Source organism: Cydia amplana, chromosome 18, assembly GCF_948474715.1.
Source record: "Cydia amplana chromosome 18, ilCydAmpl1.1, whole genome shotgun sequence".
Lineage (NCBI taxonomy): Eukaryota > Metazoa > Arthropoda > Insecta > Lepidoptera > Tortricidae > Cydia > Cydia amplana.
The window spans coordinates 14,504,872-14,769,964 of NC_086086.1; the positions used below are offsets into that span (position 1 = coordinate 14,504,872).

Here is a 265,093-nt window from a genome sequence, read left to right on the forward strand (position 1 = left end):
GCATGCGATTTGCTATACGTATAGTGCGACATAAAATAGTAGAAGTTAAATAAAATGGAATAAAGTAATTCCATAAGTACTAAATTGTTGCCATGGCATTTTACGTCAAAAATGTTACGGTTACGTGAGGGTTACGTAGGAAGTGGCGCGCTCAATAATTTTCAACAATTTCTTGTCGGACTATACATTGCGGCATTTCATCGAGCGAACAGAATTCATTGCTACTATGTAAGCCGGCAACTGTCTAAAGTCGCAATACATTTGTAGAAGCCTTAATTTATGGTTATACCATATCCATAGAGCCCTCTGCACGAGCGTTTAGTTCTTAATCATTTTCCCGCCAAATGGCGCAAGATGGCGGCGCGTTTAGTTGCTCAGTAGCCGGACAGGTCGGCGAACGTCTGGTCAACCTCCTCGGCGATCGCCTTGTACTTACTGCGCTCTTCTAGCACCTCGTCTGTAAGGGTTAGTGGTTAGTAAGATTAAATATTCATGATAATATGTGTAAAATCTAAAACATACACTAGGCGACACGTGTCGCCAGCGAAGTCGGGTGAAGTGGCGCAGCGTTGTCGGACTTTACTCGACATGCCCGCTGATCAGCGCGTGACCCATGTCGCCACAGTGTGTATGACATGTTCGTGAACCATTCTTATAGTACTGGTAAACCATGGGTAAACCTCATGTTTGATATTCAAGGTACCTATAAGTGTAAGTAGGTACATAATTGGATTTCTCTTCGAATATGTGATTTTTGACAGAATTTATGTTGCAGTCAAGACTTTAGATTGGGACAATTGATAATAAGCCGATTGGAATTTTATCAATAGGTATGTAATTCGTGTCATCAATGCGTGCATCTACTAGGTATATATTGGCGTTATTCATAAACGCGTTCCTGGCCTGAATTAGCTATGAATCGTTTGTCTTTATCTGTCATTTTGACTTATATATTTGTAAGAAAGGGATTAAACATATTTAACTTAATCAGGCCCGTAAAGTTTTATGAATAAGGGGGTATGAATTTAGCAAATAATAAGATAAATAAAATAATCTACTTACCATTTTAAGCCATATCTACAAGCTCTAATTGCAAAATATTAATAAATAAGTACCTAAAAGCATATAAAACCTAGGGCTGCTAAAAGAAACGAACTTTGGCAACGTTAAATGTGGATGTTTAATTTGACTCAAGTATAGAACTATAGACTCAAGATAGAAATGGCAAAAATTGTAAACGAATATGGCTGACTTCGGTAACATCTGGCACAATAGGTAGGTATGTACTTACCTAAATATGGATACCTAATAGCCGGTTTAAACTCTCGCGCTAGCCACGAGACGAGCCGCGAGCCGCGCCACGAGACGCGAGTGTAATACGCGAATTAGACTCTCGCGCGAGCCACGAGACGAGCCGCGAGCCGCGCCACGAGACGCGAGTCCACCGCTTACACTCGCGTTCGGCTTGTCATTCGGTTATAAACCTTATGCCGTGCCGTTAGTGTTTAAATTATATTAGCTCGACGAGCTTGCGAGCCACGAGACGAGCCGCGAGCCCACCGCTTACACTCGCGTCTCGTGGCTCGGCTCGCGGCTCGTCTCGTGGCTCGCGCGAGAGTCTAATCCGCCTATAAGCGGTGGGCTCGCGGCTCGTCTCGTGGCTCGCAAGCTCGTCGAGCTAATATAATTTAAACACTAACGGCACGGCATAAGGTTTAACCCTTAAATGCATGATTTTTCTGTTTGCCCGAAATTAATATATGTGTTACGTAATTGTTTGCTGATTATGGGAAAAATGGTAAAAAAATATAACATCGATTTTCACTGCGAAATCAGTGTTAGAAGTTGCATAGGCTAAATCATATTTATGTAAATATATAATTTTCAGTAAGAGATATATGATAAATACTACTATCATCAGAAAGGTACACTATTTGTGATACACCTATGATAGAGTTTTTAAATATAAAATAATTACTAAACCCAAAAAAACATACAATATCACATACTAAAAATCATCAAATTATGAATTTTTTCAAATTTTCTGACATATCGTCTTAAAACGAATGTAATTTTTATAAATTAAAATATTGCGTAAATTTATATAAAAAATCGGAAACCGGATTAGTTTTTCTTATGATATCACTCATTGTCATTTATTTTGGATAGCTGCATATTGAGCCACGGACTATCAAATATACGATGCATATATACATCATTATGCATTTAAGGGTTAAAACCGAATGACAAGCCGAACGCGAGTGTAAGCGGTGGACTCGCGTCTCGTGGCGCGGCTCGCGGCTCGTCTCGTGGCACGCGCGAGAGTCTAAATCGGCTATAATAGGTAATGAACAGATATTTCAATTAAAATTTAGTTTAAAGCAGCGGTCGGCAACAGGCGGCCCGCGAACCTCTCACTTGCGGCCCGCGAGCCCTCCTGGCTATTTTGTATGTAATATTGTCAAACAACAATATCTGATAAAGTCACACATATTAACAAAGTGCGGCCCGGGTCAACTTCCTTAAAACTACTATGTGGCCCTTGGCTGCTAAAAGGTTGCCGACCGCTGGTTTAAAGCATTGGTAGAGCCAATATCGTTATTAAAGTTATTATTTACTAAGTAATCTAATCTAATACCTTTAAACAAGCAATTCTTATTTATTTATATATTTATTTATTTATTTATTTATATATATATTTCGGGGATCTCGGAAACGGCTCTAAGGATTTCGATGAAATTTGCTATACGGGGGTTTTCGGGGGCGCAAAATCGATCTAGCTAGGTCTTATCTCTGGGAAAACGCGCATTTCCGAGTTTTTATATGTATTCCGAGCGAAGCTCGGTCACCCAGATATTAAAGGTTAATTGGTTTAATATTTTGTCATTTTTATCGAATTCCATCTTACTTTTCTGAGCTAGGTGAACTGGGCCATAACCGTGAAAATCGAAGTTCGCAAATTGCGGGCATTTTTCTCTGTCAATCTAATTACGCCTTCATTGGAGTAAAAGAGAAAGATCCCCGCAATTTGCGAATTTTGGTTTTCGCGGTAGCTCCTCTGAACAAAAAGTCATTCTACTTAACCCTCAAACCATAGCGGCAACATACTTGCCATCTTACTTAAAACAAAAACGCATCTCTTCAATAAGAATTACGGTTTGAAATCGAATGACTAGAAAGGAATGTCAATTGGTTTAAGGCTTAAAGTCCTACGTACCTGTACCTACCTGTCCTATGCGCGGAGGTGTAGATGCAGGGATCGGAACCGATTTTTTGCGAAAACTTCGAAATAATCATATATTTCGAATTATTTTACACTCGAAATATAGGACTTAGTTGTGTTTTTAAGTATGGACTTCGTATTATTATGGAGATTGCCCAATTAGAAATAAAATAATTAACAAAGAACGAAAAAATAAGGTTTTCGTTCCCATACAAAAAATACAGGAATCCGATCCCTGTGTAGATATGATCATGAACATCAATGCGATAGACAAGCTTAATTCACAAAACAAAACTACAAGTGTATATTTTCTGTGACTACTCAGCGCGTTTTGCAAATGGCCATACTGCAAGAGAGCTTTCTATATGGCCGTTTTTGTGACATCTAGAACATTGAGGTATTTACAATAATGATTGGTGTCCATGATGGGCACTTGAATTGTCTATTAATCCAAGACATATTTCTATTGGAAGGATCGTCAATTTCATGTCACGATCTAAAAACGTTTTGAATATGACCACGAATTCTTCTCCAGTCAGTAGATAAATAAAACAACAGAGCTAATTAATAAATTATTTATTAAATTAAACGAAAATAAATACCGCCATAAACCTATGGTTTGTAATACTTTAAAATCAGGAATATAAAATATAAATTAAGATACGTTTATACAGATAATTTGAATCGCGGGCAGGTGGTGTTGCCAGACTCGGCAGGGCTCGTTCATTCCTTGAGGATGAGTTCCACGAACGCGGTGTCCAGGTCGTCTCCGATGTCCTTGTACTTTTCCTTCTCGGCGACGAGCTCGTCTGTACATTTTAAGAGATATTAGTCATAAATTGGGCGAAAAACGAGTGACTTTTCCTTTCCAACACCCTTTATTCATCATTGAGCAATCAATGTAGACCGTACTTGAAGCTTAAAAGTTACTTTAGCGGCCTTATTGGCACTACAGGACACTGGTACAGTAACTTGCTTTACTTTTAGGTCTTCGGGATTGGAAGAATCGATTAAAAACGCCTGGAATTGTAATATTAGCAATTTTGTGCTTGAACATCAATTGCGCCTACTATTTCTGTAGGCGCTGTTTGAACAAAGTAGTATATTTTCTCCAAGTCAAGTATTGCATTAATTAGCAGCGTATGAAAAAAGAAAATGAGTGCTTACATGTCGTGATCCCGTTTATTCCGAAGCCATGCGCCGGTCTCGCTGTTACCTCAAGCGTTTCGCTCGAAAGTCAATCGGTCATGCGGTTTTAGAATTTAGTATAAGCTTTGATATTATATGGGTATGTAAGGTTCGTAGGCTTTAAATGCGTATGTATAGTGGTTTGTCAGCAGATCAATGGCAGCAGGTGCACAGCTCGCACGTGGCCGGGGGGATGGCGTGGAGAGGCCCGTGTACGGGCGGCGGGGCCTCCAGGCCGAGGTCGTTGAACGCGTGGTCCAGCTCCCCTCCGATCTCGTGGAACATCTCCTTGCCCGATATCAGGTCGTCTGCACAAACCGACGCGATCAGCCCGCGGTCGTCGGGGGCACACGCATGCAACACGGACACTAAAGATGATTGAAATACTATTCCATCAGCTATAGCTCGTTTTTTCGTTTAATTTGACGATAAAAAAAATAGAATTCGCATTATGATTGTTACGCCGCAGTTTTGGTTATATTTTGAAAGGTGTTTTTTTTTATGATGGCGGCGCGGCTTCGGCAGCGGGGGCCTCCGCTGGTGGCGCGGCGGGGGCGCCCTCGGCGGCCGGGGCGCCTTCAGCCGGGGCGCCCTCGGCCGGCGCGGCGGCTGGAGCCGGGGGAGGCGCATTAGCGGCAGCCAGCGCCGCCGCCTCCGCCGCGGCCTTGGCGGCCTCGAGATCCTCCTCGGTCGTCTGCGTGAGATGGGACACGGAGCCCTCCCGCTCGAAGATTCCCTCCTGCGACAGCGCCGCCGCCTGGAAAGCCGCCTCCTCCGCCTTGCGCTGGCGCTCCGCGGCCAGGCGGGCCTGGAGCTCGACGTCGGCGAGCTCGGCGGCTATCCTGGCCTCCTCCATGAGGCGGATGCGGTCCTCCTCGGCGGCGGCGGCGGCGGCCGCGGCGGCCTCCTCGGCGGCGCGCTTGGCGGCCTCCTGGCGCGCGATCTCGGCGAGCCGCTCCTCCTCCTTGCGCTTGGCCTCGGCGATGCGCTCGGCCTCGATGCGCGCGAGCTCGGCGAGGCGCGCTCGCTCGGCGCGGATGGCGATCATCTGCCGCTCGGAGGGGTCCACGCCCGGGATGATCTCCACGAACGAGTCGTCGAGGTCCAGGCCCATGTCGTTGACGCGCTCGCTCTCGTTGATCACCTCATCTGCGGCAGGCCAGGCCGTCAGTGCCGGTAGCGGCCGTGTCATGCCCATAACGAACGATGCATAGGATAGGGTCGGGCCATGCCCCGTGAGTACGTTCGATGCTTCTCCGTGATGATTTCGTTTTTGATCATTCCTCTTCCGAATCGTTGATGGATCACAAATGATATGAATAATTACAATGATTTTATTTATAGCTGATAGAATCGATGATATTAGTGAAAGGGGAGGTTAGAAGGAGCACACGGATTAGTATCAAAAAAACAACACCGAGTTAAAAATAATGATAATATATATTTATAAACACTTGTGTTAGAATACTCTTAAATTCATTAATTTATTTCTCACGAACTTATCTACCATTTCATTAATCGATAACATTATAAAGACGGATTCCCCTCGATTTATCGAACGTAATTTTATATTTCTCACATTTTCATAAGTATGTGTATGTATGTATGAACGGCGGGCGGTACTCGACGCGCCGAACCTAAATCGCGACACGGTGCGGTCAATTTCATCGATTAATTTAAATAAATAGCAACAAACTCAAATTATGACACAAGAAAAATCATACTCGAAACAAAATAGAATATCAAAATACTTCATAGCAAGTATATTCTTATAAATATCATATGCTTACCATCACTCATTAAATAAAACATCTAATCACTTCTCTAAAATTAAGTAAGAGCTTGAATTGCAAACGGACTCGCTAAAGTCGATACCTGAATACATCAGTTACTGTGGAAATCTTGTTTCATTGAGGTCGGTATCTATTTTGTTCTACGCTACTGGAATGACTTTAGAGTATAACAAATGCTGAATGTATTTAACATTTTGGTCCCCATTTTGGAATGTCAACATTTCCCCTTAGAGCTAGAGTGCCGTAAGATCTTACTAAGCTGCATACAACGGCCGCAATCGGCTAAATCAGTCACTCTCGATAAATAATGACTAAAACAAATGAGGATTTACGAGTACACTTCTCAACAAAAAAATATTAGTAAATTTGTGTATCAAATTAAAAAAAATTGCACATGGCAGTGGTGTCGTAGCGAACACTCGACGTTACAATAGAAGCGGCTGGCAATTACTCTATAGCTAGTAACATCTAAGCGCCGGCCGGCTCAGCGGGCATCGATTCTCAAGTCAAAAAAATAAAATAATATCTATGCCGAGTTGAAAAAAGAACTAGCGCGCGTTCTTTTTTCAAATGACAGTTGTAGGGTTGGGAAAGCGCGCTAGCGTGTCGGGAATCGATATCGATGAGCGGGCGGGCGCGCGGCGGTCACGCGTTCACATGTTCTGGATGTCGTGGAGCGTGGCCTCCATCTCCTCCTGCAGGAGTTTGCTCTTTTCGCGCTCGGCAACCAGGTCGTCTGCAAGGCGACGCGGCCACGGTCAGAACACACAACACATTCAAACATTATCTGCCGTGGTGATATATCGGGCTATCAGAGCGGCAAAATTCGTTTAGATACTTTAGATCTTACTCAGACTGTTTATCGCGATATGATCTGAACTATTAAATCATCGTTCCATTGAACGCTACTTAAATACAATGACTTTCCAGTTCATATTGAGTTTAAATGAATAAGAAAAAGAAACTAATAAACGATATTAAATGCATCAATCTCTTTATACTCGTATGTGTAAAGGAGAAGGGTGCACTTAAAGTTCGATAAAAGTATGAAAATGGTCACCAAACGACAGAAAATATGTGAATCAAAAACAAAGAAAAAACAACAGAAATCAAAATCCATGCTTCACTATATACCTAAATATACAACGATCGAGCAGTCTAACACAAAGACATGCTAAATTATGTAATTAAGTATCAGAGCTCACCTACAAACTTTTCGCTTGATATCTAAGATTTATGATTGAAGTTCTATGTTTTCAAGGTTGTTTTGCAAATGAGCTCTAATATTGATAATTAAAGTCGAACACACAATCGTTTCGGGCACATTTTTGCGAAGAACAAGTTCAAATAATACGTATATTTAACATTGTATGTTCGGATGTTTATAAAATACCTATCGATACTATTAAATTCACCACTTTTACGTTATTTTTTTCTTGCTCATGTGCCAGTAACAACTGTGTAAACGACGATGCTTAAAAAATAAAAAATATAAAAAAACTAAAACTGTTACTATGATTTAAATAAAATCAGTAATTAATAGCGCAATGAAGTAAGTAAATAAGCTTTACGTCTATAGCTGAGCTTAGCTTTGCGAGTCAAGAAGAAAGCCAGTTCTGATGACTGTGCATTAATGATCAAGCTCGGTCAAACATGTTATAACTTGACTTGAGATACTTTAAATTGACTTAACCGTACTGCAGTAGAGTGTAATAGATCTGGAGAACCTTGAAAACTAGCAATTGGTAGAACATATTATTATTTTTCCTAGATTTTCTTTTTTATATTTATACATTTTGACGAAGCATCCAAAATAACGATCAGATTTAGTATACCAAAATGTATTTATTATCGCTTATATAATTGTTAACGCGATTTGAGAAAGGCGACACAGGTATATGTCAGAATAAGACAGAATATAAGTCTGACTTTAACAAATAACTGGATGCCTTATATTCTTTTCTCGTGGCTTTAACTTCTTATTTGCAAAGTACTAGTTCCAGAATGCTTTGTCAAAATTTCAACCGACTAATAAATATCCTAATATATGTGAAACAGGAATATATATTACCTTCGAGCCTGTCGACCTCCTTTTGGAGTTTCTGCACGGAGCGCTCAGCGAACTCAGCGCGGGCTTCAGCCTGCAATTATTTAAAAAAAAGTAAACGCCTGACCTTGTGGCGAAAACAGTCCAATTTTAACAAGAATCCAAAAATCGAATGAAAAAACGATAGAGAGTGGTAATTGAATTTGACATTTACGAATTTTAATTACTATAAATTGGACTGCTTTCTTCTTAATCGATCAAAAACATGCAAACTTTCTTTAGTTAATGTTATATTGACACAACGGATTCGGTAGCAGTTTTAAAAATCTTTTGCAGAATAAATGAATTGCTTGAATAGTGAGATTAACTTTTTTCTTATTACAAACATGAACTCAGGTATGACATTTATGTATTCTTGATTTTCGATAAATAGGCATCAACAATTTATGGTAGCAAAATTTATCGATTAAACTTGTCCCCACACTAATCAATAAAATTATGTACTTAAAATAAGAAAAAATCAGACAATGAGTTAATTATAAATCTAAATAATTATAATAAAGAAACGTTATACAATTTGCTACCGAAAATCCGAGTAATGGACTTTTAAAACACTTAAATTTCATTAAAAATATGACTACAAAAACAAATAACACATTGTTAAAGAAAGCTGAAGCACCACAACTCATGCATTTACCTTCACCGCAAGCAGCTATGTTGCCGGTCACTAACTAGACAACAATATACCGTTACCCACTACTGAAATACTGTGTACTGTGACTACAAAATATGATCATGATGTGATGCTTATATCTAGGAATGAATACTTCAATTTTAATTTGGATAAGAAATATAAAAAAAAGAGTATTCAAGAAGATGCATTTCTGGCAGTTTTTCTATACAAAAATGGTCTCACTTTTCACAATTTTCTCCCACATAATTGTGTCGTGTATATAAGGATAACGCTTACATACACACTGATGAACCTCTGTCTAATTTAAAAAGTAAAACATTTTTTTATCATCTTTACTCAATGAAATGAACACACGCTATAGGTACCTCTTTTAACGTCTACACCAAAAGTACAATTTCAAATTCAGAAACTATCGAGATACCGAGTTCAAATCCAACTTTTTTACATAGAAGAACTGTCAGAGTACGTCTCCATACATCTTTAACAAGGTCATTTTCTCCGCGCTCCATCACTGAACCAGAGTAACAGCTATACACAACCGCGCTAAGACAAAAGGGGTTTGTGTAAATGGTTCTCTGTCCCATGTCCCGCGACTCACCTGCGACAGTTTAGCGGAGAGGCCGTGGATCTTATCCTCCACGTGCTCACGGGACGCCATCGCCTGACACACACGGGTATTTACTCACAGCTCGAGCACGCCCGTTGCGATTGTACGATTCAGTTGGACTTGACTTTTTCAGATGTCGCGACCATTTTACCAATCCCACAGTTAGGGCCACCAATGTGTAAATATTTTCTAACGTCTCCTGAGCATCGGCGTCTATATAGTCAACTCTATGGCTGCTGCTCGACGCAAGGTTGGTGCAGCTGCGCAGCGACGCCATTTCCCATAGCGCTGACTAAACACCGACGCTCAAAAAATGCTAGTGTGGGGTGACTTTTATGGTATGCATGGAAGTTAGGTGTCTAGAGTCTGTCTAAGCTAACTTCGCATCAACTTAAACACAACGAAGTGTGGTATGTCATTATACTTAAACGTCATAGTTTCATAGGTTTTTTTTTTATACTTAATAATGATGACATTGCCACACTTCGTCGTTGCAAATGCCATGCAGAGTTGGCTTGGTCTGACTCTATGCACGGCAGTAATGGGTCAATATCACAGCCATTTCGATCGCATAATTTCTTTAGACACATTTTTGACGTTATTTGATGATATTTCTGATTTCTTCGGGCTCTTCTACCAAACAACCAAAAATATCATCAAAATACCGAATTCCTTCGTCAAAAATGTGGTCTTCTGACACTGACTAAAAACTATTCACTAAATTAATAAGAGACTTGGAAAATAAATCATGACATCTGGAAAAGACAAGCACAACGACTAAAGGAACATAAAGCGTACAGTCACAATACAGGCGCAAGACATACATAGGGGACAGAAATTATTGCACAGAGGATAGACCTGTACATGTACATACATAGATGAAGCACCAACCGCTGCTCGGGCCTACACCATACCTAGCCTAAGGACGCTTTAAACTGTGCGAAGATCCTAAGAATGACACGCAAAATTAGCACCAACGAAGAAGAAAGGGAACGACATCACATGAACGGTTGTCCATACAACCATAAACCCCATTATCGTCTCTGTATATTAACATTATAGAAAATATATTTACGCAGTTTGATGTGTATTAACCGCATCGATGCCCCTTCGTTTCATTTCTTTTCTATGATTCAATAATTTTAAGAGATAGGAACTTTTAAAAATGGATGGTATTTGTTTTTCGCTCCTAACTCTAATAGTCAAAAAATCTAAAGCAAGTCAAGGGGCATAAGGAAGTTATAGCTAATAAACAAAGTTATGTAATTTTTTTTTAATATAGTTAATATCCAGGGAGGAAAATGAGGACTACGTTTGTATGGAGATTTGAGAAACGGTCGTCCACTATCCTCTTAAAGACAAAGATCGAGGGTCCCTCGACTTGTACCTTGGCATTCGCCTAGCAATTCGTCACACTTCACACAGTTTAAAGCAACTACAACCCCAACATGATGGCGATGGATGATCCTATCTACAACCGCAACCGCTATCTACTCTCAGACCGCGGTTTACCTCTCTCAGTTGTGCGTCCAGAAGTTTGACCTGCCCCTCGAACGTCTCTTCCCTTTGCGTTGCCTGCGATTGTTACTTATTAACGAAAAAACACAACACGAAAACGAAACTTCATGCACACACAGCGCTGCCTTATGTTACAGTGTTTTTGGCAACGCCGCGCGTAGAAAACAACGGATATACACTAGATTAGAACGCTAGAGAAAGAAAACAACAACAGCCAAATAAAAAAAGTGACAGGAGGGTAACGTAATACGAAAAGTTCAATGACGCACTACGTTCTATGCCTGATTGACATTTGCTAACGCACCATGTGGTCAATACGCATACTTATCAGAATTTTTACGCGTCGTTTTCGACGCCGACTCAAACTTTTTTGTATTTGATGTGAATCAGGCATAAAAAACACACTACAGTGAGGCAGTATGCAGTTAGGCAAGCGATCAGTCGACGATCTGGTCGCATTCACACCTCCTTTAGGCGGGTGGTGAGGGTTTTGATCTGATTTTTGTACTCCTCCTCGCGTTGGTTGGCCTGTATTAAATTATCAGCTTAGTTATTGAACTCTTCTATTTCAAATAACCTAACAAGTTTACACATGATGTCTGCATTTACAATCGTTCTACAAATATTGTCAGAACTTTGGGTTAATCCTAATCGTTTAAAGATAAGACCTCCAATTGATAAAATTTTGGTTGGTGCATCATAATCTTAAAATTTTACATTATTAAAGGACATTTCAGAAATTACTTTTGTCCAAAACATTGGACAAAAAACAATTAGGTGTTTTTCCACCGACGAGATGAAAAAACAAAATTTAATTGGGTGAAATCATGTAGAGCATCTAACAACAACATTAGAGCTCCAGCCAGTAAAGTAGGTTTCAAAACGCTGCGCTTTTATTGCATTACAAAAAAAGTTGACGCTAATAATGTAGAGTTAAAATTTATATGTCATATCATTTTACTCATTTAATTTTCAGTGCAATTAAATTTTCCTGTATATTTTATTTATATGAAGAAATCGCGTTCGGAAACCTACTTGAAGTACATCGGCAATATAAGCGCGCATTAAAGACAAGATTTCAGTCTGAGTTGATACTAACTACAGATCATTGTCCTGTGCTATATCCGACTATCGTATTATAAATCGATGTTGATCGGCTGTGACCTATTTTACATATTCGTTGCGCTGCGTAGCTATCGGTTGCAGATGCTACAGAACCTATCTTAAGAATTTTATAAATAAACTGTACAAAAGATATCTAATAGGTGCTTTCAATGTTATATAGTCATTTACCATTTTAATTACTCAATTTTCGCATTTTTAGTTTAAGTAATCTTTAGTATTTAGTAGAATCAACAACAAAAAGTTATTTAAAAATCCTCTGATAGTTTTGAAATTTGACCTACATTGATTACATGAGAGTGGTGGAGAGGTACAAAAACATTATAAGAATACGCATTGTCTTTGACGCACGCTTAGATGTCCTTGTATAGAATATGCAGATCAAGGTTTGGTAAAGATAATTAGACAAGATAAGATAAGATACCTTCTCCTCGGAGACCTCCAGGGACTTCAGGTTGTTACCGACGACGCGGAGCTCCTCCTCAAGCTCGACGATTTTGCTGGAAACGTAAGGAGCCACATCAGAAAATATCATGTCACGTGTCCTATTTGAAAGCTCTAATTCGAGAAAGATTTGAAAGATATTTTTGGCAGATTCTTCAGTCAATGGCTACTTTAGAATACAAATATAACGTAATGGGTGGCTTCGGCCGTGACAGCACTAGCCTCTTTCCCTATCGGAAAACTATTTACTACCTAGTTGAAATCAACATTACTAATATTACTATTTTTATGTTTCATTTGTAATGTCGATGTATGAGAGTAGATGAATAGGTCGGCAAAACCACTGAGTGAATGTGTACAAACTATTTAAAGGGTGATATAAAGATGGCCTCTACCGATTATATTTCGTGTACATTATATTCAATGATATCATATAGAGTTGACTCTTTCACAACAAAGGGCTAGTCAATCGATATCAATTTAAGGACGTACTGACCTAAATATTTGAATTTAATATCTAGAGCAAATACAAACTAGTGGAATCAAAAAGCGTGCTGGTTAATATTGAATATTTATAAAACGCTGGCATTTATTTTAATTTAAACATGTATAACTAATTTACAGTACTTGCTTTATTGGAACATTTAATTTTATCTTTCTCTTTCCTATGGCCGACTGATAAAAAATGTTACATAGCCTTAAGATGACTATTTGTACCAAAATTTTTTTGCACGTGAATATTAAAATAAAAATAAATACCAACTGTCAACAAGATCATGCATTTTCATAGGTGATTAAAAGCAAAGATTAATTCAAATCCTTCAATTTAAATAAAAATAGCGTCATTTTAGTTACATGAATCGATCGTATGTTTATCGTAAATCTTTGCTTTTTATTACCATTTTAAAGTGAAAATAACGATCACGCAATATTCTCGTTTGATTATCTAAGTATTTATTTAGCAAAAAAATAAAAACGGAATACGTTTAAATACAACGTCTATCATAGTGTTTACTACTACTATGTACATCAAAATTTTAATAAAGTAAGTTCTAGATAGAAAACTACTGCTTTATAAATTAAATGGTTTGTTGCCCATTTCGGTTGCTACCCATTGCGCGTCGTGAAATTAGGTTGTCTTCAATTTGTTGTTTCATGACACGACAATTTAATTTTATGCAGAAGGCATTTCTCGCTCCACACGCCATTATAATAATATCTGCATTTTGTTACCGGTTTCAACATGTAAAATTTTAAGTATAAGATAACATGTTTTCAGAAATTTACCACATTACACTGCAACTTGAGCTTTTATCCATATTTTATTGTATCGTCCAGTGCATAATTCACTATATTTTTAAGGCGTGTGAATCGTAACATGGAGGACACATTTAACTTCCAACCTTATCCGATTGACATAAGGTCGGTTAAAAGTGTCTTTTCCACTTACCTATCGCTCTGGTCGGCCCGCTCCTCGGCGCGTTCGAGGTCTTGCTCCATCATAACGAGCTTGCGCGCCACCTGCGGCCGGCCGCGTTAGTACACGCACACACAACACACACTACGCTACGTTACGTTTGAGCGCGCCGCTCTCGACCCGCTGTGTGCAGTGGCGGTGCTATGCGCCAAGTCATGTGCAAAGGACGTGGATCTAAGGACTGGGTTAATGCTAGATGGAAGGGTTTTAGGCTCGGCGATGTAACGTATAAAAGGTGCTAGGGCTAGGACGGAATCACCGACGCTAAAAAGAAAGCGAAGCGAAAAAAACACAAGCTTAGTCGAGGGCGGCGGCGTAAGAATAAACGAGGGTTGTCCCAAAACATTTAGCTCTAAATTTTACTTTTTGTAAACATTATAAAAAATATCTATGTGCTATCTAGTGCTTTAAAGTTATTACTATGTGATGTGTGCGCTTGTATATGTGCGGCACGCATACGGCCAGTAATTCTGGTGTAATGCCGTGCATATCTGAAAACAAAATTGCCCTATACCACACATATTTCCTGGCCTAGCCTACAGCCACTACGGTACACGCACTGAAGAAGTTTAGTCGACACATGGACATGATAGTTAACGCATAGAAATATCCATGAAATGGGGCAACCCTTGTTTTGGTTATCTATCGGCAGAGAGTCATTTAAGTCGCGTTACGAACATAAATGATCCTGGACCATACTTAAAAAAAGGCGGTGTTGCCACTTTGGGGAATGAAATGGATCAACACCTTATCACCATCGCACATGGCAATTGTTTGCAAAGATACAGCAGCGTATTCTAAGTATGTTGTACTAAATTGCTGCTAACGCGCGATCGTCTGGGGCAACATCTATGCTGTATTAATGCAAAAAGCCGTGTGCGATGTGACTTAACGATGCAAATTAAATGTAAAAATAAATGTCTCGTACGCCGGCTCGACCTAGAATGGGACATGCAATAAAAAACGGTGAACCTATGTTAAAATACCAATGTAGGTAGATCGGGTAACGGTGCGTTAGGAATTCTAATCAACAACCATGCAGAACGGCGCAAAAACGCCTCAGAATTCCCCTCTAGCTCTGTATTGCTTGGTATGCAAATATAATTGCTAATTTAAGGGTGTTTTGATTGAGTTTTGATTGCAACCAAACAATATGAAGTGCGGGGGGTCCGAGATTGGAAACCTACGATTCGCCGGACTCGGCGCGCTCCTCCGCACGCTCCAAGTCAGCCTCTACCATGGCCAGCTTACGGGCCACCTGGACATCAAAACCCAAAAGTCAGCCATCAATATAAAAAAAAAAAACTCAAGTCGCAATACGCAGTCGCTGAGACCGAAATTAGCCAGGACATAATCAATTAATCATACTTAAAAACCACTCCAAAAAAGGCATTATCAGTTATCACCTACTGCTGCTATTTATGAATTATCTTAACACCTATGTTTAATTTTATCACTGCTATTTGTAACAAAATTGTTTACAATAATTTATAGCTACATCAAAATTAAGTTGCTAACAATACTTTTTCCTCAAATGTAAATTCAACATAAAAAAAATATGTCTACACGTTACGCGTTGGCAACATTTTTGGTCTTGAATTACAGCTGCCGAGTAAAGTAATTACAGGTATCTTATCACGTTCGGTCTTGAGCGCCAGCGTATATGGAAGTAAAGCTTATGTAACGACATGCGACCGAGGCCTGTCGCGCCTTTTACGGAGAAAGCCAAGATCAGGCTACACGACACGACTCCTTGTACGGGACAGTGTCAGAGAAATTAGGACGGACCATCTGGCCACTCCATCTGTTTCCAATTATTGATATCTGTTTGTAAATCCAATATCTAATCACGTGAAAACGTGATATAAAAGACAGCGTCATGCTACAGAACACGTCAAATAGGGGATGCAACATCGTTGCTTGTTACGAGGTCGTTAAATGTTAGTGTCAAACAAAACTAAACTTGGATTAGTCTGAGTTACGGTTTGAGACATCAATGGGGGGGATTTTCGAAGGGGAAATCTCCACACGTAGTAAAGCGCAACCCAAACGACATCGAATAAAGACCTCATCGTATTTCTTGTCGGCTTCCTCAGCGAGGAACCTGGCTTCCTTCAGCTGGTTCTCCAGGGCGTCCATACGCTCCTCATCAGTCAGGGACTTGTTCTCGAGGACCTTGCGGGCGCTACATCCAAAACAACATCAGTAACCAGAAAAATGCTACCAAAATCGTCTTTTTCTTCTGAGATTTGTATGTAAATGGATGAACCTAACGATTTCCAAGGGTGACCCAAGAGTTAGACATGCAACGGAAGGAACACACAAAGCGACGCGTTGACTGGATACAGCTGTGGAAGGAAATACTTTGCGACGAGCATTAACTTACATAATCGTAACCGCAAACAGTAGCCATGACAGTTCTATTTCGAAACACATTGTAACCATAGTCTTTTGGTTTTTTAGAATTGCGGTAAATGTAAAAGTTAATGCCCGTTACAAATTCTTAACACATAATGATCAGAATCAGTATTCTACGGAACGGTAAGACACAGTACTGCAAAATACACATTTTTATTTTGCAACACTAAGGTTGACATTTACAAACTTAAAATTCCAGTTTTGCATTTACACCATATTAGTCTATTCATTGGTGAATGCAAAACATGGACATAAGATAAGTATCTAAATGTCAAATATGACGCTATAAGGCTATGCGAATTTTTATACATTTTTAACCCTTGACGCGCATGGAAATTTAAGATTACGTAAATTCCAAAAAAGTTTGCGCAGGCGTGTTGTTTAAAATAGGCGTGGCGTTCAAAGGGTTAAATTCGTATAGCCTTATTTATAACACAATACGAGAATGTAATGTACACTGAATACTTGAGTCACGACACTGGTGACATAGCATCATTTATTAGTAAATACGGCAGTTACATCATGATATTCCTTATCTGCGTTTGCGATCATTGACAGATGTCTGCGAATGATGGTCACAGGTGTCACAACAGTCATCAAAACCAAGTATAGTGATTAATAGTATTGAGTTTAACATTAAATTCTTTACAAGAGCTCATAAATACATTTGAATGTCATGTCAAATAAATGAACGGAAAATAACGGCACTCCGACCAGTCAGACTAGTGTTTTTTCTAAAGATCTACTATTAGAGAACTGTATTTTTGAGCTCAGTTATACCTTAGTCCAAGAATGACAAAAATATGGACAGGCAGTAACTCTGAATATATGCATAATTTTTCTAAAAGTACCAGACAATTGCATTTCATAAAAAGGTAGGCTGATTAGCCGCCTAAACTTTGAAAAATACTGTCCTAACGTTACTGATTGTCTCTGGTTCAATAATGACGATGATAAGCGTTCACCTCTTCGTATTTTTTGTCCGACTCCTCGGCGATGAGCTTCGCCTGCGCCAGCTGCGCTTCCAAGATGGCGACGCGGTCATCCTCCATGTTGGTTCGGTTCTCCAGCGCCTTGCGTATTCTGGTTAGTGCGGGGCCAAACACATGCGTGTTACAAACATCGATATCGATAAAGTGGCTTTTAACACTATTTTTCATTTGGTCTAGAAATATGGTGGTTATGGGCGAAATAAAAACGAAAGCACTCATGCACACAAAAACTCAAGGGCTAATCCATTTACAGTTGAATGGAAGCCATACAATAAGGTTTTATATGAAATCACTGTCTGGGGCGGTATTTATGTTTTGTAGGCATTAAAACCTTGTTGTATGGCTGCTCTTTAAAACGGTTTTGGAACAGGTGGCATTTCTTTGAGATAAGGTTTTCTGGCGCCAACATACTGTTTAGTCACTGTCACGATCTTGGAACTCACACTGTGTCAATGTTGATTTAAAGCTGTTTTCGGATTGACACAACCAGTGACTAAACAAAATGCTTTTGCCTCTCTGCTACATCATATTATTATTATCTAGTAATTTTATAATAAAGAATAAACGATTCTAATAATTGGCGAAGGATTCACTCTTAATCTTGATGTGATAATGATAGTAGGTAAAAATCCTCTTAAGTAATCAGGGGGCAAATAGGGTATGTTGTTTTCCTGCAATTAAGCCATTTTCTTGCAAAAGGCACCAAGTAGTCGGTTGTAATAAAGTTTTAATGGGGTTGGCAACTGTCAACAGTTTTTATAGATGACGGCAGCATAGGTTTTACCTGCCTCTAGTTTTGTTTTATGGGATTTAGCTTAAAGGGTAGCCCTTTAGCATTCAGGTTATAAAACAAAAAGCAAGATTTTAACAGCATTCATAAAACCTTTGCTGGCGCCATCTGTAAAATACTTCGGCCAGCCACAGAAAATATTTATGACAACCGCCAAAACGTATCCTTCTGCCAGGAAATGGAACCTACTTGTCAGAAAGAGACAGGTATGTTCAGTGTACGTCAGTTTTGTTGTTGGACTCACCGTTCGGACTCATCGGCGGCCTGGCTGGCCTCCGCGAGCTTGGCGGTGGCGGTGGCGAGACGCTCCTCGGACCTCTCGAGGTCCTCCTCCAGCAGTTGGATGCGTCGGTTGAGAGCGGCGACCTCGGACTCAGCCTGGAAAGGAGGTCAATGGCTTAGTAACATTAAAATGTGTAGCCCTTTACAATGAGCTGATGGGTCAAATATCTTTTTTAGTATGAGTTAAAGTTTATGCGACTTTTTTGTGGACATTATAAAATAAACGGACTTTAATGCCTAATTTTAATACTTTATCCTTAGCCACGTTAAAACCTTCTACTTCCTTTAAGTTGTATAGTAAAGTTTTAGAAAAAAGTATTTAAATCGTTAACTTTCATAATGTCCACAAAAAAGACGCCGATTTTCCCAAACGTTTTTCACCCTGATGCTTAAGGCTGCATTGAATTTGAAAATCCAATTTTTAAACTTATCATAACTTGTTTCTCATATAACACGGGTTTGGATATATGGCGCATTTATACTAGGAACCTATAGTACGATACATTCATGTATTGTATTACCACAGGGCTTTCTCTTAAAGCTCGCTATGGAAATGTAAGTTTAAGTACCTGTTAACCTACATACGGAAACTCCCAACTCCATAAATCAAAACTTTAGACATTCGATTACTAACCTACCTTAAAAGGCTTAACGACGTTAAAGGGACCTATGTTGAAACAGTAACCGAATACTATTGGCATTTATCGCGACAATAAATAATATTATTAACGAGTTGACATTTACATCAATCATTAAGTTACAAAATATCCATTGCGCTTATTATCCCAAATAAGGTAAAACTACCAGCAATCGTATAATTATAATCTTCCACACGTATATGATACCTACATATCCAGGCAAATCAGCATGTGTAGAATATTCATCTGAATATATCCTTCACAGAAAACGTAGGCATGTTGCATAATAATTATTAATTGCTCCAATTTCATACAAATTATCAACGCTAGTGAGGCGTGTAGTATCGATAACCATAAACAATCGCGCGTGATGTATTACGATAAAAATATTTAAATTTAACAGGAGAGAACAAAAAGATTCTAGAAATTGTTGCATACAAGATGAACCTGACGATTTTAGCGATTAGCGGTAAAGCAATTTCTTGCAAAAACGAAGATAGATTATTTCCCACTAGAAGACTTTTTCTCTTTGTAAGAAAGTTTACGATTAGCCACTTATTGCGTAGTCAAAACTAACTACACATTTTTCAGCCTTATTACAATACGGTAAGGTGCAAAAGTGTACCCATGTTTTTGTCGTGGAAGCTTGCGCGTGTCCGCAACTCCGCATTGCCAAAGTCGCATTGTTAAACGTCTACACAATACACGTGTTTCGAATTCACGGCACGACAGTGGCATACTGATCGCTATACTACCAACTGCCGAATTAGGACTGATTTATTCCAACCGGCGACTGTTTATACAAAATTCCTTTAAGGATTTTTCCACAAAAAGTTTTCGCTGTTCTTTTATCAGAACCGCGGACACATTATGGAAGAGGAATTTTTGGTCAATGTGTCAAATGGTCTTATTAAACTTAGTGCAAATAACAATTGGTCAATGTCAACATAAATAAATCCTATAATTTCACATTTTGTTTAACATTAAATCAGAACTAGCAGTAATGCTGTCAATGCTGATCAGCTAGGACTGTTGTTGACGTTAGTTATGTGACAAGTGTCGCGCCGATATATTCATGACATCACGCGTCCTTGCCCGCGAGGAAGCGCTAACGAGTCCCAGTTTCTCCTCCTTTTATCCTGTGTCGTCCTTTTATCCGTGCGTGGCCTCTATTTATAGACCACAGACAATCATCTGTTTTAACTTTCTTTCAACCAATTAACCGAGGCAGTACTTAGAACGATCTGATAAAACCTGATCGCAGTCCGATTGGAGTAAAAAAGTTACACGTAAGCTCACATAAGTGTTTATTACCTCGTGACGCTGGACTGTCTCGTCACCTTGAACTCGAACATGGCTTTAATTGATGTTTTTAATGCTATTTTATACACATTAGTCAAATAGCCTGAGGTGGGGTGGGGTCTATGAACTAAACGACGAAGCGGTTTGAATGAACCTGCTCCCTTCGGCAATTAGTTCCGGATGAGTCTTTTTGATAAATTTTAACATTGTTTAATTTGGTGGTATTGGGAAACGTAGGGCTAGCGGCTATTGATATAAGGACAATGGCAAGCCCAATGGATTGTAATACAATAGGCGGCGTACGGTCACGAAGGGTTTGTAACGTGCGCTACAATTGTGAAATTTAATATAGGTAGTAACCAAAGCTTTACGATAAAACTTTCAAGTTCAACTTGTCAGGCTAACCCTGACTTGAAATAATGGGTTTCTCAAGCTAGTATTTTATTATACACTAGAGACAGATCAAAGTCGGTTCAGGAGCTTGTAAGCCCAGACACACAAGAGTTATTTTGCATTTCTTACGAGGAATTTAATAAGTGTGGATGTTTTATTTCTGCATAAAAGCCGTATGTCCCGTTTAATAGTGGAAGTAATGAATCTTAATAGTGGAAGTACATAATGAATCTTAATACTGCTTTTCCTTCGTCGGTCATGACATCGACGGCAGTTTAAAGTGTACTAACAAAACTAAACGGTTCAATGTTAGTTTTTACGCCCACGGTAAACTCGGTGGTCATTACACATCTCTTAATTTGGGTTTGACTCATCCAACCTACCAAATTCATTTCACCTAAGAGACTAATGTACCTTTATTGCCCAACTGTAATTGTATTATCGTTATCGCAAGTCTGATTATACGTAAGCTGATAAGGCATGTACATTCTAAGGAAGTTGAAAATATGAAGAATAAGTATTTTGAAATTGGAATTTAAAGGAGATAATTAAGCCGTCCATAGGTGTTGGCCGGTAGGGCATCGCCGTACAGGGTTACGTCATACGGCGATAACGGCGAAGAGGTCGGACACGCCTTCCCGGCGCCAGCGGCCCTCCGAGGACGTCCGAACAACAGGAATGCATAAAGGGTGCCGGCTCGCGGACCCGTCGCCTCGCTCTACATGTGCCTCAAAAGACCGGTACCTACACGACCTCCAACGCAACCAAACCTGTTACGTGTAACATAAAAAGTTAAAAACCGCACGAACCATTCAACAGGCAATTATGTAAGGTTATCACGGACTAAGGATAGATCTCGACATACAATTGGGATTGTCGATAACATGTTTCTATTTTCAGGACATCACTAAATTTTAGGAACACGAAAAATATTCTCCGCCATCTCTTTTTCGCGAGATGAATCGGAAAGGGACGGAAGTATGCGTACGTCGCCTGCACACCTAGGTATGGCCGGACATTACTCACTATAGGTAGATAGTAACCGAACGTGATAACTTCCATATTTCCTTGTGATAATCGTGTCACAAATATTTACACATTGAAACTAGAATTACACAGAACACTTTATACAGTAACAATACACAATTCTTACTTCTTCTCTCCGCATTATTTCCACTTGTAATCGTTTGTGATATTCCTCGCACTCATCCTTGTATTTCTCCATTTCCTCTTTAGTCTGGCGCATTTTCTTCTTCAAAACATCCAGAATCGTTCCTTGCTGCATGTTTGTCGTCATTTTTATGCACTTTTCTGTTTAGATTACAAGCCTAAAAGCTAAAAACTAAGGACACCTCCGCTCGAGTCGCGAAAATGCCAACTGACTGGCTCGGTATCGCAGAGATGGGCGCAGCACGAATGAACACAGCCGGCGAGTAAGATGGCGGACACCAACCTCGGCGCACAACTTTATCGCAATACAAATGACGTGCACTTTCGTGCATTCGACGATAATTAATAATCGGAACCCACGGCGATAACAATTAACACGAATCAAATTAGTAAATGAGACAACCACGCATTATTTCGAATAAAATGACTTTGACAGAACGCAGACACGGCAAACGTCACGTCACTAAGCGATCGACCGTGCGACTAGCAGCACCACCTGTTACACATCACAGGAACTACATCCTGTAGGGTCAAAAGTGGGGTTTTTAAAGAATCCAAAACCATGGGATGGGTGAAACGGTCCAATGACCACACAACAAAGTGACCGGAAGTAGACGATAGTTACATAGTAAAAGGGCATCACTAGTAGTACATCAAATTTTTAACGTGGGAAAAAATTACCACGGTGGTAATTTAGAAATGAGTGTACGTAATTATGATGGATAGATAATTATTTTAATTACATATGAGCAAAAATAACTGTTATGATTCAAGCCACATAAATGCTCTTATCAACAAATATTTTCTTATGTTATGACTTTATGACCATAGTTAAATTGAGACCCGTCACGCCATCTAGGGCTCTTCATCGGAATCTTCAAAGATATGCGGTCGACCTCAGCGCCCTCAACGGCAGCCGGCAGTAACCGGTATTAAGTCGGGTGACCGGGTAAGTAGCGGCAAACGCGGAGATGCCCGAATTTTGTAAAGAGGTGACGTCATTTGGAAAGCATTTAGCTGTTTGAAAATTACGCTAAGTAATGCTCGGACAAAGGATTTTTTTAGTACATTTTTTGTACTGAGTCTTGAGTCTCTTTGACTGCTTCTAACAAGTTTTAAACAAATGACTGTTTACGCAACCTAGGTAGCATTGTATTGTACCTAATTAACAAAGTTTGAAGACATCTAAACGACCTACTCATGACCAGTTGCCGCTCTGCACTTTTGTACAGGAAGTGTTCAATTGTGTCATTTGACCTTAACCAAATTTTTTGTTGCACTTTATACCTTAACTTCTGAATTAGATCTATCATTAGTTCCAATAAAATACACATTTCTGAGTTTTTTTACCTGAATAAGATTTCTATCTGAATTGTTTCTTTTATTATAATGGAGTACCTACAGCATTATTTATTTATTTGTACTTTTAAGTACAAACGGCATTCTCTGCCAGTCAATCATAAACAGATACATAATATATATTATGTTAATGCGGGAAAAACACATTAAAGACATTAAACATAGAAAGTTTCAAATATAAACCTACTTCAATTAGGTAAGGTCAATGAGGGCTTAGGGCTATTATGTCCACAAGCGTATATTACTTTAATTTTCAATCGTAGGAAAAAAACATGCTTTTTTCATTGCTGAAACTAAAAGCAATTGCTGCTTTGTCATTGTACATAATTATCAATTTTGTTTGTTCTTCGAGAAAAACGCAAGTAGACGGAATAGCCCCTATGACGGAATTAGCAACATTGACCTTTTAATTAAATTATATTGCGAATCATCGCCATTTGTGTATAGCCGTAAAAACATACTAATGAGATATGATCATGTAGCCATATGTTTATCTGTATTAATGTAAGGCTAGCATTGCCTTACATGGACTTGGTTTGATGCTGAATGCAATGACAGCTGGTGGCTGACTCATAGAGTTATTTATATATACTATATTATTTATAAGAAATATAAGGTCAGGTCATGCTTATCTATCTTTGTCCCAGCGTTTCAACTTATACAAGTACAAATTACATCGAGTTTTGATCTCATATAGAAAAAAAAAACAAATTAAAAAGTGCAATAGTTAGCTAGATGGGCTTACAAGAGTTACAAGGCTATAAAAATCATGAATGATAGTTTTCAGCATTCCATTTTTTACTGGAAATTTGGCTTAACTTTGATTATAGAAATAGGTCTACAAAAATTATAGAAATAGGGCTAGGACTTTTCAAATTCGCATAATATGTGTATAGTTTAGCCTGACTTTCATCAAGTAGGTAGGTATATGATAGAAAAACTAAACACCCTAGTTAGTTGGTTTTCTTGGTCATATACTAAAAAAAAGATTATATTAATAAATCACTGTAACATACTAATTTTGAAAAGATTGTGCTTGCCACTTGCACCATCCCACTTAACCAGTTAAACCAACCGTTAACCCAAATTGTACTGGTAACCATGGTAACTCCAGGTTTTTACTGGTTACCCCGAATTAGTGAATGGTGAAGTGGTCCTTAGAAAAAGAAGGATTGAATTCTAGCATGAAATACTGGTAAAAAAAAACAGGTTTTTTTTTAAATTAAATAAAAATGAATTTTTACAACAAGTCAATCTAAGTAAATCAATTTTTAACATGCAGATTACGTCTGCGAGCGATATTCCAAAGTAATTCCAATCTAAGTAAGTTGAAAAGCTAAGTATGTAATGAAAATGTAACTGTTGTGTAAGTTAGCTTCCTCAACCAGCGGGTACAGAAGTGGCATTTACAACTGTTCACTGAGTATGTAATGTTGAATAATTTAGAAAGTTCCCGGCCCACACACAACAATGCTGCTTCATGTTACTAAACTGAAATGTGATCATTATTAAAAATAGATATAAAGAAAGTAGAATTTGCTAATTAATTAGTGAACCCCGTGGCATACGATTTGAATAATGAAGAATTTCAATACAAAGATGAACTTGTTTTTGACTGAAGTTACGACGTTTTATTTGTATTTATTGTATATTATCTAAGTAGCACAGTCAGCACAGAGAGATCTTATCAGCTTGGCTCTTGTCAGAATCTAAATACCGGCACTTGATAAAATAAATGAAAATATGTACAACGCATAGTTCAATAATTCGCAACTGTTAAACCAGAGGTTTAAATCAAGTTGAATTAATAAATGACAGCATAAAACTCCGATCGTCGATTATTTAATTTAATTTTATAAAGTGTAATCAAGCGTCAGGCCACTGGGGCACTGGCCACGTGGTCGCGACGACCGCAGCGACATCTGGCGAATATCAATGCAGTACTAAGCGTAAACATGTCAAACGAAATGTCAGGCTCAGCTGATCGGACGCGAGTGCGAGTGATGCTCGCCGCCCTGTTCAGCGTCAACATTCCGCCTCGACCCGTGTAAAAATAGTTCTGGCGCAGTTGGCCGCCCAACTCGCGAGCGGAGCCCACCGATAACTCAAATAATATAGGACATTACCCTTTTCAAAGCGGTGTTCTTGATATTCTGCAATTCATTCTTGATGATCGAAAACTTCATCATCGTGTCCGATGAAAATATTGAGCTGCCGAAGGCCAGGCCCGGGTAGTCGGCGCAGCGCCGCCGCCTCCGGCTCTCTCGCTCCGCCAACACCTCCGTGCACACGCTGGTGCACCGCAGCCGGGCCAGCTCCGCCGTCTCCGGATCATCGTCGGACGCATCCGGGAGCGCGGGCACCTCCGCACCGTCTCCCGCCGACCTCTCTTCTTTATTAGATAAATCATCGTCCGAACTGTCGCGCAATTCTACGCTCGCTATTATTTTATCAAATTCATCTTCATCGTCAATATTCGAAAATTCCTCTACTACGTTCCTATTCGAAAGTGTATCGTCACCGTTCGTCCTTGTCACTTGTTGAGATTCACTAACACTATTGACACAAGGCACAACATCATCTGTTTGAGTCTGTAAGGTCACTTGTTTGGACGGATCAGTGGGGGCGGACGCCCGATCACCCCGGAGCCGCGGGTGGTGCTGGTGGCCCCGGCGCCGCGCGGGGGTGCGCCCGTGGGCGTGGGGCGCGGACGCGGACATCTCTGCTCGGGCTCGAGGCGCGCTCCGGCCGCGATGGCTCAGGCGGCCGCCATGTTGACTGGCGACTGCATCGTCGAGCCGCGCGCGGCGCTGCCGTCGCCACTCTGCCGCCATCTTTTGTTTAACTTTCCGATCTGCTTTACCGACCGAGCGGAAACTTTTTGTTTACACTATGGCGCGCGAGTTCTAAAAACTTCTTTTGTTGATACTACAGAAATTATTATTAAAGATCGTTTCAAGTAGTTTTATCGAAATACATTTTGGCAGATTGATGTTAAAAGAGGAGGTGTAATGAGACTAAAGAATTCAATCACTCTATCAAAGCGATCGATTGAGTCGTTAGAAATCTCACTCATCCCCAAGGCACGTCGATGTGAGCGCGTCTATTTTTACCGAAACACCAGGCATCGGGGCCATATTAGGTGTCAGACGCTGAAAATAGCCCCGCGAGCGTATCTAGCCCCCCTGGAGCGCGTATTAAACTACGTTATGCACCGACCGGCATCTTATAACTAGGCTACTAAACTAGAAAGGGTAGCTGGCAATTGGCTGGCAAACAATTTTGCTTCTGTCATCCAGCGTCATTTCATTGTCATCGAACGAAATAGATTCGAACGTTTATCACTTTAAAATTAGAATCTACGTTCGTTTAAAAGCCACGTGATTCTGATTAATGATAAAAACATTAAATAAAACAACGTACTACCCGCATGATTTAACCCTAGGTACCTATAAAATAATGGTACAAGAAATTAATTAAGAGTTCCGACTTTAAATATTCCTAAATACAATTTTATTTTTTATTGTTTCCATTCTTCCACGTAATATTTTCTCAACTTAATATGATTATTATTTTACAATGTAAACTAAACTCGAAGTAGGTTACCAGGTAGTACCTATACTTATCGATAATAACCAGCTGAACTAACACACATGCAATGCAACGTAAAATATACTATTATGAATGAATCAAGTTATTAATATCTATTAACACCTATTCCTCTAGTAGCCGCCCAGAAACCTATAAAAAGGTGTCCTGTTCCATTCTAATTTGAATCTTATTTTTGACAAGTCAAAGTTGAATTTTCATTGGCAAGCTTTTACGTCTGGGTGGCTAGAGGTTATAGGTATTAAAATAAGTTTGTACTTTGTAACCGCGTTTTTGAAAACGACTAGGTACCAATTTCGGTTAAACGTAGGTAGTTAAATTCTGAATAATAACCCATAAAATTAACCCTTGAGAATTCATTCACCACCGAAAAAATCATTTACTTAGGTACGTAGGTACTAACTATTGTTTGTAAAAAGCGCACGTGTACTTACGGGATTTCGCGCAGACTGATTTGGCCACGTTGACATTATAACTTTTCCAATCCTCCGAATTCTTGGTATCTATGGTTAAACCCGAGCTGCGGCCTGCACTCTGCGCCGCGCCGGTCCGTCACCGTTAACGCAAGCTCCTGATGATGCTCCTCGGTACGGAGTGAAACATGTCGAGAGCATTTCTCAAAAAGTTTGTACATTTCGATCACATCTTAGATTTCTATAAAAATTGGTAAGTACATGAAGCTGAACAATTTCCACCATATTTCCCAAAATGGGACCCCAGACCTCCCAAACTTTCTGGGACATTTTGGGAAATATGGTGGAAATTGTTCAGCTTCATGTAGTACTTTACCAGCATACCAATTTTTATAGAAATCTAAGATGTGATCGAAATGTACAAACTTTTTAAGAAATGCCCTCGAGCGTTTTCGACTTAAAATACGTGAGTGACCCGTTTTTAATATATTCAATATGTCTGTGTCTCACGAAAGTTTTGTTCTTAAAATCTATGGTTAAAGTCTGTCAGGTCAGTTCATATTGTACACAATGTACTCACGTTCTGCAGAGCCTTCTCCTTCTCTTCGAGCTTGCCGTTGACCTGCATGAGGGACTCCTGGGTCTGGTCCAGGTCGTTCTCAATGGCCTGGATCTTCTTCTGGAGCTGGCGAGCCTCCTCCTCGGCCTGTGGGGAGAGTTTTATTAGTGGGTACATTTTAAACGACATCCGGTTCGAAGGACCATTTCTTTAGAATGCAAATAGCAATATTTTTAAGTCATTTTATAGTGCTCTACGGAAGATATTCGTCGATCTAAATGATATTAAGTAGATCCAGCGTCTCACTGTCAACATAGGTACATTTTGGATCTAAGAAGAAAAACTTGTCTCACTCGATCCATTTTGGATCTATCGACTGGATTTATAGAGAATGATTGGCTGCGTTCGCTCTAGCGCGTTATTTCTCTAGCTTCATCGCCTGCTTCTCCAACGCGCCTTACCTTCTCAGCGCGAAGGTTGACATCCTTGGCCTGCTGCTCGCACATGAGCGCGCGGTCCAGCGCGTTGTCCTACAGCCTCGTCGCCTGTATGTTCTCCAACGAGCCTTACCTTCTCAGCGCGGAGGTTGGCATCCTTGGCCTGCTGCTCGCACATGAGCGCGTGGTCCAACGCGTTGTCCTACAGCCTCGTCGCCTGTATGTTCTCCAACGAGCCTTACCTTCTCAGCGCGGAGGTTGGCATCCTTGGCCTGCTGCTCGCACATGAGCGCGTGGTCCAACGCGTTGTCCTACAGCCTCGTCGCCTGTATGTTCTCCAATGAGCCTTACCTTCTCAGCGCGGAGGTTGGCATCCTTGGCCTGCTGCTCGCACATGAGCGCGCGGTCCAGCGCGTTGTCCTTCTCCAGCTTCATCGCCTGCATCTTCTTCTTGATCGCGTCCATGGTGGCGGTTTGTTTTGTCTACTCCCTGGGTCAAAGTCTAATGGACAAGAAAAAAAACATTATATTCATAGTACGTTTTCAGCAAATACCTAATTATCTTTTATGCATGTCTTGTCTGACTGACTCATCAACGCAGACTCGTAGCTACAGAAACTATAAGAAAGTTTAAATTTGCTCATAAATCTTTTGAGAAGCGATTTTGAAAAATTCAACCCCTAAGGGATTAAAAAGGGAATGAAAGTTCGCATGTGGTAGAAGTTTTATTTTGAGCTAGGAACTTGAAACATAAGGCTTCGTCACACAGGCGCGTTTTCCGGGCGGCGCGTGAGCGGGGCGTGAGCGTTTTATATGTAAAGTAAAAGCTGCGCGCCTCGCTCACGCGCCGCCCGGAAAACGCGCCTGTGTGAAGAAGCCTTTAGCCAGAAGACATTTCATGAAAATATAAGAACAAGTTTCTTCAAAAAAAATCCTTAAAATAAAAATAGGTTGGTGAGGTAGGTAGTGCAGTTAAGAAGTAGTTTAAATCGACATCTCATCTCATTGCTATTTAATAAAAGGTCCCTAATCTTCATTAAAACGGTAATCCAACGGAATGATCGAAAGGAATGCGTTTTAAGCCTGTTCGTGACAATACCAACTTAAATCCTTTACATTTATAATGCACTCAGTGAAATGTAAACTTTAGTGCATCGACTATACTTACGACGTTATCTCTTAAATAAGAGGTGTTTATCGTTTTCTTTTGTTATAGAGGTAATCAAAATCCCTACTAATATTATAAATGGAATAGTAATTTAACTCTCTCTATCTGTCAATCTGTCGGTTACCTATTCACGCTTAGGAAACCCTTAAATGCATTATGATGTAGATCTACATCGTAGGTATATTTTGATATTCCGTGGCTCAATATGCATAATTATATTATTTTTCAATCACTATGATTTATTTTTTTCTTTATTTTCCCGAAAATCTATACAACATTACCCATCTATTTCAATTTATTAAGAAATTATACAAAAAATCATGCATTTAAGGGTTAAATGGCTGAAGCGATTTCTCGGGTCCTCGAAACGGCGGTGTGGTAATCTAAAAACTTAATTATACGCGATTATTATGTATAAAAATCGTGAAAGGTTAAATCAGTGTAACGCATTTCATTTACACTGATTTAAACTTTATACCGTTGCAACTACAATACTTACTTTCGAGCTCTCAGTTAAGAAATGTAAAATAATGTTAAGATGGCTGGTTATTTTTAGCTCGGGTGCGTTGATCTTGAAACTTGACCGAGCCGTTGCATTGCAAAAGCCATAACTCACGCTTGTTCGGTTCAGGGATGTTGCGGATGCCGATTTTTTGACATCCGCGGATGCGGATTTTTAAAGGCTCACATCCGCGGATGCGGATGACAAGACAGAACGCCAAATATTACATTTTAGTATTTTTTATTTCAAAAATCCGGCCAAGTGCGAGTTGGACTCGCGTTCCAAGGGTTCCGTACATTAAGTCCCACTCACGCCTGACTGCTCATTTCTAATAGGTTTTTTGACTAATGACTAAGTTATCTAGCAGCTTGTCTAGCACTTATGCCGATGCTAAAACGTTCCTGTACCGACCTATTCCACATCCGCATCCGCATTAAACTCCGCATCGATTTTATGCGAATGCAGATGCGGATGTTGAAAATAATGCTGAAGTTCCGCGGTTGCGGATGCGGATGCGGATATTCGCAACATCCCTGGTTCGGTTGAATAGGGTCAGCGGTCGTTGGTGGGGTTTGGAAAAAGAGAGGTGTTGGGCGCATTATGATTTGGAAAAATATGTGTGACATTACTATTTCGATGCCAATGGGTATTGGCGCGAGAAATAGAGATTCATCATTACACCTTATAAAACGAAGTCCCCAGCCGCGTCTGTCTGTTTGTGTGTATGTATGATCGCGATAAACTCGAAAACTCCTGAACGGATTTTCATGCGCTTTTCGCCTATCAATAAAGTGATTCTTGAGGAAGGTTTATAGGTGTCTAATTTGTTAAGGTTTTGTTTAACCCGTGCGAAGCCGGGGCGGGTAGCTAGTTTCAAATAAAAAGGAAACATATTTTTTACCACACCAGCTCATAAATACCCTCATAGTCTTCAAGAACTCATCAGTTTTTCTTTATGGTCAGAAAGTTGCATTTTAAGTTCCACAAGTTTACGTGAATGGTCTTGGAAATTATCAATAAAACCACATTTTAAGCATCCATTAATTAAAGTGCCACAAGTCAGTCAGACTATGTGAAGATCAATGCGAACTATGAGAACGAAGTGATTAAGTTTTTCCGACGATGATCGGCAGAGGTTAAACACCTAGGCTATGCTATTGTCAAGCTACCGAGCTAATCTCCTACAAAACCAGTGATGAGTTGACCTTTGACCTTTTGACCAACGTAAATTTAAAATACCTTAATTCTTAATTGGGCATAACGTACAAAATACACTTTATGAGTCCTTATTAGCATTATGAGAAGAATTAAAATTTTCTGCAAAATATTCAGTCAACGGAGATGATTCATAAGAAAGCGATTTGAACCGTGAGTCAACTTACATACAAAAAGAAAACAGGATGGTCACAGTTCGGTCGGAGGCAACTGATTTCTTCACACCATCTAATAACAAGTGTTTCATCAATGATTCATTATACCAAACCTATATATACACGGTATATTCTTAACTTCATTGACAAAGCAGAAATTGCTTTTAGTTTCAGGTTTCAGTAGTCAACACCAGATGGGCTTACTACTATTAAAAACCGGCCAAGTGCGAGTCGGACTCGTGCGCGAAGGGTTCCGTACCATTGCGCAAAAAACGGCAAAAAAATCTCTCTCGTTAAGATTATATGTATTATTTAAAAAAGGTTTTTGTAATTCAACCCTTAAGGGGGTGAAAATGGGGTAAGGGTTTAAATGACTTCTATATGAAGTAGGTAAGTGCATGAAGACTAGAAGCACATATAAGTAGAGAATTGAGCACATCAGTAAGAACTGAGAAGGAATGTCACAAGCCTTAATTCACAGGCCTAACGCCGGACCGGTTTTCGCAGTGGTTCTCAAAGGTTGTTTCAATGTCAAGTATAGGGAAGAAATTATTGGGCCCTCCAGGGGAAATACCTCCTATAATCCAGGTAGCTGAGGTAGCTTACATAGCTGAAATAACGGTTTTTTATATTTACAAAGTAAATCTAAAGTAATATATTTTGATAAAATTTCCAGTACCTATCCAACGGCCATTGGTAGATTAAGATCTCCTTTTCCTCTGTTCTTGCAAGACTGCCAGGTCGATCGTTTGTTTTATGTCTCTACTTTTAAATATTTACGAAAATAAACTGGTAATCTAACTGGCCCTGTAGACAGCATGCCAATCGTTAACGCTCCGTAGCGAACGAAAAGCAACTGTCACTGTGACACTAAATAAAAGAGTGACAGAGAGACACGAAGCGATTCGATGGCGAAGTGCAAACGATCGTCACCTTGGCTAGGCTGCCTGCAATAAAGATTGAGAACTTCTGTTATCGTATAGCCATCGCGTTTAAGAAATATTATAATCCGAGTGCAGTTTAAGCACGTCCGTATCGTGACGATTGCATCTTTTGCATTCCTTCCGTGCATTATGCTGTTTATCTGCATACGTTTCATGTTTATCGTTATAGACACAAGAATGTTGATAAAGATTCTATTATTAGGATTGCCACATAGTTTTCTTAGAATATGTGTTAATGTACTGGTAGGTACATATCATCTTGAAACTTAAGTCATTGTCAATTGAGGTGACAGCAGGGTGTCATCTATTGGGCATTAGCATGTCGAGCAATAGTACGTTTACCTTAGTTTGTTTCTCGTAGGTATCGTTTCGTAATGTTTAGTTTATTCATAAACGTAATGAGAACCGTCCGTTCCTTCTTAATCCAAAGAGTTATTTCATAAAATTGTTTTTTAAACTTACAAAAGGACGAAAGAAAGATTTCGCAAATAAAAGGGCATGAAAATAAAATAATAGAGTACCTAGGTATACCTATATGTCTAAAAACTAACCCTTCAATCATAATATAACGTATTTGAACTTATACAGGATGTAAGCAGATGATGATGATGAGTAGCTAACTAGTAAATAATGGTAGATTAAGATTATTATTATTAACGTCTAGTACAGGGGTCAGGTTTTTAAAATAATATGACCATGGCGGTCCGTTTCTACTTGAGTTTATTGAATACTAGCGACCCGCCCCGGCTTCGCACGGGTTAACAAATAATACAATACATAAACCTTCCTCTTGGATCACTCCTATTAAAAAAAACCGCATCAAAATCCGTTGCGTAGTTTTAAAGATCTAAGCATACCTACATAGGGACAGACAGCGGGAAGCGACTATTTGTTATGTAGTGAAGTAAACAAATAATGTAGGCGGTCCGCCATTTGGTGACCCTGCCCTGGTCTAGCATCAAACAATTTGTCATTAAACGTCTTCAATGACCGATAGTAATACATATCTAATTCATTCAATAAATAAAATTACTATTATGCATTGTGTGCAAATTCTCTTGAAGTGTTGTCATTATTTCGCGCGATTGCTGACGCAAGACGCTGCACCAATTGGCCACCGTCCAAAAAGTACCCAGTTAATGGCTACTTGTCAGCTAACAGTTATCTATTTGTGTTTATAGTTATGGTCGATTAGAAATTCCGCCCTAATTACTGAGATTGATTGGATATAGAGCTAGGATAGGATTGATATTGCTAGATCCAAGGTCTGTGGTGCGTCTGCGTCCAAATGCGTTGTTGGTAAATGGTAATTTAATTTCACTTTGGAAGATGGATTCGACACGGGCCATGAATTATTTTATTAAGTATACTTGCTAGTAGGGAGGGACTTAAAGTATATTTTTTGCTTCGCTATAAACTTTTTAACAACATTTGACAATGTATGTGGATTATTCAAATTTAAATAAATCTACATAAAAAATAAATTTACCTCAGTAATAAATCGCGTAATTATTAGTTTTTAACAGGCCGCACCTTGTATTTATCATTATCTTCACTTGCATTGCTTTGCGGCATTTTATAACATCGCCGTTTCTGTTAATCCGAATATTAAGGTCAGGTGTATTTAAATCAAATAATGTAATAAAATTTAATAATAAGGAAAGCGTCGCGATTGTAACCTCGATTCACTTTAGCTTCGGTCCTCAAGGGTAAGTATCAGTAAATATTTTCCGGTATTTCAAGTGTTTTACGTTACAATAATTAAGTTTTTTCGAGAGACGACATATTCGCGTTCAAAAATGAGTGTAATGTATAATGTAGGTAGGTAAAGCTCCTAGAGTTTGACAGCTTAATTCCAATAGTTGACAGCAGCCCGTTTGTCATCTCTCTTACAATTAAGATTGAAGTTGGCAACTATGGCAACTATTGGGACTAAAGTTAAGATTGTGCAAATGTTGCCGACGCACATGTGACATCCCTAAAGTTTCTTATTGCTTATTAATATTGTCTTCGATAGTTATCATGAAATAAAACTATAATCAAACGGATTATATTTATTGAAGGGTTGACCACGACCACGAATGCTGTTAAGGGTTTAAATTTAAAACGTTTACTCGGGATGTATTCTAAATTAATTATACCTATTACGCGATATAAGTCTTAATAGTTTTATTTATTTTGCTTGGCGTAGTTGGTACTGTTGGTAGGTATATAATAATACACCATTACGGTTATCCATAACGGGCGTTGATTTTATCGCGACTTATTACAACTTAATGAAACGTGCTGCCCAAATTGGGAAGGTGATCGTACCTGTTGAGTGCAGAGTATTATGTCAAGGCAGAATGTATTCATGTCAAAGTCTTTAAGGTTGGTTGTAAAAAAAACGTATAGCTATACGTAGGTATAAAAAAGTAGGATGCATATCGATCAATACCGGTCGTCATCGAAGATCATAAAACATTTTAAACTTTCATAATAGTAGGTAATTATTATTTAAAATATATGTAGAATAGATTTATTCGTTCATACAATAATGTAGGTATAAAACTTTAATTAAAATTATAATACTGAATTACGTGTTCTAAGTTTTGTTTAGGTACTCAGTCGAGCAAACGTAAGTAGGTACATATTTCTAAAAAAATAAACGTTTTAATATACCTACACCTAAATACATATTTTTCCTGTAGCTACATTTAATTTAAAATTTAAGTGTCCAGAATATTTCTTTCATAATTTTTCCCCTCAATATCCTGATTTACTGGCATCTAAAATTAACTCGGCTGAAAAAAAGTTTACCGCTCCGCGCATGCGTCTATCGCCCCCGCTCGCTCGCCATTGGCCGACGTTCTGGCCGGCTGCCAAAAGCGCGGCAAAACTTCGGCATAGACGGTTTCTATTGGCCGCCCGTAATGTAACCAAGCACCGCGGTATTCAAAAATAGAACGAGCGATTACAAAACTTCTGGCCGCTTTCCCGGACTAATTATTGAAATACCGGTTATAATAAGTTTACTAGTTTTCACTATTTACTTAAATACTTCACTTCTAATCTACTTATTTGCTATAAATAAATAATGATACATATATAGATACTAAATAAATGAATAAGATTAAATACACATTAAATATCAACCAATTAGCGCAATAACAAAATCTACACCGGCACTGATTTCGCATCATTTTTTGGCTTTTAATAAAAAAAAATTACCATCCAAAAATCAAAACCATTTTTTTAAATCCTATATCCTGAATCACTGCACTACCTACTTACCACCAACACGTTAATTAAAAAAAAAACACTTTTTTTTCACGGACACTATGGCACGGTTACTTACATGTCGAGTCGACGCGAGCTGTGGTGCGACTGGCGAGCTGGCGGCGCGCGGTCGCTGGTGTCGCCTTACGGCCGCGTAAGGAGATGGCGATCTTCCCCGCTCCGAGAATAAGTGTGAAGCCTTCCGAATTGCGATTAAGTTGGCAATTGGGATCTGCAGAAAGCTCTTGATCTCACTACAATGATAGAAATTGTAATCTCAATGTCTCTGAAATTTGAGTTTTAGAGGATCGAAAGCTAGCGCTCTCAAATATAATGGCGATAATTCTTTCGTACAATACAAACCCATTGAACAAAAAAATAAAAAAATGCATACCCACAGAAAAAAACCCACAAATGTATTTTTTTCTGTGTGTCATATTTTCCACAAGAATATTTCTATCATCCTAAAATCCTAAAAAAAGTTAGTCAGCATTTAACTATTAGTGTGTATTGACTGAAATATTTTTTTGAAAATTTGTAAATTCCTACTGTCATAAATAAAAAAAAATAGAAGGGTCCCTAAGATCATCAATCTTACAGCTAGGTACCTATCTTACTTTTGACCCATTAAAATTGACAACCTGTATAGTTTTTTTTTCTTTTTGTTAAGGCAAAATTTCAAAGATACTTAATAGGTTTCGATATTACCTACTACACCTACTTAGGTTCCAATCTAGTCATAAGTTATGCGCCTAATTTCAGATAAAAATGAGAGCGTTAATGATATTGCGAATTATTTTCCTATTTAATAATCATTTTCCGTTAACTCGTATGATTAAGGTATGGCCTTAGCTTGAAAAGGGCTTAAGTAAGGTTTTTCCATAAATAATTATGTGTTTAAAGTCTAGTGACTATACTCTAGTGATATTCCAGGAAAATAATGAATAACAACTTCAGCGTATTCTGAATTCCTCCTAACCCACTGCGTTGACCCAATTCAGAAGAATCCGAACCACCTTGGCTTTCGACACATTTGATAAGCGGCCACAGCGCTATTCACGGCTTGTATTGCCAATGAGAGAAAAACTGAATCATACAACAGCTGATCATAACAAAAGGTTTCGTGGTGTGTGACGTGTTTTACGGCGACTTATAATAGAGTTAAACCAAGAAAAGTCTGCAGAGATTTTGACAGCACACGCAGTGCTAGTGTTATTTACACGTCATAATTTCATAGAAGTTTGACGTTTAAAATAACACCTGCACCGCGTGTGCTGTCAAAATCTCTGCAGACTTTTCTTGGTCTTCTAACTCTTCCATTTAACCAATACCTACGCACTAATCACGACACGTTTTGTGGTTTTACCTCAACTAAGCATTTTCGCTACATTTCCCGATACCGAATATACCCTGGTTCCGCACAATTTTTGTTACATCGTGTATTATTTAATTTCTATGTTTACGTTTATATATACAGTCAGCAGCAGAAGTTACTAAGCGGCGATGTGTTCAAAATGACATTGACACGCTCTTATTCTCTGAACAATAAAGCGTCAAGATCATTTTGAACACCTCGTCCAGTCAGCAACTTCTGCTGCTCACTGTACATACCCAGGTACATTACTTACATAATAACATATCTTACCCCAACGGATTATTAATCCACTGAAATCACCTGCTTATTTGTACCAAAGGGTGATATTCCATCTGTCCAATATCTTGGCCCAATGTGCCTTGCGTCTCACTGTCTCATTATCTCATTAAGCAAAATTTGGGACGCAAATACACATTGGACTAATATAGTCGAGTGTGCTCAGGGCATAAAAAGGTCAACTACGGCGTTGCGTGAACAAGAGATTTCCTTTGGCAGGATGGCCCTTAGGACCCAAGGATGGATTTAAGAAGTGGAGCTACCCAGATTTTTGATGCAGGTGGGGGGTGGTGGGGGGGGGGGGGGTTATATTGAACAGATGGAATAGGTACCACCACGTAGGTACGTACATAATTGTAAGCATTGATCTTAGGTAAAGGCAACACCTTAAAAAGATTCTGGGCCGTCGCAAGCGCAGCTGGCACGCACGTTGAGTCACACGCATCGAGGAATTCGTGGCGTAATTACGATATGTGATTATTGTGAACATGTCACGGTTTGGAAACACTTGTCCATGAGTACAAGGATTACCAGAGATGCGATTTATTTGAAATACTTCTATTTAAAATGCAAATACAAAATGCAAAATACCTATTTTGTATTTTGCATTTAAATGCCTTTTAGTAAAAAACATTTTGTATTTTATTTGAAATACTTTTCGAGATGTATTTTGCATTTTTATATTCATTTCAAAATGCAAAATACTTTGTGATTAAGTTTAGCTAACATTACCAGTCAAACAAAATGAAATGAACGAATGACGCTTGTATTGCCGAATTTGACCGATAGAGGCACCTGCTAGCGCCTGGCGCCAGCGCCAGGTATTGTTAAAAAGCGTAATAAATAAAAATTGATGTTTTATTTATTTTTTCACTTTTTAACAATACCAGTCCAGTTGTTATTAATAAAAGAAAAGTGTAATAATAATAAAATAAGAACTACATACAGTCAAAACCTTTTATAACGACATCGAAGGGACTACTCATATTTGGTCGTAAAAACCGATAGTCGTAACAGCCGATGACGTACCTAATACTTATTATTAAATGTGTGATTAATTACTCATCTATAAAATAAAATTACATTTTATTTATTTCACATGGAAATTATAATAAAAAGACATTACGTACATAATTACGTGATTTGTTTTCTTTTACTTTGCGACATGTTAAAAGTTTCACGAATAACTCAACAATCATTGACGTATAATATCTAAGGACGGGCTAATGGGGCACTAAACATCGTACTAGTCCAGCGGTGCTACCCACGAATTCCAGCCAATCGTGCAGTCTAACGCGACTAGTTGCGACCAATACCGCGCGTAATGCGAACTCGTCAACCAATCGCGCGCGTGATGCGAACTCATCAACCAATCGCGTTGTAGCGATTTCACACCGCTGTACTGGCCCCTGTCATGCCTCATTATTATTGCCCGTAAAGCCAGTCCCTATTATACGTCAATGGTTCGGATAAGTAACAAACTGACTGAAAAGAAATGAGAAAGTGGGCTTTGGGTTTCGATTATACTGCATACACGTGTTATACCTATTTTGTTTCTGAGAAATACAATAGACCCTAAACTCGAGTTGTTTTTGTTTACTTTTGCGATCTTAATGACTTTAGTGTGCCAGATGTGGGAAAGGGATACTGCCCTCACCTATTCAAATGTTTACAATACGACTGGTCGTTCTAACAGATATAATTCTCCGAAAATATCAGTTAAATGTAGTCGCTTAAAGAGATATGTTGTAATAAGCGATGTCGTAAAAAGCGGTGTTTTTTATAAGGCGGTCTAATAGAATTCAGCCGGGACCTTTGATTTTGGTCAATATAACCGGTATGTTGTTCTAAACGATGTCGTCGTAAACGGTTTTGACTGTAGAATCAACCGAAATAAATGGCCACACAAGTCACAAAATGGAGCCATGGCTCTCTTTTCGTTAGTCTAGTTTTTTACATTATTTTAAGTGAGTATTATTCTCTTTATTCATTTTTCGTCTTAAGTTAGGTTTTATTACAATATGGATATAAAATTAAAATATAAAAACACTTACAAAAACAATATAAAAATATTATAAAAAAACCTAACCTAGGGTGCCGCCAGCAGCGGGGCAAGGCCCAAGCTACCGGTGGTCAGGGCCACAGAGAGAGGAACCGGCGGACTATCCGCGCCGTGTCCAAGATCACCGCCTTCTGCATCTGGCCCTTGATCCAACCACCTAGCGAGAGTCTCTCAAGATGTTGGTCGAGACTCTTCGCTATTAGACGAAGTATTATTATTATTAATAACAGAATTTATTGATACGCGTACTGATAAATATGACCAAAATGTCATGCATAAGGTGCCATGTTATTAGACGTTTTTGTTCGGCTCTGCATTGTGTCTCTATTTCTCATGACAAATCATCATCTTCCTCGCGTTGTCCCGGCATTTTGCCACGGCTCATGGGAGCCTGGGGTCCGCTTGACAACTAATCCCAGTAATTGGCGTGGGCACTAGTTTTTACGAAAGCGACTGCCATCTGACCTTCCAACCCAGAGGGTAAACTAGGCCCGTATTGGGATTAGTCCGGTTTCCTCACGATGTTTTCCTTCACCGAAAAGCGACTGGTAAATATCAAATGATATTTCGTACATAAGTTCCGAAAAAGTCATTGGTACGAGCCGGGGTTCGAACCTGCGACCTCCGGATTGCAAGTCGCACGCTCTTACCGCTAGGCCACCAGCGCTTTTTTTCATGACAAATACCTAAAATAAATAAAAATATCTGAGATTTGGTCAAAAGGTATTTTATTTTGAAAAAGTATTTTGAAAATACCTATTTTGCATTTAGCATTTGAAATACATAACGCAAAACTATTTGGTATTTTGCATTTGAAATAGTAAATCTGAAAAGTATTTTGCATTTTGTATTTAAATGCTTTTTTAAAACCATTTTGTACATCTCTGAGGATTACGTGTATTTATGTACATAGTTTATCCACTTTTAAACTGTTGTTAATGATAAGACACAAAAGGCCGGCGTTCAGAAGATAGGTAAACTGGGCAACTAGATATGTATTTCAATTTTTGATGCGTCAGTTGTTCTAAGTACGTTGGAGCGATTCGACTTTATTTTTGGCAAGTAGTGACATTGCAAATGTCACACCACTTTGATTTTCCATGTTTATTCTGTCTTCCAAATAGGAAACCTTGGGTTCATCTGTTGGCGCCAACGTCTCATAAAAACAGCCATATGGACATGGAGGACTCCACAAGGTTATAAGGTTATAACATGACACGTCCGGACCATATTTGCCGAACAGAATAGCCAGAATACCATAAAAGAGTCACAATGGAATGAAACGAAGCGTAGGATACTAAAAAAGCGGCCAAGTGCGAGTCGGACTCGCCCATGAAGGGTTCCGTATTTAGGCGATTTATGACGTATAAAAAAAAAACTACTTACTAGATCTCGTTCAAACCAATTTTCGGTGGAAGTTTACATGGTAATGTACATCATATATTTTTTTTAGTTTTATATCATTCTCTTATTTTAGAAGTTACAGGGGGGGGGGACACACATTTTACCACTTTGGAAGTGTCTCTCGCGCAAACTATTCAGTTTAGAAAAAAATGATATTAGAAACCTCAATATCATTTTTGAAGACATACATCCATACACACAGCCAGCCATAGACATACAGCCATAGACATACAGCCATAGATACCCCACACGTATGGGTTTGATGAAAAAAAAAATTTTGAGTTTCAGTTCGAAGTATGGGGAACCCCAAAAATTTATTGTTTTTTTTCTATTTTTGTGTGAAAATCTTAATGCGGTTCACAGAATACATCTACTTACCAAGTTTCAACAGTATAGTTCTTATAGTTTCGGAGAAAAGTGGCTGTGACATACGGACGGACAGACGGACAGACGGACAGACAGACAGACATGACGAATCTATAAGGGTTCCGTTTTTTGCCATTTGGCTACGGAACCCTAAAAATCACTAAAATACTAGAATTTCTTTTCTGTCTCTTACTATTCAGCACTGAAGATAAATTCTTTCACACGAATTACGTATCGGTTTTCCTCCCCTTGTTATAGGACTCAATGGATGAAGTGTCTGTACGCGCCGATGACGAAACGCTGATAATTCAGGCAAGCCCATTCTTACAGTTCAGCACTGAAGAGAAATTATTTCACATGAGTTACGTATCGTTTACGTCCCCTTGTATAGGACGCAATCAGTGATGTATCCACGGAATACCGACGCGCCGCGATGACGACACGCTGTTATTTCAGGCATGCCGCCGCAAATAGCCGGGGGCCATGTGTCTTCCAGGTTCCAGGAGACTAGCGATTTTATAGGAAATTTGTTGTTGACAAGGAATTCTTGAGTAAATCCTGCTTATTTACTGCCCGTATATTTACGCGTTTTCACGGATCCTGCTTATATAAAAGATGCGTACCTAATATTTGACTTTTGTCGTGCTGATGGTTTCTTCAGAATCTTGATAAGTTTTACTATGTATATCGATCAAACATAGGTAGGTATAGGACAGTCCCAATAATTGCCTTGTCATCTTCAACCTTAATCCCAAGTTATAGAGGTGACAAACTGGCTGTAAAAAAATATTTAGGCTGTATTAACGTTTAATACCTGAAATGTAAACACATCCTAATTGTTTTCTTAAAATATTGTAGGTGTTTCTGCTTCGTCTTGTCACTAAGTAGGTAACTACTCCGTCAACAGGATGAATCTAACAGTAATAGAATTGCCAAATTACATTGGCAACAATTAACGTGTTAAAGAGTGGCAAATAAATCACAGCTTCAGATTTTATTATTTTGTCCTAGACCTTCCCGAGAGTTACTATTTATATGTAAAACAAACTGTGCTCATCTTGGTTCAGCCGAGTAATTTTGGACGATGAATAAAATGTATAACTTATTTCAGTCAACAGTGAGGCAATGGCCCGTGGATAACCTACCCGTCAGTAAAGTAAATCGGTACCTAACCGGTATCGGTAGGTACATTACCTAAGTAAGTACATAAATATCACTCTTGCAGCAGGAGCATTCCATGAAAACTGTAAGTTTAACATCTAGTTTTTTTTGACAAAATTCTTTATTTATGCAATGTCTACGTGTAGGACAAAGTATTGGTGTATTTTGCATGCGAGTCGCTTACGAAATATTTGCTTTAATTCCGAATTACTTTGTCGGCTTGCCTATTATAGATGATACCAATATTACACTATAAAAAAAAGGCAAGCCAAAAAATAACCAGGCTCGGAAAAGTCGAAAAAATGGATCCGAATGTCCCTTACATGCCCTTACGTAACGATGGAATGCTCGAGCATACCTATTCGAGCGAATCGAGCGATAGAGGCAAATAAAGAGATTTCGATTTTCGTTGTAGACCCACAGGTTACGCATCTTACGCATCAAACCTAAGTATGTCCAAATCACTTAAAAAACATCCAGGTGTCACCTCGGTTTTGCAAGCGACCTCGGCCCGCCATTTCTTCCTTTTATGGCACTCGTGGACCCTGGCTATTTAGCGCTCGGCTTTACAGATTAAAACGTATTTATTACGCTGGTTATTTTCCTGTTTATGATTTGTTCGGTCCGTGACCATATGTGGATGCCGACAGTATTGATGATTGAATGCAACAACGTGACTGTTATGTACAATCAGCTGCAGAAGTAAATAAGCGGATGGTGTTCAAAATAGTCAGCATACGCGCTTTTTTAGTGTTCCGTACAAAACTTTGTTCACGGAACACTTTGGGACACGCACTCACTGCGGCCTTGCAAATCCGGTTTTTTAACAACAGCTGTAAAATTGAAGTCCGCAAATTGCGGGCATCTTTCTCTGTCACTCTAATTACGCCTTCATTGGAGTATACGAGAAAGATCCCCGCAATTTGCGAATTTCGGTTTTCGCGGTAGGCCGGCCCTCTGATCATTTTGAAACACCTCGCAAGCTTAGCTTCTGATGCAGTCGACCAGCCATTCTCAAAGTGTGTTCCGCGGAACCCTAGGGTTCCGCGACACCCCTGCAGGGGTTCCGCAAGAATTTAGAATAATAAAATAAGCATAATTATTTAGCTTATTAATAAAAAAATACACTTCTAAAAACTGTTGTTTTATTGTAGGGTTCCATCAAGTATTTCGCTTTCCAAAAGGGTTCCGTCAAAAAAAAAGATTGAGAACCGCTGCAGTAGACTATAGGCTGTAATGTAAAGACCAACCGACCTAGTGCCAAATGGCATTCTCTGTCAGTCAACCATACCAACCTATTTAAGTAGGTAGGTTTTTTTTTTCATTTGCCGGCATGATTATTTCTTTGCTCCGAATCTGAGGGCCTACCGCGAACACCGAAGATCGCAAAATACGGGCGGGCATCTTTCTACTTCACTCCAATTACTAAGTATAGATGGTCAAACCAATTTGTCAGTAAATAGGAACAAAATAAAAACCGGCCAAGTGCGAGTCGGACTCACGCACGGTGGGTTCCGCACCATCAACAAAAAATAGAGCAAAACAAGCAAAAAAACGGTCACCCATCCAAGTACTGACCCCGCCCGACGTTGCTTAACTTCGGTCAAAAATCACGTTTGTTGTATGGGAGCCCCACTTAAATCTTTATTTTATTCTGTTTTTTTTTCAACTTTTCAACTTTCAACAAAAATTTCAACTGTCTAGCTATCACGGTTCGTGAGATACAGCCTGGTGACAGACGGACGGACGGACGGACGGAGAGACGGACGGACGGACGGACGGACAGACGGACGGACGGATGGACGGACGGACAGCGGAGTCTTAGTAATAGGGTCCCGTTTTTACCCTTTGGGTACGGCACCCTAAAAAACTACACTCATCGTTTTCTTTAGGTATATAATAATTAATTAATTAATTATAATAAACTGTTTATTTTTCTATAGAATAACATTACAATTACTTAGTACTAATCTTACATTTTTAAGATTATATGAACTAGGGACATGGGGAGCAACCCCTATGAAAAGGGTGCTAGTAGGTACTAGTGTAAAACAAAGATAGTATGATTATCTCTGTATCTATCTATCTAATCTAATACCTTTAAACGAGCAATTCTTGTTTATTTATATATTTATTTATTTATATATATATTTCGGAAATCTCGGAAACGGCTCTAACGATTTCGATGAAATTTGCTATACGGGGGATTTCGGGGGCGAAAAATCGATCTAGCTAGGTCTTATCTCTGGGAAAACGCGCATTTTCGAGTTTTTATATGTTTTCCGAGCGAAGCTCGGTCACCCAGATATTATGTTTGAAATGAGACAGTCCTTTGACAAACTATACCTAATTAATTAGTGACAAATAGAAGATGCCCGCAATTTGTGAACTTCGGTATCCGCGGTAGGCCATCTGATACTGAAAAACGGGAGCGCATTTCAGATTTAAATATCTTTTATTGATTAGACATGATTATGCTCCTTCACTCTTCCAAACGCGCTCGCAGAGAGAGTAATATCATATCAATAGCATTTTAGAACGGGCTCAGCACGGTTCCATTTTTATCGACTATCACTATGCCCGTCACTTTCGCACTTACATACTTGTTAGAACGTGACAGGCATGGTGATAAACGATAAAAATGCGACCGTGCTACTAGGGCTCGACGCCGCCGGAGCGTGCTATTTTTACCGGTTTTATATTCGAACAATTTCCGCAAAACTCCAATGGCGCCAAAGCAATGCAAACCAAACAATTACCATTTTATACTCCGGTATTATTACCATTTGTAGGTACATAATACATTACCTTAATACGGCTAGTTTTTTACCGTACAAACTTACCAATGCGTGTGACTAACATGTTTCTTCAAAGTTATTTTAAGAGAGCTGCCGTGTGTTGACGGCAGAGATAGTCAGAGGTCGCGACATTGGCGTCAGCGTCAGCAAGGTTTCACAGCGTGAGCCAGTTGGTGACCCCTGGATTTAGCGCAGTAAATAAATAAAATTGCGGCCGTTTAAAAAAAGGCCACAGTATGTCGTATAGTTCTACAACATTTTTATGTGACTTCAAATCCTGGCGCAGTTGCATATCCCATTCATCGGGACTTCTTTTTTCATGTACAGTCGCCATCAGATATATCGGAGCGGCCAAGGTGTTCACAATATCTGAACACGCACTCTAGCGCCCTGTCAATAAATGCGTGTTCAGATCTTCAGATATGCATACAGCATGAAATAGGTAGTGAAATATTAAATGTAAAATATCAAACAAAATCAAATTCAAATGAATGTTAAATTGTTAACACTGATTTAAAGTTTCACGATTTTTACACATTATTATGAATGTTATTAAATATTTATCATCCCAAATCATCATTTAAAAGTCAATTCTACCAGCAAACATAAGAAAACAACTCAAAATTTGTATTTGATTACTTTGCCTCGCATGTGAATAAAATGCAACTGAAGTGCAAAGCTGCTGGTGTGGTGAAAATAACTATTTCTTTTTGAAAGGGGAGGTAGTGGATATCATTGGACTTAGTGATTTCGGTATTTTTAGGGTTCCGTACACAAAGGGTAAAAAAAGAGGGACCCTAATTACTAAGACTTCGCTGTCCGTCCGTCCGTCTGTCACCAGCCTGTATCTCATGAACCGCAACAGTTGAAATTTTCACAAATGATGTATCTCTGTTGCGGCTATAACAACAAATACTAAAAATAAAATAAAATAAATATTTAAGGGGGGCTCCCATACAACAAACACGATTTTTTTGCTCTTTTTATTGTTGATGGTGCGGAACCCTCCGTGCTCGAGTCCGACTCGCACTTGGCCGGTTTTTTTATATGTAATCACCTACTCGTAAGAAAAATACCATAATACTGTAAAGCGATTTATTCCAAATTATCATTGCCTCCAAGGCAAACTCATACCACATGCTTTTCTAACCGGTACTATAGTAAAAAGAGAAAAATATGGAATAACTTACACCAAAAGCATTTGTAAAATCTAAGAAATAGTGCTCTGAGAGAGCTGAAGTAGATAGCGCTTTATGGCGCCACGTCTCGTGGAAACTATAGTCTGTTAAGCCTTTTCAGTCAGTAGAAAACAGCGGCAAATTTAAAAATGTAGGCTCGAATGGTTATCGTCCCATAGAAAATTTGAATTTCACGCCTTTCTCTATACTTCGTTTTATTTAGCATTAGAAAGAACTTGAAAGAAGGTAAGCGATTTTGACATGTCTTTTAATTGAAAAACACTTTTTAAAAATCAATAAGTATTACTTATGAAAGCAGAATACTATAAAAGATCGTATTGGATTCATAATTGTTACATATTTACCGTAACTTATTTTTAAAATGTGTTTTTCAATTAAAAGACACGTCAAGATTGTTTATCTTATTTCTAATGCAAAAAAAAAACGAACTATACTGACAAACTTGTTTGACCTGCTATAATATAAATTGTCAAATGTCAATTTTTGACAAGCAGTATTACAGCATAATGTATAGAGGCGTATAGCACCATCTGCATCAGCCTTCAAATACGAAGCATGATTTTTTCTTAGAATTTACAAATCTTTTACAAACAATAATAGCGTCATTCACAAACGTCTCCTAAGGTTAATCAGCTGATGATCGTCCTTTGTCCCTCTCTCTGGCGTAACGACAAATAGGGACAAACGACGATCATCAACTGATTAAGTTAGCAGCCGTTTCTGAATAACGCCGTAACTCTATACTTACACTGACACATGGTCACAAGACACAAGTATTGTTCTTATATATAGTTCGTTTTTTTTAGCATTAGAAAGAACTTGAAAGAAGGTAAGCGATCTTGACATGTCTTTTAATTGAAAAACGCTTTTTAAAAATCAGTAACTATTACTTATGAAAGCAGAAGAATATAAATGATCGTATTAGATTCATAATTGTTACATTTTACCGTAACTTATTTTTAAAATGTGTTTTTCAATTAAAAGACACATCAAGATTGTTTACCTTATTTCTAATGCTAAAAAAACGAACTATAGTGTTCCGTACAGTGAGCAGCAGAAGTTGCTAAGCGGGCGAGGTGTTCAAAATGATCTTGACGCGACTTTATTGTTAAGAGAATAAGAGCGCGTCAAGGTAATTTTGAACACCTCGCCCGCTTAGCAACTTCTGCTGCTGACTGTACAAAACTTTGTTCACGGAACACTTATGGGATCACTTAGGTCTTGCAAAACAGTTATTAAAGTAAAGATACATTTTAGACTTACACAATATGTACTACCTAGTACCCACTTAGTTACTTAAGGTCAATGTGTCTAATTCCGTCATAGGGACTATTCCGTCCACGAGCGTATATTTCTTTGATTTTCAATCGTAGGAAAAAAACCCATTTGCTTTTAATAGCTGAAACTAAAAGCAATCGCTGCTTTATCGATGAATTTATCAATTTTGTTCGTTGTTCGAGAAAAACGGTAATGGACGGAATAAACCCTATGACGGAATTAGCCACATTGTACTAAATGTCAAAAATATAATTGAGAATAAGGTATTGGTATTTTTGACCTTAAATGTATCAAATTAAAATCATATCAATGTCCTAACATTCACACTCATTCATAGGAATTATTTTCAACAATAGTAACATTGAATACTTTCATTTCAAATATTCAGTCAATCTTAAGCTTAACTAGCGAACCGGCCCATCTCTGCTTGTTTTTAAAGTGCCTACCAATAGGTAAAAGGAACCCTTATTTAACCACAGGAGAACCCTAAATGTGACGTTGTCATCTAAAAGGCATTAGTTTGTAGATTTCAAAGCTAATTAATAGGGAATATTACGCGAAACTCTGCGTAGGGGGCGCCACTACCACATTCCATCACAATCTGAGGGTCTACCGCAAAACAAGAAAATCGAAATTTCGTTATCTAACCTCTCTATCACTGTTGCATATTCGAGAGAAAGAGGTAGATAATAGAGATGCAACGGATAGTTGTTTGGCCGGATACCGGATATCCGGCCTGGACACTGGCCGAATATCCGGTATCCGGCCGCCGGATATTCTGCTGGCGGAACTATACCTATATTTTGAGTTTTGCAGGTGCGCGTCGTGCAGGTTTCGACCTGTTTCGTAGTGAACGTTCGCGCGGACACATTTCTAGGAGCGTATAACGAGTTTCATCGTGTCTTTACGTAGCAAGTTCGTTTATGGTTACAAGTGCGCGCGCGTATTTTTGTGTAAACAAATAAGTGTATTGTGTGACAATGGGTTACGTATTCATTTCTATCTACTGTGTCGTTAGTGATGACGTTGATGATGTTTTTTGGATTTCATTTTATACCCCAAAATGTATTAATTTTACTATCCGGTATCCGGCCGGATACTAAAATAATGGCCGGATACCAGATAGTAACCGGATATCCGGTGCATCTCTAGTAGATAACTAAATTTAGAATTTCGCGTTTCCCGGTAGGCCCTTTGTAAACAAACCGCCTTGATGCATCAATGTCATATTTTATTGTCTGTGAAAACTTGTCAAACAACAGTTTAAGGCACAGTATGTATAAGTTACTCTATGGTTTACGATAGGTGCTAGTGCTGCACTCTGGCGGCAGAACATTGCAGTAATACCCCCTATTCATCAGTTGACCAGTTTAGTTACTGACATCCAACAAAGAAAGTACCTTTTTGTTGAGAACGACACAAAGATTTCATAACATTGCTTTTCAAAACAGGATGATCTAAATTCATTTCAGCAATTAAATCAATAATTTAAAATATAATGTTTGTGTTTACAATTATAACATAACAGAGAAGAGTATATTTTGTAACGACTGCTACTTTAATATCCAATCCAACAAATTGCATTAGCGATATTTCAATTTCAATGATTGGATCCGATCGAAGTGCATTGTAACGCCATCTAGTGTACTAAATTTGCACCACAGGAATAAAAGCTGTGAAGTTTCACTAGATGGCGTTATAATAAAGCGAGATATGCAATACTCTAATAAAACTCGAATGATGCTAAAACCATTTACAAGTAGATATATAAGTTATTATCCTCAAATAAATATATTATATTAGAACAGTTAAGTTGCTTACAAATATCTAAACACGACTCTTGCCAAAGCGTTCGAATTCAAATTTTGCGCGCACCCGAGCTGCATACATCGCCATTGTCGGTAGCTCGGTACTACTTACAGGGCTATCGTGTCTTATTTGAAATGTTTGGTATGTTTGTGTTGGTGTGTAAAAGTCTGTGACAATCCTACTGTGTTCTTGTGTGGTGTCGGCATTTACGCAAACATCAAAGGCGTGGATCCACTGTTATTTTTTAGACTGTGACTGAGGTTTGAACCCACGAGTTTTGGCCACACAATATGAAAGATTAATCTATCTAAGAACTGCAGCTTATGAATATTAGAGTAATAACAGTCGTTATTACTTACTCGTCTCTGCTAATTTTTTTGTTCCTTACAAACAACCAGGGGACCTACCGCGAAAACCGAAATTCGCAAATTGCGGGCATCTCTCTTTTACTCCAATAAAGGCGTAATAGGGTATTTGACTACTAATCAGATCAGTTTCTTTTTACGAACCGTCAAAACATTTTGCTACTATGGGATTTCTATGAAACACTAGCATGTGACGTCACAATCAAATCTTTATAGATTTATACGTGTTTTAAAATAGAAATTGTGTCTAAAAATAACTGCTGTCTACGTTTCTCTATTAATCTGGTGCTTTATTTCATGCATGGTGGGAAATAATTTATTTTAAATACAGTCAAATACCTAATTAGAGTGAAGGAGAAAGATCCCCGCAATTTGCGAACTTCGAACTTCTAAAATTCGCAAATTGCGGGGATCTTTCTCTTTTACTCAAATGAAGGCGTAATTAGAGTGACAGAGAAAAATGCCCGCAATTTGCGAAATTCGATTTTCGCAGTTAAGATCGGTTTTCCTAGGATAGCGGTGCCGTCATATACAGTGTTGGCAGAAACGTTAATGCAATTGAGAATGTTGGCCATTAACCATTATAAATTGAACCTTAAACCGTAACGGACGATTACAGTTTACGGTTCAATTTATAATAGTTAATGGCCAACATTTTCAATTGCATTAACGTTTCGGCCAACACTGGTCATATAGCGGCCGTCTCCATACTAAATAATACGGCTAAATATGGATGTCGTAGTATTTGTATGGAGACGGCCGCTATATGACGGCACCGCTATCGGAGGAAACCAAAGCTTTATAACCCAGGCCACCTACAATGTAAATACTATTGTACCTTCCTGTGGTACTCTGGGGTAGCGTTTCCATAGTCTTGAAGATTGAACAACGTCGATCTATTCGTCACCATATACTTCAAAAAGTCCTGTATATGCGTTAAAACATGTTGCAGAGATTTTTCATCGAGCGCTGTATATGCCAACATTGGACCCATCTTAGAAAACAACCGGAGCAAATGTATAGAGCCATATATCTGTGCCATCGGTGTATCCGGGTATTCCTGCAATATCTCACTGTATTGAGGTCTTTCGAACTTATACAGCAATTGAGATCCTAATGTAGCGTTGAAATATTCTTTGATACCGTCAGTAATATCCACTAAGACGGATTCTTTCGCTTGGTTATGGGTTTTGCTGGATTTCTTGAACGCTAGGTAGTTGTCGACTATTTGTTCAACGGTGAGTTTGGCCGGGAGGATGGCCAGTTTCTGCTGTCTTGTGATGACATCCCAGTCGTCGACTAGCCAGACTTTTAGTTCTTCGGGGATTTTGATTTTCACTTCCACTTTGGCTAGGTATTGCTCTTCGGATTCGATGGATAGGTCAAGGCGGCCGCGTTTTTTCCTGAAAATTAATATAATAATGAGTTTTACAAAGTTTTTGAGCATATGTTATTCAATAAGTTAGTCATTGTTGGTATTGTAAGAATAAATCTAATCAGTAAGTGTAAATACTATCTACATTTTGGCACAGAATAAATAATAGTACTAGGTACAGAAGACTCACTCTCTAACAAAACGCGTTTGTTACGATCAGCACAGATATGACCGCTAGGTGGCGACAGCGCCACGCGCGGCTTATGGCTTTCCCCAAAATTGGGGCCGAACGGATGTGCTTTTAGCTACCTGTAGCAAAGCGACGAAATCGCGGAGTGAGCCACGCCTGATTTTGGTATAAAAAAAGGTGAAAACTGGTCAAACATTAATCAAGCTCAAGTAAAAAATCGATATGTTATAATTATAAGTCTGTGACCATATAGAATCCTCCACTCCTCTTTGAAATAAGTAAAAATGATACAGAAACAGTAAGATGCAGGAACATTTATGGGCCCTCTCCTCTGTACTGTAGACCATTTATTTGCAGGGTTCGAAATTATCCAGATAATTATCCGATAAATATCGGATAATTATCCCAACTATGGATGGTGCTATATTTGTTTTCTTTGAATTCTTTGATAGTAAAAAATAATTGCTCGTTTTTTGTTATTTTTTTATAAATTTTATTAGGTTATTATCAAATCGATAATAATCACGATAGTTATCAAAATAAAGAATAAATAAATATTGGGGGACATCTTACACAGATCAACCTAGCCCGAAACTAAGCAAAGCTTGTACTATGGGTACTAGGCGACGATATACATATTTATATAGATAAATAAATACTTATAAATATAAGATAAAAGATAACTATCATTGATAATTATCCTTTCGAACCCTCTTTATTTGTGGCGATCATACGCACGTTTTTTTGAAACATTTAATTTATACCAACTGTTAGATAACCTACAATACATTTTTAGGGTTCCGTACCCAAAGGGTAAAAACGGGACCCTATTACTAAGACTCCGCTGTCCGTCCGTCCGTTTGTCCGTCCGTCCGTCTGTCACCAGGCTGTATCTCACGAACCATGATAGCTAAACAGTTGAAATTTTCACAGATGATGTATTTCTGTTTCCGCTATAACAACAAATACTAAAAACAGAATAAAATAAAGATTTAAGTGGGGCTCCCATACAACAAACGTGATTTTTGACCGAAGTTAAGCAACGTCGGGCGGGGTCAGTACTTGGATGGGTGACCGTTTTTTTGCTTGTTTTGCTCTATTTTTTGTTGATGGTGCGGAACCCTCCGTGCGCGAGTCCGACTCGCACTTGGCCGGTTTTTTTGAAACATTTAATTTATACCAACTGTTAGATAACCTACAATACAATTTTTTTTTTACGATGACAGGTAACAGTTATGGACTTACTTGGGCTGGTCTGAGCCGGAGTCAGCAGGCGTGTCCTTGCTGGAGGTCTTGCTGGCCTTACCCGCCGCCGAGGTCTCAGCATCTTTACCTTTAACATGAAAAAACACGCTTTAACCTTTTCAACGCCAAGAGCCACTAAAGTGGTCGAGTGCTGTCGTGCCCATGACGCCAACAGCCACTAAAAAGGCTATGACGGACGCTGTCAAAGCAATTTTCCTGCTGACAGATAAGGTTTTCGCTCTTCATATTGCAACCATTTGGCGTATAAGCCACATTTTAGCATGGGACGAAAGGCGTTGAAAAGGTTAACCGTTTGAACGCCACTCCTGTGCACCAAAGTTGACGTTCACGTCTTTGGCGGTCAGAGGGTTAACAATTAATAACCTAACATTCAAATCTTTCTTTACTTTATTGAGTTTTGTAAGTTCAAGTTGAAATAAGACCTATATCTCAACAAGTTGAGTGTAAGTCATGAAAACTAAATGTAAACTTGAAAAGTTTATTTGATTTTTTTATTAATTGGATGTAAATGCAAGCAGAGAAGTACGGTCGAAGATTTTAATTTATGACCCATTTCGAACCTTGTCACAGTGACAATCAATATGAAAGTCGCTAGAGACCTCAATTACTATTGTGTTATCTAGCTGGTTTTATGTTATCTAGCTGATGTATGCTTTGAGATTATAAGTTGAATATATTCACTCACTCTTAAGCACTCGCTCTTGATAGCATTATTGTCTCAAACCTAGGGCTTCCGTTGACATTTAAGCGGGTCCAAGAACGAGACGCCTCGCGAGGAAATTGCCGCGCGCAGCAGCTCGGTCCGTGGAGACTTGCCTCGCCCGAGGCAATGCGGACGAGGCATGTCTCCACCGATCTACTTCGCGAGGTAATTTCCTCGCGAGGCGAGGCGGCTCGTGCAATGTGGACCCGCTTATTCAAGGAAGCATTGCTGCATTCATATTATGCTATATAGGTACAGAAAAAGCTACAGCTATTATATGCAGTGAATAGGGTTAACTGGAGATTAGCGCTTCAAATATTATTAAATAATCTGTCTAGACCAGGAATTTCCAACCATAGCAATGTCAACTGGTAATGAAAAACAGCCTTGAAAACACACAAAAAATGTCATACAACTGGGGTAACCAAGCTTTTAATGCAGTGTGGCAATGTTTTCTGGTGTTTAAACAATTATATACACTACATGGTTAGTTTTTTCAACTTTAGGGCCTAGACAGACAGGACACAGAAGGTTGGAAGCCCCTGGTCTAGTGTAGAGCTGCCATCTCTAAATTCGCCGAACCCGGTCAAAGACTTTAAAAACCCGGACATTTGGCGTAAATAACATTTTTTCCCCGGACGTCCGAAAATAATATTATTAAAAACCGGCCAAGTGCGAGTCGGACTCGCGCACGGAGGGTTCCGCACCATCAACAAAAAATAGAGCAAATCAAGCAAAAAAACGGTAACCCATCCAAGTACTGACCCCGCCCGACGTTGCTTAACTTCGGTCAAAAATCACGTTTGTTGTATGGGAGCCCCACTTAAATCTTTATTTTATTCTGTTTTTAGTATTTGTTGTTATAGCGGCAACAGAAATACATCATCTGTGAAAATTTCAACTGTCTAGCTATCACGGTTCGTGAGATACAGCCTGGTGACAGACGTACGGACGGACAGCGGAGTCTTAGTAATAGGGTCCCGTTTCTACCCTTTGGGTATGGAACCCTAAAAACAATCGCTTTATTTTCATTCTAAATAGTGTCCACTTTTTGAAAACCCCCCGGACGGCCTCCAAACTAGGACAAATCCGGGGAAACCCGGACGGATGGCAGCCCTAGTCTAGTGGGAAATAGCAGATCAGTACCAGCGGGGGTGGAAGCCCGGGATTCGTCGCGTGCCGCCTCCGACTTGCGTCCCTTGGTGGCCGCTGCAGGAAACAACTTATAGGTTAGTATCATTAGCAAGGCATCAAAACATCAAGGAGTATTAGATATAAAAACTTTTTAGCAAAGAAAGTAAATTGGTCAAATTAAATACTTAGTGACTTCCGTATTGGTATGATGGAAAGGGATAAACGATTATTACCGGCTTGTGAACTTTAGTAAATGTTTATAATAAGGGGGTAAGTCTGTAATGGAGTAACATACCGGCTGGTGTGGCTGCCTCCTCCTTTCCGGGTGTTGCTGTTGCAGCTGATTCAGATTTACGACCCTTTGCCGGAGCTGGGAAAATATAGTAATATTGTTAAAGCTTTTTCATTTCTCGTGCTTTGAAAGTCGGTCGTTGTTGTTCTAAGAAGTGTGCAGAGCATTTTACTTTCAAAGTACGTTTATATTCTTATTTTTAGGATAAGCATTTAAAATTTGGTTTTTAATGGATTTGTTGTACAATTTCCATTCAGACGATTAGCATCCCATTCCGTAACAAAAGATACTTTTGCCTAAATTGTTAATTGAAAGTACCCTCAAGGATCTCAAGAATTACTATTGAAGTTGACACTTAGTCGTGTTTTTTTAATGCACATGTACTTTCCTTGTATTCGAAATGAAGGGTGTTTAACTCAGGTGAAAGGCACCATTTCAGCCTCAATTGCCTAACTACTTTGACAGGAATGAGCGCCTTTCATCCCTTGGTTAACAATCTACTATTACAGACACACATACCACATTATATTATTGGCCCTGTAACTAAAACATCTTAAGAAAACAATCTTGAAATATGACCTACATAAAGCAAGCAAAGGATGGATTTTCTAAAGGCCACATAAGTGTATGATTTTTTTATTCAATTTATAACAATTAATTGATCAATATAGAGGCTTCCCGCTACATCTTAAGATTCAGAATCAAACTCCACTAAATAATCTTGAAATATGACCTACATAAAGCAAGCAAAGGATGGATTTTCTAAAGGCCACATAAGTGTATGATTTTTTTTATTCAATTTATAACAATTAATTGATCAATATAGAGGCTTCCCACTACATCTTAAGATTCAGAATCAAACTCCACTAAATGATCAAAGTGTTACAAACTATTTAATGTAGTAAACAGCAAAAACAACACAAATTAGCTTACTTTTCTTGGTCTTTGCGGGCTGGGCTGAATGCGCCCGCTGCACTTCCTTCTGCCTCTGCACATTAGCCTCGTTATACTTCAAGACACGGCTTTCGGGAACCCACTCATCCCAACTGAAAAAGCCGTTTATAAATGTTAGGTTATGTTCTTCATCTCATCGTACACAAGCTAAATAACTACTTAAATACGTACTTTTTGTTCCATCCTGCGTAATGTATTAGGTAACGGACGTGTTTGTCCTTAGTAACGCTGCTTTTTAGACATTTTGCCTCGTAAATCAGAGGACCGTGAAAACACAATACTTTCTCACCTGAAAACGAAAGAATCTATGTGATATGTTTTGTTAACGGATGAACCACAGAATCACTTGTAAAACAAGACAGGGTTAATAGAATATTACGAATAAACAACACAGTTATTACCTTCAGCGAACTTTTGCTTCGGTGCCATATTTATTTATTCACAAAATAAAATGACACATATAATCACAATGAATCAAAGACAAATCCACGTTCCAGGTTAATTTGTATTAAAAAATAAGCTTTATGTCAAAATCATAAGGTTCAAATTCTATGAGTATAAAAATGTGATAAGTTAAGTTAAATGAGGTCATTAGCACAAGCTGTCTACGTTACGTTCCGTTCTAGACAAAGCATGTTTTAGAGTATATGTACTGTAAAGCAACTGTAAAGTCCCTTCCACACTCGTGCGCGAATCGCGGCGCGAAGCCGCGAACGCGAGAGTGGAGTCGAGTTCGCAGGTCGAAATTTGCTATCAATATTTTACTTACAAAAGTAACCTTGATGCTAATAACATAAGGTTCATTTTACAACACAAGAATGAAAGGAGCTCACAATCTCTTATTGCTTTTATTAACTAAACTTTGACTCTTAAAGTTCATTATTCAATGACAAGATACAAGGGATCGTAATATGCGTCGAATTATTGATAGGCCTTCTATGTACAAACCAATACAAACTTGATACAAACCGTCTTCTGGCGAAAACGTTGTTTCCGAAAGAGTTTATACTACTCAATGCGCCTTAAGCCATATGTCCTTTTTGACTGTTATGCTTATCTTGCAATTTGCAAGGGCTATCAAAAGGTTGAGGGTATTGCGTAGTGCTTTGTGATGCGAAACAGGAATGAACTGGTTATCTGATTGTAGAAAGCTCATAAATAACGGAGATAACTGGCCATTTATGCATTTTGCATTTGCCACGTAGGTAGAGTTAAAGCCATAAACGCGCCAAGGTCGCAGTGCAGTGCGGTAGTGTGTTATGGCTATTAGACAGGGGTTGGCAAACCGTGGCTCTTTAGGCTACACAACCAATTAACGTAAGATTTCTTAGCACACAACACTTGTAGCTCTTTGAGCTACATATTATAGCTGATTTTTGCTGTGTTTGGCCCTTTTTCTATAAAGTTTGCCGACCCCTGAGCTAGACCAAGCTAAGTTGGCAGCGATTTTGATAGCCCAGGCGATACAAGTGTTATTTTAAACGACAAACTTCTATGAAATATCAATAAATATTGGGACTCCACAAAATCAGATAGGCCGCTTTTTTCAAATCAGTCCTCAGATATAGAAATATAAATATTAATGTATCTATTTCAGGAAATGGGATCAAAGGGAAGAATTATTTGTTAAATGACATTAACCAAACAGTTTTAAAATTATAATATATTTAATTCATCTAATATACACGTCGACTATAAGTCAGATTAATATCACATCAAAATACAATTACTTATTAAACGTAAATTCGTCAGAAATAAAATAATTAAAATATCAGTGTTTCTGTTCAAACAAAAAATCCCTGATTATACAGTTGTTAGTTTTTTTGCACAATATCATGGATACCAACTTGTCCAGAGGTTCCCAACCTTTTCTTACGTCGAATCCAATTAGTGAGTAGTTTTTTCGATTTCTAATTATACTAAAAATACTAAAACATCACATTCTATTAGGATTAGGACTGAATATCTTGTGGAACTCGTGGAAGTATTAGCTATCTATGCCTACTTAAGTTTAATAGTATTCAATTCCTAGTCTTTATTATATTCTATTGTTTTACATCTAACTTTAATTATTATATATAAAAATATAAATTCATTTTCTAACAGTTTCACGGAATTATGAATTAGTATTAGTACATGATGATATTTTTTTAATAATCGATACAGTCTGCAAATAAAACAATTTTTTAACGAAAAACTATGAACAAAAATAAGTATCAAATATACATATTGTGACTAACTCTACTCTTTATACACATTTTTACACAATGCAGGCACTTTTTATATCCACTCACACTAATATAACTATTATAATTTCTAATACAGTTCAAGCAACTATTGGTTCAAGATATAAGAATAAATAAAATGAAGATTTTTCCAGAATCGTTCGAGAAATGTGACATATAGAGGAAAATAGCCGGACAGACATACCATCACGCTCCATTTGTTACGCCATTTAGGGTTCTAGCTAAATTGGACATTCCATAGCGTAAGTATGGAGCAACCAATTTAGCTAGGACTCTAAATGGCGTAACAGTCCCGTGTGGTGACTGTACGAAAGCAATTTTGCGCAAGCTAAAACGGAGACGAGAAAAATACATTTCAAAAATTAGAAGCCCTAAATTATGTACAATATTCCGTTCGCAAATTGCGGGCATCTTTCTCTTTTACTTCAATTAAGGCGTAACTAGAGTGACAGAGAAAGATGCCCGCAACTTGCGAACTTCGGTGTTCGCGGTAGGCCCTCTGCTGAGTCGTGTATATCTCAATGTTCAAACATTTGTATTAGTGTTATATACTGCTTTAGAACATGTGTATCTTTGAGTACCTAATATATTCATTATATGATATATTTTACAAAAATAAATCAGGAACATCGCTTTACTCGACTAAATATTATTTACAGTAAGTATACATTTCTGTTCTTTTATATACATTTCTAGCATTTGAGATTGATTATATATGACAAAGTACTTCAATAGGCATACATTTATGAATGTTTTTAGATTATTCTAATTTCTATATATAATTTTTTATTTTACAAAATTAGCTACATTTGTATTTGTCACCGTAAAATTGTAAACACTCGTCAGTTTACAATCTCGCTAGTTAAATTATAAACTGAAGGGAGATTATGAACTAACCTAACCTACGTTAGATTGTAAACTAACGGGTTCACAATCTTACGGTGTCATTCAAAACAAAAATTCATTTATTACAAAAATGTTGTTAGTACTACCATTTAAAGGGGAAAACACAAAATAATTCTCGAATGTTACCAATAAATTAACCAATAAGAGATCAGCCATAAGTAAATTGTATATAACTTACCTTAACCCAACATAATAATGTCACCATAAAATTAGTATTTAAAATATGAACTCTAATAATGCCTTAAAAATAAAGTTCCATTTAAATATTTGTCGGTGCCTTTTATACTAAAAACAAGCGTCCATAGGCTGACGTATCTGCTTAGCATCAAGTTTTCTTTATGCATGTTAACCACCTAACAAAACAGGTTATATTATAAATGTGGCAATCAAATCAACGCAACCTCACATGGCGACCGCGCCACTAACGTAAGGGCTCATTTAGACGGCGCGCGAACTCGTATACGATTTTAGTTACATTGCGGACTATTGAGGTTACATCAATAGGGAATATTACGCGAAAGTCTGCGTAGGGGGCGCCACTCCCACAATATGTCACAATCTAGGGGTCTATAGCAAACGAGAGAGTGGAAATTTGTTATCTAACCTCTCTATCACTCTTGCATATTCGAGCGATAAAGTGGCCGATAACTGAGTTTCGATTTCACATTTCCCGGCAGGCCCCTTGTAAACAAACCGCCTTGATGTATCAATGTCATATTTGATTGTCTGTGAAAACTTGTCAAAAACAGTTTAAGGTACAGTATGTATAAGTTATTCTATGGTATACTTAAGTCACTAGTGGTGCACTCTGGCGGCAAAACATTGCAGTAATACTCCCTATTCAGCCGACCGATAAATGACGCAATGTAATGAAACTCGCATGCGAGTTCTCGCACCGTCTAAACCCTAAAGGCCCATTTAGACGGTGCGAGAACTCGTATACGATTTTAGTTACATTGCGGACCATTGAGGTTACATCAATTCAGCCGACCGATCAAATGACGCAATGTAATGAAACTCGCATGCGAGTACAGAGACTTTACTATATTGAACTTGACTGAAATATCACACAAACAGACAAGCACACACGCACGCACGCACACACCCACACCCACACCCACACCCACACCCACACACACACACACACACACACACACACACACACACACACACACACACACACACACACACACACACACAGAGGGATACATATACATTTCTTTTTTGGATTCTTGTACCTATCATAAGTCTAGATTAAATGTAAGTAGTAGCATAGCCGCTACCGTGCAACAAAGTGTTGGAACAACATTCCTCCGCCAATACGTCATTTAAAAAATAAATTCAATTTTAAAATTAAATATCGTTTACACCTTTTAAACCATCAAAAACTTCAAGGCTGAATCTCCCTCCTAGATGATGTAGTCTCACTTATATTTATGTTCAATTTCAAATTTTAGTAAATTCTTAGGGTAACATCTAAATTTATTGTCAATAATAATGTACTCGCATAAAACAAGTCCGGGAACGGATACTACTAAATCTCATGCACAGAAGCACGTGCCAGTACACACACAACACGCAACATGAGCATCATTACCTAAGTTAAGTAAGATTTATAAGAATTAAGCGTTGTACAGTCTTTTCATTTTTGTAAAAGGTCCTGGCAGAATATCAGCGATGTGGCTTGCCGCATCACCATGCTGAGCCAGCGCCTATTCTCTGCCACGACACATGGTTTTGTGTTTGTTTTATTTTTCATTTACTTTAAGATTTTGTAAACTAATTTTTATGTTAATTTTAAGCTGCATGTCTTCTGTCATCTATGTACCATGTATGTTGTGGAAACGAATAAAGTTTTTATCTATCTATCTATCTATCATAGAGAAAAAAATACATAGAGTGCTCACTCCATACATCAGTTTTAGTACCAAAAAGACTATTAGCATCTAGCATCGAGTAGCGGAACTATAAGTACTGCTACTTGACAATAGATGTAGCACCGACCGGAAAGTCTTATGCTGTTGAGATAAGACTTTCCGGTCGGTGCTACATTTATTGTCAAGTAGCAGTACTGATAGTTCCGCTACTCGATGCTAGATGTAGACACTGAAATTAATAGTCTGAACTGATGTATGGAGTGAGCACTCTTGTCTTACTATATTTCTCTATGGTAGTAGCTATAAGCTAGAATTTTAGCCAGTAAATTAGAGTTAATTAGCTTAGCATATGTTATATTATAATAGTTATGTCACCTAAAGGAAGAGTGGCGCCACCCAACACAGGCATTTTTGCTTACCGGGTGGCTCCATCACTGTACATTATATAGGTAAACCAGAACTTTGGGAGTATTGTCAAGAGGGCGCTCGTTTTGAATTTTATATAGCAACTATTTGTATAGTGGGGACAATGGAAATTGCCAGATGATTTTTGTTTTATTCCGACAACTTTAATAAGTGCGAAGTTTGATGTTTGGATATTTCTTCGGTTTTTACGCTTAAATAGCTGACTCGATTTAGATAAAATGAATAGCGTAAAGTCAATAAGTAACGCAAGAGTTAGGTATAAGTAAGAATTTATATAGATAATTTTACAAATAAAATTATTTAACGTACCAAATATGTTCTAATCAGCATAGTTGAAATTCAAGGAATTTGACTCGTTCTCAACATTATACTCAAAATCGGGATCTAAATATTCTTCAGTCATTAAGACATCAACCAAATCGTGACGACCTGACTATAGTGACATTTGTCTATAAGTTTGAAACTTACCCGTCAATTCAGATGCTAATTTCGTTATGTTTTCTAATGGAAGAAATTTCTCTCCCGCACGTTTTTTTTTCCAATAAATAACTATATACACTATTTACAACTTTTTTCTCTGTAAAATCTAAAACTTTCGGCATGATTATTGCAGTCTAATAATAATTCACACGAAACTAGACAAAGCAATGTTTACATTGTCAATATTGACAACTATCATAGAGGGTAGATGTTGTCTATTATTAAAATTGTTGCCATTGCTAGAAATTAGTACCAACAAATTTCCGTAACATGGCGCACCCTCAATAGATCCTGGTTCACCTATAAACAAAGTGTGTTTTATGTAATAAAGAATTTCTGAATTCTGAACTTTGCGGGTTTTGATCGGTCGGTTGAATTGGACGTAACCAACAGTCCGCAATGTAACTGAAATCGCATTCGAGTCCGCGTGCTCTAAATGACCCCTAACTTTCGCACTTCGCCTCGCGTTTTTTCCGCTATAATTTCACTAATAACTTAAGAGTCCTCAACATCGTCCTGGCTGAGCAGCCTGAAGCCAGCTAGTCACTCCTCCCGCAGCCTGGTGGGTTGGTTTCGGTACCGGCAGCGCCGAACCAACACGTACAGCACGCCCGAGAGCGCCAGCAGCACCGGCACGGACAACCCGATGGTAATAACCAGGATTACAAATAGTGAAAAGGTCTCGACTGGTGGAGCGCCGTAGCCGAATGTTGTGGACCTGACAATAGGGTTGACACATGTCGAATTTTATAACAAAATCTAGTAAAACAGATATAGCTGGTCAACCAAATCTTGTCAGTAAAAAAAGGCGCGAAATTAAAATTTTCTATGGGACGATATCCCTTCGCGCCTACATTTTTCAAATTTGCCGCCTTTTTCTACTGTCAAGATCTGGTTGACCAAGTATAGCATATGAGCAATTTATCACAATAATGTGGATATTAAAATAATATATGGTAGTAATACAAAAATACGGGACCTGGAAGTTTCAAAATTTAAGTTTTTTTATAACTTCCAAAAAAAGTAAGGATACCATTCGATTCCTTACATTTTATCCAAAAAAATATTGTATAGCAACTATATACATAAACGCAATAATTCACCGACAAAAACGTAATTTTCTTGTTTTGACCATACTTCAAGATGGGCTCTATGTGACAGTGACGTCACGTTCACACATCAATTTGTAAGGGGCGTTTCGCGAGTGTAGTACGACTGTCGGACTTTGACTATCATTTCTGACGTTTGTATTGTTTTTAATGCAGTGGGTCCCATATAGACATTTGATCCCAAAAACAAAGCTGATCGATTGATACCATTAATAAAAAATTGTCATAGTAGCCTATTGAGCCCTTAGTCATGACATATGGCCACGGAATTGTCAAACGTCAACTTTTGACAATCATCCGACGCACGAAATTGTCTTAGATTTTACGCACCTTACTCAATCAATGTATCTTTGATGGTATACTGGAAGACTATGATATTATACAAAGACAGACACAGGCTTTGGACAGAGTAGCATGGCGGTCTTTGGTGTCGGAGGCCAAGATCCACTTCGGGCCTTTGCGCCACAGCAGTAAGTAAGTATAACATTATACATTAGACACTCACCAAGCAGTATAGTTGTGTTGCCTGTAGAACCCGTCCTGTGGCTCGCCGAATGACACGACCATGTCTTCTATCAGCATCTCGTCGATGTCAGGGTAGAACCGGGACAACGTGGTATATTTTACGACTATAGTATACATTATAGACACTCACCAAGCAGTATAGTTGTGTTGCCTGTAGAACCCGTCCTGTGGCTCGCCGAATGACACGACCATGTCTTCTATCAGCATCTCGTCGATGTCAGGGTAGAACCGGGACAACGTGGTATATTTTACGACTATAGTATACATTATAGACACTCACCAAGCAGTATAGTTGTGTTGCCTGTAGAACCCGTCCTGTGGTTCGCCGAATGACACGACCATGTCTTCTATCAGCATCTCGTCGATGTCAGGGTAGAAGCGGGTCAGCGTGCTCGGCGGAACTATGTGTGTACTGAAAACATGTTCAATCGTTAATTTGACAAATAAAGGGAACGAAAGGTCCGATCGCTGTGTCTCGCTCCAACCTATGGTTATCGCTGCCGCGGTCGCAAGTCGCTCAATATCGTGGCCGTAAGAGGAAACCGGACAGCCGCTTCTCCATAAAAACGTAGTCCCCATTTTCCTCTCTGGATATTGACATTTATGCTACCACAGCTATGCCCTTACGTTTGACTTTTTTTTGGCGTGTCAGAACTGTATGTAGAACCCGCGCCGGTGGTACAGTCAGCAGCAGAAGTTGCTAAGCGGGCCAGGTGTTCAAAATGATCTTGACACGCGACGTTATTGTTAATCTGTCAGCTCCCAGCGGCTCATATTTGAGCCAGAACGCTTATGGGTGACGTCATATCATGGGAAACGACAGGTTAAGAGAATAAGAGCGCGTCAAGATCATTTTCAACACCTCGCCCGCTTAGCAACTTCTGCTGCTGACTGTAACACACCGGGGCGTTTTGTCGACCGAGTGATGTCACGGTCTCACAGAGGTTGTATGTATGTATGGTCGAACTGTGAACTATACATGGTCAAGCAAATCTTGTCAGTAGAAAATTTTGAAAAATCGCGGGTTAGTAACACTACGTTTGAATTGTTCGAAAATCACGTGTCATTTATATCTTATCTGTGGAACTGTTTTGTTTCCATTTCATCGTTGTTCGATGTACACTGCTGCTTTTGGTTCGTTTCCTAGGGATATCATTCTTTCATTTGCTTTACATTGCTACTGACATATCCTGCTTGACAGACTATATTAGTTACCTGTTGAAATCCGATACGTGTACGACGGTGGACGAGGTGACGCTGCGTTCCTTCTGTATATACGCGACGGGTCGGAACTGCAAGTAGCCGCCCGCGCCGGTGCTGACACATCGGGGCGTTTTTATTTCGATTATCTGCGGACAAAGTTATCGTTTGTTAACTAGTTTAACCCGCTTAGTAACAACACAAAAATATATTAAAATTACTATCTGAATACGCCTCCAACTCCTACTCTGTGGTTTGGCAGAAGAATATATGTAATTAGTTGTAAGCAAGATGTCTGAATAAACGTTTTTTTTTTTTTTTTATTAAGTCAAACTCTTAACGTTTATATGATTTCCCGCTTAGGCGCTTAACAAGGTTGGAACTTCATGTTTAATACAGCGTTTGTGCTGCTTGGGAGGTGTTGGGAGGTCACATGGGAGTTGCCTTTTCGCATGTTTGTTAGGGTAAAATCTTGCAAGTTAAATTTGACCCACTTCCCGACTTCCAATGAAGCTTAAAATTTGCATACATAATGTAAGTCGGGTGACAATGCAGTAATATGATACCATCGAGCTGATCAGATGATGGAGACAGGAGGCAATAAGAACTAAGAACTAAACAACATCGAAACATAATCGTGTTTGGGGTTTTTAGAATTGTCTTGATGAGTATTAGTTGCATATGGAACAGTATACAGTAAACGATAAAAGCTTGTAGGTACCAAAAATCTTTACTGTTTATGTTCATGTATAAATATATTACCCCATGGGGTATCACACGAGCGTTGCTCACCTCGAACACCCCAGGCGTGTGCTCGTCGTCCAAACTCTTCTGCACTCGTCGCGACAACGTACCGTTCGCGTCCGTCGCGACCAATACCAGTCGCAGCGCGAATCGCGACGAGTTAAAGTCGGGCGACTGCGTCAGGTTGGCTAGTTGGACGTCTAGTAATGTTGAGTTGGCTGTGTGGATGAGGTGAGGCAGTTGCGTGGCGTAGTCGCGGTAGGGTAGGAGGTCGAGCTGTGGACAATAGTTATTTGTACAACAAGAGATCAAAGTTTGATATTTCTTCGAGTGCTTATTTTGAGTCCCGTGCAAGCGAAAGATTCTATACTTAGAATCTTGAGCGTAGTAAGGGACTCAAAAGCGCACGAGATGTAAATAACTTTGATCTCGTGTAATTCATAAAACTTTTCACCTCAGCAGTGAGAACATATTAAAGAACCCGAAAAATGTATTCCTTCTTCATCACTTACCTCTATACACTCATGTTTTCTTAAGATATACCAACAATTAAGTTTTCACCTCAGCAGCTCGAACAAGGGTACTTTGCTACTTAAAAACAGTGAGCAAAATCGCATTTTGACAGTTGCCGCTATAACAAATACTAAAAACAGAATAAAATAAAGATTTAAGTGGGGCTCCCATACAACAAACGTGATTTTTGACCGAAGTTAAGCAACGTCGGGCGGGGTCAGTACTTGAATGGGTGACCGTTTTTTTGCTTGTTTTGCTCTATTTTTTGTTGATGGTGCGGGACCCTCCGTGCGCGAGTCCGACTCGCACTTGGCCGGTTTTTTATCATCTTACTACATATTATAATTATTATGTAAGCGAAGCTAATAACTACAAATATTGCTAGTATCCATGTCAAGGATTACTCAGTTCAACAGTTAGTTGCTGATAAAACTTGTGATATTATGCAGGCGACTGTTAGGATTATGCATGTTTACACATTGCTTATACATACTTACATATGTTACTTATTTTTTCTACTCCCGTACTTTTATTTGCCATTTAAAGGGTGGTGCACACACCTTTAAACCCCTATCTTATAGTTGTCAAGACAAGTCTTTAGTCTATTCCCCAAAAAAGTATTTGTGCATAGTGCATACACGCAGTATCTTTTTGGCACTTTTACGATACTTAGTGTAACACTTAGTGCAATCCTAATTTTAATTGTCATCTCTGAGAGATGAGTGAACCATAGACAGGTTTTTTTATTTCAGTCATTCTTTTCCCGCCCGTAGCCTCCATTCTTTGCTACTTCTCGAATGAAAAATATTTGTTAAATTTACAATTTTATTTCAAAGTAAGTGCTTGGTCGTAGAAAAAGTATTGTATGCAACGTTGTTTAACTGAGTCAAAAAATACTCGTGGCGTCTTTATCAAATAGTTACTCACGCCACTCGCCTAAAATACTACATAAAATACTACATATATTCGTATGGCATTATTAGTAAATAAATAACAAATAGGCAGTCCGAAAAGGAGATGGCGCGATGACTTGGGTGCATTATATTCGGGTTGGCGGGAAAGTCATCAAATGTTGTTTTTCAACACTAATGAACGTCAGTACGATCTCCATAATAGTATCGACAAGTGATCGTGCCTACCTCAGATCATAGAAGGTACTTACTTCTATGATCTGAGGTGCCTACTAAGCTAAAGGTCTTTTAATCTCCAAACAAAATTTGAGAAGTTCCCGAAATTTTCTAGGTTCGAATCTCAGTAAGGACAATAAATATTGCTGCTCAGTCAGCACACTGTCTTGCCGCGCCCAGCGCAGCCCCTTTAGAGGAAACGCCTGAACTTAGCCCCTGTCTTACACAAGCTGACTGTACCTTAATAGCGACAGTCCCGTTCCTATGCCGACTGTACTTGTCAGCCTGCATCACGAGCATGGCCTCCCGCTCAGTCAGCACACTGTCTTGCCGCGCCCAGCGCAGCTCCCTTAGAGGGTAACGCCTGAGCGTGGCCCCTGTCTTACACATTGTGTTACACAAGCTGAGTGTACCTTAATAGCGACAGTCCCGTTCCTATGCCGACTGTACTTGTCAGCCTGCATCACGAGCATGGCCTCCCGCTCAGTCAGCACACTGTCTTGCCGCGCCCAGCGCAGCTCCCTTAGAGGGTAACGCCTGAGCGTGGCCCCTGTCTTACACATTGTGTTATACAAGCTGACTGTACCTTAATAGCGACAGTCCCGTTCATATCCCGACTGTACTTGACAGCCTGCATCACGAGCATGGCCTCCCGCTCAGTCAGCACACTGTCTTGCCGCGCCCAGCGTAGCTCCCTTAGAGGGTAACGCCTGAGCGTGGCCCCTGTCTTACACATTGTGTTACACAAGCTGAGTGTACCTTAATAGCGACAGTCCCGTTCCTATGCCGACTGTACTTGTCAGCCTGCATCACGAGCATGGCCTCCCGCTCAGTCAGCACACTGTCTTGCCGCGCCCAGCGCAGCTCCCTTAGAGGGTAACGCCTGAGCGTGGCCCCGTCTTACACATTGTGTTATACAAGCTGAGTGTACCTTAATAGCGACAGTCCCGTTCATATCCCGACTGTACTTGACAGCCTGCATCACGAGCATGGCCTCCCGCTCAGTCAGCACACTGTCTTGCCGCGCCCAGCGCAGCTCCCTTAGAGGGTAACGCCTGAGCGTGGCCCCTGTCTTACACATTGTGTTACACAAGCTGAGTGTACCTTAATAGCGACAGTCCCGTTCCTGTGCCGACTGTACTTGTCAGCCTGCATCACGAGCATGGCCTCCCGCTCAGTCAGCACACTGTCTTGCCGCGCCCAGCGCAGCTCCCTTAGAGGGTAACGCCTGAGCGTGGCCCCGTCTTACACATTGTGTTATACAAGCTGAGTGTACCTTAATAGCGACAGTCCCGTTCATATCCCGACTGTACTTGACAGCCTGCATCACGAGCATGGCCTCCCGCTCAGTCAGCACACTGTCTTGCCGCGCCCAGCGCAGCTCCCTTAGAGGGTAACGCCTGAGCGTGGCCCCTGTCTTACACATTGTGTTACACAAGCTGAGTGTACCTTAATAGCGACAGTCCCGTTCCTGTGCCGACTGTACTTGTCAGCCTGCATCACGAGCATGGCCTCCCGCTCAGTCAGCACACTGTCTTGCCGCGCCCAGCGCAGCTCCCTTAGAGGGTAACGCCTGAGCGTGGCCCCTGTCTTACACATTGTGTTACACAAGCTGAGTGTACCTTAATAGCGACAGTCCCGTTCCTATGCCGACTGTACTTGTCAGCCTGCATCACGAGCATGGCCTCCCGCTCAGTCAGCACACTGTCTTGCCGCGCCCAGCGCAGCTCCCTTAGAGGGTAACGCCTGAGCGTGGCCCCTGTCTTACACATTGTGTTATACAAGCTGACTGTACCTTAATAGCGACAGTCCCGTTCATATCCCGACTGTACTTGACAGCCTGCATCACGAGCATGGCCTCCCGCTCAGTCAGCACACTGTCTTGCCGCGCCCAGCGTAGCTCCCTTAGAGGGTAACGCCTGAGCGTGGCCCCTGTCTTACACATTGTGTTACACAAGCTGAGTGTACCTTAATAGCGACAGTCCCGTTCCTATGCCGACTGTACTTGTCAGCCTGCATCACGAGCATGGCCTCCCGCTCAGTCAGCACACTGTCTTGCCGCGCCCAGCGCAGCTCCCTTAGAGGGTAACGCCTGAGCGTGGCCCCGTCTTACACATTGTGTTATACAAGCTGAGTGTACCTTAATAGCGACAGTCCCGTTCATATCCCGACTGTACTTGACAGCCTGCATCACGAGCATGGCCTCCCGCTCAGTCAGCACACTGTCTTGCCGCGCCCAGCGCAGCTCCCTTAGAGGGTAACGCCTGAGCGTGGCCCCTGTCTTACACATTGTGTTACACAAGCTGAGTGTACCTTAATAGCGACAGTCCCGTTCCTGTGCCGACTGTACTTGTCAGCCTGCATCACGAGCATGGCCTCCCGCTCAGTCAGCACACTGTCTTGCCGCGCCCAGCGCAGCTCCCTTAGAGGGTAACGCCTGAGCGTGGCCCCGTCTTACACATTGTGTTATACAAGCTGAGTGTACCTTAATAGCGACAGTCCCGTTCATATCCCGACTGTACTTGACAGCCTGCATCACGAGCATGGCCTCCCGCTCAGTCAGCACACTGTCTTGCCGCGCCCAGCGCAGCTCCCTTAGAGGGTAACGCCTGAGCGTGGCCCCTGTCTTACACATTGTGTTACACAAGCTGAGTGTACCTTAATAGCGACAGTCCCGTTCCTGTGCCGACTGTACTTGTCAGCCTGCATCACGAGCATGGCCTCCCGCTCAGTCAGCACACTGTCTTGCCGCGCCCAGCGCAGCTCCCTTAGAGGGTAACGCCTGAGCGTGGCCCCTGTCTTACACATTGTGTTACACAAGCTGAGTGTACCTTAATAGCGACAGTCCCGTTCCTGTGCCGACTGTACTTGTCAGCCTGCATCACGAGCATGGCCTCCCGCTCAGTCAGCACACTGTCTTGCCGCGCCCAGCGCAGCTCCCTTAGAGGGTAACGCCTGAGCGTGGCCCCGTCTTACACATTGTGTTACACAAGCTGAGTGTACCTTAATAGCGACAGTCCCGTTCCTATGCCGACTGTACTTGTCAGCCTGCATCACGAGCATGGCCTCCCGCTCAGTCAGCACACTGTCTTGCCGCGCCCAGCGCAGCTCCCTTAGAGGGTAACGCCTGAGCGTGGCCCCTGTCTTACACATTGTGTTATACAAGCTGAGTGTACCTTAATAGCGACAGTCCCGTTCATATCCCGACTGTACTTGACAGTCTGCATCACGAGCATGGCCTCCCGCTCAGTCAGCACACTGTCTTGCCGCGCCCAGCGTAGCTCCCTTAGAGGGTAACGCCTGAGCGTGGCCCCTGTCTTACACATTGTGTTACACAAGCTGACTGTACCTTAATAGCGACAGTCCCGTTCCTATCCCGACTGTACTTGTCAGCCTGCATCACGAGCATGGCCTCCCGCTCAGTCAGCACACTGTCTTGCCGCGCCCAGCGCAGCTCCCTTAGAGGGTAACGCCTGAGCGTGGCCCCTGTCTTACACATTGTGTTATACAAGCTGAGTGTACCTTAATAGCGACAGTCCCGTTCCTATGCCGACTGTACTTGTCAGCCTGCATCACGAGCATGGCCTCCCGCTCAGTCAGCACACTGTCTTGCCGCGCCCAGCGCAGCTCCCTTAGAGGGTAACGCCTGAGCGTGGCCCCTGTCTTACATATTGTGTTATACAAGCTGACTGTACCTTAATAGCGACAGTCCCGTTCCTATGCCGACTGTACTTGTCAGCCTGCATCACGAGCATGGCCTCCCGCTCAGTCAGCACACTGTCTTGCCGCGCCCAGCGCAGCTCCCTTAGAGGGTAACGCCTGAGCGTGGCCCCTGTCTTACACATTGTGTTACACAAGCTGAGTGTACCTTAATAGCGACAGTCCCGTTCCTATGCCGACTGTACTTGTCAGCCTGCATCACGAGCATGGCCTCCCGCTCAGTCAGCACACTGTCTTGCCGCGCCCAGCGCAGCTCCCTTAGAGGGTAACGCCTGAGCGTGGCCCCTGTCTTACACATTGTGTTATACAAGCTGACTGTACCTTAATAGCGACAGTCCCGTTCCTATCCCGACTGTACTTGTCAGCCTGCATCACGAGCATGGCCTCCCGCTCAGTCAGCACACTGTCTTGCCGCGCCCAGCGCAGCTCCCTTAGAGGGTAACGCCTGAGCGTGGCCCCTGTCTTACACATTGTGTTATACAAGCTGACTGTACCTTAATAGCGACAGTCCCGTTCCTATCCCGACTGTACTTGTCAGCCTGCATCACGAGCATGGCCTCCCGCTCAGTCAGCACACTGTCTTGCCGCGCCCAGCGCAGCTCCCTTAGAGGGTAACGCCTGAGCGTGGCCCCTGTCTTACACATTGTGTTATACAAGCTGACTGTACCTTAATAGCGACAGTCCCGTTCCTATCCCGACTGTACTTGTCAGCCTGCATCACGAGCATGGCCTCCCGCTCAGTCAGCACACTGTCTTGCCGCGCCCAGCGCAGCTCCCTTAGAGGGTAACGCCTGAGCGTGGCCCCTGTCTTACACATTGTGTTATACAAGCTGACTGTACCTTAATAGCGACAGTCCCGTTCCTATCCCGACTGTACTTGTCAGCCTGCATCACGAGCATGGCCTCCCGCTCAGTCAGCACACTGTCTTGCCGCGCCCAGCGCAGCTCCCTTAGAGGGTAACGCCTGAGCGTGGCCCCTGTCTTACACATTGTGTTATACAAGCTGACTGTACCTTAATAGCGACAGTCCCGTTCCTATCCCGACTGTACTTGTCAGCCTGCATCACGAGCATGGCCTCCCGCTCAGTCAGCACACTGTCTTGCCGCGCCCAGCGCAGCTCCCTTAGAGGGTAACGCCTGAACATGGTGGTACTGTTCGGGTGGCCACGGTCTTCTAGATCGTTGTATTCGTATATCTGTGAAAAAATTGCAATTTAGTAGACAAATCTGTTTTGTTCATGATAAAGGCTTCGTCATACAGGCGCGTTTTCTGGGCGGCGCGTGAGCGGCGCGCGCTGCTTATACATATAAAACGCTCACGCCCCGCCCGGAAAACGCGCCAGTGTGACGAAGCCTTAAGTCAGAGCGCCTACCGCGAACCACGTTCGACGTGTTGCCTCTCTGTCGCACTTGTAAATTCGTACGTAAGTGTGACAGGGAGGTAACACGTCGAACGTGGTTCGCGGTAGGCCCTCTGCACCGACCTATTAGCGGCTTTTTTAAGAGACATCATTTATGATACATATAGGACGCAAACGAGCAATCAACTCTTAAGCAACAATTATTAATCAATTTCAATATGGAAGACTTTGTTCAGTTAGTTCAGTGTTCACACAATCAATAAAAACTAGTAAAAAGGGGTAGGGCATTTATATATGTAGCACGATTGACCACGCCTATACGTCTAGCCGCTCAAAGGTCTATAAAGGCTTCCCATATTTTGACAAATGAAAATTGCTTTTGTCTTGGCAAGGTTTGTTTTTAGCTACCTATTACCCCTCAAAAATTGGTGCAGATACTAAAGAAAGGACGGTTACAACGAGAAATCTCGTACATTGACCCCACTTGTTCCTATCTCTATTGTACACGCATAATTATATTGTAGTCCCGCTCATTCAAACACGCTAAAAAAATTCCGTACTACAGCAAGCGTGCATTACGTGTTTGTACATTCAAACATGACCCCATATCTGTCTGTATTTGAGCCATGAGTCACGCCAGCATGTTTAGATTACCCCAATTGTAATTCAATGAGCGATTGTATTGTATTTCATTTCACTGAGATCTGTCTGCAAATGTAATTAGCTTAACTACGCGTTGATGACGCATGTGGGTAATGGGATAGTGTGGGGAAATGGGAGATTAACAAATAATTATGTACAATTTTAAACTAGATTAGTACTTATATGTTGCCCTATGTGGAACTATATTGTCGTGCCCTAACAGGGCGTCACATGAACAGCTTATATTTAAGAACACCTGCTATGTGCTATGCAATGATTTCAATTTAGAGAAACTGCCTTTGAAACCATTTTACTCTTTAGAATACGATTTTATTTGCATATACTTAAAGTAAATCTTAAAAGGAATACCTATTATTATTAGTACTACATACGCGCCAATAGAATTTCAACTTTAAGATTCCGATTTAAGGTTCAAATTAGGTTGCACTCTCGGGAAATGTGACTTGTCTTCAAATGATCAGAAGAATCCAGCTTTGATAGGATAGGAATAATAGGAATTTGGATTGTTTGGGAAAACCTTGTAGATTGGTGCGGCATGGAATAGGGTTAAATGTGTTTCAACTCAGATTTTATTATTATTATCCCACAGATAAACATACACCATATAATTATTGAAAACAAAAGTAATTAGTCATTTCAGTATAAATTATAAAAATGGGCGTCAATACCACATTCATCAGTGACTCACGGGTCTCTATTGTTTCCCAAATAGTTTTAAGCCATAATGTATTGTTTGCCCGAATTATCGTTAGTCATAATTCATTTGGTTCAGAAACGCGTCACTTTTCAGGATTGCCATAAAACAAACCTAACCTAACCTATCTATAGAATAACCTAACGAAAATCCTGAAATGTTAACGGTTTCAGTTTTATGACTAATGATAATATGAGAAACAATGCATTATGACTTAAAACTTTATGGGAAACAACGGGACCCCGTGACTCACATTATTTCCCATCGTCATCAGTTATGATAATACGGTTTGTCAACATAACAATTAACAACAATTATCTAGAATTTTTTTTTAAATAATGAGTTATTTCACATAGCTGAATGTGGAAAGAGTGTATTCTAATTTTAGTAGTAGTAATTTTTTTAAATAATCTATGCAGAAATTTATATAATTGCGAGACGCATATAAGGCTCTTTTAGGAGTTTTAGGGCTCTCAGTTTAGATCAAAGTTGTATGTTGGATATTTCATAATTATCTGGATTGCACACCCTTTCTCTTTTCAATCTTAATCCAAAGTACTTACCTCATACAGTTTGAGTTAGAGAGATCAAATCATCTTTTGTATCCCCTTGAGTATCTTGGTCTAGTAAAAAATCCCTTCCTCTAACAATGTATTTGTTTTTAAGAGTAGAAATATTCTCTATCAAATACTTAGCTTGGGACTAGACTAACACAGTTAGCAGCAGAAGTGGCTAAGAGGACGTTCTTATTCTCTAAACAGTCTAAACAATAAAGTCGCATCAAGATCATTTTGAACACCTGGCCCGCTTAGCAACTTTTGCTGCTGACTGTACATGTAAAACTCCAAATATTTAAGACAAAATTAATTATAGAATTGATAAAACTCACATCAGAAATAGCCATAGCAAAGCTATAACTCGGTTCTTCAGACATATTGAACTTGACGGGCCTGTCATGCGCCCATTTAACTTGCAGCGACGAGTTGACACCAGCGACAGCATAGATGATGGTCGGAGTCCCCTGCGTGAAGTCCCAGAGCTGGTGTATGGTGTTGTGGGAGCCTTCGGCTTTTATGTACACAAGGGTGGTGTTTGACGAGCATGCTTTGCAATCAGGGTTTAGTGTTGGAGTTATCTGTGGAATTTGTAATTCATTATAATTAATATGCCATTGCCTTTTGTACTTGTATGTATCTGTATTTATGACTAATATTCGCTGTTAAGGGATACCTAGGTAGGTACAAACAGCAACACTCCTAACTGTAAATCGGTGGACCTTATTACAAAAGGCATAAAGTAAAGATTTACCCCACCATGTTCCAATTTGACTCACTATTGTAACTAGACACTACGCCAGTACATTCGATTTTAAGCAAAAGTAGGTCATTTTTACTTTACAACATATGCTATTACTATGAGGACTCTAATTCTCTTTGACTATGAGTAAAACATTGATTACAATTACGAGCTAATTCACATTAACAAGCTATTTATTTTCTAAACGAAGGGCCTTTGAACTTGAACTAGACTAAGTACATTTTAAGATAACGATTTGGGCTATCAATTGACAGTAAAAATGTGGTGTTTATAAACATTAGATAAAACACTTCCGTACCTTCCTGTCCTGTCCAAAAGCTAAAGAAAGTACGCAAACTAACACCAAAGTCCGTAAATGCATGTTTATCACCCTCGCTTCCTTTAAATACAACAATAACAAGCAATAATTTGTTGCAAATAAAATAACACTCTCGTAGGTTCACAAGTCAACTGCAAACAGATAATTAGGTGGCACGTGCACACCAGATGAGCAATTGCGCGATAACTGTGCTGTGCAATAATTTATATCTCTGTTTTATTCGATTTCGATCAAAACAATGTCCTCGTGGCTCGTGGTAACAACAAATCGAGTTTGCGTCACGCGATCCCAATATCACCCAATATGGTAGTGTTATACGAAACCTACTTGTCATTCTGGCGCTAGTGTATTACAACTATCACTTAAGAAAGAAAGAGACAGGCATATAGTTTTACACATTTTTAAAATGTTTCATTTCTTCTTAATTTAGACGGTTTACATTAACGTCATTTCTGGTGCGTTTAGAAACTGAAACTTTATGAATATGAAATGACAGAACGTTATTTGACATTATTATTTTCTTATAAATATTTTGGCCATACGGCCTTTATATAATATTTACTGTGTTTGGAAGCACAGTAGTGTGACAGCCAAGTTCGGAACATTTAAAAATTAAGTATAAAGGGGCCCACAGATTAACAGTCCGCCGGACAACACGTCGCATGTGGTTCGCGGTAGGTCCTCTGGTCCTCGCAGTTGTTCGGAACTGTCAAGTTTTTGTTCTAACTGACAGACCGATACCGTCCGGCGGACTGTTAATCAGTGGGCCCCTTAGGATTTATAACTTATCACACCGCGTCCTCAGCTGTTCAGCAACATTCCACAGGAGTCCAGAGGACCTACCGCGAACCACATGCGACGTGTTGCCTCGCTGTCACACTTACGTACGAATGTACAAGTGCGACAGAGAGGCAAGACGTCGAACGTAGTAAAGTGGGCCCTCTGGGAATTTAGATTTTTTCAGTCACACGGTTATTAGATCCACTATCGCTCGAATATGCAAGAGTGATAGCGTCTGTGCGAAAAGCGAAGAGTCATGGAATGTATTGGTTCCACGACTCTTTTCTTTCCGCACAGACTATAGAAAGGCAGATAACGAAATTTCGAGTTTCGTGTTTCGCGGTAGCCCCTCTGGATCAAATAGCCGCTATCCGCTATATAGAGATTTAGTTCAATCGCATAATTGTTATTTTTCTTATTTATTGCCTTCCCTTTGTATTTTGACTATGTAGTATATCATTCAACTCTTGATAAGTCAGTAAAAGACGAACTTATTTCCTCTTGTAAAGTACGATCAGCAGCACAAGTCAATAAGTGTTTCATAAACTATTCTGCTGCTGACTGTATGTAGATATCGTAGAGTCTGTGCGGAAAGAGAAGAGTCGTAGAATGTTTTGGATCCCATACATTTCACGACTCTTCTCTTTCCGCACAGACTCTATAATAAAATTCCTATAACACATTTAGTTATATCTTTATTTACATGTAAATGATTATATCAAATACAAATTTACGCTTCGGCTTCTTCTACATTTTGTTTCTTGCGTGTTTCCTCTTCGCCCGGCGAATGTTGTCGTTTTGTGGTTTTATTTTTTGAGTGTTTGTTTTGATTTCGTAATGCCTTGGACATTTTTTCCTCTCCCACGCTGTAAACAAAGTTCACAATTAACAATTATTTTTGAATTTTATTGAAAACTATAATTGATTACTAACCCTTAACTTGATATAAAAAAGAGATGATACTGACTTCAAGTCTCCTTGACGCGCAATCATCCTAAGCATTCACAGAGAAAAACTAAAACATCGTGTACTGATGCATAAAATCCAATTTTTTAAGATTTTAGTATGTATACGTTAAATAGGTATGTGAAGGAAGAGATTTCGCCTTCTAATACCTAATTACGTTTCGGGAAAAAAAAATATCATAGACAAAGGTCAAAATTACTCACTTAACTACAGCCCTGGACCCCGGACCCCAGTAAGGGGTAGGGTTGAACTGGAACCGCAGCTGACCGTCGCGCCGACTGATAGGGTTCGCGTCTGCCCTCTGGCTCAGGTCTATTGAACTGGTGATGGGTTGGCTCAGCAGGTGTTTTGTGACTGGGTCCGCTTCAAGCCTGTTGAAATTGAGATTCATTAGTATCTTAGTTGGTACATCGACTTGTTTTTATAATAGCATTGGAATAAACATCTATTATAGAGCAGAGAAGCGATTTCTCTATCGTCCCTTTGATTACCCAATTACCCATACGTATTTATCGCTGTGGCTAAGCCATATCCGTATGTCCCACACATATTGCACCCGCATCTTGGTCTTCAAAATTTTGGACGTATACATATGTTCTACACGTATTGCCTCAACTCCGTTAGTCTTTAACATTTTGAACGAATGCGAGGACTAGATTTGAGCAGGATGGCTGAGCTGTGATATACGTAAAGAATCAGCATACTTGGCTGGTTTGATCGGATGCGACTTCTCCCATGTCCGTATGATGTCCCAAACGTATTGCGCTGGTGCGTTCGTTTTGATCGACATTTTGGACGCGTGCGAGTAGGATACTTTGTAACCGCCATTCAGAATGGCCGACCTGTTTAATAAAAATTATTTAATTAGTACATATCTATTATCTATTACATATCCACCATATCCAATACCGAAGTATCATAATCTTTAGGTATGTAAAGCGAAAGGCAGATGTCCTATTGAAAATATACAAGTCAATTTGATCACCATTACAACCAAAAAACTCCCTTAAAATATATTTAAAGTATAGATATATAATTGCCGTAAAGTTAAAAGCATCTATGGGCTATGGTGATCGGATGTTAGTATTAATCATCACCGTCATGATTTACGACTTTCAGAGAAAGTAACTAACCTCATAATCAACATAGGCATGGTCTCCAAATGGACCCGCCCAAAAAGTTTATCCATAGTGTAATAGAGTGGCGTCTCGTGCAGTTCCTCTCGTACCATAGACAAAACTCCCTCTATTCGCTTAGCCGTGCCGAATAGTTGTGGTTGCTCTTGAACTCGGGTTAGTACGCGGGTCACGAAAGATTCGTCGTGCATCGGGGCTGACCAGATTGGACCACCAAGCTGATGAAAAAAAACTAATATGAGTATTCAAGAGCAATGAAAACGAAGAATGAATTATTTCAAATCGACAGTTTATCACACATATTAAAGTCAAAGTTAGCAATTTCCACTTTTGCACATTTCCATATTTCCACACATCACACATCCTTAGATATGGTTGGGCTTGAAGCCCAGTAGCTCAAGGTGATGATTTTATACTTACATGATGCCTTTGATTGCAGTGTACACAGAACTCGCCCACTGGTGGGACGGTGGGCAGGTACGCCTTCGTCTGGGCGGGATTCTTCTCCGTAGGGTTGGGCTTGAAGCCACCTAGAGGCTGTAGGGTGATGTTATCGCAGCCTACGCATTGATATACCATTGATAGTTTACTGGAAGCAAGTACATTAAACATGTTAATACAATGGCGTTGGCCGGTCGAAGTATTTAGCAGATGTCACCATCATAGCTTGCCCTGTCAATCCCTAGAATTGTGTCAAATTTTTGTTTTTTTAATGCCCTGGATGCCAGCCCTATAAGCCAAATCTCATAGAAAAACGGGCAAGCTATGATGGCGCCATCTATGCAAACATTTGACAGTTGCCAGCCCCATTAAAGCACATCTTAAAAATCTTGGCTCTTACACTACCATGCTTACCTCGTAGTTTTTTTACAATGTAAAGCACCAGAATAGACTTTGACAAACACGCGAATGTAGAAATCGGCCGATATGCTTATGAGGGGTACAATGTACCGGCTGTAGCGATTGGCGTGCTGCTCTATGCATTGCAGAAGAATTCTTAATGCCTGAAAAAGTAAATGTAACTTTTTGAAGAAAAAAATACAATTCTTAAATACAAGAATATGAACTATGTACCTTACAAAAAAATTTCAACTTTATAACACACATTACCTAAGCAAAAATAAGAAAAAACTGTTTGCAAGACAAGCATATGTTCACAAACAATTTTACTTAAAAAATTATTATATCTAACAAAACCTACCATTTCATGACAGCATTTCGTCTTCAAACTGACTGCACCATACTTGCAATAACATGTTTCTGGGGAGTTTCCAGCCAACACTGCCATGTCTGTGGCAGTAACTAACAGCAAGCCTCCGTCCTGCACACTCTGGACTGCCGAGTCAAGGAAGATGGACGGACAGCCATATGGGTCTAGGTCTATTGCAGAGAATCTCTTTTGGGGGTGCTTGTGTTTGTACATTAGCATGCTGAAAAATGTCTTGTCAACATTAATATTTTTTTATAGAATTGTAAGATACATTATTTTCAACCTGAATTAAAAAAATATATTAAGTCTTATATTAATCTGAACTTGGCCCTCACCCTTCCATGCATCAAAATTTTTGCACTTTAATTAGGTCAAACAGATCATCATATCAGAACTATCAGAAGTTATAAAAAAAATCAAAAGTGATAATCATCTTGTTTGTAGCCTGTTGGTTACAAAATAAATAAATACATAAAAACAAAAAATATAAAACATCACTAACCAAGCATCATCATGGCTAGTTTCAATGATGTTGTCTACTCCATTATGCACTATATTAGCCTTGATTGTCTCTACAGCTTGCTCGGATAAGTCATTGGCTACAATTTTGCTCACATTTGGCACTTCCTTGGCGTAGCGGATGCTTCTCAGTCCAGTAGCTGATAAGGCTTCCAGTATTGTCACCTCAACCTGAAAGTGTCTACTTTTTTTACAAAGCTACAAATAAGTAAGACAAAGCATTCAATAGATATAGGAATTGGATTTTCCTATATCTATTGAATGATTTGAACACAACTATTTAGTTGTATTGTTATTTATTAATTTCACTTTTCCTTTCACTTTTTATAAAACTTGGCATGTCTTGTTAGAGGCACTGCCATGCCCCCATTTATTGTTTTTTTTTTACTTTTTTAAACCTAAATTATCAATTATCAAAAGGTACACCAAAAACTATTTAAAACTCAAACCTCCGTTTCAATTTCTTCCTTTTCTGGTCCTGTCTTTTTCTTCTCGGCCTTCTCACGTTTCTCCTTTTTATAATCATCAGTAAAAACTGTGAGAACTGCAACACTCAAGTCTCTGTTAAATTCTTGAACTGGATTGTAGAAAACCTTCTCCGTACTCAATTTTATTTCAGCTTGGCCCTCCTTAATTGATTTAGGAGCTGAAGAGCTTTCCATTTTCATAATTCTCTACGAACATAACATAAAGGTTATAAAGTAATATACAGTTACTGTTGCATTAGGTACGAATGTAAACTTTCAACTTAGTATGTGAACAAAACTTACTTGGAAAGCTGGCTTAAATATAAAGCGATAACTTCTTGTAAACATTAACTTTTCAATGAAAAAAGTTTAAAAGTTCCACATTTTACGACTACCGAGCAGCACATTATTTATTTTGACAATTTGATAACACGGTGACGTATTAAGCCACGTTTAGAAGATCGAATTCATTGAATTGAGAATATTGAGATTAATTACCGAAAGCGTTTTTTATTTAACATTGAGCACAATGTAATTAATTTATATCTTTCATCAGAGATGTTATCAAATTTTGCTTTATATCATTATTTTTATTTATTTGGCATAAGCTGATTATTTACTAATTAAGAAATTTATATTCAGAACGTATATTGTGGTGTTGCAAGCTGAAAAAATATAATTATATGACGTTTGTTTGACGGGTTTGAGTGGTTTGACGCTTGTTTCGATTGACGTTGCGTTGCATTTTGCTTTGGATATTTCGTCGGCATTTCCTTACGAAATATTGTTTTTGTGTTAAATTAAATAAACAAAAGCCAGTATGAATCGTAGGAGGGGTCATGGAGATGAAGATGGAGACGGTTACGGTACGTTTTGTTTTGACTAATTAGGTTTTTTAGGTTATAATTGTTTACTCTCCCATAGCAAGTTACAATTGTGATTATTATTCGTTTCAGATCGCCTTCACCGTAAAAGACGTCGTGTATCAGAGAACCAGGAGATAGAGGATAGATTAGAGTCCCTTATTTTAAGGGTCGGAGAGAAGAGCAGTTCAAGTTTAGAGAGTAATCTAGAAGGTTTGGCAAGCGTTCTAGAAGCGGATTTGAACACTTTCCGCGTGAAAATCCTACGTATCCTAACCGAATGCGCTATCCGTATGCCAGAGAAGTGCACGATTTACGCTACGCTTGTTGGACTTCTTAATGCAAAGAACTATAACTTTGGTGGTGAATTTGTAGACTACATAGTAAAGACTTTCAAAGAAAACCTGAAAGCGGGTAAATGGAACGCAGCTAGATATTGTTTGAGGTTTATATCTGACTTGGTCAACTGTCACGTGTTGGCTGCATCATCCCTATTAACCTTATTGGAGACGTTAGTAGACTGTGCTAATGAGGATGGAGTACCGCAGGTTAGGAGGGACTGGTTTGTGTTTGCGGTGCTCTCCGCTTTGCCTTGGGTGGGTCGGGAGCTTTATGAGAAGAAAGAATCTCAGCTCGATCATCTACTCGTCACCATTGAAGTATTCTTGAACAAGAGGAGTAAGAAACACTGGCCAGCCCTTAAAGTATGGTCTGCAGATTCACCGCATCTTCAAGAGGAGTATCTGGACTGCCTCTGGGCACAGATCAAGAAATTGAGGCAGGACAACTGGTCAGAGAAGCACATTCCTCGCCCGTATCTGGCCTTTGATTCTATCTTGTGTGAAGCCTTGCAACATACGCTTCCAACAATTCAGGTAAATTATTATTAAACTTATTATTGTTGTTGTCATTTATTTCATTTGGTCTAAAGAGCAAATAGACTGTTTTTATACAGTTTTTAGTGTCCAACTGAAGTTTTGTTTTCAGCATAAAAATCTAGTTACAGCTAGTTTGGTTTTTCGGTGGTTTCCAACCAAAATTTCAGTTTTGGCAGGTTTCCGCATAAAAATCATGTTTTGGAGAACAGATTTTATTACCTGAGAATTTTTCATTTTATTTATTATTATTCTCTTTATTTATTTATCATCTTAAGTTAGGTTAATTTATAATATGGATATAAAAATAAAATACAAAAACACTTACAAAAACAATACAAAATACTTATAAACATATTATAAAAAAACCTAACCTAGGGTGCCGCCAGCAGCGGGGCAAGGCCCAAGCTGCCGGTGGTCAGGGCTGCAGAGAGAGGAACCGACGGACTATCCGCGCCGTGTCCAAGATCACCGCCTTCTGCATCTGGCCCTTGATCCAACCACCTAGCGAGAGTCTCTCAAGATGTTGGTCGAGACTCTTCGCTATTAGACCGTTCGCTGATACAACTATCGGGACAATGATCGTCGAATCAACATCCCACATGGCGGTTATCTCGTGAGCCAAGTCTAGGTACTTACTGGACTTGTCCTTCTCGGCTTTCACGAGATTCTCATCATGGGGGATGGTGATGTCAACGAGCACGGCCCGGCGTTGCGCTCGATCTATTATCACAATGTCAGGCTTATTGGCTACAATAGTCCTGTCAGTGATGATAGATCGATCCCAATAGAGCGTGGCACGACCATTCTCGAGAACTGGCGCAGGTGAATACTTGTAGTACGGTACTTCGCGGGCCACAAGGCCGTATAGAAGAGCAAGCTGCTGGTGAATAATCCTGGCTACGAGGTTATGTCTGTGCAAGTACTCGCCGTTAGCAAGATGAGAGCAACCGGAAATGATATGCCTGAGTGACTCTCCGGGACGGCGGCATGCCCGACAAATGTCGACCGTACCGTCCTTCAGGATATATTTCCGATAGTTGTTCGTCATCATTACTTCGTCCGCAATTGCACAGGCAAAACCCTCGGTTTCTCCGAAGAGGTCCCCGAATCGTAACCAGTTCACCGACGCGAGCAGGTCTACATCGGGTCCCGTGAGGGCCTTGTAAAACCGCCCGTGTAGCACCTTACTCTCCCATGCCGCCTTGCGATCCGCAGTACTTAGTACCACAGGTTTGCGCCAGTTCTCGTTTGCCAAGGAGAGAGGCGTGAGGTTCCTGTCTACTGCCACCACATCACGATGCATCCCACACTCGTTGTTAAGGAAATAATTCCTGAGATTGTACACCTCGCGGTTGTGGAGATCCTTGGCGTTTAGGAAGCCTCGGCCTCCACATTTCCGTGGGATGTACAATCTCATAACTGACGAGCGTGGGTGTAGCATGCGATGTGCGGTGAGCAGTGATCGGACCCTCCGATCCAGGGCGTCCAGCTCGGTCTGTGTCCACCTTAGTATGCCAAAGGAGTATGTGAGTAGGGGCATTACCCAGGCGTTGAAGGCGCGCACTTTGTTGCCTCCTGACAAAAGACTGTTAAGAACTTTTGTGAGCCGACTGAAAAAGCGCTCCTTCACCGACCGTCTAATACCCTCGTCCTCAATACCCAACGACTGTGACATACCAAGGTATTTATAGGTTTCTGATTCAGAGATAGATCTGAAAGACATTGTCTCAGAAGGTTGTAAATTTGTTGAATTTACAACCTTCCCCCGCTGTACATGCATAACCGCACATTTATCGACACCAAACTCCATGTTGATGGCACTACTGAAGACTTCGGTGGTTTTCAGTAGCTCCTTCAAATCTTGGTTATTTGGTGCAAATAATTTGAGGTCATCCATGTACAGAAGGTGAGAAATGACTTCACCCTCTCTCCGAAGCCGACAACCTAGTCCCAAATCCTTCAGCAGGGTGCTGAGGGGATTCAGAGCTAGGCAGAACCATAGGGGACTCAGACTATCACCCTGAAATATTCCTCGCTCAATCCTTATAAATTCCTGGGGGCCAGGGCGGTCATCCCCGCCTCCTGGTTGACGAAGGACTGTGGTCCACTGCCTCATACACGCGCTTAGGAAGGCTCTCAAAGCTGTATCAACTTTATACAGCTCTAAGACCCTCCCCAGCCATGAATGAGGCACCGAATCATAGGCCTTCTTATAGTCAATCCAAGCGGCTGAGAGGGCACTCCTGTTCCGCCGGATTTGTTGGCAGATGGTCATGTCTATGAGGAGGAGCTCTTTAGTACCACGGGACCCAACCCTACATCCATTTTGAGCGGGGGCCAAAATATTGTTAGCGACAATGTGCGCGTTGATTTTTGTTCTCAAAATGGATGTAAGGATTATTATTATTATTATTATTTATAAAGCAGGCAGGCAGTTGAAATAACTGATAATGCCTGTATCCAGAGTCATCAACAGAGTTTTCCGTGCTGAGTAGAATTTGCGTTGTGCTTATCTAATTTGTTCTTGAACTCATTGACACTTTGGGCCGATACTACGTCTTCTGGGAGTTTGTTCCAAGCTTTGACCACTCTGTTGCTAAAGAAGTGTCTATGAGGATTATTGTAGGACCTGCGAGACACCAGCTTATACTGATGACCTCTCAGACGGTTGTTATTATTGCGTTCTAGCATCTTATGGAAGTCTTTGAGATCATAGTGTTGGGTTAGTATTTTATATGTCTCGATCAGATCTCCACGCTCTCTACGCTCCTTCAAGGTTGTGAGCTTTAGGAAGTGTAGTCTTTCTTCATAGAACATGTTTTTGAGTTTCTTCGGTTTTTTGGTGAAACTACGTTGAACCTTCTCCAACATGTCAATATCCTTGATAAAATAAGGGCTCCACACTTGAAATGCATACTCCAATATAGGCCTAACATAGGTTTTGTGAATTTTTAGCATCATATCTGGCGTCAGAATCCCAAAAGCTTTTCTTATGAGGTAGATAAGGCTCTTTGCTTTCTTAACGATTGTAGTTATATGTTCTTCCCATTTTAGGTCCTCAGTGATTTTGACGCCCAGATCGGTCTGTACCTTGACAGCGTTTGATTTTTGTAAAACTGCCCCGGAAACATACTCATTATCTTTTCTACATTTCAGCCGCCACCCCACAACGATGGCGACTCCTACCCGATGCCGCGCGTAGTGTTCCGCATGTTCGACTACACCGACTGCCCCGACGGCCCCGTCCTCCCCGGAGCGCACTCCATCGAGCGCTTCCTCATCGAGGAACACCTCCACAACATCATCGAAGCATACCACTTGGAACGCAAAGAATGCGCCGCTCAACTACTCTGTTTCCCGTACAAGGGAAAGATACCCTTAGAGTACTGTATCGTAGAGGTGATTTTCGCTGAGCTGTACAACCTGCCTCGGCCGAGATATTTGGAGATTTGTTACGGGACGATATTGATTGAGCTGTGTAAGTTGCAGCCGTCGACGATGCCGCAGGTGCTGGCGCAGGCTACTGAGATATTGTTCTTGAGGATTGATACTATGAACGTGGCTAGTTTTGACAGGTCTGTATTTTTTTCTGAAATCAGAAATTATTTATTTGCATTACTACAGTATGGGGATGTTACAATATATGTATAGTGTTACAGATCATGTACCAAGCCATATATGACCATATTGCTTTAACAGACTTCCGGTTGAGCGATGAGCGCCATATTGGTGATGACGCCTCGTGATTACTGTTTACGGTTCCGTACCCAAAGGGTAAAAACGGGACCCTATTACTAAGACTCCGCTGTCCGTCTGTCTTGTCACCAGGCTGTATCTCATGAATGGTGATAGCTAGACAGTTGAAATTTTCACAGATGTATTTCTGTTGCCGCTATAACAACAAATACTAAAAACAGAATATTATAAATATTTAAGTGGGGCTCCCAATACAACAAACGTGATTATTTTGCCGTTTTTGCGTAATGGTACGGAACCCTTTTTTGCGGAATGGTCTACACGAACGATCCGCCGGTTGTGCATTAAATGTAAATTATAAGAGAGAGATAAGATTTTTATTTCGGACAAATTGCGTAAACTTACACTCATATTTATTGAAATATTGATACCTATAGGTGGTCAACCAAATCTTGTCAGTAAAAAAAGGCGCGAAATTCAAATTTTCTATGGCACACGATCCCTTCGCGCCTACATTTTTCAAATTTGCTGCCTTTTTCTACTGTCAAGATCTGGTTGACCAAGTATATTTATGTTATATTTGAACCTTATAGATTCGTGAACTGGTTCGCTTACCACCTGAGCAACTTCCAATACCGCTGGTCATGGGATGATTGGGAGGCATGCACGCAGCTTGAACCTGACCACCCCAAGCCGCGTTTCGTGCGGGAAGTGCTGGCCAAGTGTCTGAGGTAGGTGCCTCTTCAAAACAGACACAGATACTGGATACTTACCTGAGCAACTTCCAGTACCGCTGGTCCAAACAGACATAAAGAAACCGGTCCCGTAGACAACATTCCAATCCGTAGCGAACAAAACGCCAACTGTCACTGTCACACTAATATGGAAGAGTGATAGACACAAAGCGATTCGATTGCGAAGCGATAGCGATTATCACCTTGGCTAGGCCGCCTGGATACTTACCACCTAAAGCAGTTCCTAACCTTTTCAGTCCGGTCACCCCTATGACTAACTAGGGAACCTGATTTTACCCCTCCTCCCAATGGTAATAAAAAATAAAACGTGTACGTTTGTTGTATATTGTTATATTAGGTTAACTTATTACCCCCGTGAAATACCAGTTTTACCCCCACGGGGGTAATTACCCCCAGGTTAGGAACCACTGACCTAAAGGCTAGTCTACACGACACGACGGCCCAGCCGGACCAACGAGATGGCCATGCGATTGAAACGCTAATTTCTCTCGTTTTCCGAGATTGACGTGGAAGCATTAGCCGCTGCAGCAATCTGTCTATATGCACTGTGGAAAGGTCTCTATTGTTTCCCAAAAAGTTTCAAGTCATAATGTATTGTTTACCCGCATTTTCGTTAGTCATAATTCATTTGGTTCAGAAACGCGTCACTTTTAGGATTGCCATAAAACAAACCTAACCTATCTATAGGATAACCTTACGAAAATCCTGAAAAGTTAACGGTTCCAGTTCTATGACTAATGATTATATGACAAAGCATACATTATGACTTAAAACTTTATGGGAAATAAAGGGACCCCACTGTGAAACGGAATTCACAGTGCATTAAACGAAAGCATGTCATCTGAGCGATGGCAAAGTTGGGAGTAGCTTGAGTTTGAAAAAATTACTGCATTCGAATTTTCCGTAACTTGAAAAAACCTTTCCAAAATGTATTTCCTTCAAGGGTTCGAAAGGATAATTATCAATGATAGTTATCTTGATAATTATCGTGATTTTTATGCCTGAAAATTATCGATTTGATAATCTAATAAAATTTGTAAAAAAATAGCAAAAAACTTCAAATTATTATTTACTATCAAAGAATTCAAAGAAAACAGACTATAATTATCTGGGTCATTTAGAACCCTGATGTCCTTTAATTCCTGGGAAATTTTTTGGAAATTTTCTGAATCACTAAATTTCTCATTGTTTCGCAGGTTGTCATATCAGCAGAGACTAAAGGATATGATGCCAGAAGCCTTCGCGGCGTTCGTGCCGCTCAAGCCCGAGCCCATCTACAAATACTCCATGGAGGGAGCTGGTAAGTCATACATACATGCATATATTAAGGTTCAATATATGTCTTTTCATACATATCTGAGTGTGAAATTTGAAATCACATTTGAAAGTGATTGGAAGATGCTAGGGAACGAGTGGGAAACTAACAGGCTATTAACACATTCATTGCCACCCAGCCAAACAAGACATCCGCGTCAGGCCACAAAATTTTCTTCATATAAAGGTGTAGTACCACGATACCCGACTATCGGGTCGTCCGACCTGGGAACGGAATCATAAAATACCCGATAGTCGGGTTTTCGGCATTGAATGTGCTGTCTATGACCATATTACATTCCCTTAGAGCTTGTAATTTTTTTGTATTTTAGATTTTTTCCACTCTCTTATCTGTTAAACCCTCTTGCACTTGCATTAGTAAATTAGGTAGTAAAACGCCATACAATTTTAGCCGTTTTATTTTTCATATAAAAATAATTTATTTCATCTTATTCTAAACTAATCTAGAATGTTGAAATATTTACACGTCGGTAACACGAGCTGTGCGCAAGAGTGCGATTCGATACAGTTACTATGAGTTCACAAATAAATGCTTTTAAATATTTTGTAATACTATTCCTATTTATCCTACGTAATACGCTTACAACAGTGATATTGACTCTCTAACTTCCACCACTCACCGAAAAAATTCTTGACAAATAATACTCCCATAGTTCTTAAGTAGGCGTTTTCTACAATAGATGTTGAAAACCTGATTCTCACAGATCACTAGCATAATTCAATCCTGATGATAAAAAGAAGTCCCAAAAATTTGTATGAAAATTGTACATTCCACTACGTCACGCACATACAACTGGAAAATTTATCCACACTAAAAACGTGACGTAGTGGAATGGACATTTTGGGACATCTTTTTTTAATGGCAGGATGGAGAATGTTGTCGGTTCTGAGTAGAATGAGACCAAGAATGTCCAGATTTGAAAGAATCAGGTTTTCAATATTTATTTTAGAAAACGCCCAGGTATCTCAAGGGAAAACTTAAACATACTGGCTCCTGAAAGGTTTTTCCTGAAAGGTAAGTGATTGAAACACAAAATCTGTAGTTTTTGAGATCTGAGCAGGAAAGGGTTAAAGCTATGATATGAGTACTTTAGGAGCAATTCTACAAATCCGTCCCGTTAACACATATTTTGTTGCCAAAATGTAAATGGATCACTATTTTTACTAAGCTTTTAAAAAAAATTGTCAGAGAAAGATATAAGTATGTATAGTATGTCCGCTGTTCTAAGATAAAGTACGCTTGTAAATCTATGGCGCACTTGATCTTAGAAATCGAACAGGCTATACTTTTACACTTATGACGCTCAAGTAAATTCGCGTTTGTACGGGACACAAGGTTAACCAAAAAAATACTCATAGAAAAGGTATTGCAAAAATTCAGTCTACTCCATGGCCATGAGTTCTAATAAACTGAAGGGACGTTCCTGATAATCCTCATACGAATCTTCCTCGTCTTTCACGTCTCTCGAACCTCTCCGATCATCCTCGCCTTGGTACTGGAACTCGTCATCATCTAATAAACGTTCCTTATCATCATATTCATACTCGTCATCATATTTCCCATCTCTATGATGTCTGTGTTTCTCATCGAAGGCTTCAAAGAAATCTCCGAAGTCGTCCTCCGATTTGATGAATTGTTCCTGGTTGGTGCTTTCTTGTTCATCTAATTTTGAGGACTCGTTGCTTTTTGATTCTGTTACGGCGTCGTCAAACGTGAATCCTCCGAAAATTTCTTCGAAGATGTCAGGCGTTGAAGATGGTTCAGTCGTTGTGGTAGTGCTAGTTGTTGAACTTGTATGTTCTAATGCTTGAACTGCTAGCTCTTCTTCTTCTGGCTTCTCAACCTCCAGCGTTGTTTCTTCTAACCTTTCCTCTGGCTTTTCTACTGATATCGTCTCGTGTACAGTCGATTCCTCTGCCCTCCATTCCTCAGTCTTAACTTCTTCCGTAGTATTGTTATGAGTGTGTAGTTTCTTCTTTTTACATTTGGTTTTATTTTTTGCTGCGGATAAAGGCGTCGTCACTACGACTTCTGCAGTTGCTTCCACCGGCTCATCTTCATTTTCAACTATTTCATTTGTAGTTTCATTCGGAGTTACCAATGCTGATGTAGAGGGGAGGAACTCTGAGGTTTCTCTCGACTCCTGTTCTTCATCTCTTTCATCTGAATCATCAAAATCATCGTCAGGGCCAAAGGAATATTCTGGTAATTCACTAGTGATGTAAACATGATCTGCTACCTCCTCGTACGCTGGGGTAGTTGGTTTCGAAGCAACATGATTAGTAGTTGTTATAGACTCCGTAGTAGTAGATGCAGATTTGGATTTGTACGGACTGACGACATGATCTTCTCGGCCTTCTTCGTCAAATTGCATATCCGAGAATTTAGGCGTAGACGTAATGTAGTTCGTGTATTTAGTTCCCTTCCTTCTCGGCTTGATTACACCCGTTGGTGGTATGATCGTCCGTGCCTTTTCTTCTTTCTTATCATGGCCTGTTAGAACACTCCTGTATCTTAACGTGGATTGCCTGTAGCGGCTTTTTGTTTTTGGTGGTTCAGTTTCCGGGGCCGGTGTCGGTGTCTCAGTAGTTGTTGGAGGTTGTGTGGTGATTGTCGTCGTTTGAACGGTTGTTGTCGTGGGCTCAGGAGTAGTAGTTGTTGTTGTCGTCGTCGTTGACGTTGTCGTAGTAGATTGCGCGGTGGCAGACGCTGAACTCGCTTGAGGCGTCAGATCTTGTTCTTTGCGTTTGGATGGACGTTCAGTTGTGGTGGTAGTTGTTGTAATGCGCTTATGTTTCTTAACCTTTTCTGGTTTAGTGAATTTATGTGGCGGACGCGTGCGTTTCTTGGGCTTTGGAGTTGTTGTGGGCTCTTCAGTGGTAGTGGTAGTTTTGGTTGTTCTCTTGGGTAACCGCTTGGTGATCGTGGTAGGAGCTGACGTTGTTGTGGTAGTTGTTGACACTGTTGTTGTCGTCATAGGAGTAGTTGTTTCAGGCGTTTTAGCCTTTCCTTTCTCAGCGCTCTCAGCGGCCATCGGCGTAGTCTTGGCGAACGCGCCCAACACGTTGGTCCACTCCGCATCGCTGTCCTCTACCACGCTGTGCGCGGTTATAATCTCGGGTGCTGTCGTTGTGACTCGTTGTGCATTTACGATTTCGTTCTTTTTCGGTGGCTTCTTAGCGGTCGAATTAGATTTTCGGAAATGATTGTCGCTAGCGGCTTCAGCTTTCTCCGTAGTGTTGCTGGTCGCATAATTCATTGTTATCGGCCTAAATGCAGTGTCAAGTAATGGATCCGGTTCTGAGAATGAGGAAACGTCTAAAACTTGAGGGCTGGGTCGGAAGTCGGTCGGCCGTGGAGCCTTGTGGAGCTTTGACGAGTGGACGAGTCTCAGAGGTGGCATCGGCTTGAAAGGTTTCTTGTCCATTGTCACGAAAACACCAGGAGGCGCGTTGTAGACGGGCGGCCTGACATGGTCCGTGACGTAACTAATTTTCACCGTCGTCGGCTTCTGTTTGTTATAAGTTTTCGGTGGATGCACGTCAGGTTTCTGAGTAGTCTGAGTAGTTTCTTCACTGTTCGGTTTCAACGGTGTTGTAGTTTCGATGGTGTAGTTCTTTTGGGGTAAAACCGGATTGGGTGGAGTTGGTAATACAGGTGGCCGTGGCGTCTTTCCTGGTTTGTGAGGCGGTCCATGTCTGTGGTCCTGGTGATAGGGGGCGCTGACGACTCCTATCTGCTCGATGTCCAAGTAGTGTTGTTGATGATGCGGCGGGGGTGGCGGGGGAAGAGGACGGCCGTACTGATTATATTTGTACACATGGTGGGTCTTGTGAGGTACTAGCTTCTTCTGCTGATGCTCGCTTGGAGAACCTATATATCCTGCCTTTTGTTGGTCATTCGGCGATCCTACGTACCCAGCCTTGGAATACTGTTGGTATATCGGCGGGGGTGGATTGTACTGGTTGTGCTGGTACTGTTTAGGCTTGTACCGTAGTGGGGGTGCGTCATCATCATCATCAGAGAACAGTGAGGACCATAGTCTGTCGAGGCCGTTATGATGCTGTCTGGCTTGGTTCCTTGGAGCGATGTTCTTGTGGATCCAAAGCCCTCGATCAGCGCGCATTGGCTGCATGGCTGCCGGTATTGGTGCCGGTGGTGTTGTAGGCTCATAATACCGATTCTCCAACGGGGCGTCCACTATTCTCTCCGGAGCGGTCTCTCTGACAGTAAACGTTCTCGCGGGTTTCTCATGCTTCTTATGTTTCTTCTGCGTGATCACTGAAAACGTGAGCTCGTAATGATACCGCCCCGTCACGTCTGAGTCTCTCTGTCGTATCCTCTTCACCGACCAGAGCGCTTTAACGCCGTCCATGCATTTCTCCCTGCACTTATCTTTGAACTTATCGTCTTCTTTGAACCTGAATCCGCCGTTCTCCTCCATCAGCTTACCCTTGGCCATCATGACAACGTCTCCGATCATGGGAGGGTCTTCGTTATCATTTCGTTCGAAGGGCGCTCGCTTGACTTTGTCCCAGAGATCTCTGTCGTCAAGATCGTCGGTGTGTTCGGGACTCCCGTTTGCTATGAGCTGGTCTATCTTGTCTCTGACGAGGGTGAGGTAGACGCTGTGCCTGAGCGCGTCCTCCCAGTAGTGGGCTGGCGCGTGTAGTACTTCTTGCAGGGTGGGCACCCTGTCCGCGCGCCCGTCCCTCCACCCCCGCACCTCGTGCCACTCGGTCAGCGGTATCGGTGTCGGCCGGAAATCTTCATCCCCTGCTCCTTTTCGTATCTGTAACCATGGAAATATATAATTAGCTTTATTTAACGCGATAACCAGAAAAAAGGAAAAAGGAAAGTGAGAGATTAGAACGTAATTTCGTCGACACATTTAACTTCAATACCGCTAATACAATTTCACAAATGGAGTAAACAAGCTATTATTAGAATCGTAAAAAAAATAGTATTTCAGCGTGCGTTCGAAAGTAAAACGGGAAAGTGTGGCGTGCGGCGCTTCGCGTGCCCGACGGGCCGTCCCCGCGCCAATTTCCAATGTACTGATTTCAATAGAATTTTGTCTGAAATTCCTTAATGAACATGGATCGTTGATAAATTAATACATTCAGTGCCGAAAACCCGACTATCGGGTATTTAATGATTTCGTTCCCAGGCCGGACGACCCTAGTCGGGATCGTGGTACTACAGCTTATGACAAAATTGTTGTGGCCTGGCGCGGATGTCTTGTTTGGCTGATGGGTGGCAATGAATGTGTTAATAGGGACTGTATCTAAATAAACTAGTGGCTGTGTGAGCTGTAGACCTCGCGAACCCCTGTCTCTTTTTGAAGAAATTACAAAAACTGAGTCGACAAAAAATACTATTTAGCTATAGTACTCACAAAATTTCTTAAGAATCGATTGAGAAATACGACCTGTGTCCTGTTTATCAAAAGCTTGTAACTTGTAATACAAGCGGAAGTCCCTTTTTGACAGCTTTTGTTAGAAGGGGACTTCCACTTGTATTACAAGTTACAAGCTTTTGATAAACAGGGCACTGGCAGTGGCGTAGCTAGAGGATATGGCGCCCGGGGCAGGCACCAAATTTGCGCCCCCCCCCCCCCCCCTCCCCAACGAAATGAACTAACGAAAGAGTTACTTTTTACTTATTAAAGTTTACTTTTGATTTAGACAAATAAGTGTTTTTTTAGTCCATCGGTGGCTAACAAGCTTACGACTCACCTGATCGTAAGCGGTCACCGCATCCTATGGACGTCTACACTCCAGGGGCGTTACATGCGCGTTGCCGACCATTTTAAAACTTATACCTACACTTCTTTTTTGGAGATCTCGTTAGACTTGAAGATTCAATATCGCTTGTAAGTTTGGGATCGTAGACTATTCATAGCGCGCCTTTGGACTGATTTGAAGGGACCAAGGTGGCATCTAGGTGCTCATTATATGGGATCTGTCCATGGTCGTATGCAGCATTTTTTAAGAGGTGGGGCAGAAGTAGGGGAGGCTGGGGACGTTGTAACAGGGTACGGTTGAAACAGAGATTCTTAGCTTATGGTCAGAGACCAGGGTGGGACAACTGCCCCACCTTGCCCCACCGTGGGTACACCTATGAATCTGTCTGCCCCAGAGTAAAGTATCGCCTCCCTTTATTGAGCACGCCGAGGTTTTTTGATACGAGCGCAGCCTACCCAACAAGGTGGCTACGAAATTATTAGACGACCCTGATGGAGATGTCAACACCGAGGCTCCCAATAAAGTCAAAGTCAAAGTCAAAATATACTTTATTCATGTAGGCCTAGCAACAAGCACTTATGAATCGTAACATACTTATAAATTATCTTAAGCTAATTATCAGAGCAATTTATTGATGTTATTATTCCATAAGAATATTGGATTATTATACAAATCAAATTAAACACAAATTAAATTAAATTAAATTACTCCCTGACATGGGAAGGGTTGTGCCTTGAAAGATGAGGTTTTCTTAGCGGTAAACGCGCAAAATTGAGTCTTGGATCCCACACCGATACTCTGGATAGAATGCTCTCAATACCTGACACAGGTTTTTCACGGCATTCTAGTATCACAGAACGAGCGATGTTAGCACGGCATGTGTTATAAGTACAGGTTGGTCCAAACCTTGCCGTCCAAACCTTGCCGTCCAAAAATTTTTTTTTAGATTCCTCACGCTGTGGGCTATCAGAATATGTATGTTAGCCGACTTTTTGTAGTTTTCGAATTATGATTTTTATTTTTATTACTTTTAACTTTTGTTGAGAAATTCCGGGGTAAGCTATTATTTATTAAAAAAAACTATTGAACTTTTTTGAATATTTCTTTTTGTAACATAATCCATCACAAACGGCGCAGTTGCTAAAAAAAATCAGCATCCTCACTTGGCTGTGTTTGGAAAAAAAGACAAACTTTTACGTTCAAGCTTAGATGTTGCCCTTACCTAAATAAATAAAAAATACAAGCGATTTCAAGGACTTTTGGTTATTTTAGAAACTGCTAGACCCTACGTTTTTTAAAAGGTCAAAAAAGTGATACTTAATAGTCATAATTTGTCAGAGTCGCCGGTCAAAGGATCTGAGGTGGAAAGCTTCCAAATTAGTAATTCATTACAAAAATCCTCTTTTCTTATTTCTACTATTATTTTATGGGGTCACTTCCCCATCGCTATTTCATTAGAAGGCATAAAAGCAACGCAAAGTTTCACCCCGGAATTTCTTAACAAAAGTTAAACTCGAAAACTACGAAAAATCGGTTAACATACATGGGGTAAATTCTGATGACCAACGACGAGGATTCTAAAAAAATGTTTTGGATGTCAAGGTTTGGACCACCCTGTATACAGGGTGGCTAAAAAAATAACTGCATTTCCGTTGCCAGGGAGGTTTTGGAATTATACTGAGCAATTTTTACTATGAGACCAACCCCTAAGTCGCGAAAAATTTTTTTCTGTTTCCTACTTTTTGGCTGGTCCATTTTCTATGGGAGGTCTTTTGCCCATTTTGGCGCCCCCCCTTGGACGGCGCCCGGGGCACGTGCCCCCCCCAGCACCCCCCTAGTTACGCCACTGGGCACTGGAGCACGTTTCTCAAAAGCTTGTAACTTGTAATACAAGCGGAAGTCCCTTTCTAACAATAGCTGTCAAAAAGTGACATCCGCTTGTATTACAAGTTACAAGCTTTTGAGAAACGGGCCCCAGTAGACGAGAACATCCGGACATACGAAAGATTTTTTGCCCAAGTTGAAACGTACCTACACCTTTACATACAAAATCAGTATTCTTTCAAAAAGTGTGTTTTTGAAAAGTAAATTTTGTAACGCATTGTATTTACGAGATCACTAAATTACTGAGTAGAATCTTCTGAAAATTCCGTCTCTAACTAACGCCGATTTCTTGAAATGTATAGTTTGCGCAAACCTGTAACAATGGTCTAATCTCGACCAATAATAAAATTGGGCGCAAAACTGCGTGTAATATACTTGCGAAATATTCTCACGTGTCAAGAGCGAAGGTTAGCTTAATTTATATAGATGTTCATGACATTATGATTAATGCATTGAGGTACATACAAGAGACGACATCTCGAACAAAATGTTTCCGCACCTCAGAGAAGTGCATGCACTTCTTTGCTTTTACTACGTCACCGACCACTGACGAGATGCCACACATGTACAGAAAATTAAAAAATAAATAAATTAAAAAATGCCTTCGTGCGTGTTAAAAAGTTGCAACAATAGCACAAGAAAATATAATAAGAGGGATGGAATACCATTTCACCGGTAAGCAATGGAATAACTGTTGATTTACTATTATTTAGTTTTCAAAGTAAATGTTTGGTCTTAGAAAATGTATTGTATGCAACGTTGTTTAACTGAGTCAAAAAATACTCGTATATTAACAATTTTCGGCTTCGCATGCATGCATGCACTTCTCTGAGGTGCGGAAACATTTTGTTCGAGATGTCGTCTCTTGTATATACCTCAATGGATTAATGTACATAATGTTGGAATAAGTGGCGTACTCGAAGAGAGGCCTATGCTCAGCAGTGGGCGATAAAAGGCTGATATGATGATGATGATGATGATGAATGTTGGAATAAATCTACGTAACAGAGTAATAAAATAAATAACTGCTAGAGACTCTGTGAGTAGAGAAGAGTGAAGAGTGAATGAGAGGAGAGCTATCCTGAACACTATTGCAAATAGACGCGAAAAAATTATTGGATAGGTAGCAGTACTGATAATTCCGCTACTCGATGCTAGATGTCGACTATGAAAATAATAGTCTTTTTGGTACCAAAACTGATGTATGGAGTGAACACTATGTATTTTTTTCTCTATGATCGAGCACAAATTCTATAGATTAATGGAACGGATTTCTTTTTCCACTAGAGATATTACGGCATAGATTATCTTAGGGAGTTTATGATCTAGACCCAGTTGTGCACGCAGCGCGACGACTTATCGTAACAATTTGTACGCCACTTCCATTCTGTTTTCCATATGATAATCATAGCAAGGTAAATGCGGTTTTATAGATCTATAAATTGTTCGTTGTTAGCTGAACGTTAAATGAAGAGTATTGTTACTAGCAAGCTATTTTTGCTTACAGGGAGGCTCCATCCCTTAGCAGCTTACATTTATCGTGTAACTTACAAAAATAAAGAATTTTGTATTTGTAACACACTGCTATTAACTTCACTTGTAAAGTTGTAACATAACTTGCAAACAATGTAGTTCGAGTAGTAGTAGAAATCCTGCAACTAAATTTTTACCCAACTATACTGAGTTGAATCCAAAATAAATATTGTAGGTTTAGGTACATATGTATATTTTATATATGTACATATGTGTATGCAAGTTTCACGTGTATAATATTAGCTGGACTGAAGTAGTAAGTATATTTTATTGCAATATCCTTGTAGTTTAGTTAGTACCAACAATGCTTATTGAATTTTATATTGTCAATTTCCGAATCTTGTTATAAACTTAATATTCCTTTTGACAGAATATGTCATTAAATATAAAAAGGTTCTTAAACTTGAAATGTCTAAAAAGTAGAATGTTTCACATTATGTTAATATACAGGGTGTCCCAAGAAGTAGTGATATACTGAAGCTGGGAGATAGAAGACCTAGAGGGCTATCTGAATCACCCCCATGTATGTTCCGCGATTTTTCGTATTTTCGGAGTTATGATTTTTTTTAATTTTTCACCTATCGCCGAGTACGATGAGATTTTTATTTATGGTGACGTGAATTATTGCGGTAGATGCTTGATTTTTTTTGTGTGCTAAGCTGATAGATAGGCCAATTCAGTATGGTAACATTTACTATCGTTAGATCTCTGAATGGAATTAAAAAAAAAATTAATGCCAAGAAAGATATAATTAATTTTTTTTTAAATTCCATTCAAAGATCTAACGATAGTAAATGTTACCATACTGAATTGGCCTATCTATCAACGTAGCACACAAAAAAAATCAAGCATCTACCGCAATAATTCACGTCACCATAAATAAAAATCTCATCGTACTCGGCGATAGGTGAAAAATTTAAAAAAATCATAACTCCGAAAATACGAAAAATCGCGGAACATACATGGGGGTGATTCAGATAGCCCTCTAGGTCCTCTACCTCCCAGCTTCAGTATATCACTACTTCTTGGGACACCCTGTATAGGTAAAGTTCGGATTTTACTGTATACAAGGCGGAAATCCGCCAGAAAACCTAAAAACAATATCTCTAAGGTGAAATATCAACGAACATAACCATACTAAACAACGTGCTGTTTTCCTTAATGTGTATAGTGTGTCAAAGGACTGTCTCATTTCAAACATAGACAGAGAGAATCATACTATCTTTGTCTTACACCAGTACTAGCACCCAAAAGAAAAGGATGAGTTTAGTTTTTTTTGTTCCTATTTACTGACAAATTGGTTTGACCAACTATAATGTTTATTTTACGTGCAATAAGATATATACTGGCATCCGCCGACAAAAAGTTCTTAAAAAAATATTTCTACGACCCAAATGGTTGAGTCAGCTGAAAAAATTATCATAATATGTACATGATACCAAAATATACAAAAAATCGGCCAAGTGCGAGTCGGACTCGCGCACGGAGGGTTCCGCACCATCAACAAAAAATAGAGCAAAACAAGCAAAAAAACGGTCACCCATCTAAGTACTGACCCCGCCCGACGTTGCTTAACTTCGGTCAAAAATCACGTTTGTTGTAGCCCCACTTAAATATTTATTTTATTCTGTTTTTAGTATTTGTTGTTATAGCGGCAACAGAAGTACATCATCTGTGAAAATTTCAACTGTCTAGCTATCACGGTTCGTGAGATACAGCCTGGTGACAGACGGACGGACGGACGGACGGACGGACAGCGGAGTCTTAGTAATAGGGTCCCGTTTTTACCCTTTGGGTACGGAACCCTAAAAAACAACTTGAATAGGTACGTTTATCGCTGACTGTACTTTTCTTTCAACAGGCAACTAATACTCATCGAAACAATTCTAACAAACCGAAACAAAATTAGGTTATGTTGTTTTATCACAGATATCCTATGGCCACATGTATCCATCATCAGATCAGCTCGATGGTACTATAATATTACATTATCACCCGACTTACATATGTATGTGAATTTTCAGCTCAATGGAATAATGGGTCTAATTTAGCTTGCAAGTTTTGACCCGAACATATTACAAACAAACATTGCAAGTTAAATAAAAGCTTATAAGAATCCCCACAACATTGTCTCATAGTTAAGACAACACGGAACGTAGCCGTAATAAACAATTGTGATACATGATTCGAGTAACAAGACGCGCCGATATCCGCCAACGCTCTACTTCGCTGGGAAAATCACATTCCACAATAGAAGGTCATTGTCTAACGTTCGTCACTTATTGGATGAGAGCTAACTTACTAATTACTATTATAATTATGTATAACTATTGTGTATTGATGTAAACGTTTTCCGATATTTGGTTCATAGAACTCTTTAAATTTGATTACACTTGATTGACTAGGTAGAGTACTTTATTAGGTAGGAAAGTAGGCGCAAAAAGGGTAGTTTTCAGCCCGATTCAAGTAGGGGTTCAAAGAAACGAAAATGAAGTTTTTTTTCGAAATAAATAAATTAAAAGCACATATGTTGGAGAAAAGCGATGAGGGTTTCCACACCCTTTGACTACTTTGAGTGGTTTTTGGGCTTTCTAATTATCAAATCCCGTTATTGTTTTAATTTATTTGTGTAGGTATTACAAAGTTCAACGTATTGAAAACCTATATCGCAGTTTTGCATAAATATTTTGCCTAATATTTATTATAAAAGTTAAAAAGTTCTTGAGTACCTAGTAAATTTTATAGTATTTTCCGAACGTATCTTGTCAATATTGATTTACTAAAGTTATTGATATAAACCTGCGCTTTTTAAAATCTTCGTGTTAATCTTTTTTGCACTCCTCATTTCTAAAACATAATCTACCGATATCACTATAAAAAATATGCCAAACTACTCACAAGTAAAACTAACAAAACGCATATAACCCCGGACCGCATTGTTAATCACTGATTCACAGCACATAGATGATCGATATGTATCATAGATCAGACGCGTGCGGCGCCGTGGCACCGAGCATCGCGGACTGACTCCTGCGCAGCGTCGGGCGCACAGCTCACCCCTAGTGGGGGTGGTATGCGGAAATATCACGCATTACACCAAATAGGCGTCCATTCGTATATATGTCTTTGAGCTTAGGACTATTTTGAACGGAGCTACAGAAAGTATTGTATTGTTGGACGGTTTGGCTATTTGATGTATTGAATAATAATTTGTTTGTGTTTTTAGTGGAAATTGTTGGGTTTATAGAAGCATTTATTGTGTTTGTGTTGTTGCGTATAATGAATTATGTATGCTTTAGTGTAAAGGAAAATTTTATTCCAAATTACATTAGTTATCATAAACGCTCGAATATTATCAACTAGCGACCCGCCCCGGCTTCGCACGGGTAAACCTTAACAAATTATACATACACCCAAACCTTCCTCAAGAGCCCCTCTGTTGATAGATGAAAACCGCATGAAAATTCGTTCAATAGTTTTTGAGTTGATCGCGAACGTACTCAGAGGGGGACTTAGTTTTATAAGGTGTAGCGATTTTAGTATCAATAGTTAGAACCTTACCTATATTATTTTAGGAAATACGTAAGGAGCATGTGATAGGAAAATCAACACGTTTTTAGATGCGAATTTGATTGAAGACGCATTATTTTTAGGTACAATTTATTTATGGTTCTGAATCTAAACTAGATTTTTTTTTAATACTCTATTGAAGAAATTTGTATGTCAAATTTCGAAAGTGTTAATAACCGTATATTACCCGAGTTATTTTACGCCAAAAAGACGGAGTTTTGTTTAAGCGCGAAGATTCGTTAAACTGAGTTGGTTTGCTCTGATCTTTGGAGCCAGGATTCGAACCGAATTTCAAAGTCACATACCTACTAGAACCTCAGTCACCGCTTAATTCAATACAACTTTTTCGTGTGCCATTACAAACTTTTAAACTGCATGCCAATTAAACTTTTTATACAACAAAATTCCTAAAACATTCAACCGCGTCAACGATCCGGGAAACAACATTACGTGTGTTACGCCCATTATGTAATCGCACTTAATTAGAAACATGCGATTTGCAAGGGAAAGCAAGTGAAAAACAAACTTGCGGTGTCCGTCAAGTGTTGTGGACGTTTCTGGGCGGGAAAAAACTGGCTGACAAGATTCACGGGTGTACCTAGGACTTTTCTGGTGCGCTTTTTAGGGTTCCGTACCCAGGCAAAAACGGGACCCTATAACTAAAGGGGCCCACTGATTAACAGTCCGCCGGACGGTATCGGCCTGTCAGTTAGAACAAAATTTTGACAGTTCCGAACAACTGACAGGCCGATACCGTCCGGCGGACTGTTAATCAGTGGGTCCCTTAAGACTTCGCTGTCGGTTATTGGACCAAGTATTTTATTTTTTTACTAATTCTATACAATTCTGTGGTCAATAAACTGATTTTAAGTTTTTGGCGAATTGCGAGTTCATAGTTCGGGCGAACTACTAGTTAAGGAACTGTAAGTCCGCAAGAGTTCAATAAAAAAATGGGAAACCCTCAAAACTCCAATCAGGTTCGCTCTTAACCCACTTTACTTTTCCATGTAGAACATTTACAAGCAACAATTTAACTTTTTATGTGTATGTATAATTCATAATTGGCGAAATACCTTTTTATGTGTCTTATATAAACTTTAACTCACAAATTAAATACACTGGTAACAAATTCGTGCAGGTCGATTTTTTACCGACTTTCAGTTGTATAATTTTCTTTTTCTTGTTATGAATGGCTATTGGGTACGGTGCATAACTTCTAGAGCGGGGTTTTGAAAATACCTATCAAAAAACAATAAAACCAAAAGGACTTTTAGCAACACTACCGCAACGCTTTCCAAGACATTTTACTTACTATTGCTACAGTAAAGAGTGCTTCTAGTACGAGTATAGTATATACTTGCCATTTTAAAATAAAATCACTAAAAATGGTTGTCACTCAGCATGTGTTGTGTATGGGCACGGTTGGCCCAGAGCGCGAATACTTTTATATAAAATAGAACCCACAAATGATTGCTATGTAAAATGTAAAGCATATTTGCTTACAAATTACAATTAATAGGTTGTAAATGATAGCTATAAATCGACACTTCGTGATACTTTTGATCGATCTAGTTGGCAATACGCATGCGATGTGATTATAAGTCGTTATAGCGAGGAATCTTTAAAATTCTGCGTATCACAAGTTATACGGAGAATAAATATGTTCTAATTATTTGTGAATGAAGTTTTATGAAGGCCTCGGAATTCTAATTTTACTGGTGATATACATGCGCACTGCACAGACGCCTCAAACATATGTCCTCCTATCTAATTAGGTAGTATATTAGGTAGGTGCCTACTTTGTTTTTCACCAGTATGGGTTCAACAATCCAACCTAGGCCTAACAGTATTAGACTAATTATTATTAGTCCACGAACTTTCAAATCGTACCTATGTGTTACCTTGGTAACACACTGATTAGACTAATACCGTTCGAGAAATGGGCCCCAGTCCGTCCAACCTATCCAACGTACCGTACGATTGACATAAACATTCATTCAGTGTTGGAAATTGTGAACATAATTATGGTAATCAGCTACTTGATCCATATTACATCAGATATCTCCCTGTAAAGCATTAGGATAACTGAGGAAGCCAACAAAGGACAGCTATAATTATATGCCAACCAAAAATCTACCTTAAGCCGATGACTTTAAGATTCAGATATTCGACATGTTGACAGCGTAGGTACAATGTTAAGGTAGATGCATACATGCCGATCAGAACAGCTATGAGTTACGTACCTACATTTTATTTTTGTATGGTCACGTCGTATGGCCACGCGTTGGGCGGACAGAAAAGCCACATTACAGGCTAGCATACACCGGGCCCGGGCCCAAGATAGAGCGGCTTCGAGAGCACTGGTGAAGAGTGTCCACAGGCGCCATGTTCCTCAGCCATGAGGATACGACAAAGAAGATTTGCACGCTAGTGATATTCACGGTATAGGCCCCGTTTCTCAGTGGAAAATGCTGTACCTAACTACCTTTGGGACGGCCGGTCGCTTTAACTAGAGTTTTCCTGAACTGGTCCTTAAAAAAATCACCGTACGTTTGAAGCGACCATTATCTAATTTATTTGAGCGGTGCAAGTCGCTTTTCCACTTCAATCACCAGCCAATAGGCGCTCAGATTTGGACTGTATGGTGAAAAAACGGGTAATCCACAGACATTTGGCAGGCAAATCTGTGCCCAGACTGCCCAGTTCTCACCATATACTCGTATTGTCAGTTTTGCCCGTCCGGCCCACACAGGCTAATGTAGATCTGACAGAGTGAGGGTCGGTTGCACCAAACAGTCTTTCACTGTTAAAGCGTTTGCAAAATTTTATTATATGGGACTTTAAATAGTCCTCTGCTGAATGATGTTGATCAGTCTGTCAAGTGTGGTGCAACTGGCACTTAATCTGTGCGTGTGTATTAGTTACTGTTACTCGCAGCGTCGCCATGTTTTTTTTCCGGACGGAACGTATACAGCGTCCTTTAGTAAACGGACTACGATTATTGCTTTACAATGTAAGCGTAAACGACTCGCGATTTAAAATAATGGCCGCCTATCTGTCCACATCGGAGACAATATCTAAGGAAACGGTATACAACTTTGTCTTAAAATTGCAACTGCTTCCCGTGTCAACGCTCGACTTGTTGCAATTGTTTTGCGGCATTTGTTTAAATCAATTAAAAACGAATACGCAGTTTTCCCGCTTTGTATTGTGTCCGTGAAAACGCATTAAGCGGAATAGAAAATGTTAAATCGTTATACCTAGTTATATGCTTGGCATTTGGTGATAATAAACTATTCAACATATTTGTATGTATAATTAATAAGAATATTTTTTGTAAACGACGTGATTGTCAGCGTGCGTGACAAAATATAATATACTGAAAAAAAAAATTAATTGAAATTAATTATTTCTCGAAAATTTATTAATTAAATATAACCTCCCAAATGTATGATACTCGAATTAAAACTGTTGTGAGATATGTCGCGCGAGTGACTATAAAAACAAGTGAGTCTAAACTGTAAAATTATTCAATGTATGATAGTATTTACATTAAGTATATAACTTTAGTTCTATTGTGGTACGCTCCAAAAATATGAGTAGGTATTCGTAAAAGACGTTCGTAAATGATTTTACAGTACATATGGGGCTATTTTTCCGCACTAGTGCGTAAAATAGCACTTAGTGCGTATGTCGAAACATTAAAGTGCCATATGTACTGTAAAACGTTGTTCGATACACGTGCGAATAGGTAATTCGCAACTCGTGTCGATTTAAAACACTCCCTTCGGTCGTGTTTTAATTTATCGCCACTCGTTTCGAATTTCCTCTTTTTCGCACTTGTATCGAAAATAACTATTTTATTTGTATTTGTATTACAAACCTACATCGCGCTTACGGAGTTCCAAATGTCAGTTACTAATGTAACTATCAGTACAACTTCTGACTAACTCTCAGTGGACTTCAGTCCCCACGTCCCCAGGAATAACACCCGCCTGGAAAGAGTACTTTCTATTAGCCCGCTCTACCTCTCCTTACAAGTAGCTAAAATTAAGTCGTATGAAAACCCTCATATCTCGTTAGAAGCAGTATAACTGTGTGCAAAAATGTGTCCGCCTGAAATAGTATACCCGCGTCCACGCGAGCCGGCGCGGCGGGCGAGTGAAAACCTCGCGTGCGCACTTTCCATCTCGGACGCTTTTCGCCGTTTTTGCGAACGGGGTTCCTCCAGCATTTTTCTATAGAATATTGTAAAGTAACTTCAGGAGTGATAATGATGATTAATAAAAAATAAATACCTTTCGAAGAGACTTACAGACTTCACAGGAGACCGAAGATCTGGCAGCTTGAGCAAGGATGCTCAGCGAGGAAATGCTGCCAGTGTTTTCGGTAGGTACCATGCCGCAGGGGCCATTTTTAGAAACAAGTATAGGGGCGTCCATTAATTACGTGACGGGTAGGTATTTGATGATTTTTTGCCTCCTCTCCCCCCGAAATGAGATTGTTTCAAATTTGTAAAAACTAAAAATACGTAAGTTAAGCCGTAAAATTACCCTAATGTTATACATATCGTATGACTGTAACGACAGTTTAAATTAGATTAGGATTCTTTATTACTCTAACCATGTCGTTTTTCTAATTTTCTTAAGTTTACATTATAGGTAGTAGATAAATAATCCCAAGGATAAATACATATTCAAAAAATGCATATTTAATGCACAGATAGGCCCAAACTAAGCATCGCTTCTTGTAAATACATACTACGGGTATTGGGTACCAGGTGACGATATACATACTTACAGATGTTGTGCATAATTGTTTTCCATCGTATTTTCACGAGAACGTTCGTATTTATCATGCTACTTCAATCAACTTCAGTACTTTTTGTGCCGAGACTGACTGAAATAGCAAGACACGTTCGTACGTTTTCGTGAAAATGCGATGGAAAAAAATTATGCACTACATATATGTATATGCGTGTATAGAAAACTTAGATACATAGATTGATATTTGATTTAGGAATTCGTTCTGCAGAACCTTAAGTTCTAAAAATATTAATCTTTACCAATTCTTCATCATGTCCCTGTCACACGCGGAACGCATATTACATATACATTCCCTCTTGCAATACTATTCAACAACCAATTTACAACTTTATCTACAACCTTTTAAGGTTCATTGTCGCTAAACGCGGTTTAGGTTGTACATTAATAAATAGCAAATATTCGCTAATATTAGAATGTATAGATGCATGTATGACATGCGTAGAGACATGCTTGAATAGACAATGGTCCGCTTTCCTTAATGCAATCATTTATTTAATCGTATGGCAAGTCGTAAAAGACAGAAAAGTTCGATTATCTCGAAAACCACGAAACTTTTACTAGTCCTATAAGTGCATTTTCCGGACCAGCCTAAGGTGCCCTGTTGGTGGTTAGATGGTTATCCATTAATTACTGGGCACCCTGTATATGTCGGCAGCCGATCGTAAAATCAGGCATATCGTGAAATTCCTAGGCATATCGTGAAACGTGAAAATCTTTGACCCGTTCCCTGAGTCGACGGCTCCTATTTCTGGGCAGTTTGCCCTTCTCGGGCATCTAAAGCAACCTAACGAACCTATCGTATCTATATATTGGTTTAATGTCACTATCGTCAAAACATTACACAGGAACATTACGATCTGCCTGATCTTACGATCTGCCGCCGACATGTACATAAACATTTTTACATTAGTTAAGGAACGCTTCCCACGTATCCCCGACCTCCAGCAACACACCGACGGCAAGACATTAAAGATTATCTTCAGCGTCGATAGAAGGAATGCAGACGCACCTAATGGGATAAACAAACGCACCCTTTGATACAAGTACAGGCGCATGTAATGCATCACCTATTTTATGGCGGTTGTCAATTAATGCCGGTCCCACGGGATCGACTCTTCATTATCTTAATGGCAGCGACAGCATAAACGCTCCAGAAACTTCTCATGGCCTACGTGACTCCAGACAACGCATCCCCACGGTTTCGGGATGAATATAAGCGGCCATCCCGACCAGCGGAAGACAGTTCTCATAGAGTTCTCATCGAGTCCTCATCTAGTTCGCATCCAGCGACCAGGCTACACGTGAGCTCCGAATCGCTCGGTGTACCGGTACACCCTCGCGCTTCTAAACTATATTGAATTAAACTCGTAATTGTAAAATCAAATAAAGTAAATACCTCCTCATCGGTGTTTTATAAGAAGACCTCCGTTCTCTCAAGACACTTAACTAGTTAAGGAACGCTTCCCACGTATCCCCGACCTCCAGCAACACACCGACGGCAAGACATTAAAGATTATCTTCAGCGTCGATAGAAGGAATGCAGACGCACCTAATGGGATAAACAAACGCACCCTTTGATACAAGTACAGGCGCATGTAATGCATCACCTATTTTATGGCGGTTGTCAATTAATGCCGGTCCCACGGGATCGACTCTTCATTATCTTAATGGCAGCGACAGCATAAACGCTCCAGAAACTTCTCATGGCCTACGTGACTCCAGACAACGCATCCCCACGGTTTCGGGATGAATATAAGCGGCCATCCCGACCAGCGGAAGACAGTTCTCATAGAGTTCTCATCGAGTCCTCATCTAGTTCGCATCCAGCGACCAGGCTACACGTGAGCTCCGAATCGCTCGGTGTACCGGTACACCCTCGCGCTTCTAAACTATATTGAATTAAACTCGTAATTGTAAAATCAAATAAAGTAAATACCTCCTCATCGGTGTTTTATAAGAAGACCTCCGTTCTCTCAAGACACTTAACTCATTAAATAGCTACATAACTATAATTAAAAGTCCACATTCAGGGACCCGATCCACGAGATTGCGTCGGGTGTTAACTTAAACAGATCTTCCGGGGAGCCTGAGAAAGAGTGTAAAGGGCAACGCCGAATGATGTGCTCTATAGTCTGAGCTTCATTACATATTTACTGACTTGTGTGGATCTGGATTGGATTGGATGGTATAAGGATCAGCGACCCAAAATGAGACTTGGCCTCCGACACAAGACAGCGCCACTTTTCTCAGTCCTGTGCGATCTCTCGCCAATTGTTGACTCGAAGTTCGCTCAGATCCGCCTCCATCATGTCGCACCAGCGAGACCTGGGGCGGCCCTGGCCCCGTAGCCAACATGCCAATCGCTAACTCTCCGTAGCGAACGAAACGCAATTGTCACTGTCACACTAGGAAGAGTGATAGAGAGACACAAAGCGATTCGAAAGCGAAGCGCAAGCGATTGTCACCTTGGCTAGGCCGCCTGGTACGCTCTTTTCGCATTCCGATCTTCATCCATTCTCTCAACATGGCCCAAACAACGAGTCTGTGAGCTTTAGACTCCCCAATGACGTTAGGTTCAGCCACTAAGTTCTAGGGTCTTCAACTCACGGTTCCTAAGGACTGTCCTGTCCAGCTTCCATCCGGTCTTTTTTTAGGCCCAGTATCTTACTTATTCAACAGTTAATTGTAACTATTGTAAGTAGGTATAGGTATAAGTGCATAAAACTTACTGAAAAATATGTCCTGGAGTATTTTTGGTTTATTTTTGGATAGTCTTCATAGATAAATAAGCCCTTTTGAAAAGACACTCCTCAAATGAACCTCGCCTATCACCCGAACTCAATATACCAAAGCATTTGAAACCTTTAGAATAGATTTCATCTGCAATCGTTATCCGCTGTAGGCGCTAGAGCGGTAAGTTCGGTGATGAAATACGATTTACGAACGGCATGCTTTGACGCCCTTATCTGGTCACACATGGTTGCTTTTAATTGAATTGATCTGGACCCAAAGATAGCAGATATGTTCAGTGACTAAAAATGATATTTAAAATCATGAAAAGTAAAATGATAGTATCTTGAACAAATGGTACCAATTATCATACATATTATATGTGTTACCATGCATGTTTGTTTCAATAAAATGTATTTATAATTATAATCTGTCTGATTATGTCAGCTTGAAATGCTATCGTAAAAGCAAATAAAAATTATTTTTATACATTAATACTTAAAAGTATTAGATTTAAACTATAAAATTCTAATCTCATTAAATACACGCTCGCAGCCGCAAACCTCCGATGCATAAGGTAAACGTACTAGTGCTCGACATGCTAATGCCCAATAGATGACACTCTGCTGACACCTCTATTGACAATGACTTAAGTTTCAAGATGACATGTAGGTACTATAACTGTGTCGAGCACCAGTACGTTTACCTTATAGTTGTAATTAAAGTAAATACGTAAAGACTAACAAAACTTCCGTGGGACACAGACCTTTAATATATTTAATATGTGAAGACTAATTAATCTTACAATTAGAACAGACTATTCCCTGGCCGAATTGACAGTAAACCATCTGGTCGGCTTTAGCACTTGTCTTGTTCCCACACTAGTTGCCCAACGTATTGTGTATCTTATCGCACATCTACATTAATTACGACGTTGCGTTATGTCTCATTGGACTTACGAGTATGCGCGGGAATTTTTACGCCATCGCGCTTAGGAGACGTAGCATCCACCATCGTTGACACAGTTGGCTGAGCAGATGTGAACTCTATTGCGATGAGATAAGATCTACTAATGTTCAGATGCCTTGCCCAGATGCCAATCGTTTGCGCGGTAGCGAACGAAACGGTAATGTCTATCACTCTTCCATATAAGTGCGACATCCAGACATTGAATGAAATGAAAATCCAGAAATGCCAGAATCTAGAAATCAGAATGAAACTAGAGGAGTTACGTTGGTCTCGAAAAATGTAAGCTTTTTTTCCTTTTTTAGAGCATCTATCTATATGTTATCTTATTACCGCTATTTATTAATTACAAGAGTTTAATTATGTGATTATTTATGTCTCATTTTAGGATCGGTTGCCCCAAACCGTCAGTCAGCGTTAAAGCGCTCGCTAAGTTTTTTGTATGAGAATTGTCATATTGTTGTTTGTCTTTTGCTGAGTGACATTGATCAGTCTGCTAATTGTGATGCAACTGGCCCTTAGACATTTAGGTGCGATTTTCTACCATAGCCTTTGTTTGCCTTTGTGTCGGTTTAATAATTTAAACGTCATTTACTACTACATTTGAGTACACACAATAATTAGACGGCTTCTAAACATATCTCTGTTTGTTTCAGCATCTCTTCCCGGCACCGAAGCAGCCCACCAGCTAGTAGTCTGCGTCCGCAACAAATGCACCCCTGAAGAAGCTCTAAACGTTCTCCGAGATCTCCCGAACCCCCTCCGTGAAGGCGACCAACCCTCGGCAGCGCAGGCCGCGCCGCACAACCCGCTCAAGATCGACGTGTTTGTGCAGACACTACTTAACTTGGGCAGCAAGAGCATTTCTCACAGCTTTGCTGCTATATCCAAGTTTCATTATGTTTTCAAGGTGAGCTTTATTGGTGGCCCTTTGATTCTTACTAAAGAAGGCACGTCTATAAAAACAGCCCTGAAGGTCCGTCAAAAGTGTCCAACGAAGCTCTAAACGTTCTCCGAGATCTCCCGAACCCCCTCCGTGAAGGCGACCAACCCTCGGCAGCGCAGGCCGCGCCGCACAACCTGCTCAAGATCGACGTGTTTGTGCAGACACTACTTAACTTGGGCAGCAAGAGCATTTCTCACAGCTTTGCTGCTATATCGAAGTTTCATTACGTTTTTAAGGTGAGCTTTATTAGTAGCCCTTTGATTCTTACTAAAGAAGGCACGTCTATAAAAACAGCCCTGAAGGTCCGTCAAAAGTGTCCAACGAAGCTCTAAACGTTCTCCGAGATCTCCCGAACCCCCTCCGTGAAGGCGACCAACCCTCGGCAGCGCAGGCCGCGCCACACAACCCGCTCAAGATCGACGTGTTTGTGCAGACACTACTTAACTTGGGCAGCAAGAGCATTTCTCACAGCTTTGCTGCTATATCGAAGTTTCATTACGTTTTCAAGGTGAGTTTTCTTTGGTGACCCATGAGGGGGGATCAGTCATCAAGGGACGTTTACAAAAACAGCTCTTATTGGTAAAAAATGGTTCAAAACCTGCTCAAACTTTTATATAAAGTGGCCAGCTGTCGGCAGCGCGGGCCATCTCACATAGCTTTGGTGTTATGAAATGAAATGAAATGAAATGAAATCACTTTATTGCCAAAACATGATAGGTTGATGGTACAAAAAGATATCAATACAAACAATACCTAAATTCTAGGTTAGGATGTACTAACTTATTCTATTATATTTAATATTTTATATGTTATATTCAATTTCATTACATTGCATAGACTAGGAATCCTCTAGACTGAGCATAGTAACGTTACCCCCTCTGCCACTTATACGGTAGTTTTACTCCATCTTCGAGTCAATCCCGTGGCGTGATTGGTCTGTGTCTTTGAACGGACCAATCACGGCACGGGATTCGCTCACCTCGTCCCCCCGCACCCCCGTTTTTTTGGCAGCATCGGTTTCATGAAATAATTGCTCTAAACTTAGTCTAGAGGATTCCTAGTCTATGTTACATTGTAACCCATATATAGAATTCGATCCTGTAACAATAACTCTTTCCTTAACTTTAAGACTAGTAGGAGAAAGTCCATAATGTCCATTATAAATGAGGTTAAAACTAAAAAATCCAATAACTAGAATAAATATGTGTCAAAGTCTAGTCAAAAGAACGAAAGGAAGGACGATGTATCTTTATACGAATAACCTATCAAAGCGTCCTTATGGCAAGCGACAGTGGGACTTTTTGCTTGGAAACTACACATATACTATTCTGATAACCCTTCATTGTAATAATGTATTACTATAAGAGACTGTTTGTTTCTAAATAAAGAAAATTAAAAATTAAAATTAATATACTGGTAAAATATGATCCATCGCCTCTCGTATTTCCCACAGATCCTCGCCGAATCCGAGGAGGCCCAAATCTGCATCCTCCGCAACGTGTGGGAGCTCTGGCAGCGCCACCCGCAGATGGTCTGCGTGCTGGTGGACAAGATGTTAAAGACTCAGATAGTTGAGTGCAGCGCCGTGGCCACGTGGCTCTTCTCCAAGGAGATGGCGCCCTACTTCACGGGAGCGCAGCTGTGGGAGATCCTGCATCTCACTATTGACAAAATGAATAAACACGTCTCCAAACTCAGTGAGTAGACAACTATGTGTCTAAGGCAGGGGTCACCAAACCAAATGGCGGACCGCCGAACTCAGTAATCTCAAGTAGAAACGGACCGCGATGGTCATTTGAGGAGTGTCTTTTCAAAAGGGTTTATTTTTTCTGGGAATCTATTTCTAAATTGGACCTTAAGTTTTCTTGAGCAAGGTTCTCTCTAGAAGTACCGCTAAGAAAAAAATAAACCCTTTTGAAAAGACACTCCTCATTTTATTTTAAGAACCGGAACCCTGAAGAAACAAATTGGTGATCCCTGGTCGAGGGACATCGGGCGGTCCGTAGAGTTTTTTATGACTTTTCGATATATTGTCAATTAGCCACTACAAAAAACAAAACAAATAATTTTTAAGAAAAAAAAACCGACTTCTATGCGGCCCGGTGAAAGATTATTGTAGATGGTGCGCTATGTAGAAAAGGAGGTAAAACCACCCACTTTTCTAGTAGCATTTCGTTTCTGTAAGGCTCGCAGTTCTAACCTAACCTAACCCACTTTTGTTTGGTTCTGTGAGGATAGCAGTTCAAACCTAACCTAACCCACTTAACGGCGCATGCGGTGCGGTGTACGGGGGTTTGAGCGGGAGGGGTTTGGCCTCATCATACTTTATACCTACATTTTATGGTAGGTAATCATAGTAGTTTGTTTAGTTTAGGTATCATAGTGGTTTTCCGGGTCAAGGTCCGGGTCTGTGTCCGAGTCCGGGTCCGGGTCCGAACCGGATCCGGGTACGAGGCCGGATCTGGATCCGAGTCCGGGTCCCAGTCCAAGTCAAAGTCGAAATTCGAAATCACCAAACATGTACTATGCGTCGTTGAAGAGTTCTGTTCTGATCATCATCAGCAGTTCCAGTTCATCAAATGCGACAGTTTTTAATGTTAATGCTTTATTTTAAGATGAAAATACAGAAAATTATATACGTGTGCCTTTAAGATTTGAGGAGTTCCCTCGATTTCTCATGGATCCCATGTTCAGAACTTGAGCTTGACATAAATATGGCTTAAAAACCTAACTTGCTTAACAAACATAACGAAAAGGAAAAATCGCCAAACGCGAGCTATGCGTCGTTAAAGAGTTTCGTTCTGGTCATCATCAGCAGTTACACTTCCTCAAATGTTACTTTTTAAATGTATATGCTTGATTTGTTGATTAAAACACAACAATCACTATATGTATGCCTTTAAGATTTGAGGAGTTCCCTCGATTCCTTATGGATCTCATCATCAGAACTCGAGCTTGTCAGAAATGTGGCTTAAAAACTAAACTTGCTTAACAAACATAACGAAGAGGACAAATCGCCAAACGTGAACTATGGGTCGTTGAAGAGTTCTGTTCTGATCATCATCAGCAGTTCCACTTCATCAAATGCGACAGTTTTTAATAAAAATGCTTGATTTTCTGATGAAAATACAAAAATCTCTATACGCACGCCTTTAAGATTTGAGGAGTTCCCTCGATTCCTCATGGATCCCATCATCAGAACTCGAGCTTGACAAAAATGTGGCTTAAAAACTTAACTTGCTTAACAAACATAACGAAGAGGACAAATCGCCAAACGTGAACTATGCGTCGTTGAAGAGTTCCGTTCTGATCATCATCAGCAGTTCCACTTCATCAAATGTCACGTTTCTGAATGTATATGCTTGATTTGTTGATAAAAACACAAAAATCACTATATGTATGCCTTTAAGATTTGAGGAGTTCCCTCGATTCCTCATGGATCCCATCATCAGAACTAGGTTTTGACAAAAACGGGACCAATCTGTATGCATATACATACAATCAAAAAAAGAATTTTCAAAATCGGTCCAGTAATGACGGAGATATGGAGTAACAAACATAAAAGAAAATAAAAAAAATAAAAATAAAAAAAAACATACAACCGAATTGATAACCTCCTCCTTTTAGATTTGGAAGTCGGTTAAAAATATGTTATAAAGGACGATAGTAACAAGTGGGTTAACAGAATCCTCTGGAGTTAGAGCTTGTTACACTCAGTGTTTGTTACTGATCACTAAAAATTACATGTTGAAAAGATTAGTAAAAATCCGGCCAAGTGCGAGTCGGACTCGCGCACGGAGGGTTCCGCACCATCAACAAAAAATAGAGCAAAACAAGCAAAAAAAAAAACAAACAAAAAAACGGTCACCCATCCAAGTACTGACCCCGCCCGACGTTGCTTAACTTCGGTCAAAAATCACGTTTGTTGTATGGGAGCCCCACTTAAATCTTTATTTTATTCTGTTTTTAGTATGCGGCAACAGATATACATCATCTGTGAAAATTTCAACTGTCTAGCTATCACGGTTCGTGAGATACAGCCTGGTGACAGACGGACGGACGGACGGACGGACGGACGGACGGACGGAAGGAAGGACGGACGGACAGCGGAGTCTTAGTAATAGGGTCCCGTTTTTACCCTTTGGGTACGGAACCCTAAAAATTAACGACAAAAATTACATTGGCCGCGGGCCGCTATGAATAAATATGCATAAATAAATGGACCCTTTGTTTCCCATAAAGTTTTAAGTCCTAATGTATTGTTTGTCATATTATCATTAGTCATAAAACTGAAACCGTTATATTTTCAGGATTTTCGTAAGGTCCTATAGATAACCAAATGAATTATGACTAACGAAAATGCGGGCAAACAATTACATGACTTGAAACTTTTTGGGAAACAATAGAGACCCAAATAAATGTATTGCGCGCTCCTACTTACACGGCGCCTGCTAGGGGACCTTCTCCTACATGATCTGGAACTAGAACTATAACTATTCATATTATGTCTGTGTCTCACCGAAGTGTTCAATCAACCATTTGAACACCGCGCCTATCGTGTGCGGTGCCGCATTGAACCTTGTTGGAATGCACGAAGGTTGAAATTGGGCTGTAGGCGGGCGTCAGTTGGCGTCTTTGGCGGTCAAAGAGTTACGGCGTTATTCATAAACGGCTGATAACTTAATCAGTTGATGATCGTCGTTTGTCCCTCTCTATGCCATAACGACAGGGTTAATACATTAAGTTAGCAGCCGTTAGGGTTAGACTTTACGGCCAATCATCATTTTCCTCGCGTTGTCCCGGCATTTTGCCACGGCTCATGGGAGCCTGGGGTCCGCTTGGCAACTAATCCCAGTAATTGGCGTGGGCACTAGTTTTACGAAAGCGACTGCCATCTGACCTTCCAACCCAGAGGGTAAACTAGGCCCGTATTGGGATTAGTCCGGTTTCCTCACGATGTTTTCCTTCACCGAAAAGCGACTGGTAAATATCAAATGATATTTCGTACATAAGTTCCGAAAAACTCATTGGTACGAGCCGGGGTTCGAACCCGCGACCTCCGGATTGCAAGTCGCACGCTCTTACCGCTAGGCCACCAGCGCTTCTAGCCTTTACGGCCAATATACCAGTCATATTATTTCCAGGTCGCGAACTACAGGAAGCTCGCGCGGAGCTGGCTAGGGCTGACTCCTCCAGCTCGGACTCTGAAGACGAAGGCACCAGCAAGAAGAAGAAAGACCAGGACAAGCCCACTGAAGAGGTAAGCGCCACTGACCAGACTTCACCCCTTAAGCTTTGGATTCCTCCGAAAACGGTGCCGTCATATTACGGCCGCTATATAGCGTTGAATGACGTCACTAGAACGTTGTCTATGTAAACAAGATGGCGCGGTTTCCTAGACGGCGTTACGTTACGTTGATTGTCAACGTAACGTAAGGTGACGGCCGTCATGACGGTGTCGATAGTTTAGTGAACGTTTTATTAGATAGCGGTGACGCCATTTTGAATAAATGACACGAGATTTGAATAAATGATTCCGTACTACGATTATTTTCCTCTTCTGATCATATTTCATCCTCCAAGTAAATTATAGATGATCAAGCAAATCTTGTCAGTAGGAAAAGGCGCGAAATTCAAATTTTCTATGGGACGTTATCCCATCGCGCCTACATTTTTCAAATTTGCCGCTTTGACCTTGGTGGATGACGGTGTGTTATGACGCCGTGGTACTTTCCACATGTCGCCACCGTAAAGACGGCCGTCTTTTGCGGCCGCTATATGACGGCCGTCATATTACGGCACCGTTTTCGGAGGAATCCAAAGCTTTAGACCAGGGTTTCCAAGGGTGAACCCAAGAGAGGCGCAGCGAACGGCTGTAGACTTCCACCCTTATTCATAAAACTATCTATTTTATTTGTTTGGAAAACTTACAGCTAGAGCAGCAAGTTAGGTAATAACATAGAAACAGTGAGGCAATTACATAGACTAGGAATCCTCTAGACGGAGTTTAGAGCAATTATTTCATGAAACGATGCTGCCAAAAATACTGGGATTCCCCCGCACGGACGAGGTGAACGAATCCCGTGCCGTGATTGGTCCGTTCAAAGGCACGGACCAATCACGGCACGGGATTCTGACACTTGACTCGAAGATGGACCGTACTACCGTAAAAACTACCGTATAGATTAGATTAGATTAGATATATTTATTTCTTAAAGAAAAAGACACAGTATTTTACACAACAGGATAAAACAAAGGCTTTCATTAAAAAATCGTCAATTTAACATTAAAAATAGAAAGAAAAAAAATAGAAGAATATAAAATTTACAAATAAAACAATGTCATAATAAAAAGAAATGTTAATGTATACATAGCTAGGGCCAACCTAGGTATTGTCGAATGTCAAGAACAAAAAAACAAAATATTACAAAAAAACACTCAGTTGTAAATAACTTTATCAGATTATTTAAATAAAATAAATTTGTGGCAAAGGGGGTAGCGTTACTATGCTCAGTCTAGAGGATGTCTTGTCTGTGGGCAATTACGAGTTTCCACAGGTAGAAAAAGCCAAGTAGACATTTTTATGCCTCAATTACGTAGTTAATTTATGTACTCTCCATTGCGGTCCCTAGGGGTAGGGGGCATAGTATTTTAGGATATCGTTGGGTTAGGCGCATAGGGTAAAAGGTTGGGAACCCCTGCCTTAGACCTTCAGTGAAATAGAGATTGGACTATTAGCATTGTTTATTGAAGTTGTCGGATTTATATGTGTTCTATTTTGTGTCGATATATGTATATCGGAAGTCAGTACGACAATTCAAGAGTGCCACGAAAATTCCAGTGTTTGTTAATTTGCATAATCGAAGTAATATATAGAAATTAAATATGGTCCTTAATTTTTCGAGCTTTGGGTCCTCAGATATACATTTTTTCTTTGTCATAATCTGTCTTAAAAAAACTGAAATTAATGATGGCGCGATTTTCAAGTCTGATTACCAAATTCTATGGAAATGTTCCTTGTCTCTTGATTTTTATGGTTAGTTTACACTTTAGAGCAGCGGTCGGCAACCTTTTAGCAGCCAAGGGCCACATAGTAGTTAAGGAAGTTGACGCGGGCCGCACTTTGTTAATATTTATGACTTTATCAGACATTGCCGTTTGTCAATGTTACATACAAAATAGCCAGGGAGGCTCGCAGGCCGCAAGTGACAGGTTCACGGGCCGCAGGTTGCCGACCGCTGCTTAGAGTATTGCTTCTAACACTAATTAAAATTTCCAGGCAGTTGAACGCATGGAAGAGCGTCTAGAAGCGGCCCACATGGACCAGAAGCGTCTGTTCCTGATCGTGTTCCAGCGGTTCATCATGATCCTGTCCGAGCACTTGGTCCGGTGCGACACGGACGCGCGCGACCCCAACACGGGCTGGTACCGGAGCACCGTGGGCCGCCTGCGGCAGGTCTTCCTCGCTGTGAGTACTGTGTCCCACATGGAACAGAAGCTGTTCCTGATCGTGTTCCAGCGGTTCATCATGATCCTGTCCGAGCACTTGGTCCGGTGCGACACGGACGCGCGCGACCCCAACACGGGCTGGTACCGGAGCACCGTGGGCCGCCTGCGGCAGGTCTTCCTCGCTGTGAGTACTGTGTCCCACATGGAACAGAAGCTGTTCCTGATCGTGTTCCAGCGGTTCATCATGATCCTGTCCGAGCACTTGGTCCGGTGCGACACGGACGCGCGCGACCCCAACACGGGCTGGTACCGGAGCACCGTGGGCCGCCTGCGGCAGGTCTTCCTCGCTGTGAGTACTGTGTCCCACATGGAACAGAAGCTGTTCCTGATCGTGTTCCAGCGGTTCATCATGATCCTGTCCGAGCACTTGGTCCGGTGCGACACGGACGCGCGCGACCCCAACACGGGCTGGTACCGGAGCACCGTGGGCCGCCTGCGGCAGGTCTTCCTCGCTGTGAGTACTGTGTCCCACATGGAACAGAAGCTGTTCCTGATCGTGTTCCAGCGGTTCATCATGATCCTGTCCGAGCACTTGGTCCGGTGCGACACGGACGCGCGCGACCCCAACACGGGCTGGTACCGGAGCACCGTCGGCCGCCTGCGGCAGGTCTTCCTCGCTGTGAGTACTAGAGATGCACCGGATATCCGGTTACTATCCGTTATCCGGCCTATCCGGCCGTTATTTTAGTATCCGGCCGGATACCGGATAGTGACCTACTATCCGGCCGGATACCGGATAGTAAAATTAACACATTTTGGGGTAAAAACAGGAATCTAAAAAACAGTCACGGTCATAATGCTAACGACACAGTAGATAGAAATGAATACGTAACCAATGTCACACAATACACTTATTTGTTTACACAAAAATACACGCGCGCACTTGTAACTATAAACGAACTTACTACGTATTACGTAATAACATGATAAAACTCGACGATCCTAGAAATGTGTCCGCGCGAACGTTCACTACGAAACAGGTCGAAACCTGCACGACGCGCACCTGCAAAACTCAAAATATAGGTATAGTTGCGCCGGCCGAATATCCGGCGGCCGGATACCGGATATTCGGCCGGTATCCAGGCCGGATATCCGGTATCCGGCCAAACAACTATCCGTTGCATCTCTAGTGAGTACTGTATCCCACATGGACCACCAGCTACTAGTATATTTTGTTGCCGGTCCCATATTGGGATACCCTCCTCCAATTGAGGAGGGATTCAAATCATCTCGGGGCAGAGGTGTAGGGTTGGAGCCGGTGTAGCTTTATTTGACGTTCATAAGCGCATTGTAATATGCCTACTTGAAACTATGTATATTTTATCTTTTTAGGGTTCCGTAGCCAAATGGCAAAAAACGGAACCCTTATTTATAGATTCGTCATGTCTGTCTGTCTGTCCGTCTGTCCGTCTGTCTGTCCGTCCGTATGTCACAACCACTTTTCTCCGAAACTATAAGAACTATACTGTTGAAACTTGGTAAGTAGATGTATTCTGTGAACCGCATTAAGATTTTCACACAAAAATAGAAAAAAAAACAATAAATTTTTGGGGTTCCCCATACTTCGAACTGAAACTCAAACATTTTTTTTTTCATCAAACCCATACGTGTGGGGTATCTATGGATAGGTCTTCAAAAATGATATTGAGGTGTCTAATATCATTTTTTTCTAAACTGAATAGTTTGCGCGAGAGACACTTTCAAAGTGGTAAAATGTGTGTCCCCCCCCCTGTAACTTCTAAAATAAGAGAATGATAAAACTAAAAAAAATATATGATGTACATTACCATGTAAACTTCCACCGAAAATTGGTTTGAACGAGATCTAGTAAGTAGTTTTTTTTTTATACGTCATAAATCGCCTAAATACGGAACCCTTCATGGGCGAGTCCGACTCGCACTTGGCCGCTTTTTTTTTTATCAAGTACCTCTCAGGCGACGACTCGTAAAGTGGTAACGGAATGTGCAATGTCATCTGCCGCTCCGTTGGCAGATTGAAAAATAAAATTTAGAGGATAGATCATTAGTTGTCAAGCGGAACCCAGGCTCCCATGAGCCGTGGCAAAATGCCGGGATAACACGAGGAAGAAGATCATTTTTGCTAAACTGTGTCTTTCTTTAATTTAAAAGATCCTTTAATCTTCCTGATTTGACCCATTGGTTGACTGGCAGAGAATGCCTTACGGCATTAAGTCCGCCATTTGTACCATTATAAAGGATCCATGATATCATAAACTAAAGAAAAAGTGACCAAGTCCACCGGTGGCCGAGGCAGGAATCGAACCCACGTCTTCAGCTTACGCGGCTAACATCTTGACCACTAGACCACCGGGCCACGGCGTTTCTCGTCCCAAACCTCTCACTTAAAAAAAATCATAAAATAATTTGATGTGTTCCTTAGTTAAATAAATAAATAAATATTATAGGACATTATTACACATATTACACAAATTGACTAAGCCCCACGGTAAGCTCAAGAAAGCTTGTGTTGTGGGTACTCAGACAACGATATATATAATATACAAATACTTAAATACATAGAAAACAACCAAGCGCCAACCAAAGCGCTGGTGGCCTAGCGGTAAGAGCGTGTGACTTGCAATCCGGAGGTCGCGGGTTCGAACCCCGGCTTGTACCAATGAGTTTTTCGGAACTTATGTACAAAATATCATTTGATATTTACCAGTCGCTTTTCGGTGAAGGAAAACATCGTGAGGAAACCGGACTCAGTGGCGTAACTAGGGGGGTGCTGGGGGGGGCACGTGCCCCGGGCGCCGTCCAAGGGGGGGCGCCAAAATGGGCAAAAGACCTCCCATAGAAAATGGACCAGCCAAAAAGTAGGAAACAGAAAAAAAATTTTCGCGACTTAGGGGTTGGTCTCATAGTAAAAATTGCTCAGTATAATTCCAAAACCTCCCTGGCAACGGAAATGCAGTTATTTTTTAGCCACCCTGTATACAGGGTGGTCCAAACCTTGACATCCAAAACATTTTTTTAGAATCCTCGTCGTTGGTCATCAGAATTTACCCCATGTATGTTAACCGATTTTTCGTAGTTTTCGAGTTTAACTTTTGTTAAGAAATTCCGGGGTGAAACTTTGCGTTGCTTTTATGCCTTCTAATGAAATAGCGATGGGGAAGTGACCCCATAAAATAATAGTAGAAATAAGAAAAGAGGATTTTTGTAATGAATTACTAATTTGGAAGCTTTCCACCTCAGATCCTTTGACCGGCGACTCTGACAAATTATGACTATTAAGTATCACTTTTTTGACCTTTTAAAAAACGTAGGGTCTAGCAGTTTCTAAAATAACCAAAAGTCCTTGAAATCGCTTGTATTTTTTATTTATTTAGGTAAGGGCAACATCTAAGCTTGAACGTAAAAGTTTGTCTTTTTTTCCAAACACAGCCAAGTGAGGATGCTGATTTTTTTTAGCAACTGCGCCGTTTGTGATGGATTATGTTACAAAAAGAAATATTCAAAAAAGTTCAATAGTTTTTTTTAATAAATAATAGCTTACCCCGGAATTTCTCAACAAAAGTTAAAAGTAATAAAAATAAAAATCATAATTCGAAAACTACAAAAAGTCGGCTAACATACATATTCTGATAGCCCACAGCGTGAGGAATCTAAAAAAAAATTTTTGGACGGCAAGGTTTGGACGGCAAGGTTTGGACCAACCTGTACTTATAACACATGCCGTGCTAACATCGCTCGTTCTGTGATACTAGAATGCCGTGAAAAACCTGTGTCAGGTATTGAGAGCATTCTATCCAGAGTATCGGTGTGGGATCCAAGACTCAATTTTGCGCGTTTACCGCTAAGAAAACCTCATCTTTCAAGGCACAACCCTTCCCATGTCAGGGAGTAATTTAATTTAATTTAATTTGTGTTTAATTTGATTTGTATAATAATCCAATATTCTTATGGAATAATAACATCAATAAATTGCTCTGATAATTAGCTTAAGATAATTTATAAGTATGTTACGATTCATAAGTGCTTGTTGCTAGGCCTACATGAATAAAGTATATTTTGACTTTGACTTTGACTTTATTGGGAGCCTCGGTGTTGACATCTCCATCAGGGTCGTCTAATAATTTCGTAGCCACCTTGTTGGGTAGGCTGCGCTCGTATCAAAAAAACTCGGCGTGCTCAATAAAGGGAGGCGATACTTTACTCTGGGGCAGACAGATTCATAGGTGTACCCACGGTGGGGCAAGGTGGGGCAGTTGTCCCACCCTGGTCTCTGACCATAAGCTAAGAATCTCTGTTTCAACCGTACCCTGTTACAACGTCCCCAGCCTCCCCTACTTCTGCCCCACCTCTTAAAAAATGCTGCATACGACCATGGACAGATCCCATATAATGAGCACCTAGATGCCACCTTGGTCCCTTCAAATCAGTCCAAAGGCGCGCTATGAATAGTCTACGATCCCAAACTTACAAGCGATATTGAATCTTCAAGTCTAACGAGATCTCCAAAAAAGAAGTGTAGGTATAAGTTTTAAAATGGTCGGCAACGCGCATGTAACGCCCCTGGAGTGTAGACGTCCATAGGATGCGGTGACCGCTTACGATCAGGTGAGTCGTAAGCTTGTTAGCCACCGATGGACTAAAAAAACACTTATTTGTCTAAATCAAAAGTAAACTTTAATAAGTAAAAAGTAACCCTTTCGTTAGTTCATTTCGTTGGGGAGGGGGGGGGGGGGGGGGGCGCAAATTTGGTGCCTGCCCCGGGCGCCATATCCTCTAGCTACGCCACTGACCGGACTAATCCCAATACGGGCCTAGTTTTACCCAGAGGGCTGGGTTGGAAGGTCAGATGGCAGTCGCTTTCGTAAAATCTAGTGCCCACGCCAATTACTGGGATTAGTTGCCAAGCGGACCCCAGGCTCCCATGAGCCGTGGCAAAATGCCGGGACAACGCGAGGAAGATGATGACATAGAAAACAACCATGACTCAGGAACAAATATCTGTGCTCATCACACAAATAAATGCCCTTACTGGGATTCGAACCCAGGACCGCGGCTTCACAGGCGGGGTCACTGCCCACTAGGCCAGACCGGTAGTCGGTCGTTAGTTGAATTAATTTTAATAACTGTTTTAGTTCTGGTAGCCACGGTAACTCCAGGTTTAACCAGTTAACCCCGGGTTAGTGGGATGGTGCAAGTGGTCCTAAGTGTCGTAACTATAAGATAATATAGTCAAACTATCTTTAGAGATGTATAGGGTATTTAATTACACAAACGGGTCTAACGCGATATAATTTCATTGTTTTTACCTTTAATCCGTTACCACAGCTGGTGCAACTCAGCTGAAACGTCGGAATTAAAGGTAAAAACAATGAAATTATATCGCGTTAGACCCGTTTGTGTAATTAAATATGTGTACAAAGCGCGAGAGTTTAAAGTGTTAGATGTATAGGGTCCAAGAGTCACTTACTTCATTATCAGAGGGCGGAATTGCTCATGGCAAAAATCAAACGTCAATAGAGTTGGAACGTTGAATTTATCGACTTTTTCAGCTATCGATAAGTTCAGTCACCTTTTACATTTCTGACTTTAACATTGACCTCTTTGATTAGCTAGTTGACTAGCTAGTTTTAATAATACAGTACTAAGTTAAGAAGTTTTTAAAATTATTGTTTTATATTGTCTTTTATTTAAATGTTATTCCGTAATGTTCATATGAAGTCTATTATTGTTTGCTTATGGATTTGAGGTTTAGTTTTGTTAATTAATAAATAAAGATACGCTAGGTAAATATAATGTAGGTAAGACTATGTAGATGCTATTTTATTAAATAATTGGTAACTTTAAATGATTATATTATATAACCTGATAGAATCGTATAAAGTCCTATATAACTGTAAATATAAGTACCTACTATTGTGTGCCCTTACAGGGTGTCATGAACTGGCCTCTTAAATTGTAACACCTTATTATGTACATGACAATGCAATATTGAATAAATGACTAAATAATTTCAGTTTATTCGATAGTCGATAAAATTCAACGTTCCAACTCTATTGACGTTTGATTTTTGCCATGAGCAATTCCGCCCTCTGCTCATTATAACTATATGTAATCCTTGTCCCCAGCACCACGAGCAAGTGCAGAAGTACAGCAGCACGCTGGAGACCCTGCTCTTCACGCAGGACCTCGACCCGCACGTCCTAGACGTGTTCCACCAGTTCCTCGCGCTCACGGCCTAGACTAGGTTAGCAACCGTGGTTTCGTACCTACACTTAGGAGCAAAAAAATCGACTCAAATCTGTGTTGGACTTAAAAACTCTGGAAACAGCAGACTGACTTAAATTCAGCTGTTCAGCAACTGCACGCTGCGTAAGGCCTTGATTGAGCAAGACGAGGCTTCAGTTTCTGTCGTGTCCATTTTCTTGCAGGTAATTCCAGGGAATGATTGCGGGAGATGTGCACAGGTCAACTTCTGATAAGAGACTGATAAGAAATAACCGGATACACCGGTTTTTATGGCCCTCAAAGGTGCGCAACTCGTGCATAATCAAAGCAGGTAAAATGTTGTTTTCTACAAAAATAACAATAACCTGAAATTTACCAAACCGATTTCAACGGTTGTTAATGTTTTTGATAGCTTAATTAATAAACAATAATACTGCAATTTCATTTTCACTGAAATATTCAACGTTTTCAGAAAAATTGAAAAAACTAAAAAATGTGACTTGAGTCGATTTTTTTGCTCCCGAGTGTAAAGTGGGCTAGTTTTACATTCGCTAAACTAAGGCAAAGAGAATAGACATAGAGTGTATAGTGTAGAGATACCACGAATATTCGGCAACTATTCGGTATTCGGCCACTTTGCCGAATATTCGGTATTCGGCCGAATGTTGCCTACTATTCGGCCGAATACCGAATATCTGTTGCACCTACTTAAAAAAGAGAAATTTCACAAGAAAAATAACCATAAACTACATTTAGAATGTGTTCTTGGAAAGTTGTTAAATACCATGGTCTAATAAAACATGGTCTTCTCTTCCCAGAGTGTCACTTGCCTACGTCACAATAACATTGCCACTTTATTTCAACATAACATGTTACATGGGTACATTATATCTATGGTTAATAAGTTAATTTATTTCTTTATAATTTAATAATTTTCATTTATATGTATTTTATCTTAAATTTTACAATAACACGTCATTTTTAATTATTCATTAGCAATATCTTCCGATTCACGAAAGAAATTTCAGACGTTCGGGTAATTCTGTTTACACTACTGGCAACACAGGATAGCGCTTTCACATTTGACAATCCGCCATTTTGTCCCTGACCGACCGTCCTTGTCGAACGCGTGTTAATTGTTATTCCCTTCTCGCTCAGTGTCAGCAGTCGCAGTGTTTTCCAAACTTTTCACGTCGTAAGCTTCGTAATTAATGTTTTGTTACGAAAATGGTTGGCTGCTCTATTCGGAACTGTAAGAGTAGGAGTGAAAAGTGCAGTATAGATTTGTTTTATTTTACTATGTTTCTACATGAATAACTTAAAATTAATGCCGTTAAAATAATTTTCACTGTTGGTTAAAATTCTCCCACATTTTAAAGTTTGAGAACCTGTAAACAGCATGATGACGTAGGCAAGTGCCAGTTAGGTCATTCGCGAATCTCGGAATAGAGTACCAGGCGGAGTATATTATTATACCATGTTAAATACGAAGACCCTTTTTTGAGCATTTGTTGATTAAAAAAATTTTTTTTTATTATGAGTCTGTTTTGTTTGACTCTCATTAATGCTGTTCAACAAAAATATATCTTAGCTAACGTCATCTAACGTTGAGCTTTGTTAGCGATCAGTTTTCATAATAATTGTGACTCAAAATGTTCGCATGTCATGCCGAATATTCGGTCCCCGAATATTCGGTATTCGGCCGAGAGAGGGGCCGAATATTCGGTATTCGGCCGAGAGAGGGGCTGAATATTCGGTATTCGGCCGAGAGAGGGGCTGAATATTCGGTATTCGGCCGAGAGAGGGGCCGAATATTCGGTATTCGGCCGAGAGAGGGGCTGAATATTCGGTATTCGGCCGAGAGAGGGGCTGAATATTCGGTATTCGGCCGAGAGAGGGGCCGAATATTCGGTATTCGGCCTAAACCACTATTCGGGGCATCTCTAGTATAGAGAGCTTCTGTCATGGTAAATTATGTAGTCCCAGTACATTTACTGCCATCTTTCGACAGAAGATTAAAACTGTTAGAACGCCATCTGACTTTGATCCTTGTTCTTTCACTGATATGTGTCAATTTGTTAAAGGTCAAAAATTAACGCCATCTACTCGACAGTAGGCCAAAGGTGTGGCGCCATCGCTCGAAAAGATTGCACCATATCTTTGGTCTAATAGATGTAGTCGAGTAGATGGCGTTCATTAGGGTTCCGTACCCAAAGGGTAAAAACGGGACCCTATTACTAAGACTCCGCTGTCCGTCCGTCCGTCTGTCACCAGGCTGTATCTCACGAACCGTGACAGCTAGACAGTTGAAATTTTCACAGATGATGTATTTCTGTTGCCGCTATAACAACAAATACTAAAAACAGAATAAAATAAAGATTTAAGTGCCTCCCATACAACAAACGTGATTTTTGACCGAAGTTAAGCAACGTCGGGCGTGGTCAGTACTTGGATGGGTGACCGTTTTTTTGCTTGTTTTGGTCTATTTTTTGTTGATGGTGCGGAACCCTCCGTGCACGAGTCCGACTCGCACTTGGCCGGTTTTTTTTGTCATGTATCAAATTGACACATATCACTGAAAGAATAAGGATCAAAGTCAAATGGCGTTAGTTTTAAAATTTACTGTGGCTACGTAATTTAAATTACTTTGAAAATCCGCCTCTATTTCCAATTCTCTTTCACTAAGGGTTCCCCCACATATGTTGACGCGGAATCGGCAAAATCCGATAGGAAAAGCCTTTTTCTCCAATATGCTCGGAAATGTTCACTTTATTGTAGCAAAAATAGTACAGGAAGTTCTTCGTTATTGTCAAACTCTAATAAAAAAAAATCAAACTATCGCTGTCCTGTTCTAGCGGACGGGAATGAAAAAAACACTACAGTAATAACTTATTACTGTAGTGTTTTTTACTTTTTAAAAATAAAAAACGCAAACAGCCAATTATTATAGCCGCGAGCCGCGTCTACACGACGCGATCAGCTATCATTTCGAGCTATAGGATAGAGTGAGATAGTAAGATAAACGACCTTACTTGTCTCGTTCTTACAAGACCTTTGTGCTCGTGTATGATCGTGCGCATACTGCTTAATAAAATCAAAGATTATTTTTATATTTTTTTTTAAGGATCTCATCCGTGTTCATGAAGCTTATATTTAATTTTTAAAAGTTAAGGGCACAAAGTTATTCTGCCATTCAGTACCATTCAATATTCGTTCATTCAATATAATTGTGCAATATAGTTGGTCAAACCAATTTGTCAGTCAGTAAGAACTATACCCATCCTTTACTTTTGGATACTAGTACTAGTGTAAGACAAAGATAGTATGATTCTCTCTGTCTATGTTTGAAATGAGAAAGTCCTTTGACAAACTATATAACTTATATAGTTTGTCAAAGGACTTTCTCATTTCATTTCTTTCTTATTACATAGACAGAGAGAATCATACTATCTTTGTCTTACACTAGTACTAGTATCCAAAAGTAAAGGATGGGTATAGTTCTTACTGACTGACAAATTGGTTTGACCAACTATATTGCACAATTATATTGAATGAACGAATATTGAATGGTACTGAATGGCAGAATAACTTTGTGCCCTTAACTTTTAAAAATTAATTAAAGAGGGAAATTGGTTTTGACATTTTTGATGTGAAGGTTCGATTTGAGTCATGCTTGATGCTTAAATAATTATTATTTTACCTTATTTCCTCGCATGTTTGGAGAAAAGCACTATATATGCCTCGGCAGGAATAGCAATTCGTGGATTCGTCTTCTTTGTCGGACTCCGCTTCGCGTCGTCCGACAAAATCGAAACTCATCCACGAATTGCCCTTTCCCGGCCTCTGCAATAATGTACTATTATGTCCGCGCAATAAGAGCGAAAAAGTTGTCGTTCGGGTCGGCTCGCATCGGCTGGCGCCTGCTGACGCGTCGACGTCTTTTCCGCTCTTATTGCGCGGACATAAAGCTTTTTCCCTATCGGATTTTGCCGAATGCGCGTCGACATATCTGGGGAGACCCTAAATTTTTTAAACCTTATTACCGTGCAAGACAGGAGACTAGAGAAAACAGTACGAAAGTTCACTTACTCACTTACGCAAATCACCATATTGGTTTTTTGTCTGACTGTTCAACATCATATTTATATTATAATCCTATTTATTACATAATGACAGTTCATGATATATTGTGTTTTAAAACAGACTGTTATGTTTTATTGATTTTCTTAATATAATAAGTAGATTACTGGTAAGATTAAAGGAAGTGTATTTCCTGTAAATAAAATAAAAGACTATAAAGTTCAAATTCTGTTGTTTTTTGTCCCCGGCAGTTTACAAATGACGATCAATATTTTATTCTTTAATGGGGAATATTACGCTAAACTCTGCGTAGGGGGCGCCACTTCCACAGTCCATCATAATCTGAGGGTCTACCGTAAACGAGAGCCGAAATTTTGTTATCTAATCTCACTCTTGCATATTCGAGCGATAGAGAAGCAGATAGCCGAGTTCCGATTTCGCGTTTCCCGGTAGGCCCTTTGTTAACAAACCACCTTGATGTATCAATATCATATGAAATAATATAATATTGTCTGTGAAAACTTGTCAAAAACAGTTTAAGGCACAGTGTGTATATGTTACTCTTTGGTTTACGAAAGGCGCTAGTGCTGCACTCTGGCGGCAGAACATTGCAGTAATACTCCCTATTCAATGTGGAGCCGAGCACAGGACAAGTCAAGTAAGGACCGTATAGTTAATTATAGAAAAATTAAGTGTGTGATTCAAAAATATTAATACACACAATATTTTGTGTTGTCTGTCGTGTATAAATAGCAACAGTGGGCGGTGGTACATACCTTGACTCAAAATAAAAGACATCAAAAATGAACCAAAAACGATACTTTTATTCTCAGTCTTCATTCTTATTCTTTACTTAGATTATTTTGTAAAAATTAAAATTGATGTACAATGTGCAAAGTTTTCGAACTAAAGAAATCTTGGAACTTCACAAAAAATACAATGAAAGTTCTTGACACATTTTCGAAACTTCATTCTGTATGAAAAACTTTCCGTTGGTAAGTTTTATTTCAAATGCGTGAGCAGTTCTTCCACGTCCTTCTTGGAGCCGAGATAGCACGGGGCGCGCTGATGAATGGCCGCGGGTTCGATGTCCAGGATGGGTATGTGTCCGTTACTGGCCACGCCGCCCGCCTCCGTCACAATGAAGGACATTGGGTTGCATTCGTACAGGAGACGGAGCTGGAAATAGACTTATGTTAATGAAAATAAGGTTTAAAGTCGACTAACATGATTAAATGGTTTCGACAACCATCGAATGCAACCCGCATTCGTACAGGAGACGGAGCTGGAAATAGAGACTTATGTTGATGAAAGTAAGGTTTAAAATCGACTAACATGATTAAATGTCAAAAATAGGCCATAAATGATCACATGATTTCTGGATGACCCCTAGCTTTTATAAAATGCAACCCTATTCATTTTTAGGGTTCCGTACCCAAAGGGTAAAAACGGGACCCTATTACTAATTAGGGTTCCGTACCCAAAGGGTAAAAACGGGACCCTATTACTAAGACTCCGCTGTCCGTCCGCCCGTCCGTCTGTCACCAGGCTGTATCTCGCGAACCGTGATAGCTAGACAGTTGAAATTTTCACAGATGATGTATTTCTGTTGCCGCTATAACCAAATACTAAAAACGGAATAAAATAAAGATTTAAGTGGGGCTCCCATACAACAAACGTGATTTTTGACCGAAGTTAAGCAACGTCGGGCGGGGTCAGTACTTGGATGGGTGACCGTTTTTTTGCTTGTTTCGCTCTATTTTTTGTTGATGGTGCGGAACCCTCCGTGCGCGAGTCCGACTTGCACTTGGCCGGTTTTTTTGCTTGTTTTAGTTCTATTTTTTGTTGATGGTGCGGAACCCTCCGTGCGCGAGTCCGACTCGCACTTGGCCGGTTTTTCTATGATAGTCACAAAGTCAGCAAGCCACAGTAGGTATCTAACTCATATATCTTATCTGAATAGGGAAATGTTGGTCACCATTCATTTTAATATCCTGTTTAGGTAGGTATAACTAATCTAACAAAGAATATAGTTTGTGATAATAGTAGATAAAATCTGACATGACAATACGTGATATTCTATTGTTTTTATCGCATCTATATGTCGGCGGCCGATCGTAAGATCAGGCAGATCGTAATGTTCCTGTGTAATGTTTTGACGATAGTGACATTAAACCAATATATAGGTAGGATAGGTTCGTTAGGTTGCTTTAGATGCCCGAGAAGGGCAAACTGCCCAGAAATAGGAGCCGTCGACTCAGGGAACGGGTCAAAGATTTTCACGTTTCACGATATGCCTAGGAATTTCACGATATGCCTGATCTTACGATCGGCCGCCGACATATACACGGTGAAATTTAATCGGTGATCATTTATTTCCAGCAAGACAATAGACATACAGTAATATTTTATAAAACTAAACCTAATTAAAAACTAAAAATCGAAATACAAGTTGAAATTAAATATTAAAGTGAAATTTCCAGATTTTTAGTAAAACATCAAGACATTCTACGACTATCTAGTCATATATTACCTTCCCATTGGGCGCGGACTTGGTGGCCGGGTACATGAAGATGCCGCCATACTTGATGGTGCGGTGCACGTCAGCCACCATGGAGCCCACGTAGCGGGCGCCGAACGCCTTCCCGCTGCTCGGGTTCTTCTTCTCTTCTACGTACTTCTTTAGGCCTGGCTCCCATTCGGCGGCGTAACCTGGAATAGTTGGTTGATTGTTAGAATCCGTGGTCCTTATCGTGTTTGGCCTACAAGTTTGTTCCTGTCATAGCGTATAAGTTCGCTGGTAATAAGGCCATGTTTTACGAAGACGAAGAAGTAGCCGCATCCGCCTGAGCTGACTCAGAAGGCCCAAAAGGTTTGGTTGGACGTTACGATGGAATAGGTAACATGACGCCAATTAATAAGTACAGGCGGACGTAACGCCTTGAAGCATACCCTACCCTACTCTAGTCTGTAAGCCTTCGACTTTGATAAGTTTGCACCCACTTGGTACTCTTAGCAGTGACAATGTATCTTTGGCCGCACCATGGTTAACAATGTTAACATACATGGCATAGCATGTACGGTTTCTATATCCAGTAAGGACTGAAAGAGGCAAGTATACCTACACTGCAGGATTCCAAAAACTCACCTTCATTGATGGAATAAATGCTCCCTTTCTCCGGAATCTTCATACTATAGGATCAGTCAGGATAAACTCCCCAATGCTAGGATCGTACATGAAGCCATGTGCGCCTCTGCCAGTGCCCAACGATAGCACTATATATGTAGTGCGTAGACGGCTTATCACTACTAAGCGAAGTATGCTGCAGAATACCAAAAACTAACCTTCATTGATAGAATAAATGCTCCCCTTCTCCGGAATCTTCATCGAAGGATCAGTCAGGATGAACTCCCCAATGCTAGGATCGTACATGAAGCCATGGGCGCCTCTGCCGGTGCCCAACGATAGCACCATCATGGTAGCAGAGCCGTATAGTGCGTAGCCGGCCGCCACAAGTTCCCGGCCGGGACGGAGCGCATCCGCCACTGAGGGCTCGCCGTCTGAATGCTTTCTGAAACATAGAAGTACCAAAGTCAGATGTAGCGGTGATCTAGTGAAAGCTTTTGTACTAGTTTTATGCCTTAGCCTCATAAACCTTGCCAAGCAAAATGAAATTTTATTTTGTCAACACAAAGTTCAAATTAGAATGGAATAGGAGACCTTTTTATAGGTCTCTGAGCGGCTAGAGGATAATGCAACTATTGCAGCACGGCTCGGCTTCGTTCGAAGTACATCGTAACAAGTGATCTACTGTGAAGAAACCTTAACGCGCGTGCTGCATATTATTAGGCACGCATCTGGCGTAGCCTGGCCTAGTCGTGGAAGCGATGCTGATTGTCATAAGCGGCCTGGGATTGAAGGACACCTAAATAGCGAGCGCAGTGGCGTATTATCGTGACATCCATCAGGCAATCAATAGTGTCCATCCAGCAATGGAATTGAAGCGGACAGAAATGTGTGCCTTGTGTATATGTGGGTTAACGATCAATTTGATAAAGTCACCATGGCGAAACATTCTAACTGAACCTTGAGTTTTTAGATATCGATATGTACCTGGAATAGATTGAGCGCTAATGGCAGTTAGTATTGAACATAATATGGTTATATTAGCATCGTTCGCAGACGTTTCCGCTTAATACAAAATTAATATAATATGGTAAGCCGTGCAGAAACCAAACCGGAGGTCGTTCATTAAACCTCCGCTCCAGCTCGTACCTATGAATTTCTAGGAAATTATACAAGAAAAGAAATGTGACATTGTAAGTATATTTAAGTGACTTACTTGTATATGGCGAAGATAGAACCGACGGACACCAGACAATCGATGTTGGAAGACCCGTCCAGCGGGTCGAAGCAGACTATGTATTTGCCGCGCCGCTCTGTCTCCACCTGCAAGTTATTTTATGGTTAACGTGTAAATCAAAGAGATTTTTGGATTGTGACATGACCACGTATACATGAATTTTCTCAAATGATTTTTACACTTAAGACCCTAAATCTGTTAAGCAAAAGCCAGCATTATTAAAAATCACTAGTAAATTCATCATTCAGAGACAATTTCAATATGGAGATTTGTTTACATAGTTAGCAGTTGACACTTTACGAGCGGTGGACTTCCGTGTTGAGCGCGTGCCAAAGCAACAATATTTGTCGTTTAAAAAGCGGCTGTATCCTAGTGGTTTTAAGGTTCAAATCGGTACAAACGTAGCATGTTTTGTAATGATTTAGGTACCTGGATGACGTTGTCGTTCTCCTCAGACACCAGCAGGCACGTGGTGAACGAGGACTTGAGCATGTTGATGAACAGGTCGTTGGACAACACGTCCAGCTTCTTGACCTGCTCGCCCTGCACGTTCGTGTCTCCGGAGATGCCGTGCCTGGGGACAACCATCATTAATACAGTATATATGACACCGTAAGATTGTGAACCCGTTAGTTTATAATCTAACGTAGGTTAGGTTAGATTATAATCTCCCTACCGTCAGTTTATAATGTAACTAGCGAGATTACTTATAATATGACGAGTGTTTACAATTTTACGGTGACATATATAATAAAAAAATAGACATACAACCGAATTGATAACCTCCTAATTATTTTGAGATTTGGAAGTCGGTTAAAAAATAAAACTTTGCGTTGAAAATGAAAATGAAAATGAAAAAAGGTTTATTCGTTTTAAGAATTACTTATACAGTTGTAAGTGTTGGCGCCTCTTTTTAAGTAACAAATACCGGTGTTAAGAGGCACAGCGCTTCCTTAGTAGGTAATTTTAACAATTTTTTTTAAAATGAATATGGAGAATAAAATATTCAGAGAATAACAAAAATAATTACTTATAAGTTTATAACTTAATGAAAAAATGGACTTGCAAGTCCTAATGAGTGTGTGTGTGTGTGTGTGTGTGTGTACGTGTGTATGTGTGTATTTGTATGTGTGTGTGTAAAAATACGTTTATAGTCCTAAAACATTTTGAATTAAGTTTTCTGTATCATAATAATTCTTACATTTAAGCCAGTCTGTTATAACCTTTTTAAGTTTTTGCGTTAAGCTTAGAAAATGTAAAAGTGACAAATATTTAGTTCATTGAGTTATTATTATAGTGAACTCAATGGTCTTAAGCGCCAATAGACCCTATATATTGTGGTGCTTAAGTCCTGTATGACAATTCCGATTTTTTTTAAATTTCCAAAAACTGGAAGAAGAAGAAAATCTATATTTTATTGATACGGTTTTAACACCCCCTGGCACTGATTAAAATAACCGACTTGGTTTCACATTACATCTCAAAACTTTTTTGTAGTAAAAGCGTTGCGAGACTTGCACCTTTTTACATGTAATGTTTTCGATGGAATCTCATCTCTTTTTGTAGGCAGTCCTTCTTTTCGGGTACTCATACCCATACTATGTATACACATATCATAACTAAACATATCTTCATTCATACTAACATCGTACATTCGTAGTGTACCTTTACTTTACCTACTATTTGTAGGAACTGCAACAGTAACTTTGTAATATCATATATTTATATGGGATTACAAACTTACTTATGCAGTTCTCAGATCTTTAAAGCGTGACTGATATTGCAATATTTTTAGGTTTACCTTTTATGTGGCCATTAAACCCTAACTCTGTACCAAATTTCAGCTCTCTGAGTTTATGGGAAGTACTAATTCTATTCTGATGATCATGACTATCATGAGTGAGTGAATGAATGAGTGTCATAAATGCGAAACTTTGCTTTCGCTTAACTTCGGAACTAAATGACCTACAGACTTGAAATTTTGGATTTTAAGTATGTGATTATAGCTTACTGGATGACGAAAATTTCTGCGTTCTGGTCTTATCCAGAGGTTCTCAAATAGGGGCCTGAAAATGCGGCGAAATGGTTCCAGTAAAGGATGGTACGGCAGTGTTTGCTTCGCGCTCGACTTGGCGGGGGCACTGCCGTGCCCCCAGATAAAGGAATATTTTTAAAATTATTAAATATTAAAATGTTGTAAAATAATTGCTTCCGAGAAATTATGTTATTAAATCAAAAATAACTCTTTACGTGCAACTTTATCTACGAAATAACAAATCATATACCTGCGTAGGTACTTACTGAGTGTTTTCTTAAACACAGATAATGTACCATCGCCCACACTCTTAACTATACATCCATCAGTGGACCTTATGCCTTTTGTAATAAGGTCTACCGATGGACACTTAAGAGGCTTGTTGTTTGTACCTATCTCCCAAGTGAGTCCCAAGTTATCACTTCATTCCACTTGCTTATACCTACTTCATTAGGGTAATTAACTATCGAAAATGATAACAAAGCGGATGCTGGGGTCTGTCAACAATACGAAAATATTGAAAGTATAAGTATAGTAATAAAATGTCTTGGTCAAAAATATATACATAATAGGAATGACATTATTTGCTTCAGCCAGTAGCCACTTAGCCAGTGACATTTGCTTATTTTCATAGGTTTGCTAATGTGCTTAGTCACGATTTGTCACCAACAAGTCGAATTTGCTCTATATAATAATCCTACTAGGTAAATATAAAATATTGGTACTATAACTTGAAAACCACTAACAATTTAGCAATACCGGCTTTCCTGACAGCGGACTGTATAGCCTTGACCGCCGTCTGTATAGAGTTAAGCAGCTGCGTGAGATCCCCAGTAGCCTTCGGTGCAGTCCTCTGCTGCGCAAGCACCCATCGCGTAAGCGTCATCGCGTTCACGTCGAACGCAGGCCCGTGCTGCGACATCGCGAATTAAAAAATAAAAATAAAAAACTAAATTAAAAAAAAACAGCAATGGCGTCGTTCGCGCTCAGCTGACGTCGCGGCACTGGCGCGGGTGAAGGTTGCCGTGCCGGTTGCTATCAGTGTAAACAGTTATTCTTGTAGCTATATAGTTTGCATAATGCCCACTTGTGTCTTAAATATTTTTGTCGCATTTCTTAACAGAGAAATTTATGAGTGGGTACTTGGATATAGGTAACTATTTTGTAGTTAATTTTTTTGGAAAAAATTAAAACGACGGAAATTGCTTAAAAATGTAATACATAATTAAAAAAATATTTACTTCGTTGACTCATTGTCACAGCGAACTCAACAATATGGTCCTAAATCCTAATAAGTGCCATATATAGACCCTACTACCATTTTAGTTAAGTACTTATGCCACTTTCCGACGTTTTAATTTTATCCAAAAAACGAAACTACAGAAAAATTCTATAACTACCGATCCTGCTCACAACATTTCACGAGAATCTATTTATTTAAGAAATGTATGCGACCTGCAGAGAAATACGAAAGTATCTTTCGCTAACACACACACAATATACGAGTTATTTCCCATCGTTGATGTACTATGCGATTGTTTAGGGTCCTAGCTAAATTGGTTGTACCATACTAACGCTATGGAATGTCCAGTTTAGCTAGAACCCTAAATGGCGTCATAATATTGACATGTAAAACATTATGTTTTATGAATAAAGAATCAATCAATCAATAATCACGGAAAGTGACTGTACCTACCTATGCATTAGTACATAGGTAGGTATGTACGATATCATTCCCTGCGAAACATGAATGTAGTCATTAATTGTAGCTGTTATTATGCTACTCGTATTTTATATTTTCATAGCATTCAATAAAATGTATATACGAAAATAAACGCCGATCATGTAACTTCGCTATGCTTCTGAAATCAAAACATGTTATTCTCGAATTTGGCGGTTGGATAAGATTCATAAGATAGCTAAGATAGGTCATGTGGGCCAATGTGGAGTAAGACAAACATAGTTTATTTTACTCGGGACGGGACAATTTAAAGAGTACAGTATGAGTAATCCCTACAAGTGTTAGGGCTGATTTAGTCGGCGCGCGAACTCGCATGCGATTTTAGTTACATTGCGGACTGTTGATTACGTCCAATTCAACTGACCGATCAAAACCCGCAATGTAATGAAACTCGCATGCGAGTTCTCGCAACGTCTAAATGAGCCCTTACTCTTGCCAGTGTTTGTCTTATCTTATCCCATCTGACCTTAATTCATTTGATTCACCACATACTTATTTGAAGATGCTTTTCGAGTTGTTTATAATTAATTACTCGTGACATTGCTACCCAGTGTTTTATTAAACTTGATAACATGTTTCTTACCAATATTGTTTTTTTATTACATCAAGCCCTCACAGAATTTAAGCATTAATTTTCGTACGTCGTTCATTTAAAAAATGTCCCATTATTACGTCACGTAGATTGAAAGTTTTTAAATGTATACATATTCATATACATATTCATATACATATTCATATGTGTTAATCTAACATTGATTAAATACTAATATAGGTATGATTATGCTTGTTATGCGTTTTTTTACAAACTGTACCCAACTATCTACACGCGAGAAAGGCTTTAGAATACTTTAGATACGTAACACATTTGTGATGTCATGAACAAAGTCGAATACTGCTTCAGTGGGTGTGTGAACTAAAGTGTCATTCTATAGAACTTGGTAGCTATATGTAAACAAACCGCCATATTGAAATTGTCTCTGAATGTCAATTTACTAATAGTGATTTTTTCTACTCCAGCACTTAAATGTGTCAATTAAATGACTGACAGTGATATCTAAAGCAATGTCATTTGAATGCTTTGTCTATAGGCTCATAAGATGACTGCTAGCAGTCATCTTATGAGTATAATACAACTGCTTTATTTTTTTTAAAGATACAAGTTCCGATCATCTTGATTGAAAGAGGTATGTTTTCATTTACAATAAGAACTCTTTTTTTTTTAAATAATAACTCAATTTTTTATAACTCTTTTTTTTTTAATAATAACTCTTTTTTTTTAATAATAACTCTATTTTTTTTTTTTTTTTTTTTGCTGCAGCTGTCATAGAAAAAGTAATGTATGCAACAGCTCATAATTGGTTCTTAAAATTCTCGGGTCTTTTTTTACAAAACTCGACTACGTCTCGTTTTGTAACTTCGACCCTTGAATTTTAAGAACCCTTATTATATCACTGTTGCATAAACTACTATTTGTTTACATACATAGTTAGCAAGTTCCATAAAATGACACTTAAAAGTGGACTCTGGCTCGGCACAGCCCCGTAACCGAAGTACCGTATAAAAACCGGAATAACAAGAGTCTTTGCAATACTCCTTATAATTTTAAAAAATTCATAAACAAAATTCAATGTAATTTCATAACCATATATTACTTTATCCAGTTACTAAACAATAAATACTTATTTTGAAAAACACAGTGAACTTCACATTGTGATTCAATTTCGCAAACAATGACATTTCCTATATCCCCAATACTTTAACCTTTTCGACGCCGTGTCAAACACAAAAGCTGTCACGCTGACGCCACGTCACCGAAGTGTCAAAACTGAAATTGAACTTTATGCATATACACGTAGGTCTATGTTGCTCTTTGATATGTGACCGATTAATCGGTCTTTGGCGTTGAACCTACGGTGCGGATATATCGGTCATTGGCGTCCAAAACTTTTGGGCCCATAACCTACGCGTTGTGGTTTTATCGGAGAACTGACTTATTTCATATTTGTAACCAAAGATTGTGTAAGATGTCTAAATTTAGATGGCACTATACGGGTCCTAGTGCATTATGCCGTAGGTAATTAACTCTGAGGACTTTACCGCGAAAATCATATGACCAATGCAATTTAATCATGCCAGTTACGGTGAAGCTAATTTATAATCAAACGGTAGTTTTGACATTTTAATTTTCCTATCTTGTAACTACTTTCATGTAGCCCAAACAAATTTCTTTAACCTGCCAAAGCTGATTTAGACGGCGCGCGAACTCGCAATGAGACTTTAGGTTTAGTTACATTGCGGACTATTGGTTACGTCCAATTCAACCGACCGATCAAAACCCGCAATGTAATGAAACTCGCATGCGAGTTCTCGCATCGTCTAAATGAGCCTTGCTGCGTGTGGCAAAACCAAAATAAAAACACATTTAGTTTTAAACTCATTTTAATCTTACAGTCTTAACAATAACAATAACTTAGCTTTACAATTTTGAATGATTCACGGTTAGTTTCACTAGACTTATATCGACCGGGATATCCGGGTTACCCGTGAACAAGATGCACGTAACTGCGTCGAAATATCGGGAGCTCGAAAACAATATAAAAGGTAATCACGGTTCATATCCCGGTCGATAGAAGTCTAACATTCATAACATAGCTCGTCTAACTCACCTTAGTTACGTTGTGTGGAAAATTTATTGTTAATGTTAAGTTGTTAATTAGTATTTTATAGGTACTTTTTCTAAATTATTGTAATTTATGCTTAGTTAGTGTTTTTCTGAGAATTAACTTACAGTTTAAATTAAACATTATAATACTTAATGCATGCTGTGATTGCCTTTAAGTGGGGGATCAATAATAAATGTGCCCTCTTAGTTTGTAACGTATACTCGTATGTAAATTGTATCTTCCTGTTGGTGATCCTAATAAATAAACAAAGAAATAAACATTAGCTTTGCTATCAACAATCAGTGGAGGAACCGTTCAGCCAAGTCAGCTTTCTTGTAGTCGTTCTTGCCTCGGAGCACCCAGCCTTGCCCCAGGCTCTTGTGTACGCTGGCCAGGGGCTCGTCGTGTGCCGACATGAGCTGGATGAGGTACATGCGGCGCGGGCGCTCGGACAGGTTGCGGTAGCTGCCGTGTACGGTCAGGTACGAGAAAATTACCACGTCACCGCGCTCAGCGATAACGGGCGTTGCCTTCTCGATGGGGTATTTTTTCTGTGGAGATGGATTTTTAAAAAAAACCGGCCAAGTGCGAGTCGGACTCGCGCACGGAGGGTTCCGCACCATCAACAAAAAATAGAGCAAAACAAGCAAAAAAACGGTCACCCATCCAAGTACTGACCCCGCCCGACGTTGCTTAACTTCGGTCAAAAATCACGTTTGTTGTATGGGAGCCCCACTTAAATCTTTATTTTATTCTGTTTTTAGTATTTGTTGTTATAGCGGCAACAGAAATACATCATCTGTGAAAATTTCCACTGTCTAGCTATCACGGTTCGTGAGATACAGCCTGGTGACAGACGGACGGACAGACGGACGGACAGCGGAGTCTTAGTAATAGGGTCCCGTTTTTACCCTTTGGGTACGGAACCCTAAAAATCTAAACTTTGTATAAAATGAAAAAGTTGTGTAAAATGTTCGTAAACCGTCCTTAGGCCACGCCGATGTTTTAAAAGTTAAAACATATAATATCTCTAGGTCCATGGGATGGGGTCCCAGCGCGCATAAGTTGTTCGCAGAAATCGCGAAGCGTCTGGTTGACGTAACTGGTGACCGAAGAGCTGGCGGCTACCTCGCACAACGTATCAGCATTGCGATACAGCGAGGAAATGTCGCCAGCATCCTTGGTACAATGCTTCAAGGGCCTATTTTAGATTTAAGCTAGTTTTTAATTTCTTTTAGTAATACCACTGTATATATCTTGTTTGTAAATAAATGATTATTTTTTACGCTAAAATGTTTTATTAAAGTAAATTTAAAAAGAAAGTCAATGTTTTCCAGCCATACACTGTCTATGGAAATATAGTTTTAAAAAGTATATGTGATAGGCCACCTCTTTGTTTCATATTTGTCTATTGCAAAACTTATCTAGTGACCAGGCCTTACAGTCCACTTAGTGTAAGGCCTGAGTGGACGCTCGAGTTGGGCGTGCAGCGGGGCGGGGCGTGCGGCGTGCATGTTAAACAAATGCAAGCGTATAGGAGCGGCCTTAGTGCACGCTGCTCAAATTACTCCTGACCCCGACGCCACGCTGCACGCCCCGCCGAACGCTCCGCTTCGAGCGTCCACTCAGGCGTTACACTTAGGATTAGGACCGAACTAGCCAGTCACCAATCAGTCAATCAGTGGTCGAAATAAACTTACATTGTCTACGTAATGGTAGCGGTCTCCCTTCTCAAGGGTTCCCACGTCTTCTAGAGGTCCCAGCTTGTGCGAGCCAGGGTAGATGCAGAGTCCGCCGTTCTCGGGGTCGGCTTTGTCGATGTGGATGAAGGCGGCTACCATGGAGTGCTTCTTGAACGGGAAGTAGTGGTAGTCCTGTGGGAAGAGAGGAAAAATTAAACGTTGCGACTTGGCCTTAACCTTTTGGATGCCAATGACCGATATATCCGCACCGTCGGTCCAACGCCAAAGACCGATTAATCGGTCACGGACCACAGAGCAACATCGACCTACGTGCATATACATAAAGTTCAACCTGAGTTTTGACACTTCAATGACGTGGCGTCTCAGTGACAGCTTTTGTGTTTGACACGGCGTCGAAAAGGTTAAGGGAACTTTCATAAGTATATCAAAGGGCACAGGCACAACGGAAAATATTCTTATTTAATGTCGTTAACGGGTCTAACGCGTTAATCGCGTTAGACCGTTAATGAAATTAAATATGTGTACAAAACGCGAGAGTTTAAAGGGGAAAATATTGAACGGATTTTCATGCGGTTTTCACCTATCAATAGTGATTCTTGAGAAAGTTTTAAGTGTATTCGTTTCGTTAAGGTTTTGTGTAACCCGTGCGAAGCCGGGGCGGATCGCTAGTATTGTTTAAAAACGATTTATCTAAGTAGATTTGCACGAAAAATTTAACACCGTTTTTGTTTTCGTGGTTATAAAGAAACGTGGATTAATTTAAAGTCGGTTACTTTAAGGTTCTAAAAAGATTATAGATACCTAAATAGACACTGTTTTTTTGGACCTACATATTATTAGGAGATGCACTGTTTGTACCTACCTATCCTATACTATTGTTATATTCGTAACTTATCTTTAATATTAGTAGGTAGTTGATAATTACATACTTAAGCCCAAATTGGAATAAGTACCTATATGTGTCTGTGATTAATACTTACTATTAATAATTTGTCACAATGTACACTAGTCCCCTAAATCTGACAGTTGTACAACTCGAATAAAGCCCCTGAGGGCCTACCGCCAATCACCAACCACGTTCAACGTGTTGCCTCTTTGTCGCACTTGTAAATACGTACGTAAGTGTCACAGGAAGGCACTCATCACACATGGCACATAATAAGTAATAGTATTATCATACAGAACGGACACGCACCGCCCCGCCCCGATTCGGATTACCTCGCCCGCGACAGGCCGCGACATGAATGTGTGCGTAAGTCGCTCTACTGAGAGCATGTCAGGATTCCGTCAGAAACTCAATGACGCGTGTCGGACACATATAAGCGCACACATATAAACGCAAATCATTTTTGATGTATGGCGTGTCCGCCATGTGCACATGGTTCGCGTTAGGCCCTCTGATCTTGTTATCGTGACCTTACAATTTATGTAATTATTCCACACTGTTTACAATATTATTATCACGGATGTTATTCTTAGATGCGACGGAAATTTAGAGATTCACTTTACAAGATTTTCTAATATAGTTTCTAATAGTAGTTTATCTCGTAATTCGTTCTATTGAATGTTTCATTTCGTCAGGTGACAACCAAATCTCACTAATTACTAAAAAAAAATTTTATAAATTAAACATAAATGAACTTTATTCTAGTACTAATATGGTTCATTATGGCTATTAGTGAGTTTGGTTGTCACCTGACGATTTAAAGAAAATGTAATTGTTAGAATTCTCACATGAACCTAAAAGTACTTATAAAAGAACAGAGATGGTGCATGAACACTGGAGAAAAGCCAGCAGTAAAGCGACCTCTCTCTGTGGTGGACATGGTATGATAATACCTATACCCGGTCTACTTAAAAATATCTTACAGCACTCTCATGATTTAACAATAGTGTCGTGTTCAGATGTAGGATAGGATCTACATCACTACACCGTATAAAACAAAGTCCCCCGTCGCATGTCTGTCTGTATGTATGTTCGCGATAAACTCAAAAACTACTGAACGGATTTTCATGCGGTTTCCACCTACCAACAGAGTGATTCTTGAGGTTTATGTGTATACCTAATTGGTTACGGTTTTGTGTAACCCGTGCGAAGCCAGGGCGGGTCGCTAGAATAAGAGACTGAAGACAAAAGGCTGGTTTTAGTGTCACGCGGACCGCGCGTCCGTGCGGATTGCCAAATTGTATGAGAAAGCTGTCTCCAGCCACTCTAAAACGCTCCCTGAACTTAATACATATTGGTCCGGTGCGGAGCGATCTGCACGGACGGTCCGCGTGACACTAAAACCAGCCAAAGTGGACCTGGTGCATAAGGTAAGGCGCTCCAACTCTGGGTGGCTTGTAGTGAGCCTTGGTGTGATGGAGAAGGATGTCTTCGGTGCCCATGACGCTTTCCAACGCGTCCAGTAGGTTGTCGTTGTGGAGCGCGTTGGCGAAGATCGAGCTGTGGTACTGCAGATTGTGGATGGAGTGTACCTGGAAGGCAGAAATTAGTTTATATTAGTTTAGGCTTAGCACGCACTGCGGTTTTTTTCTTGCGGTTGCGGTCAAAATGTAGCAAGTTGCGTGCGTGCGCTTATAAAGAATGCCGTACGTTACATTTTTTGCGGTAGCGGAACCGCTTTTTTTAAACCGCAGTGCGTGCTAAGCCTTAGTCCTCCTCCTTGCTTCGTTCTCAGTGCTGAGGGTCGTGACCTCCTAGTGGAGCTCATGATTGCGGATCGCAGATTTCCAGCATATCCGATCACTTTAGTATATGCTTTTTTTATGTTCTGAAAGTTTGGGCTTGGAGGTGTGCTTTATCGTACTTTTCATGGATGCCAGGGTATCTCCTCGGGGAAGTTTGTATCATTGGTAGACTTGCAGGGGCGTCAGATCTTACCATAAATAGACAGGCTCTGAATTCAGATTCGTCTGCGTTGGCCAGTAATCCAGTACCATTTATCTGTGACGTAACATAGAGAGATCCGAACTATGACAATTACTCCTACAATGGGATAGCACGACGATTATGTTTTACTAAATCCCGCAAAACGCCCTTAGGGCGTCCAGCACAATGTCTTGGATCGACAGTCTTCAAACTTTTTGCCTTCTTCTATCCTACTTCCTCTTCGCTTGCTGGATTGTATGGCCTTTGGCTCTCCCGGTTCCTTTCCGAGGGTCAGGCTGTAATGGCTCGAGGACCATAATTTTGGCTCTTAATCCCAGGATGACTTTGGTATACTCTAGTCCACTTTTAATCGCCACCCAGCTTGACCCTACAGCGAAACCCTGCCTTATATATGTCCTTTTGTCTCCCTTATTATATTTGTCTTTCAGCACTTCGCATGCACTTCGTCTCTCGTCTAGAGCGTCCGACGGTCTTCGGCCCTTTGGTACGCCAGAGTACGCCCTCCAGACTGCACGAACTCGGGGCCGTCGCCTGAACAGAAACGGCTTTGGACAGAAAAGGTCTTTGGTGTCGGAGGCCAAGATCCACTTCGGGTCGCTGCGCCACAGCAGCAGTAGTCTTCATCTTCTACCTAGCGTTATCCCGGCCTTTGGCAGGGCCCGCTTTCCATGCTTTCCTCCACTTTGCGCGATCCTGGGCGTAGTCTCGCGTGAGCCCGTTCACGCTCATATCTGCTTTCACGACACACACCCAGCTTGCACGCTACAGCAGCAGTAGTAGTAATAATTATATCTCTACTTACGGAATAATTATCGCCGCTAGTTGCCTTTGCCATAGCAGATCCGAGCCACGCTGCCTCCATGCCAGGGTTATTCTTCAAGAAAAACAGCCGGTCGTACTCCTTGGACAGGGTTTCCAGTTCCTGCTCCGTGAAGATCCCGGACAGCTTGATGTAGCCATTGTCATTCCAGAACTGGATTTGTTCGGGAGTAAGCTTCACCATTTCGCTGCAATTGAGTGTAAGTTTAGAAAATATAATAGTCCGTGATACCTATAGGTACCTACCATGATTACAGATGTAGGGCATAATTGTTTTCAATCGTAATTCCTCAAACGTTCGTATTTTTTTTATTCAGGTAATTACAACAATATCTAAACTTAATTACAAAAGTATCGTTAAACCAGTAAGGTGTCTCGATACTCCATCCGCGGTAGTGTTTATACAACAATAGAATATCTTTTAATAACAACTTAAGATTAAGATTTGCCATGCTACTCCAGTCAACCTAGTTCTTTTTATACCGAGCCTGACTGAAATAGCTAAGACACGTTCGTACGTATCTGTGAAAATACGGGTTATTCCCACTAGTTACCACCAAGTTGTTACCAGTACTGGGAATTTTTTTCCCACCTTTTACCACTGGTAACTACTGGGAAAAATTATTCCCAGTAGTTACCACCAACTCGGTTTGGTGGTAACTAGTGGGAATTTTTATTCCCAGTAGTTATCACCAAATACTGTTTTTATTATTTTATAAAATTTTGTTAGAGTTAAATACTAATAAAAACAGTATTTGGTGGTAACTACTGGGAATAAAAATTCAAAAAAGGTGGGGAAAAAATTCCCAGTAGTTACCACTGGTAAGAACTTGGTGGTAACTACTTTAACTAGTGGGAATAACCCGAAAATACGATGGAAAATAATTATGCACTAAACATCTGTATATGAAATCTCCTAACCTATAGGTCTTATCCTAGGTCCAAATTGACACTAAGAAGCTTAGGTATTAGCTACAGCTAAGTAAATTTAAAAAAGTTAAAGGATAAATGGAAAATATATCAGCGCCTTGAGATTCGAACTCGCAACTACTCGAAACACAGGTCCCATAAAAAATATGTGCAAAAAAAAAAGAATTACTCAAATCGGACTACGGATGTCGGAGTAATCGGTGAACGTACATAGAAGAAAAAATAGCCACAACCGAATACAGAACCTCCTCCTCCTTCTATGAAATTGAAGTCGGTTAAAAAAAGGGATTGATGGGATTGTACCTTTGTGAAGACGACCGTCGGACCAGCGGTGACCGAATGATGGTAGCTGTTATCCACCATTTGTTTGAAGAGCCATTGCTATCTGTCGTACCATTTAATAGCAGCGATAGGAGAGTCAAAGGTTAATTTGATGTGACCTGACGTGAGTGATAACACCGCGATTGCCAGTAAACATTTCAGCATTTCCTATGGGTCGTGAGGGAAATGGGCCCTGAAACTACTAGGAAATTTGAGCGTAACCAATAATATTTTATGATGCCTTTTGAGACGGCCATGATTTGGGCCCCAAAAATGGCAGTTAATGTTAGATGAGTCGGAGCCCAGTCAATTTTGGGAACCACTCTGTGTTATAGCACAGAATAAATAATAGTACTAGGTACAGAAGACTCACTCTCTAACAAAACGCTACGTGGCGACAGCGCCACAGAATAAGTGACAGCGCCACGCGCGGCTTATGGCTAGCCACCAAAATTGGTGTGGAACGGATGTACTTTTAGCTACCCGTAGCAAAGCGACGAAATCGCGGAGTGAGCCACGTCTGGTTATAGTAATTATTACATTTTTGACATCACCTATTTCAATAAGGACTTTTTCTTCCCTGCTCGGAGGGATCAAAGGGACACTTTTCTTTCCCGCTAGAAGGGATCAAAGTGCCACTTTTCTGTTCTAGGACCTATTTTTTTAAAGTACTTGGATGGTAGTTTTGATAGGCTGATATTTTAATCGACTTTGGAAGAGGATGTTTGTTACGTAAAGTTTTTAAATATTTCGCGTGTCATAAGGAAATACTAGAAGAAAAAAACATTATACAGTCACATAACTTTAATAACTAATTTCAGTGTTTTCACATAAAAAATCCCAGTTAAGACAATTCAATATAGCTTGCATTTCAAACTTAAAATTAGCCCAAGATGGCGCCACGAATAGTTCCACAGGCTCTTGAGTTGGCGTCTGCTCTTTTTGAACGGTCGAGAAACTAGTACTTTGGGTGTTCTGGGGTGTAAAGAGCTGCCTTTTGGGGTTCCTTCGCTCTTTCCTGGCGCTACCGTTTTAAAAGTACTTAAGTGGGGGTTTTGACGGGATAATCATATTTTAATGGACGTTTTTTGCGTAAAGTTTTTCAAAAATTTAGCTTGTTAGGAAATATTAGAAAAAAAAACCCACTATACAGTCTCTTACAACTTTAATAACTAACGAGTTTCCACATATAAAATCCCAGTTAAGACAATTCAATATAGCTTGCATATCAAACTTGAAATTAGCCCAAGATGGCGCCACGAACAATTCCTCCGGCTCTTGAGTTGGCGTCTGCCCTTTTTGAACGGGTGAGAAATTAGCACTTTGGGTGTTCTGGGGTGTAAAGAGCTGCCTTTTGGGGTTCCTTCGCTCTTTCCTGGCGCTACCGTTTTTAAAAGTACTTAAGTGGGGGTTTTGAAGGCCAATCACTTTTTAATCGACTTTGAAAGAGGACGTTTTTTACGTAAAGATTTCAATAATTTAGCTTCTTATAAGGAAATACTAGAAAAAAACCCACTATACAGTCTCTTACAACTTTAATAACTAACGAGTTTCCACATATAAAATCTCAGTTAAGACAATTCAATATAGCTTGCATTTCAAACTTGAAATTAGCCCAAGATGGCGCCACGAACAATTCCTCCGGCTCTTGAGTTGGCGTCTGCTCTTTTTGAACGGGTGAGAAATTAGCACTTTGGGTGTTCTGGGGTGTAAAGAGCTGCCTTTTGGGGTTCCTTCGCTCTTTCCTGGCGCTACCGTTTTTAAAAGTACTTAAGTGGGGGTTTTGATGGCCAATCACTTTTTAATCGACTTTGAAAGAGGACGTTTTTTACCTAAAGATTTCAATAATTTAGCTTCTTATAAGGAAATACTAGAAAAAACCCACTATACAGTCTCTTACAACTTTAATAACTAACGAGTTCCACATATAAAATGTCAGTTAAGACAATTCAATATAGCTTGCATATCAAACTTGAAATTAGCCCAAGATGGCGCCACGAATAGTTCCTCCGGCTCTTGAGTTGGCGTCAGCTCTTTCTGAACAGGTGAGAAATTGGTACTTTGGGTGTTCTGGGGTGTAAAGAGCTGCCTTTTGGGGTTCCTCCGCTCTTTTCTGGCGCTGCCGTTGGTGTTCTTAGACGTGCTTGGGTGGGGTTGATGTTTGGGGTTGCTGTTGTATTTCGGAGAGGGGTTAGACGGGTTTTGCTGTTGGTAGTCTGTTATCTCGTTTTGTAGACCCTGAAAAGTATTATAAGTTATCATTCGACTGATTTTTCTTGGTTTTGATAAGTAGTTTTAGACAAAGGGTATCTAAAACAATATCTAGACTTGCGTTATAATATTTAAAACTTTCGCGTTTTGATCACATTTATAGTTGGGTCTATCGCGAAATTTATTTTATTACCCTTATTTACCGACGTTTCGACACAGGTTTCACTGGTCGTGGTCGCGGCTAACTGATATCCCAGCAAAATGTCAAAACTGAGATTTGTGCAACTGCCCGACGAAAAGTGTATGAAAAATAAAGGTAATAAAATAAATTTCACGATATACGCGTTTATAAATGTGAGTTAATATGTAGACGTGCGTTTTAGACCTATGTGATATTTATCTATAGAGCTATCAGAGAAAGGCGTGATATTGTGCTAACTCTGGTGGCTAGACCGAGCACCTTAATAGATACCTATACACCGTGTTTTTTTTATTTCTGTTAATTTCAACGGTGCATTCCTGAGCTTAAATTAAGTAACTTTCTCAAAGACACCGATATTCTAATTAACTCCATTTCGGAGATAATCAGTAATTTATTTTTTTCCTATAAGGCCTCTACAAGCGTGTACACTTGCCTTAGGGCCGGTTTACATATTGATTAGTGTTTAGAATGAGTTCATACATTTGCTACTAAACTTAAGTACAATCTCGGTCGATCGATGTTCGAAATGACATTGATATGTCACAGATTTCAATTGTTTGGTTGAGTTAAATGTAAAGCCCGTGTTACAACAACGCTATATGCTACATTTAATTCGTTTTTAAACTTTTTTTTTTGTAAAAAAAGAAAAAAAATTTTTTTTTTAATTAACTATGCCGTTTAGTTCTCTTAAACGTACTTAACCATACCCCGGAGTTAACGGAATTCAATAAAAACACGGTGTAGATAAAGAGAGAGGTCCACGCACCTGCGATATTTTCCCTTTATTCTTGTTGAGGTCTAAGTCCCCTAGCGACTTGTGCCGCGTGCGGCGGCCCTTGGGGTTCCGCTCGGCGACCCAACGCCGCATGCGCTTCACGAACGGGAGCACCATGAAGAACGCGTTCGGACTTACGCCCATTTTCACCTGAAGATTAAAAAATTAAATTTGATTTGGTCCATTATTATACTTAGCATATATAAAAAAAAAAATATATATTTAATTTTCTGTCACCTCTCGGGGCCAGTTCTATTCAAAATAATTATAAGTTAAATACAGGGTGCTTCCTGTAACAGGAGCAATAAATTAAACTGTAGGCTGTACTCCTCAAACTGACCAACATTTGTTCAGCAACTTTTGAAAATAAGTCATGTTTTGATTTTTATTACACTTAAAGTTTATTCTAAGACGCAATGTATTGCAAATTTTGTTATGTTTAAAGCGTGACAAGCAACGTCAACGTCAAACACACTGATGTCAGCGTACATTGAAGGCAATATTTATTTAGTATGAAAAATAAGAAGTCTAAAGGATTCATAATTTTTAAAAGTTGCTGGTCAAATGTTGGTCAGTTTGAGGAGTACAGCCTTTAGTTTAATTGATTCATAATTTTTAAAAGTTGCTGAACAAATGTTGGTCAGATTGAGGAGTACAGCCTTTAGTTTAATTGATTCATAATTTTTAAAAGTTGCTGAACAAATGTTGGTCAGTTTGAGGAGTACAGCCTTTAGTTTAATTTATTGCTCCTTTTGAGGAGTACAGCCTTTAGTTTAATTTATTGCTCCTGTTACAGTGAAGCATCCTGTATATTTTCTTGTTTATCAAATTTCGTAAGATTTCTGTAAATTTTTAAGTTGTTTTAAATTAAATTCATTCCATAATGAATAGTGGGTATTACTGCAATGTTCTGCCGCCAGAGGGTAAACCACCACATATTGTAAACCAGTACCTAACTTATACATCAGCCTTAAACAGTTTTTAGGGTTCCGTAGCCAAATGGCAAAAAATGGAACCCTTATAGATTCGTCATGTCTGTCTGTCTGTCCGTCTGTCTGTCCGTCCGTATGTCACAGCCACTTTTCTCCGAAACTATAAGAACTATACTGTTGAAACTTGGTAAGTAGATGTATTCTGTGAACCGCATTAAGATTTTCACACAAAAATAGAAAATAAAAACAATAAATTTTTGGGGTTCCCCATACTTCGAACTGAAACTCAAAAAATATTTTTTCATCAAACCCATACGTGTGGGGTATCTATGGATAGGTCTTCAAAAATGATATTGAGGTTTCTAATATCATTTTTTTCTAAACTGAATAGTTTGCGCGAGAGACACTTCCAAAGTGGTAAAATGTGTCCCCCCCCCCCCCTGTAACTTCTAAAATAAGAGAATGATAAAACTAAAAAAAATATATGATGTACATTACCATGCAAACTTCCACCGAAAATTGGTTTGAACGAGATCTAGTAAGTAGTTTTTTTTTTATACGTCATAAATCACCTAAATACGGAACCCTTCATGGGCGAGTCCGACTCGCACTTGGCCGCTTTTTTTGAGAAGTTTTCACTATGACATTGAGCAAAACGTGAAAATCGAAATTTCATTATCTGCCTCTTTATCACTCGAATATGCAAAGAGAGAGGCAGATAACCAAATTTAGATGTTAGTGTTTGCGGTAGGCCCTCAGTATGTGCTAGTGGAGCCCCCTGCCCAGAGTTTGGACATAAATAAAAGCAAGGAAATTCGAGTTTTTTTTTCTAATATAAATCTAGGGAAGCACAATGTCCATATTTGACCGAAGCGTAGCGAAGGTCTACGTTTTGACTCGGGCATTTTGCTTTTGTATGTCCGGATGTTCTCCTCTACAGGTCACAATTCTCAACCGATTCTTGTGAAATTTTGTGACCAGATTCTATGAGTAAATAATTTTTTTTTGTCGATCCCGTTTTTGGAAATTTTCAAAAATGGAGGAGTTGTGATACCTTGCGCTTAAAGAAATAGTCGTATCGATATCATAAGAGTATTTTCTTTTTCAGACATATTTACATAGTAAATGGCAAAAAATGCAGAAAAATTGTATTGCTGGTTTAGGCGGTATTTAGATATTTAGTTTTTACTCGAGAATGAGTAGCCGAATTTCATCAGCTTAGCTAAGCACTATCGTGGCGCATTTTGTAAACAAACGCTTTTTTTGTTTGCACACAGAAAGTCTGGGTTCGATCCCCAGTAAGACATAACTTTTTGTATTTTTTTTTTTCACTTGAACTTCGTATTTTTTTTTTGATTAATTAAAATCTTTGTATTGTTGATTGATCAAACCGCTGTGTGGCGCTGACATCGTGCACGGTCCCAATAAGCTATGCTCGCGAGGTCTACAGCTCACAGAGTCACTAGTCTATTGGGTTAATACAAATTCATGGATACTATCACTGTACCTTGGGTGTCATGTCCTTTTTATTGGATGGCAGGTCAGCAAGTGGGAACCACTCGCAAGCTTTGATCTCATTCCTAGTGCGAGGCTGAAACTTAGTGTCCCGCGGTATGTAACCTATGATGTACAGACGGACGATCTGATCGTGGATGATCGCTTCGATGTAGTCGTTCTTGCTTATATGCTTGCTTATGTCGAAGCCAGTTTCTTCGAGAACCTGCAAGTAAAAATACTTGTGAATTGGGTTGTGCACAAATAAGATAATGGCGAGCTATTTTGAAGTGCGGAGTGAGATTTATGTTTAACGAAACCGAGAATAGCGGCCAAGTGCGAGTCGGACTCGCCCATGAAGGGTTCCGTATTTAGGGGATTTATGACGTATTAAAAAAAAAACTACTAACTAGATCTCGTTCAAACCAATTTTCGGTGGAAGTTTGCATGGTAATGTACATCATATATTTTTTTTAGTTTTATCATTCTCTCATTTTAGAAGTTACAGGGGGGGGGACACACATTTTACCACTTTGGAAGTGTCTCTCGCGCAGTTTAGAAAAAAATGATATTAGAAACCTCAATATCATTTTTGAAGACCTATCCATAGATACCCCACACGTATGGGTTTGATGAAAAAAAAAATTTTGAGTTTCAGTTCGAAGTATGGGGAACCCCAAAAATTTATTGTTTTTTCCTATTTTTGTGTGAAAATCTTAATGCGGTTCACAGAATACATCTACTTACCAAGTTTCAACAGTATAGGTCTTATAGTTTCGAAAAAAAGTGGCTGTGACATACGGACGGACAGACAGACAGACATGACGAATCTATAAGGGTTCCGTTTTTTGCCATTTGGCTACGGAACCCTAAAAAAGTATCTACTCATGATGTGGTAGGTATTTTTTCTTAGTTTCGTTCACTGTAGAAAAATACACGTGAGGTCTCCTTATACCCCCCCCTCCCCTATCAAACCTCGCGTGATTTGTGCACAAGCCCTAAAAATTAGGTAGGTTAGATGCCTTACTAACTATAAGTTATTAATCGAAAGTTTATTTATAAAAACTCTGTGTTATTTTTATCGAACAAGAAAAAACATCCCCAATTGATGATAGAGTATCCTATTTTTTTTAAACCTCGGACCGAGGATGGAAGTCATGGCAAAATTATATGATTACATTTTAAAATTAAAATTATAAGGGTTTGGTTCCTGGTGCACTCAGAAGTGCCAGAACTCAAAAAGACGAGTAGAATAAAAAAAAACAAATTTATAAAAATGGATGAAAAATCGACAATAAAAATATAGTGCGTCAAGCAAATCTTGTCAGTAGCAATGTACTGCAAATTAAAGTATGGTAACACCATGTAACACTCAAAGAGCAGAATTGCGCTAAGAAAAGCAGCAATGTACATCGAACCAAAACGTGTTTATTTTTCCGCCCTTCATACGTCAGTTCGAATGAATTATCATAACCTCAAATTTTAGTAATGTTTACCGTCAACGAGCATGATTGTACATTGTAGGCACCTTAGCTTTGCTTGAGGTCATGCATAATCTTGGTATTTAATGGTGACAGCAGAAATTTCTCTTGAAATAGAAACGATTCAGAATGTAAACAATAAGATGATGGCTGTCATTCACGATCCACATTCCACAGATAACACACAGATGACACGCGATTTTGTAATTATTCGAACACAGTGTTGCTAACCCGCGATTTTTCAAATTTGCCGCCTTTTACTACTGACAAGATTTGGTTGATGCAGTATAGTTTTATTATTTGACTGACCTCTCTAGCGGCGCACTTCCACGGCTCCTCACCCTCATTGACCTTGCCTTTAGGGAAGCCCCAGGAGGCCTTGGTCCAGTACGACTGCACCAGCAGCACGTGGGTCAGCTCCTGGTCGAGCAGTATGGCGCCGTATGTTGGCACTGTTTGCTTGTACTCGCGCCAGTTCTCTAGCACCGAATCGAGGCTGGTGAGGTGTTCTCGGAGTGTCGGGACATGCTGGAAGGAAGTTTTTTATGTACTTTTCTTTCAACAGGCATACTAATATTCATCAAGATTATAACAAACCCAAATACAGTTAGGGAAGCCCATAGTACATCATCGTATATACTAAACACCTTACCTAAGAACTTACAGTATGAACTAACTAATGTTGTTGAAAACCACGTACTAAAAAAATACTACCTATGTCTTGAATAATGTAGAACAGATAATTAATGTTTATAGATTTAACTTAAGTTTAGCTAAAGCATGTAATAATAGTATTAAGCAAACGCGGTTTGGACCGCGCGATCTCGCCAACTAATACATAAACCCTAGAGGTTTCCAATAGTGGCATGCATGTAAAAATTGTATTGAAATTTTAAGTGAATAAATAAATAAAAAAAAATAAAAAATCAAATCATACCTGGAATATGTGCTGAGCAAAGTCCCTTATGCCACACGGGTGAAGGTTGTGCACCTCATCAGTGCAGTAATAGTCGAGGTAGAACCAGTGCGCCAGCTCCATCTGGAAGCAGATGCGCACCAGGTCCCCGCGCTCTGACTCCGGCAGGTTGATGATGAAACGACTGCAGGTAACATTGTAATATTGAGATCTTTATTTGCATACCAGTATGTTACATAGGTACATAATGGACCCTGGAAGGGTATAGCAAAACATGTTGTTGAATATATTACTACTTATTACTAATTTTAAAAATTACACTTCCAACCAAGAATATTAAGGGTTGATGCACATTTAACATACTGATCAAGGTTAAAAATGTGTTGTTTACGATAAATATGTATTATAAAACTCGGAAAACTGTAAATTGGCTGGATATTCAATAAAAACATTCCTAATTCTGATAAGGAAGAGGAATTATAGAATGTTGTTTTGATAGATTGTTGTTGTGAGAAAACTACCCTTTATTACAAGAAAAATATGTTACATGTTAGTACTAGCAGCTGAGGCTGTTATGTGTTATTGGTTGTAAATTGAGTATAACATTTTACAAAGGAAATAAATATTGAATGTACACGAAATGGCAAATAACGCTCGTTTGATTTCAATACGAACCTGCATAAGTCATCGAGAATATCGATGGGAATTGAATGTTTAACACGGATAGAGCTACCAGCTGTAGCCATGGTGGCACTTTACTGTTTTTATAATAGTAATTATAAGAAATAGAAAGATTTAAAGAAAAAAACACATTTGTTTTGGTTTTGTTTCGAAATGTACAAAAATTAAGAATTCTAGGTATTTATTTTGACAGTTATAAATACGTGTTGCCATGTATATTTATTACTTTTTTTAAAAGTAACATCAAATTGTCGGACACGTTTTAGTCCGGTTCATCCATTCACCGGATAAATGAGTCTTCTAGTTCGTAAGGAAGTGTGTAATCACCTTTATAAAGAAACCGGTAATTAAACAACTGTACCGATATTCGGAACCTAAAGTAATATATTGAGAGTGGCAACACTGTAGTTAGTCGTATTGTCCTTTTCTAGCATATACGTCCATCTCTCTCCCACACCCCCACCACTTCAGGCAGTTGCGTTTGACAATTTTGACAGTTAGAAACAAACGCAAATTACCTCATTGGCTTGCTGTATTTCCATCTGGAAGGTCGTGAAGCTAAACTGCTGGTGAGTTTTTGAATTTGTACCCCAGTTTAGCTGACTATATTGAAAAACAGTTTCTAACGGCTTTTGCCGTTCGAAATAAATATTTAAATTTAGTTGTCCGTTAAACTATCTAGCAAATAAAAATGATCCGGAATAGTGATGTGCAAGTGTTTTCAAAGGCTGCCTGCGCGCACCGTGGCTATGCCAATGAAAATACTAAAATCACATGGTAGAAAACACATCGAGCTGGTAAAGCGTGCACGTGTCACCATTATAATTTAATTTTATTAAGTCTCTTCCGAGTCTTGTTAGTTTAAATCTTTGTGTGTGTATAATAACGGTTGAAATTATATAATACTTAAATGGTGATGTGTGGAGGTATACCCTTTCAAGTGATTTGTGTTTTCGAATACGAATGGATCGGATAGTTAATACGTGTTACGTAGAACCTACGTATTAAGGTAGAAGCTTATAGACGTGTAGGTTTTTTATCTGTCCAAGTATCTATCAGCAATTTATCTTTTTATCCCGTTCCGGGTTAATATAATATTGCAAAATTAATTTTTTGGTAATAAACTTGCTGATAACTAACGTGTACCCGAATAGGAGCCGACGATATTTCCGCTCTAAGGGACACAAGGTAACGAACAAACCTACATCGCAATCATTGCATTTATTTTTGTGGAAAGTGAGTACTTCGGCAGTACATAAACTTAAATCTGACTAGACATAGAGATTAGCATGGCTCTGCGCAAGAATGACATGCGAATTCGTGAAGTATTTCACTCTGTATCTATCAACTTATATCTCTCCAACTAGATCTTTGATTTATGTAGGTAGGTACCTACTTAAATATATAACTTAGCAGGTACTTACAGCTTTAAAGGTTAAGGAAAAGAACTCTTGCATGTAGGTGCTATATGTGCTTGTGTTATTTTGAATTTGAATAACTTGATTATTAATTCTATACGTAACTACATACAAGAGGGTAAATTCTTAAGCCTACTTACCTACCTACATAAATAGTACACTTAAACGTTTCAAATAAAATCGGAAGCCTGTGACATGGAAGGGCATTAACGATACGGGAATCTTTAGATTGATTCATTGACAAAGACGCATGGTTTGGTTCATATTGTCAAATTATATTAGTTAACTGTAGAGTTAAAGTTTAGTTTTGGCAAATCTGCACGTCACCGTGAATGACACTTTCTAAAAGTGCCTGTTAAAGCCTGCGTAAAGCCTTTCACCTTGTCGAGCAAGGAACCCGCAACTTAGGGAATATTACCCATAAACTCAGGGTATTTGATTTGAATGATACTTATTCTTAAACTTACGTTTGTTATGGTTCCACCTGCTAAGGTGCGCCTAAGAGAATCTTTTATTCGTTCACAAACTAACGTCAAGTTATTTGTGATGAAACCAATATATTATGTACCTATCTAAACCTGCGCAAGGCTGCCATGTTTACACCTGCGTAAGGTGTGCCAAAAGAATCTTTGATTCGTTCACAAACTAACGTCAAGTTATTTGTGATGAAATCAATATATTATGTACCTATCTAAACCTGCGCAAGGCTGCCATGTTTACACCTGCGTAAGGTGTGCCAAAAGAATCTTTGATTCGTTCACAAACTGACGTCAAGTTATTGATGATGATATTATAACCTATGTAAGCCTGCGCAAGGCACGTCAGACATATTCACAGAAATATAAATGATATGGTCATAACACAGGCGTGCGAGTAGACCACAATCACAAAAATATTACAAAGATTAATTTGTAAATATATCTTTTTAGAGAAAGTAAAAATGGTTTAAAATAATGTTTTGGGTAAAAATCAGTCGAAATAGGCAAGGCTTCGTTATTAGAGTTTTCATTTTTGTTTACCAATCTATTTCAAGGGTCCCGAACACCCTATTGGCTAAACCCGAAATTGGGCTAATTAACTGTGGTAAAAGTGAAAACTGCTTTCCATTTACATAACATTTCTAAAATTATAATAGGTAAAATAAAAACCTAAGATTCCAGGCCTATCTTGACTCATTTTTATTTTAAAGATGAAAAAATCTTTGCACCCTAATATAAAATTGTGGTCTGGAGACGCTAAGCCTCATAACTTGGGTGGCATAGATAATACTAAGAGATTTAGTCACCTAATTTCGACTATAAGCCCAGGCAGAATATTGATAATTAGAATAAGGAGTGGTCAATCCTCCAAGGTCCATACAATCTGTGGACTCTAATTAAATCAGGCTCGGTAAGCTCACGACACGACAGAGCTTACGATTCCATTCTGAAATAAGCTATGTTTACAATATATATTACCCATGGTGTGAAACAAACAGCCTGCTCAAGGTGTACAAAGGGTCCGTTTAACGGCCCTATAAACATCTACAAACCTTTGAAGTCCAGGCCTGCTACAATATGACAGACTAGAAATAAATACATATGATCCCAATGTAAGAGCAGCTCACAGTTGCATAAATTACATTTGGCTGGAGAGCACTTGTCTTTCAGTTAACATGTTTACGAGTACCTACCTATGTACACGACATGACCAACCTACCTTTTTACATAATTATTATATCCCTGATTGCCATGGTATATTAGGAAAATTATCATGTGCTGGCGGTGCTGCACAAGCATGTTTGAAATAAAATATACAAAACTGGCCTAACGGGCGTTTATGAATTATGTATTTTACACCCTTGTGTCTGTATTGTGACCCTGGAAGTTTTAAACCACCTGTATCGTAAGTGCTCCTATGCACGGATTAAGTTTATAATAAACTACCCATGCCCTAACCTCAAGGGCAAGTGCTTCTATGCACGGACCAGATACTGTTATCACTTATTTCACTTATCATGACTTGTCATAGTTTGATACTACACGTTTAATAAATTTAAGACCGTGGAATGTACCCACTACAAAAGGTTTTTAAAAATAGTGACTGAATGGTTTGCACGAACGGTTCTAGCACAGTTTCTGGGCGGTCACGTCTAGGGCATGACCCTCTAGTTCTCAATTTATACAAAATTATAGCATTGTGATACTGTTCGCTTTGCACAATAAAATAGGGGAACAGGAGCACGCCTTGCGAAAAGGCGAAGCTATTTTGAAACGCAAACCTTTCAAAAATAGATTGAAATATATAAATAATTATGTTTTTGGTGTGGAACATGTAATTGTACACCCAAACAAATGCAATCATTTATTATATGTTAGCAAAACTCTGCCAAAGTGTTAGTCTGTCTCTACAGTGTAACCTGAAGGCATGAATGCACATGAATCTCTTGAAACATGGTGGATTAACTAATTTACACCCCGTCTGTGTCTTGCTCCTACCAAATCCACAAGTTGAGGACCTCAACCTATCTAGGCACCCTTCTTGCTCGAGACCTGAAAAAATAATCTCATGCAGTCAAGTGTCGGAAAACCAGGTCCACACTCTTAGCACTACCGTGAATATATCTAAGAAGTCTGTATACTGCCTTCCAGGAGGCGGGATGTTAATAGACTAGCCCATATAGTAGGCCAGAGATATAGTATACAAAAGCACACTGGCCCAAATCCAGTAATATTATATGCACTTCAGAATACAAAATAATTGACTATTCTGCGTATATTTGATATCAAAAAGTTACAATTACCTACCCTTAGGTCATAAGGAGGATAAATATACATAAATATCAAATATATTCGACAAAGTGTTGACCCTAGCATTGGATAAAATAGGTTCCTCTTAAACGGCATCTGCGCTGTTGGCTTTGGGCCCACGGGTGCCCGGCAAAAGGTCGGGGACCTCATGGTTCCGCACAGTTATTGCAAATAATGTAAAATCACAAAATAAACACAAATTTTCATTTTGGTTAAAAACACATATGCGATGAGCTAAGGTTTCGAATTAAGTACCTTATTCTTAATCTGGAAAGAGAAGACTGAGTATTCAGAATTAAGCTATGTCTATGAATGGTTTACATAAATTAAGCCACTTTAGCGTTCAGAAACAATCAAGTTTATGTCTACTAGTAGGCACCAGATAAGGTAAACTACTCATACTGCATATATAGACAATAATGAGTACAATTAAGGTCACTTGATGATAGCTAAACATGAATATAAGCAGAATGAGCTGCACCTATACAAATATAATTGATAAAGCTCTGTGGCAATTCTACATTTACCATTTGAACGCCAAGAGCACTAAAAAGCGTCGTAACTAGTGCCCACATGAGTACTATGTTATGGCTTAAGCTCTCAAAGTAACCTTCACAATTTTAAGTAAGGTTTGTTTAGGTCCATTAGCTCGTGTTCGCGTTAGTAAAGCGTACAAACGATTAAATGCATTTTATAGCTATAACCAAATAAATAGCTCACACTGGCTCACAGTCATTAAAAGAATTCAGTAAAATCATTAAAAGTATTCCCTATGACATTTTATTAAGTACCTACCCAATATTAACTTTGTGGGTAGTGATAGTGATATAACGAATATTTAAAATATTCGTCTACTTAATCCTGAGGGATTCGGGAAATAAGAAAGGTCTTGTCCTTGTTATATCCTGCAACTGCTTACCTTACTAGATAATTATTATCAAATTTGTCAATAATTGGGAGTTATAAATAAAAACTACTCGAGTACTTTATGATTTTTATCTTTTCATATTTTAATTACATCACTCCATATCACAGATGTTGTATGCTCCCTGAAGAGTAGACTGACTTATCTTCTTTTACATAGTCTCACATACATATAATTAAGTACTATAGCACCCTTGTGGTGACTCACTTATTTTCGTTGAAAATTTATAAGTACCTACATTAAATACGTATATAAAATGGAAAGTTAGTATCATAATATAATGGTATATAAAATTGTATGCTTTACTAAATACCTCTCTCCTCACATGTATTAAAATAAAGGGTGTACTACATAATTAATTAATTAATTAAACACTCCTAATATAATAATATTACATATACATAATATGTAAGTACATGTATAATCACATTGGCTTGGCGTCTTCCCACCACCAGGCGATAACAAACACGTCTCAATATATTACTTTAGGTTCCGAATATCGGTACAGTTGTTTAATGACAGCGTTTTACACAAAAATAAAACGCTAATTAAATAACTTACCATATTCGGAACCTAAAGTTTTAATCCTGCCTGGTGTAAATATGTATAATTTTGAGACAATGAGGTAATTTGCGTTTGTTTCTAACTGTCAAAATTGTCAAACGCAACTGCCTGAAGTGGTGGGGGTGTGGGAGAGAGATGGACGTATATGCTAGAAAAGGACAATACGACTAACTACAGTGTTGCCACTCTCAATATATTACTTTAGGTTCCGAATATGGTAAGTTATTTAATTAGCGTTTTATTTTTGTGTAAAACGCTGTCATTTTACCGCCTCAAGAATAGCAACTGCCTCACCGGTGAAAATGGATGTTTGAGGAGGACATTTAAATGGGAGGGCAATATTGTACCGAGGAATCCACACCGCTGCTCCCACGCATCTTGTAGGATCCACCTTAGATGCATCAGTAAAAACCGGTAAGTATTCTTGCCATTTTTCCAAAAATTTATTGAGTTTGTTGTTTGCCCCTGTATCATTTTTGAAAATTCCTATATCTAATATAACTTTTGGTGAGTATATTAAGGTCTCAAACGCCACTTCAAATAAAGGGTTAGTACCAGATTGGTATACACTGGGGTGAATATTAATTAATTTTGAAAAAGAAATTACTATTCTGGGAAAGGCTTTATATGTCCAATATCGGTTTTCAGTGACCTCCAGTGCCAGTGCTCGCAAGCGTGGAAGCAGCAAGTGGTTGTTATAAGAGCTGGCTTTAATCAAGAACCTGTCGGCGAGGTATTGTCTGCGTAGAGATAACGGCGGTTCAACACCTTCCACCTGCATGCCATTTTTGGGAGAAGGAAGCATAGCACCTAGTATGATCCTTAAACATTTAGCCTGTATAAGGTCTAATTTATCTAGGCCATCCTTATTACAGGCATGCCCTCCCATTCCGAAGGCCGTATAATTCTTTTTAAATCGATATCATAGATGGCGCTATATGTCACAATCGGCGATAACGAAATTTTTATCTTACAGATTAAGATGTATTAAGAGACATTTAAAGTGTCATAAATTAAAAACATTATAAATGAAATACAAACATTAATAACAACACGAATTCAATGCATTCATTTTCAAAATTTGAAATCACAATTATATCGCGACTGACTACGTTATGAACAACAGCGCAGGACACTTATGTGGAGCTGTCGAAGTAATATTGAATATTGTCACTAGATGGAGCAACCACGGTTCTAATATGTGGAGTTTGATTTAGAATAATTACATTTGAGTTATGAATTACGAAATTTAGTACATAATGTAAAAAAAATAGATCGGTCAATAAACATGCCTACTCTAAATGAGTACCTATTTTTTTTTAAAGTAGGCCTGACGTTAAAATATAAATTAAAAAAACTCGTAAACCGATGTTTTTCAAAAGAAATGAATGCTTTGTTTTTAAACACAATGCAAGTTTTTATTTCGCTTGATGTCCAAGTCAAACGCACATTTTACTCCTTTATTGACCGACGCGTTTGCGAAGGTCTCCGTTTTAACTCGGGCCAAATTTCGTTTGAGGAGAACGTTCTCCTCGGTTTAATTCTCAACCGATTCTCATCAAATTTTGTGACCAGATTCTAGGATAAAATAGTTTTTTTTTCAATGTGATTGTTTCAAAATTGCGGAAATAAATATGTAGTCGTATCAATATTATAAGAGCATTCCTTTTCTTTTTGAGATATATTTACAGTGCTTGGCAAAAATGTAGAAATGTTGTAATGGTATAGGCGGTATTTAGATATGTATGTAGGTTTTTACTCGAAAATAAGTAGCCAAATTTCGTCAAATTGGCTAAGTGCTATCATGGCGCAGTTAGCAAACAGTTGCTTTGATGCATGGAGGTTCCAAGTTCGAACCCCAGTAAAGTGCGCTGCTAACTTTTTGTAAATTTTTACACTTATATTATTGTATTATGTATTATTATTTGTGCAAAGCACGGGTTAAACGTATTCGTTTCATTTTTCCAATCTTTTATTAAACTTTTTGTTAATTTAGTTTTTCTAAATAATTCTAAACGGCGTACCCATATATTTTTTATTCAGTTTTAAGCTATGCTCGCGAGGTCTACAGTTTATTAATTTCCTTGTTGTAAACGATGATCGGCTTAAACCGCGAAAATCGAAGTTTGTAAACTTCATGAGGTAGAACAAACTAAATTGACAGCGATTTTGATAACACAGACTATGCAAGTGTTCTTTTAATTACATAATCTAATAGAAGTTTGATGTTTAAAATAACACTAATAAAATATGCTTGGTATGACTCATGCAACTATCTCTGTCACTCGAATTACAACTTAATGTGAGCAAAAGAGCCCAAAATTTGCAATATTCGGTGTTCGCGGGTCGCGGGGCCTGCCTAGTCGAATTTTGTGACATGCGAGTTATCCTTGAAAAAAAAACCTAGGTGTTCGTATTTCCAATGCAAGGTCATGACCGCCATGACTGGTCAAAAGTCGATGTTTCGATTCTAAACTGAATACAGTGCGCGTTTGCAAACTTGAATTGACAATACGGTGTGTTATATCTATAGGTTTGTATTTATTTTTAATTTAATACGAGTACTTATGTCCTCAATCGCTCCAGCGTCTCAAGGCCGCACAGCGACGTGCACACGCACACTCGGATTAAGTACTAATTGTAAGGTGCGTCTGTGTGCTTACGAAAACTACCATACAACTAGGTACATAGGCGTGAACGCTGAACGCCACAGTCATTCGTGCCGTCCTCTTCTTCTTTCTAATAGTAGCGACAGGGACAGCATGCACGGTTTGAAACTTCTAACAGTTCTAACCATGTTAAGCGTTTTCTGAATAAATTTCTTCTATTCTATTCTATTCTATAATAAAAGAGGGACGGGCAATATATCTCGCCGCGAGATACTGTCGTGCCTATCATGGCTAGCCCGGCTGTAAATATTTGTTTTTAGTGCAAATATTTCCTTTTTGTATTTTAAAATACTACAAAATAAATCGTGTTACTGCCGTTTGTACGAGAATGTAAATTTTTAACATGAAATAAATGTTTAATAAATAAATAAATATTATAGGGACATTCTTACACAAATTGACTAACGATACAAATGTGTAATATACAATTAATACTTAAATACATAGAAAATATCCATAACTCAAGAACAAATATCTGTCTCATTATATAAATAAATTACACTTTATTTTCAATATAAAAAAATCGATCGAGTAGGTAATTCAAGGTCACTTTTTTTGTAACGTTGTGGACCTGCGAGGCGTTCATAATTTCCTTGACGCGCTCTTATTCACTTAACAATAAAGTCGCGTCAAGATTATTTTGAACACCTCGCCCGCTTAGCAACTACGGTACGGACAAGTACGGCTACCATTAATTGACATTTGACTTTTACGCCACCGACTGCGTGAACTCGATCGCACCAATACATCAATGCGAGTGCGAGCGAGATAGACTGCGATCGACTTCATGCAGTCGCTAGCGTACCTAAACGTCAAATGTCAACTCATGATAGCCGTAGCGAATAAGCTACAAAACTTTTAGTAGCTAAATAAAAAAATGAATAAATCGGAAATACAATTAGTTTATTTATTAATTTAAAAGCATGGCAAAAAAAACGTTACACACATTTTTTATTGCAATATTACGAAATAGAATGTAAAACACGCAAAGCAACGTACATATATGGGGCATTATCTATGAAAAGGGACCTTATTGTCGATCGCGCTTACGCCGCACAGCGTCGCGCGGCATTGTATTTATATCAGAGCATCGTTAATAACGGCGTAAGCGCCATCGACAATAAGGTCCCTTTTCATAGATAACGTCACATATGCTACTTAGGACGATGCACTTTTTTAGTATGGGATTGGCGGATTGGGTATCTGCATGTACTATGTATGTACTAGTATTTTATGGGGCATTATCTATGAAAAGGGACCTTATTGTCGATGGCGCTTACGACGCACGGCGTGGCGCGGCATTGTATTTATACCGGAGCATCGTTGATAACGATGTAGGCGCCTTCGACAATAAGGTCCCTTTTCATGGATAACGTCACATATGATCTGTGATCCTTACAAAATACCTACTCCTTCCTTTCCTATATACATGGTCTTTTTAGGGTTCCGTACCCAAAGGGTAAAAACGGGACCCTATTACTAAGACTCCGCTGTCCGTCCGTCCGTCCGTCCGTCCGTCTGTCACCGTGTCACCAGGCTGTATCTCACGAACCGTGATAGCTAGACAGTTGAAATTTTCACAGATGATGTATTTCTGTTGCCGCTATAACAACAAATACTAAAAATAGAATAAAATAAAGATTTAAGTGGGGCTCCTATACAACAAACGTGATTTTTGACCGAAGTTAAGCAACGTCGGGCGGGGTCAGTACTTGGATGGGTGACCGTTTTTTTGCTTGTTTTGGCTCGACTCGATATTTGTTTATGGTGCGGAACCCTCCGTGCGCGAGTCCGACTCGCACTTGGCCGGTTTTTTATTTCATAATAAATCTAAGAAAATACCGCGTAGTATTATATCTATATCTCTAGGTACTAATATGGGGCATTATCTATGAAAAGGGACCTTATTGTCGATGGCGCTTACGCCGCACGGCGTCGCGTGGCCTTTTATTTATATCTGAACATCGTCAATAATGGCGTAAGCGCCATCGACAATAAGATCCATTTTCATAGATAACGTCACATATAAATTTAGATTTTAATATGCGCATATTTTTTCAAGTTATTACTTTCGATTTTATTTAACGGACGTTAAAAATAGATTGTTTCGTCGGCGCGACCTTGGGCTTTGGGCCTCTCAAGGCCATGTGGACGGCACGCGGCAATGCAACGCTTAGCTCCAAGAATTATTTTATTAAAACAGATCATACCGCAATGCCGTGTTCTTTCTGCCCTAATGTGAAGCATAGGTACCTACTAGATACCTTCAAACCAGCATAAGAGTCCTCTTTGATTATGCATTATTATTGTGTATCTCAAAGTCACAGTTATGCTGGTTTACCCGAACGCTTGTCGTGCCGATTTGCCGAAGCAATGTAAGCGATAAGAATACGACCTGTGATTTGTAACGAAACTTTGACGCCTTCGCCTATACTAAAGTAGGTACCCATTCAAACTTCTATTTACAATACAAAAAAATTAACAAAAAAACTAAAAAGTCAAATTGATTTCATAATCGTAAATTATGATATGTAAATAAATTTCAATTTTGTCGCCGATGGCTGAAACGCCATCTAGTAATGATTGACCTTAAAAATGAATGTGATGTGTAGGTTTAGTGCGTGAAAGCTACAACAGATGTCGCGCGAGAGGTGTTTTGACGCCATTTCAACGCATGTTTGTCGTAAGAGTTTTATTAGCTCCGTGGGGCTCCGTGCGCCATCTAGTTTGTTACTGTGAACTAAAAAATTGCCTACAAGTATTTGCTACTTAGGACGGTGCGCGTTTTTAGTATGGGATTGGGTATCTGTACTAGTATTATATGATCTGTGATGGTAGTATTCTTCTCTTCCACTTCCTTCATGTTGGCACTACTAACGTTCTGTCACCCGCTTCCCGCTTTTTTGCTAATTTTTGTATTCGTCATGTGTTTGTCTGTGATGTTCATAACAATTATTTGTTTTTAGGGTTTCCCAACTACATCCTTCCAAAAATACAAAATTATTATACCGAACATTCTCCTCACGTGTGAAAGTCAACACCGACATTGGCAAATTCACCCTGGGCAAAATTGCAGGGAGTAAGCCAGGAGAAAAAAAAAAAAAAAAAAAAAAAGTTGTCATTACAAAAGTGAAGTTCACCTCTAGCACCCATAGACAAGCTGTCAAATTCAAATGTCATGTCAATAATGTCATGAAATATTCGTATCGACGTGTGATTTTTGTGCAATGTTATTGTACTTATTGTATTAAAATTTAGCCTAAACATGGATATAACGCCACTTTTCAAAGCCTGCATCAAAACTTTAAAAGCTCGTAATAAAGCTTTTGGAATCCAAAGCCCCGTGAGTGAAGACAAACAGCGTATACTGCGGCCTAAATCGAAACATGGTTTCATGCAAACGGCGAAAGATATTTGCTCACAAATCACTAGATTACGAGACTTTTTGTTTGAACACAGGGAAAGGTATTTAAGTTTTTTCAATAATGTAACTGGGGATGAGATGACGGAGGCGGAGAGAGATCAAATAGACACGGGAGCTCAAAGAATCATTAACACATGTTCCCACTTGTTAAAAGAGTTTAGGAATGATAACCGGAAGCTAGCGGTGTCGGGACAGACCAGGGAGTATATGGACGCGGTCATCGACCTCATAGATGCGTACTTGAAGGCTGTATGTAAGATCCACAGTGAGCTGAAAGCTCTGAGAGTAAAAAGGGCTATTGACATGAGAAAGCTTTCAAGGCTAGAACAGCCCCAGATGAAGCCGAGTAATCCTAATTTATTTAAAACAGAAAAGCTTGTTAAAGAGGATGTAGAGATTGAGCCCGAAGAGACAGATAGTTTAAGAAGGCCAGTGGATTTGACTGACAGTGAGGTATGTAATTATACATTTTAAGTTTTTGTATATGTTGATCAGTCAAATAAGCTATTGGGCTAAGCCTGAAATACCATGTACGGTTACTCCTCAGGAATGCTCAAACATTAATGTTTTTTTTAATATAACAAAATATAAAAAAAATTTCAAACAAAAGTTATTTCCAATAATCGAGAACAAAAAGAAACATACTGTATTAATTATTGGCAGTGCTTTTGACAATTTGTTCAAAAAAGTGCGGCAATGATGACATTTGTCAAAAGTCAGAATGTTATTAGGGTCATAAATAAAAAAGATTAGATAAGATAAGATAAGATAAGATAATATTTATTCAATAAAACTTATGCTAGTTTGATTTTTACAATGGTAATTATGCAATATATACTTATGTAATAGGTCATTCATACATATTATTTTCTAATACACTTTAATAAAGTTAGAACTAAAATACCAACTATAATTTTATTTTCAATTGCTAAATATAATTTAATAAACATACCTAAACTAAGTAAACATTTACTTGTATCTTAGGTATGCAAATTTTGTAGGTCAATGAGTAAGTGGGGAAATGCTTAAGTTAACAAAAATATTATTTATAATAACAATAAATTAAGTGACTATGTTCTACTATTAAAAATGTTAAGTCATGACATAACTATACAATTTGTACAAAAAGTCTATCCTAATTTTAAATTCAATGTAGCTCATCAAGTAAGACGTTGTTTGCGTTATCTACCTTTGTTGATAAGTGCAGCAAATGGCGTTTAATCGCGGCGCTCTAGTCGCCTTCATAGTCTATGGAATTTAAATATCTGATTTGCGCAAATTTCATCGCTGGACACTGCTCGTCTCCGGTTTTATGATTGCACGGCTTCTTAAAGCGTTGACATGTAGCGCATTTGGGAGGATCGCCTTGTTTTGTGCACTCTTTTATACTGTGTCCTGATGACCCACAATGTCCACACGTAGGTGCTGTATCTCTGCAATATTTAGCCGAATGGCCGTATAAATGGCAAAAATAACACCTGGTCAAGAGAGTAAAGTCTCGTACTGGGCAAGATGTCCAATTAATAAAAACGCGTTGTTGTTGTATAAGCATTCGTCGTATTTCGGCTGTGCATTCTAGAATGTAGTTGCAGGTGGATAAGTCCTTTTTTCCTGATTTATGACTAAGTTTCACTGAGCTCATAAATATGTCCCTGGAGAGACTCGGTTGAAGGTCCACAACGTTTTGTTCGAAAATACAATCGAATACCTCTTATTCGGTCATATTTGTCGGGACTCCTAGTATGATTATCTTCGGTCTCCTTTTGGTCGTGTCTTCCACTTTAAGTCCCGATTGCTGAAGCTGCTGAGATGCTTTAAGCTTTTCGAGGTCATCCTTTCTATCAGTGCTGATTATGATACCACCATTCTTTGTCTTCCTCATACCGCGAACGTGAAGTTTTAGGGCCTCTGGCTTGATTAAGTTTTGGATCAGGTGTTTGGTATCCTCACTAGATTTTTCTTTATCTGCAGGGTAAATTGCGATGCTGCTAGTATTGGTGGGCACCACAGCTGAACTTTTCCCGGTCCTGACCATGTCGGCGAAGGATTGTTTTGCTTCGGTTGTTGTTTTAGCTTCCAGGTGCTGCTTGATTTCATGAAGTTGGGTGCTAATGTTTTTTTGCTGGGACAGGGTATTCACTTGAGCTTGGCAAAGTAAGAAATTCTGTTTGACCGCTTGATACTGAACAGCCATTTGAGAGATTCCGCCCAAAACGCTTTTACTAAGCGTGTTTATTCTAATTTTTTGGTCTGAATTTAACTTGCCCTCATTTGAAATGGTGCAAATTTCATTAAGGCGCCTTTCAATTTTATTTGGCGATTATCAAAAGGTCGAAGAAGGTTTCATACTATTTATTACCTCAGGAGCTACTTACACATAATACATCATACATCCTGCTCCAAAGTAAAAAAAATCGTAATTTGTTAATTTCTTTGTAACTGCTACACCGTTATTATGAAACTTTGTATACTGGTTCTAAATACCCTAATGCATATGTACATTTCGGCTTTGTCCAATGGCTAGGCACACCCTGTATAAGCAAAGAAAGAGTAGTAACTCCATACATCACTTTTCTTACCAAAACGTGAAATACTTCGTAGTCGACATCTAGCGCTAAGTAGCGGACATTATCAGTACTGCTAGTTGACAATAGTTGTCGAATACGTCAAGTCAACTTCTTTGACCTCCCCCTTTTTATTTCTTTGGCAAAACATGGCTTTGAGAGACATTTAGGACTCTTTAACAGTTTTGAATGATTCACGGTTAGTTTCACTAGACTTATATCAACCGGGATATGAACCACTGTGGTTCTGTGGTTACCTTTTGTATTTTTTTCGAGCTACTGGGACTCATCAGAATATCAGAGTATCATAACATAGTATTAAGACTTTTACAAAACCGATAATAACTCTGGTACTTTTTTTCCACTCTAACTCATTCTTGCAGATTGCTATAAATCATAATTTTGGAGTAACTCAAACCTTGTTCCAGGTGGCTGTAATGCAAGACGAGGGCCAGCTGGACCCGGAGGAGCTGCAGCTGCTGGAGGAGGAGAACGTGCAGCTCCTCAACGAGCTGAACAGCATGACGGAGGAGGTGCGCCAGATTGAAAGCAAGGTGCTACACATTGCGGAGCTGCAGGAAATCTTCACTGAGAAGGTTATTTTTTATAAGATTTTAATTACTTACTGCTAGCCTTTCTCCGCAGAAGTTTTGTCTGGTTGACCTTGGCATAGGCCTCTCCCATATTCTTCCACGTGTCTCTGTCCAGAGCCTGTCTTCCCCACAATGGTCCAGCCACGTGCCTGAACGCCTCTTCCCATCTCATTTTTTGTCCACCATCATTCCTTTTTCCATCTCTTGGGTACCATGTTGTGATCTCTTTTGACCATTATTAATATTTTAAAGTTTTTAAACCATAATAAAATAGTCCAAATATTTTTAATTAATTACTGAATGTCTGTTTCAGTATAATTTAATTTTACAAGGTTAACGTTAGTTATTCACAATTAATAAGCCTGTTCTAGATGACCTGGTCATATGCGACTGATGCAATGATAGATAAAAACCAGTATATTCAAATTTAAATATATTATTTCCAGTATAGCCTACTTATTGTAACTTATTAAGCTATATATTGTTTACCATGATTAATCAAAGATGAATGAATGAATGGACAAAGATTTACCACAACTATGAATAAGGAGTAAAAGTTCGCTAAAAAACTTGAAACCCCCAAAACTTCTATACATTTGACATTTTGAAAGACCTCCGTCTACACTAGCGGCGAAATTAAACGCGGTAGCCCTGATTTGTACCTGACGGTACATACATACATTTACATTTTGAAGTACATATTTGCGAATATCCATTAGAACTATTCAATAAATATTGTAGTGTCTTCAAATAAGAATAACAAAGTTATAGTTTATTTATTTATAGCCTTATTTCAGAATACATTTTTGAAATATATCTACAGTTTTCCTTAATCTACTGTGTGCCTTCGGGCAAAGGCCTCCCCCAATCTTCTCCACTCTTCCTTATTATGAACTAATCTGGTCCATGTTTTTGTTTTTGTGCCTCCAGCCATGTTTTCGATTTCATACCATCTTTTAAATTGCCTGCCTCTATTTCTTTTATGCTCTCTAGGGTGCCAGTGTCCTTTAACAAAGTTATAGTAGGAGTTGGTAAATAAAGCTTTATTCTTCCAGATATTACAACAAGAGCAAGACATAGACCGCATCTCCAACACCGTCGTCGGCGCCACCGAAAACGTGAAAGACGCGAACGCCCAAATAAGAGCCGCCATTCAGCGCAACGCGGGCCTGCGAGTCTACATACTGTTCTTCTTACTTGTACTGTCGTTCACTTTGCTGTTCCTCGACTGGTATAATGATTAATGATTAAATGTGCTGTTGCTGTTTGTATTTCTGTGTTTACTTTAAAAAACTGGACAATCGGACTCACCCACCGAGGGTTCTATACTTTTTAGTATTTGTTGTTATAGGGGCAAGAGAACATCTGTAAAAATTTCAACTTAACTGTGTAGCTATCATGGTTCATGAGATACAGTCATGGTGACAGACAGACGGGACAGCGCAGTCTTAGTAATAGGGTCCCGTTATTTATTATTATTACCCTTTGGGTACAGAACCCTAAAAAAGACCAGACAAGTGCGAGTCGGACTGAGACAGAAACTGTTGTACAGAAACACGAATTTAACTCATGTTTTAATTATTTACAAATTAATAATATTCTGATTTTTCTATTATTCATCTTTGTCTATTATTGAACATAGGTGTTGCACCCGCACGCACGCACGAAGACGAATCCAAGAAGAATGGCTATGTGAGAGGGTTTAGGAATCGAATGGAAAGTCGCTTTAATGGAATAATATTTAATATATCAGTATTATTATTAATGAATTACCTCCCTATTGCATATGCATAAATGGACAGTCAGCATCAAAAAGATAGTGACGGCCGAAGTGACCAAATATATCGTAACATATCTTTGTTACTATAGAAAAAAGGATGTGTAATTATGTACCGATATTATTGGCCACTTTAGACGTCACTATCTATTTGATGCTGACTGTACATGTATGTCATACTGATAAAATATTAGTATAGTATGTATCTTGTAACATGACTTTTTATAGGTGACCTAAAAATGATGATAGGTCATTCTCACACTATTATTCAGGTTTGAGATGCCATCTCGTGAACTCTGTCATTTTCTTTAAAAGTAGTACTCTTAAAACTAATCTCAGCTTGCAGCTCATTTCTCTTGTTTCTTAGCAGCTTCCCTCCCATCTTCCAGCAACTGCAGCAGGATTGGATAAACCTCATCATAAGTTGCAATCTGGTTCTGCCGCACATGGTTCTGGTACCGCTGCAGCGCACCAGCGACAAAGTCTAACCTCTCCTTTTCTTTTCGGTGTGAATCCAGCCATTGCATAAGTTTCTGAATGTTCCAGCCCGCACAGGTATGTGGAGCTAATAATTGCGGACCAGCGAATGAAAAGAGATACATCATAACTAAGGAATATGGTAGCGATGCTCCTTCCGTTTGACTCTTTGCTATATCTTGAGGAGTTTTCTCAAGCAGCAAACTTAGTGCTTTCAGCTGTCTGTAGTTATCTAACTCGGACATATCTACTAGAGGTGATAATGCAGTCTCTAAATGCTTGCAGTCTATTTGCAGCTTCAATCTTCCGAACTTGCTTAAAGACTTTACGTTGCAGACGTGCTGGATAAATCTTTCAACTGTCATCTTTGCGATGGTAACGCAGCAGGCGTTCAGTGCTGCTTTCTCATGGAACATTGACAGGTATATGTCTTTGCATCTAGATACAAATTGTTGCAGCTCTTTCATATATGGTGAGCATGATAGACATTTGCCAGTAGGGTCATCAGAACGCGTCAGGTCTGGCTCATCATGCATTGTCATTAGGATTATGTAAAGAGAGTTCTTAATTGATTCTGTAAATAATTGTAAAACTGGCATGCTTGTGATGTCTTTAAGACTGTTTTGGACAATTTGGGCACTCTCTTGAGGCAGCATGGAGTTCATGTTAACTAATACCCGTTTTATCTGTGATGAGAAGTAATATAAAGCGTTGCAGAGTTCCGCGTTCTTCTGCTGAGCGCTAGTTGGTGGTTCGACAATCTGTGCTACGTCACTGTCAAGATTTATTCGCTGTTCTGCCTCAACATTCATTTGTTTGATGCATTTTGCCACACTGTTAGCTAGGCTTATACTTAGTTGTTTATCTCCAAGGGAAATGCTCAGAGCTTCAGCAATGGTCCTGACTGCACCGTCAAGCTGATCCATATTTGGCACGGGGTTCAGGTGCCACATGCTTCTAACCGGCTCCAAAAGCTTCCCAAGGGACTTGGACAAGAATGAGTTCTCCCATTTTACCAATGAAGACCGGTTAATCTCCAAGTCTTTGCATTTAAGTTTAGATAGCAAATCATTAAAGCACTTCAATAGCCTTGGGAAGTCAATCTCTACAGACTGGTTGACATTGAGTGGGCTCTTTTCCAGTTCGGTGCTGAACACAGTACACAAGTTGGACCAAAATGTCTTGGCAATGTTCCGGAAGTTACCAATCGCATGTAGCTCGTTCACAACATTCTGAAGCATAATCACTTTTGTGCAGCTGTTATAGATGTCTACTTTGAACAGCTTTTCAATATTGTCCCAAAGTTTAATTTTGAAGTCTTGTGCATTCATTATATTTGCTTTTCCGGGAGCGACCCGGCCCGAACTAGACTTTTTCACTTCGATAGAAACCATTTGCACATTTAGGCCGGCTCTAATCTCCTTCTTAAGGTCAATAAGGATACTATCAACAGTGTTTCTGATCTGCTCATTAGTACATTGTAAATTATGAAATACTTTAAAGCATTGCAACAATTTATCTTTCTCTCCATTTAATAAACTCGACTGTAAAAGAGCAGTAGAATTATTTAGCAGCTCCTTCTTCCTCTGCTCCACTTCTTTTAGTACTTCCTCGAGGATGATAATGCCGTCAAAATCATAGTCACCGATTAGCTCGTTCAGCTCAAATAAGATTATAGCCTCTTTAGGTGGGTTATCTTTAATACTGGCCAGTTTGTTCCATAAAAACAGGATTTTGGCTGTGTGTCTGAGTAAATTACACGTTGTTTGGACGCGTTCAAGCATGAGAGTTTGCTCTTCAAGCGCTCGGTGGGGTGTGTGGACCCTATCTTTCAGTTTTTCGGCGCTGCGTAATAACCCCTGGACTTGCGACTGCACCGATGCCAAAGTCATCTCTAAATCGGATATATGGCTCGCCTGCGTTAGCAGATCATTGTGTTTAGCTAGGACTTGCTTTTCTAGGCTTTTTCCGAGTTTTTCTATGCCCTGTGTTAGCTTTGCGACTTGATCGGACACTGATATGTTTTCGCCAACTAGCGGCTTCACAGTGTCGACAAGGAACTTACTGTAGAACTCATCGTTTTCTATTTCCACACACACGTCTTTAGCATCCATTGTTTATTAAATTAATGTAAAAATTGTAGAATTATCAAGAATTATACTCCATACTCCGATCCATGAAATTTTGTTTTGACAGTTTTCTGACAACAAGACAACATCACTCATGCAGAATAATAACAGAAAGTATCTGAACGTGTACGAGGTAAAAAAAAAACTGAGCTCATAATTTTAGCATAGTAATATTAAAATCATCACCATTATAAACAATCTTAATAATTTTCCACTTTTGTATGTTATCTAATGGTGAGCCTGAAAATAATGTCTTAAAAATAGTCTACTACAAATAAAATATCAGGTATCTGAACGCTCTTCAGTTTTATGGTGCGTTTTGTAATTGCATTGGGGCTCATACTTTAGCAGTGAGGGGCAACGGTGAGGGGTGGGAAAATTACGTTCCTTAAGAGTAGGCACGCACGAGCAACTTTGTGTTTTGTCTCTGTCGCACTCAAGCGTCGAAGCCAAGTGCGACAGAGACAAAACACAAAGTTGCTCGTGCGCGCATACCCTAAAAGGAAAATATACTTGGTCAAGCAGATCTTGTCAGTAGAAAAAGGCGGCAAATTTAAGAAATGTAGGCGCGAAGAGATATCGTCCCATAGAAAATTTGAATTTCGCGCCTTTTTTTACTGACAAGATTTGCTTGACTGTTTATAAAAAATTCACCACTTCTAGTGAGATTGGAATTTATGACCATTTGAAACGACGGACGGACTCTTCTTTCACTTAATTACTTTGTATCACAGCCTTAGTTTGGTTTTAAAAAATCATGTTTTGGCCGAAGGTTCGGTTTCGGCCAAAGAACTATCGAATCTTTCGGTACAAAAATCATACGGTTTCGGCTGAATATCCGGTTTCGCTCGAACACTAACTCTAATCCACATTTACACGACTAAAAAGGGTAAAATAACTAAAAACCAATTGTTGATTTGATTTTATTTATTTCAAATTAGCACACAGTGTTGTGCTGTATTGTTACAGAGTTAATTATAAATACTATTTCCAACATAATTGTGCACTAGCATCGAAATTCAATTGATGCAATGTCATAATGCTTTGATTAATTTATTTACAAGACTTATCATTGTACATAGAACTATAGAAGCTAAGAGGCCAGTTGAAATAAATTTAGATTTATTTAAACATTGGATGTGCAACCCTAACGACTTGTGTAGAACTGCATTTTTTTGTCATACCATTTTTTTTTAATAGGTGAACTCCTAAAATATCACAGGCATCGAGGGCATCAAAATATAGCTTATGTTTGTGTGGTTTCATTCAAATTTTATCTAGGGTTGCCAACTCAACGACTAAAGGTAACATGAGGCATTTGAACTAATATACAAAAGTTGAACCACAAATTGGAGTTAAGACCAAGATAAGTCTGCAGCGATTTTGATAGCCCAGCCTGTGCAAGTTTTATTTTAATCGTCAAACTTCAATGAAATGATGACGTATAAATTTAATAACCCTTGCACAGTCTGCGCTGTCAAAATCGTTACAGAGTTAACTTGGTCTAACTCTAGTGACCATCAATCAAGCAATAGCGCCATCTAGTGCGACTATCTTTATAACAAGAATTATGGTCCACTTTGCACGTCTATTAGTTCAATTGTCTGTGAAAATTGATAAAAAAGTGAAAATTGATAAAAAAGGGAAAATTATTAATGGCAGCATAATATTCGTAAATAAATCGCTTTACGCTAAAAACTAATGGTAACGCCGATAAGAAATAAAAAACTTCAAGTGATCATGAAAGTTATTAAGGAGTCTAGTCACAGTCGAACGTTATTATTTCCATCGGCATCGGCGTAGAAAAAAACACAAGTGATTTCCAAAAACTGTATAAAATAGTTTTTTGAAACTACTGTTGAACTTAAAACTATAGAACACTATTTTTTGCGAAAGTTCGTTTAAAATTCATTGTATTTAAGTTATTACAAAATTGCGTGTCTGAAAATTATGGTAATACAGTTTGGCCATCCAACGACACATTTTTTTCTGGGAAACAGATTATATTTATGCAGATTATATAAATTTATTTACTCTTTACGGTTGGGTGGCCAAACCATACCTCCTGCAAGCATAGAATATTAATTTGACTTAAGGTAAAATCCTCACAACTCAGTATTTTTGCATAGGACCCAGTTAGTTTCTTTAGATTTCAAAATTCTATTGTTTCATAAACATTTACATTATAAAGGTTCTATTCTAGAAGACTTATCGGACATGTTTAATTAACTATTCTAAAGGTAAGATTAATTGCAGAAAATAGAAGGCGTTTCTCACAGAAAACTTGTCTATCGAAAATTAAAGTAGCCGTCATTAGAACTTGCGAACTATGTAAACAAACCGCCATATTGAAATTGTCTCTGAATGATGAATTTACTAGTGATGGGCAAGACTCTTACTTACTACTTTACTAATGTCAAACCATATCGAATAATAAAATACCAAAATTAAAAAACAAGTAATTACTTATTTTTAATTTGTTTAATCACGATCAGAAGACAAATTGGTACTTAAGAATGATGTATTGATGTATTTTATAACCGCGGCGGTAGGTACAGAGCGTGAGTTGGGTAGTGTGTAGCGGGGTTATATCACAAACTTTAGTCACAACACTACCCATCATAGACAATTGTAGAATTTAAAAGAAACAAAAACGTCATTCCATCAGGTCCTAATAACCTAACTTATGAAACCATTTTAAACTTTTAATTAAATATCCAAGATACAGTTATATATTTATGTATTTTACGGAACGGACCGTTTCTATAGTGTATATGTGTATAGTGTGAATTGTGTTTGATGGGGTAGTGTGAAAATTCAAGGAGAAACAGTCTCAAAACAAAGTTACATTGTTTGTTTACATAGTTCGCAAGTTCTATTGACGGCAACTTTAACTTGACAAATGGAATTCAAGGATAAAACATCGTTTCTACAGATAGAAAGTAGCTACCATAGAAAACATTCAACAATAATGTAGGCGGCTAAAGTTTGCCGCCATTTTGTAAAAGCGGCCATTTTGAATTCGGCCCTTTAATTACATTCAAGTCATTCCCTCTGTTTACCCAAAATTTGTGGTCATTTTCTTGACATGTTTGTTATTTCTGCTGACCAATATTATTTCGTACAAAAAGACACCTTTGAGCCGTGTTTTCACGTTCTGAGCGATCAATCCTTTGTAAAAGTACAAGAACTCGCTCAGAACTATTCAGAACACTAACTGAAAACACGGCTTTAAAGTGTTGGTTTTTAAAAAGGTTTTTTAAATACAAAACGACACAAATATTCCATCAATCCACGGGAGTTCCTCCTTACAAATAATTTACAACAATATATGCAAACATTTAAGTATAATTGAATTTATCTACATAATGGTATATGTAAATTCAGTAGAGATACGTAGAGCTAATAAATTATCAAATAACCTTTAATAATAAAGGGATTTATTTTATAATTTGAAGATCACTAAAGGAGGCATGTTTAGGATCGCTATTTTTAACTGTTTTACAATGTAAAGTGTATTTTACTTTAACAGAAGAAATGTTAAACTGTGAATTCAATACAAAATTGTAGTTCAGTTGTTAGTTTTCGTTTGACAGAATTTAGTGTCAATTAAAACATAAGTTCTATCTGATATTTTTCATCCCATTGGTCAAATTAAACATTAAAACTAGTTGAACTTTACTAATGAAATAAACGATTATAAACTGTATAGATTAGAAAAAATGTATAAAATTCGTAACAACGATACACTGGCCACACACTGTGTGGGTAAGCAAGTATGAAAGCGCCAAACGCCTAATATGCAAAAATATATACACAATTGAAATCTTAACCCTCTGACCGCCAAAGACGTCATCCGACGCGCGTGCTGGCTACAGCCCAATATCAATCTTCGTTCATGATGACGCACCTCACAGGAGGCGTGGCGTTAAAAGGGTTAACTTTTTTATTAAATTCAACATTATCTTTATGATAATGTGGCATTCAAACAAGCAATTAAACTTGCAAAAAATGATCAATGTCGGCTTAGCCTTTTATTAGATAGACACTATCTACCTAAGATATATTAAAATTCAAGTTTAGAGTAAAATAGTCTTGAGTGTTGCAAGCTTAACTCTAGACGGGCGTCTTGAGGCACTATGGAAAATAGACATAGACCATTTTTGCCAAAATGGTCTCATAGACTTCATAGAGTATCCCAAAACGCCCAAACACACCGCACCTTCAGCTCGGTTGAAAAAATTATGGCAATAGGCTTCGATGCTGCTGCCTGTGGGTTCATATACTTTTTATAGTAAAATGGCGTTCAATAAAAGTTGTCAAAAATCAGTAATGCTTGTATCACCAATCTGCTGTTAGTTCTCGTTCTTTCTTAAGAAAAAATAAGCATTTAAGTGTAAAATTAGTTAATTGTATACATTTTTGTCTTTCATTGAACACCGATTTACACATAAAAAGCTAGTTCTGTAAGCCTTGTCTGTTGTGTGATACGTACAACACAACACCGATTGTCAAATGTGTGGCAAAGAGGAAGAGGCAGTAATACACCTAATGTGACTGTCACGCCCTCGCCAGACAGAGAATGAAAACTTTGGAGCAGGCTATTTAGATCGAAGTGATTCAAACCGCTGCCCTTGATCTCCATCATCGGACACATGAAGATGGTCGAAAAAGCTCATCAGCAGGTAGATCTTGAGGGGGCGATGACACAAAAGATCCCCTCCTAAGAATCAAGGTCCTACCTATAGTACTGCTTCAGTTCGATGTAATTTAAACCATGTTCAATTGGAACAGAGTAGCTTTTGCTGTGTTTCGTTGAATTTTCAAACAACGCAAAATCAACTCTATTTCCTACAATTTAGGTTTAAATGTCAGTGGCAAATTTTGGATATTTCGTTTCTATGGCTGGGCCTTAGGAGGCTATTGCGCGGAGATAAAGCTTTTTCCTGTCGGCTTTTGCCGAATGCGAGTCGATATATCTGGGTAGACCCTATGTCTATGCTTTAACCTTTTCAACGCTTTTCGTCCCATGCTAAAATGTGGCTTATACGCCAAATGTTTGCAATATGAAGAGCGAAAATAAACCTTATCTGTCAGCAGGAAAATTGCTTTGACAGCGTCCGTCATAGCTTTTTTAGTGGCTGTTGGCGTCATGGGCACGACAGCACTCGACCACTTTAGTGGCTCTTGGCGTTGAAAAGGTTAAGTTCAGATAAAGGTTAGAACACACGAAAGGACAGGCTTAAAGAACTCCTATACCGAAGCCGGAGTCCCATTAGCGCTAAGGCCGTATGGGACAATTTACTATCGAAGTACTTAACATATGTCCATGGGCAAGGCGAACCAACGATGATTTTGATTTCCGTGATAAAAACTATCATATGCCCTTTCCCGGGACTCAAACGATCTCCATACCAACATCGTTTTAGAGTGAAGAGACAGACAGACAGTAATTATCGCATTTATTATATTAGTAGGTAGGCTACTGCCCTGCTTGTTACAGTTGACAGACGTTTATGAATAACGCTGCATAGTTCAAATACCTACTAATATAATAAATGCGATAATTACTGTCTGTCTATCTCTTGCTACTGCCAGAGTTGAATTTAGAGCCGTACATGGGCGTAGGCAGGTACAGGCAGGGAGAGGGGGAATTTGAGATACCCTGGAACTTAAATTTTACATACAATGCATGCCCCTCTGTGGCCTCGGATCCCCCCACCCCACCCCCCTGGCCTATGAACTCGCCACCCCCTAGTTCACTGACTGGCTACGCCCTTGGAGCCGTAATCACAGGTAGGGCGCAATATCTATAGTATCAAAGTCGATGGTATTTCTTAAGATTTTAAGGTACGGCATTGCCCCATAATGCCCCCCTACTCCCCCTAGTTACGGCCCTCCTAACAAGCCGTTGATAATCGTTTGCCCCTCGTCATTTTGACATTTGTGTTGGCTGGAAAGAGACACAATTTAACCGATTCGGTGCGGATGGCACGACAGGCGTGTCATCAATGTTTTACACATGGCTGATGACACGATAGGCGTGCCATCATATTCTATGGCGTAAGGCACGCCTGTCGTGTCATGAATAATTGTTCGCTGCCACAGGCAAAAGTTTTCGAAAATGGAACACGCAACGAATCGGTTAAGTTTTATGAATAATGGATAAGATCCACCGATGGACAGGTAATAGTGGTACCAAGTTATATGAGCGCGCACTTGATGGTGCGCCGGCCTCCGATCTTGCCCCGGCTCTTCTTGCCCCGCGCCTCCTTGTCCTTGCGGATCTCTCGGACGAGCGTGTAGAAAGCGTCGTCGACGCCCATGCGCGTCTTGGCTGATGTCTCGACAAAGGGAACGCCGTAACTCCGCGCCACCTGGAATGTTTGAGGGGTAAGTCAGTGATATCAAAGACAACGCTTAGAAATAAAGGAAAAGTGGAAACTCGAAACTCGCGACTCCGGGTTACCAGCCACTCTTACCTGAGCTACCGAGATTTATGTTGGTAGAAAATATTGCCACCATATCCTTCATATGTGCCTTAGGGACGTCTAGTGAATCTAGTGGTTAGATTAAGGTTTCTAAAATCCCTGACACTGTCCAAATCCCCTCGCATTTCTGACAAAGAACCAAATATCTTGACATGCCAGGGGAACCCCTGAGGTATCGTATAAATAAACCCTACATAACAGTAGCTTTGCAACCAGCGGCGATCAGCGATCACTATTAAATAAAAAAAAACATATGCTATTGAAATTGCCTAACATCATTTTGGAAAAGAGCTAGATAACACTGATTTAAACTTTCACGATTTTTACACATTATTAAATTATACAACGGGACTTAATCGCGTATCTAAGTTTTAAGATTTACCTCCGACGTTTCGAGGACGGCGTTGTCCCCGTGGTCTCGGAGAAGACGAAACGTCGGAGGTAAATCTTAAAACTTAGATACGCGATTAAGTCCCGTTGTATAATTTAATAAAGAGCTAGATAGTCTTCAAAATGCTGGATCGATTTATATAATAAAACATAGCTAAGAACCACCGCAATAAAACTAGATTTCACGTAAAAAAACCGCATCGAAATCGGGTACCCATCCGTTGGAGAGCTACGATGCCACAGACATACAGAGAGCAACAGGCGGTTCAATGTAATGTTTATTTTCTTTACCCACAACACAAGGCTTATTTAGCTTCATGTGGGACTAGGTCGATTTGTTTAAGATTGACCCGTAATATTTATTAAATAACTGAAACTGGTTGAGTTAAACAAATAAATATTAGGGCCAAACTAAGCAAAGCTTGTGCTATGGGTGGGCGACGATATACATACTTATATAGATAAATACATACTTACATACATAGAAAACACCCATGACTCGGGAACAAAATATTTGTGTGCATCACACAAATTAATGCCCTTACCGGGATTCAAACCCAGGACCATTCACTTCACAGGACCCTTGGACCAGGACCATTGGCTTCCCATATTGGGATACCCTCCTCCAATTGAGGGAGGATTTAAATCTTCTCGAGGCAGAGGTGTAGGGTTGGAGTGGTGTAGCTTTATTTGACGTTCTTAAGCGCATTGTAAAATGCCTACTTGAATAAACTATCTTTTATCTTTATCAGGCAGGGTCACTACCCACTAGGCCAGACCTGTCATCAAATTTATCACCAAACTTGGTCAAAGTCCCTTGGGATATTATCACTTCCCTGTTTACCGCCCACACGATGTGTCACCAGTTTATTTATAAAATGCATTACCAATGTAGTGTTTAATTATTTTCCTTCGTATTTCCTCGGAAACGTTTGTATTTGTCATGCTACTTCAGTCAACCTCATTTATTTTTACAGTACTCAGAGTGACTGAAATAGGAAGACAAGTTTCCGAGAAAATACAATGGAAAATATTTATGCACTACATCTGTATAGTTCGTTTTTTTTAGCATTAGAAAGAACTTGAAAGAAGGTAAGCGATCTTGACATGTCTTTTAATTGAAAGACGCTTTTTAAATATCAGTAACTATTACTAGGGCCTATACCCGACAGGGGTCCTTAATATAGTAAAATAAACAACAATATTATTAGAAAACTTCTATTATGCAAACTATTTAAGGAAAAATAAAAGGCTTAAATAAAATAAATAAATAAATAACTATTACTTATGAAAGCAGAAGAATATAAATGATCGTATTAGATTCATAATTGTTACATATTTGCCTTAACTTATTTTTAAAATGTGTTTTTCAATTAAAAGACACATCAAGATTGTTTACCTTATTTCTAATGCTAAAAAAAACGAAGTATAGTAATATTATTTCATACAAAGGTAAGATTTTTTAATAAGTAATTTTTAAAAGAAAGTAGATGTTTCCGACCAATAATTGTCTATGTAAATAGTTTTAAAAATTATGTGATAGGGTAACTCTTTGTTTCATATTTGTCTATTCCAAAACTTATCTAGTGACCTATGTACAACTGAGTTTTTAATCCACAATTCATATTCATTCATATTCATATTCGTATATTCATAATAATTCATCTTACATGTAAATTTTCATTCTCGACCACCACCATTACTTCACACTTTATTTTTCCTAACTATGATTGACTAAAACAATAATACAAACAGATTTATATGCTCATCGGTTTCTAAACACTTTCTAACTTTGACAACATGTTTATGTTCTTAAGCTGCATGCTTACATGCTTATTAACCATGGCAACTGTGTCAACATCATTTTCATACCTCACTCTGATGAGTGGCAATTTAAGTTTGATAATAGGGATAAGGCGACCAAAAGTTGCTTTATAAGTCAATATCTATAAACTTTTGGTATCACATTAATATATAATTCATATCTATCATAATAAATTCTAAAATACTATAATGATGATTACAATAATATGAACAGAATTCATATTTAAACTGTTTAGACAACAACGGTTTCACGGAAAACTATCAACTGTTACTAGTTCCTCAACAAGTCTTTGTTTACATTATACATAAACAACAGAGATTTTTACTTTGAAAAAACAAAACACTCACCTCTCTAGCTTGCGTCATGTCCACCGCCCAAGCCTGCAGGTCACACTTGTTCCCCACCAGAACCATTGGCACCTCCTCCGCGTCCTTGACTCTCTTTATCTGCTCACGATAAGAGCCGATATCCTCGAAACTTTTCGCACTATTCACTGCAAACACTAGCAGAAACCCCTCTCCTGTACGCATGTACTGATCCCGCATCGCTGAGTATTCCTCCTGCCCAGCAGTATCCAAGATATCCAACAAACACGTTTCACCATCTATCACCACCTGTTTTCTATACGAATCCTCTATCGTAGGATCGTACTCGTCCACGAAATGATTCTGTATAAGCTGTATAGTCAATGCGGATTTGCCGACGCCACCAGCGCCGACAACCACCAGTTTGTACTCGGTCATCTTGAAACGGTGGAGGAAGTGTATTTTTTCACTTTTTCACTACTGTCACTTGAAGGAGAATACGACGCGAAACGTCGGTCGGCTGCCACACCTCTGGTATTACTCACATCGGCATGGCTGCTCGACTTACGATCACTTAATGCACGCCCAGTGCCACAAGCGCGAAGACGACTAATTAATGTATTATTATTAGAGTCGAATGCAATAAAATGACAAGACAATGAGGCGGTTCAGTCACCCCTGGGAACTTTTCCGTCTCTCAAACCTATTCGTGTTGACCCCAATATTGGCCAATCGGAGTTTTGTTTCAGGCGTTCCCTACAACATTATTGGACAAATTTGATACAAGGTCGAGATAACACTGAAAAACGCACAATGCAAGATCGGAGCGTTCCGAAACTATATTACGTAACCTATGTTATGTGAAATTTGTGTATATCGCAAAGAGTATTATTATTATCGATGCATGTAATTTTTTTGCATTTATGTTGTATTATTCTCTTATTATCACAAAGTAACGGAAATCAGTGAGAATTCCATATTATGCCTTCTACTTATTTTCTAGAGTCTGTGCGAAAAGTGAAGAGTCGTGGGATTTGAGGGCGCGCCAGTGCTATTTTATGGTTTTTGCTATGCTAACAACACTGGTCACGTGATTATAGTACGACACTAAAGGTCATGATACTTGAAACCCTTTTGTTCCGGTTTTTTGCCACGGCTTACTAAACGGAGCCTGGTGGTGGTGTCGGCTCGTCAACTCAATCCTCTGATTTAGCGGAGGCACTAGTTTTCTTTTTAAAACACACTCTTGTTTTTATGTCTCAGATACTAAAAAGTGACAGTGCGATTGACAAAACTGCTAAAACTAGTTAAGAATCTGCCCAATACAACTGTCATTTTAGTACCAAACAAGATAGACTCTCATTTATATACTGCCTAATCTGTGCAGTCCAACAGTTATTTTAATACAAAACCGGGTAGATCGGGTAGAAATTGGGCAATAGAACTGTAATTTTACTATCTGGGAATTCTGGGATATAAAAATAGAGCATAAGTAGGTAGGCCTTATTGGGATATGTCCGGTTCTCTCATCTCACGATATTTTACTTCGCCGAAAAGTCACTGCTAAATATGAAATATAATTTCGTAACTATCAGAACCTAGTAAACAAACTTACAAATAAAGAAATATTTTATTAGAAAAAGTTTTATTCTTTGTAATCGAAGTTTGATTAATTATTTATTAAAGACGTTACAATTTGAAACATTACCGTAAATTACCTACATTAATAGGTACATAAAATTGTGTAGTCTGAATTAAAATATTCAATGTCATTTATGTTTGAGTTAGCTTCAGAACAACCAGGGACACTCATAGAACTATCTTCATCTAAATTGGATGTGCTTGAATCCGGCACGTAAATTACAAATTCTTGCATATCACCTACATAGCGGTCTTTTATTCGAGATACGGTAGGTACTTTTACTCAATCCTGAAAAAAAAATACATATAAATATGCATAAAATGGGAAGTATCAAGACTATTTTTCAGTTATTTTTAAAGATCATGATTATCATGAATGACGTGAATATTTTATGAAAATGAATATATTTCTAATGAATATACTTACTGATTATGTACCGGAGACAAGTTATTTAGGGGGCTTATTAAATAGGTAATTATTTAATATTAAATACAACATCAATACCCGTGAATAGCGGAAACACGTTCCGCGACTTTTTTGTAAGTCGATAGTCGGCTTTTAGCCGTTTTCTTCCCGTTGACAAAACCGAACAATGTTAAATATTATTTTTCTTTTGGTTTTATCTACGGTTTTGTCGTATTTTGAAAATATTTTATACATAAAACTTGCGGTTTTTGTTAATAAAAATATACAATGACAGAAGTTTGTTTACTTTTTACAAGACAGGTGTCAAAGGTTTGATTGCCATATAAAATTGAAAATGTTAGTTCCCGTTTCTGCCACGACTCTTCTCTTTCCGCACAGACTCTATCTAGTGATTTGCAGATTCTGAACGTCGCTGAATGATGATGACATGAATCATGGATATGAATCATAAATTACTTGTCAAAAATATCATAGATGGCGCTGTGTATGTAAATATTTGGTAAATATTTTGCTCCGGAAGTTCCGGAATATTTTCAGATTTTGTGTGTGAGATGTGTATGCTAGCTAAATCCATGGTATAATAAATAATATACTTCGAATTAGCATTACAATGATTACAACTATTTTTCATAACTTTACTGGTACGGTACTTACTATAAAATAAAAAATAAACTTGATTGACATATACTTATTTCTGGTATTCGGGAACTTTTAATTTTTATTCAAACAGCCAAGTCTCAAATTAAAACATTGGTGTAATATTTTATTGTACTTATAGCTTACACAAGTCTGGAAATCTGTTATCATGTCAGCAGTAGAAAAACAGGACGAAGCCCCTGATGTGTTGGAGGAGACGGGAGCCCTGGAGGCCGACATCGGTGCTCGATTGTTAGTAAAGCGAAATGAAAAGAATACGTTGCTAATTCAAGTTTCTCTATTAACTTAATACCACTGAGCAAAGATTTTTCATGCAAATCTTAATTTTAAACGTCAAACTTCTATGAAATTATGACGTATAAATAACCCTTGCACTGCGTATGCCAAAGAGTAAAGTAAGTAGGTATATAGGGCGTATGCTATCAAAATCGTTGCAGGCTTTTCTTGGTCTAACTTTAGTTAGGTAGTATTTTCCTCTCGTTGGTGTGGTGAACATTTTTATGTTCTAAGCGGTAGGTAGCGATGTTTGTTTTAACCCTCGTGCCTTGAATGCTTCGCAACGCTCGAGATTCAAATGTTAGAATCCGCTACGCTCGTGGTTCAATTTTGTAATGTTTTACTTGATCAGGTCACGCAGTGTATCTATTAGCCCGAGGAATTAACAACTTTGCCCCCTTGCAAAACAAACTATTTTATTTTTCAGCGACTACCAACTTAGTAACATCGATCCGAGGCTCAAGATCGATATGGATCCGCTGGCGCACAGAGACTTCCGCCCGGAAATGATGTTCATACGCGATGAGCTGCGTCAGGCCAAGTTTCAAGCCCTTGCCGTAAGTACAGGCCAAGTTTCAAGCCCTTGCCGTAAGTACAGGCCAAGTTTCAGGTCATTGCTGTAAGTACAAACTGAATTTCAGCCGTTTCAGCCCTTTGCCGTAAGTACAGACCGTAACATATACAGGTTAAGTTAAAAGACTACCTCTGAGGCCTTACCGCGAAAAACGAAATTAGAAATTTCTTTATCTGCCTCTCTATAGTGATACTCATAGTGATACTGAAACATTTATTTAACATCTTGTAACTTACCTATGTTGAACAAATAAAATCTTTGAATCTTTGAATCTTTGTATCTATCGCTCTAATGCAGTGGTTCCTAACCTTTTCAGTCCGGTCACCTCTATGACTAACTGGGGAACCTGATTTTACCCCTCCTCCCAATGGTAATAAAAAATAAAACGTGTACGTTTGTTGTATTGTTATACCTCATCACCATCGACCTGACGCTCATGTTGAGTCGGTTAGTTTGCGTGTTGCTGACACGGTAAAATGTGCCGCACGCGTCGCTGCACCGCCCGCGCGCCCCCTGCGCGAGCGACCGCCCCCTGTCACCTCGAAGTCACGTCAGCGTGCATATGCTGACGTCGCCGGTCAGCCTGTCGCAGCTAACCGGGTCAACCCGCCTGTCAAGGCGAATGAAGCACGGGCTCCACTTAAGGAGAAGTCCTCCCGCACCGATGTGGATAAGGAGGGATTCACACTGGTGGAAAGGAAACGCAAAGCGCGCAGGGCGCCTCGTAAGACTCTGTGTGGCACTGCGGAGCCGGTTAATTCTGGCCTACGAGTTGCGACACCGAGTAAGGCGCTTTACGTGTCACGCCTACATTACTCCGCCGTGTCCGAAGAGGTGGTGGAGTACGTCCGCCGGAAGACTGGCTACACGCTGAGGGTGCACCAGCTACAGTCGCGTCACTATGTGCACTTCAGTTAATTTGTGGTGCGCGTGCCGCGGCCGCTGCAGGACACCATCGCAAGCGCGGACTTCTGGCCGAAGGGTGTGGTGTTTCGACGGTTCCGGGGCAACCTGCCGAACCCCACGCCGAGTCAGACGACGCTACGGAGCCACGCTGTTACGTCGTCGCCGAAATCTAATATTTAGTTAATTTAATTTTTATGTATATTGTTTTTCCATGTATCTTTTCTTTTATACTTGTAGTTTCACAGTGCCTTGGTTTTATACTGTAATGCTGTGTTACTTATTTGATCAATAAATAAATAAATAAATATTAGGTTAGCTTATTACCCCCGTAAAATACCTGTTTTACCCCCACGGGGGTAATTACCCCCAGGTTAGGAACCCATGAGTAACAGCGACAGAGGCAGACAACGTTTTCCGATTTTTCTAAACATCTAAAACATCAAAGCTTCATTGTACATTCGTGCAACCATTAACTGTCAAAATGCATTCATGAATCCATTCGCAACGGGGTAGGTAATTAATTGGAGGTGAATTACCAGAGGGGTTACCGCGACAACCGAAATTCGCGAATGGGGTTGGCAACTGTCAAAGGTTTGCATAGATGGCACCATCATAGCTTGCCCTTTTTCTAGGATATTTGGCTTAAAGGGCTGGCATACAGGGATTGACAGGGCAAGCTATGATGGCGCCATCTGCTAAATACTTCGACCGGCCAACCCCATTGCGGGGATCTTTCTCTTTTACTCCAATGAAGGCGTAATTAGTGAGACAGAGACAAATGCCCGCAATTCGCGAACTTCGATTTTCGCGGTTATAGCCCTGAATAAAAACTAGTGTCCGACCGAAGGTTCGGTTTCGGTTTCGGTTTCGGCCAGTTTCGGCCAAAAAATCATGTTTCGGCTGTAGTTTCGGTTTCGGCCAAAAAACGGCCGAACCTTTCGGCCGGGCCGAAACTTACGAAATGGTACTTCGGACAAAGACCAAAAGTTGGGGAATAAGTAGGACAACAATATTAATACCTACATATACTGATTCATGTATATTAGGTACAGACATTAATTGGTTTATTATAAAACACAATTCCACTAATGAGGGCGTCACTGGACGGTTGACGCAGTCTTAAGAAGCTGTCAATACCTATAAGTGAATGAGATAGCACTGTCGCATGTTACTGGGCCCTGGGCAAGATAATAATAAGAAAACTAGCCTCACTTTTTTTTTACCTCAATTTACCATTGGTTTGTGTTCCACATGTCCTCTACTTCAGCTTAGCCTTTGGCCTCGCTGCGCCATGCTCGGCCTGCGGTCTCGCTTTTGAATACAATGGACATTGGTTGGAGTCTGTGCTCAACTACTTATCCTTAAGCCTTAAGCACGGCTTTGACTTCGCATGAAAGTTCGCCTCAATGGGGCACTTCGGACTTTTCGGCCCAGGTGAAGATCGGTACCCGGCCTTGCGATATTGTTAACAAAAAATTTCGCGCTCGCTGCGCTCGCGTTTTTGGTTGACCCTGTGTCTTCATGTTAGCTTGACTGGTGAATGAATAGAGTTAGACCAACAAAATTCTGCAATGATTTTGATAGCATACGCAGTGCAACTAGTGCAAATGTTCTTTATACGTCATAATTTCATAGAAGTTTTGACGTTTAAAATAACACTTGCACTGCGTGTGTTATCAACTTATCAAAATTGTTGCAGAATTATCTTGGTCTAACTCTAGTAATTTTCATAAAAAACTGCTTAAGTAACATCAATTTCAAGGACATTGGCTGTTGACAGCCCCATAATATGTGTGTAAAAGCGGCTTTATGACATTTTTTCAACGATTTTAACAAGTCTACAAAAGTTTCGGTTTCGGTTTCGGTTTCGGCCGAAACTAGAGCCAAAGCCGAACATTCGGTTTCGGTTTCGGTTTCGGCAAAAAAACATGTTTCGGTCGGACACTAATAAAAACACACTCCCTGTCCACTGTCCCTTTTTCTTTAGTATGTAACAAATGATAATTATGTTCTCTCCGTCAGGTCCGCCGCACGGCTCTCAAGAAGTTGCTGCTGCAGGACTTCATCCGCGAGGACTGCGAGCTGAGGAACCTCGGGCTGGCGTACGCGCCGGCCGATCCCTAACCAGCAACCCAGAGCTATAACCGCCAAAATCTGACTTCGTCAATAGGGAATATTACGCAAAACTCTGCGTAGGTGGCGCCACTCCCACAACAAGTCACAATCTAAGGCCCCTTACACACTATCGCACCGCACCGCGACCTTGGAGCGTCGCATCCGTAAGTAGAGATATCTGTTTTTCGCTCTCACTTATGGGTGCGACGCTCCAAGGTCGCGGTGCGGTGCGATAGTGTGTTATAACTTTAAGGGTCTACCTCAAACGAGAGAGTCGAAATTTTCTCGCATATTCGAGCGATAAAGAGGCATATCTGCCTGATAGCTGAGTTTCGATTTCGCGTTTCCCGGTAGGCCCTTTGTAAACAAACCGCCTTGATGTACGATGTCATATTTGATTGTCAGTGAAAACTTGTCAAAAAACAGTTTAAGGTACAGTATGTATAAGTTACTCTATGGTACACTTACGTCGCTAGTACTGCACTCTGGCGGCAAAACTTTGCAGTAATACTCCCTATTGCGGGCATTTTTCTCTGTCACTTATAATTTTATTACGTCTTAATGAGAGTAAAAGAGAAAGATCCCGGCAATTTACGATTTCAGTTTTCGCGGTAGACCCCCAGACCCTCAAGTCCTGTGGGCTCTACAGACGTGACGAATATCGCATATCGAATAGAGTCTGGCTAATGAAAGTTGAGCCTGAGATTTATTTAAAACAATTCAGTTCGGTCTCGCTTAACTTACAGCGCAGTCGTGTTCCGATTTAATTGAAATTATTTTAATACACCGAACAACCAAAACTAACCTTATAACCGTGATCCCTAAAGTTGACTTTTGCTTGGAAGTGTATCCATAAGTTGCGAGTGCACAGTGCGTGTGACCCTGCTCTTCACCCCCGCGCGTCGTGTGCGCCACCGGTCGCTAAGTTGTAAACAACTTAAGGAATTCGGCGTCGTGTGGAATCACCCGCAATACCTACCTAAATTATGGGTACTCCTCGTACACCACCTAAAAGTGGCTCCCAGCCGGATCTTCCCACCTATATAGACCAAGAAAATCATCACATCACCTTACGGAAGAGAAGACACCCGGATCTTGATTATGACATCAAACAGGAACTTGCTGCCTTTAGACAGGATATGACAACCCTCCTTAAAGAATTCACAAATGATTTTACTAACACGCAAGATCAAAAGTTGGCCGGCATGCGTGAGGATATAAGGTCTGAAATTCGGGAGCAGCTAAGCGAATTTAAATCATTGTCAGAGAGCTTGAAGGAGACACAATCACGCGTTGAAACCAGTTTGTCTGATTTTAATACTAGAATTACTACCGCCGAGAAGAAAGTTGCCTCAGTAACATCTATTACAAAAAATCTCCATGAAGCCCAGGAAACTATCAATCGGCTAGTCATTGAAAACAATTCAAGTAAACAATTTTCAATGCTTAATAACCTGGAGATCTCTGGCATACCGTACTCCAAAGGTGAAAATTTAATGACTATCCTTCGAGACATATGCGCCAAGGTCGGGTATCATCTGGGTGAAAGTGACGTCGACGTTATTCACCGGGTGCGTCGCTTTCAAACGAGCCAGGATGAAGCGCTAAAGAACAGCAGACCACCGGCAATAATTGCTAGATTTACACAACGATGCCAGAAAAATGAATTACTAGTTGCCGTTCGTGCGCGCCGTGGCCTGACAACGGCTGACATCGGTTTGCCGGGGCCCGCTGCAGCTGTGTACGTCGGCGACCACCTGACCTCCGTTAACAAATTACTCTTGAAGCAGGCTAGGCAATTAAGATTAGAGCATAACTATACTCACCTTTGGGTTCGTGATTGTAAAATTTTCATTCGAAAAACCGACCAAAGTAAAGTTTTACTCATTAGTAACGAAGCCGATCTAAAAAAAATAAAGTGACCATTGTACTTTCATTTAATGTGGTACCTATATAAGGTTGTCATAATTATTTCGGTGAACTTATTTGCATTAGCTACCTTCTTAACACCATGTGTACTCACGAAATGTTATCACGATGTCCCCGATTATTTGGTCGGTATTTACGCTTGTTATCTTAAAAACATGTTTACCTATGCACTTCAACGTTTTTTCCGTGTTCTATTAAGCAAATACCATGCATGCACGTCTTATAAATATAAATATATTACTGATCTATTTTTGGTATATTCCCTTACTTACATCTTTTCTTCTATATTAATCAATTATTTCTTTTTGTTTCTTGGCGCATTGAAACCTGTTTTTCTAAAACATTATATTTTAAATATAATATATAATATAATAATGGCTAATACACTCTTTAGTGGTTATTACCAAAATGTGAGGGGCTTGCGAACAAAAGCTGGTGAGTTTTTCTCTAAAGTAGCTCAGTCAGATTATGATTTTATTTGTTTGACGGAAACTTGGCTTACTCCTGATTTTTATGACGGGGAATTCTTTGACAGTAGTTTTAATGTATTTCGGTGTGATCGGTCGGTGGCGGATAGCGGAGCGACTCGTGGCGGCGGGGCGGCCGTGGCCGTCCGAGCTTGTTGCCAACCGGTACGCCGCGACTGGCCCGTGCCGCCGCGCGCCCACTGTGAATGTGTCTGGGTTTCTATTCCACTCGACCTGCATGGACGAAATGCTCGTAACCCTCAAAACCAATCTTTTTTGAATATAGCCTGTATTTACATTCCCCAGGGTCCTGGACACAGGGATTCGCTAACTTCTTTTTTTGAAACTGCAGATCAAATTATTACCGATAGGCCAAATGATCTATTCTTGCTTACAGGAGATTTTAATATACCGGAAGCCGAGTGGGTGCCCCACTCGTCCCCGGGAATGCATTTAATTACAGGTAACAGTTACACAACACGAGTGCTGCACGATTTTTTATCGTATACTGAATTAAAACAATTTAATGGAGTTCATAATGTTAATAATCGCATTCTCGATTTAATATTGTGTAGCACAGAGTGTACAGTTTCTCCTTGCGACCTACCACTCACGTCTGAAGATAATCACCACAAAGCGTTAACCATAGATTTATATTTAAAATTTGAACCCTCTCTTAATCCGAAACCTAATAGTATTTATAATTTTAAGAATGGTGATTATAACAAAATTAATTTAGAATTATCTAAAATCAATTGGTATTATATCATGGAAAATATCGATTTGACAAGCTGTGTAACAAAATTCTACGATATTTTGAGACAGCTGATTAGTGACTATATCCCTATGCGTCGAATCAACGTTTCGGCGTCCGTTCCGGTGTGGCACATTAGACCATTAATAAAGTTGTTACGTGAAAAACGTAAGTTTCATAAGAATTGGAAAAAATACGGCAATCCTTTGGATTATGAATCTTTTAAGATATTACGTAAACGAGCAGAAAAAATGGAAGCACAATGCTACAAAAATTACATTTCTCATTCCGAATATAAAATAAAATCATGTCCAAATTATTTTTGGTCTTATATAAAGTCTATTAATTCTAAAAATAAATTACCACAAACGATGAGATATAAAGATCATACTACCTCAGATGGTGCAGAAATCTGTAATTTATTTAATGACTTTTTTCACTCCGTTTTTGAGGAATCTCATAGCAGCTTGTTTGTCGATACTTTACTGCCACCCGCCGAACCCTTAGTAGATATGTGTACTATAAACATTGATCGAGCATCTGTCCATAGGCTTTTAAACATAATTAATACTAACAAAGGTGCAGGCCCTGACGGCATTCATCCTATTTTCATAAAAAAATGCTCAGCAAACCTCGCAATACCTTTAACTATTATTTTCCAAAAATCTATTAAATCTGGCTGTGTTCCCGAAATCTGGAAAAGAGCATTCGTGACGCCTATCCCCAAGGGTCAAGTTAGCAACAATATTGAACAATTTAGGCCTATATCAAAATTATGTCAATTCAACAAAATTTTCGAAAAAATAGTCACTAGTCAGCTTTCTCAAGTAGTTAAAAACCATATCAGCCCCAATCAACATGGCTTTTTCAAAGGTCGGTCGGTAGACACTAATCTCTTAACTTTTGCTAATGATATTTTAGTCGCAATGGATGGAGGCTCATGTGTAGAGGCTGTGTACACTGATTTTGCCAAGGCCTTTGACAAAATTTGTCACAACAAGCTTCTTCTCAAGCTTTGGCACCTCGGGATACACGGAGACCTTTTCCGTTGGATTAAATCTTACATTGAAAATCGAAGCCAATGTGTAGTATTATCGGGTTACACTTCTCAATGGAAAACAATTAGTTCCGGTGTACCCCAGGGATCTCATTTAGGCCCGTTGCTTTTCACGCTATTTATTAACGATTTAGATAAATACATCAAACACTCAAAGGTTTTGCTCTACGCAGATGACACGAAAATTTATAAAGTCATAAATACGATTGAAGATTATTATTTGCTGCAGGATGATTTAATAAGTTTTGAGACATTCTGTAAAGATAATGACTTATTTTTAAATATAAATAAATGTTCTGTAATAAACTTTACACGGAAAAAATATAATGCACAATATAACTTCACATTATGTAATAATTACCTGCGTAGAGTAACACTAATCCGTGATCTTGGAGTTCTAATGGATTCTAAACTGTCGTTCATACCTCATTTAGATTCTGTCATAAAAAAGGCGTACAAACAACTAGGCTTCATTCTAAGAGTTGGTAAACCGTTTAAAAATAGTACCACCTACAAAATCCTTTTTAACAGCTTTGTTCGCAGCCATCTCGAGTTTGCTAGCACAGTTTGGAAACCTTATCATAATATCCATATTGAACGAGTGGAACGGATACAAAGAAAGTTCCTTAAAACTCTCGATTTTAGAACTGGTCACACACATGTTAGCTATAGCGAATCACTGATCCACCATAAACTTCAAACACTCAGTAACCGTCGAGATATCGCAGATTCCGTCTTACTCTATAAAATTATGCGCAATATGTTAGATGTCCCCTCACTACTACACCAAATACAGCTCAGGGTTCCTCGTAGACGTCAGCGCCACTGTCAGAAGAAAAGGTTATTCTCGATTCCCAACAGTAGAACGTGTTATGCACAAAATATATTCATAAGACGTGCCTGCAAACTATTTAACGAAAATGACAAGCTCTCTAACATAGATATATTTACTTGTTCCACGAATACTTTAAAACGTGCTTTTCTTTAGGTAATATCTTTTCCTTTCTTTACGCTCTCAAATGTTTAGTTTTGGGTAACATTTAAAATTGTAACAGACTGTTGATTTTATGTAACAAATGAAACTCTAGGTCTAAACTTAAGCAATATTGTATATAAAGTCCGTCAACCAAATCTTGTCAGTAGTAAAAGGCGGCAAATTTGAAAAATCGCGGGTTAGCAACACTGTGTTCAAATAATTCCAAAACGCGTGTCATCTGTGTTTTATCTGTGGAATGTGGATCGTGAATGACAGCCGTCACCTTATTTGTTTTCATTTGGTTTTCATTCTGAATCGTTTCTGTTTCAAGAGATATTTCTGCTGTCACCATTAAATACCAATACATTAAATAAGAATAAGCAAAGCTAAGGGGCCTACAATGTACAATCATGCTCGTTGATGGTAAACATTACTAAAAATTGAGGTTATGACAAGTATTGGAATATTGGAAGAACTCTTTCGAACTTTTAAGATTATGTTCAGTTTTTTGTTTTAGGGTTAAAAGGCATAAATAAAATTAAAACGTACCTATGCCTAAATCTATCCAACAAGACCATAAATTGTGTCCTGGAAACCGTCCATAGGCCCACATGTCTAATATTTTCAGCAATCAGTTGTGACTATTTACAAAGGTAAACCTTTTAAACAGTATTAAGAGCCTTGATTATATCGCCGTTCTTTCGCAATATCTACCTAATCCATACATGTTTGTTGCAGGATTAAATCTTGCCCAATATAAGGCGTTCGTAGTAGGTAGTATCTTTTCAGACAATACTTACCTATGGCGGTTTATGTACGTGTAAAACGCAACCAAGTCGAAAAGTGACCCTTATCTTATTTACCTTTAAATTAAATAAATACCCAAATATCAGTTGTTTTATTTTTAATATGTATATTGTACAATATATACCAATCAAAAAAAATACACAGGTATGTCATATTCATCCAGAACAGTACACTAATTTACATTAACAAGTGGCATATTATATTGTAAATAACAAATATATGCACTATCTAATTATCTGCATTTTGATATGATTTTATTTTAGTAAACTTAGAAGACATAGATAGGGAACAAAGAGAATATAAGCACTTCTATAGGGAGTTGTTTTTGATATCTTCAAATTTGTTCATCATTTTGATTAACATTGTTTTAACATCGCTTTTAAATTGTCCGTCCATGTTTCAATTTTTTTTAATAAACCGCGAGTGACAATTTGAATTGACGTACGCACGCAGGGCGCGCTCAGCGGAAAAAAAAAACTGTTGGTTCGATGTACATTGTTGCTTTTCTTAGCGCAATACTGCTCTTTGAGTGTTGCCCTACTTTAGTTTGCTTTACATTGCTACTGACAAGATTTGGTTGACGGACTATATAAGTACTGTTTGTAAACGACTGTATGTTTCTAAAATATAATAAATAAATAAAATAAAACTTTTTATATGGCAACTTTTTTTCCTATCAAATAAGCTGTCAGTTTCAAGCTGTCATTTAATTTCATAGTAATTTTATTGCAAGGTGCGGTTTTTATTGAAATTTCCGCGTTATCTCAGGCTCAACTTTCATTAGCCAGACTCTATCAGATGAAGTACTAATAATACATAATAATAAAATTTAGGTAATTCGTGCCTTGGTACTTCAATTCATAGCGACGATAAGTTGTAAACTGTAATGCCGGGTCCACATTAAGGGGAAACGCCGGGAACCCGTTACATAAGGCCCCGTTCGCACGAGCGCTTTTTCAACGTACGTTAAAAAAGCGCTTGAATGACACAAATGGATACATGTGTTTTTATTCACACGATGGCGGTGGCGCTTTTTATCAAGCGTTGTTGGATTTTCGACTTTAAGCGTTGGTCGTTAAATCAAATTTAGCGTGTGGACGGATTCAAGCGCTTTTTAAGGCGCTCGTTAGTAGGAGGCCTTATTGAATGTTTTTCATAAGCCCCCTCCACACTAGTGCGCGAATAGCGGCGTGAAGCCGAAATTCACGCACATAGTTTGGAGGGGGCTATACGGCCACTGCCAAAGGTTTTTTTTTAAACGTCAAAACTTCTATGAAATTACGACGCAAGTATAAATAACACTTGCACTGCGTATTATGCTATCAAAATCGTTGCAGACTTTTCTTGGTCTAACCATAGAGAAATATAAGTAAAGAAAGAGTGGTAAAACCATACATCAGTTTTCTTACCAAAACACGAGTTATTTCGTAGTCGACATCTAACGTCAAGTAGCGGACATTAATAGTTCTGCTAGTTGACAATAGATGTCGCGGCAAAGTAAAACTCTAGGTAATGATCAACAATTTTCAGCTAATATTATAACCGGATGCACTGCAACTCTATTTTCAACTCCTGCTTATAATAATTATTTTTAAATTGTTTTAGTAGTACATTTTTCGTCAATAGCGAAATTTGTGACATCTGGTGTCATGTCAAGTAGCGGTATTGATAGTTCCACTACATGACGTTAGATGTCGACTACGAAATAACTCGCGTTTTGGTAACTGATGTATGGAGTTACCACTCTTTCTTTCCTTATATTTCTCTATGGTCTAACCTAACAAAGTGGTTCGCGGTAAACCCTATATAGGCTAGGATGTCGAACAGTTACACCGAGCATGGTCCGATATGCTCATTGCCGGTTCTATGGAAAACTTAAATATTGTATTGTACGACTGTACAGTCAGCAGCAGAAGTTGCTAAGCGGGCGACGTGTTCAAAATGATCTTGACGCGACTTTATTGTTAAGGTATAAGAGCGTGTCAAGTTAATCGTGAACACTTCGCCCGCATAGCAACTTCTGCTGCTGACTGTACGAGACATTTATCTCCATTATCAAAGAGAATAGAGCCATTATCTATTTAATAACTTGATTATCTTTACATCGGTTTATTTATATGTTATTTGCAGTTTAAGGTTTAAATACGTGTACAGCTGCATTTTTATAATATGTGCACTGTGTGGAAAGAGAAGAGTCGTGGAATGTATGGGGCCCAATACTCTCTGGGACTCTTCTCTTTCCGAACAGACTCTAACAAGAATTTGGAACAGTGAAGTGCTACAGAGGGGCTCCGCGAAAACCGTTTTTCACAAATAGCGGGGATCTTTCTCTTTTAATCCAACGAAGGCGTAATTAGAGTGACAGAGAATGCCCGCAATTTGCGAACTTCGATTTTCGCGGTTATAGCCCAGAGTTCAAAGTCATCGTACATCGATAAATTGAATCTGAGCAAAACATTATTGAATAACACATAGCTAAAAAAGTTTTGGCCATAAAATATTAACGATTAATAGCATAAGTAAAGAAAGAGTGGTAACTTTTAAGTTTAATTTTTTTAAGTTTTCTTACCAAAACGCGAGTTATTATATTTCGTAGTCGGCATCTAGCGTCAAGTAGTGGAACTATCAATACCGCTACTTGACACCAGATGTCACAAGTTTCGCTATTGACGAAAAATGTACTAAGTACTAAAACAATTTAAAACTAATAATTATAAGCAGGAGTTGAAAATAGAGTTCCGGTGCGTCCAGTTATAATATTAGCTGAAAATTGTTGATCATTAGAGTTTTACTTTGGCGCGACATCTATTGTCAACTAGCTTCTGCTCAACGATTTTCAGCTAATATTATAACCGGATGCACCGGAACTCTATTTTAAAATCCTTCTGCTTATAATATTAGTTTTAAATTGTTTTAGTAGTAAATTTTTCGTCAGTAGCGAAACTTGTGACATCTGGTGTCAAGTAGCGGTATTGAAGTTAGATGTCGGCTACGAAATAACGTTTTGGTAACTAAACTGATATGCTGATGTATGGGGTTACCACTCTTTCTTTACTTATTCGCTAGGTGCACGACTGGTGCTGCCCTCATTTTGGCGGACTTTCTACGTTAAATCTTATGGACTAAAATTAGTTCAAGCGGCTGCCGCTAGTACTAATGGCGGACATTCCATAAGATTACCTGTGTTTGTGACGATCAGCGCCACTTCCCCCTCCACCGACTTCGCACCTTGCCAATATTTCTCTATGATAATCGTCTCCCTGATAGCCTCTTTAAAAAATTGTGATAATAACGCCATCTAGGAAACGTTTACCGCAACAGGAGACAGCGGACGTGAAACAAGAAAATTGTTGGACATTTAGTTCAACTATTCGACGCTAGAGAGTGCTGCCACCCAAAAATGGTTGAAAATACCGGTGATGAATATAATATGATACCGGAGAATACGCCAGCCGAATTATTGCAAGAAATTATACTTGAATTATTTGAGCTAAGGCATTCAGTTAAGACTTTAGATCTCACCGTACGTAAAAACTTGAATACAACTTTGAATATACTTTGGACATTAAATATATGTCTATGTGTATTAAATGTATGCTATACTTACAACTATAACATAAATGACCAAGACAAAGTCCTGAACGAAAAGTTTAACTTTATGGAAGAAAAAATAGATCAACAGCAGGCAATTATACAAAGATTGGAACGGCAACTTAGGATAAGTAATAAATACCAATTTAAAAATGTCATATTAGACAGTTTTTTCAAGCAAAATAGTGACATCTTCTTATCAAATATTAGTGAGAAAGAGAGTAAATCGCACTTCGAGAAAAAAGGAAACATTTTTGTCAATCAACTTCAATATTATCTTGAAGGCTTGGAAGAAGAATTCGTTAGTTCACGTAAATTAGAGAATGTACAAATATCCCCGACTTACTTCAGCACAGACCAAATAAGCAAGCTCAACTTTGAACTAAAGGAAATTGCCGAGACATATCAAGGAACAAATATCTTTCCTAAAATAGAAGTTGTACATAATACAAACCCGTCTGAGGACCATCCAGTTATGAAGAGACTGTCTAATGGAGTTGTTTACGAGAAATTGCCAAGAGCTGGCTCTATTAATTCTCATTATGCAATTAAAATTGGCACAAGCGGTTTTAAAAGGTCCCATGTCCGTGATCTGCTGGCAGAGAATCAGGAGATGACATTGTATGACGTTGTAAGAGAAGGATTGAAATCTACAGACGAATGGAGAGAGTTGTCGAGAATATACAACTTTCTCGATCCCGTTCACGATGGGTATGCGAGGAATTACCCGGATTGACTCTATCTTGTACTGCAACTGAATTCTTCATTGGCAAGTTACGGAAAAAATACAAAACGAGGGTAATTATGTGACCATAAGAATACAGAATTACGTATCATTGCCAATCTCTCTGATAATGTCTTTTGTACCACCAAGTATACCTACCCAAACCAAATACGTGGATACTAATACTTAAGAGAGGGCGTAAAGCCAGGAAATTAAAAGGGAACAAAAGATATGGCGCTCCGCGCGAAACTTACGATGGAAGACATGGCCATTCTGTGGGGTTTTAACTTGTATGTCAATTACTCTGAAAATATTGTTTTGTTTAAAAAAAACCTCGTTAGGTGTCTCGGGTATTACACCTATCACTAGCTATTTTTTTATACTAAAATTATTCTGCTATGGTATGCAGGGTAACGATGTAGAACTGAAAATAAATGAAAATTAGACATGTTTTCGTGTTTTTTATTCCTATGGTTTAAAGGTTATAATTTATAACTACGCAAAGAACGGCATCAGTATTTTGCGCCTTTAGTTGCCGGCCGACAACAAGCTAAGGAAGCGAAGCGTGAATCTCGCGACAGTCGCGACCTAAACGTGTAAGCGCCATGAATTTCGCGGCGCTTACGACGTTTTGGTCCCGTGGTTCACGCCCCGCTCCCCTCGCCTAAGTATAGGTTGCGATTGCGATAATTTCATTGTTTGGTATGCCTTTTCAGTGTTTTCGAGAAGGATTTGCGCTACAGCACTACCCGAGGTTTGCACTCTCGATTTTTGAGCACCACACAGGCACATATACTAAAGGTTAAACTCTTGATAAGTTATACCCAATTATGTTCTTTTAATGTTTGCTGCAGACGTGCCTTAACTAAATTAATGCGCTAAAATTATAATAATATATTAATAACCTCTTGACCGTGATAAGGAGCCTGAACGAATTATTAACCATATTTTGTATTTTTTTCAAAAAAGCTTTTTCTGGACTATATATATACAGCACAACCAAGGTTTGTTAAAATCTAACGAACACTTCTGTACATGACCGAGGCCTAGGTCAAACCAGCTAGGTACTCCGTGTGACGCATGTGTGTGACTCACGAGAATAAGCAAACAATTCATAACAAACGCACATGATGCTTCTCCTCATATGTCGGACGCGAACGCATTCCTATCGCGAATACTATCTTGTTGATGCAGTCGCGGTCAGATAACGAATTGAGCACCAGCGGATTAACAACCGATTTCAATCTTATCAATTTTAAATACTTTATTTAGTTATTAATGCTTGTGGATAATTTGTTGCCAACCGAACACCTGATAGACCCTACTGGATATCATTAGAATCATAATATTCAAAATGGTTGCTTATTTGTATTCAGCATTTTTCACAACCGCGTTGCTTCTGTGCGCCTACCGTTATTTACCAACAATACCAAGACAGGAAGAGGAAAACATAATCAGATATATTCTACTGTGGTCTGACCCAAGTCTTGCTCCTTTGAGTTTTTTAAGTCACGCATTCGACGCGTTTACATCGAACGATTGTGAATACACGAATTGCTACGTGTCGTATAATCTCAGCGATCTGGAAGGCGCGGTTAATTTCGATGTAATCGTGTTCAACGGACGGCAACTGCCTAAAGCACACCATTGGCCACGATATAGGTCGCTTAAGCAGAAATACGTTTATGCCAACATGGAGTCGCCTCAGAATTTTCCCGTTCACGACACTCACCTCAACGGCTTCTTTAATTGGACCTGGACGTATAAGTTGGATTCTGATTTGCGTTGGGGCTACTTCACAGTTTACAACTTGGCCGGGCAAGTTGTTGGGCCTAGAAAAGAAATGCATTGGCAAGAGATGGATGCTATAGACGACCAGACCAAGACTCGTTTGTCTTCGAAGAGCATAGCAGCAGCTTGGTTCGCGTCTGATTGTAACACACTTAGTAAAAGGGAAGCATTTGCTAAAGCTTTGGAAAAAATGCTACACCGACGCGGACTTTTATTACACGTTTACGGGGCGTGTGGCCATGGGCGCCACGGCGTGTGTTCGCGGGGAAATCCAGAGTGTGACAAAGTGTTGGAAAAGAAATACTACTTCTACTTGGCGTTTGAGAATTCGCTGTCTGAAGACTATGTGACAGAAAAGGTGCTGACGGCTCTGAACCACTACACTGTGCCTATTGTGTTCGGAGGAGCTAATTATTCCAGGTAAGAGCTAGTTTACTATCCCAATGTATTCCTGGTTTGGCCAGGGACTGTCTCATTTCAAACATAGGTATCATACCGGCTTTGTCGTACGTTAGTGGCAGCACCCAAAAAAAGGGATGATTATAGTTTTTTTCTTCTTTTTAGGGTTCCGTAGCCAAATGGCAAAAAACGGAACCCTTATAGATTCGTCATGTCTGTCTGTCTGTCCGTCTGTCTGTCCGTCCGTATGTCACAGCCACTTTTCTCCGAAACTATAAGAACTATACTGTTGAAACTTGGTAAGTAGATGTATTCTGTGAACCGCATTAAGATTTTCACACAAAAATAGAAAAAAAACAATAAATTTTTGGGGTTCCCCATACTTCGAACTGAAACTCAAAAATTTTTTTTTCATCAAACCCATACGTGTGGGGTATCTATGGGTAGGTCTTCAAAAATGATATTGAGGTTTCTAATATCATTTTTTTCTAAACTGAATAGTTTGCGCGAGAGACACTTCCAAATTGGTAAAATGTGTCCCCCCCCCCCCCTGTAACTTCTAAAATAAGAGAATGATAAAACTAAAAAAAATATATGATGTACATTACCATGTAAACTTCCACCGAAAATTGGTTTGAACGAGATCTAGTAAGTAGTTTTTTTTTATACGTCATAAATCGCCTAAATACGGAACCCTTCATGGGCGAGTCCGACTCGCACTTGGCCGCTTTTTATTATCAAATAGTTAGGCGAGGCCGAGGGTAGGGGATACAGAACCAATTTCATCACGCGACGTTTTCGCACGCACGCTCTATGTTTGTTTGACCGTTGTTCAGCCATTGAGTTGTAAATGTGCACGTGTTGTGTGTAAACACGAGGTGTAGGTATTATGAATTGAAATTTATGTTATTAATGAAATCACAGACGCGGTGTCGGTGCATTCTTGTTTGTATGAAAATATTGGTTGTAAACAACTATAAAAGAGATTTCAGGTAAAAATATGAAGGCTGGTTGCAGATTTAACACAAAAGTCTTGACGTGAAAATATCAGCTTGCATGAATATAACATTTTGGGCTTAATCAGGAAATAGGTACGGCATTTAAGCCCTCAATTTTGGGAATCTTCACAGGTTAGAATGGATTTAATTGTATGGTACGAGGGGTATAGTGTTATACCCCCTCGGGCGGCAAAGCAATATTTCAAATCAGCCTCGAGGCGGCAAATTTTCAATAATAAAAATGGCGGCCCCCACTTCCGCCGCTGTCCATTTCAAGGCATTTTTTGAAGTACGAGGGGATATACATCATTCCCTTCGATCAAGGATCAAGGAATGGGAGAGGTTTTACTATAATACGGTATTTGACTGTGTTTAAAGAAATATTTTACACCATGCATGAAATAAAACACCAGAAGATTAATTGAGAAACGTAGAGCAGTTATTTTTAGACACAATTTGTATTTTAAAACCCGTATTAAACTATAAAGAGTAGTGGATTTGATTGTGACGTAACATGCTAGTGTTTCATATAAATTCCATAGTAGCAAAATCGTTTTGACAGTTCGAAAAAATAAACTGATTTAACTAGTAGTCAAATAGCCTATGATGGAATGCTGATGTCGCAGGTTCCTGCCTCCGGGCAGCTACTTGGATGCGCGCGAGTTGGGCGCCAAACGTCTGGCGGAGCGGATGGCCGCCATCATTGATGACCACAAGACAGGCAACGGCCGCCTGTACTTTGACTTCTTTAGGTAATCCTTTTGTCAGTGTAAAAATAACGGTGGACCGACGCCTTAGATTTTTGCGTAAATGCCGACACCGCACAAGAACGCAGTAGGGTCACAGACTTATACCATCTTTTACACAACTACCCAATGGAGAAAGAACATTTCAAATATGCTAGCCCTGTAAGTAGTACCGAGCGAACAATGGCGATGCATGCAGCTCGGGTGCGCGCCACCCACCCCTCGCCCCTCGCACCCCGCAAGTCTGTCTAGCTAAAGTCTATTTTTTTATTCCGTAGACTGAAATGACAGTTAATAGTATGAACATGAAATGTCATTTCATACTATTAACTGTCATTTCAGTCTACCGAATAAAAAAATAGACTTTAGACGGCTTCGTCGAATGACTGTATTGTTTTATAGCCTCGTAAGACCCAGGGCAAATTTGGCGCTTTTGAATTTGGAACTTTTTTTTATTTCTATATGAGTCAAACTGGAGTCAAAATTCGAATTTAATTTGTACTTGTACAAGTACACGGGGACTTACGAGGATAGACTGTGATCGAGTCTATTGTGCCGGTCCGTCCGTTTGCCAGCGGCGCGTTCGGCGGGGCGTGCAGAGTTCTGTCGAGCGTCCAAATGATTTGTTATGAGCAACGTGTACTATACCACGAGTTGACACTTACATATTCGCTAACGTCTGCGGAACTTACTTTTTCATCTCGCTCGCACTAATGTGCTGTATTTTCCAGATGGCGCAACCATTACACATTCAAAGAAACAGCTCGGGGAGAAGACGTATGCAACATTTGTAAACTGCTCAACGACCCAGCGGCACCGAAAACGACTGTTTATGAAAATTTTAGAGAATGGTGGATGGTCAAGAGTTAAGAGCCTCTCAGAAACAGTGATATCCAGAATAAGATAACATAAGAGTTGGAAAAATATTTTGACCATCAAACATTTTTTTATTAAAAAGATAAAAGAAAGTAGAGCCATTAGAATAAAATAAATATCGTGCAATATATGTTTTTTTTCACATATTTAATCACACAAACGAGTCCAAAAAGACCCGCCAAGATGTAATAAGAAATTACGTGAGCTCAAACTTTTTTTTTGTTAAATTTGACCAAAACTTTATACCTATAAGACTTAAATTATATCTAGCCGTGTTATTAGTTCATGTAACTTCTGATACCATAGTTAAAAGAAACAGCGAATTTAAGTTTTTCATACAAAACTTGTTTTTGCTCTATTTCGTTTGTTTTATAAACTGGAGCTAAACTAATTACAGAGGAGGTAGCGCGTCACTATGTCTGTCACTTTCGCACTTACATACTTGTTAGGTTAGAACGTGACAGGTGATAAAATTGCAATCATGCTACAACCGCAGGACTAGGTAGGTAAAGGTACCTCATGTCATATATTGTCATGTATGCAAAGTTTCATTACAATCGAACACGTAGTTTCCGTAGGAAACTCCGTTTGTTATAGTGTAAGGCCTGAGTGGACGCTCGAGTTGGGCGTGCAGCGGGGCGGGGCGTGCGGCGTGCATGTCAAACAAATGCAAGTGTATAGGAGCGGCCTTAGTGCACGCTGCTCAAATTACTTGTGAGCCCGACGCCACGCTGCACGCCCCGCCGAACGCTCCGCTTCGAGCGTCCACTCAGGCTTTAGGTACACTTACACTTTTAGGGAAGGTGAAATTCGGCCGAGCTTGCTGCGGAGTATTCGACAAATCGAATCGCCTTGTTTTGGGCGACACAATTATACGGAGATTTATAAATTCTGCAAGTTCTGAAACAGCTGCTAATTTTGTTGGCTGAAAAAAACTTGGTCTTAAAAGCTTTTGATGTCCCAATTGAATATAAGACAGTAAAGTTTAGTATTTTTAACTTTGTTTCAAATAATACGAACGTAAGTGAAAAGTTTTATTAACTGAGGTATATTTAACTTATGTATATTCTAAATTGAAGATAAAGGTGATTGCATATTGCTTTTGCAACTGCAATGCTTGAATTAAGACTTCGTATACCAAAGTGAAATCGCATACTTTTTTCACTATGGGACCCCAACTCAACTATAATATTCATTTCGATACAGTTTAGTCAACTATAATATTCATTATGATATCTCCAATAGTGAAGAAACGGAAATAATTCAATTATACATTAATTATACAACAAAAAATGTCTACGGTATGAGAACCAACTATTATTTGCTTCCAAAAATATTAAACACCCTTCCGACCGAAACATTTACAAGATTACCTAACCAATCCTGAATCAAATAAAGATGTAAAAAAATACCTGTTATCATCTAGTAATTATGAATATATTTTATAAAACGTAACTTTAATGTAACATGTGTTCAATTTTATAACATAAGTACCTATGTAGTGCATTTAGTCCGAACTCTAGCTGTAAACAAGCCATTTTTGGCTTAGCAGTTAAGATACATGAAACTCTGCGATTCATTTAATTGTTTAGAACTTTAATAAATGAAAAAAAAATATATATATTAGCACTCTAAAAGGCCTTCATTTAGTTAGAATCTTTAAAATTCTTTCTTTTTATTATTCAATTCTGTAGTCTGATATTCAGTTGAAATGAAAGTGAAGCCCCATTAGACGGTTCAAGAACTTGCATGCAATATTCGATAAATTTATGACTACAGAGATGCTACGGCATTTTTCTCTGTTACTCTAATTACGCCTTCATTGGAGTAAAAGAGAAAGATCCCCGCAATTTGCGAAATTCAGTTTTCGCGGTAGCCCCTCAGAAGTCACGGAAGAAAGAAAGAGCGCGCCGCGCTCTAAGGGGAAACGGCATGTGCCTGGATTAGTATGGGAACCTATGTCGCCAACACGCTGTCACAAAAATTGGCCATATATTCTTATTTCGAAAGGGATTATGAACCCTCACCCATCACAATAATTTGAACCTTACAGTAAAGAAAATTATGTCGAAATTGCACTATGATTTTTATTTATTGTAAATAGTCATTTATGCTCTATCCCTTTTACACTTGCATGGCTTTTCCAAGAGTGAATGCGATAGGATAAAATATTCGACTATGACGTTGACATATGCGATAGGGATGTGCATGATTCGGTGTGATATCGATAAACGCTTATTAATAATTAGTGTAAGTACACGTAAACTACTCAGTTTTTTATACTTATGTATACTATATTTTCTGGCGAAGATTAGGTTAGGTACCTACTTACTTTTTAATAAAAAAAATGCTCGTATTGAAAGTAATCAAGCCACCAACTACGAATATAACTGTAAGCGAGTACCTATATAATAAAAACTGTTGAACCCTAGTCACAGGGCGGACACGCCATACATCAAAAATGATTTGCGTTTATATGTGTGCGCGGCACGTCTGTACACGCGTCAATGTGCATATGTGGGTAAGTCGCTTTACTGAGAGGACGCCAGAAGTCCGCCAGATTCATGTCTAGGCCAGTCGCGGGGCGAGGTAATGCGAGTCGGGGCGGGGCGGTGCGTGGCCATTCTGTATGATAATACTATTACTTATACTGTGCCTCAGCACACCCCGCGTGATGTCCGCGTCCTCAGTTACGTGCTACACGTCGCTCAACCATCATCTTCCTTCTTCCTAGCGTTGTTCCGGCTATTTGCCACGGCCCGTGAGCCGACCTGCGTTACGGAGCCTGGGGTCTGCTTGGAAACTTATCACAAGAATTGGCGTAGGCACTCATTATTAAGAAAGAGACTGTCATCTGACCTTCCAACTTCGAGAGGAGACTTTACACTAAAGCCCTATTCGAACAATGAGATACGTCAAATACTAAATATTGGAACGATATGGGTCAAACAAGTGTCGGCGACGTTTCTTCAAACAAATACGTCACTTTTGACGCTGACAGATCCGATCCATATCGTTTCAATATCTAGTATTTGGCGCATCTCATTGTGCGAATACGGATGTAAGCCTTATTGGAAATAGTTTGGTTTCCTCACGATGTTTCTCTTCACCATACATAACTTCCGAAAAAAAGGCCCGAAACATGTCGCCAATAGCGACTAAAAATTCAAGTGAGTGAAACCGTTGTCGTATAAACAACTTCCGAAAAACTCGTACGAGGCGGGATTTGAACCCATGACTTCCGAACTCGTACTCTTACTCTTACTCTTACCGCTAGACTACTAACGCTACGTAATGCATTACACTCGATAAATATAGAAAATTCGCCTTCCACAAAAAGAAAAAGAAAATATTAAGAACATGTATCAACAATCATCATCATCATGTATTCATGTATTATAGATCTAAGATCTATAATGAGTTACCGTCGGATTTAAAGACCACAAGGATGACAAAACAAACATTTAAAAAGAAATAAGCAAATTTTTATTAAACAAAATACAAAGTCAATAATACGTTACATTTTAATTTTTTTTTTGATTTTCTTTTACTGTACGCTAAGAATATAGAGTTAACCCCTTACTTCATGTCATAAATAAAAAGTATTTGTTTAAAAATGAACTTTAATAGTTGCTATATAGGGCTGCGCATGAGGTAAAGGGTTAAGTAGATACCTAAGTTTAAGTTACCTATCAACTACCTAGCTTGCAAATACATAAAGGAGCCTCGTCTGCCAACAAACCACTCTGTGGTTTGGCAGAAGAATATATGTAATTAGTTATAAGAAAGATCTCTGAAACGTTTTATTTTTTTTTTATTTTTTTTTTTACATAAACAAAACGAACTGTGTATTTATACAAACATCGACATCGATAACTTTTTTGATATGGTCCTCGCACTGTGGCCGAAGAGCGCACCCGACATGACTTTTACGCTAAGTAGATATCAACCTTATCTCATTTACATAAATTTGATTTTTGTACTAAACAATCCAAAAATCCTTGCGGAAACCGAAAATGTAAAAAAGATTGAAATATTACATGAAATAATACTTGCCGATGATATGAAATGCCTCCATGTCTAATATTTTTTGTCCCGCTAGTGTTTTTACACTCCAAAATGGAGCAGCACGGCATATTTGTAATTATTTGTAATTTTAACTGGAATCGTTTTCACATCTGACATCTCATAAGCGCCATACTGAACTGACAACGACTGACAGTAGCCTGCGGTGAAGTTTAGTGCAGCTAATCCTAATGATGCCACACGCTATACACGTACGTTTCGCTTCTATTACTTCTTTGTTTTGTGGAGTAAGTAAAATGAATTCAATCGTTCGACCAAATACCGCAATGTATCGAACGAAAATCGCATGCAATTTGTTAAACCGTCTAAATAGGACACATTCACCGCTGTGCTATGGTCGTAACGTTACTTCGTAGCCGATAACATGGGTTTCCCGGTATGTAGCGAAAATGCTTCGTAGAGGCAAAACGCAACGTGTCGTAACTAACGCTGACTGGGTTAAAGTTGTAGGCCTTTTTATCATCTTACATTAAGAGGAATGGGGACGGCCGCTTCTTCATACAAACGTAGTCCCCATTTTCCTCTCAGGATATTGAAATCACGGAAAATATTTATAGGTATGCACTGCAAATAAAATCCTCGGTCGTTCACAGAACACATGTGCATGTGAGAGATAAGGGTATCAAAAAGGCTGGTTGTGTTCTCATACAGGGTGTTTTTTTTATTGGGACGCTGAGGGAAAATCCGAAAGCAGAAACTGCTGTAGAATCATTAATTTTTGTGTCATTTTTGATATTTTTAAATATTACTTTCTTTTAAAATAAACAATAACGGCAATAATTATAATTTAAAGAAGTCATGTTACTTGTCACCCAAAAGCCTACCAGAGTTACTATTGTTACTAAGAATAGCTAAGAATATATATATGTATTATACCTATATAGAAATATTTGTCAATAATATCATATCTCAAACAAAAAAGCTTAAAGCTTATGTAATGCAAATAAAATCCTCGGTCGCTCATAGAACACATATGTGCGAGATAAGGGTTGGGTGTTTGCCTACGGTCGGGTCGGGCTTAAAAAAGGATATCCAGTAGTGTACACAGAGTGGTTTTTGTTAAAGACACTGAGATGAAATCTAAATAAGTTTTATATGTCTTTGCAAAATTTTGATTAAAATCAGGCAATTCGTTTCTTAAATTTATTTTTATTATTAAAAAAAATTGTAATGTTGATAACTCTTTCAAATGATATATATCCCACTCGTGACTCGACCTAGTAACTAGACTTTGAAATTTTGTCCCCTCTTTGAATTTTCCATAATGAATAAAAATAAAATGAAAAAATTACACTTCCAATGTGTTTAGGTTAGTGTTATTCATAACTATTCCAAATTTCAAATCGATAGCTTAAGTAGTTCTCGAGATATTTAGCAATGTGACAGACAGACGGACGGACAGAGTCGCACCATAAAGTTCCTTTTGTACCTTTCTGGTACGGAACCCTAAAAAGTACTACACCCCACCATGTGAACACCCTTCGATCAACACGGAAGGGATGCGGCATTCGCACTATTTCCCCTCTGCCTAGGTACAAGATCAACTGATCCAGCGCGGGTAATAAAACTAGTTGCGCTCGGATTTTTAACTAGACCGAGTCCAGACGCCCGAGTGAACACAGCAGCAGAAAAAATGCCTTATTGCTAGGTTTTTTGTTGTAAAAAGAGGTCGGGGATATCAAATTTACAAAAAGAAGGTGTTACATTTGACATGTAATATTTTTATTACATGTCATTCGTTTAATTACATTTAAACACAATTATTATATTTTAGTCTTATGTAATTGCTGGATTTATCGATTTTGCTCGCCCAGTACAAATTGCGGATCGGTCGAACGACAAATCCGACTTCTCATCTCTCAGAAAACGATAAAATTCTTTGACGAAAATGTGTTAGTGTGCGTGTTGTGACACTTGTGATTCGTCCGTACACAAAAACAGATCGAGGTGTGCAAGATTTGTTTGTGTAGGGTGTCATTTTCTATGTATTTGTGTCGTCATTACAGATTGGATTTTGTATGTAAGTGTGTGAAAAGTGCGACTGTGTGCACGTCCCCCCCCCCGCTAAAAATGGCAGAATGATTTGAATGTCAAGATATCGCTTGGGCCTATCTCTTCCGACGTGTCGGAAGCCCGTGTTGATCGAAGTCACGGAAGAAAGAAAGAGCGTGCCGCGAACAGTGATTGAACAATAAGTTTACGTCATTCAATAGAACTTGCTTTCTAGGTATGTAAACAAAAGTTACTAGTAAATTGACATTCAGTGTCAATTTTAGTATGGCGGTCAGATGGCGGTTTGTTTGCATAGTTAGCAAGTTCTATTGAATGACACTTGACTTTCGCATTAGTTTCAAAAAGTTCCTTAGATAATTCCTTTACACAGTGTTTTGCGCTTTGAATAAAAAACCTAACACCTTCTACATACACATCGATAATAAACCTAAATTGTCACGACAGAAAAGTCGCGTCACGATTTTACAACTAGGTACACTGGCCACGACTTGTCTCTGGCGATAAATAAGTCGGTACCTAGTTTATCGCTGTCTGCGCGACAAAGCGGCGATTAGGTGCGGGTACCGATAAACGTAAGTTGCTTTAGTATACCTACATATGAATAAATATACTTGGTCAACCAGATCTTGACAGTAGAAAAAGGCGGCAAATTTGAAAAATGTAGGCGCGAAGGGATATTCGTCCCATAGAAAATTTGAATTTCGCGCCTTTTTTTACTGACAAGATTTGGTTGACCAGCTATAACAATTCTAGATATGAAACCAGCGTGCTTTTTTTCATAATATACTTGGTCAAACCAATTTGTCAGTAAATAGGATCACAAAAAACTAACTAGTATAATTCTCTCTGTCTACGTTTGAAATAAGACAGTCCTTTGACAAACTATAGTTATCGAATTTTTGTTTTAATCAGCTTTAACAATTAAAATTTGATTAATATACAAAAGTTTTTTTTCTAAGTGAGTTGAAAAACGTCGTATGAAACACGTGTGCTTTGGTCATTCATTACACACATCGGCTTTCTTCTTGGAGGATACAACTTAACGGAGTAGCCATTAACAGGCTTTCCCCTCTGTCGAAAATAGGCGGCCAACGGTCATACACAATGTATGGACTGACGTTTATCTGACATGGCTATTTTTACGTTACGCATACATTTGACGTTCCCCTCCCCCGCAAAAATCGGCAGACTGATTTGTACAGAAAATTACAGACATGGCGTCTCCGTTTGATTATATCCTCCAAGGCTTTCTTACTGCGAGCTGCGCGCTTGCTTCCAACTCGCGCGCACAATAAGTATCGCCTCTAGTGTATGAAATTGAAATTATTTATTTCAGGCACAAATCCCATATAGTGTTAGTACAAAAAATATAATTTAACTACCTATATCTATGTTAGTGTACAATATGTAATGACCAACGTGTAAAGTGTCATTCTATGGGACTTGCTAACTATGTAACAAAGTCACTAGTAAATTGACATTCAGAGACAATTTTAATATGGCGATTTGTTTACAATTTTACATAGTTAGCAAGTTCCATAAAATGTAAAGAAAGAACGCTTGTCACGTGGAATTTCTTACACTGACCGGCTGTTCCTATCTCTATCGCACACGCGTAGTTATATTGCTGTCCTGCTCACAATGCCGGCTGTCAATGTCAAAGCAATATAATAGGCTCGTGCAATGTTCCTTGTAGTAACCGTCCTTTTTAATTAACAAGCTTTTTATTAGGTCGACCTGTATGTAACTAATTATGTAATGGAATCTAAGGTAACTAATTTAACCATCTTCTAAGGATCGTAGCGTCATGAAAATTGGCAGCTATATGTAGTCCTGATGACAATACAATAATACTTATATACTTATATACCGAGCGATATGATGAGAACTGTGGTAGTACCAATTATAAAAAACCGTACAGGAGACACCTCGGACATTAAAAATTATAGGCCCATTTCGTTGGCTACCATTGTAGCAAAGGTGTTGGACAGTGTGCTGGACAAACAGTTGGAAAAGCACACGGTGCTTCATGACGCACAATTTGGATTCCGGTCGGGCCTGTCCACGGAGACGGCAGTCCTTTGTCTTAAGCACACTGTCCGTTACTACACAGACAGGAAAACACCAGTTTTTGCGTGTTTTCTTGATCTTTCGAAAGCCTTCGACCTGGTGTCCTATAACAGACTTTGGCAAAAACTGTACGAGGAGACGTCATTACCCGGGGAGCTGGTGGAACTGTTCAGATATTGGTACGGCCATCAAACTAATGTCGTAAAGTGGGCGGGCTCGCTATCCGACGAGTATAGGTTGGAGTGCGGGGTCAGGCAGGGGGGGCTTACATCGCCCAGACTCTTCAGCCTATATGTCAACCAGCTGATCGAGGAGCTCAGCAACACCATGGTCGGATGTTCAATAGACGGAACTTTCGTAAATAACATCAGTTACGCGGATGACATGGTGTTGCTGAGCCCGTCGATAGACGCCCTTAGGACGCTAGTAAGTGTTTGTGAGCGGTATGCGGAGGCCCAGGGTCTCAAGTACAATGTCTCTAAAAGTGAGCTGCTGGTTTTCAGGGGAAGAACTGTCCAATTAGACGACGAAATGTTACCTCCGGTGAGACTGAATGGCACTCCTCTTAAAGTAGTAAGAGAATTCAAGTACTTGGGACACTGGGTAACCGCATCGCTAAAAGATGACGTAGATGTGGAAAGGGAGCGTAGGGCGTTGGCAGTAAGAAGTAATATGTTGATTCGTAGGTTCGCAAAGTGTACTAGCAACGTTAAAATCACCCTTTTTAAGGCGTACTGTCAGTCATTTTACACTTGCAGCCTATGGATCAACTTTACTCAAAAAACTTACAGCGCCCTACGCGTCCAATATAATAACGCTTTTAGGATGCTGTTGGGGCTGCCGCGCTATTGCAGCGCTAGCGGCATGTTCGCGGAGGCGCGCACAGACGGCTTCCACGCCATCATGCGCAAGCGGGTGGCGTCGCTGGTGCGGCGCGTACGCGGCAGCGCCAACAGTCTACTAGCCACAGTCGCAGACAGGATGGATGGCGCATTCTGGGAGTACTGGATTAGCCTTCATGCTTGTAGTAGTTAAAATTATAGTAATAGATTAGATATATATATATAGATAGATACTGTCACTAACATAGGTTAAGAGTTATAATAATAAGTTACTAATATTATGGAAACTATTTTCTGAAATAAATAATTATTTAATTTAATTTTAATTTAATAATATGGTACAGTAGTATAGTTGTCTGTCGTAAGAAAAGTACAGTCAGCGATAAAAGCTTGTACCAAAAATCTAATTTTTGCCAAAAACTTATTAATTAACAAGCTTTTATTAGGTCGACCTGTATGTAACTAACTATGTAATAGAATCTAAGGCCCACTTGGTCCATTCCACTAACCCGGAGTTATGCGGTTAAACCGTTAGCCCAGTGTCAAATTGTACTGGTAAACACGGTAACTCCAGGTTTAACCGGTTAACCCCAGGTTAGGGGAATGGTGCAAGTGGGCCTAAGGTAACTAAATTTAACCATCTTCTAAGGATCGTAGCGTCATGAAAATTGGCAGCTGTATGTAGTTCTGATGACAATACCATAATATGGTACTGTCGAACTGATCTGATGACGGAGACAGGAGGTGGCCATAGGAACTTTGCGATGAAACAACGCAACCTAATTGTGTTAGGGGTTTTTAGAATTGTCTTGATGAGTATAGTTGTCTGTCGTAAGAAAAGTACAGTCAGCGATAAAAGCTTGTACCAAAAATAATTTTTTTGCCAAAAACTTATTTGATCATTATTACATACTATTATTACATACTATTCCAGACTATCGCACCATGTTCTGGGTGACCATCATCGGGGCTGCCATATTATGGATCACCTGGAAGCTGTTGGCAGACGATGATCCGCTGGACAAGTTACCAGGGCCGAAGAAATGGCCTATTTTGGGCAACCCGTTCATCCTGTCCATGTCGTCACAAGGTACCTAGATTAGCTTTGAACCCCAAGCACCTTAACCTTTTGGACGCCAATGACCGATATATCCGCACCGTAGGTTCAACGCCAAAGACCGATTAATCGGTCACAGACCACAGATCATCATCGACCTACGTGCATATACATAAAGTTCACCTTCAGTTTTGACACTTCAATGATGTGGCGTCTGAGTGACAGCTTTTGTGTTTGACACGGCATGGAAAAGGTTAACCCTTTGAACGCTTCACTACATAGTATAAAACATAGTCGCTTCCCGCTATCTGTCTGTCCCTATGTTTGCTTAGATCTTTAAAACTACGCAACGGATTTTGATGCGGTTTTTCTTTAGATAGAGTGATTCAAGAGGAAGGTTTATGTATAATTTGTTAACCCGTGCGAAGCCAGGGCGGGTCGCTAGTAAAGTTATAAACAAAAATGTCTCTGAGACGCCAAGGTCCCGGGCGCAAGCGAGCTAATTTAAACCTTACTTGAAAGTGTGAAGGTTACTTTGACAACGTACGTCATAACACCTAAAGTTGTCCGTGGGCACAACTGAGATACACTTGTTTGTTTTACTACGTAAGTAGGGACAAAGCTATTTGTTAGCAAGAGATAACGATATTCATCTCTCATTCTGTAGTATAGCTGTGTCCCTACTTACGTAAGTAAAACTTACAATTAAGTGTATCTTGGGCCTAACGATAACTTCAGGTGTGCTTGTAGTTCAAAAGGTTAAAGGCGTCGTAAGAAGTCGCGTAACTATACAGTGATCTGCTCATGCTTGCTGCGCTGACTTACTGCAGATCTCTAAGTAATATCTTGTGGAAATCGTTCAAAAGTATCTCCAGAATCGCGGAAATGTCAAATTTGACAGGTTAGATCTTAAACATATCGTTATCGTATCTTGGCGATGTCTAATAGATATCTATTACAAAATCCGAATCGGGCCCTTGGTATGCCTGACTTGCCTGAGAACGCCGGAGAGATGCCTCAGCGTTTTCAAGCACACCTCAGCATCCCCGAGGACGCCTCGACATGCCCTAGGGCGTCTCGGCATGCCTGAGGACGCCTCGGCATTATGCCGAAGGATCCCTTGCCGTGCCGGGCCTAAGTGTGAATTGGCCTTGGTGCTCACGAAATACAAAGTTGTCTCAAGTACACTTATCAAAACAAAATGACCGCCTTACCAATTTGTTCAATCACAATCGGCTTATTATAAATAATAAATAAATATTATAGGACATTCTTACACAGATTGACTAAGTCCCACAGTAAGCTCAGGAAGGCTTGTGTTGTGGGTACTCAGACAACGATATATATAATATACAAATACATAAATACATAGAAAACACCCAAGACTCAGGAACAAATATCTGTGCTAATCACACAAATAAATGCCCTTACTAGGATTCGAACCCAGGACCATATATTATTGCAATAGGGAATATTACTGCAATGTTTTGCCGCCAGAGTGCAGCACTAATGACTTAAGTATGTACCTTAAATTGTTTTTTGGTAAGTTTTCACAGACAATAAAATATGATTTCACAGACAATAATACATTGATACATCAAGGCGGTTTGTTTACAAAGGGCCTACCCGGGACACGCGAAATCGAAACTCAGAGATCTGCTTCTTTATCGCTCGAATATGCAAGAGTGATAGAGAGGTTAGATAACAAGATTTCGACTCTTTCGTTTGCGGTAGACCCTTAGATTGTGACTTATTGTGGGAGTGGCGCCCCCTACGCAGAGTTTCGCGTAATATTCCCTATTGTAGGGCAGAGACAAGGGAAAATTCTCTTTGTGTAGGGAGACAAATTGCGACCTCTGTAATTCCTTTATCCCCGCCTGCTTGAAACTTATTGAAACCTTAAGTACTTACATAATTTCTATCTAATCCTTTCACTGTGTAAATTTATCAACCAAATCCTGCTTTAGGATTGCGATTCATCAAGAAAGTTAGACCGTAAATCTGAACTTTGTTCAACAATACTAATATTTCTTAAATCTCAGACGCGCAAGGAAAGTCCGGAATTAGTACTGTTGCCAATTTTCTCGTTATATTTCGTAAATTAGGTCTACCTATCTAAAGTCTATTTTTTTATTCGGTAGACTAAAATGACATTTCATATGAAATGTCATTTTAGTCTACCGAATAAAAAAATAGACTTTATATACCTAGCTGTCCCTATTCTGTACATTATGAACGTAATTTCACCGTATGCCTAAAGAATCTTCCTCTGGGATTTTTGAAGTGAAAACTTCTTTAGCGGCGCTGTGCACTTTTTGTGATGGGGAAAAAATGTTAAACTCGCGAGAGGTGTCACGTGACCGTAAGACGTAAGACGGACACGTGACCTGATCGAAAAACTGTTACTTCAATGTCATTGAGTTTTTCTTTATTGATTTAAATGCCATCTAGTGAGTTTCGCTCTAACTGGTATTAATATAACTCGAGTACTAACAGTGATATGCTTAGGGGTTTCAAGTAATGCGACTAAATAACGCTAGATGGCGTTAACCACAATTATACATAGTGCTGCAGACATTTTGCAATAGTGATTGAGTTTTCACTTCTGCCAGCACTCCCGGGGTGCAACCCGTTGTTTTTTTTTAACTCGACGGAGACATACATTTATATTTGGTACCAAATCGTGATTTCGTGTTTGTTCCGGCGATAATATAGAACGAATAGTTTTTCAAACTTACCGAATCTTTAAAAAAATCTGACAAAAATAAAAATCGCCGCAAGTGACATTCGGAGACTCAATTATTAAAAAAAAAATTCAAGTTTGGTTATTTTTACTCATTCTACCTCACATAATAGCGTTGGTGTGGGCGGGTTTTTATGATCGCCGCAACGCGATATTCGGAAAACAAGATCCGTTCTAGAGAAGAGAACGATACGATATGTACTAGATACCAACTAGTTTAGATTTCAACTAGAAATCTTTTGAAGATCAATTCGCAACCAATGTCACTTTTACGTTAAATTATCGTTTTAAGATCGTTTCAAAATCGTTTTGAGATCTAAAAATACATAACGAGTTGTTTAAAACAACTTGTTTTAGACATTGTGGAAATCGTTCAAGAGTATCTCCAGAATCGCGGAAATGTCAAATTTGACAGGTTATATCTTAAAATTATCGTTATCGTATCTTGGTGATGTCTAATAGATATCTAGTAGATGTCTATTTCAAAATCAGAATCGGGCCTGCAGGCAACGAACCGTACTCAGTTTACGAAGGTGCTGGAAACACGACGGCATTAACTCGTAACGGACATTTTGTAAGACCCATTCAAGTTTATGTCAAGCTAGGCTCTTGGGTCTCTGTTTTACATCCCGAGCATTTGTGCCACCTGCCTTTTTCTGATTCCACAATAAGAAAGGAAAATTTACATGGTATTCGTTTTTAAGACGAAACAGGAGCTGAGCCCGTTCTCAAATTTGAGATTTCGAGGTGAATATCGCCGTCGCGCTGACGGAGGCGGCGACGCGTAGCGAAGGACTATCCCTGTGTGTGTGGTGCGCGCACACAGACGCGCACGTTATTAGCCTTAGCGGGCCTCCGCGGCGCGGTCGGCCCGCTACAGCTTTGCTACACATATTTCTTTTCTTACAAACATATTCTTCGGTTATAACTCGTTAGCTCGCTACCGCCACTAAGCGTTTACATATTCCCTGTTATTGTGATTTAACTTCTTAATTATTAGGTATGTATCACATTTTTCTCAAAGTTTCGTCTTTATCGTACTTAAATAAAAAAAAAGGAAAAATAATTCACCCCACAACGGGTTAGAGCGAAGAAAAAAATCATCTCCACTTTACGTTTAGGGGAGGTAGGTACAGTCCAGGGATGTTGCGAACATCCGCATCCGCATCCGCAACCGCGGAACTTCCGCATTATTTTCAACATCCGCATCTGCATCCGCATCCGCATAAAATCGACGCGGAGCTTATGCGGATGCGGATGTCGAACAAGTGGGTACAAAAACGTCTTAGCGGCGGCGTAAGTGCTAGGTAATTTCGTCATTACCTATAACGAAATCGTCTAGATCCAGAAAAGTCTGCCAAGTTACTGTTTATTAAATATAACGCACCTATATTCTTGCTCAAATACTAAGCGTTTCGTTTTTTTTTAATAAAAAAATACTAAAAATGTAATATTTGACGTTTTCTAAGTACCTAATCTTGACATCCGCATCCGCATCCGCATCCGCGGATGTGAGCCTTAAAATGTAAAAAAATCTGCATCCGCAACATCCCTGGTACAGTCAGCAGAAAGAAGTTGCTAAGCGGGCGAGGTGTTCAAAATGATCTCGACTTGACTTTATTGTTAAGAGAATAAGAGCGTGGCAAAATAATTTTGAACACCTCGCACGATTAGCAACTTCTGCTGCTGACTTTTTTCAATTTTTTTTTGGTGTGATCAATTTATTTGTCCTTGCAATATTGCAGCGTTCAAGCTATAACGATTACGGAGCAAAATCGCGAATTAATAGGTAGACGGACAGACTGACATGGCTTAAGTAGGGTCATGATTGATTACGGAACCCTTTGCTGGTATTATTATTAATCCGAAAATCGGCCTCACGGTTCGTATCCTAAAAATAAAAACAATGCCCCTTTTATAAAGATTAAACACCTTGTATATAAAATAAAATAACTGTTTACATACATTATCAGCCACGTGTTTTCATAAACAAAGAAATACCCCTTATTTTTTTAATGCCTTACACGTGACACATTTGTCGATGGTGGGTGTGTTTACCGCATATCGCCACGTCATGTCACGACACGCCTCGTTTGTCACGTGTCATTCATTTGTCATGAAGCTAAGCTCAAGAAGGCTTGTGTTTTGGGACTTTTGGGTACTCAGACAACGATAGGTATATATACCTAATATACAAATACATAGAAAACACCCAAGACTCAAGAAAAAATATCTGTGCAACTCTCTGAACAAATATCTGTGGAACAAATGCCTTTACCGGGATTCGACCCCAGGACCGCGGCTTCACAGGCAGGGTCACTACCCACTAGGCCAGACCAGTCGTCAAATTGCTGACATTCATGCATTGATTATTCTTGCATCATCATCAATTGTATCATCATCACGATCATCACTACATTGTATAAAACAAAGTCGCTTCCCGCTGTCTGTTTGTCTGTCCCTATGTATGCTTAGATCTTTAAAACTACGTGACGGATTTTGATGCGGTTTTTTTAAATAGGTAGATAGAGTGATCCAAGAGGAAGGTTTATGTATAATTTGTTAACCCGTCCAAAGCCGGGGCGGGTCGCAAGTAATTAATAACACGGAAATTATTTTCACGGCATTTTATGGTTTAAACGTCGATATATTTTACGATGCGATCGTGAGCGAACCTATTATTATTGAACGATTACAATGTCGTGGGCGATTTATGGAATCATGTAGGTACATAGCTTTCATGATAACGAAGTTATTTCGTACCTACGGGAATGTGGTTATTGTTAAAATACGAATCCACGGCTTTAGTTCATGTCTCGAAAATATTTTAAGGTACTTTGTTCTTCTCCTTCCGCGCACAGACTCTAAACAATTTTAATAATACATATTATAATAATACAACAACAAAAATAATAATTTTTCATTTCTCACGCTCTAAAAGAGGGTCATTGTTGTTCTAAAAGGTGTGCTGAAAATTATACGTATCTGCACTAGAACATTTTACGTTCCAAGTACGATTTTTTTAAATGTTTTACGATAAGCAATTGAAATTTGGGTTTCAACGAATTTGTTATACAATTTCCAATCTGATATTTAACTCCCCATTCCATAAATAACGATACTTTTGCCTAAGTTGTTAATTGAAAGTACCCTCAAGAAATACTATAAACGTCTGCGATCTAGTGAAAATCTGACTTTAGCCATTCCGCCGAAAAAGTCGCGTGCGTACTGTAGGTCTTTCACGGCCTACTCAGTTAAGCTGTGGAACGATCTACCAGTGGACGTAAGGAAATCGCAAACTGTTGCCTCACTCAAGGAGAAGTTGAAAAAGTTGTGGTTATTAGACTCCTGATGTAGTTAGAACTGAATACTTTGTATATATATATATATATATATTAGACGTGTGCGCCGATTAAAAAATGATCGGCGGTGGCGTTTGCCAAAAAATCGGCGGCGGCGGCGTGTTTTCGGCGTGAAATCGGCGTGACCTTGACTTTCAGGTTTCTTAAGAAAAATCATTAATTTGTTGTTTTTCTTGAAAATTTGATCAATCTAAGTTGCTGGTCAGTGAACTACATATGGTTTTGAATAGACTGTGAGTAAAATAGGGTTTGTAAATGAATATAACATAGCTATAATAACTTAAATTTCTCTACTAACTAGCTTGCATTAAGGGATTACCAGGTCCCAATGACCTTCGATCCGATCGGTAACTCTCAATTTTCTCATGATTTCATTGGCTTAACGTATTAAAAATGACGTACTTTAACAAAACAAAACTCCAAATATCCTTGAAGTTTGCTAGACATAGTGGACTGCTGTATGGCTATGCTTATTGGTTTCTTGTCGTACAAGCAGTAAGCACCAGGCTCACTGAGACGTATCTTCTTTCTCGTTTTCATATTGCTGAGGATTACGACCACATGTACTTTGTGTCCATTTTGCGCGGTCAGACTGCCGCAAGCCGACCTCTTCATAGCGGTCTACGATCTCACACATGCTCCAACTCGAGCACGTTTGCCATTAATTCCTAAATTCATGTTTTTCTTCACATCATGCGTTGGTTAATATGTCCGAAGAATCTAAGGGCTCACCCATGGCATGTTGTGAAGATCTGAGTGGTGTAACCTCCCACTACACACTTACTTACTTACCATAATATAAACACCCCCTTTTGATTTACCCTTAGAATATGGCCATGTGATTTAGTCGTGATCGTCTAGTCTAGCGTTAGGACCCCTCGAAGTGAACCGCGGTACCCTAAGTTCTTTAATGAGTATCAGCTAAATTTTGGACTCTGATTTTATTTACAATTACCTAGACTTTAGGAAAAGTATATTATGATATTGGAAGCACGTTTATTATGATGTTAACTAATAACTACTAGAAAAATTTATTAAAATACAAAAATAGTACTGAAAGTTACCAGAATTTATTAGTGTAATGTAAATGGAGTTATATTTTACTTGAAATGATATTATTTAGGTAAATGCAGCATATATGATGATACTGATATAAAAGAAATATATTTGGTAAAATGAGTTTAAAAATGGGGTTGGTAAAAGCCTGCCACAATCTATTAAGCCTCCGGGATAACATATGAGTAGCACTCCTGGGGTAAGCCCATTTACCTCTAGCATTTCAAGTTAATATTATTAACTATCAGCTTCTATACGAAATATGCTACCCATACGCTCGATGCAGGATTGGGGGCTCCTAGTCCAATCAGCAAGGTCAATTGGAACTCCTACCCTACCTTTTAGCCAGACGGGCTATGACCAACACTTCGGAACCTATGCGTACCTAGATGGCTATGGAAAGAAGTGTCAAAGTATCCATCAGTCATCAAAATTACTATTCTTTTTTATTTCAAAAACTAGGGATGCGAATCCCATTTCCATTCCCCAGAACTAAAATATAAACTGTATTTCTAGTATTTTAGAAGTATAAACGAAGTACTAAGTTTATTTGTTAAAAATATATTATATTTTACGAGACTGAAATATCAAGATGAGCATTATTTCTCTCAAATTATCCTTTGGATTACTCTTGCCTGCCAAAGGTTCCCTAAAACAGCTAGACGTCGATTTTCTATCTCCGAATAGACTGTGTTCCTAATCCCAACTTGATATTTAAGATCTAATTGTGTAAATACCTTAGAAACATGATTGTAATACTCAGTACCTCGTCTTTACACCAGAAAACCAGAATTTCATAAATAAAAATAGAGATAAGATTTTACATTAATTATTTTCCCCAAATAAATTAAAATATTGGAAGATTTAAGCAACTGAAACCCTATACCCATTTACGCACAATTTTAGTATAGCGAGACCGTAGTTGAAGTTCTTTAAAAGGAGAAATATATCAATTTTACAGACCAAGACTAAAATGAACCCTAAATTCCGAATAATTAGTGTGTGAATTTACCCTAAACCTACCCTTGTCCCTACTCTAGTATAACCAAAGTACAGTTCGTACTTACCATCGACCTGGTACTTTGGAATATACGCAAGTGTATCCCTACTAAGAAGCTGTAGGAGTTCGGCGAGCGATTCCGAGAATGCAACCTAACAGCTCGTGGTCTTGTCTCCCCCCATGGCGGGTTGCACAGAGGCAGGGTGGCAACATGGGTAAGACAGGTCCCTATTATGTATATAAGTGGTATAAATAAATATATTTAATATACGAAGCCTCCAAATACTGTAGATTTCAAATGGGCCCAGATTACTCCGGATGGTGCGCATGTGACACCCCCACTATTCATCTAACAGCTGGACATTGGAGAGCTAAGGAGGGAGACGTTTTTCAACTTCTATGTTGGTAAAGAGAAGGTGCCAAGATAACCCTCATCTTGGAACAAAAAGACTCCTAGACAGCTCACATTTAACACCGCAAGGGGTGAGCGGTCCAGCCGGACAAACAGTCAGTCCAAACAATGATCTGGTTTTAAACTATATAGCAAAAGACCCCATAGTAAAACACTAAAATAACTAGGTTCAATTTTACGAACCAAACTACTCACAAAATCAAACTAACTAAACACAGAAGTGAAATTCCCTTAAACACCGTTATCTAAATTCAGTTTTATGACGATATTGTCCCCATAAAACCAAACACAGACACGCTTTCCAAGTCCCTGCTATGCAACGATATTGTCCCTGCATAACGTGACGGCACTTAGAAAACACAGTGTAGAAAACTTCACTATAACTACACACAGTAGCAAAGAATCCCTGCAATAGCCTAAGTTCAGTTTTACGACGATATTGTCCCCGCAAAACCAAACACAGACACAATTTCCAAGTTCCTGTTATGCAACGATATTGTCCCTGCATAACGTGGCGGCACTTAGAAAAACACTGCATAGGAAACTTCACTATATTTAAATCCCGTACTCGGTAACAAAGAATCTCCACAAAAGTCTAAGATCAGCTTTACGACGATATTGTCCCCGTAAAACCAAACACAGACACCATTTCCACGTTTAAATTCACCAGGATAATTCCAAGCGAAAACAAACATAGTAACAGTAGTAGAGGAACTTTGCTTACCGAATATTAAACGCCCGAGAACCAGAGTCACTGCTAGTCCGATGGTTGAAGAATGAATGCCCCGCCGGCGGCGCGCACCGGCCTTTTATACCCTCTACTGGAGACTGGATACATATTGGATACAAGAGACTTATTGGAGACATATTGGATACATAATGGATACTGGAGACATAATGGATACAGGGGACCTAATGGTTACTGGGGACCTAATGGGGACATATTGGATACAAGAGACATATTGGGGACATATTGGATACATAATGGATACATAATGGATACTGGAGACATAATGGATACTGGAGACCTAATGGATACTGGGGACCTAATGGGTACATATTGGAGACAAGAGACTTACTGGAGACATATTTGGATACATAATGGAGACAGGGGACCTAATGGATACTAGAGACATAATGGATACTGGAGACCTAATGGAGACATATTGGAGACAAGCGACTTATTGGAGACATATTGGATACATAATGGAGACTGGGGACATAATGGATACTGGAGACATAATGGATACTGGAGACCTAATGGGGACATATTGGAGACAAGAGACTTATTGGAGACATATTGGATACATAATGGAGACTGGGGACCTAATGGATACTGGAGACATAATGGATACTGGAGACATAATGGGGACATATTGGAGACAAGAGACTTATTGGAGACATATTGGATACATAATGGAGACAAGAGACATATTGGGGACATATTGGATACTGGAGACATAATGGAGACATATTGGAGACAAGAGACTTATTGGAGACATATTGGATACATAATGGAGACTGGGGACCTAATGGATACTGGAGACATAATGGATACTGGAGACCTAATGGGGACATATTGGAGACAAGAGACTTATTGGAGACATATTGGATACATAATGGAGACTGGGGACCTAATGGATACTGGAGACATAATGGATACTGGAGACCTAATGGAGACAAGCGACTTATTGGAGACATATTGGATACATAATGGAGACAGGGGACTTATTGGAGACAAAAGACTTATTGGAGACATATTGGATACTGGAGACATAATGGATACACTGGACCTAATGGAGACATATTGGAGACAAGAGACATATTGGGGACATATTGGATACTGGAGACATAATGGAGACATATTGGAGACAAGAGACTTATTGGAGACATATTGGATACATAATGGAGACTGGGGACGTAATGGATACTGGAGACATAATGGAGACATATTGGAGACAAGAGACTTATTGGAGACATAATGGAGACAGGGGACCTAATGGGGACATATTGGATACAAGAGACATATTGGGGACATATTGGATAATGGAGACATAATGGAGACATATTGGAGACACGAGACATATTGGATACATAATGGAGACAGGGGACCTAATGGGGACATATTGGATACAAGAGACATATTGGGGACATATTGGATACTGGAGACATAATGGAGACATATTGGAGACAAGAGACTTATTGGATACATAATGGAGACAGGGGACCTAATGGGGACATATTGGATACAAGAGACATATTGGGGACATATTGGATACTGGAGACATATTGGGGACATATTGGATACAAGAGACATATTGGGGACATATTGGATACAAGAGACATATTGGGGACATATTGGATACAAGAGACATATTGGGGACATATTGGATACATAATGGATACAGGATACCTAGTGGATACATAGTGGATACTGGATACATAGTGGAGACATAGCGGATATATAGTGGTTACTGGATACCTAGTGGATACATAGTGGATACTGGATACATAGTAGCGACTGGGGACGAGAAACAAGCGATTTATGCTAACCAAAAGTACCAGGCTACCAGAACTGAGGAAGAGGTCATTTGCCCCGTACATATTAGCGTTATGCAACCTACGACCGGTGACTTATTAAGACAAACGTTTACCAAAAGTACCAGGCTACCATAACCGAGGAAGAGATCAAAAGTCGTAAAGTTCGATGCTACCAAGATCTATCCCTTTCACGCTTGCGTCTTAGAGAAAGACGGAGATATTCTCAATGGCGTCTATGCACACATTCACAGGCAATAGTCGGGTAGTCAGTTTGAGTAGACTAAATTATAATAAAAGGGAACGCTTTATGGCCCCTCTACACGCACGAACCTACAAGTATTATTTTACTTTGAGATACTTTTAGTTTCTTTCCGAAAAACACTCCTGTGTGGAAGTATTTTACGTTTATTAGTAGCAAACATACTCAATACGTAGCGGGAAGTTTAAAATCTTAGGAGTTTTGGACTGTTTGTATTAACTCTGTACTAGGAGTTCAGACTTCAATACGACCGAACGTCACGCTGTCAATGTCATTGTCAATGCCACAAGCTCACGCATTTAGGTTAGTTTCAACTTGAGATGATTACTTTACGCAATTTATTGATTTAAATAGCGAAAATTTTATAGTGGGTTATATATTTAATGAAACCACAAGTGGTAAAATATGAAAACGTGTGCTTCAAGTTGTAATTGTTACACTATTCATTGGAATCATGTATGAAATACGCGACTGAAGAGGGTCTTAGTATTCAAGGTATTTCTCTCTAGTTTTTGTGTTTTGTAATGAACAAATTAGGCTAATATTTTGTAATAGGCATACGGCCAGTCACAGTGGCGATATTGAGCTCTCTAAGAAATAATGGAGGGGTTTGTTCTTCTAGCTGTCCAAGGTATAAGCAGCAATCTTCGTTAACACTAGATCTCAAAAGCGCTGGAAGCTGGAATATTGAAAACACGAGAGCTCGTACCAAGCGCACTTTAGTTGCACGCCGAATACCTGTATTCTTCCAGATCTTGTCGAGGTTAGCCTTAGCCATGCCAGATTTGCGGCGTAAATATCTCGGCGGTGCAACCACCGGCACTGGTTATCAACCCAAGATATAAACTCGCTTTTACGTAATCGCCTTACTTTGGTCTTGGAATGGTTGTTCTTAAGACCTCCCTAGAACTTTCATCTTCAACTTTCTTCAGAAGAGTCGCCATTTCATGTAAATCTCGTCAGGAAGGCGACAATAGTAGCACAGTTTGTTACAAGAACTTATAGCATCGAGTGACAAAATAATGTTGCTTTACCCATTTACAGCTTGCACATTTCCGTGGGGCAAGCATTTTGCAGGGGCAGATTGACAGTGAATCTACAGTGTTGTCACTCTGTCTCTTTCTTCTAGACATTTTTGGCACACGGCTGTTTTTAAGAAACTCAGGGTCTCGAAAACTCGCACACCAATGTTCTCAGATTTTTGCTTCACAATTAACAGGAAAAAATTCTACTTCATAAATTATTGCTCCTTAATTTTTCTTGAATACTTAGGATAACTCAGTTACTTTAATTGGTGTGTCAAATAGTTTGTGTAACTGGCTATTCTGTTTCATTTAATTAATAATTTATGTACCTATATTTGACAACTGTAACATATATTATACAAAAAATCCATATTGATATCCAGATGCCAACTCGGAATAGCTAGTTAACAACACTCAAGGTCACGCCGATTTCACGCCGATCATTTATCGGCGGCGGCGGCGTGGCAAAAAAGACCGGCGGCGGCGGCGCGCCGGCGCGGCGCACACGTCTAATATATATATATATTATTTATATATAGATCATATGTTTATGTAGTTAGTAAACAGCGGTATGTTTATGTATACGTATATGTATATGTGTATATAGGTTTATATATAAGTATATTTATAGTTTATGCGTATTTATGAGTAGGTAGTACTGGTTTTCTCTTTATTTATTGCTCTCGTCTTCCTTTATGTGTATCCAAAATTCTCATATTGCTATTTGTCCATATTAAATTGTCTTTCACCTGTTAGTGTTTGATCCTTTCGCATTTTCTCAAAGGTTAGCTGGAAGAGATCCCTTTTAGGGATAAGTTCGCCTTTGTACATAACATTCTTATTTTTGTTTTGTTTTTGTCCGTTTTATGTAAACCTGTTTATGTGCAATAAAGTGACATACATACATACATACTATAAACATTTATACTTGATCATGTTTAAAAAAAAAACCGGCCAAGTGCGAGTTGGACTCGCGCACGGAGGGTTCCGCACATTCAACAAAAAATAGAGCAAAAAATCGTGTTTGTTGTATGGGAGCCCCCCTTAAATATTTATTTTATTTTATTTTTAGTATTTGTTGTTATATCGGCAACAGAGATACATCACTTGTGAAAATTTCACAAATGATGTATCGCTGTTGACAGACAGACGGACAGCGAAGTCTTAGTAATATTAGTGTCCCGATTTTTACCCTTTGGGTACGGAACCCTAAAAACCACATGAATTTTACTTTCAAGATAAGATAAGATAAGATAAGATTTCCTCGTATTCGAAATAAAAAGTAGAGTAGGTACGTGTTAACACTCGGGTGAACGGCATAACGGCGGAGAGAAGGACGATGGCGGTGCGTGGTAATATGCTTGCCCGCAGATTTGCAAGGTGTAATGAACAAGTCAAATTGACGCTTTTCAAAGCCTACTGTCAGACGTTCTACACTTGCAGTCTGTGGATAGGTTTTACACAGAGGGCATACAATGCACTAAGAGTCTAATATAACAATATTTTGAGGATGCTGTTGCGGCTGCCGAAGCACTGTAGTGCGTCCAACATGTTTGCAGAAGTACGAACGGACGACTTTTACGCAATCAGACGCAAGCGTGTGGGATCACTACTCAGGCGAGTGCGTGGCAGCGGCAACGGCCTCCTCAAAGTATTGTCGGAGAGCCTTGACTGCCCTATAACTAAATACTGGGTCGAAGTGGCCATCGGCAGGGCCAAATAGGATAAGGCTAAGTTCTGTATATATTCTGTACCTACTAACTTAGTTATTAAGTCAAAATTGTTACTAACATTATATGGATCTTTGATCTGCAATAAATGTTTTTTTTTTTTTTTTTTATAATTTCAGCCTCGGGCTATTGCCTTTACCTATATACCTCGGCATACCTATGAGTGCCTTTCATCTCTTGGTTAACAATCTACTATTTGTATAGTAATCAATCGCAATGTTTTTTCAGAGGAATATTTCGTCCTAGTGCGTGAATTTGTGAAGCAATATGGCGACCGGTTCGTGTTCAAAGTGTTCAACACGCGGATCCTCAACATTTGCGGCGCTAAGGATACAGAAGTAAGCATATTTTATAACAATTTTTTCATTTTTTTAACACATAAATTACATTTTAATTAAGATAAGTACAACTTAAAAGCTAAATCTAAAAAGAAATAATACTAAACTTAAAATAAACCTAGGTACTTAAAAATTCAACAATAATAGAAAAAATATACCCACCTATGAAAGGTCCCCCAAGTCCGTGGCCTGCGGAAGGGTGCCCATGAGGCTGGCTACATTACCGCGCTGGATGGCTATGCCTATTCGTTGATCTAGGATTGAGCCAGCCCTAGGGTCACCCGAGGTCTCAAGTATTTTTTTTTAATTTCCTGGAAAAGGATATGGGCGTCGCTGCTCCACGGCCTCTACCGACTCTACCTGCTAGGGTCTCTACCGAAAACGCCGTAAATATGTGGTTGTTTGTATTGTATTGTACTTGGCATATTTTTATTTATGTATGGCCTTATAAAATACAAAAAAAAACTTAAAATTTCCTAATAGTCAAAAAGCAAAAATAGTTTCGGGGCTGTCGTTCACGGAAAGTTATAGTTTGTCAAAGGACTGTCTCATTTCAAACATAGACAGAGAGAATCACACTATCTTTGTCTTACACTAGTACTAGCACCCAAAAGAAAAGGATGAGTATCAGTTTTTTGTTCTTATTTACTGACAAATTGGTTTGACCAACTCTACTTCAAATCTTTCTGCAGGTGGTTTTATCGCACTCTCGCAACATCACCAAAAGCAGCCACTACAAATTCGTGGAGCCGATGCTTGGGACTGGGCTGCTGCTGAGCACAGGTTTGTTTTCACATAACATGCATCACTATCATCATCATCACTATCACTATCACTACATAGTATAAAACAAAGTCACTTTCCTGTCTGTCTGTCTGTCTGTCTGTATGCTTAGATCTTTAAAACTACGCAACGGATTTTGATGCGGTTTTTTTTAATAGATAAAGTTATTCAAGAGGAAGGTTTATGTATAATTTGTTAACCCGTGCGCAGCCGGGGCGGGTCGCTAGTTACTTATAAAGTAGAGACGCGAAGCACGAAGAACTTCGTACATTGACCCGCTGTTCCCTATCTCTATCGCTGCCTATCTAATCACTAATAGTTGAATATAATTGTTTAACTTTTCTATCGATGGACAGGGAAACATTTTGTCTTATTAAAGAAAGAAAAACGATTGTAACCGATAAACAACACGAAGAATTACAAACCTTCAAGAAAAGAGCGTATTCCCATTTCAAAGGCCGGCAACGCACTTACAACCCCTCTGGTGTTGCAGTCCATGGGCGGCGGTAATCGCTTAACATCAGGGAACAAATCAATATATTTTATGAAATATTTTTTGATTGGCCGTGGCCGGGTGATCTAGTAGTGGTTAGGACGTTAGCCGCGCTGAAAACGCGGGTTCGATTCCCACTTCGGCCGCCGGTGGACTTGGTCACTTTTTCTTTGGTGTATATTTGTATATCCATTTCAGTTTATAATATTATACAGTTGTAGTAATTATTTTCCGTCGTATTTCACGGAAACGTACGAACGTGTCTTGCTATTTCAGTCGGTCTCGGTACAAAAAATACTGAGGTTGACTGAAGTAGCATGACAAATACGAACGAGTCCGAGAAAGTACGATGGAAAACAATTAATACGCCTATACATTTCATAGGTAACAAATGGCACAGTCGTCGTAAACTCCTGACCCCAACGTTCCACTTCAACATCCTGAAGAACTTCGCCGTGGTCATGGAAGAGAGGAGCAGATCCTTCGTCCGGCAGCTTCGGGAGACCAAGGGGTCGGAGGTCGAAGTAGCTTCCCTCATCAAGGACTTCACTCTCTACACTATTTGTGGTAAGTGGTAAGTGAAAGGCCCGAGTGGACGCTCGAGTTGGGCGTGCAGCGGGGCGGGGCGTGCGGCGTGCATGTTAAACAAATGCAAGCGTATAGGAGCGGCCTTAGTACACGCTGCTCAAATTACTTGTGAGCCCGACGCCACGCTGCACGACCCGACGAACGCTCCGCTTCGAGCGTCCACTCAGGCCTTACACTAAGACTAACTAACTAACCATTTTGGCTCAGTGATCCAAAGTGAAAGTAAAGCGCTGGTGGCCTAGCGGTTAGAGCGTGCGACTTGCAATCCGGAGGTCGCGGGTTCAAACCCCGGCTCGTACCAATGAGTTTTTCGGAACTTATGTACGAAATATCATTTGATATTACCAGTCGCTTTTCGGTGAAGGAAAACATCGTGAGGAAACCGGACTAATCCCAATAAGGCCTAGTTTACCCTCTGGGTTGGAAGGTCAGATGGCAGTCGCTTTCGTAAAACCTAGAGCCTACGCCGATTCCTGGGATTAGTTGCCAAGCGGACCCCAGGCTCCCATGAGCCGTGGCCAAAATGCCGGGACAACGAGAGGAAGAAGATCCAAAGGGAGACCCTTGTTCAAAGAACTCAACCTCCTTACTTTGCCATCAATGTTTGTACTAGAGGTAGGTAAATTTGTAAAAACATATCCAGAACTTTTCACACAGTTAAAGAGTGTATGTAAATTTAATACTCGATACCCTACCAAACTTGTGCTGCCTAAAGCAAAATCCAAATTATGCAGCAGGAATTGTTACTGCATGGCAATAAAAGTGTTTAACAACATTCCAATAGAAATAAGAGAAAACCAACAACCGCTATTCTCTAGAAAATTACATGAATGGCTTATGAACAAGCAATTTTACTCCCTAAAAGAATATTTGGAATGTAAAGGTTTGTAGTTAGCACGTTTTTAATATTTTAATGACCTATTATGTTATTTATTAATTTGTTATTTTATAGTTATAGCTAAATGTTGTTGTTGTTTATGTTTTAATCTGGAAATGTTTAACAAAGCCCCCTATTCAATGTCAATTAAAATATATAACCAAATACCTCAGAATATAATAGTAGTTTATGCAACAGTGATATAATAAGGGTTCTTAAAATTCAAGGGTCGAAGTTACAAAACGAGACGTAGTCGAGTTTTGTAAAAAAAGACCCGAGAATTTTAAGAACCAATTATGAGCTGTTGCATACATTACTTTTTCTATGACAGCTGCAGCAAAAAAAAAAAAAAAAAAAAAAAAAAGTTATTATTAAAACAAAAAGAGATTATTAAAAAAAAAAGTTATTATTAAAAAAAAGAGTTGTTATTTAAAAAAAATTGAGTTATTATTTAAAAAAAAAAGAGTTATTATTTAAAAAAAAAAAGAGTTATTATTGTAAATGAAAACATACCTCTTTCAATCAAGATGATCGGAACTTGTATCTTTAAAAAAAATAAAGCAGTTGTATTATACTCATAAGATGACTGCTAGCAGTCATCTTATGAGCCTATAGACAAAGCATTCAAATGACATTGCTTTAGATATCACTGTCAGTCATTTAATTGACACATTTGAGTGCTGGAGTAGAAAAAGATAATAACGAACTACCCAACCTTCGTAAATAAACTAAAATCATACCTAATGATTGAATGTCCATATACTCTACAAGAGTTTATGGACAGTTAGCTCAAGCTCTAGTTTTAGACGGTGCTTAACTGTTTTAATTTTTATGCGTATTGTTGGAAGTATTATGTTATATATTAGTTATACTTAGATTAAATAGTCATTAATGTAGCCACGCCCTAGTAGGGTCCATGAATGTACTAACTAACATAAGAACACCGTGTAATATTACTGAATCGCGATTAGAAAGGGATTGAGATAGCTGTCAATCCATATTGATTTTGACGTAAGTGTATGGAAATCTGTTATTTCTAATCCCTTTCTGATCGCGGCATGATAATACCATGGTTGCAATAAAGAATTATGAATTATGAATTAAATTAATTTAGTTGTACCTAGCTTTTAGATTTAAGAAATATTGCGTGCTGGACCTCGGCAGATTGTGATGGACTTTTTGTATATACTAACACCTTTTGTACTCACTTTCATGCAATAAAAAATTATGATTATGATTATGAAAGTGAATCTTGGCCTCCGAAACGAGAGCTTCCTGCCAGTTACCCGCCGATCCGCCGGATACACTGTACAGTCAGCAGCCATAGTTGCTAAGCGGGCGAGGTGTTCAAAATGATATTGACACGACTTTATTGTTAAGAGAATAAGAGCGCGTTAAGGTAATTTTGAACACCTCGCCCGTGTTCCACCTCGCCTTAAAATAAAAATAATCCTATTTCAGACTATCTTGGCCCATGGTTTGGTTAATAGTACCTTATTACACTACACAACAACAAAATACTAAATATAGATATTAATTACAAAAAGAAAGAAACCGGCCAAGTGCGAGTCGGACTCACGCACGAAGGGTTCCATTATTTAAAAAATCACGTTTGTTGTAATGGGAGCGAATATTATTTGTTGTTATAGCGGCAACAGAAAAACATCATAATATCAACTGAGCTATCACGGTTCATGAGATACAGCCTGGTGACAGACAGACAGACGGACAGTGGAGTCTTAGTAATAGGGTCCCGTTTTTAGAACCCTAAAAAAAGAAAATAAATAAATCTTAAAAACTAATACAGACGGACAGGCGCACGCACTTAGGGTTACCAGATACAAATTTTGGAATTTCCTGACAAAATTCCTGATTTCCGAATATTTCTCCTGACATTCATATTTTTCGCGACGACGGGGGGGGGGGTCTCTAGCCGTTAGCGATGGCCATCCGATTGAGCCGAGCGCGTCATGTATATGTATGCTTGATTTGCTGAGATTTGTTAATTAATAATTATGACGTTATTGATAAGTTGAGTGGATCTCATTTATTATTTTTTTACAATGTTTTTGAAGGTACTTTATAATAAAGTCTATCAATTCAAAAAATTCCTGACATTTTCGTGTTCCGTCCCCATTCCTGACAAAAGGCCAAAATTCCTGACATGTCAGGAAAATTCCTGTCATCTGGTAACCCTACACGCACTGAAGCGTGTGCCTCGTCCCAAATAAGTCCCAATGTCGTTGGGCAGTTATTGGGCAGTCCGCCCGTTCAGCGAGCGAAGTAGGCCATAAATATCAATTCTTCCTTCCTCGCAAAGCTAAAGTGTGGAATGAATTGCCTTCGGTGTTTCCGGTCCGTTAAAACCTTGAAGAAAAAAGTCTTCCTTCTTAAGAAAGAAGAAAAGAAAGAAAAAGCATTTATTAGCACAATAACAAACTTAAAAACTAACAAAAGAGAACACAAAATGAGAGGTTGCGCTAAATGGTCCTCACTCAGCTAGGTGTCACGGTATGAGCCACATGGCACACTCCGCGACGCTGATTTTCAGTAAGGCCCAGTGGATGGACTAGGTGGCACTCAGTAATGGACACAATGTACAAAAATAAGGGAAAACTTAAGTAAAACTAAAATTAAACATTAACAATCAAATCAAATTAGAAATTAGCCTATAAGTCATCTGTATGTTTGTGTGTATTGTAACCTCCCACTACCTACTTACTTACTTACCATAATATAAACACCCTCTTTAGATTTACCCTTAGAATATGGCCATGTGATTTAGTCGTGATCGTCTAGTCTAGCGTTAGGACCCCTCGAAGTGAACCGCGGTACCCTAAGTTCTTTAATGAGTATCAGCTAAATTTTGGACTCTGATTTTACTTCCAATTACCTGGACTTTAGGAAAAATATATTACAATATTGAAAGCGCGTTTTGTTATGATGTTAACGAATAACTTACTAGAATAATTTATTAAAATACAGAAATAGTACCAAAAGTTACCAGAATTTATTATTGTAATGTAAATGGAGTTATATAGTAACAGCACCAGTCATGGGACATTTAAGAGGAAATTTGGAGTATTTGTGATATTTCCCTGATACCGGCAAAAGTTCTACCGCTTAGCGTGTTTAAAGATGAAAATCCTATCCATCTTTTATGTTTCAGGCGTGTTATATCAAAGATACTGCAATTAGTTTCCACATAATTTACAAATTAAAACTATGCCTTTTTTCTCCAGTCATGGACACCAAAGCTCCAGTAATGGTACCCCGGTAATGGACGTGGATCCAGTAATGGGCCCCCTATAATGGACATACCCTATCAGTATAAGATATTGGAACAGGGAATACATTTTTGGCAAAAAACTAGTTATTAGTCATATTTGGTATAAGCTTTTATGTAAGAATGTATTTTTCTTTTCACAGCCAACTAATACTCATCAAGACAATTCTAACAAACCCAAACACAATAAGGTTGCGTTTATTACAGAGTTCCCATGGCCACCTCCTGTCTCCATCATGAGATCAGGTCCATGTTATCATAATATTGCATTGTCATCCGATTTGCTTACGTATTCAAAATTTCAACTCAATCGGAAATCCGAAAGTGGCTCAAATTCAACTTCCAAGATTTGAACCACACTAACTAACAGGCATGTTAAATAAAATTTTGTAAAAACGATATAAATTTTTTCTACTCCCGTATTTTTATTTGTCATTTAAAGGGTCGTGCACACACCTTTAAACCCCTCTCTTATAGTTGTCAAGACAAGTCTTTAGTCTATTCCCCAAAAAAGTATTTGTGCATACACGCAGTATCTTTTTGGCACTTTTACGATACTTCGTGTAATCACCACTTAAAAAATATTGTATGGAATACATTGTTGCCAACCTAATTTTAATTGTCATTTCTGCCAGATGAGTGAACCATAGACATGTTTTGGTCACATCATCATCATCATCATCATCAGTTTTCATCTTTATAGGGCTGTATCTCCTAAACCGTGCGTCGTAGCGCAAAAATAATAAAATGTTCATTCCTCTGTAAGAAACCCCTAATTAATATTATAAAAAAAAAATAAAAAAAAACAAAACAAAACTTTATAATACTGTATCTCCTAAACCGTGCGTCGTAGCGCAAAAATAATCAAATTTTCGTTTCCCTTTGAAACCCCAAAGTAATATTTAAAAAAAGCGGCCAAGTGCGAGTCGGACTCGCCCATGAAGGGTTCCGTATTTAGGCGATTTAAGACGTATAAAAAAAAAACTACTTACTAGATCTCGTTCAAACCAATTTTCGGTGGAAGTTTACATGGTAATGTACATCATATATTTTTTTTAGTTTTATCATTCTCTTATTTTAGAAGTTACAGGGGGGGGGGACACACATTTTACCACTTTGGAAGTGTCTCTCGCGCAAACTATTCAGTTTAGAAAAAAATGATATTAGAAACCTCAATATCATTTTTGAAGACCTATCCATAGATACCCCACACGTATGGGTTTGATGAAAAAAAAATTTTTGAGTTTCAGTTCGAAGTATGGGGAACCCCAAAAATTTATTGTTTGTTTTCTATTTTTGTGTGAAAATCTTAATGCGGTTCACAGAATACATCTACTTACCAAGTTTCAACAGTATAGTTCTTATAGTTTCGGAGAAAAGTGGCTGTGACATACGGACGGACAGACAGACGGACAGACGGACAGACGGACAGACGGACAGACAGACAGACATGACGAATCTATAAGGGTTCCGTTTTTTGCCATTTGGCTACGGAACCCTAAAAACACGAAAAACAAAACAAAATAAAAAAAAAGAAAGAAAAATGTTTATGGGTTACATCTCCTAAACCGTGCGTCGTAGCGCAAAAATAATAAAATGTTCATTCCTCTGTAAGAAACCCCTAATTAATATTAAAAAAACAAAAAAAATATATATATATTTATAAGGCTGTATCTCCTAAACCGTGCGTCGTGGCGGAAAAATAATAAAATTTTCGTTCCCCTTAAGAATCCCACGCACTGAACAACCTATCACATTAGGACATTAAACAATCATCATCATCTATTCTTATTATTATTTCATTGCATTTCAAAGTAAGTGCTTGGTCGTAGAAAAAGTATTGTATGCAACGTTGTTTAACTGAGTCAAAAAATACTCGTGGCGTCTTTATTAACAATTTTCGGCTTCACGCCACTCGCCTTTTTTGACCCCTCTTAAACAACGGTTGCATAAAATACTATATCCGAAGTCCGAGTAGACTTCCTGACATAGTTCGTAACTACATTATACCTACTTCTGTATTATTTAAACATGAAATTACGCCATGGCAAGCATCATTATGTAAATTGTAAGTTATCCCATCATAGGAGGTATGCAGTTTTAGAGCTCCTATAATGGGATTGGGCAAAATACCATTATTTTTTATACATCTCTAGAGACACAAAATAGTGTGTTGTATACCTTATTTCATGGTAAATGCAATTAACAAAACACATTCTAGTTTACACCAAGTTATAATTAATTACAATTTAATATATGAACTCACCTCTCTTAGCGAAGTTGTTAAGAATTCTTACTAGTTATATTTTTCGGTGACACGACAACTTTTGGGTTGACGCCAATTTCTTAAAAAGTAACCGAAATTAATAAAAATTCAAACTTAAACAGCTCTATGACTCTTATTTATGGTAAAATATTGCCAGTGTTCATAAACTACTTTTAGATACTTATTTTAGAGGATTTGTGGTTTTATGTCCCATTACCGGTTCCACGTCCATTATAGGGTCCATTACATTATTTTACTTGAAGTGATATTATTTAGGTAAATGCAGCATATATGATAATATGAATATAAAAGAAATATATTTGTTAAAATGAGTTTAAAAATGGGGTTTGTAAAAGCCTGCTACAATCTATTAAGCCTCCGGGATAACATATGAGTAGCACTCCTGGGGTAAGCCCATTTACACCCTAGCATTTAATATTATTATCTACCAGCTTCTATTCGAAATATGCTACCCATACGCTCGATGCAGGATTGGGGGCTCCTAGTCCAATCAGCAAGGTCAATTGGAACTCCTACCCTACCTCTTTAGCCAGACGGGCTATGACCAACACTTCGGAACCTATGCGTGCCTAGATGACTATGAAGAGAAGTGTCAAAGTATCCATCAGTCATCAAAATTACTATTCTTTTTTATTTCAAAAGCTAGGGATGCGAATCCCATTTCCATTCCCCAGAACTAAAATATAAACTGTATTTCTAGTCTTTTAGAAGTATAAACGAAGTACTAAGTGTATTTGTTAAAAATGTACTATATTTTATGAGACTGAAATATCAAGATGAGCATTATTTCACTCAAATCATCCTTTGGATTACTCTTGCCTGGGATTAGGTTCCCTAAAACAGCTAGACGTCGATTTTCTATCTCCGAATAGACTGTGTTCCTAATCCCAGCTTGATATTTAAGATTTTATTGTGTAAATACCTTAGAAACATGATTGTAATACTCAGTACCTCGTCTTTACACCAGAAAACCAGAATTTCATAAATAAAAATAGAGATAAGATTTTACATTAATTATTTTCCCCAAATAAATTAAAATATTGGAAGATTTAAGCAGTTGAAACCCTATACCTATTTACGCACAATTTTAGTTTAGCAAGACCGTAGTTGAAGTCCCTTAAAAAGAGAAATACATCAGTTTTACAGACCAAGACTAGAACGAACCCTAAATTCCGAATAATTAGTGTGTGAATTTACCCTAAACCTACCCTTGTCCCTACTCTAGTATAACCAAAGCACAGTTCGTACTTACCATCGACCTGGTACTTTGGAATATACGCAAGTGTATCCCTACTAAGAAGCTGTAAGAGTTCGGCGAGCGATTCCGAGAATGCAACCTAACAGCTCGTGGTCTTGTCTCCCCCCATGGCGGGTTGCACAGAGGCAGGGTGGCAACATGGGTAAGACAGGGCCCTATTATGTATATAAGTGGTATAAATATAGTAGTTTATGCAACAGTGATATAATAAGGGTTCTTAAAATTCAAGGGTCGAAGTTACAAAACGAGACGTAGTCGAGTTTTGTAAAAAAAGACCCGAGAATTTTAAGAACCAATTATGAGCTGTTGCATACATTACTTTTTCTATGACAGCTTCAGCAAAAAAAAAAAAAAAAAAAAAAGAAAAAAAAAAAAAGTTATTATTAAAAAAGAGTTATTATTAAAAAAAAGAGTTATTATTAAAAAAAAAGAGTTATTATTTAAAAAAAAATGAGTTATTATTTAAAAAAAAAAAGAGTTATTATTTAAAAAAAAAAGAGTTATTATTGTAAATGAAAACATACCTCTTTCAATCAAGATGATCGGAACTTGTATCTTTAAAAAAAATAAAGCAGTTGTATTATACTCATAAGATGACTGCTTGCAGTCATCTTATGAGCCTATAGACAAAGCATTCAAATGACATTGCTTTAGATATCACTGTCAGTCATTTAATTGACACATTTAAGTGCTGGAGTAGAAAAAATATATTTAATATACGAAGCCTCCAAATACTGTAGATTTCAAATGGGCCCAGATTACTCCGGATGGTGCGCATGTGACACCCCCACTATTCATCTAACAGCTGGACATTGGAGAGCTAAGGAGGGAGACGTTTTTCACCTTCTATGTTGGTAAAGAGAAGGTGCCAAGATAACCCTCATCTTGGAACAAAAAGACTCCTAGACAGCTCACGTTTAACACCGCAAGGGGTGAGCGGTCCAGTCGGACAAACAGTCAGTCCAAACAATGATCTGGTTTTTAAACTATATAGCAAAAGACCCCATAGTAAAACACTAAAATAACTAGGTTCAATTTTACGAACCAAACTACTCACAAAATCAAACTAACTAAACACAGAAGTGAAATTCTCTTAAACACCGTTATCTAAGTTCAGTTTTATGACGATATTGTCCCCACAAAACCAAACACAGACACGCCTTCCAAGCCCCTGTTATGCAACGATATTGTCCCTGCATAACGTGACGGCACTTAGAAAACACAGTGTAGAAAACTTCACTATAACAACACACAGTAGCAAAGAACCCCCGCAATAGCCCAAGTTCAGTTTTACGACGATATTGTCCCCGTAAAACTAAACACAGACACAATTTCCAAGTTCCTGTTATGCAACGATATTGTCCCTGCATAACGTGGCGGCACTTAGAAAAACACTGCATAGGAAACTTCAATATATTTAAATCCCGTACTCGGTAACAAAGAATCTCCACAAAAGTCTAAGATCAGCTTTACGACGACATTGTCCCCGTAAAACCAAACACAGACACCATTTCCACGTTTAAATTCACCAGGATAATTCCAAGCGAAAACAAACATAGTAACAGTAGTAGAGGAACTTTGCTCACCGAATATTTAAACGCCCGAGAACCAGAGTCACTGCTAGCCGATGGTTGAAGAATGAATGAATACCGGCGGTCCGCTCCTGCCTTTTATACTCTTTTACTGGCGACATACTGGCGACATACTGGCGACACAATGGCGACATAACGGCGACATACTGGCGACATAACGGCGACACACATTAATCAGAAAGTACCAGGATACCATGACTGAGGAAGAGGTTATTTGCCCCGTACCTATTAGCGATATGCAACCGACGACCAGTGATTTATTAAGACAAATGTTTACCAAAAGTACCAGGCTACCATAACCGAGGAAGAGGTCAAAAGTCGTAAAGTTCGATGCTACCAAGATCTATCCCTTTCACGCTTGCGTCTTAGAGAAAGACGGAGATATTCTCAATGACGTCTACGCACACATTCACAGGCAATAATCGGGTAGTCAGTTTGAGTAGACTAAATTGTAATAAAAAGGAACGCTTTATGGCCCCTCTACACGCACGAACCTGCAAGCATTATTTTACTTTGGGATACTTTTAGTCTCTTTCCGAAAAACACTCCTGTGTGGAAGTATTTTACGTTCACCAGTAGCAAACATACTCAAAACATAGCGGGAAGTTTAAAATCTTAGGAGTTTTGGACTGTTTGTATTAACGCTGTACTAGGAGTTCAGACTTCAATACGACCGAACGTCACGCTGTCAATGTCACTGTCATTCTAATGCCAAAAGTTCACATATTTGGGTTAGTTTCAACTTGTGATGGTTATTTTACGCAAGTTATTAATCTAAATAGCAAAAAAAATTTATAGTGGGTTATATATTTAATGAAACCACAAGTGGTAAAATATGAAAACGTGTGCTTCAAATTGTAATTGTTACACTATTCATTGGAATCATGTATGAAATACGCGACTGAAAGGGATTTTACTATTCAAGGTATTTCTTTCTAGTTTGTGTGTTTTGTAATGAACAAATTAGGTTAATACTAGGTATGTAATAGGCATACGACCAGTCACAGTATGTATGTAAATGTCTATGTGATTGGTGTGTGTGTGTGTGTGTGTGTGCACGGTTGCCTAAGTGTTGCATTTTTGTTTGGCCAGTATGTACTTACGGAGGTGAATTTTAAAGGTGGACACGGTTTTAGAATTTCGTACTGGTGGTGGCAAATCATTCCAACACTTAAGTTGGCAACCCCTTATAATTCCCTTTTGTCTGCTTGTTTGCCACCTAAATTATAAAAAAAGTTGCGTAGAAATAGAATCCTGTTGTTACAAAACTGTATTCACGCACTATAGTTCGTTTTTAGGGTTCCGTAGCCAAATGGCAAAAAACGGAACCCTTATGGATTCGTCATGTCTGTCTGTCTGTCCGTTCGTCCGTCTGTCCGTCTGTCCGTCCGTATGTCACAGCCACTTTTTTCCGAAACTATAAGAACTATACTGTTGAAACTTGGTAAGTAGATATACCTATTCTGTGAACCGCATTAAGATTTTCACACAAAAATAGAAAAAAAAAACAATAAATTTTGGGGGTTCCCCATACTTAGAACTGAAACTCAAAAAAAAATTTTTTATCAAACCCATACGTGGGGTATCTATGGATAAGTCTTCAAAAATGATAATGGGGTTTCTAATATCATTTTTTTCTAAACTGAATAGTTTGCGCGAGAGACACTTCCAAAGTGGTAAAATGTGTCCCCGGGGCCCTGTAACTTCTAAAATAAGAGAATGATAAAACTAAAAAAAATATATGATGTACATTACCATACAAACTTCCACCTAGAGATCTAGTAAGTAGTTTTTTTTAATACGTCATAAAAACGGAACCCTTCATGGGCGAGTCCGTCTCGCACTTGGCCGCTTTTTTTAGCATTAGAAAGAACGTTTTAAAAGCGATCTTGAAATGTATTTTTATTAAAAATCACCATTGAAAAATAAGTCACAGCAAATATATTAGAATTAAAAATCATATATCGGGTACGATCTTTTACATTATTTTGCTATAAGTAATAAAAACTAATTTTTTAAAGCGTTTTTCACTATTTTTTTAATAAAAAGACACGTCAAGATTGTTTACCTTCTTTTTAATGCTAAAAAAATGAACTATAATACTATAATGAGCAATGAAAGGCATTGAACTATTATTTAATTTATTACTAACGTATAGAACCAGCACAAAGAACCAGTATTTTGCGCCATGAGTTGATCTTGTTTTGACATCAAACCAAACAAGCGGAGCGTGAAATGCGCTAAATGCGTAAGTGCCATGAATTCTACGGTGCTTACGACATTATGGTCGCCGACGTTAATTTCATTCTTTGGTGTTGCTTCTCTATAGTAATTATATGTACATACCTACTTACCTTTGTGTTTATTGCGGCAAAGGGGAAAAACTCCAACTTACATCATCATCACTCGCATTTTTTTTCACAGAAACCGCCATGGGCATCAGCCTAGATCTAGACAAGTCTGAGCCAGCGTTAAACTATCTCGACGCCGTCATTAACATCGGACCTTTAATCTTAGAGAGAAACTTATGCTTCTGGCTGCAATCGGACCTCATTTACCACAGATTACCCGCTGGTAGACGGCACGAAAAATACTTGAAAACAATCCACTCTTTTGCCGATAATCTTATTCATGGGAGAAAACAGCAGAGACTGAGAGATATGGAAGAGTTTGAGACAGAAGAAGTTGGAGTTAAAAGGCGGTTGGCGTTTTTGGATCTCTTGTTGGAAGTGGAGAGTAAAGGGGAAATAGATTTAGAGGGGATCAGAGAGGAAGTTAATACGTTCATGTTTGAGGTGAGAAAACGCTCGCTTGTTCAGTGGTTTGGTTTTGTATGATTGTTTTATATGTATAAATTTTTTATAGTATATAATCGTTATGTTGTATCTTATTGCTGTGTAACTTTTTCTTGTTTAACTATTTGTTCACTGTATGAAATTTCATGTATTTTTCTTCTTGTGTGTTACCTTCCGTGATTCTTCTCACTTGATGGTCTCATCGGAAGACCGGCGCTGGAAGCCACCAGCAACATGCAGAGATGAGGCCATTTCGTGGCACTTTAAACTTATTTTGTGTTTTCTTTTATATTATGTATTGTCTCGTTTGTTTGTGCTTACGAATAATAACTAAAATAAATTTATTTTCAGGGCCATGACACTACCGCGAATGCCTTAATTTTTGGCATAATGTTATTGGCTGACCACCCAGAAGTACAGGTGCGTATGTTGCGATATCTTGAACGTACAGTCAGCTGCAGAGATAACTGATTCACTCTGCATAGAAATTTGTTTGCATGGGGGTCAAAGCTGTGCAGTGAACTGTACATTTGAGTTGAGATGTAGGGAATTTAGGAATCAGGGGGACATTGTCCCTTTTATCCCATTATTAAGAAAGGTTAGTGTTTGGAAGAGAATCCGTTTTTAAACCAGCCTTCATATGATAGGCAACGTAGAGTATTTGTTACCTATTTTTGGCATATTTTTAACCTACTCAAATTCCAGGATAAAATTCGTGAAGAATATCGCAAAATAATCGGCGAGGCGGATCGCTCGTTCACCATGTCCGACTTCACCGAAATGAAGTATCTAGAGGCTGTGATCAAGGAGACGCTCCGCCTGTATCCCAGCGTGCCGTTTATTGGACGGACCGTTACTGAGGACTTTATGCTCGGTGAGAAGGAAAAGTTATGGTTTAAAACATTTATTATATTCTGGTTTCAGTATTTATTGTTATAGCGGCAACAGAATATATCATTAGTGAAAATTTCAACTGCCTAGCTATCGCATGAGATATAGCCTGGTGACAAACAGACGGACAGCGGAGTTCATCATCATCATTGGCCAAGACATCCATAGCAGATGATTGTTGCAGCGTCAGGTAAAATCAGGTGTTGCGGGGAGGTTGATTGCAGCGTCTGCGATGACTGAAGAGTCCAATGTCACAGGGCGGACACGCCATACATCAAAAATTATTTGCGTTTATATGTGTGCGCGGCACGTCTGTACACGCGTCATTGAGTTTCTGACGGAATCCTGACATGCTCTCAGTAGAGCGACTTACGCACACATTCATGTCGCGGCCTGTCGCGGGCGAGGTAATCCGAATCGGGGCGGGGCGGTGCGTGTCCGTTCTGTATGATAATACTATTACTTATTCTGTGCCAATGTCCAATACCAGAGCGGCATTTTCTGCCACAGCAATAGGGTAATGAGCGTTTCTTTTATTTTTTGCCATTTTTATTTATTGTGACCTTTTTTGCCACTTTTGTGTTATCTCTACTCAGAATCACGAGCTCTTTCGATCCTAATAGGGTAAAAAATGTCCCAGAGTTTTTCCTATTGTGTTACCATTTCCCCATATACTTTGTATGGTGGTAACAAAAGGAAATTTTAGGACACCATTCTTCTCCTATAAGGATGAAAAGGGCTCGCGATCCTGACTAGAAATAACACAATATTGGCAAAAAATTTCACAATATCTAAAAATGGCAATAAATATAAGAAACGCTCTAATAGGGTCCAGTTTTTACCCTTTGGGTACGGAACACTAAAAATGAAATTGACGAAACATATATGTCCAGATGACGTGCGAGTGCGCGCCGGCACCCAAGTCGCTCTCCGGATCTACGACCTCCAGCGATGCCAGGACCTGTTCCCAGAACCTCACGAGTTCAAGCCGGAGAGGTTCTTGGAGACAGACCACAGGCCCTACGCTTTCGTGCCCTTCAGCGCCGGCCCTAGAAACTGCATCGGTAAGATATCTTCAATTGAAAGCAAAAGATTAGACCCGGGTATGTCCTTAAGAGGAAAGAGGAATGCTGCTTCTCCATTCAAACGTAGTCCATTTCACCCTCTGAATATTGACATTATGAATTTTTTTTACATAATTTGTTGTATATTTATTTACCATACGTTTGCTGCTGCTCTACGTTCGACTTTTTTAGATCTTTTGATTATTCTAAGAGCAAAAAACAGAATTAATAAAAAAATTGAAATTTTATTTCTTCTTCACTTGTGTTATTTATTACAAATTAAGTTTAAACACATTTGTTAAAACTACCTACGCTACAAAACTAAAACGAATACCTATAAAATAAAATGGGTGACTTAAATTTAGTTATTTTTGCGTCAGTCAAAGTTCGGATAATTATTCAGTGTAATTTTTATGAAAAACGACTCGCATTACCACTTATTTAGGGTGAAAAAACCCGTAGTCTTCCAGTAAGATAATTAATGATTTCCCCCGCCAAGTTAACCCTTCGACGACTTCGACTTAACCTTTACTTAGCATTAACCTAATAACCTAGATTCCGTTATAAGCTGAAAGGTCAGTCATCCATTACCATTTATTTTAACAGAAAAATTAGTTCACAAGACTTTTCCCTCTAAGAGTTGTTAAAAATACGTAAAAGCAAGTTTAAAAGCCGGGTCGTGATCAGGATGCCATTCTTGTATGATCGCCGAGTTTGGGTGAATCTATTAAGTTTTCCCATATGTGATTATGTACCTATTATCTCGTTCGCTCATACCCAGAACATGCAAAATATGGAATCAAATACAATCGTATTCACCAGAATATGTTTACAAATGGAAGCTTACCGATAATTAACTTAAGATAATCTGTGGTCGTTCACGCAAAGGGACGTCAATCAAGTTGTGTCAACCCTAATAATAATAATTGCTTGGGCCTTGCCCCGCTGCTGGCGGCACCCTAGGTTAGGTTTTTTTCAATATGTTTATAAGTATTTTGTATTGTTTTTGTAAGTGTTTTTGTATTTTATTTTTATATCCATATTATAAAATAACCTAACTTAAGCTTGAAAACAAATAAAGAGAATAATTGCTCGGAGCAATGCTGAGCCGAACGTGGCCGAGTTTGCCCGAAGTCAGTACGGCTACCATCAGTTTATCACTGACATAAACGCCGTCGAGAACGTAATTTACTTTCTATACATCTCGCTCGTACTCGCATATCAGTGCAAACGAGATGTATAGAAAGTAAATTACGTTCTCGATAGCGTAAATGTCAGTTTTGACACTGTCAGTGACTCATGGTACGGGCTCTGGAGTGTCTCCCCTGGAGCACACTAAGTTTCCCGTTAGTGTGGCCCCGGCATTACACTGGTCCCGAAAATTCCCCCGCACTCGCGCTACAAGGGAACACAGCCTAAGTGCATGTCCGTTCGTGTTCAATTCACGCATGGCTTGGTAAAATGAGTGGTTCTTATACTTAACTTTTCAACCAACAAAACTTTGAAGGACGTAGGTACTCAGTCTTTCTCTTTGATCGCTCTTTTTAGGGTTCGGTACCAAAAAGGTAAAAAGGAACCCTTCTGGCGCAACTCTGTCCTTCCGTCCGGCTGACTGTCTGCTACGTAAGCTATCAATTTGAAATTTGGAATAGTAACTAGCGGCCTGCCCCGGCTTTGCACGGGTTAGCAAATTATACATAAACCTTCCTCTTGAATCACTGTATCTCTTAAAAAAACCGCATCAAAACCCGTTGCGTAGTTTTAAAGATGTAAGCATACATAGGGACAGACAGCGGGAAGCGACTTTGTTTTATACTATGTAGTGATGTAGTGAATAAGGCTAACCCAGACGCATTGAAAGTGTTATTTTTTAACTAGGGATCAAACCCTTTTTTTTACGTTGGAGAAATGCGTTTACGCATGCCATCTGGTCCGGGGGAACCAGCGGGGATGACGGACTAACCGCTGGAGGACTACTGTCTAAAACCACTGTGACAATGTGTAGGGGTTAGAGAAAGGCAAAGGGATGGTACTCACAGCTCCTCCTTTGAATTGTCCAAATTACAGTACACTGTTCCCTGTGCAGTGCCCTTTGGTTTCGGAAGGCACACGTGACACTGAGGGTGCAGAACTTCACCCTTTCAAGTTCCTTTTTGAAGAGTCCGGGACGCACACGCGCGAGTGGCAAGCTCGGAGGCAGATCGTATTCTGCCAAGCGTTCCCGAATGATCGCCATGAGTTATGATTTTGGGGCGGGGAGGGTAGTTGGAAACTGCACATTGTCACACCACCAACGAGTGCCGATTCAGCTATCAGCATTTGACCGCGTGCTAGACCAAACCCTAGTTTTATGGTATTTTTGAAGGTTGGGTTTGGGTCTTGGGCACAGTAACCGTGGCGATGAACGACAAGAAACAGTTGATTCATGCACCCATATGTATGAACAACCGCATTGAAACTCATTTATCACTCACAGAGCACTTTAATGGGGACGCGAAAGTTTGAAATGGGATGTGCGCATTAAATATTTAACGGTGAAAGTGCTTCTGTATCGCTAACTGCGTCTTGTGGGGAACCACTTCCATATTAACAATTTGTCAATCTCGTGTTAATTCATACATTCAATCTCATCAAAGGATTCAAAAGCTACCACTATTCTCTAAAAGCTCTACAAAAAGACATATCTTTCTACATGTAATTATACTTTTAAATGCCAGTTGTAGACATATACCTACCTACAGGATTTTTAGGGTTCCGTAGCCAAATGGCAGAAACCAGAACCCTTATAATATGGATTCGTCATGTCTGTCTGTCTGTCTGTCCATCCGTATGTCACAGCCACTCTTTTCGAAACTATAAGAACTATACTGTTGAAACTTGGTAAGTAGATGTACTTATTCCGAGAACCGCATTAATATTTTCACACAAAAATAGAAAAAAAAAACAATAAATTTTGGGGGTTCCTCATACTTAGAACTGAATTTTTTCCATCAAACTCATACGTGTGGGGTATCTATGGATAGGTCTTCAAAAATGATATTGAGGTTTCTAATATAATTTTTTTCTAAACTGAATAGTTTGCGCGAGAGACACTTCCAAAGTGGTAAAATGTGTCCCCCCCCCCCTGTAACTTCTAAAATAAGAGCATCATGCTAAAAAAACTAAAAAAAATATATGATGTACATTACCATGCAAACTTCCACCGAAAATTGATTTGAACGAGATCTAGTAAGTAGTTTTTTTTATACGTCATAAATCCCCTAAATACGGAGCTCTTCATGGGCGAGTCCGACTCGCACTTGGCCGCTTTCTGTTTTACGAATCTCTGAGGGGTGAATATGTAGGTCATACTGAACAACTTTTACTAAGGGTCCCACCCAATTTTTTAAAATTTGACTACGGGTACATTTTGGAACAATACTCAATATTTAATTGCAATTTCAACAAAGTAATTGAACAGGTGGTAAACTAATAAACTTATAAGCTAGGTTTTTGTGAACCCTGTTGGGCACTGCAATATACTATTTACAAGTCCAAGGAGAGGAGAAGTTGTGATTAATTATCTTAATAAGCAATAATTATAAGCAAATGTAAAATGTAATCCTCAGATATCAATTTTCATAATAATTCTTGAGGCGCCATTCAGGTTAACTTACAAATGTGACGTTCCACGGCAAAAGGTACCTTATGGCACTTGGCGCTTACGTCGCATAGCGCCGCAATAATAATAGCGCGCGGCGGCGGAGCGGCGTTAATAATAGCGTAAGCGCCAAGGGCCATAAGGTACCTTTATCCGTGGGACGTCACAAATTATTTTGGCATTGTCAATTTTCAAATTCGCTAATGTATTTATTCCAGGTCAACGTTTCGCCATGATGGAGATGAAATGCGTGCTCAGCATGATCTGCGACAACTTCAGACTGGAGCCGAGGGTCAAGGACCACCGGCCGGCGCTGGCGGCGGACTTAGTGCTGCGGGCCGTCGAACCCATCCACGTGCGCTTCCTGCCAAGATAATAAAACAAAATTCATATCTACAATACAATATATTTATTTCAGACCATGTCCATAGTGTTAGTTACATTCCCTTAATACAATACAATACAAATACTCTTTATTGCACACCTCATTACAGAAAACAATACAGATAATACAGGAAGAAGAGGTTAAACAACAGGCGGTCTTATCGCTAAAAAGCGATCTCTTCCAGACAACCTTTAGGTAGCGGAAATTAATAAATTTATGTCATGTCAGTAGGTGTTTCATATTCAATATATGAATTTTAGCACAGAAAAACACAATACAAAACAGTATAACACAAATAAAAATAAAATAAAATAAGATACATATACATACACATATACACACACATATATATACATATAAAAAATAAACGTAAATAATCCTATGTTAGCGAAACCTATAAAATTATTATTATAAATTATATCTGCTGCTCCCAAAAGTACAAAACAATACAATAACAGTTTTGAATGATTCACGGTTAGTTTCACTAGACTTATCTACTAGTCTTAGTAATAGGGACCCGTTTTTACCCTTTTTGTGCGGAACCCTAAAAATAACAATGTCACTGCCATATTGATTTTTTCCTGTTTTTATTGCGTAAGAGATCGTGCTTATCTATCTCTTTCTATCGCGGGGTATTAAAAAACCGGCCAAGTGCGAACCGAACTCGCGCACGGAGGGTTCCGCACCATCAACAAAAAATAGAGCAAAACAAGCAAAAAAACGGTCACCCATCCAAGTACTGACCCCGCACGACGTTGCTTAACTTCGGTCAAAAATCACGTTTGTTGTATGGGAGCCCCACTTAAATCTTTATTTTATTCTGTTTTTATTAGTATTTGTTGTTATAGCGGCAACAGAAATACATCATCTGTGAAAATTTCAACTGTCTAGGTCACGGTTCGTGAGATACAGCCTGGTGACAGACGGACGGACGGGCGGACGGACGGACAGCGGAGTCTTAGTAATAGGGTCCCGTTTTTACCCTTTGGGTACGGAACCCTAAAAAGTGACGCTTGCTTGCACGACGTGGTGATAACACCCATCCATAATATAGAAGATTATTCAAGTTTAAGCCGTGGCACGAAATATATAAGGTTGTTTTTTGAAGGGTTTCTTGTAGGTTTCTAAAAAAATAAAGGAAAGATATCCGAGATTTATTTTCGCTAGTAAATATCATGGAATTTATGGATACTAGCTGTGCCCCAGGCTTCGCGTGGGACGATTAGAGTAGGACCAAGTTAACTCTGCACGGCATTAGCATAAAAAAAAACAACGGGTTGCACTCAGGGAGTGCCGGCAGAAGTGAAAACTCAATGACTAGTGCAAAATGCACTATGTATAATTGAGGTTAACGCCATCTAGCGTTAGCGTTAATTACTTGAAACCCCTAAGCACATTACTCTGTTAGTACTCGAGTTATATTAATACCAGTTAGAGTGAAACTCACTAGATGGCATTTAAATCAATAAAGAAAAACTCAATGACATTACATGTAACAGTTTTTTTTATGTAATGTCATTGAGTTTTTCTTTATTGATTTAAATATTAATGCCATCTAAATGAGTGGCCATCTAAATCTTACGGTCACGTGATCGTCTTACGCTGTCTCGAGTTTAACATTTTTTCCCCACCTCAAAAAGTGCACAGCGCCGCTAAAGAAGTTTTCACTTCAAAATTTGTTGCAATATCATAATTAAGCTTATAAATAAATTAAAAGTGGAAAACATCACTGTGTCAGGCGGAACTCGAACCCGCGACACTAGATCACTAGTCCACGCTCTACCAACTGAGTTACTGAGAGCTTATCCGAGGACAGCGAATTAGTGACTAAATAAATTATTAGATCAAGTTGTGAAGTTAGAAATTTCGAACACGTTTGGATTTGAGGAGAATTCTGTCCAATACGATATTGATATTGACAAGAGCAACGAACAAAGGCAACAAGGATCTTTACCTTAAGCTGGAAGTCCCATCTATGTTTATATATCTTATACCTTTAAACGAGTAATTCTTATATATTTATTTATAAACTAGCTGTTGCCCGCGACTTCGTACGCGTGGATTTGTATATTGGTGGTTATATATTCTATATTAGCTTAGAACATTATGCAGAAAACGATAGCAGTAGGCACTGCAGTTAATCATTTGTTAATTATTATACACAACCTGGCTACGAAGTTTCAAGCCCCTAACTGAATAAAATTGTTCTCGATATAATCCCTCTCAACCCCCAGCATATTTTCAAGTCCACTATTTAGTAAAACCTACTACCTAACTACCTATTTACGAAGTTTGAAGTTCCTAGCTTTAAATAAAATTTGAACTCTCTACCAACTTTCAACCCCTTCTTAAACCTTTTAGGGGATGAATTTTTAAAAAAGCTGAAATTACTTATTATGTATTATAATAATATGCCTTTATACAACGATTCAAGCCCCGCACTCAAAAAAATGTTTGACCTCCATACAAATTTTCAACCCCTTTTTTACCAACTTGAGGGAAGAATTTTCAAAAATGCCGAAATTACTTTTCTTGTATTCTAATAATATGTCTTTATACAAAGATTCAAGTCCCGCACACAAAAATGTTTGATCTCCATACAAACTTTCAACCCCTATTTAACCCTTTTAAGGGATGAATTTTTAAAAACACTAAAATCAATTTTTTTGTATTCTTATAATATGCCCTTATACGAAGATTCAAATCCCGCACTCAATAAAATATTTGGGGGATGAATTTTCAAAAACGCTGAAATTACTTTTCTTGTATTCTAATAATATCTCCATATACAAAGTTTCAAGTCCCGCAATCAGAAGAAATTTTTCTTCTCCATACAAACTTTCAACCTCTTTTTCACCACCTTAGGGGATGAATTTTCAAAGACGCTGAAATTAGTTTTCTTGTTTTTTAATATTATACCTTTTGATAAAGTTTCTAATTCCTAGTTCAAAATAAAACTTGAACCCCATACAAACTTTCATCCCCTTTTTAACCCCCTTAGGGGTAGAATTTCTCAAAATCGCTTCTTAGCTCTTATACATTTTATAAATGCAACCTCGTGTCCAAATTTCAACTTTCTAGCATTTGTAGTTTCGGCTCTGCGTTGATGAGTCAGTCAGTCAGTCAATCAGTCAGGACACGTGCATTTATATATATAGATAGATAGATAGATAGATAGCTGTTGCCCGCGACTTCGTACGCGTGGATTTGTATATTGGTGGTTATATATTCTACATTAGCTTAGAACATTATGCAGCAAAATATTGCAGTAGGACGGTTAATCATTTGTTAATTATTAATATTATACAACGCATGAGATTTGTCTTTCACAACCTACTAATTTTCTAGCCCCTAACTAAATAAAATTGTTCTCGACATAATCCCTCTCAACCCCCTTAGAAGATTTTCATGTCCTCTATTTAATAAGACCTACTACCTAACTACCTATTTACGAAGTTTGAAGTAAATAAAATTTGAACCCTATATAAACTTTCAACCCCTTTTTAACCATTTTAGGGGATGAATTTTTAAAAACGCTGAAATTACTTTTCTTGTATTCTAATAATATGCCTCTGTACAAAGATTCAAGCCCGTTCTCACAAAAATGTTTGAACTCCATACAAACTTTCAACCCCTTTTTCACCACCTTGAGATATAAATTTTCAAAAACGCTGAATTTTTTTTTTCGTTTTAAAATAATACCTTTTTATGAAGTTTCAAGTTCCTAGCTTAAAATAAAATTTGTACCCTGTACAAACTTTCAACCCCTTTTTAAACCTGTTAGGTGATGAATTTTACAAAACGCTGAAATTACTTGTATTATCTTCTAATAATATCCCCAAATACAAAGATTCAAGTCCCGCGCTCTAAAAAATTTTTGATATCCATACAAACTTTCAACCCCTTTTTCGTCACCTTAGGGGATGAATTTTCAAAAACACTGAAATTAGTTTTCTTGTGTTTAAATTTAATATCTTTTTGCAAATTTTCAAGTTCCTACCTTAAAATAAAATTTGCACCCCAAGACGAACTTTCATCCCCTTTTTAAATCCCTTAGGGGTTTGAACTTCCAAAAACGTTGCAATTACTTTATTTTGTAATCGGCTATTATGCCTTTCTAAGCAGTTTCAAAGCATTTGTTAAGGATTCAAACTTTTAACCCCTTTTTAACCCTGTTAGGGGATGAATTTTACAAAACGCTGAAATTACTTTTCCTGTCTTTTAATAATATCCCCAAATACAAAGATTCAAGTCCCGCGTTCGAAAAAATGTTTGATATCCATACAAACTTTCAACCCCTTTTTTACCACTTTACGGGATGAATTTTCAAAAACGCAGAAATTTGTTTTCTTGTATTTTAATAATATATCTTTTTACGAACTTTCAAGTACCTAGCTTAAAATAAAATTTTACCACATACAAACTTTCAACCTCTTTTTAACCCTGTTAGGGGATGAATTGTACAAAACGCTGAAATTACTTTTCTTGTCTTTTAATAATATCCCCAAATACAAAGATTCAAGTCCCGCGCTCGAAAAAATGTTTGATATCCATACAAACTTTCAACCCTTTTTTCACCACCTTAAGGGATGAATTTTCAAAAACGCTGAAATTAGTTTTCTTGTATTTTAATAATATATCTTTTTACGAACTTTTAAGTACCTAGCTTAAAATAAAATTTGAACCACATACAAACTTTCAACCTCTTTTTAACCCTGTTAGGGGATGAATTTTACAAAAGGCTGAAATTACTTTTCTTGTCTTTTAATAATATCTCCAAATACAAAGATTCAAGTCCCGCGCTCGAAAAAATGTTTGATATCCATACAAACTTTCAACCCTTTTTTCACCACCTTAGAGGATGAATTTTCCAAAACGGTGAAATTAGTTTTCTTGTATTTAAATTTAATATCTATTTGCAAAGTTTCAAGTTCCTAGCTTAAAATGAAATTTGCACCCCAAGACGAACTTTCATCCCCTTTTTAACCCCCTTAGGGGTTGAATTTCCAAAAACGTCGCAATTACTTTATTTTGTAATCGGCTATTATGCCTTTCTAAGAAGTTTCAAAGCATTTGTAATGGATTCAATCTTTCAACCCCTTTTTAACCCTGTTAGGGGATGAATTTTCAAAAACGCTGAAATTACTTTTCTTGTCTTATAATAATATCCCCATATACAAAGTTTCAAGTCCCACACTCACAAAAATATTTGATCTCCATACAAACTTTCAACCCCTTTTTCACCACCTTGGGGGATGAATTTTCAAAAACGCTGAAATTAGTTTTCTTGTTTTTTAATATAATACATTTTTACAAAGTTTTGAATTCCTAGCTTAAAATAAAAATTGTACCCCATACAACCTTTCATCCCCTTTTTAACCCCCTTAGGGGTTGAATTTTTCAAAATCGCTTCTTATCTCTTGTACACTTTATAAATGCAACCTAGTGTGCAAATTTCAACTTTCTAGCTTTTGTAGTTTCGGCTCTGCGTTGATGAATCAGTCAGTCAGTCAGTCAGTCAGGACACTTGCATTTATATATATTTATAAATATATTCTGGAGATCTCGGAAACGGCTCTAACGATTTCGATGAAATTTGCTAAGGGGTTTTGGGGGGCAAAAAATCGATCTAGCTAGGTCTTATCTCTGGGAAAACGCGCATTTTTAACCGACTTCCAAATCTAAAAGGAGAAGGTTATCAATTCGGTTGTATGTTTTTTATTTTTTTTTATGTTTGTTACTCCATATCTCCGTCATTACTGGACCGATTTTGAAAAAAAATTTTTTGATTGTATGTATATGCATACAGATTGGTCCCGTTTCTGTCAAGACCCAGTTCTGATGATGGGATCCATGAGGAATCGAGGGAACTCCTCAAATCTTAAAGGCATACATATTACATATAGTGATTTTTATGTTTTTATCAACAAATCAAGCATATACATTCAAAAAAGTGACATTTGATGAAGTGGAACTGCTGATGATGATCAGAACGGAACTCTTCAACGACGCATAGTTCACGTTTGACGATTTGTCCTCTTCGTTATGTTTGTTAAGCAAGTTAAGTTTTTAATCCACATTTTTGTCAAGCTCGTGTTCTGATGATGGGATCCATGAGGAATCGAGGGAACACCTCAAATCTTAAAGGCATTCGTATAGAGATTTTTGTATTTTCATCAAAAAATTAAGCATTTTCATTAAAAACTGTCGCATTTGATGCCGTGGAACTGCTGATGATGTTCAGAACAGAACTCTTCAACGACGCATAGTACACGTTTTGTGATTTTGAATTTCGATTTTGACTTGTACTGGGCCCCGGACTCCGTACTCGGACTCGGATCCGGATCCGGACCCGGACCTTGACCCGGAAAACCACTATGATACCTAAATTAAAAAAACCACTATGATTACCATAAAATGTATACATGTATATTACCAAATAAACTATAAGCGCCGTTAAGTGGGTTAGGCTAGTAGTTAGAGAAGTCGGTTTTTTTCTATTAAAGATTATTGAGTTTTTATGTTTTCCGAGCAAAGCTCGGGTCTCCTAGATATTTGTCCTAGAAATATGATCTTGACAGATGTAGTATTGGCATTGCCGTCTCTGTCTGTAGGGCAGCTAGATGAATTGTCTCCCGAACTAATACGACGTTCAAACTTTAAAGAAAAGAGCGTACTCCCATCTTAAAAGTCCCTGCCTGTTAAGCCGCGGTCCTGGGTTCAAATCCTGGTAAGGGCATTTATTTGTGTGATTAACACAGATATTTGTTGAGACACCCTGAGTCTTGGGTGTTTTCTATGTATTATGTATTTGTATATTATATATATCGTTGTCATTTGACTCTTAACAAAATGACGAAGGGACATCCAGAATGTCCTTAGTTTAAAGATCCTTGCCTCTAACGTTGTGCAGCACGAACTTAGATTGGAAATCATCGGAACGAATCCTTATTGATTTCGATTCGACTTTAGTTTACAAAATAGCCGTTTGCTTGAAACGGAATTGGAACTTAGATTCTTGATTAGTTAGAGAAGTTTTTCCGAGATCCCCGAAATATATATATCTTATACCTTTAAAGGAGCAATTCTTCTATGTAAGTAGGTATATATATTTCGGGGATCTCGGAAATGGCTTAACGGTTTCGATGAAATTTGCTATAATTATGGGGGTTTTCGGGGGCGAAAAATCGATCTAGCTAGGTCTTATCTCTGGGAAAACGCGTATATGTTTTCCGCTCAAAGCTCGATCTCCCAGATATTAAACAAGATATAAGATAAATGCTTTCAAAATTAAGGTAAAATATGGTATGTACAGATGGTCCAAAAATGCGTCGACATTTTTATTGGAACTTTTGTTCACTTCACGATGTCATTAAAAATTAAAACTACACTCATTCAACTATAACAAAACGTATCTTAGGTACAAATTAATCTCCTTTAACTTTGATACAGAAACGAAAAAGTTTTTAAATAGGGAGTAATTACTGGAATGTTTTGCCGCCAGAGTGCAGCACTAGCGACTTAAACTGTTTTTTGATAAGTTTTCACAGTAAATAAAATATGTCATTGATACATCAAGGCGGTTTGTTTACAAAGGGCCTACCAGGAAACGCGAAATCGAAACTCGGCTAACTGCCTCTTTATCGCTCGAATACGCAAACGTGATAGAGAGGTTAGATAGCAAAATTTCAACTCTTTCGTTTGCGGTAGACCCTTAGATTGTGACTTATTGTGCGAGTGGCGCCCCCTTCGCAGAGTTTCGCGTAATATTCGGTATTGGATTTATCATTAATGAACCGCTGTATTTTTAAATTAAAAATACATGATTTAATAATAAAATATAATGTAATACACGCCCACCAACATAAAGCCCTAATTCTGAATCAAAATTGAAATTTCTTAGATAAAAATAGTTCTAGTTTAAATAAATTCTATTTTAAAACTAGTGGATATTGGACGTCATGCTCAGTAGTGATGAAACTTTTCTGCAAAGCTTTTTCAAAGTGATTTCCTCTCGCTAACAACATTGTTTTCTAGTTTAAATTAAAAGGGGAGAAAGCCCATTTCATGCATTAGCTTTACGTGGCTTTACCCACATGTCCCCACCCCACGCGATAGTACGGAAACCGTATTACCCACTTACCTATTCCTACAAAAAAAACTTAGCAATTCTGCTAGGGATAATAAGTTTTTGGCAAAAATTTTACTTTTGGTACACGCTTTTATCGCTCACTGTACTTTTTAGGGTTCCGTACCCAAAGGGTAAATACGTCCCGTCCAACGAGTAATAACTAAGACTCCGCTGTCCGTCTGTCAGGTCACCAGGCTGTAACTCGTGAACCGTAATAGCTAGACACTAGACAGTTGAAATTTTCACAGATGATGTATTTCTGTAACAACAAAGACTAAAAACAAAACAAAATAAATATTTAAGTGGGGATCCCATACCACAAACGTGATTTTTTTTGCCATTTCTTGCGTACTTAAGAGCACGAAACCACAGTATAATAAAGAGTACTAGCATACAGTATGGACGCTCCCTGCCTCCCGTTGAAAGTGCCGCCCACCCGCTGAGACCCGCTCTCGGTTACCTCACAGTTACCCTACAATGTCTTATCTCACTCACACAAGCATGGTATGCGTTCACCTACACGAGCTTAGGCTGTGTGCGTAGGAACGCGATTGTTTCATACATTTGATCGCCAGTGTCCGAGGTGTGACGGAACCCTTCGTGCGCGACTCCGTCTCGCACTTGGCCGGTTTTTTTCCACAGGCAACTAATACTCATCAAGTCGGGAGTTTTTTTATTTAGGAAAATTATATCACAACCAGTGTCCGACCGAAACACGATTTTTAGCCGAAACCGAAACCGAATATTCGGTTTTTTTCTGATTTCGGCCGAAACCGAAACCGAAATTTTTGAAGACGTATCAAAATATTCAAAATTACTGTACAAATTGTAAGGAAAAGGTTATTGCAAGGATTTCTTATATGAGAACAGTTACTTTTTTTGTTAAACAAAATAAAAAACGTTTATTTTTAATGAAAATAGATATAATTAGAGGTAAATTATGAAATTTTAAACCAAATAAAATCAAATCTTTAAACTTTTAAATAAAGTTACCTAATTAATATAATACCTGGACAAAGTCAATTGCAAGATAAATCACAGCTTAAACATAAATCAGAAATCAGAAATATTTATTGTATAAACTGTGTAGGTACAGGAAGTATAACTAGGTACATTTTTTGGCGAGTATCAACAGTTTTACCCTTTTCGGGCGTACAATTTATTTTATCTTAAACTAAGTTTTAATAATTATTCTATCTTAAACTAAATTTTAATACACATTTAGGTTTACGGAGTTATAACATTCTTTTAAGTTATAAAAGACTTTGTCTATTAAAAAGTTTTTTAAGCATCTTTTAAAAGTATAAATCAACTTTTACATAAATTATAGTATTATCACTGTAATCAGAGATCTTTAAACAAAGTTTTAGAATAATACCTCGTGTGACAAAGTCAAACATTGCAAGAGAAATCACAGCATTCATGCTACTTTAACATAAATCAACTTTGTCAAAAAAATATGAAATACATAATTAAATTTTAATCAACTCTCTTTCTGTACATAATTATGAAATTATCACTTCAATCAGCGATCTTGAAACAAATTTACCAAGATCGTTACAGTAGTCATGCTACTTAAACACTAATCAACTTTTACATATATTATTAATTCTTATAGTATCACTTTAATCAGAGATCTTTAAACTAAACCTAATACCTCGTTTAACAAAGTTTAATATTGCAACATATATCACTGCAGTGATGCTTCTTAAACAGTAATCAACTTTTACAAACAAAACAATATGAAAATCAAATTTCACACATTAATGAGTTTTTGTACTTAGAGTATTTCAATTTGTACTTTTTCTTTAATTTAGTAGTATTTTTTTAAATTGGACAGTGTTATGGAATAGCGAACTAAGCGCTATTAAGTGGTATGGCGCTTAGTTCGCTTTTCCATAACACTGTCCAATGAGTAGTCATAGTTAAACAGTCTTATGTTGTAAGCCGGTAAATTCTCAGGACTTGAGTTCGCATTTTCAATGTGTTCACTTCGACTATTTCCATTTCGATCAATCAAAAGTTGTATTATTTCAGTTGTGGTAATATTTACGTCATCCGCAGTGAGGTATTTTGATTTGAACCTAGGGTCCAGTAAAGTCGCAGCCAATAGTAAGGGATGTAAATGAATAAATAAATGATTGATTGATGATTGATTGATTGATGTCCTTTCACAAAAGAAAACCGGCTGTAAATAATTATTTAATATAATAACAATTTAAAGTAAATCATAATTTAATAAATAAACAACACTCACCATATTTTGTCGCGCGCCACGTGGTTCACAAACAAACGTCACAAACTGCATGCATACTACTGTCGCTGGTCCCAGCTGGACCGGCCGCCGATGCATTACCATGCCCGGCCGCGCGAGCGCTCCCGAATTAAGCCGAGCGCTCCCGATGCGAGAGCCGCGAGAGGCCGCGAAGTAATTTCGGCCCGGCCGAAGGTTTCGGCCGGATTCTGGCCGAAACCGCAACTTCGGCTGAAATCACTTTTTTGGCCGAAATTGGCCGAAACCGAAACCGAAACCGAAACTTCGGTCGGACACTAATCACAACCTTATTTAAGTGTGGCAACATGTGTACCTAGGTCAAACAAAACTGTTCGCATCTTTCCTGTAGACATACCCAAACGTTAAGAGCTATAAAGGTTAACATGAAAAGGTACTACTTTTATTTGGATTAGTGTGTTAAAACCATTACACATGCACACAAGCTGTTAACTATTGCCCACAGGAGAGAACACTTGTCCGAACTGTACAAAAATAAAATTTGTTGCTTGAAAATAAATTATTGCAAACTAACATACACCTACATACTCGTAATTGGCTACTTTCCTACTAGTCAAATCAGCTTTTTTAGAACTGTCAAAACGATTTGCAAATATGGAATTTATATGAAAACATGTGTGTGTAGTGACGTCACGGTCAACTCACCTACTTTTTATATTTAAATCCGATTTATTAAATAGAAACTGTGTTTAAAAATAACTGCTATCCATGGACCTATAATATTACGGACAGAATTTCGCTTACAACACAACTGTGATTCCAACATCCACCAGTTTCATAGTATTTACGCGTGGCACACACACATTGACAGCCCACATCCACCAGTTTGCCGTCAGACGAATCGAAACGTCATTGAAGTAAACATGTTGAAGAAAAATATAAAATATGCCGGCATGCGTAGTTAAATCCTGCTAGAATTGTACCGATCGAAAGAAAAAAAGTCACGGAATAACTTTTCATACTTAAGTTTATCAATTAGTACGTAAAATCACGATAATTTGTTGTTTATAAATTATCAAACTGCAAAACAGGAGTGTGACCAGTAACATGAATAGGGTAATTTCCCGAAAGTAGGGTAATTGATACCCTTCTTATTAAATCATTATGTATTAAGAGATCATTTAGGTAAATGGTTAAATTATTGATTGTGCATTTCAAACTAGGTCGGTATGGTAATTTCCCGATACCACCCGATACTAAGGAGATTAGACGCTTACATGCATGTTTGATAGTTAACGTTTGTTTGTTATGTATTATAATTTTTTTGTTGAAAACCAGATATGTTTCAAGTTAAATGTATAAATTAAAAAAACATGACGAACTGATTTCATTACGATGCTAAGTATGTTTGCACAAAGTAATTGTGCAATATTGCGAATTTCAAGACCTATAAAATCAGATATGTACACACCTTTTTTATTGTCTAACGTAGAACTGTCCCAATTTTTTTATTTGAAAGCAAGAACGATATTAAAAATAATTGTTTCACCATTAGGGGAGAATTTGTGTTACATGGTAACACTCGTCTACACGCACACATTCAAACCGTCCGCCATTGCAGTGTCACAGTTTGTCTTAGGTGACAGTCCGTCCGTAATATTCTAGGTCCATGCTGCTATCCATGTTTTTCTAATAATTATCTGGTGTTTTATTTCGTGCACAGTGTGAAATAATTTAAGGCCTAGTTTACCCTCTGGGTTGGAAGGTCAGATGGCAGTCGCTTTCGTAAAAACTAGTGCCCACGTCAAATCATGAGATTAGTTGTCAAGCGGACCCCAGGATCCCATGAGCCGTGGCAAAATGCCGAGATAACGCAAGGAAGAAGAGAAAGACAGCAATTATAATATTACAAGCAAAAATGTATATGCTTGTGATAGAGATAGGAAGTGTCGGGTCAATGTACCATCACCCACGCTGTTAAATATTTACTGTACATCGGTGAACCTTATGTCTTTTGTAATAAGGTCCACCGATGTACAGTTAAAAATATGTAGAGAATCATCCTTTATCCCAAGCGAGCAGAGGTAAAATTCTGCTCCAAACACACTGTCCGAACAGCTATTTTAAAGCAGTTTGAATTTGAAACTTATTGTTCAACAATACGGTTTATATTCGAATGAGCTTACCAATGGCTTTATGCATTGTTGGATTGGATCAACTTCTGAACTTATAACGAGTTGAGTAGTTCTGTTAACAGGAAAGCGAACGATCGCTTCTCCATAAAAACGTATTTACATTTTTCTCTCTTGATATTTTATTGACATTATGAAAATTATTATTAAATAAATAGTAGATTGTTAACCAAGGGATGAAAGGCACTCATTTCTGCCGAGCTAGTTTGGTGCTCGAACGCAGTGAGAGCGCCAATAGTCCGAGGCTGAAATGATGACTTTCACCCGAGTTAAACACTCTACTTTTCATTTCGAATACGAGGAAAGTAAAATGCATTTGTTTTTTTTTTAATGACTAAGTCTAAAATTTTATAGTAAATCTTGAGAGTACTTTCAATTAACAATTTAGGCAAAAGTATCGTTATTTATGAAATACCAAATAAATACCAAAATGGAAATTGTATAACAAATCCATTTAAACCAAAATATCAGTTGCTTATCGATAAAAAACATAAAATCGTACTTTGAACGTAAAATGCTCTAGTGCAGAAACGTATCATTTTCTGCACACCTTTTAGAACAACAATGACCCTCTATCAGAGCATGAGAAATGAAAAATACATTAAAGTTTATGGACGCTCCTAAACCTATAATAAAAGTATCTCCTAACCTATGAAATCAAACGAAAAAAAACTTAGTTGTGGATTACATAGATCAAATTGTGTGAAAATATTTACAACAATGTTATTATCTGGAGAGTAAAATAGGGAATAGGTACGTTTGTATGGAGATGTGGTCATCCACTTTCCTTTTGAGTAGTTTAAAGGGACCCACTGATTAACAGACCGCCGGACGGTATCGGCCTGTCAGTTAAAACAAAAAGTTGACAGTTCCGAACAACTGACAGGCCGATACCGTCCGGCGGACTGTTAATCAGTGGGCCCCTTAAGTATTATGTAAACCGGTATCGGAAAACTCGAGGAAGTCGAAAGAACTCGCTAGCGCCTAGTTTGCGAAACTAGACGCGAAAGTTCAATTTGAGAACTTTATTTAAAATCTACTTACTTACAGTGGAAGTTAAAATCGGATGTGTAAGGTAAGCTTCTACTCGTAGATCTATTTCTTGGCTCTTTTTAGTATTAAGTATACCTATTTTATGACAACCTATATGGCCTGGGTGGGTAGTGTATTTTAATTATTATTTATTTTACATATAAAAATTTCGCCCGTAAGGCCTGTCTTTACGAAGTAACATATTAATGTCTTCCTTATAGTTTTGTGTTCTTCAAGGCGTTTAATTTCCTACCCATTTTGGACTTTGTCATAGTGACAATAGTATGAGGTATCTAGCGACTTTCATATTGATTGTCACTGTGACAAGGGACGAAACGGGTAGGAAATTAAATTCTTTGACTGTACCACAGTATAATAAAGAGTACTAGCGTACAGTATGGACGCTCCCTGCCTCCCGTTGAAAGTGCCGCCCACCCGCTCTCGGTTACCTCACAGTTACCCTACAATGTCTTATCTCACTCACACAAGCATGGTACGCGTTCACCTACACGAGCTTAGGCTGTGTGCGTAGGAACGCGTTTGTTTCATACATTTGATCGCCAGTGTCCGAGGTGTGACTGTACCAAGAGGCTAATTCAAACTTACATTGTGACATCAAGATTATTTCTAAAAGATGTACTTAAATCGCACGTGTATTTTGCTCGTATTTGTCCGTACATGTATTGGCGAGAGCGAGACGAATAGACGACTGACAGGACATCTAATAATATATCATTTTGATATCATAGATGAACTGGCCTCTTATAGTAAATTTTAACTGTAAATCGATTTTTATATATCTAAGTTAGGGTAGGTTTTTTATTTGAACTACGTGTATTTACCCGTGGCAATTAACTATTCTACAGAGAGCCACTATCGAATGGGTTTTATTTCACACCCTTTATTGTGAAAGCAATTTCAACAGCTCTGGGCAACTACAGCACCAATAAATAGCGTTTTGCACACTTGGGAGCAAACACGAGGCTAAAATAAACACTGCGGTAAATTAACTAACTACGCACTACCAAAGTACTACGTACCTCGAATGAACAAAGTATTTTACAGTAGAACCTCGGTTATTTGAATTAATTGGGCCCGAGACTATCGGCCCAATTCGAATGCTTATAACAGCGGTTCTCAATCTTTTTTTTTGACGGAACCCTTTTGGAAAGCGAAATACTTGATGGAACCCTACAATAAAACCATAGTTTTTAGAAGTGTATTTTTTTTATTAAATAAGCATAATTCTAAATTCTTGCGGAACCCTTGCAGGGGTGTCGCGGAACCCTAGGGTTCCGCGGAACACACTTTGAGAATGGCTGGCTTATAAGATGTCACAGCGATACGATACCTCGTCGATCTGACGTTTTGTAAAAATGTCACTTTTGACACTAACCGATCAGTATCATATCGGAAACAGAATAACTAAAATTTGAATACGCTTGTAAGCTTTGCACTTACAAAAAAACCGGCTAAGTGCGAGTCGGACTCGCGCACGGAGGGTTCCGCACCATCAACAAAAAATAGAGCAAAACAAGCAAAAAAACGGTCACCCATCCAAGTACTGACCCCGCCCGACGTTGCTTAACTTCGGTCAAAAATCACGTGTTTTTAGTATTTGTTGTTATAGCGGCAACAGAAATACATCATCTGTGAAAATTTCAACTGTCTAGCTATCACGGTTCGTGAGATACAGCCGGACGTGGTGACAGACGGACGGACGGACGGACGGACGGCGGAGTCTTAGTAATAGGGTCCCGTTTTTACCCTTTGGGTACGGAACCCTAAAAATGAATGGTCGAACCAACTTGTTGATTCGTCGTAGCTCCGTAGCGGATCGTAGCTGCTACGCCAGTCAGTGCTACGACGTCGCGTAGCGCACACCTGCGTACAAAAGTGACTCGCGTAGTGACGATATTACAGTACCTACCTAAAGTTCGAGAAATAAAATAGTTATTTTCGATGCAAGTGCGGAAAAGAGGAAATTCGAAACGAGTGGCGATAAATTAAAACACGACCGAAGGGAGTGTTTTAATTCGACGAGTTGCGAATTACCTATTCGCACGTGTATCGAACAACGTTTTACAGTACCTACATACTTTAAAGTTTCGACATACGCACGAAAAGTGCTATTTTACGCACTAGTGCGGAAAAGTAGCCCTATATGTACTGTAAATATTATTTATACTTGGTCAACCAGATATTGACGCTAGAAAAGGGCGGCAAATTTGAAAAATGTAGGCGCGAAGGAATATCGTCCCATAGAAAATTTGAATTTCACGCTTTTTTTACTGACAAGATTTGGTTGACCAGCTATAGAATTAAATTTTGGGTTAAAAGTGAATAAATAAATTGTGTTTAAATATGTAGTAAAAAAGTAAGTGCAAATGATGTGTTGCAAATTTTAGTGAAAGTTATGTGTGTTTGCAAAAAAAATGTGTGTATATAAAAGTAAAACTAGGGGTGAACGTTACGTTTGACTAAAAAATAAAAATGAAAAAAAAAATGAAAATGAAAGTTTATTGGTAACAATGGTTACAAGTCTGTTTAAGTCTATTTTTAACCTACATACACAAATTTGGTAAGTTAGGAAATAGATAAGTAAGAAGATGTTTTGTCTTCATAATAAGAATGATTATTGGTTGATGAAAGTAACAACCATTAATTAATTGTACCTCCTTGGATTTCACGGGCCTATAATTGTACATTTAAATATATTTTTTAATAACCCTTAAAAAACCTTTACTTCTAACTTCGTGTAAAAAAGTTCCAGATAGGTACAAATTGTGTAACAAACTTTTTAATTGAGTTTACAAAGCATGGTTTAATTGGAATCAACACAAAAATATTCTAGTATTAAAAACATTTTTACTTGCTTTTTTGGGAAACCTATTGGCATTTTTATGGTAAAATCTAAACTTTTTCTCATGTTTACAGTCGCCATCAGATATATCGCAGCGGCCAAGGTGCTCACAAATATCTGAACACGCCTCTATTGTCAAGGCGTTAAGAGTGCGTGTTCACATATTTTTGAGCACCATGGCGGCTCCGATATATCTGATGACAACTGTACAACGGTGACATTTCAATGTCTGTTGTCAGAGAGTAAAAATTAGTGCCACTGCAAATTCGCAACATGGCGAAGGCCAAATATTATAAGCTTGTCAAGCTTTAACTGTCAGCCTCGGTCACTGTTTATACCACATTGGTGGCAAACAAGCATACGGCCCACCTGATGGTAAGCCCCGTAGCATAGGGACGTCTGCAAC

General features: G+C 39.1%; 15 protein-coding genes and 1 pseudogene across 41 annotated transcripts; 6 read left to right on the forward strand and 10 right to left on the reverse strand.

Annotated features, from left to right (window-relative positions):
* Positions 1–359: 359 nt before the first annotated feature.
* LOC134656487 (tropomyosin-2) lies at positions 360–35,951 on the reverse strand. 26 transcript variants are annotated; one of them, XM_063512038.1, is made up of 10 exons: positions 35,797–35,951; positions 28,827–28,977; positions 28,060–28,185; positions 18,558–18,691; positions 16,181–16,298; positions 15,301–15,371; positions 12,617–12,692; positions 11,536–11,598; positions 8,276–8,345; positions 360–457 (listed from the first exon to the last, which is right to left on the reverse strand). In XM_063512038.1, exons 2-10 carry the CDS (start codon positions 28,938–28,940, stop codon positions 375–377), a joined length of 855 nt encoding a protein of 284 aa, XP_063368108.1. In that variant the 5' UTR covers positions 28,941–28,977; positions 35,797–35,951; the 3' UTR covers positions 360–374. The 26 variants fall into 26 exon arrangements, 23 of the variants coding, with proteins under 23 accessions (XP_063368108.1, XP_063368112.1, XP_063368100.1 ...); XM_063512042.1 differs by lacking the exons at positions 11,536–11,598; positions 15,301–15,371; positions 16,181–16,298 and adding exons at positions 11,065–11,127; positions 14,087–14,157; positions 17,497–17,614; XM_063512037.1 differs by lacking the exons at positions 360–457; positions 15,301–15,371; positions 16,181–16,298 and adding exons at positions 3,785–4,032; positions 14,087–14,157; positions 17,497–17,614.
* A 14,671-nt stretch (positions 35,952–50,622) lies between these two features.
* Positions 50,623–56,239, reverse strand: LOC134656332 (mortality factor 4-like protein 1). 2 transcript variants are annotated; one of them, XM_063511846.1, is made up of 7 exons: positions 56,126–56,239; positions 55,896–56,013; positions 55,704–55,816; positions 54,774–54,848; positions 54,491–54,553; positions 52,621–52,708; positions 50,623–51,213 (listed from the first exon to the last, which is right to left on the reverse strand). In XM_063511846.1, the coding sequence occupies exons 1-7, from the start codon at positions 56,151–56,153 to the stop codon at positions 50,640–50,642; spliced, it is 1,059 nt and encodes a 352-aa protein (XP_063367916.1). In that variant the 5' UTR covers positions 56,154–56,239; the 3' UTR covers positions 50,623–50,639. The 2 variants fall into 2 exon arrangements, with proteins under 2 accessions (XP_063367916.1, XP_063367917.1); XM_063511847.1 differs by lacking the exon at positions 54,491–54,553.
* A 5,883-nt stretch (positions 56,240–62,122) lies between these two features.
* On the reverse strand, positions 62,123–75,209 carry LOC134656362 (glycosylated lysosomal membrane protein B-like). The gene is made up of 7 exons (XM_063511880.1): positions 74,931–75,209; positions 74,205–74,450; positions 71,611–71,793; positions 65,286–65,513; positions 64,509–64,642; positions 63,574–63,705; positions 62,123–62,377 (listed from the first exon to the last, which is right to left on the reverse strand). Exons 1-7 carry the CDS (start codon positions 74,991–74,993, stop codon positions 62,203–62,205), a joined length of 1,161 nt encoding a protein of 386 aa, XP_063367950.1. The 5' UTR covers positions 74,994–75,209; the 3' UTR covers positions 62,123–62,202.
* Positions 75,210–76,406: 1,197 nt separating this feature from the next.
* On the reverse strand, positions 76,407–80,435 carry LOC134656318 (tRNA (guanine(26)-N(2))-dimethyltransferase). The gene is made up of 10 exons (XM_063511829.1): positions 80,333–80,435; positions 80,012–80,236; positions 79,546–79,733; positions 79,035–79,263; positions 78,689–78,837; positions 78,254–78,422; positions 77,831–78,051; positions 77,402–77,539; positions 76,901–77,068; positions 76,407–76,597 (listed from the first exon to the last, which is right to left on the reverse strand). The coding sequence occupies exons 1-10, from the start codon at positions 80,375–80,377 to the stop codon at positions 76,462–76,464; spliced, it is 1,668 nt and encodes a 555-aa protein (XP_063367899.1). The 5' UTR covers positions 80,378–80,435; the 3' UTR covers positions 76,407–76,461.
* Positions 80,436–80,709: 274 nt separating this feature from the next.
* LOC134656353 (nuclear cap-binding protein subunit 1) lies at positions 80,710–123,509 on the forward strand. The gene is made up of 10 exons (XM_063511872.1): positions 80,710–80,895; positions 80,986–81,767; positions 84,927–85,345; positions 86,060–86,197; positions 87,418–87,521; positions 109,470–109,723; positions 111,213–111,456; positions 114,904–115,019; positions 117,039–117,227; positions 123,372–123,509. Exons 1-10 carry the CDS (start codon positions 80,850–80,852, stop codon positions 123,483–123,485), a joined length of 2,406 nt encoding a protein of 801 aa, XP_063367942.1. The 5' UTR covers positions 80,710–80,849; the 3' UTR covers positions 123,486–123,509.
* Positions 88,868–99,756, reverse strand: LOC134656309 (mucin-2-like). The gene is made up of 2 exons (XM_063511818.1): positions 99,620–99,756; positions 88,868–92,349 (listed from the first exon to the last, which is right to left on the reverse strand). Exons 1-2 carry the CDS (start codon positions 99,656–99,658, stop codon positions 88,939–88,941), a joined length of 3,450 nt encoding a protein of 1,149 aa, XP_063367888.1. The 5' UTR covers positions 99,659–99,756; the 3' UTR covers positions 88,868–88,938.
* Positions 123,510–128,551: 5,042 nt separating the features above from the next.
* Positions 128,552–134,940, reverse strand: LOC134656226 (fructose-1,6-bisphosphatase 1). The gene is made up of 6 exons (XM_063511728.1): positions 134,697–134,940; positions 132,345–132,489; positions 131,895–132,001; positions 130,897–131,123; positions 130,085–130,263; positions 128,552–128,730 (listed from the first exon to the last, which is right to left on the reverse strand). The coding sequence occupies exons 1-6, from the start codon at positions 134,870–134,872 to the stop codon at positions 128,554–128,556; spliced, it is 1,011 nt and encodes a 336-aa protein (XP_063367798.1). The 5' UTR covers positions 134,873–134,940; the 3' UTR covers positions 128,552–128,553.
* Positions 134,941–138,624: 3,684 nt separating this feature from the next.
* LOC134656339 (probable alpha-ketoglutarate-dependent hypophosphite dioxygenase) lies at positions 138,625–145,102 on the reverse strand. Its single transcript, XM_063511854.1, has 5 exons — positions 145,003–145,102; positions 143,753–143,957; positions 142,362–142,535; positions 140,055–140,228; positions 138,625–138,905 (listed from the first exon to the last, which is right to left on the reverse strand). The coding sequence occupies exons 2-5, from the start codon at positions 143,951–143,953 to the stop codon at positions 138,654–138,656; spliced, it is 801 nt and encodes a 266-aa protein (XP_063367924.1). The 5' UTR covers positions 143,954–143,957; positions 145,003–145,102; the 3' UTR covers positions 138,625–138,653.
* Positions 145,103–146,944: 1,842 nt separating this feature from the next.
* On the reverse strand, positions 146,945–153,889 carry LOC134656329 (m7GpppN-mRNA hydrolase). Its single transcript, XM_063511842.1, has 6 exons — positions 153,707–153,889; positions 153,053–153,215; positions 152,425–152,643; positions 150,648–150,860; positions 148,200–148,358; positions 146,945–147,258 (listed from the first exon to the last, which is right to left on the reverse strand). The coding sequence occupies exons 1-6, from the start codon at positions 153,775–153,777 to the stop codon at positions 146,956–146,958; spliced, it is 1,128 nt and encodes a 375-aa protein (XP_063367912.1). The 5' UTR covers positions 153,778–153,889; the 3' UTR covers positions 146,945–146,955.
* Positions 153,890–154,952: 1,063 nt separating this feature from the next.
* On the forward strand, positions 154,953–155,052 carry LOC134656688 (U6 spliceosomal RNA; annotated as a pseudogene).
* Positions 155,053–165,249: 10,197 nt separating this feature from the next.
* Positions 165,250–169,902, forward strand: LOC134656196 (syntaxin-18). The gene is made up of 3 exons (XM_063511691.1): positions 165,250–165,954; positions 168,494–168,661; positions 169,714–169,902. Exons 1-3 carry the CDS (start codon positions 165,343–165,345, stop codon positions 169,900–169,902), a joined length of 969 nt encoding a protein of 322 aa, XP_063367761.1. The 5' UTR covers positions 165,250–165,342.
* Positions 169,903–170,721: 819 nt separating this feature from the next.
* On the reverse strand, positions 170,722–173,119 carry LOC134656478 (conserved oligomeric Golgi complex subunit 5). Its single transcript, XM_063512015.1, has one exon. It carries the CDS (start codon positions 173,024–173,026, stop codon positions 170,783–170,785), a length of 2,244 nt encoding a protein of 747 aa, XP_063368085.1. The 5' UTR covers positions 173,027–173,119; the 3' UTR covers positions 170,722–170,782.
* Positions 173,120–179,216: 6,097 nt separating this feature from the next.
* On the reverse strand, positions 179,217–182,753 carry LOC134656216 (GTPase HRas). Its single transcript, XM_063511719.1, has 2 exons — positions 182,095–182,753; positions 179,217–179,418 (listed from the first exon to the last, which is right to left on the reverse strand). Exons 1-2 carry the CDS (start codon positions 182,488–182,490, stop codon positions 179,245–179,247), a joined length of 570 nt encoding a protein of 189 aa, XP_063367789.1. The 5' UTR covers positions 182,491–182,753; the 3' UTR covers positions 179,217–179,244.
* Positions 182,754–184,898: 2,145 nt separating this feature from the next.
* Positions 184,899–188,670, forward strand: LOC134656456 (uncharacterized). Its single transcript, XM_063511988.1, has 3 exons — positions 184,899–185,008; positions 185,481–185,610; positions 188,556–188,670. The coding sequence occupies exons 1-3, from the start codon at positions 184,926–184,928 to the stop codon at positions 188,655–188,657; spliced, it is 315 nt and encodes a 104-aa protein (XP_063368058.1). The 5' UTR covers positions 184,899–184,925; the 3' UTR covers positions 188,658–188,670.
* A 964-nt stretch (positions 188,671–189,634) lies between these two features.
* On the forward strand, positions 189,635–203,757 carry LOC134656553 (uncharacterized). Its single transcript, XM_063512112.1, has 6 exons — positions 189,635–190,443; positions 190,972–191,012; positions 191,442–191,507; positions 200,330–201,164; positions 202,768–202,893; positions 203,619–203,757. The coding sequence occupies exons 1-6, from the start codon at positions 189,635–189,637 to the stop codon at positions 203,755–203,757; spliced, it is 2,016 nt and encodes a 671-aa protein (XP_063368182.1).
* A 6,667-nt stretch (positions 203,758–210,424) lies between these two features.
* On the forward strand, positions 210,425–248,239 carry LOC134656323 (cytochrome P450 4C1-like). Its single transcript, XM_063511836.1, has 10 exons — positions 210,425–210,434; positions 213,709–213,864; positions 228,188–228,297; positions 228,990–229,080; positions 229,958–230,140; positions 241,886–242,256; positions 242,608–242,676; positions 242,962–243,130; positions 244,041–244,211; positions 248,070–248,239. The coding sequence occupies exons 2-10, from the start codon at positions 213,720–213,722 to the stop codon at positions 248,225–248,227; spliced, it is 1,467 nt and encodes a 488-aa protein (XP_063367906.1). The 5' UTR covers positions 210,425–210,434; positions 213,709–213,719; the 3' UTR covers positions 248,228–248,239.
* Positions 248,240–265,093: the final 16,854 nt, after the last annotated feature.

Excerpts from the sequence above, each read along its gene's own strand:
- LOC134656329 (XM_063511842.1), bottom strand. The coding sequence starts at position 153,777 with ATGGCTACAGCTGGTAGCTCTATCCGTGTTAAACATTCAATTCCCATC. Across the intron at positions 153,216-153,706 it reads ATTCTCGATGACTTATGCAG|TCGTTTCATCATCAACCTGC; the intron begins GTTCGTATTGAA and ends TGTTACCTGCAG. Across the intron at positions 150,861-152,424 it reads GGAAGTGCGCCGCTAGAGAG|GTTCTCGAAGAAACTGGCTT; the intron begins GTCAGTCAAATA and ends TTTTACTTGCAG.
- LOC134656478 (XM_063512015.1), bottom strand. The coding sequence starts at position 173,026 with ATGGATGCTAAAGACGTGTGTGTGGAAATAGAAAACGATGAGTTCTAC.
- LOC134656456 (XM_063511988.1), top strand. The coding sequence starts at position 184,926 with ATGTCAGCAGTAGAAAAACAGGACGAAGCCCCTGATGTGTTGGAGGAG. Across the intron at positions 185,009-185,480 it reads GCCGACATCGGTGCTCGATT|CGACTACCAACTTAGTAACA; the intron begins GTTAGTAAAGCG and ends TTTATTTTTCAG. Across the intron at positions 185,611-188,555 it reads CCAAGTTTCAAGCCCTTGCC|GTCCGCCGCACGGCTCTCAA; the intron begins GTAAGTACAGGC and ends TCTCTCCGTCAG.
- LOC134656487 (XM_063512024.1), bottom strand. The coding sequence starts at position 26,291 with ATGGCGGCAGAGTGGCGACGGCAGCGCCGCGCGCGGCTCGACGATGCA. Across the intron at positions 18,692-25,583 it reads AGAACACCGCTTTGAAAAGG|GCTGAGTCCGAGGTCGCCGC; the intron begins GTAATGTCCTAT and ends CCTCCTTTCCAG. Across the intron at positions 8,346-9,543 it reads TCTCCGCTAAACTGTCGCAG|GCTGAAGCCCGCGCTGAGTT; the intron begins GTGAGTCGCGGG and ends AAATAATTGCAG.
- LOC134656226 (XM_063511728.1), bottom strand. The coding sequence starts at position 134,872 with ATGTCGCAGCACGGGCCTGCGTTCGACGTGAACGCGATGACGCTTACG. Across the intron at positions 132,002-132,344 it reads AGAACGACAACGTCATCCAG|GTGGAGACAGAGCGGCGCGG; the intron begins GTACCTAAATCA and ends AATAACTTGCAG. Across the intron at positions 131,124-131,894 it reads TCTATCTTCGCCATATACAA|AAAGCATTCAGACGGCGAGC; the intron begins GTAAGTCACTTA and ends TCTATGTTTCAG.
- LOC134656323 (XM_063511836.1), top strand. The coding sequence starts at position 213,720 with ATGTTCTGGGTGACCATCATCGGGGCTGCCATATTATGGATCACCTGG. Across the intron at positions 213,865-228,187 it reads CCTGTCCATGTCGTCACAAG|AGGAATATTTCGTCCTAGTG; the intron begins GTACCTAGATTA and ends ATGTTTTTTCAG. Across the intron at positions 228,298-228,989 it reads GCGGCGCTAAGGATACAGAA|GTGGTTTTATCGCACTCTCG; the intron begins GTAAGCATATTT and ends ATCTTTCTGCAG.
- LOC134656339 (XM_063511854.1), bottom strand. The coding sequence starts at position 143,953 with ATGGTGAAGCTTACTCCCGAACAAATCCAGTTCTGGAATGACAATGGC. Across the intron at positions 142,536-143,752 it reads CTAGCGGCGATAATTATTCC|GTACACTCCATCCACAATCT; the intron begins GTAAGTAGAGAT and ends TCTGCCTTCCAG. Across the intron at positions 140,229-142,361 it reads CGCCTTACCTTATGCACCAG|GACTACCACTACTTCCCGTT; the intron begins GTCCACTTTGGC and ends CTCTTCCCACAG.
- LOC134656353 (XM_063511872.1), top strand. The coding sequence starts at position 80,850 with ATGAATCGTAGGAGGGGTCATGGAGATGAAGATGGAGACGGTTACG. Across the intron at positions 81,768-84,926 it reads ATACGCTTCCAACAATTCAG|CCGCCACCCCACAACGATGG; the intron begins GTAAATTATTAT and ends TCTACATTTCAG. Across the intron at positions 111,457-114,903 it reads TAAACACGTCTCCAAACTCA|GTCGCGAACTACAGGAAGCT; the intron begins GTGAGTAGACAA and ends TATTATTTCCAG.
- LOC134656318 (XM_063511829.1), bottom strand. The coding sequence starts at position 80,377 with ATGTTTACAAGAAGTTATCGCTTTATATTTAAGCCAGCTTTCCAA. Across the intron at positions 78,052-78,253 it reads ACTGCAATCAAAGGCATCAT|CTTGGTGGTCCAATCTGGTC; the intron begins GTAAGTATAAAA and ends TTTTTTCATCAG. Across the intron at positions 76,598-76,900 it reads GGGTCCAGGGCTGTAGTTAA|CGTGGGAGAGGAAAAAATGT; the intron begins GTGAGTAATTTT and ends CTTTGTTTACAG.
- LOC134656309 (XM_063511818.1), bottom strand. The coding sequence starts at position 99,658 with ATGCGGTCCGGGGTTATATGCGTTTTGTTAGTTTTACTT. Across the intron at positions 92,350-99,619 it reads GCGTTTTGTTAGTTTTACTT|ATACGAAAAGGAGCAGGGGA; the intron begins GTGAGTAGTTTG and ends CCATGGTTACAG.
- LOC134656216 (XM_063511719.1), bottom strand. The coding sequence starts at position 182,490 with ATGACCGAGTACAAACTGGTGGTTGTCGGCGCTGGTGGCGTCGGCAAA. Across the intron at positions 179,419-182,094 it reads ACATGACGCAAGCTAGAGAG|GTGGCGCGGAGTTACGGCGT; the intron begins GTGAGTGTTTTG and ends CAAACATTCCAG.
- LOC134656553 (XM_063512112.1), top strand. The coding sequence starts at position 189,635 with ATGGGTACTCCTCGTACACCACCTAAAAGTGGCTCCCAGCCGGATCTT. Across the intron at positions 191,013-191,441 it reads GGGCTTGCGAACAAAAGCTG|GAGATTTTAATATACCGGAA; the intron begins GTGAGTTTTTCT and ends TCTTGCTTACAG. Across the intron at positions 191,508-200,329 it reads GGGAATGCATTTAATTACAG|CATTTTTCACAACCGCGTTG; the intron begins GTAACAGTTACA and ends ATTTGTATTCAG.
- LOC134656332 (XM_063511846.1), bottom strand. The coding sequence starts at position 56,153 with ATGGCACCGAAGCAAAAGTTCGCTGAAG. Across the intron at positions 54,849-55,703 it reads GCCCGCAAAGACCAAGAAAA|CTCCGGCAAAGGGTCGTAAA; the intron begins GTAAGCTAATTT and ends ATATTTTCCCAG. Across the intron at positions 54,554-54,773 it reads GGAGGCAGCCACACCAGCCG|CGGCCACCAAGGGACGCAAG; the intron begins GTATGTTACTCC and ends TGTTTCCTGCAG.
- LOC134656196 (XM_063511691.1), top strand. The coding sequence starts at position 165,343 with ATGGATATAACGCCACTTTTCAAAGCCTGCATCAAAACTTTAAAAGCT. Across the intron at positions 165,955-168,493 it reads TGGATTTGACTGACAGTGAG|GTGGCTGTAATGCAAGACGA; the intron begins GTATGTAATTAT and ends ACCTTGTTCCAG. Across the intron at positions 168,662-169,713 it reads AGGAAATCTTCACTGAGAAG|ATATTACAACAAGAGCAAGA; the intron begins GTTATTTTTTAT and ends TTATTCTTCCAG.
- LOC134656362 (XM_063511880.1), bottom strand. The coding sequence starts at position 74,993 with ATGCATTTACGGACTTTGGTGTTAGTTTGCGTACTTTCTTTAGCTTTT. Across the intron at positions 71,794-74,204 it reads TTGCTATGGCTATTTCTGAT|ATATACGAATACAACGATCT; the intron begins GTGAGTTTTATC and ends ATTTTTTCACAG. Across the intron at positions 64,643-65,285 it reads ACACGCCTGGGGTGTTCGAG|ATAATCGAAATAAAAACGCC; the intron begins GTGAGCAACGCT and ends CTTTGTCCGCAG.